General features: G+C 46.6%; 1 protein-coding gene across 2 annotated transcripts; it reads left to right on the top strand.

Annotated features, from left to right (window-relative positions):
* Positions 1–66,018: 66,018 nt before the first annotated feature.
* On the top strand, positions 66,019–245,461 carry ADGRD1 (adhesion G protein-coupled receptor D1). 2 transcript variants are annotated; one of them, XM_055404644.2, is made up of 26 exons: positions 66,019–66,666; positions 66,756–66,792; positions 75,836–75,919; positions 78,100–78,195; positions 80,046–80,168; positions 95,205–95,384; positions 99,025–99,279; positions 102,220–102,284; positions 102,990–103,145; positions 105,360–105,419; positions 108,340–108,457; positions 109,655–109,765; positions 111,605–111,680; positions 124,323–124,464; positions 184,241–184,314; positions 188,710–188,833; positions 209,134–209,237; positions 210,836–210,947; positions 213,510–213,663; positions 220,665–220,731; positions 223,072–223,138; positions 234,518–234,609; positions 238,611–238,737; positions 239,994–240,035; positions 241,801–241,893; positions 243,262–245,461. In XM_055404644.2, exons 1-26 carry the CDS (start codon positions 66,601–66,603, stop codon positions 243,355–243,357), a joined length of 2,721 nt encoding a protein of 906 aa, XP_055260619.2. In that variant the 5' UTR covers positions 66,019–66,600; the 3' UTR covers positions 243,358–245,461. The 2 variants fall into 2 exon arrangements, with proteins under 2 accessions (XP_055260619.2, XP_055260620.2); XM_055404645.2 differs by lacking the exon at positions 78,100–78,195 and having other exon boundaries at positions 66,020–66,666.
* The last annotated feature ends 42,897 nt before the right edge of the window (positions 245,462–288,358 follow it).

Genomic DNA, 288,358 nt, shown 5'->3' with positions numbered 1-288,358 from the left:
ACTGGAGAAAAGCCCGTGCAGCAATGAAGACCAAGCACAGCCATAAATAAATAATAAAAATTAAACAGAAAACACAGAACAAAACCAAAGAACTTCTCTGGTTCCCACCTCAGTCATCACTGTCTGTGACCATCACTTCCTCTAGGCTTCCATCTAGACCCTCTGCCCCTGATAACTTGACTCCAGAAGCAATGTTCCTGTCCTCACCCTCACTGGCATTAGAAATGCTGTCCCTATGACTCACTTCTGATTCAGAGCCTGGGGCTGGAGGACACATGTGGAGTCCCTCAGAGCCTTTTGCTCTGCTGTGGGAGATACAAAAGAGGGTGCTTGGAAAGAAACGGGACTGACTTAGATCCAGAACAAATCTGGAGTTCTGTTAGAGCGAGGTGCGAGATGGCTTTGGGGGTGATCATTTACCCTGTCACACACTGTATTAAAAACAACTATGTACTTTTCAAATAATTGCTAAGAACCAACTTATTCACATTTTTTTATATAACTACAGGAACATTTATACATATGTATGGTTTGAACCTTTTTTTTTTTTCCTTAGAAATAGGCAGGGAGATATCTGGTTGCAGTTTATGAAAATCATTGTGTCTTAAAAGGCATTGTCCCATTTACAGTAACTTGGATACACCTAGGGATTATCGTACTAAGTGAAGTAAGCCAGAAAGAGAAAGACAAATATGATATCACTTATATATGGAGTCTAAAATACAATGGAAATGAACATATCTATGAAACAGAAGCAGAGACACAGAGAACAGACTGGTTACCAAGGGGGAAGGCGGTGAGAGAGGGATGAATTGGGAGTTTGGGGTTAGCAGATGTAAACTTACATACAGAATTGATAAACAACAAAGTCATATACTGTGTAGCACAGGGAACTATTCTATTCAATATCCTGTGATAAGCCATAATGGAAAAGAATCTGAAAACGAATATATATGTGTGTGTGTGTGTGTGTATAACTGAATCACTTTGCTGTACAGCAGAAATTAACACAACATTGTAAATCAGCCATACTTAAAAACTTTTAAAAAGGAAATGTCAGTCAAACTTGGGGCTAGATTTATTTATTTAATATCTTATGTTATTTTCATAATTTTTGCTCATTTTGAAATATTAAGGTTATAGTTTTAATCTTTTCTGGAGGAGATATTTTTCTGGCATCATTTCATTGTACATTGTTTCATCTACTTATTTTCTTTTCTCTTTCAGAAACTGTCTCATCTGAGTTTCCACTGTAATCTCTCTTCCTTCTTTTTGGGAGCTTAGTGTCCTGAACTTTCGGAAGCCTCCCTGTAGGCTCCTTCTCCAAATACAGCCACCCTGAGGGTTAGGGTTGCAACACATGGAGTTTGAAGGGCATGAATGTCCAGCTTAGATGCTTGTTAATTTCCTGTATTCACAAGATAAAGATGCTTCAGCCTCTGCTGGTCCCTGAAGCACCACCTTCCACCGTACAGGACACCTCTCAGTTGCTGCTCTCCAACTGGCCAGCTTTCTGCTCCTCAGTGAAGAGCTTGTTGACTGCTTTGGGATTCTGCTTCAGACCCTGCAGTGGCCCTGTTGCCTTCTTTTTTTTTTTTTTAATATTTCTTCATTTGATTGCTGTAGGTCTTAGTTGCGGCTTGTGGGATCTTTAGTTGCAGTGTGCAGGATCTGGTTCCCTGACCAGGGATTGAACCTGGCCCCCTGCACTGGGAGTGTGGAGTCTCAGCCACTGCACCAGGGGAGTCCCACTGTTGCCTTTTCTTTTCCTTTTTCTGTCAGAGATGCTGGTACTAAATGGGTCATCCAGACACCAGTGGTTTGTCCCCCGCTTGGTTTCTTGTTTCTTTGTTTTTTTGAGATGGTGTAATATTTTTTGTTTTTGCTACCCTAGTTTCTCTGTTTTTATATGCAGAGAGAGTAAAACTATGCCATTATGGCCAATGTTATTATCCAAAGTCCCACCTGTGAAATGTTGCTGCCCAAAAGATAAGCTTCAAGAGTCAAATCAAGCTCTTAAATGTAACCACCAATTTATAGAAATATGGAATCAGAAATATGTCAAATCAAACTCTTCAGGGACTTCTCTGGTGGTCCAGTGGCTAAAACTCCACGCTTCCAATGCATGGGGCCCAGGTTTGATCCATGGTCAGGGAACTAGATCCTGCATGCTGCAACTAAGACCTGGCACAGACAACTAACTAACTAACTAACTAACAATTAAAAAATCACACTGTTCAGAACAAGTCTGCAAATTCCAAAATACGGAAAACTGAACAGAACAACTTCCTTCTAGAAAAAAAGAAGGGAGAAATTGTAGCTTACTAGACACTTAAGATCAACATGAATAGGAAGTGATTGGTGGTCCGTGTTTGGATCTGGATTTTGACAAACTCTTAATATGTATTTGGTAGACAATCTAAAAAATTCTATCATTGATTATATATTTGATGAACAGAAGGAATTAGGGTTAATTTGTTTTGTTGTGATACAGTTTTTGGTAGTCTGCCTTGGCACAGGTATGAAAACTTCTGTGATGAAAATCTAATTGATAAGGGTTCTGCCTCAGTCTTTCATCTGATGGCTTTAGCAGTCGTTAATGAGTTCTGGATTCATTGGTTCATTCGGATGGCAAAATGGCAGTCTCCTGTTTTTCTATCACTTCTACGTTTGTTGGCTGACTCTTTATTGGGAATATCTTTTCTTCATCTACTGTTTGGTTGTCCTAAAACATGGCCCATGTCGGACAAACAGAATAAATACCTGAGTCCTGCCTTCTATCGATTTTCTAACTAATGATTTGACATTAGCCACCCACACAAGGGACCAATGAGATTTTCTTTTCTTTTTGCAGTATTTTTAGATATGCATATATTTTAATATATTTTGTGTGCTTCAATATATTGTAGTACTTTCTTTTTTCTTTTTCACCATACCTAATGGCATGTGGAACCTTAGTTCCCTGACCAGGTGTTGAACACCTATTCCCTGCATTGCAAGGAGAAGTCTTAACCACTGGACCCCAGAGAAGTTCCATAAAGAATTTATTTATTTAGACTGCACAGCAAGCAGGATCTTAGTTCCCCAATCAGGGATCAAACCTGTGCCCCCTGCAGTGAAAGTGTGGAACCCTAACCACTGGACTGCCAGGGAAGTACTCCTTATTTTCATTTTTGATGGTCAAACTGTACTATCTTTGTCCAGTGGGGACCCCATCAAGTTAGTCCCTGTATCATTCTGATAGGACCTTTTCCTCTATTTTTAAAAATTTTAATTTTTACGAATTAGAAACATTTATTTTGGAGGGGGGTGGCTGTACCGCATGGCATGTGGGACCTTAGTTCTCAGACAGGGATCGAACCCTTGCCACCTGCAGTGGAAGCATGGAATTGTGACCACTGGACCACCAGGGAAGTCCCCCTTCTCTCTTTTAATAACATTTTTGCTTGAGGTGAAACAAGCTGTCTCAGGGTTCTCCCATTCATTTCCTGCTTCAGACCTCAGGGATTTCTCCAGGAAGTCCTAGAGAGATGCTCCTTAGAGCCCAGAATCTGGGTGCTAGGACTGTTTGTGGTTACTAATTTGTCATTGTTTCTAGCCTTTCCGTTGACAAAGATAGGAAATAAGTCTTTTCTGAAAGGGAAAAAAAAAAATCAGTTCATACTGTTATTGTCAAGTAAACATTAAGAATGTACTTTGATTTTATAGTTACATCTTTTTATGCTGAAAGCTTGGTTTCTAACTATGTTAAATTAATGCTTTATACTACTGCCAATATCACCACTTACGAGAATCACGCTGAATGTAGTTTACAAGTTCCTTCTGAGTATGTGTTTTCTCTCCCACTAACAGTATGGGGTCAAAATACAGTGTTTCAGAATCACTTGAAATGATGATGCTTTTCTTGGTTATGCCATCAACTTGGTACAGAGTTAGGTTTGTTTATTTCAGGTTTTAAAAAGGATTTTTAAGCTTTTTTTTTTTTTAAAGAGGAAGAAACATTTATGGTTCTAAACCTAGAACCAAAAACCAAGTTACTTGGAGAGGTTAAGATTTATTTCTGTTGATCACCCTCCTCACAGGTAATTAGTTTATTTGTTTTTGGTTTACCCTTCCACTGTTTCTTTTGGAAAAGAAAAATGCACATTTATATATATATATATAAAGTAAGTCCATGTATGTGTATGGTTGCATTTGAGTGTGGGCTATGTAATTTATATTTTACCTTCCTTTCACAAAAGTTTTCATACCATATATACTTTTCTGAACTTGAAGTAATATATTCTGGGGACTTTCCTCATGGTCCAGTGGTTAAGAATTTGCTTTGCAATCCAGGGGACTCTGGTTCAATCCCTGGTTGGGGAACCAAGATCCTACATGCTGCAGTAAAACTATGCCCTCAAACAGCAACTCCTGAACCCCTCTGCTCTAGACCCCTTGCGCTGCAATAGAGAAGCCTCTATGTGCTGCCAAGAGCCCTTGGGGCGACAAAGACCCAGCGCAGCCAAAATTAAATAATGTATCCTGGACACACTCCACAGCAGTAGGTGTTCACATTCATTTTCACACTGCATAGGTATATACTGGGCTTGCCACATGGCTCAGTGGTAAAGAATGTGCCAGCCAATGCAGGAGATTCTGGTTTGAGCCCTAATCTGGGAAGATAACCTGGAGAAGGAAATAGCAACTCATTCCAGAATTCTTGCCTGGGAAGAGGCAAGAATCTCACAGATAGAGGAGCCTCGAGGGCTACGGTCCATGGGGTCACAAACAGTTGGACATGACTTAGTGAATAAACAACAACAAGGTATATATTATGTTACATAGCAATCCAAGATGCATTCACAGACCCTTTTGATGGACATGAGGGTTATTCTAGTGTTTTGAAAGAAAGTCTTGCGTGGATATAATTTCTTGAACTTTTGCAGCTGGTAACTAGAAGTGGGCTTGGGGGTCAAAGGGTAAAGGCACATTCAATTTTGCTAGATACTGCCAAATTTCTCTCTTTAGGGGTCTTAATCCATTTTTGTTCCTACTGGCAATATATTCTGTTTTGGCCACAATCATTGTTAAAAATGCATATATCTTATAAAAATTTTGCATGCAAATTTGGATTTTCACTTTCAGATCTGAAAAGATCTGGAGCCGCCCCATTCCCACATGGATGGGATGCGTTCTCCAGGTTGTCACAGCTCCTGCTGCTGACAAATTTATGCGTATTTGTTTGCACCTGGCCCCAGAATGGGTTTGTAGGTGTTTGTGTTTGTGAATTCTTACTGTAAGTCATACTTCGTGGTTTTAAATCATCATCACCTGTGAATGAGACAGGAAATGTATCTGCTTTAGCAGTGCTTCTATTTGAGAGTGTATGTGAATGTGTGTGTGTTGTGTGTATGTGTGATTGTGTGTATGAGTGTGTGTGTATGTGTGTCTGGAGAGGACTCAGTATTTTTTCACTCAATTTATACGGTGTTTATGCAACATAGAAATCTGTAGATCTTCAGGTTTTTAAATTTCTTGTTATTTTCATCGTATTGAAATTGAGACGGATTTGAAATAGTGGGACTCTCAACTTTATTTTAGGACTTTTTGTTTTATTTTTAAAAATCTTTCTGGCAGCACTGCATGGCATGTGCGATCATAGTTCCCCACCCAGGGATTGAACTCATGTGATGCTGGGAAAGGTTGGGGGCGGGAGGAGAAGGAGACGACAGAGAATGAGATGGCTGGATGGCATCACTGACTCTGTGGACTTGAGTTTGAGTGAACTCCGGGAGTTGGTGATGGACAGGGAGGCCTGGCGTGCTGTGATTCATGGGGTCGCAGAGAGTCGGACACGACTGAGCGACTGAAATGAACTGAACTGAATTGAACTGAACCCCTGCATTGGCAGTGCAGAGTCTTAACTGCTACACTGCCAGGGAGGTCCCTTTTTCTTTTATTTTAACAAGAAGCCAGCACAGAGGGGAATGTATTTGTGTAGGTTAAGCACGTGGGGCCTGGCCTGACCTTGAAATCCAAATCAAATCTGGCTTTTTATGTCAGACAACTGAGATGTTGTATGAGTTTGAAGGGGACAGTCTTGGAGTGCTGATTTTGTTATCAACATTATCACTGAGATGTGGAGAAAGATGCAGATTTTGCTGGTTAGTGATCTTTTTATGATTAAATCACCAAGTATTTGGTAATATCAAATCCTTAAAGTGCTCTAATTTAATAAAGCTCTTTGATTTATGTCCTCATCATCTGAGGATAATAAGTATTAAAAGTAGTCACTTGAAATAAATTTATTTAAAACAAGGATCAACATTTCAGAGTGAAGAGTGAAAAATGATTAGGACTTTATTTTGAAAAATGAACTTCAAAATTATGACAGATTTTCTATTTAATGCCACTGAGTTTGTAATTGAAATTATATGCAAATTCTCCAAAAATGAAGTGTGTTAATTCAGGAGGAATACAATCTATATGGTAGTTATAGTCCATACTTCAATTCACACTAATTTTCACAGCATAGTCATAATTTTTTTTTTTTTTTTGGTAAAAATATCCGAGACCTTGATTAGTCTTTCATTCCCTTCTGGAGCACTTATCACCCCTGTTGATTTCTCTTCTGTAATTTTAGCAGGTCAAATTCTGTCAGATTCGTTTTGTATATATAAATTATAAAAATATTTATTTATTTTTGGCTGTGCTGAGTCTTCCGTGCTGTGCGGGCTACTTTCTGGTTGCGGTGTACAGGCCTCTCATTGCAGTGGCTTCTCTTGTTGCAGAGTACGGGCTCCAGAGTGCTTGGGCTTCAGTAGGTTTGCATGTGGGCTCAGTAGTCACAGTGCACAGACTTATTTGCTCCTTAGCGTGTGGGATCCTCCTGGCTCAGGTATTGAACCCACGTCTCCTGCCCTGACAGGCGGACTCTTAACCACAGTACTACCTGGGATGTGTGTGTGTGCTCAGTCGTTCAGTTGTGTCCAAATCTTTATGACCCCGTGGACTGTAGCCCGCCAGGCTCCTCTGTCCATGGGATTCTTCAGGCAAGAATAATGGAGTGGGGTGCCATTTCCTCCTCCAGGGGATCTTCCCTTTCTGTCCATGGGATTTCCTAGGCAAGAATACTGGAATTGGGTACCATTTCCTCCTCCGGGGGATCTTCCCGGCCAGGGATGGAGTCCAGGTTTCTTACACCTCCTGCACTGGCAGGCAGATTGTTTACCACTGGGCCACCTGGGAAGCCTCTATCCATTCATCTGTGGATGGACGCTTAGGTTGTTTACATGTCTTGGCTATTGTAAATAGTGCTTCTGTGAACATTGTATGGGTGCAGTGCATGTGTTTTTTTCAAATTGAAGTTTTCTCAGGATGTATGCGGAGAAGGCAATGGCAAGCCACTCCAGTACTATTGCCTAGAAAATCCCATGGATGGAGGAGCCTGGTAGGCTGCAGTCCGTGGGGTCGCTAAGGGTCGGACACGACTGAGCAACTTCACTTTCACTTTTCACTTTTGCACATTGGAGAAGGAAATGGCAACCCACTCCAGTGTTCTTACCTGGAGAATCCCAGGGACGGGGGAGCCTGGTGGGCTTCCGTGTATGGGGTCACACAGAGTCAGACACGACTGAAGTGACTTAGCAGCAGCAGTAGCAGCAGGATGTATGAAGCTTTCTCTAGAGTGGGATTTCTGGATCATATGGTAACTCTAATTTTCGTTTTTAAAGGAAGCTTCATACTGTTCTCCATGGTGGTTTCACCAATTTATATTCCCACCAACAGTGTAGGAAGGTTCCCTTTTCTCCACACCCTCTCCAACATTTACTATTTGTAGACTTTTGGTGATGGCCATTCTGCCAGTGTGAGGTGATATCTCATTGTAGTTTTGATGTACATTTCTCTAATTATTAGTGATGGTGAGCATTTTCTCATATGCCTGTTGGCCATCTGTAGCTCTTCTTTGGAGAAATGTCTCTTTAGGTCTTCTGCCCATTTTTGATTAGACTGTTTTTAATATATGAATTTTAGAGCTGTTTGTATATTTTGGAAATTAATCCTTTGTCAGTTGCATTGTTAGCAAATACGTTCTTCCATTCTGTAGGTTGTCTTTTCAGTTTGTTGACAGTTTCCTTTGCTGTGCAATGTTTGCTTAATTTTGAGTCATGATACACAATGAACATTCTCAACTTTGCCACTGTTCGTTGCCAATTTACGTTATTGACTGATTTCATGGGCCTTTACTGTAAGTCATTTTGTGCAGAAAGTGATTTGGGGAAGTGGAAAACAGAAAGTACTTTTGAGTGAAAGAGACGTAGGCTCAGACCACAAGAAGTCTACGGACCCCAATTTTTTCCTCCGAGGAATTGATTTCTTTCTTCCATTCTCACCAATCATCTGGGTTGTGATGGTTACCGTAAGGGTAGGAGCGGCCAGCCTGACAAAGAGAAAGATTGCAATTCACCATGTCCTCACACTGTACAAGTTTTCCTGAACATTTCATAATGCAGTTTAGTTCCCACAATGACAAGAATCAACATATACTTATTCGTCATTCATTAAAAAGTTTATTACGAAAGACAGCAAAAGTATTGTGTCTCTTAGGCTTCAGGGAAAACTGTGAGAAATTACTTTCTTTTTAAGAGAACTGCTGATGTAAGAAGAGCACAGTGGATTTTCCTCGTGATTCTCAAATCACATAGAGCTGGAATACATCTCAGCAATTTTACTCCTGAATCATTTTCATCAACTGTGCTGTGCAGTGCTTAGTTGCTCTGTCATGTCTGACTGTGTCCCCATGGACTGTAGCCCATCAGCCTCCTCTGTCCGTGGGGATTCTCCAGGCAAGAATACTGGAGTGGGTTCCAGTATTCTTCCAGTGGGTTCCATGCCCTCCTCCAGGGGATCTTCCCAACCCAGGGATTGAACCCAGGTTTCTTGCATTGCAGGTGGGTTCTTGACTGTCTGAAACCCAATAATATCAGGGGAGCCCAAGAATACTGGAAGGGGTAACCTCTCCCTTCTCCAGGGGAACTTCCCAACCCAGGAATCATGAACTGGGGTTTCCTGCATTGCAGGCAGATTCTTTACCAGCTGAGCCACCCTAGAAGCCCTTACATCTACTAACTCATTTTATATTGTAAAATTTTAACCTTTTTCTATTGGAAAAATTTCCGAACATACAAAAAAGTTAAGGGAATCATTTAATGAACCCTATCAAGCATCACCTAGTGTTAAGAATTAATTAATGCATTTATAAACCATTGTTTCACAGTAGACATTTCATGACCACATAAGTATCTCAATAATGTTTCTGAAGCCTTGAAACAATGTCAAGCATAATAGTCCTGAGGATTTCTTTTTAAGAGAGTAAAGATATACTCATCAGATATGCAGATGACTCCACCCTTATGGCAGAAAGCGGAGAAAAGCTAAAGAGCCTCTTGATGGAAGTGAAAGAGAGTGAAAAGGTTGGCTTGAAGCTCAACATTCAGAAAACTAAGATCATGGCATCTGGTCCCATCACTTCATGGCACATAGATGGGTAAACAGTGGAAACAGTGAGCGACTTTATTTTGGGGGGCTCCAAAATCACTGCAGATGGTGACTGCAGCCATGAAATTCCAGAAGCGAAGATAGATTTTATCTGTTGGACGGAACTTTGCTGCTTTTTTTCTTTCTTTTAGGTCATCTGGGTCAGGGTGCGTGCCTGTGTACATGTCCTAGGTCATCTGTTGACAGCATTTTCTTTAGATGTGGATAAAATGTGAAACTAAATAAATATGGTGGGTTTTTTTCTTTTTGAAAAAAAAAAAAAAAAGACACTTACTCCTTGGAAGAAAACTTATGACCAACCTAGACAGCATATTAAAAAGCAGAGACATTACTTTGCCAACAAAGGTCAGTCTAGTCAAGGCTATGGTTTTTGCAGTGGTCATGTATGGATGTGAGACTTGGACTATAAAGAAGGCTGAGTGCTGAAGAATTGATGCTTTTGAACTGTGGTGTTGGAGAAGACTCTCGAGAGTCCCTTGGACTGCAAGGAGATCCAGCCAGTCCATCCTAAAGAAAATCAGTCCTGTTTATTCATTGGAAGGACTGATATTGAAGCTGAAGCTCCAATACTTTGGCCACCTGATGCGAAGAACTGACTTTTTAGAAAAGACCCTGATGCTGGGAAAGATTGAGGGCAGGAGGAGAAGGGGACGACAGGATGAGCTGGTTGGATGGCATCACTGACTCAATGGACATGAGTCTGAGTGAACTCCGGGAGTTGGTGATGGACAGGGAGGCCTGGTCTGCTGCAGTCCTTGGGGTCGCAAAGAGCTACTGAACTGATAGTGATACTGAAAAAAGTACAGGATAAGACACAAATCCAACTGAATTTTGAGCGTGTTCTTTGTACCTTAGAATATGATAAGGTGTCTTCTATAAGAAAACAAAAATTCTCTCTTTAAAAGAGAACATCCCCATTTCTGATTTGCAGATTTTTCTTGTAAAGAAGGACTAAAGATTTCTTTCTATGATTGAAAATCTTGTTTGGTTTTTGAGAAATTATATTTTTGACTTGTTGAACATTTTGTATAAAATGAAAAATGATTACACAATAGTAGATGTTAATTATATAAAAACAATATTGTATATATATATATACATGTATATATGGCATCTGACGTCACATGGTCTGAGACAAGCACTTTTCCTGGCCTCATGGTTCATGTCACCATACGTGTTCTTTTTCTCTGGCACTTTAAAAAAGAATGACCATTTTTTTGCTTCCATCCTCCTCCTACCCAGTAACCAGTGGTGACAAACTGGTAGGATAATGTTCCACATACCATACAGGGCGTATACAAACTTAATGAGCTGTTAATACTTTTAATGATTTGAACAAGGCAAGCATAATGCATTTATTTGGTCCAAAAATGAAGCCACATTAAAAAGCATCCTGGTGAAAACTCTGCATCCTGGCCTTTCCTGCCTCACCCCAGGGGATAACAGATTTGTGCTAAGTCACATCAGCTGACTCTTTGCAGCTCCATGCCAGGCTTGCTGTTCATGGGATTCTCCAGGCTGGAATACTGGAGTGGGTTCCCATGCCCTTTGGTGTCTTATGTAACCTCCCATAATTTGTTTATGCATAAACACATAGTATATACTGTTGTCTTTCTACTATTGAAAAACACAAAAGTTAGGTTACTTACACAATACACATCTGCCCTTTTTCAGCCTACCAATATGATTAGGAGATGTCTTCACATTGATGTGGATCTCTTTCTCTCACCCTCTGTTTTTTGGCCACATAGTGTGGCATGCGGGATCTTAGTCCCCTGAGCAGGGATTGAATGCTTGCCCCCTGTAAGGGAAGCATGGCGTGCTAACCACTGGACATCTAGGGCAATCCCCAGATCTCTCTCTCTGTCTCTTTAAATATTGCATCCCACTGCAGCTGTATGGACTCCTCAGAGTCTCCCATTGAGGATATCTGCGTTGTTTATGGTATCTTACTGTGACAAACACTGCAGTAAATATATCCTTGTGTGTTTGTTATTTTGTGTGTGTGCATATGTATCTGCAGGGTAAATTCCTAGGAGTGGAATTGTGGTCACAGATTAACTCTCATAGCTGTTCCTTACCTGCCTTCTCTAGTGGTTCTTCCAGGGTACTTTCCCCCTGGCAAAACTGAGTTCTTGTTCTCCTGTAGCTTCAGTAACACTGTGTGTGTTATTCAACTTTTGTAATTTTGCCATTATGATCAGTGAAAAAAGGTGATTCCTCGTGGTTTTAATTTGCAGTTCTCTTCCTACCAGTGAGAATGCAACTACAGCAGGTAGTCTTCAGATTGGCTTTTTCAGTTAGTAATAAGCATTTAAGGCTCCTGCGTGTCTTTTCATGAGTGGGTAGCTTGTTGCTTTTTGGCACTGAATAACGCTCCATTGTCTATGGACCACAGAGTATCCATCCACCTACTGAAGGACAGCTTTTTTTTATGAGACTGACGTGCTGCCTACTGTGCTAAGGAGGCAAATAGGACATCATTTTTAATTAAAAAAAAAACATATTTTGGATGTGCCTCTTGGCTTGTGGGATTTTAGTTCCCTGACCAGGGATTGAACCCTGAAGGTCCTTTGGAGAAGGAAATGGCAACCCACTCCAGTATTCTTGCCTGAGATAATCCCACAGACAGAGGAACCTTGTGTGCTACAGCCCATGGGGTCACAGAGTTGGACACAACTGAGCAATTGAGCACACACACAATTGGGTAAATACAAGGAGTGTGATTGGTGGATTTCATGATAAAAGGACGATTAATTTTGTAAGAAACGGTCAGACTGTGTTCTACAGTGCTATACCATTTTGCATTCCCACCAGCAATGACTGAGAGTCCCCGTTGCATTGGTTTATCCTCTGGAACTGTATTCAGTGGAGGATGTTTAAGGGTATTTCCCCATCATTTTCTATGCTAAAATAACAATTCTTATGAAAGCAGTTTTGTTAGATTACATTTTCTTTGAACAATAAATTTTTCATTTAGTTCTTCTAGCTAATTTGCATAGATTTAAACAAATTATTCCCTCCAGTTCTCTTTAATTTTCTTTCTCTGCAATTAATTCTCCTTTATCATTTCTTATTTTACATTTGAGCATGCTTTTATTTTTCTTAGATTATTTAAAAAGCATAAGTTATTGGATTTTTAAGATAGCTCTCACACTTGCATGTTTCTTAAAGTTTTATTTCTTTTTTATTAATTCCTTTCTTCTTTCCTTGAATTTTTAAAAGCTTTTTTTTCTAATTTCTTTAACTTTCGCCTCAGCTTAGACATTTAAAAATTAATTTTCACTAGTTAAAAAATTATGTTAGACTATTTTTTATTTAAAGTAATTTTTACTGGAATATAATCGCTGTACAATGTGTTAGTTTCTGCTACACAGCAAAATGAATCAGCTATATATATACGTATCTCCCCTCTCGTTTTTAGATTTCCTTCCCATTTGGGTCGTCTCAGAGCACTGAGTAGAGTTCCCTGTGATAATCAGTAGGTTCTCACTAGCTGTCTGTTTTATACACAGTATATATATATATGTCATTGCCAACCTTCCAGGTCAACCCTCCTTCCCCACCTTGATGCCCATAAATTGGTTCTCTACATCTGTGTTAGACTAAATATTTTTGTCTAATGCTTTCGTTAGTTTTCATTGCTTCTTGTTTCAAAGTTGTCACTTTCTATATAATGTGCAAATTTATTTTGTGTTAACTCTAAATATTTATGAGGTATTTTTAAACAGTTCCCAGATGGTAGTATTTTCATTCTTTCCAGCTTTAATGAGATATAATTGATACATAACATGGTGTAATTTTAAAGGTTGCATCGTGATGATTTGATCCTTGTGTGTATGGTAAAACAATAGCCACAGTTAGTTAACATCTCCATTGCTTCCTAAAATTACCATTTAAAATTTTTATTTTATTGAAATATAGTTGATTTACGGTGTTGTATTAATTTCTGTTCCATAGCAAAGTGACTCGGTGATACATATATATTCTTTTTCATATTCTTTTCCATTATGGTTTATCACAGGATATTGAATACAGTTTCCTGTGTGTGCTGTCTTCTTAAAATGAAATGAGAATTCTTTTGTATTTTCTCCAGTCTGGAATTATACCAGAATTTTGTCTACTGACTTTGACCTTGTACTTAAGGCCCCAAATGTCAAGTAATCTTGAAATGTTGAGGGTGCCTGATGTGGGAAGATCTGAATGGAAAGCGTTTTTAGAGAAGGCAAGTCATCAGTGTGGTCCTGGCGGTACCTGATCTTTTTGATGCCTATAGAAAAATCCCCCTAATACTGCAGTTTAGGAGGGTGGTGCAATAAGGCAGCTTCCTCTTCTCAGAAATGAAGAGAAGAAACGGAGAGGTGTTATCTGCGCAGTGCATGACTGCACTCTCTCTGAAATACTCAGTTTCTCTGCTAACATGTTTGACACACACACATTGTCTCTCATAATTTTTTAAAAAATTTATTTGTTTGTATTTGGTTGCCCTGGGTCTCTGTTGCTTTGCTTGGGCTTTCGCTAGTTGCGACAGGTGGGGGCCACTCTTGGTAGCACTGTGAGGGCTTCTCATTGTGGTGGCTTCTCTTGTTGCGGAGCAGGGGCTCCAGGCATGAAGGCTTCAGCAGTTGTGGCATGCAGCCCAGAGCACGGGCTCAGTAGTTGTGGCCATGGGCTTAATTGCTCCAAGGCATGGGGAATCTTCCTGGACCAGGGATCAAACCCATGTCCCCTGCATTGGCAGGTGGATTCTTATCCACTGCGCCACCAGGGAAGTCCACACACTCTGTCATCCTTTAAGACCCCCATAGTCAAGTTGGCCTCTTGTCTCTTGGGTCATTAAATAGCAACATATTCTAGGAAGAGGAGGGTCTCCCTCTCTGCTTTATTTAAACTAAGAGAGTTATTCTCCAACCTGGGAGCAGATTTGTGTTTCTGAAACAAAGTCACACTCACACAACCTTAAATATCAGGTCATATGTAATAGGGGCATGAGAAATACAGAGTTAATTTCCTAGTTAGGGAATGTCTTACTTAATCAGGTCATAGAGTTATTTTTGAAAGCGGGCAAACCATAGTTACTCCTGGTGATGTCTGATGTCTCTGAGAATAAAATGTGAAGTCTTATCTTGGCTCTTCAGTTAATCGGCACTGACTGTCCCCATTGCTCCAGGCACATCATCGTTCTCTGTCCCATGCAGCGCATACCCTTCTTTCCATCCCATTTGCCTGAAAGGTTTATGCATGACTGGCTCCTTTCTGACACTCAGGTCTCTGCACAAGTGCACCCCTTGACCACCCTTTCCCAGCTTTGCCCCAGGCTCCATGGGAGTTCTTCTGTCCACCTGATGCCTTTATCCCTATGTCAGAACCATGGGCAAATAACTAAATAAAGTGGCTCACAGGATGGCTAAACTGTTCCAGCCTTTGTTTTCCATCTTGGGAGCAGCAAACCAGTCTGCTCATTGCAAAGTTTTGAAACAAGTACTTTGTTGCACAGTAAAATATTACTGATAGCTTATCTTCTTTTTTTTTTGACTGACATGCAGCATGTGGGATCTTAGTTCTCCAACTAGGGCCTGTGTCCCCTGCATTGAAAGTGCAAAGTCTTAGCTGTTGGACCACCAGGGAAGTCCAATAGCTTATCTTTTGACCTACAAAATGGCACGTTCATATGATTGAGCCTAATAATTGGGCATGTTTTAGGCTCTCCTTTTAAATATTTTTCATCAATGTTCCTGCACAGAACATAACTTTTCCTTTTTCCCACCCAGGTGTGTTTTTCTCCCAAAGTTTACTCTACTCCCTCTCCAAATTTCAGACCATTTCTTTTCTTCCCCCAACAACTCAACTTTCTGTTTTTGGTCTGGCTAATCTCCACCAGCTATCAGGTGGGAAGTAGTCAGAAACCATTTGCATTTATATGAGGAAGAGTTGATAGCTCTTCACTCTTGCTGGAAGTATTGACATTTAAAAAAGATTTTTGGTTACCTGGGGTGAATCTTCAATTGACATGACTTGAAGATACTTTAGCAAAGTGAAATGAAACAGTTGAAGATGGGTAGCTGTATTTGTCTGGGTATGTTTTTTCCTATTGCACATGACAGAAAATTGAAAAGTGGCTTAAAGAGTATTTATGTGTAATGAGAAGACTTTATTTCTTATTTTTTTTTTAAGTTTTGGCCACATTGAGCTCCCCAATAGGGATTGAACCTGTGCCACCTGCAGCGGAAGGGCAGAGTCTTAACCACTGGACCACCAGGGAAGCCCCTGTAATGAGGAGTCTTAAAGAAAGTGATAGAGCTGGAATTTCTGCCCCCACCCCTCTACGCAGACACCTGAAACAAGTGCAGAGTTGGACAAAATAGGTACAACAGTGGGATTTTAAGGTTTTGAATTTCAAGCAGTGAAAAACAATGATCTCAGAGGGATAGAGAACATGAGAGGAGCACTTCACACATGCCAGTTTATTGCCTGGAGAGCGTTTCCGGGCTGTGGCCAGGGAGGGTGATGAGGAGGAGCCCAGCTGACCTCAAATTGAGGAGGTGGACTTGGGGGTCAAGGGAGAAGCAGCAGCTAGAGTGTGAGGGGAAAGCCCTACACGGGCATGTGGGGAAACCAAACAAGGCAGGGAAGGAACCGCCTGGAAGGATGAGAGGGAACAAAGCTCAGCACACACACAAGGCTGAAGAGGGCTTCTGGCTCAGAAACTAGAAGGGAAGCTGAATAGTTTCTGGGTATCAGGTAAAGTACTCAAAACAATTTGCCTTGTGGCAGAAAGTGAAGAAGAACTAAAGAGCCTCTTGATGAAAGTGAAAGAGGAGAGTGAAAAAGTTGGGTTAAAGCTCAACATTCAGAAAACTAAGTTCATGGCATCTGGTCCCCTCACTTCATGGCAGATTGATGGGGAAACAGTGGAAAACAGTGGCTGACTTTGTTTTTTGGGGCTCCAAAATCACTGCAGATGGTGATTGCAGCCATGAAATTAAAAGACGCTTACTCCTTGGAAGGAAAGTTATGACCAACCTAGACAGCATGTTAAAGAGCAGAGACATTACTTTGTCAACAAAGGTCCTTCTAGTCAAGGCTAAGGTTTTTCCAGTGGTCATGTATGGGTGTGAGAGTTGGACTATAAAGAAAGACGAGTGCAGAAGAATTGATGCTTTTGAACTGTGGTGTTGGAGAAGACTCTTCAGAGTCCCTTAGACTGCAAGGAGATCCAACAAGTCCATCCTAAAGGAAATCAGTCTTGGATGGTTATTTTAAGGACTGCTGTTGAAGTGGAAGCTCCAATATTTTTGGCCACCTGATGGGAAGAGCTGACTCATTTGAAAAGGTTCTGATGTTGGGAAAGACTGGAGGCAGGAGAAGGGGACGACAGAGGATGAGATGGCTGGATGGCATCACTGACTCAATGGACATGAGTTTGGGTAAACCCCGGGAGTTGGTGATGGACAGGGAGGCCTGGCGTGCTGTGGTTCACGGGGTCGCAAAGAGTCGGACACGACTGAGCGACTGAACTGAACTGAACTGATATATAACAGTGTTAATTATATTTACCATGTTGTCCATTATGTCACTCAGTCAGTCAGTTCAGTCGCTCAGTCGTGTCCGACTCTTTGCGACCCCATGAACCACAGCACACCAGGCCTCCCTGTCCATCACCAACTCCCGGAGTTCACTCAAACTCATGTCCATCGAGTCGGTGATGCCATCCAGCCATCTCACTCTCTGTCATCCCCTTCTCCTCCCGCCCCCAATCCATCCCAGCACTAGTGCTTATTTATCTTACGACTGGGACTTTATACCTTTGGTCACCTTCATCCAACACCCCTTCCTTCCACCCTCAGCCTCAAAACTGGACTCTTTTTCTAGAAGTTTATTTATCTGTTGGTTTTTGAAGCGTATTTGGCCTACAATGCTGTGTCTGTTTCTGTTACACACATCGTAACTTGACATTTCTACACATTTCAAACTGATCACCATGATGTCGTTACAAATATGTCACCATGCAAAGACACTACTTAGTTGCTGACTACACTCCCCAAACTGCACGTTTCACGACACTACTTAGTTGCTGACTACACTCCCCAAACTGCACGATTCACTTCGATGACTCACTTATTTTGCAGCTGGAAGTTTCTGTGTCCCTTGCCCCTCCCTCTGACAACCCTGTTTGTTTTCTGTATCTGTAACCGTTTCTGTTTGGTTATGTTTGTTCATGTGTTTTGTTTTTGATTCTACCTATAAGTAAGATCATATAGTATTTGTCCTTTTCTGTCTGACTTATTTCACTTAGCATAATACACCCTCTAGGTCCATCCATGTTGCAAATAGCAGGATTTCATTCTTTTTTTATGGCTGAGGAGTATTCCATTACATGCATGCGTGCGTGCGTGTGTGCGTGTGTGTGTGTGTGTGTGTATAATGTTGTCTTTATCCATTCATCTGTTGATGGACACTTAGGTTGCTTCCATATTTTGACTACTGTAAAGAATGCTGCAAATGAATATAGAGTTGCATTTATCTTTTGTGATTAATGTTTTTGTTTTCTTTGTATATATACCCAACAGTGGATTTGCTGGACCACATGGTAGCTTTAGTTCTAATTTTTTGATGAATCTCCATGCTATTTTCCATAGTTTATATTCCAGTTTACATTCCCACCAAGTGTATGAGGGTTTCCTTGTTCTATATCCTCGCCAGCACACTTCTTATCTTTTAGAAAACAGTCATTCTGACAGGGGTGCGGTGTTTTGGTCAGTGTGGCTGACCCCTGGTCTACTTGGTGGCTTTGTGTGGTGACTGCTGGTGCATGGCATTGGGTCATGAGGTCGCTGACTGTGGAGCCCTGGGGTGTCCTGGGGCTACTGCTGGCCCACTGTGCGCAGAGCCAGGTTCAGGTGTGGGTGGTTGCAGCACTGGGAGTTCCAGACCTTGTATCAACCTGCTGGTGCACAGGGACGGCTCCTGATGTGGCTGGCTGAAGGGTCCAGTGTCTCAGAGCTACTCTTGGCCAGCTGGGGGGTGGTGCCCAGGGTCTCTGGCTGCAGGGCCCTGGAGTCCCGGAGTTGATGTTGGCCTGCGGATATGGTGGGACAGTTCCTCACACAGTTGGAGCTGCAGGATCCTCAGTCTCCCAAAGCTGACGGGTGTGGCGGGATCCCAAGGGGGCTGGTTAAGGGACCCAGGGCATCCTGGGTCTGGTGCTGGCCTCCGGTGGTTGGACTGGCTCCCGGCATGGCAGGCTGTTTGGCTGTGGTGATTGTGGGGCTGGTGTCCACTCACCAGTGGGGAGGCCAGGTCCTGGAGCTGGTGCTAGCTTGCTGGTGGGTGGTGCTGGGCCTGGACGGCTGGCTATGGGGCCTGGTGGTTCCCTGGATTGGTGCTATTGACCTGGTGTGCCATGGCTCTCCAGGGGCAGGACCAGGTCCCAGGTGGCTGTGAGCTCAGAGGGTCTTCAGGCATCCAGCCTGCTGCTGGATAGGGCAGTGTTAGGGCCCGGTTAGACGCTGGACCTGAGGCGTCCCCATTTTGGTGCAGGTCAGCTCGGAGCCAAAAAGGTAGCAAGATGAATAGGAATGCCACCTGCTGGCACCAGTGTCCATGTGGTAGAATGGGCTCCCCCAAAATGGCCATGCCAGTGTCTGTGTCCCCATGGCCTCCTGCTTCTCAGAGAGGCCCTCCACGATCAGCAGGTGGGGCCGACCCAGACTCCTTCCACATTTCCTGCTTCTGCCCTGGATCCCGGGATGAGTGAGAGTCTGTGTGTGCCCTGTGAGAGTGGAGGCTCTTTTCCCCTCTGTGTCTCCCAGGAGTAAGCCCTGCTGACGTTCAAGGCCAAATGTTCTGGGGACTTGTCTTCTTGGTGAAGGACCCCTGGCCTGGGGAACCCAGAGTAGGGCTTAAACCCTTTGCTCCTTGGGGAGAACTTCTGCAACTGTAGTTATTCTCCTGTTTGTGGGTCACCCACCTGGGGGTGTGGGACATGGGACTTAACTATACTGTGTTTCCAGCCCTCCTACCCATCTTATTGTGGTTTCTTCTGTTTTTTTCTTAAATAGGATTGTGCTTTTATTATTCTTATTGCTGTGCATGGGCTTTAGAACGCGCGGGCTTCAGTAGTTACAGCCCGTGAACTCAGTAGCTGCGGCTCGCAGGCTCTGGAGCGTGGGCTCAGTGGTTGTGGCACGTGGGCTTAGTTGCCCTGAGGCATGTGGGATCTTCCTGGACCAGGGACTGAATCCGTGTTTCCTGCATTGACAGGTGGATTCTTTACTACTGGCCCACCAGGGAAGTCCCTTCTTTCTGTCTTTGGTTGTGGTAGATCTTCTGTGTTAGATCTCAGTCTTCCTCATCAACGGTTGATCTGTAAATTGTGATGTTGGTGCCTGTGGGAGGAGGTGAACTCAAAGTCTTCCCACTCCACCATCCTGGCCACTCCCTCGCCAGTTTGTTTTCAATAACTATATTGGAACTTTAGCAGGACTTCTCTGGTGGCTCAGATGGTAAAATATCTGCCTGAATGTGAGAGACCAGCGTTTGATCCTTGGGTCGAGAAGATCCCCTGGAGAAGGAAATGCAGCCTATTCCAGTATTCTTGCCTGGAGGTGGGCTATAGTCCATGGGGTAGCAGAGTCAGACATGACTGAGCAACTAACACACACACACACACACACACACACATTGGAACTTGAAAAAAAAATTCAAGTTTCAGTTCAGTTCAGCTCAGTCACTCTGTCATGTCTGACTCTTTGTAATCCCATGGACTGCAGCATGCCAGGCTTCCCTGTCCATCACCAACTCCTGGAGTTTACTCAAACTCATGTCCATCAAGTTGGTGATGCCATCCAAGCATCTTATCCTCTGTCATCCCATTCTCCTCTCACCTTCAATTTTTCCCAGCATCAGGGTCTTTTCTAATGAGTCAGTTCTTCACATCAGGTGACCAAAGTATGGAAGCTTCAGCTTCAGCACCAGTCTTTCCAATGAATATTGGGATATAAGGTACAGTTTATTAATCCGCAAATGTCTGGAAGCATTGGAACAATTTTTTGAGATTTGTGACAATTTGAAAAAACTTGCAGACAAATCCTGCAGCCTAGAAATAACAAAGAAAAAGAAAAAAATTTACATATGTTATGAACGCATAAAACATATGTAGATGCTAGTCATCCTTACATAAACTGAGTGATATTTCATATAAAATTAAAAGCATGTTGGTTTTCTTACTGTTTTATAACTTTGGTTTCAAAGAATTACATTCCTGTACAGTATGCCTCTCTCTCTCATAATTCGAGAAACTGCCTATCAGCTATTATCACAGGTAAAAGGTTTTTAAAAAATATAACAGGACTTTCCTGGTGGCTCAGTGATAAAGAATCTACCTGCTAATGCAGGAGACATGGGTTTGATCCCTGGTCTGGGAAGATCCCACATGCCTTAGAGCAACCAAGTAACTAAGCCACAACTGTTGGGTCTGTGCTCTAGAGCCTGGGAGCTGCAACTACTGAGGCCCGTGTGCCTAGAGCCCATGCTCCACAGCAAGAGAAGCCACCACAATGAGACGCCTGCTCACCAAAACTAGCGAGTAGCCCCCGCTCACTGCAACTAGAGAAAAGCCCGAGCAGCAACCAAGACCCAGCACAGCCAAGATAAATAAATAAAATTAATTAAAAAATACAACAACATTTCCAATACTGTATTAAGAATAGGACTATAATACTGTGGGTGATAAAAATGTTATAATGATTCATTCATTAGTGTATAGGCTGAACTACCATAAAGCAATCACATTGATCACACTAGATGACCATAAAGCATATTGTGGCTTCTTCATTATCAAGGCCTGAATTGTTATGTCTGTAAATAAGTGCGATTCCCTTTTCACATTATCTTTTCATTTTTGATGTCAAGTGTAAGTAACACATATAACATCTATAGTGTTTTGTACCAAACGAAGCAGCATTGATGGCATACTGGCAAATGGACCATTCATTTTATAAACATGATGTAACTTTAAGGTGTTCACACAGTCAGTACCATAAATGCATTTTCTCTTCCATATGGTTTTCTTAATAGCATTTTCATTTCTCTAGCTTCTTTTATTATAAGAATACAGTGTATACGTATGTTGTCATATGTGAAACGAATCACTAGTTCAGGGTCAATGCATGTTATAGGATGCTCAGGGCTGGCATGCGGGGATGACCCAGAGGGAGGATAAAGGGAGGAGGGAGGTGGGAGGGCGGTTCAGGAGGGGGAACTTATGTAAACCCGGGGCAAATTCATATCAATGTATGGCAAAACCAACCAATATAATATTGTAAAATAATTTGCCTCCAATAAAAAATAAATTAATTACCTAAAAAAAAATAAAATAAAATAAATTAATTAAAAAAAAAAAGAATACAGTGTATAAAATGCATAGCATACACAATGTGCATTAATCAACCCTGTGTTTTCGGTAAGGTTTCTGGTCACAGTAGGCTATTAGTAACTAAGTTTTTGAGCAGATTGAAGTAATATGAGATTTTCAACTGTATGGGATAGTGGGGTAGTGGGTGGTGGAGGGTTGGCACCCCTGACAAGGGTCACCTGTGATTTTCTTTTCCTGTCATTTCCTTGTCTGGCTTCTTTTTTTGTAGATTTTTTGATGTGGATCATTTGTAAAGTCTTTATTGAATTTGTTACAGTATTGCTTCTGCTGTATGTTTGGTTTCTTTGGTTGGCATGTGGGATCTTAGCTCTCTTACCAGAGATTGAACCTGCATCCCCTGCATTGGAAGGAGAAGTCTTGACCACTGGACCACCAGGGAAGTCCCTCCTTGTCTGGCTTTGATATCAGAGTAATGCTGACCTCATAAAATGAGTTTGGAAGTGTTTCCTCCTACTTTTTGGAAGTGTTTGAGAAAAATTCGTGTTAATTCTTCTTTAAGTGTTTGTGGAATTCACCGGGGAAGGCATCCGGTACTAGACCTTTCTCTGTTGGGAGAAAGGTCTGGTTTTATTTTTTTTATTGTTTTTTATTGGAGTTACAGTTGCTTTATAATGTTGTTAGTTTCTACTGTATGTTGGGAGGTTTCTGACTACTGATTCAATTAATAACCTTTCTCATCATTGGTGTGTTCAGATCTCCTATTTCTTTTCTTTTTTTAAAATAAATTTATTTATTTATCTTATTTTTTTTTGGTTGTGCTGGGTCTTCACTGCTGTAGAGAAGCTTTCTCTACTTGCAGTGAGCAGGAACTACTCTTCATTGCTGTGGCTTTGCTTGTTGCAGAGCACAGGCTCTAGGGACATGGACTTCAGCAGTTGCAGCACAAAGGCCCAGTAGTTGCAGCTCATGGGCTCCAGAGTGTGGGCTCAGTATTTCTGGCACACCGGCTCTTGGTTGCTCTGTGGTCTTCCTGGACTGGGGATTGAGCCTATGTCCCCTGCACTGGTAGGTGGGCTCCCATCCACTGTACTACCAGGAAATTCCAGATCTTCTGTTTCTAAATCACTTAAGGTATAGTTGAATGGGCTTCCCAGGTGACTCAGCGGTAAAAAATCTGCCTGCCAATGCAGGAGACACGGGTTTGATCCCTGGGTCTGGAAGATCCCCTGGAGGAAGGCATGGAAATCCATTCCAATATTCTTGCCTGGAGAATCTCACGGACAGAGGAGCCTGGCAGGCTCCAGTCCACACAGTCAAAACAGTTGGACACAACTGAATTGACTTAGCATGAACGCACGCATAGTTGAATATAGAAATTCCTAGGCTTCACCCCATACTTGGAATCTTCAGAGGATGGTCCAGTAATCTGTTCTTTTAAACCGTCCCCCAGAATGCCCTTACCATCAGTCATGTTTGGAAAGTTACTGGGACGGCTCTCTTCCGCCTGGAATGATGACGTGCTCATTTCAGCAGAGTTTGCCAGTGGTGGTGTGCACCGTCAGGCCTGGGCCTGCTGTCCTCACAGGATCAACCTGTGCTGGGCTGCGGCTCGCCTGTTTCATAAACAGGTGCACATCCACCATGTCTCCCGAGGCTGAGAAAAAAAACTCTGTTAAAAGGAAAACCTTGCCAAGGATCTATGTACCTACACTACTTAAAGCTGCCCCGCCCCGCCCTAAGAGTGAAACCCAGCCTTCCCAAGGTCCTGCAAGCACATCCTGACTTTCCTGACTTGGCTGGTGCCCCCCTCCCCCAGCTCTGTCCCCCTCTGGTCTGCTCCCAGGTCCTCACATATGCCAGCCTCCTGGACACCCGGCACCTTTGTTCTGCTGTTTTCTCTGCCTGGTCTGTGCTTCCCTGTAATCTCTCTCTCTCTCTTTAGGGGCTTAAAATAAATTTAGTCTCTTATGGTTCTCGAGGTCAGAAGTCAAAGGTTAAGGGGTTTCCATTCTTCAGGAGGCTTCAGGGGAGAAGATTTTCTTGACTTTTCAGCTTCAAGAGGCCGTCCAATTCCTTGGCTTGTGGCCACCCCCTCAAAGCCCCCTGACCTCTGCTTCTGTCCTCACCTCTCTGACTCTGACCCTCCTACTCCCTCTCAGAAGGACCTGGTGATGACACTGGGTCACCTGGGTGGCCCAGGACCTTCTCACATCCGGAGCTTCTAGCTCAGTAACGCCTGCACAGTCTCTCTACCCTTTGAGGGTGAATCCCACAGGTTAAATCAGGATGAGGATGCAGGACCTCTTTGGGAATCCTTACTCAGTTGGGCACAGCGGGTGCCTCCACGGCTTGCACTGCACCCCCAACCTCCCCCAGGAGCTCCCAGCCCTGAAAGGCTTCACAGTGGGCTCCTCGGATCCCAGTCTCAGGCCACGTGGCATCTCAGAGCAGCGCCTTCGCGGCTCTGCGGCGCCCCTCACCCGGGTCACACTCTGCGCTCTGCCTGCATGGGGGCTTTCACCGTGGTCTCTCCTTGTCTCCTTCTTTTCATGTATCCGTTTAATGCTGTGTATTGAGCACCCGTGTCAGGCCCTGTTGCAGACGCTCAGGACCATCGGCTGGTGAGTAAAGCGGAAGCGCCAGGCCTGAGGCCCTGGTCTGGATTATCAGGCGTCCAGCGACTTCCTCCAAGTCCCCACTGCCCCATCCCGCAGGCGCCCGGCCCTGCTCCATCCTGTTCAGTTAGGAGTCGCTCAGGCAGGTGCTGGATGAATTCCCAGAACAGCCACCAGGGGGCACTCATGCCCCACGTTTGTGGCCACACACGCGATGGAAAAATGATCCACGGTAATCACACCTCCAGGTTGCATCCGGAAAGGGGATGTGAATGAACCTCTTGTTATGAATGACCGCAGAAGGGATTTGTAAGCCATTAGGGAAGGGAGGCCACCGGTGTGTGATCAAGTGGAACAAGTGCGGTTTGGCTGCCTGGGCTGGGCCAGAGGACCAGGTTCCCTTTGGTATCAGTTTCCTTAGTTCTTGCCCAGGGATGTTTGTTCGTTGCCAGGGAGCCCTGTAAGCACTCCAGAGAACTGGGACTTGGGGATGGTAGTGGACAGGCTGGTGCGTCTTCTGAAACGCCAGGAAGAGGCATGGTGACTGGAAACCCTTTACATTTGTCTACTTGAGCTAATGGCCTCCAGGGAGGGAGGGTGTGAAGCCTGGGGACCTTAATGCAGGGCTGGTAAAGCGACCCTTCCACCCCAACGCCCCACGGCCGCGACAGTGATGCCGGTGGGGAGCGTGGTCAAGCTGAGAAGGCAGGTGCTGTTCCTTTGATGCTTAGTGTCACATCATCTCATGGTGAGGGGGGGTGGTTTAGGGAGATGATTATGCCCTTTGACTTGCATCCCGACATAATTTAGTGTTCTAAGCTTAAATGAGATTGAGTCTCTGGCAGACTAAGAGCTGAAAATAAAAAAGTCCATCCAGAGAGTTAGACTTTGCAGCAATGTTCACTGGGGAGGTCTTAAGGGAGCGAGTTAATGTGGGGAGTTAACATGGGAGTTAATGTGAGAAGCACCAGGCGTCTGTTTGAAGCTGGAAAATGCTTTGAGGTGTCAAGGTGCTTTGTAGGACGACACAGCTCTCTCTGCCAAAGGCTGCTGCTTTGGGGATTCCTAAGATCTTAGAAGATATTGGATGCTTGGGAAGAAGAAAGGGGTATGGTTTTAGCAAAAGGATTCAGAGACAAAAGTCATAGCTTTTTCCTTGTTTACCTGTGTTTTCTAAGGAACCCAAGCATCACCTGGGATCCTGTTCAGCCTCTGACTCAGCAGGTCTGGGGTAGCCCGAGGGTCTGCATTTCTCGCCATCTCCCAGAGATTCTGAGTCTGTGGTTCTCGGACCACACTCAGTGTGGAGGCACAGCGAAGAGGACTTGTGGGGAGACGATTTCACAAAGGGTGTTGGCCAACCTCACTCCATAGGCCATCTGCCCTTTTAACCCCCTTCTTTCATTCAGAAATGCTGAGTGCCCACCACATGTCCCAGGGACTGGAGGGGAATGGAGAGTAAACTTGAACTTGTCCCCTAACTTGTTGGGGTTATTATTTTCATTTGGGAGACACAGAATCACTGAGATGGGCGATTGCTCGCTTTCAAGGCCACAAGCAACAAAGCGCAGCAGAGGGCTGTGGACATACATGAGCTCGTGAGCTGGTTTCAGAAGTCAGGATGGAAGCTTAGAGCTGATGTCTACAGGCTGAGTGGTGGTCTGCTGAAGGTGTCTTAGGCAGTAATGCGGGCCGATGGAGCTGCGTGTGCAAAGCCCTGGGCAGGAGGGACTGGGGTCTCTTTGAAGAGAGGGAAGGTCCCCGTGGTTGGGACACGGTGAGAAGGGAATATCTGTAGCCAAGGCTGAAGGAGACAGCAGGACTTGGTGGGGTGCTCTTTCTGTTGGACTGAGTGGTCCTGCCCAGGAAAATCAACAAAAGGCTACTGCATATTATGGTTTTTCCAGTAGTCATGTACAGATGTGAGAGTTGGAACATAAAGAAGGTTGAGTGTTGGAGAACTGATATTTTGATGTTTTGTGCTGGAGAAGACTCTTTAGAGTCCCTTGGACTGCAAGGAGATCAAACAAGTCAATCCTAAAGGAAATCAGTCCTGAATATTCATTGCAAGGACTAATGCTGAAGTTCCAATACTTTGGCCACCTGATACGAAGAGCCACCTCATTGGAACAGACCCTGATGCTGGTAAAGATTGAGGGCAGCAGGAGTTGGTATCACCAACTCAATGGACATGAGTGTGAGCAGGCTCCAGAAGATAATGAAGGGCAGGGAAGCCTGGCATACTGCTGTTCATGGGGTTGCAAAGAGTCGGACACAACTGAGCCACTAAACGGTAACAAAAGGTGTCCTGTCTCCACAGTAAGCGCAGCCTGTCTCTATCCGACGGACTTATCTCTGCAAAATATGAGCTCAGAACTCGGGGTCCAGGGAACGGAGAGGCGTGAAGGAATCTCCACATGAGGGCAGCAGACAAGCGGGTTTGCTGCCTACTCCCAGGACTGAAACTGCATTGCCATTGAGTCCTTCTGCTGAGATTCTAGACATCTTGGCAGAAGCCCTCACAGACAGTCCATATGCACTATATCCCCACTGTCCAACTTCACTTCTTGTCAATTTCCAGGTGAAAATAACAGATGGAGAGGGTGAAGGGCACCTGCTTCCTCCGTCTCTCTTGTCTCATCTGGAGTGTGTGGCGGACACCTCCCAGTGCCACCGTGGATGTTAATTCCCATCCTAACACGTTGCAGGGGTCCCAGCGGACACACAGAAGCTTTGCCAGATGGTTAAAGTAATTAAATCCTGAATTAGCTCTGAGGGGGAGCAAGAGAAGCCATCCACTTGAGGGGTGTGGGTGGTTTGAGAGACAGGTGGCCAAGTAAGCATGTGCCGTGGTTCCTCCGGATCTCAGAGGCATGAGGCTGCCCATCCTTTCTAATTCAGGGAAAGAAGCAGCTGGCAAACAGCCCTCTAGAGAGAAGGAAGAAGGTAGTTTTCAGGTGAGACAACTTCCTGCCAGTGTCAATGTCACAGTGGCGAAGGGGACTGTTTGAGCCAGTGCATGAGCATAGCTGTTTCCTTTCTTACACTTTGTTTGTGTGGAGACAGTGAAGGAGGCTCCAGTTTCTCCATAATCTCAGGGCAGTGGGGGGGTCAGCCGGCTTCCCAGAGGGTGTGGTTGATCGAGGTGGACACCATCCTGTGAGCATCCCAGTGGCTCATCCTCTGGCATCTAAAAAAAGAAAGGCTTGTATATTTCCCTGCGCTGAAATCAGAGCCGTCAATTGGAGTCATATATCTCTCATCCTGTCTTGGACTTGGCTCCGAGGGGTAAGACAGGTGGTCACGAACATGCTGGTTCTGTCAGACACAAGTTGCTTAGGCTGGGTTGCCGGGAGTGACTGGGGGTCCGTGGAGGGGGGAGTGTTGCTGGTCCTGTCTCTCCTTTCTCTGGGGGCCCAGGGTTTGCTGTCCTGGCTTCCTGCGCATGTGGGTGTGGCTGATGGAAATGAGTGGACCGAACGTGATGCTTCCAGTCTTGACCTGGGAATCACCCCACACCAGCAGCTGTTTCCTCGAGGACCTGTCTGCTGGCTTGAGAGAGGTCAGTTGGTTGAAGGTACCCTGGTCGCTGGTCACCACACAGAGATCTGTGTGAGTACGACCACAATTTGGGGTCCGTGTGAGCAAGAAATGAATACTGTGTGTGGGCATCGGTGATTCTGGATTTGCTTGTTCCTGAAGTTGGCCTTGTCTTACCTGACACAAAACTAGGCTATCTTTTGGGCTTCCGGGTGGCTCAGCGGTAAAGAATCCACCTGCAATGCAGGAGATACACGTTTGTTCCCTGGGTCGGGAAGATCCCCTGGAGGAGGAAATGGCAACCCACTCCAGTATTCTTGCCCCTGGGAAGTCCCATGGACAGAGGAGCCTGGCAGGCTACAGTCCATGGGGTTGCAAAGAGTAAGCAACAACAACAGGCTGTCTTTCAGATCAGAGGCCAAGGGGCTGGAGGAGGGCCAGCTGGTGGGCGAGGGGTCACCAAACTCTCCGCACTCGTGTTGGCAACACCATCGCAGGGTGATCCATGTAACGAAACTGGAACAAAACCAGCCATCAAGGGGTCTCCAAGGCTCACCTCCATGGCTGCCATCTTCAGAGTGGCGGTGTGAGCTCCCTGACCTTTCTCCTAGTGGAATCAGGTCTTATCACTGACACTCAGAAATCAGACGCTGCTCGTGGAATTCAGCACCGCCTTCACCGGCCCTTCTCTGCCAACACGCACTTCATGGCCAAATGATGACCAGACCAGGCTGTTTGGACTGTCGTAAATTCACAAGCCGTGTTCCTGCCAAGGGCGTGCCACTTGGCCGCGGCGTCCCATCGAGTTGCGGGGAGGAGGGGTGGCTGGCTTGGCTGACAACAGACAAAGTATGTATAAACATTTTTCCCCTGCTGATATCAAGCGTATTAGTCAGGGGTCTTGGTGGCAAGCCAGAGACCGCCCCTGGCTCTCTTGTGCAGAAAGGAAAGTTTTGGAAAAGGATGTTGAGGGGTCAAAGTCGCTGGGGGGATGAAGGGTGGGGCTTGGAAAACAGAACTGGCTGAGGGGACTTGGGACAGCTGGCTGGCAGGAGAGGCAGCAAGCCCAGGGTGTGAGCCTACAGTAGGCTTTGTTCCCCAGGACGTGGAGGCCGGGGAAGGAGACCACACTCACAGATCCTGGGCCGTGGGCTTCCCACAAACCTGCCATGCTGGGGAAGTAGAGGATTTGTCCTCTTCAGGCTCCAGAGTAGGTATGATGTCACTGCCTACCACATTCATGTATAATGACAAATTCCTCCAAAACAATTAAGAAATTTTCTTTCTGAGAAATACCGTATGACATCTGTTATAAGCAGAATCGAAAAGAAATTATACAAATGAACTTATTTGTGAAACAGAAACAGACTCACAGACTTAGAGGAAAAATTTATGGTTGCTGGGGTGAGTGGAGGGAAAGGATAGTTAGGGTGTTTGGGATGGATATGTACCCATGGCTATATTTAAAACAGATAACCAACAAAGGGGCTTCCCAGTGGCTCAGTGGTAAAGAATATGCCTGCCAATGCAGGAGATGCAGTTTTGATCCTTGGGTAGGGCAGATCTCCTGAAGGAGGGAACGGCAACCTATTACAGTATTCTTGCCTGGAAAATCCCATGGATGGAGGAGCCTGGTGGGCTAGAGTCCATGGGGTCACAAAGAATCGGACACGACTGAGCACGCATGCACATACACACGCAACCAACGAGGACCTACCTAGTATAGCACAGGGGACTCTGCTCAATGTGATGCGGCAGGCTGGATGGGAAGGGAGTTTGGGGGAGAATGGATACATGCGTATATATGGCTGAGTGGCTTTGCTGTCCACCTGAATCTATCACAGCATTGCTAATCTATCACAGCATTGCTATACTCTCCAATATGAAATTAAAAGTTTAAAAAAAAAACACACAAGAAATTTTTTCTTTCTTTCCCACGGAAAAGTCTAGATAAGGGTTGGTGATGCTCTTCCATGAGGAGTTTCAGGGCTGCAGGCCCTTCCAACTTGAGGCTCAGAATGCTCTGCCTTCAAGCAAAGAGTGCAGAGAGGAACCCCGGAAAGGCTTGGCCTGGATGGGAGCAGGGGAGTGCAGGACACGCGTCCCTTCTGATCATCACAATCACTGAATCGGTGACATCACTCTAAGAGATGCTGGGAAACCGAAGCAAAAGGAAGCAGGTGAACACTGTCGATTAAACAAATATGCGCAACCTAAAAGTTGAGAGTTAGGTTTTATTTGGTGGAAATGTTAGGACTCGAGCCCAGGAGACAGTATCTCAGCTGACCCCAAGAGAGTTGACTCCAAGGAAGCTGGGGAGGAGCCAGACTATATTCAAGTTTGCAGGGAGGAGCAGGTTATCTGAATGTTAAAATATTATTGTTAATTAAGAGAAAACTAAATCTCTCACAGGCTTCCCCAATGGATCAGTGGTCAAAGAATCTACCTGCAATGCAGGAGACACAAAAAACTAAGATCATGGCATCTGGTCCCATCACTTCATGGCAAGTAGATGGGGAAACAAAGGAATCAGTGTCAGACTTTATTTTCTTGGACTCCAAAGTCACTGCAGATGGTGACTGCAGCCATAAAGTTAAAAGACGCTTGCTCCTTGGAAGAAAAGCTCTGACAAACCTAGACAGTATATTAAAAAGCAGAGACATCACTTTGTGACAAAGGTCCATACAATCAAAGCTATGGTTTTTCCAGTAGTCATGTAGGGATGTGAGAGTTGGACCTTCATAAAGAAGTCTGAGTACTGAGGAATTAATGCTTTTGAACTGTGGTGTTGGAGAAAACTCTTGAGAGTCCCTGGGACTGTGAAAAGATCAAATCAGTCAACCCTAAAAGAAATCAACACTGAATATTCATTGGAAGGACTGATGCTGAAGCTGAAGCTCCAATACTTTGGCCACCTGATGAGAAGAGCAGACTCATTGGAAAAGACTCTGATGCCGGGAAAGATTAATGGCAAGAGGAGAAGGGGCAACAGAGGATGAGATGGTTGGACGGCATCACCGACTCAATGGACATGAGTTTGAGCAAGCTCCAGGAGATAGTGAAGGACAGGGAAGCCTGATACACTGCAGTCCATAGGGTTGCAAAGAGTTGTACATGACTGAAAGACTGAACTGAACTGAGATCTCTCACATGAAGAAATTTAGTGATCTTCTATATATGGGAAGATGCAAACGTCTGGGCTTGCTGAAATCATTTCTTTCACGTGCATCTAGCTACTTGGGGCCCATCCTTCTTTCTTTATTGTTCTCGTACTAATTCCTTGTTTACTGTTAAGAGATGGTGAATGTAGTGGTTGGCTGCCTCTCACATCCTCTCCAGCTCCTCAGTGCTTACGGGGGAGGAAGTAGCTGATGGCTTCCAGATAGCCGGCTCAGTGTTACCTGGGCTCAGAAATTTACATTTGGAAAAGGCTTGTTTACTGGTAGAGCATAAAGCAGAAAACATTTCATTTCACAACACCATTAGGCCCTGCTCAAGGGGGCCCTCAGAGAGAGGATTAAAAAAATATGACCAGTATCAGCTCCTGGATTCCCAGGTGGTACTAGTGGTAAAGAACCTGCCAGTTAATACAGAAGACTTAAGAGACTCCAGTTCGATCCTTGGGTCAGCAAGATCCCCTGGAGGAGGAAACAGCAACCCACTCCAGTATTCTTGCCTAGAGAATAACAAGGACAGAGGAGCCTGGAGGGGCTACAGTGTCCACAAAGAGTTGGAGCGACTTAGCACATATCAGCTCCTGGGACTAGACATGAGCATGTGGTACCCTGGGCATTTGAGGAGAGGTGGTGGGCACCAATGCTTATTGAAGCGCTTACTGGACATGAGACACTTTGCTAATATAATCTCACTTAATCCTTTGGAGTAAATGTTATTCTTTGCGCTTTACACAAAGAACACCCACTACACAGGCTGCCGTGGTGTTTCTCACCCAGCAGGAAGCAAGAGCTGGGACTCACACCCAGGTCGACCACCGCAAAACCTTTCCATCATGACCCAATATCAGGATCGCTGGGCTCTGGCCTTCAACCTGGAATATACGCTCCTCTTTACTGGGAGGGTGTGGAATGAAAGTCTAGATTGGAATCAAGATAAGTCATAGACAGTCAAAGTAAGCAGCAGGGGTCAGAGGTTGAATTTCCCCAAGGAGACACAATTTCGGGAAAATCCGGCAGGGGTGGAGGGATGAAGAAGGGAAAGGGGAGAGCCTGGCTCAAGTGTGGGCGGTTATCATCAAAAATTTCCCTAATTGCCAAAAAAATGAACAGACTGGGGGATGCCAAGAAAATAAAATGCAAGCGTACTAGGCGTTGGCTTTTTTGGCAAAGCGGATTTGTCTGAAATCACTTTCAAAAGATATAAAAGGAATTGCCTCACACTATGTGATCACTCCAGACTAGCTTTTATCTGTTTCTTCAGAAACATTGCATTTGAAGGAGCTGCATTAGCTGAAGATGGTGGATTGTCTGTTAATTGCTTTCTATTATAAATCGCAGGAACATTTAACTCCATGGGGGGAAGGCGAAATGATCGAGAAAGCTAAAAGTAGAAATGGTCTTTTTCAGAGTTGACAGTTTTGTTTTCCTAGTGAGGATGGATGTTTTCACATTCATGGAACACCATTTTGTATCACTTAGGGTAATTACGGGAGCAGAGATTATAAAGCTGTAAGAATCTCAGATACTTGATAGGTTGAAAGAAGTGCCTGAGGCAGGTCACTTGACCTACTGGGCAAGGTCTGTTCATCAATACCCAGCTCTAATAAAAACGCATTCGATCTTGATCCTGGAGTGGGGGAGGGGAGACATTGCCTTGCCTCTCTTTTCTTTAGCATTTAAACATCTGTGATGGTCTTTGTCCCAAGTGGTATTCTTTTCTTTGTCAAATCCCTATTGTTAATTTGTCAATAACCTCTCTTAAAGAGATTCAAATTGGTAGCCCTGGAACCTTATTTGTCCTGCACGTGTCTTTTCAGACTATTTGAATTAGTTGGCAATGTTGAAACATCAAAGACATTTACATAAAATTTAGAATTTTCAGCTTCTCCAAAAAATCCACAAAAATCAGAAGGTCTTGCAAACTTGAGCCTTCATTTCTACCCAGCAGAAAGAACTGTATCCTCAAGGTCCCCCAGGAAAAGCTGCATAGCCTCCAAAACAGGTGCCAACTATTTTTAAAAATATATTTATTTGTTCGGCTGTGCCGAGCCTTAGTTGTAGCACTTGGTATCTTCAGTTGCAACATGTGGGACCTAGTTCCCTGACCAAAGATTGAGCCTGGGCCCCCTGCCTTGGGAGCTTGGAGTCTTGGCCACTGGACCACCAGGGAAGTCCCTGTATATTTGTTTTATTTATTTTTTGTGAATTTTATGATTTTTGTGTCCGGATTCCTTTTTGGCTGCCCAGAGGCCAACCACTGCATCTTCCTCCATCCATCCCTTCCCTCACGTTCCCAGCAATGTGTGGACGTTCAGACTCCTCCATATCCAACACTGGGGGGTAGCCAGTCTTTGTAATTTTAGCCACACTGGGTGTGTGGAGTGGAAAGTCACGGTGGTTTTAATTTGCATCTTCCTAATGACTAATGTGGTTGAGCAATACTTCGTGGGCTCGTTGGCCCTTTGCATCTCTTCTGTTTTGAAGGGTCACAGTGCCAGAACAGGCTCTCTACCACAAATTTTCCAATTGTTTCCTGCCCTCCCAGAAGCACCTCATCACATGCTCTCAGGGATACCAGCCCCAGCTGGGCAACTCCCATGCTTGGAGGGCTGACTTCAGCTCCATGGGGACCCAATGGAAGTCAGACACCTTGATCCCTTGAAGGTAGCATCTTTGGAGGTCAATGTCCTTTCAGGCAGAGCATACGAGAGTTGGAGCCTTATCATGATTTTCCATCAGATGGCTTGAGCCTTTGTGTCTGGCTTCTGGTCAGAGAGTGACTTACAGAGGTCATCGCACAGGTGAACAAGTACATGGGGGTGGGGTATGATTGGCGGGAGGAGAAAACCCACAAATGAACAATACAGATATCATCGTACCTGGGGTGTCCCCTTGCTGAGCTGCTTCAGTAGCCTCTGACACTGCGCGACCCCATGGACTGTAGCCTGCTGGCCTCCTCTGTTCATGGGATTCTCCAGGCAAGAGTACTGGAGGGGGTTGCCATGCCCCCCTCTAGGGATCCAACCTCGTACCGGGGCTCATTTACCCAGTGAGATCCTCTGCTGATCTCTCATCTAGAAAGCAGATAAAGAATACCATTTTTAACATTTGGTAATGTGTGTGTTTCGATGCTACTCTCTCAGTTCGCCCCACCTTCTCCTTCCCCCTCTGTGTCCACAGCCTGTTCTCCACATCTGTCTCTATTCCTGCCCTGTAGATAGGTTCATCAGTGCCATTTTTCTAGATTCTATATATCTGGGATGGGGTAGGGGGCAGATGGAAGGAAGGTTCAAGTGGAAAGAGACATATGTATACTTATAGCTGGTTCGAGTTGTTGTATGGTAGAAACCAACTCAACCTTGTAAAGTGATTATCCTCCAAATAAAAAGAAAAGAAAAAGATTAAAAAAAAGAATCCCCTTTGCCTGCCCCCACTGCCTTTACATCCTCCTCCTTGTACAGTGGGTATGTCATGAGTAGAGATGCTGTTAGGTTGATGGCTGCTTATTTCTGGCTGCTCATCACACACCACCTTCCATGCTCTTTTCTTTCATTCACATGGGTCCACTTTGTCTTCCCAGCAGGACTGTGAATTCTTTGAGTCAGGAGTCATCTGCTGTCTTAATCCGTGCTCCTTCTAGCACTTAACAGTGAGCCATGTACCAGCCTCGTTTTCCACAGATGGCTGATTCCAAGTCCAACCAGGCAGTAAAAAGTAGGGACTGTGGTTTTCCAAACATGGACCAGTTTCTTACTAAAGAAGGCAGACACTGCAACAGGCCTGCTGACGTTGTCCAAACAAACAGTTATTCATCTGAAGAAGCTCGAGCTAAATATAGACGTAAATAGAGGTCAGCAGCTTTGAGAACGTAGGGCATTCTTTCATCTGCTATTTTAAAGTCTTCAAATTGGTAAAGAATATTCTTTATTTTCTACTTCTGAGAGAAAGGAAGGGATGCGTTTGGTTTCTGTGGTTTGGGAGGAGGCTTGTTTCCCTGCTGTGGATGGATCTTGGGTTCTCGAACATCATATGGGTGAATTTTATATATTTGGGAAACAAAAGATGAGTGAAAAATTGAATCTAATAAAGAAGAGTGCAACAAGCTGTGTTTTTTTAATTTCTATTGAAGTATTAATACAATGTTGTATTAATTTCTGCTGTACAACAAAGTGACTCAGTTATATATATATGTACGTTCTTTTTCCTATTCTTGTCCATCATGGTTTATCACAGGATATGGAATATAGTTCCCTGTGCTATACAGTAGGACCTTGTTGTTTATCCATCCTGTGTATAATAGTTTACATCTGCTAATCCCAAACTCCCAATCTATCCCTCCCTCAACCCTTTCCTCCTTGGCAACCACAGATCTGTTGTCTAGGTTTGTGAGTCTGTTTCTGTTTCATAGATATGGTCATTTGTTTTATATTTTAGATTCCACATATAAGTGATACCATATGGTGTTTGTCTTTCTCTTTTCGACTTACTTCACTTGGTATGATACTCTCTAGGTCCATCCATGTTGCTGCAAATGGCATTATTTTGTTTTTTTTTTTCATGGCTGAGTAGTATTCCTGAGTGTGTGTGTGTTTACCACATTTTCTTTATCCATTCAACTATCAATGGACATTTAAGTTGTTTCCATGTCTTGGCTATTGTAAATAGTCTTGCTATAAACATTGGGGCGTGTGTATCTTCCCAAATTATAATTTTGCCCAGATGTACTCTATTTTTAGTTTAGTTTTTTTTTTTTTTTTTTTAGGAATCTCTATACTGTTCTCTATAGTCAAGCTGGTTTCTCCCAATGAAAAATACCCCTATGTGGTCTCAACTTTCATGATACAGGATTTAGTAAAGTCATATGTGGAGTCATTCTTCTTATAAAGATGTGAAATGTTATGTATGAGACTAGATGAGCTTTTTGACTTCTGGCCCCTCTATTTCCTGAGGTACATTCTTTTCTGAGTTTGCTGCCTATGCTTCCAGAACATTTTCTATGTCTTTATATACACTTCTGTGTTCTGTGGCAAATTATGTCACCTGCCACGACAGTAAACAAGGGATTTGCAGTAATAAAGCCATCATCCATTGCAGCCCTGAGGGGATTCAGGATGGATAAGAGCAGAATGCTGGCGCTACACTGTTAAAGTGCATATCAAAGGAATGATTTCAGTAAGCCCAGACTCTTACATCTTTGCATATATAGAAAAATTCTAAAATCATTAACTTGAGATGTCTGTTTTTTGTGACCGGCAGTAATCTTTTAAAAAATTTTTATTTATTTGGCTGCACACAGGATCTTCATTTTGGTACATGGACTCTCTAGTTTGGTCTATGGGCTTGGTTGCTCCTAGGCATGTGAGATCTTAGTTCCCCAACTGGGAATTGAACTTGTGTCCCTTGCATTGCAAGGTGACTCACTGGACCACCAGGGAAGTCCCCTAGCACGAATCTTTTGATGTTTGGCTGCATTTTTCTCCTCGGCGAATCTCCTGTATATCCTGGCCCCTCCTTGACTTCTTTGGAGCAGTCCCTCAGAGCAATCTGAGAGACTACCATCCCAGGCTAACGTCCTCAGTAAGGCCACCAAGTAAAATATAATTCTGAACTTTAAGGCTGTGAATTTTTTTTCAGTCAAAAGTGTCTAGAGAAAAATGATGATATGTGTGTGTGCGTGTACTTTACATAAATGCATGCCAGCTTGGTCACTCAGTAAGGTCCTACTCTGTGTTCTCATGGACTGTAGCCCCCCAGGCTCCTCTGTCCCTGGGATTTCCCAGGCAAGAACACTGGAGTGGGTTGCCATTCGCTTCTTTGGGGGATCTTCCTGACCAGGGGTTGAACCCATGTCTCCTGCATCTTCTGCATTGATAGGTGGATTCTTTACCACTGAGCTACCCAGGAAACCCACTTTACATACACAGTGTCAGTTCAGTTCAGTTCAGTCATTCAGTTGTGTCTGACTCTGCTACCCCATGGGCTGCAGCACGCCAGGCTTCCCTGTCCATCACCAACTCCCAGAGTTCACTCAAACTCATGTCCATCAAGTCAGTGATGCCATCCAACCATCTCATCCTCTGTCATTCCCTTCTCCTCCTGCCTTCAATCTTTCCCGGTATCAGGGTCTTTTCCAATGAGTTAGTTCTTCATATCAGGTGGCCAAACTATTGGAGCTTCAGCATCAGTCCTTCCAATGGATATTTAGGACTGATTCCCTTTAAGATGGACTGGTTGAATCTCCTTGCAGTCGAAGGGACTCTCAAGAGTCTTCTCCAACACCACAGTTCAAAAGCATCAATTCTTCAGTACTTAGCTTTCTTTATAGTCCAACTCTCATATCCATACGTGACAACTGGAAAAAACATAGCTTTGATTAGACAGACCTTTATTGGCAAAGTAATGTCTCTGCTTTTTAATATGCTATCTAGGTTGGTCACAGCTTTCCTTCCAAGGAGCAGGCGTCTTAATTTCATGGCTGCAGTCACCATCTGCAGTGATTTTGGAGCCCCCCAAAATAAAGTCTGTCACTGTTTCCATAGAAGTGTATGGTTCTGCATCAATGGTTCTGTAACTTGTTTTTTTCATGCAGTATTTCTTGGACATCTTCCTATATTGGTACCTGTAGATCTTAATTATTCTAAAGATCTAAATCTTAAATCATTTATTTAGCTACTTCTAAAGCATGTGAGATATTATGGGACCTCTAAAACTTCATATAATCTGACTTGCTTCTATTATCAGGGAATGAGTAATCTTGGATATTTTTAAGCTTCCTAAAAACCCCAATCATTTTGAGGATTTCCCCTTTAAATATCTGCAGCAAGTTCAGGGTTCATTTTGGGTAAAATGGTAGAATTCTCCTTACCTAACTCAGGTTTGACTGCTCGATGATTGAAAGCCAATACTTGGGAGACAAGCGTTGGTTGGAAAGGAAAATTTCCTTTATTCAGGAGGCCAGCAGCCTGTGTTACTCACTCAGTCATGTCTGACTCTTGCGACCCCATGGACTATAGCTCGCCAGGCTCCTCTGTCCCTGGAATTTCCCAGGCAAGAATACCGGAATGGGTTGCCATTTCCTTCTCCAGGGGATCTTCCTGACCCAGGGATCAAACCCACATCTCCTGCATTGGTAGGCAGATTCTTTACCACTGAGCCATCTGGGAAGCAACCTGGGGAGGGGGCAAACTGGTGTCTAAAAACCAAGATCGAAGATTCTGCTCAAGCAGGAAAGTTTTTAAAAGGAGAATCATTTGGGAAGCAGGGTCAGAGTTTCTGTTATCTTCTGCTGTGTGCAGGCTTTTTCTGATTGGTGGGTAGTGAGGTAACAGGGTGGGGCTCCAGGAATCTTGCCCTCAGCCTGAAGTTATCATCCTCCACCTGGGTGGGGGCCTTAGTTCTTGCAGAAAAACTCAAAAGACTATGTTGTATATCTTCCTTGACGAGGAACCAGGACCCTGCCCTGTTGCTTGTTGACTGCTCCTCTCTGCAACCCCTTCCTCCCCTGATTAGCAATGGTTGGTTTGAATCTGCCCTTTGAAACTCAGCAAGGTCAAGGAGGCTGTTCATTTCAGTTCAGTCGCTCAGTCGTGTTCGAATCTTTGCGACCCCATGAATCACAGCACGCCAGGCCTCCCTGTCCATCACCACCTCCCGGAGTTCACTCAAACTCATGTCCATCGAGTCGGTGATGCCATCCAGCCATCTCATTCTCTGTCGTCCCCTTCTCCTCCTGCCCCCAATCCCTCCCAGCATCAGAGTCTTTTCTAGTGAGTCAATTTTTCTCATGAGTGGCCAAAGTATTGGAGCTTCAGCTTTAGCATCAGTCCTTCCAATGAACACCCAGGACTGATCTCCTTTAGAATGGACTGGTTGGATCTCCTTGCAGTCCAAGGGACTCTCAAGAGTCTTCTCCAGCACCACAGTTCAAAAGCATCAATTCTTCGGCGATCAGCTTTCTTCACAGTCCAACTCTCACATCCATACATGACCACTAGAAAAACCATAGCCTTCACTAGACCTTGGTTGGCAAAGTAATGTCTCTGCTTTTCAATATGCTATCTAGGTTGGTCATAACTTTCCTTCCAAGGAGTAAGCGTCTTTTAATTTCATGGCTGCAATCAGCATCCACAGTGATTTTGGAGCCCCCCAAAATAAAGTCTGACACTGTTTCCACTGTTTTTCCATCTATTTGCCATGAAGTGATGGGACTGGATGCCATGATCTTTGTTTTCTGAATGTTGAGCTTCAAGCCAACCTTTTCACTCTCCTCTTTCACTTTCATCAAGAGGCTTTTGAGTTCCTCTCCACTTTCTGCCATAAGGGTGGTGCCATCTGCATATCTGAGGTTATTGATATTTTTCCCGGCAATCTTGATTCCAGCCTGTGCTTCTTCCAGCCCAGCATTCCTCATGATGTACTCTGCATAGAAGTTAAATAAGCAGGGTGACAATATACAGCTTTGACGTACTCCTTTTCCTATATGGAACCAGTCTGTTGTTCCATGTCCAGTTCTAACTGTTGCTTCCTGACCTGCATACAGGTTTCTCAAGAGGCAGGTCAGGTGGTCTGGTATTCCCATCTCTTTCAGAATGTTCCACAGTTTATTGTGATCCACACAGTCAAAGGCTTTGGCATATGAAGCAGAAATAGATGTCTTTGTGGAACTCTCTTGCTTTTTCCATGATCCATTGGATGTTGGCAATTTGATCTCTGGTTCCTCTGCCTTTTCTGAAACCAGCTTGAACATCTGGAAGTTCACGGTTCACGTATTGCTAAAGCCTGGCTTGGAGAATTTTGAGCATGACTTTACTAGCGTGTGAGATGAGTGCAATTGTGCAGTAGTTTGAGCATTCTTTGGCATTGCCTTTCTTTGGGATTGGAATGAAGACTGACCTTTTCCAGTCCTGTGGCCACTGCTGAGTTTTCCAAATTTGTTGGCATATTGAGTGCAGCACTTTCACAGCATCATCTTTCAGGATTTGAAATAGCTCAACTGGAATTCCATCACCTCCACTAGCTTTGTTCACAGTGATGCTTTCTAAGGCCCACTTGACTTCACATTCCAAGATGTCTGGCTCTAGGTGAGTGATCACACCATCGTGATTATCTTGGTCGTGAAGATCTTTTTTGTACAGTTCTTCTGTGTATTCTTGCCACCTCTTCTTGGAAAGAGGCTGAATGAAGCCTCTTTCCTACAAACGAGAAATAGGGAACAGAGAAAAACTATTTGTTCCTGGGAAGGTCCCACAGAGTCCTGCTTCCCTTCATTCTCTCCCATGAGGCTCCCTTGTTCTCCTATATGTTTGTTTCAGAAAGGGGCCCCTTCCAGGGCCCAAGAGTGAGCTCTTTTCTAACACCTGGAAATGAATTGTCCAAGGATTCATGTATTGACAAAGCAAGAGCCTATTGGGACGGGGTGCCTTGACAGAGAGCAGCAGGGTAAAGTAACCCAGGAGGGTTACTCTGTCATGTGGCTTGCAGTCTCAGGTTTTATGGTGATGGGGTTGGTTTCCAGCTTGTCTCTGGCCAATCACTCTGACTCAGGGTCCTTCCTGGTGACATGTGCATTGCTCAGCCAAGATGGATTCCAGTGAGGAGGATTCTGGGAGGTTGGATGGACATATGAGCTGGCACCTCCTCTCTCCTTTTGACCTTTCCTGAATTCTTTCAGATGGTGGTAGCTTGTTCTGTGTTCCTTACCAGGACCTCCTGTTTAGGATAACTCATGAAAGTGGTTACTGTGGTGCCTGACCAGAGCAGGTGGTTTCAGTCGGCGGTTCCCCTAACATGTTGACTTGCCTAGATTAATTGGTTGCTATGCCCTTGCCCACTCCTTGAAAACCAAGGTTTAAATGGTGATGATTTCTCTGTGGTCTTTGTCAGAACTGGTCTGAAGACAGAGTCACAGTGAGTCAGAGAGGGAACCCGGGCCTGGAGCTGCTAGCATCTTCCCCACAAGGACAGGGTCTGAGGACACAGCTGACATAGGGAGACAAAGCTGCGTGACAAGATGCCATTCAAGTTCCTGGATTCAGCTGTGCCTGCAGTCAGAAACCTCCACTGGCCATTTCTTCCCGTGGACCAAAAGTACATTTTCCTTTTGCTTCCATCAAATAGGTTGGTAGCAGGTATGGAGCTCACTGGCAGAGCGTCTATGTCAGACTTTTTTTCACTATTTTGGTGGTTTATTTTTTGTGGTTGTAGCATCTTCCATGATGCCCTTTCTTCACTGTTTCTCTCAACCTTGCAGAAGACCAAAAAGGTCAACAGTCTATATACAGCTTTAATCATTACAGTAAATCCCCTACATACAAACGAGTTCCATTCCGAGGGCATATTTGTAAGTCCAATTTGTTCGTAAGTCTGAAAAAGTTAGCCTAGCTACCCAACTAACACAATTGGCCATGAGTAACGTACTATAATAGGTTTATAATACTTTGCACACAAATAATGTGTTAAAAAACACACAAAGTAAAAAAGTGACTTTTTGGGTTTGTTTCTTAAAGTTTCTATTTTGTATTGGCGTGTAGCCGATAAACAATGTTGTGATAGTTTCAGGTGAACAGCAAAAGGACTCAGCCGTACATATACATGGAACCATTCTCTCCCAAACTCTCCTCCCACCAGCCTGCGTGGAACATTGAGCAGAGCCACGTGCTGTACAGTAGGTCCTTACTGGTATCCATTTTTAATTTTGTAGTGTGCACATGTTCATCCTAAACTCTCTAACTATCCCTTCCCACCTATTCTTCGCTCCCCACCCCTGACAGCCATAGTTCATTGTCTAAGTCTGCGAGTCAAAGAAAACAGTTTTTTTAATTTCACAGTACAGGACCTTGAAAAGTACAGTAGTGCAGTAAAACAGCTGGCATCCAGGGGCTGGGATCGAATGAACAGACCAGAAGAGTCACTGGCTGGAGGAGGGAGAGGAGGTGAGCGATGGTGGAGCTGAAGGAACGTCTACAATAGGAGCCGGAGGGCAAGCTGCAGTTTCACTCATGCCTGACGCTGCTGGACTTTTCCATCTTTGAAAGTTCGAAACTTGAAGGTTCTTAGGTAGGGGACTTACTGTACTTGCTTGACTGCATCATGGTTTCTATGGGTAACATGTCCCTGGTGGCTCAGAGGTTAAAGCGTCTGCCTCCAATGCGGGAGACCCTGGTTTGATCCCTGGGTCGGGAAGATCCCCTGGAGAAGGAAACGGTAACCCACTCCAGTATTCTTGCCTAGAGAATCCCGTGGACGGAGAAGCCTGGTAGGCTACAGTCCACGGGGTCGCAAAGAGTCGGACACGACTGAGCGACGGAACGGAACATGGCCAAAAAGAAAGAAAAAAAAAAACCCTCAAAAGCTCTCAAGAATTCTTTTCTCTGCAGCTATAACGTAACCTATTTGGCAACACAGTTTACCGGGAAAGTAACATATGGAGAAGTTTTGCCGTCTCCTCATTACATTTATGTTTCCTTGTATTTATCATTCTTGAATTCTTTCCAAAAGTTTAGATCTAATTGCCGCTACATCACTTTCCCCCCCATCAAACAGAAAAAAATTGCCTGCCTTATAAATTGTTATAAACACGTTCACTGCACACTGATTTTGTTTTCTTGTTCCACATGGACTCACAATTTAAAAATTCTTCGTAAGGTACCTCAGACTTTATTTCAGGCAGAGCGAAGTGTGAGTGGTACTATTTCTCCTCTAATGAGAGTCCTGCTGGGCATATCGGCCAGCTATTTCCATGCTTTATTATTGTGGCAAATGGGGAGGGACAATTGTTAAAAGGCTCAAGCAGGGATGGAATATGAAGGCTTTTTTTTTTTAATAGGTTAAAGAAAGAAGCATTCTCCTGAGAGGAAGACGCTGTGAGACTGGGAAGGTTTCCAAAGTCTTTGAATCACTGCACATGAAATCACTGTGAAAAATTAAATCCCTTCAGTGGCACATGTGAATGTGAGCCTGTGTGTACATTTGAGAAAGAACGAAATTGAGGCAACCGTACGTTTTGTGTGTGTGTGGTTGTGATAACTACGTATTTGTGCCCTAATGAATAGAATACCCAGGTAGGAGTAACCTTGAAAAATTTTTATGAAACATTTTTCTTTTGGAATATTTCGGACATAGGCTGCACAGTGTAGTGGTTAAGAATGTGGGTACCAGAATAAGACTTCCCGGGTTCCAATCTTTATACCCCTACTCATAAACTGTTTGATCTTGGACAACTCACCACACCTCTTTGGGCTTCAGTTTCTCATCTGCAAAACATGGATGAAAAATAAATCTCCAGCACCCCCTCCTTGGTATATTTTCAGAAAAGATAAAACTTCTAATTAAAAAAGCTACATGCACCCCAATGTCCATTGCAGCTCTATTTACAACAGCCAAGACATGGAAGCAACCCAAGTGCCCATCAACAGATGATAGGTTTAAGAAGATGGACTATTACTCAGCCATAAAAAGAATGAAATATTGCCATTTGCAGCAACATGGGTGAACCTAGAGAATATTATACTTAGCAAAGTAAGTCAGACAGAGAAAGACAAATATTTTGTTATGTCACTTACATATTGAATCTGAAAAATAATAGAAATGAATCTATATATTACACAGAAACAGACTCATAGACACAGAAAGCAAACTTGTGATTATCAAAGGGGAAAGGGAGGGAAGGAACGATAAATTAGGAGTATGGGATTAATAGATACAAGCTGCTATCCCTGAAATAGATGAGGGGCAATAATTTACTGTATCGCAGAGGAATGATATTCAATATCTTATAATAACCTATAATGGGAAATAATCTGAAAAGAAATGGAATCACTTTTCTATACACCTGAAACTAATGCAATATTGTATATCAACTATCCCTCAATTTAAAAAATAGCATATATTTCATTAGGGTTGTTGTAAGAAGTCAATGAACTATTATAGGTAAGCACATGGAAGGAGGTCTGCGCTGGGTTATTACTCCCTAAGTGTCTGCTTTGAGCAGGAGGATGGAGGTGATAATGATGAAGGTGCTGATGAAGGTGATAAGGATGAGGATGCTCATGAAGAAGATGAGGTGACCTACCATGGTGATGAGGAGGAGGATGTCTATGATGATGACGGCTACAAAGAAGGGAAGTGATCTAATCTACTTCTGCCAAGACTTTGCACTGTCTAGTAGTCCGCTTGATGGAGGAGCTCCTTATCAGTACTGAGAAAAAAAGGTCAAAGGAAACTAAGGATATGCTTGTTAAAAGTCTCAAAAAGGTCATTGTTTCAGATATATTTTCTCATTTTCCAAAATGAATGAAAACTTCATCAAGCTACTGCCTCTTCTTTGGTTCTTAGATTCTGCGTTCCTCTGGATATTCAGTTCAGCTGCTGCTGCTGCTGCTGCTGCTAAGTCACTTCAGTCGTGTCCGACTCTGTGTGACCCCATAGACGGCAGCCCACCAGGCTCCCCCGTCCCTGGGATTCTCCAGGCAAGAACACTGGAGTGGGTTGCCATTTCCTTCTCCAATGTGTGAAAGTGAAAAGGGAAAGTGCTGCACAGATTCGAGGAAAACAAGATTGGTTATAGAGACAATCATGCTTTTGGAGCAGGGCCATGTGCAAGGATTTTTTTCTCCCTCTTTGATAATGGCTGTTTCTATAGGTCTAAGTAAGGTGTGTGACAGTCTGCACACTTCAGGTCAATCTGTCTTTCTGATTTATAAGCAATGATTTATTATTTTCCCACACAACAGCCTTCGTGGTGCTTTGACGTCTTGGAAGTAAGCTTCATTCTGAACTTTCAAATGATTTTTTGCAAATGATTTTGAGAGGATTTTCCTGATATTGTGAGTGTGTAGATCAGACATTTTAGCCCTATGTTACACCCCAGTTTTCAAATGGACTTTGGCCAGTCCACCATTCCTCACTACAGGAGATAATTTGGAATCTAGACCAACTGCTCTCGGAAGAATATACTATGGAGAAGCTTAATATGGTTGATTTAGATAAATTAGAAACAATATGACTTTCCACATTTACAATTTTTATGTGTCATGTCTGATTGGAGAAGGGAATGGCAACCCACTCCAATATTCCTACCTGGGAAATCCCATGCACGGAGGAGCCTGATGGGCTACAGTCCATGGGATCACAAAGAGTCAGACACGACTGAGCGACTGAACACGTGTCTGATAATCTCTGAGTACACATACAAGGAAAATAAAAAGATAGTTCCTGCCATTATAGGAATAATTTAATAAAAAGACAGAAAAGAAATGAAGTGCACAAATGGTGCCCATGCAGCCTGCATAGTAACATTAATAATAGGAATTGACTAGTTTGAAACAACCTGTAGGAGATTAAGTCCAGGATTCAGGTTATTGGACCTTTAATGAGTGCAGAAAGAGTATATATTTCTTCAATGATGTGGAACAATTCATGACTGTTAAATGTGAGACAAACAGATGAGTTCAGGGCATAAAAACTTTGTAATTTCAAAAATTCTTCATGTTCTGAGGCAATTTCTTAAATATGGTTTAGAGGCATCCAAAATTTAGGGTCAAGGAAATAAAAATCATTCAGACTGGGACACATGAGCTATTTAGACATCTGAATTCTATGACCTGGGTTACCCTACTCTGTGGCAAATGTGAAAATATCTAGTAATTAACATTAGTGATTATTGGACAGATGTTTTCCATTGTCCCTTGACCCCCTGAGGCTGAGGGGTTGGATACAATTTCAAAAGTACAATTTGAGCATTGGCATGCTCACACTCTTCTTGGCACACACATTTCCCCTGTACCCCAAATCTAGAAATGTACTGTGGCCTTTGGTCCTCAAAACCATCTCCCCATCAGCAAAATCATTCCAGTAACACCTTCTTTTTTTTTTATTAGTTTCCTCATGAGAGTAGTGTCAGACCCATTAAACGGTCAATGGCAGTCATCACTTTATTTTAGAAACACTGCTGAATGAGATAACCCATCTTCTCTGGAATTTTTAGTGGGTTGTAAGTCTTCATGGGAAATGCTGTTGACCAGGAATGAAATGGAACAGCTGGAAGTATGTTCAAATCTTTTCTCCCAGGATTTACGAAAGATTTTAGGACCAGCAATACATAGGGCCCTCTTAGATATATTAAATCCCAAGTAAATTGTCTTTTTTGCTTTTCAAAGATAAAATGATAGAGTATCTTCTTTGGGACAACGTGAGATTACAAAAAAAAAAAAACCACACACACAAATAAAAGCAAACAAAAAAAGCCAGTGAACAAACACCAAAACACCCTGATGACATTTCTGTTGGCCCACAAAGGGAGAGTTTTGTCAGTTCGCTTTCCTCTCCTCTTTGACATACCTAGTAGCCAAAATCACGTCTAATCTACTGAATTCCAAGTCATTTCATTCAAGAACAGAGTTTGGTTGGGGTCTGAGGGCTCTGAGGTTGATATTGGGTCTAATCATGCTCTAGGGTCTCAGAAGAGAAGATTGAAGGAAGGTATCTTATATATTCTGGGAAGATCTCTGATAGCTGAGAAAGGAAGAGAAGTGGAGAGGGTGCTTCCTCCTTGGTTTTTTCTAATGTTACTTTTAAGGAATTGACTGTAGTGTCAGCTGCCTGCTTTCCTGTTCTGTTCCAGCTCAGTTGGCAAGAGAGGAACATTCCATGGACACTTAGCAAAACACCACATTGAAAACAAATAAATATGGGTGAGCCCTGTAGGAGGATCCTAGGGAGAGGTCTACGGGGCTGTGAAAGGTTCTTTTATTAACAACTCCAGCTGCTGGGGTCCAGGGACGGACACAGTGGGACCACTCCACTGAAGTGGAGATAAACACACTTCAGAAAGCAAACTGAGCAAGTGGGTGTTTCCACCCCTTAAAATTACAAGCCAAAAAGTCAAGAAGGACATTTTTAATTATACATATAGTTCCTAAAGTGGTTCTTGTGGGCAATGTGTGAATTCTCAAGAGCTCCACCAGCCCATGCTGTGGAGCAGAACATGGAGCTGTGATGTGGATTCAACGCTGAGATGTGGGGATGCCAGGGGCTCTTGGGGGTCCCCATGTCCCTTCTTCTGCCTCATAGCAGAAGTTTGCTCTTGAATACCAGCTGAGAAGCTTTCACATTCTCTGATGTTCTCATAAGACCCCTGAGTCTCCTGGTGTCCAGGCCATTCCTTGAGGGCCTTCAACATGGTGAAAGGCAGAAGGTGTGCTCTAGTCAATCTGCCTTCACACTGGGGATCACAGCTCACATCAGTCACCACCAAAGGCCTACATGGGCCCTGGCAGAATGAGGGCCCCCTTGGAATCTGGTTATATATCTAATTCTGGATTTCCTGTGGGCTTCCCTGGTGGTTCAGTGGTAAAGAATCCGCCTGCAGTGCAGGAGACCTGGGTTCGATCCCTAGGTGGGGAAGATCCTTTGGAGAAGGGAGTGGTGACCCACTCCAGTATTCTTGCCTGGAAAATCTCATGGACAGAGGAACCTGGTGGTCTACAGTCCATTGGGTTGCAAAGAGTCAGACACGACTGAGAGAGTAAATAACAAACAAATAAAGTGAGTTCAGTATTGCCTCCCGCTTGATTCCAAGTCTCCTGCGCCACCAGCCAGTTCCTGTTCAGGGTCCTTCTTGGTTTCACCATCTACTTGGTTCCTCAAACCAATAACCCAGGAGTCAGTGTTGACTTGTCAGAGTCTCTTCTTGGCCTTATCCAATCCATCATCAACTCCCATCAGCTTTATTTTCAAAAGTACGTCTTCATTCCCATTACTACCACCTTGCCCAAACCACCATCACCTCCTGGCTCAATGTCCCCCAAAGTTTCTAAACTAGATTTCCTGTCTATGGCCATACCACCCTGGATGTGTCTGATCTCAGGAAACTAGGTATCCTGCATACAACGGTGCCCTGCCCTCCAAGTGTTTAGCATCTACACAGCCTCTGGAGCAGTCTTTTAAAAATATCAAGTAGCTCATCTCTCCTCTTCAAAACTTTCCAGTGGCTTCCCATTCTCTGTTGAATCCAGTCCAACCTCCTTTCCATGGGCTACAAGAACTGTTCACGATCTAACCCCTGCATCTCCCACCTTCCTTTGGGACTGTTCTACCCTTTCTTACTGTGTTCTAGCCGTGTCCATTTTTCTAATTCTCATGGATACCAGGTCACTTTTGCTTTTGGGAATTTGATCTTCTCTTCATCTGGCATGCTCTTCCCTCAAGAGTTGTACATGCCTGGTTCCATCAAATCATTCAGGGCTCAGTTCAAATATAACCTGTATAGCAAGGAAGGTTCTCCCAGATCATCACCTAGAGTCATACCTCCATTCCCTCTCCCCAGTCTAGGACACCAAACAGTGTTTTATTGTATTTAGAATTTCACAGTTTTCGTGTTTTTTGTTTACTTGTGTCTTCTGTGTTTCTCCTATCCACCCCCCCCCCACCACCATGCCCCCACTGGAATATATGTTCCTTGAGGGCAGACATTTGTTTTTCTTGTTCACTGTTCCATCTCTAGTAGCTGGTGTGCAGTAGATGCTCAATAAATATTTAATAATAAACAAATTCTCTGAAAAGGTAGTGGCAAAGGGACTGCAGATGATGAAGTGTTTTGTCCAGGGTCTTCTATGATGTTGGTTTTATGGGTGTATGTGAAGCTTATCCACAGATCACTTCTCCCAGCTGAAGCTTCTGTGAGGGTGTTGATGCATTAAAAATCAGTGTTTGGGGGGAAGGGAGTTCGTGGGTGCAAGAAAAAAGGCTGATGCTTCGCCTTATCTCAAGACTTCTTTAGCTTCCATAATCACTTGAGCCAGTTCCTCAAAGTAAATGAATCTTTCTCCCGTATCTGTCCATCTCAATACGTATTTGTTGTTGCTGTTTAGTCGCTCAGTCTGTCCGATTCTTTGTGGCTCCAGGGACTGCAGCATGCCAGGCTTCCCTGTCCTTTGCCATCTTCTGGAGTTTGCTTAAACTCAAGTCCATTGAGCTGATGATGCCATCCAACCATCTCATCCTTTGTCTTCCCCTTCTCCTGCCTTCAATCTTTCCCAGCATCAGGGTCTTTTCCAATGAATTGGCTCCTCACATCAGGTGGCCAAAGTACTGGAGCTTCAGTTTCAGCACTGGTCCTTCCAATGACAATTCAGGATTGATTTACTATATATCTATAGAAAATCTCATGGGTGGAGGAGCCTGGTAGGCTGCAATCCGTGGGGTCGCTAAGGGTCGGACACGACTGAGTGACTTCACTTTCACTTTTCACTTTCACACATTGGAGAAGGAAATGGCAACCCACTCCAGTGTTCTTGCCTGGAGAATCCCAGGGACGGGGGAGCCTGGTGGGCTTCCGTCTATGGGGCCACACAGAGTCGGACACGACTGAAGTGACTTAGCAGCAGCAGCATACATATATACACTTATTTATATAGAATATACATATGTATATTTATTTATTCAGTTTACCTGGAGAACACTGACCAATACACCTTCTCTCCCTCCATCCCACAAATTTGTATTCGGCTTGAATTCTATTTAATAGAGAGTAGATATGACCTGGTCTTTGTACTCTAGGAACTAATAATCTAATAAGAGAGTTAAGGACATGAACACTCAAAATTCAAGGCAGGATTTAATTGTTGACACAAGGCAGGTGTAGACACAATACTCTGAGGGTTCAGAGAAGAGAGACAGACCTTAAAGTGGTTGGGAGGATTAATTCAGGAGCCAGGCTGTCTGAGCTCATTTACCTGGTCCCCTTTTATTACCTGTGTGATCTCTGGCAAGTTATTTAATGGTCTGTGCCTCACTTTCCTTATTTACGAAATATAGAAATAATTAGTTTCTACCTCGTGGAATTATCAGAAATAGTAGGAAACATAAAGCATATAAGATAGCATCATAATATTAGAAGTATTCAATATGTATGATTGAGGATGGAGCATTTTATCCTAAAGTTGGGACAATTTAAAGGTAAAGATTGGAAAGGAAATTCCAAGTGGAGACCTGTGAACAAAAGGAGCTGGAAGGGGTGAATGACAATGGTTTAAATATTCAATTTGATTGGAAAACAAGGCGAAGAAGATAATATTGGGAAATGATATGGGAGCTTAATAGAGAAGGACATATTAATAACCATCCTCTCTTTGGTGAGTAATTGTATATCACCGAAGATTTCCAAGCAGAGAATTGTTGAAATGCCTTAAAGTTCTGCAACAATTTACTGGCTCAGAAATCTCTGGTGACCTATAATATCTTAGCAAGGGCTTCCCTGGTGGCTCAGTTGGTAAAGAATCTGCCTGCAATGCGAGAGACCTGGGTTTGATCCCTGGGTTGGGAAGATTCCCTAGAGGAAGGAATGGCAACCCACTCCAGTATTCTTGTCTGGAGAATCCCCATGGACAGAGGAACCTGACAGGCTACACTCCTTGGAGTCACAAAGAGTCGGACATAACTGAGCTACTAAGCACAGCACTATGTCTTAGCAAAACATTTCTTTCCTTTTGCTTTATTTGGGTTTATTTGACTTTCTTTTCTAGTCTTAACGTGGCAGCTTAGTTTATTGATTTGGGATCTTTCTTTATTTTAATATGCTCATTTCATGCTATAAATTTCGCTCTAAGCACTGGGTTAGCTGCAGTCCACATTTTATGTTGTGTTTTTCTTTTTGATCTGTTCAAAATGTTTTCTAATTTCCTTTGACTGTCCCTCTTTTGCCTGTGGATTAGTTGGGAGTCTGCTGTTGAATTTCCAAGTGATTGGAAGGTGTTCCTTTTTTCTTACTGATTTCTAGTGATAAAGGATCTGCCTGCAAATGCAGATGATGCTAGAGATAAGGCTTCAATTTCATTATGTCCAGAGAGCATACTTTGTATGACTTCACTTATTAAAATTGGTCAAGATTTGTTTTATGGCCTAGGATTTGGTCCATCTTTGTGAATGCTTAATGTGCAGTTGTGTATTTTGCTGTTATTGGGTGGAGTGTTCCATTAATGCCAATTAGATCCAGATGGTTGATCATGTTGCTTATTTCTTCTAAATCCCTTCTAACTTTCTGCCTCCTAGTTCTATCTGTTACTGAGAGAGTGTTGAAGTCTCCACATCTTACTCTGGCTTTGTCTATTTCTCCTTCGAATTTGTCAGTTTTTTCTTCATGTCTTTTGAAGCTCTACAGTTAGATGTATACACATTTAGTATTGTTATATCTTCTTGATGAATTGATTCTTATATATATGTGATATTCCTCTTTATCTTTGGTAATTTTGTTTTGATGTCTATCTTGTTTGATATTAATATAACCAGCCCATCTTTTTTTTTTTTGAATGGAGTTAGTATTTGCTTGAGTGTCTTTTTCCACTCTCTTAACTTGTTTATATCATTATGTGTGAGTAAGTTTCATAGAGCTAGCATATATTTAGGTCATCATATAAAATCTAATCTGACAATTGTCTTTAAATTTGGTGTGTGCTCAGTCGCTCAGTTGTGTTCGACTCTTTGTGACCCCATGAACTATAGCCCATCAGGCTCCTCTGTCCATGGATTTTGCCAGGCAAGAATACTGGAATGGATTGCCATTCCCTACTCCAGGAGATCTACCCAACCCAGGGGCTGAAACTGCATTTCTAGCTTCTCCTACATTTGCAGGCAGATTGTTTATCACTAGCACCACCCGGGAAGCCCCAAATTGATGTGTTGTGTATAATTTACCATTTTTATTATTTTTTGCTTGTTTAATGTTTTTGTTTCTCTATTTCTTCTTTCCTGATTTCTTTTGGTTTGTTGCATTTATCTTAGCATTTCATTTTATTTATTATTTTCATTTTGACTATGTCTGTTTGCTCTAGAGATTACAAAATGCATTCTCAACTCTTCACAATCTGTTTAGAATATTACTAATTCAATTTGAATGTAGATGTCCTGTCCCTCTAACGTTCTTTAACCCCAAGTTTTTTTTTTTTCTTGGCCACATTGCATGGCATGTAGGATCTTAGTTCCTCGACCAGGGATTGAAACTATGTCCCATGCAGTGTTAACCACTGGACTGCCAGGAAAGCCCTACCCCTCTCTATGCACAAATGTCTTACATATTACATTCACATATGTTAATGACTTCATCTGTCATATTGTTGTTGCTTTTATTTTTATATTATTTTGCTTTCAACTGTTAACATGTTTGAAAGAACTTTCGGGGAGGAGAAGTAGAGTATATGATATTTAACCATATATCCACTTTCTGTTATTCTTTCTCTATTTCTAGAGAATTGAGCCAACAGAGAGTAAGTGGAGACTGACAAATAGAACCTAAATTTCTGATGACCTTGACTGAGTTCTGAATATGGCTGTGTTATCCTCTGGACTTTTCACAATTTTTTTTCCCTTTTGTTGAAATCTGTTTTCGGTTTGATTTTCTGTCCTTTCTAATGGAAAGCAGCCGGGTTGACAGTCTTAAAGGAGGAGGTTTTGGGGAAGGGTACTATGATAATTCTTTGGTTGTGGTTTAAGTTATAACAGGCTAATAAATCACAAAATTGTGGGTGTAATTCAACTAGATTTCAAATCCAAATATCTTTAAATTGTTTCTAGTTTAATTTCATTTGTAGTTTAAGAAAGTCAGGATTAGAATATTTGTCGTTGTAGTCTCTCCTGGAATAAATCCCTTGAAATGCAATTCTACCTTTGAAGGTTTTTATGGATCTTGGCATTGTTATTCACTGAGACAGACAGTAGAGTATTAATTAATTGCCAGTTTCACTACAGTGGTCCAGCGTGATTTCCTCAAAGGGGCACAATGACTGTCCTTTTCTCTGCAGCTAATTTTGCTTCTCAATAGCAAGTCATACTGTTTGCTGGAGGATATGTTAATTGCTCATATGATGATGGTGGTGATAATGACGTACGATTATTACTTAGTGACTCATTGGCGCTGGTCCCATCTGTTAATATCTATAGTTGTTTATCCCTCAATTTCAGGTAGATGAAAATGAACATGGATTTGTAGGTAAGTACCCATGACTGTTTAGGTGGCCAAGTTCAGAACAAAGTGGAAAACTCACTGTGGACTGAGAAATCACTTAAGATGAGTAATTATGATGAGCTCAAAATTAGTTTGTCATTCTGTATCAGCTGGAGATTATTTTCAAGTACACGTAACTGAAACTAGACTCTACTGGCTTAGGCAAATAGAGGGACAGATATGATAGTTCATGATGTCATTAAAAGACCCAAGCTCCTGCTTACCCTCGTCTCTGCTGTTATTAGTCTACAGGACTTTTGGGACAGGTATATAATTTATATGTAGAAAAAAGTCACCCCTTTTAGAGTATAGTTCTATGAGCTTGGACAAACACATAGGGTCATGAATCCATCACCATAGCAAGATATGAAACAAGCTGAGCATCCCCTACATTTTCTCTCGTGCCCCTTTAGAGCTGGCATCTCCTTTCACCCCCACCCTGACAACCAACGATCTATTTCCTGTCTCTACTATTTTATCTTTATGAGAATTCCATAAAAATTAACTCATTCTTTCACTTGGGATAATGAATTAGAGCCTTACGCTGCCATGTGTGTCAATATTTTTCCTTTTTAGAAATACTTTTATGGATAGAGTTTGTTGATCCATTCACTAGTTGAAGCACACTTGGGTTGTCTCCAGTATTTGTTGATATGCTATCAACATCTGCATGCAGGCTTTTGTGTGACCGTGTTTCATTGCTCTTGGGTACATACCCTAGTGGGATTGCTGGGTCACATGATGGGTATGTGTTTGGTGGTGGTGGTGGTTTAGTCACTAAGTCGTGTCTGACTCTTGCGAATCCATGAACTGTAGCCCACCAGGCAAGAATATTGGAGTGTGCTGCCATTTCCTTCTCCAGGGGATCTTCCCGATCCAGGGATTGAACCTTGGTCTTCTGCATTGCTGGCAGATTCTTTACTGACTGAACCACCAGGGAAGCTTCGGGTGTGTGTTTAGGTTATGCAAAACTGCAGACTTGTTCATCACATGGCTGGAACATTCTTAGAGGTAATGTTGGAGAGTTCCTGTTGATCTACCTCCTCACCATCTCTTGGCCTCATAGTTTCTTTCCCATCTTATATGGGTGTAACAGTATCTCCTTTTAAAAACTTCTTTCTTCAATTGCTGTTTTGTGTTTGGCTGCATCAGGCCTTAGTCGCAGCATGCAGGGTCTTTGCTGCAGCATGCAGGGTCTTTGCTGCAGTGCACAGACTCCCTCTAGTTGTGAGTTGTGCATTGATTCTAGAGTGTGGGGCTCAGTAGCTGCGATGCCTGGGATTAGTTGCTCTGCAGCATGTGGGGTCTTAGTTCCCTGACCAAAGATTAAATTCATGTACTCTACATTGCAAAGGATGCTAATTTCCCTCAAAATGTATCGTCATTGGTGAAGTGTGTCCTCAAGACCCTTTATCCATTTTGTACTAAGTTGTTTTATTGAGACTTGAGAGTCTTTTATGAAAATATGCATTTTGCAAATATTTTCATCTAGTCTTCTGTCTTCATTTTCTTACCACTGTCTTTCTGAGAGTTTAGGTTTAACATTTAGTTTAGTTGGATGAAGTCCAGTTTCTCATTTTTTTCTTTCATGGTTTGTACTTTTTGTATCTTTTCCAGTGAGTCTTTGCCTTACTCAAGGTCACAAATATTTTCCCCAGGTTTTCTTCTAGAAGTTTTATATATTTAGATTTTATGTTTAGAACTATGATTCAATTTGAGCTGTTTTTGTTGCATCATGAGGCTTCAGTTGAATTTTTTTTTTTTCTTAATGTGAATGTCCAATAGTCCCAGTCCCATATTTTGAAAAGTCTATCCTTTCTCCATTGTGTTCCCCTTGGTGAAAATCAATTAACAATAAGTTTGGGTCTACTTCTGCATCCTCTTGTCTATTTCATCTATTTAAACATATACTTTTTTTCTAATGCTGTGCTGCAAGGAGATCCAACCAGTCCATTCTAAAGGAGATCAGTCCTGGGTGTTCATTGGAAGGACTGATGCTAAAGCTGAAACTCCAATACTTTGGCCACTTCATGCGACAAGTTGACTCACTGGAAAAGACTCTGATGCTGGGAGTGATCGGGGGTGGGAGGAGACAGGGACGACAGAGAATGAGATGGCTGGATGGCATCACCGACTCGATGGACGTGAGTTTGAGTGAACTCCAGGAGTTGGTGATGGACAGGGAGGCCTGGTGTGCTGTGATTCATGGGGTCGCAGAGAGTCAGACACGACTGAGTGACTGAACTGAACTGAACTGAACTGATGCTCTATTGATGACTGCAGGTTTATAGTAAGTCTTAAAGCTCTCCAATTTTGTACATATTTTCCAAAATAGTTTTGGCTAATCCAGGTTCTTTGTCTTTCCATATTCATTTTAGAATCAGTGTTGATTATATATATATTAAAAAAGTGGGATTTTGATTGGGGTTGTAGAATTGGAATATAAGTTGGGTTATTTGGAGAGGGAATAGACATTTTAACAGTATTCAAGAATACAGTGCATCTTTCCATTTATTTAGGTATTCTTTGTACATATTTTGTTAGTTTATACGTATTTCATTTGGGGGCACTATATTATTAATGACATGTTTATATTTTAATTTCTAATCATTCCTTGTTAGCATATCAAAATACAATAAATTTTTTATGTTGCCCTTGTTTCATGTGACTGTGGTAAGCTCACTTGTTAGTTCTAGTAATTTATATACTCTAAAGTTCATTGATTTAAAGTGTACAATTCAGTGTTTTTAGAGTATTGACAGAGTCATGTAACCATCACCATAATCTAATTTTAGAACATTTTCATCGCCTCCAATCCAGGTAGCTCTCTTTCCTTTGGATTTCTAGTCTAATTCCATTGATTAGAGACCATGCTTTATATTACTTCAGTATTTTATATTTGTTGAGGTTCTTTTTATGATCAACTTTGGTTAATGTTTTATGTGCATTTGAATATGATCTATTTTGGTTAATGCTTTATGTACATGTACAGGGATATCATTTCCCTGTTGTCGAGTGGAGTGTTTTGTAAATGTCATTATATACCCCAGCAACATACATTGATAGATCTGTTGGTGTTGGTCAGGTCTGTATCCTTAGTGATTTTCTGTCTACTTATTTTATTGATTACTGAGAGAGGAATCTCCAGGTATAACTGAAGGTTTACCTCTTTCTTCTTTCACTTACACCAGTTTTTGTATCATGTGTTTTGTAGTTCTTTTGTCCGTTGAATGCATATTTAGAGTTGTTATGTGTTGTTGCTGAATTCATCCCTTTGTAATGTAATGACTCTCTTTATCCCTGATAAAATCCCCTGTTCTGAAATCTACTTTCTCTGATGATATAGCCACTTCAGTGTTCTTTTGTCTAGTGTTTGCAAGATATATCTTTTCTGTCTAATTTTTAACCTTGCTGTGTATTTATATTTAAAATGTATTTCTTATAGACAGTATATTTTTTGGTCTTTCTATTTTATCCAGTATGAATCTTTGTCTTTTATTTGGTGTTTTTGGATCAACTAGATTCAATGTGGTGACCAAATAAAATCTACTCTTCTTGCCAGTTCTTTTTTTTTTTATTTTGCTAGTTATTTTCTATTTGTTTCATCCATCCTTTCTTGTCTTTTTATCCCTCATTTTTGGTCTGCTTCTGAATGAATTCAGAATTTACTATGATTCTATTTTGTGTATTATTGGAGTGTGTGTATAGTCGCTCAGTTGTGTCCAACTCTTTGTGACCACATGGGCTGTAGTGCGCCTGGCTCCTCTGTCCATGGAATTCTCCAGGTGAGAATACTGGAGTGGGTTGTTATTCCCTTTTCCAGGGGATGTTCCCAACCCAGGAAATGAACCTGAGTCTCCTGCTTTGCAGGCAGATTCTTTACCGTTTGAGCCACCAGGAAAGCCCTTATGTATTATTATTAGCTTATTATTTGTACCTCTATAACATTTTTTTTCTGGTGGTTGTCCTAAGGGTTACTGCATTTTCTCCCAATGGTTATCGAAGGATATATTTCTTTAATAGGTTACATGCTACTGTTAACTTAAAAAATGCACAATGTGAGAGTTGTGAGTCAAGTTTCATTTGGGGGCAAAATGAGGACTGCAGCCTGGGAGACAGCACTGCAGATAACTCTGAGAACCTGCCCGAAAGAGACCAGTACATATGTGATTTTGGTGAAGTGGGAATACGTGCAACCAAGCACATATTTCTCCAGAAGATTTCTGCTAGTCTCATGAAGCTTTTGCTAGTCATGGGGAACAGTTGTCACCATGAAGGTTTTTAACGCTTTTCTAAATATGAGGAGATACAAGAGTTGGGCTCATAGAATCTGCTCCTGAAAATATCTTAACTATCTGAAGACCTGTCCTGCCCAATTTCCCAGAGCGCAGTGTGCCTCATTTCTGCCCTCCACCCTGAATTCCTTTCAGGGGCTGTTGAAGGTCAGCAGCTGCAGCAGCATATGACTTAATCCTATAGAGATAGATGGCAAGTGCCAATTTGTAGTTGACACTACCTTCTGATCATATTATGCCACTATGTGTAGGGCAGACCCTTCACAACTGTATGTTCCCACGTTCTCCCTCCCTTCTGTGATATTTATACATCGTGCTTCTACACATGCTCTCAACCTACAGCATGTTCTACTCTTTTTTTGACAATTCAAGTTTTACAGCAATTAAAAATAAGAAAAATAGCCTTTCCTATTTACCTCAATTGTAACCATTTCTGGGTATCTTGAGGGCTTCCCTGGTGGCTCAGCTGGTAAAGAATCTGCCTGCAATGTGGGAGACCTGGTTTCAATCCTCTAGGTCCATCCAACTCACTTTTTTAAAGTGCAAAATTCAATGACTTTTAATATCAAACCATGATTTGTGCATCCCTGCTTTCTAATTTCAGGACAGTTTTATCATCTCTCAAAAGAAACTCTATACCCAGGATCAGTCACTCCTCACTCCCCTATTCGCAGTCTCTTCTTTCATTTTGAAAAATATTAGATATTATTAGATACAGAATTTTGAGTCACAGTTTCCCTCTTCCTACCATCCCAAACTCCAGATATTTCACGTCATTGTCTTTTGACTCACATAGTTTCTGATAAGAAGTTTATTGTAATTCTTGTCTTTGCTCCTCTGTATGTAATGTATATTTTTCTTTTATTTCTCTTTTGATATCACGTGTCTGGGGGTGTGTGGTTTGTGTGTATGGTGTGTTGATCTGGTGTGTGAGGTGTGTGTGTATGTGTGTGGCATAAGGAATGAGCACGTGCATATGTGTGTTGTGTGTGTGCATTTGTGTGGTCTCTTTGGGATTTATCTTTTTTGGGGACTGTCTGGACTTCTTTAATTTGTGGTTAAATGGACCCCATTATTTTCCAACATTCTTAGTTATTTGCTCTTCAAATATATTTTGTTGTCTCAGTTTCTCACTTGTACTTCTGGAATTTCAGTATACACGTATGAGGATATTGTGACACTGTTCCTTCGTGCTCTGGGTTTTAGAAGTTCCTTTTTTCACTTTGTGGTTTAGCTTGGATAATTTCAATCGACCCATCTCAGGGTTCACTGATTGCTTCTCTGCCTGTATTGCATCTACTTATGAGCTCCTGGAAGGAGAGTTTGATCTGTTATATGTTTTATTTTTAGTGGCAGCATTTCCATTGATTCCTTCCTATAATTTTCATCTCTCTGTAGAGTTTCCCCTTCTGTACATGAATACTGTCACACTTTCCCACTAAAGCCTTTAACATATTAGTCAGAGCTATTATTTAAAACTTTCTGATATAGTTTTGATTTTTTTATCTCTAGACATGGTTTTCCTTGCTTTTTGTGTGTCATACTTTTAGAATAAATGCTGGGCTCAGGTGTAACACAGTGAGGACTGAGGTCAGCAGTACTGCAACTGGGAAAAGGGTACAATTCTTTTCTGCTGGGCATCAATGGTGTGTGTGCAGTAGTGCACACATGTGCTTATGCATGTGTTTAATGCCTGCATGCATGTGTGCATACATGTATAAACATGCATTTTAACTCATGACTGTGCACCACACGTCTATGCATGTTATGTGTGTGTATGCCTATGTGTGTGCATGCACGAGCACATGTTTGCTTGTGCACGTGTATGTTCATGATATACGCATGCATGTGAACACATATATGCTTGTATACACGCACACACATGTATATGTATGTGTCTGCACATGCTCACAGGTATGTATGTGTGTGCATGCATGAGTAGTTTGCTTGTGCGTGCATGCACACACACGCATGTATATGTGTGCATGTGCACGTACACACGTGTGGGTATATGCACGTGTGCATATGCCTGTTTGCATGTATGTGCATGTAAAATCAGTCTGGTGGGGAGTGGAGCTGGCTTGGCTTCTGTCGCCATGATTACTGTCAGCACTGCTCTGGCTTCAGTCTCCTCTGGCATAGCCTTGCACTTGGGGTGGGGTTGGTTCAGCAGAGGGAGTTCCTCACTGTTCCTGCTCCACTTTCAGTTCCAGGCCTTTCTCCTCAGCCAGAACAGCTCCCCATGCTCTTGCCTCTCCCGTTCCTAGGATGCTGAGTCCAGCTGGCCTGGAAGTGTGGTGGTGGGAAGTCCATTTTCCTGGTCAGCCTCAGGCCCAGGTTGCCCAAGTCCCTGCACTGTGGGCGGATGTCCTCAGTGGCTCTGCCCCTCTTTGGGTACAAGGGGACCTCTTGCCCCTCTCTGGGGACAGAGAGTGGTGTCTCGCCTGCCTCCAGCCATGGAGGTTCTTCCCAGTACCCTGGGGTGCAGTGGCAGCTGTCCTTCTCCAGCAATGTCAGGATTTTGGTCCCGGGGGGAGAAGGTCCAGGCAGGTGTCATGCCCGTGCCATGGTGGACACTCACTTCTCCTGTGAACCCCACTGAGAGGCTGCCTTCTGGCTCGCACCACCAACATCTTCTTCTTAGCATCTGCTGGTCATGGAGATGGGCCTGGGCTGGGGTGTGAACTTTGCTCTCTCTGCAACAACAAGGGGCCTTATGCTGTCATCGAGCTCACACTTGCCTTTCCAAATTCGCTGCAGTTCTTTTGCTGAATTCTCCTTACCTGCGTGGGCCCCATTTCCTCATGCCCCCTCTCATATGAGCCAAGACTCATGCACACCTCTCCTTAGAGGGGTCTGTCTTCCTCACATTTCAGGCCTGGTGGGCACCCTGACCTCTGCATGCTCATGGACTCAAGAAATTCTCACTTTTGTAGATGTGGAGGCTGCTCTTGTGGTGAAGGGGGTAGTGCTCTTTCCAGCCTTCCATGTCCTTGGAGAAAAAGTTTGGGTTTCCATGCCCACAACCACAGGACAGCTGCTCTGTCTCTTCTCATCACTTCTGTGCTTGGGCCAGAGAAAAGGTCAAGGTCAGCAAGCTTAAGGTCAAGAGTGTTTTCTTGGAAGGCTGTGCCGCAGGCATCTGCCTATATCTCACTGTGTGTGGTCCCCTGGTCACCCCAGCTGAAAGGGAAGTGACTGTTTTTAACTGAGTTACAGGCACACTAATGCACTTATTATTATTATTTTTTGGTCATGCAGGATCTTAGTTTCCTTACCAGGAATTGAACCCATATCCCTGCAGTAAAAGCACAGAGTCTTAACCACTGGGCCACCAGTGAAGCACCCACCCCCCCCCCCACCGCCCCATGCACTTGGGATTCTGCCTGGGGAGAAGGGAGAGACTGGATTTGGGGCAGGCAGTTAGCCAGGTCTTCTAGGCAGTCTTCTTAAAACCCTCCTCCCCAAACTCAACAATTTCTTAAGCTCTAACCCGCCCCTCCTCTTTGGAAATTGGATGAAAGCTATGGAACACTCTCCCGTCAAAAGTTCATGTGTTTGGTTTCAAACAGAATTGTGCATGTGACTTCAGGGTGTTCAGTGACTCTCTGAGGCTCTGCCTGCATATCAGGACCTATGGGAGCGTCACCCCTGAGGCTTAGTCTTTTTCTTAAAAAATTTTAAATTGGAGGATAATTACTTTACAGTATTGCATTGGTGTCTGCCATACAACACAAATCCGCCATAATTATATATACATGTCTCCTCCCTCTCGAGCTTCCCTCCCACCCCCCCATGCCCACCTCACCCCTCTCGGTCATCACAGAGCACTGAGCTGAACTCCCTGTGTTATACAGCAGCTTCCCACTAGCTATCTATTTTACACGTGGTAATCTGAAGTCCATGGGGTGGCTACAAGTCAGACATGACTGAGCGACTTCATTTTCACTTTTCACTTTCACACATTGGAGAAGGAAATGGCAACCCACTCCAGTGTTCTTGCCTGGAGAATCCGAGGGAGGGGGGAGCCTGGTGGGCTGCTGTCTATGGGGTCACACAGAGTCGGACACGATTGAAGTGACTTAGCAGCAGCAACAGCAGCAGTCTATATGTGTCAGCGTTAATCACCCAATTCGTTCTGCCCTCCCCTTTCCCTGTTATTTCCACAAGTCCGTTCTCTCTGTCTCTCCATTCCTTCCCTGAAAATAGGTTTGTCTGTGCCATTTTTCTAGATTCCATATATATGCATTAATATACGGTATTTGTTTTTCTCTTTCGGACTTACTTCACTCTGTATGACAGGCTCTAGGTTCATCTACCTCTGATGGTCAATCTTATTCTTGGTTCTCCAGAAGCAGAGCCTGGGGTTGACAACGTGGGTGTATAGTTTTCTTGGAGGTTGATTCCAGGCATGAAGGTGTTTACAGGGAAATAAAACAGGCCAGTGAGAAAGTCAATTCAAGGGGTTGTTATTGGGTTGCCAACCCTGGAGTAGAAGAGAAGGAGGAGGTGTTTATCTGCTGAATCCTGAGTCCACCGGGCAGGGCTGCTCCCTGTCAGTGAGCGTCCCAGTTCTGGGTACTGATGCATGTGGCCACATGGCCCCCCCACTCCCACATCTCATCTGTCAAGTGGGAGGGGCCCCAGGCAGGCAAAGGCACACTGTGGGGAGTGAGGCTGGCAGGGGCTGCTATCAGGAAGATCATCCCAGTGCGTGAGACTAAGGAGTGAGGCTGACAGGACCAGCAGTGGTGAGCAGGAGGGTCTGCGATGCCAGCAGCCGATCTCCACCGCTCTCTCCTTCCCCCCTCCCCTCCTGCCCCTTCCTTTCTGTGCCTACAGGTCACTGAAAGACAAATGACTGCAGCTTCTCAGATCCATCCCTTTCGCCAGGACTCTTGATCACAAGGGACAGAAGCCAAGCTCAAACTTCCTCCAGGGAGACGTGAATTGATTGGTGCCTCTCGGCGAAAACTGGCTCTGGCATCACAGATCCAGGAGCTCGGCAGACACCATCGAATCTTAGTTCAGTCTGTCCATTCTTTCCACCGTAGTAACTCTTTCTAGTAGAAAAGCGGATACGAGCGGCCTTAATTTAAGATCCTTCTGGGTTATAGCAGCTCCAGTGGGGGTGGGAGCCTCTTCTCTTCCAAGGTGCTGGTCTGGGAAGATTAGAACCTAGAAGTAGTTAATGTTTTTGGCATTGTGCTTTGTACCATTTATTAAATAAAAATTAAAAAAAAAAGTAATCAGTAAAATGGGAGACGTGACCAGGGGCACAGGAGTCTGATTTCATCGTATCACAACAGTTATTTTCTGCTTGCCAAGACACTAAATAAAAGTGATGTGACTCTGAGGAACAGGGCTCCTGATCCAAGAGGTCTTGAGTCCCCTGGTCCCATCTTTAAAACTTAAAAAAAAAAAAAAAGAACCTAGAAGGAGGATGCATGACGATCACAGGCTTGGGGCGCAGAGGTGCTGCGGGGGTTCCCACCCTCCCGCGGCCACCCTCCCTCCCGACAGAAGCACGCCGGATGATGGAGGACGCACCCTCCAAAGAAAGACCATAGCCACAGAAGGGGAAGGGGGAGGCTGGGCTGGCAGAAACAACACAGGCCCTTGGTACACCCCAGGCTATTTCCGGAATGTCTTTCCAGAATGTTCTTCCTTCCCTTGTCCCTTAAGAGAGAAAATTCCCCAACTGCCTCCCACCATTTCTGCAGTGCATTCATCTCTCAAACTCTCCCTGTTGATTTCCATGGTATCTATGTGTTGCTTGTACCCCTAACACTGGCTGGGGGCATCAATGTTCTTCCTGTGGGGGGCGTCTCCATGGAACCCAGTGGGACAGGGTCAGCACTGCCCAGGCAGCTCCTTACAGATGTGATGGTATGTTGAAGGCTGTGTGGGCCGGGAGGTAGGGCTGAGGGAGAGGAGACCCAGGCACTGAGAATTCATCTCCCTGCCAGCGTCTGGGCGGCTCTACAGGGCTCTTCATGAGCTCCACGCTGTCCCCCTGAGCAGGGGGACACATCCAGTTGTGGGTGAATAATCCAGCTAAGCCCCTATTTCAGTCAACTTTACACTTTGTTTCATCCCTGTAAAACTGTATTGAATAGAACCTAACTGGAATTTAAGCTTCCTTTGATTTGTTTCAGCTTTATCACAGTGTAATTGACAAAACTGTAATGTATTTAAGGTGTGATGATGTGCTGATTTGATGCACATGTACACTGTGAAAGGACTCCCACAGCAGAGCTAATTAACACATCTGTCACCTCACATCTCACATATTTATCTTTTTGGGGGATGAGAACATCAATTCTACTCTCTTAGAAATGTTAATTACACCATATAATCTTATCCACTAGAGTCACCATATTGTATATTAGATCCTCATCTTGTAATCGAAGGTTTGCGCTCTTTTACCAACCTCTGGTAAAGGGATACCAACCTCAGGGATGGGATTCCAGACCCACACTCCATCAGCATCTTTTCCAAAATTCCCCCGCCCCTGCCATGGGAAAAGATGGGCTCATCTCAGCACCTGAAAAGGAACCGAGAAAGCTAAGAGATGTGAATGAGCACAAGCCTGCTATCTGGGATTGAGATGGAAAGCAAGTCCGTGGGGAGTGAGGGCAGGTTCCGCTGACTTTAGAGTTGTCTCACAATTTTGTGTTGATTTCTGCTGTACAGCAAAGTATATCAGTTATACATATACACATTTCCACTCTTCTTTAGATTCTTTCCCCATGTAGGTCATTACAGAGTATTGGGTAGATTTCCCTGTGCTGTACAGTAGCTCCTTATTGGTTATCTATTTTATATAGCAGTGTGTATATGTCAGTCCCAGTCTCCCAATTTATCCTTCCCCCTTTATACCTAGTAACCATAAGACTGTTTTCTACATCTGTCACTCTATTTCCGTTTTGTAAATAAGTTCATTTCTACCATCTTTTTAGGTTCCACATATAAGTATTATCATATGATATATGTCTGACTTTTTTTACTCAGTATGACAATCTCTGGGTTGATGGTGATTTTTATGGCTCAAAAAAGGACACACCCAGTGTGGTTCAGTCTCAGTGATGGGACAGGTCCATGTAATCAGCAATCTGTCTAATGTTTCATCAATTAAGAAGTGGACTAAGGAAAGTCTGCATTGGCTCCCCCTCCTCTTGCATGGGAGGGAGAGAAAGCAGATGAAATGCAGAGATAAAGGCTGTAAGTTTCCGCTGAGGCCATCAGCCTAGGCTACAGGATAAAGGTGCAGTTATGACAGTGGAATCTGCCATTTTTTCAAGTGCGAAGAGATGGAGAAACGTGCGCAGGAATTTTCTGGAACCCTGCTGCCGCTGTGCAGGGAAGTTCAGGCTATCAGATCGTCTGAGAGGTTATGGGTTACAGGCGCAAGTTAAAAATAATCACTTCACAGATTTAACATCACTTTTTTTTGTTCTCCCCCATGGAGACTGGAGGTCATTTTCTTATCCTCTTTAGGAAGTACTTGGACTCTATTCCCATTTAAAGTCAGGACGAAGGAGCTAATAATATTAGTTAACATTTAATGAGTGTTATTTTCTACTTTATAATAATAATCACAGCTAACATTTATTGAGTAATTTTTTTTTTCCTTGCAAAAAACAGCGAGCATTTATGGAGTGCTACATACTTTCCAAGCACTGCTTTGAAAGCCTTATATGTATTATCTCATTTCTTGTTATAGCTGTTTGGAGCTGAAACTCTTACGTCCATTTTATAGATGAGGAATTTGAAACAGAGAGGTTCAGTATCTTGCCTAAGAACACACAGCTAGCTAAGTGTTGGAGAGGGTACAGGGAGGTAAGTATTAGTTAATTAAGTGTGTGTTAGTGAGGGGCATCCCTGATGGCTCAGACAGTAAAGAATCTGCCTGCAACACATGAGACACTGGTTGGTATTTGTGTGGGTTAACTGTGTTACTTTATGGTGTGTGTGTATGGACATGTATGCAATATAAAGTTTTATTTTCTAGTAAAGTAAGATGAGGCTGGCTAAGGGTCCCTGGATGCTATGGTCGGGGCGAGATGTGGGGTTTGGTGTAATGGCCCAGTGCACCTTGTAAACAGTTTCATTCATCTCTGAAAGGGTTAAAGAGAAAAGTGGCCAGTGTCCTGTGGAGGGCATGAGCTGGGGATGGGTGTGGGTTTTTTTTTTTTTCCTATCCCTAGATTACCTTACTTTTTTCTTTGGGCAAAGAAGACTTAGCTCTAAACAGAGTTTATCGTCTGTTGTAGGTTTTGTATTTATTAACATTTACACTGACTTTGAGGGTGTCAAAGGAAGGCAGCTAAGGTATGTCCACACCCTGGGTCTGTCTGCTCTGCTTCAGAACTGCAGATCCTGAAAATAGTTCCCAGTTCTTCTTAACAGACCGGTGTTAGGACCCAGGAAGGATCCAGCAGCCGTGGGATATAAACAGAGGAGCAGAGCTGAACAAAGTTTGAGGAGAAAGCCTTACATCACTCACTCTCTCCACCCCGAGCGCCGGAGGGACAGACGGAGGTGTAAGCCTGAGTCACACCAGAAGAACTTAGGCAGCGACGCGCTGGCCGGAGAGCCCCAGGGAGCTCCAGACACGATTCCTCCCGCTTCCAGGAAAAAGGGCAATGTCCAACTCCGGACCTGAATGGAGACAAATGACAGCTCTTGACAGAAAAAGAAAACCGTGAGGGACCCGCGATCGCCCCCGGAGCCTCGCCACTGCAGTCCCAGCCCTGGATCGCTTCTCAGGAGTTTGGATCGGAAGCTGTTTCTCCTCCCCTCATCCCAGGGCTGGTTGGTCACTCCAATGTGTTTATTGATCACCGAAGATTCTCAAGTTTGGAGACAGGCAAGAAACACCTATTAACTCTCCACGACTCTGCCCTCACTCTGCAGTTCACAAACTCTAGCTAAATAGATGGTGTTCTTTCTGGAACCTGTGACAATGTCCCTTCCCCAAAGAAGTGAAAGTTAAAGGCAACTCTTGGTCACAGACCCTCAGGAATTCCACTTGGATCATATTTTCACCTCCGAAAAAATCATGAAGAAGCTGCTGCCTCTCTGCTGCTGGCACTCCTGGCTGCTGTTATTTTATTGTGATTTTCAGGTAACGTCCCCAGGCGGTGCTCGCCAAGCCAGGAACAGATTTCTGCTGGGAGGTTCCTTCTGTCTTACAGTGTGATGTTTTGTGTGCAGGTGCGAGGGGCCCACACCAGGTCGCAAGTCCATCCAGGTAAGGCAGCTTCCCTCATCTTCTGCTGACTACCTGTTCTCCCCGCCCCGTCCGGGGTCTGGAGGCAGTTTGCTTGTGCATCTCTGAGGCTATTAGGAGGGAGCCCTTCTTGGGCTCCTCTGGCCCCATCAGCTGTCCTGACACCTTGTCCCTGGGGTCACTCATCATCCTCCACTTCTGACTTGGAGAAGCAGGTCTCTCTGTGCCCCTGAGCCTCTCGCTTTGGGGCATCTGAACCTGTGATTCAGGAAATGGGATGTTCGTGGGTGAAGCATCTTCTGTCCTTGCCTCACATCGTGCATCTCCAGCGCAGAGTCACTTGAGCTGCCTTAGAGCAGCTTTTGTCCCCATCCTTCTGTCCCTGCCCTCTTTTGCCCCCATCCCTCCGATGGGAGCTTGACTGCTCCAGCCCCTCCGAGGAAACCCCTCGCCCACCCCAAGCTGGGTTCGCTTTCCCTTTGCCATCGTGAGTCCTGTCTGGACGCATCACTATGAGGCTTTCCTTGGGGAGGACGGAAGAAGCGAAAAACTTTCCCTTGCTCCTTCCCAGAGAAGGAGGCCTATGGGACCATGGCAAGGGTGCATTTGCTGGCCCTTATTCCCATTTGCTGCTTGGTGGAGAGGACCTCACACTAACATCCCCAAGTCTTTGCCTGGGAGCCGTGAGAGCAACACTGGCCTGGGGGTGAGCATGCCTCTGGCCATGATTATTGTCTAGAGCAGCCCTGCTGCCTCCACAACCCACCAGAGATGGTGGGCGCAGCATCCCCACGGTGTGAATCCAGGTCCCAGGAGACGGACCCCGGGCTGGTGGGAGCATCAGCGTGGTGGTGGATGTGGGGTGGGGGTCTGTCCCCTTTGGAGTGATGCAGTCCTCACGGTGGGCGCTGGGGCATCCTGTCATCTCCCTGTCTTTACCTGCAGGTCTCACAGAGCTTGCCGCTTTTTCTTTTTCTTTCTTTCTTCTTCTTCTTCTTTTTTTTTTTTTTTTACAAAAGTTTATCCTTAAATGTATAACAGGTTCCAAGACAACACTTCCTCCTAGCTATAGGTGGCAACAGACATTGGGAATCCAGATGTTTAAGCAGAAATGGGATTAAGGATTGTCATTGCCTCAGGCACCAGGGCCAGCAGATTTTTCGCCAGATTTCTTTATTCCACCTGTGGCCGGGGCGTTTCCCTGGCAGCCTTCACTTTTAGTTCCTCGGGTTTCTTCTGCTCCTCCTCCTGTTTCGGCTTGGATGTCTTATCTTCCTCATCCGTCTCCTGGGCTGCTTCTTGCCACCTTTGCAGCTCAGCATAGCACCTGCTGCCCCTTTCCCAGACCCTTCCAGGCTGTGCTGCTGTTTCTTTTTATCTGCGCATTCAGGTTCACTCTTCTGTTGAAAAGGATGTGAAGGTGGTCAATTTTCGCTGGCTCCCCTTTCCTTGGCCAAAATGCCAAATGATCTGGGGATAAATAAATCATCTAGCATCGCACTAGAGGGATGCTGTGTGAGCCCTACCGCTAACCCACACCTCAGAGCTCACGCTGATTTCCCGGGAGAGGTGAGGGGAGGGGTCTGGCCAGGAACATCAGGCAGAGAGAACACAGCGGTCCCGAGACCCCAGCCCCGTCAGGGAGGAAAGAGAGCTGCAGGGGGGATCCCACACTGTGCCGTTGGACACATCTACCCACACCCACTCGCATCCTAGGCTCTCAGCTTCAAGGAGCGGCTTGAACCTGGCCTTGGTTTCAGAGAGAGACTGTTCTTCTCACATCCTAATTTAGTGTAGAAGATGTTTTTCTGTTGGTCAACTAACTACCTTAGAGAAATCATACGAATACTGACTTCACAGACGTGTTACTGAAAAGAAGCAATAGACACTGAAACCTGGGTAGGGAGAGTTCAAGTTCAAAATCCTGGATTTCTGACACATACATGTACACACACACACACACACACACACACACGGCCTTGTTTTAAACAACTGGGATATGGTACGAACAGAACTGTCTTTTCACTCAAGTCGCAAAGAGTCTGATAGAGGAGACAGACAACAAATATACCAACAAACAAAAGCTTTCAAATTATAGTGTACGTGCCATGGGAAGACAGACAAGGGGGTTGGTAGAAAGAGTGGATGGTGGGTGATAAAAGGTGATCAGGGCAGGCATCTCAGAAGGTGTGTCCCGTGGACCGAGGCTTGAAAGACAGCTGGTTATGCACAGCAAGAGAGCAAGGAGACTTCTGGGCAGGGGCGACAGTAGGGAGTCCTGCTGTGGAATGAGCTCGGTGTGTCGCGGGCCAAACAGGAAGAGGCCACGGTTGGCACGGAGTTGGCAGGGACCAGGTTTCCTCTGTGTGGCGCAGATTTCTGTCCAGTGAGGTTAGTGGAACCCTGGAGACATATTTCCCTCCACACATTCAGGGGTGAGGGCTTTCTTCTACTGACACAGAGTAAGTAACAGGGAAAGGCTGGAATGGAAAAATCTGGAAGAAAAACTGAAAAGGAAAAACAAAAGCTTTTATTAACTTTCTTTCCGAATATTGATACCCCTCTCTCCCTCCCCCTCTCACCAAACTGATCAATGAAACATTAAATATGGATGAGAAATTATTCCTGAATAATTGATTTTTTAAAAATGTATTTTATTGAAGTATAGTTGATTTGCTGTGTCGTGTTAATTTCTGCTGTACTGCAACGTGATTCAGTTATACATACGTATATGTGTATATATATATATTTTTTATCATACTCTTTACATTATGGTTTATCATGGAATATTGAATATAGTTTCCTGTGCTATACAGTAGGATCTTGTTATTTATCCATTGTGTATGTAATAGTTTGCATCTGCTAACCCCCAACTCCCAATCCATCACTTCCATCACTTCTCCGCCCTTGACAATCACAAGTCTGTTCTCTACGTCTGTGAGTCTGTTTCTGTTTCATGGGTAAGTTCATTTGTGTCATATTTCAGATTCCACACGTAAGTGATATCATATGGTATTTGTCTTTCTCTGTCTGACTTGCTTCATTTAGTATGAGGGTCTCTTGTTGCATCCATGTTGCTGCAAATGGAATTATTTCACCCTTTTCATGACTGAATAATATTCCACTGTTTACATATACCACATCTTCTTTATCTATTCATCTGTCAATAGACATTTAGGTTATTTCTATGTCTTGGCCATTGTAAATAGTGCTGCTGTGAAATAAAGGTGCATTCATCTTTTTGAATTAGAGCTTTCCCTGGATATATATCCAGCAGTGGTATTTCAGGATGGTATGGTAACTCTGTTTTTAGTTTTTGGAGGAACTTCATGCTATTCTCCATAGGGGCTGCACCAACTCACATTCCTACCAACAGTGTAGGAGGGTTCCCTTTTCTCCACACCCTCACCAGCATTTATTTAGTTGTAGACATTTTGATGATGGCCATTCTGACTGGTGTGAGTTTTGCTGTTTTGATTTGCATTTCTCTGATGTTTAGTATCTTTTCCTTTGCCTGTTGGCTATCTGTATGTCTGAAGAACTGCTTTATAGTTGTGGTGACTATAAGCTGGAAGTCTGTCTCTCTCAGTTTATTTTTTAGGGCTGGGGGATGTTTTGAAGACCCTGTATGAACCGTGTTACCCCTCAGCTGTTGTCTTGTCTAAGTAGACATTTAGTCTGTTTAGGTTTATTTGGTGAAAACCAGGGTGACTGTACAACCTGAAGATTCCGTATCACCTTCTTTTTGGGAAAATAGCTGAAGTGTCTTTTTCACAAAAGAATGAGACCCTTTTCTTCTGACACTTTTAGGGTCATGGATTGTTTACTGTTTAGGTTGTAAAAGGAAATCTATGTGTTCAATTCAGTTCCTTGATATGTCTTGTTAATGCCACATAATGTTTTAATTAAGAAAAAAGCCTAAATTGTTGACATTACCATGTGGGGAGATTTCAAATTAAAAAAATATGGATTTCTGACTTAAAAAATATTTATTTAGTATTTATATATTTGGAGGAGTTCTGTGTCTTAGTTGTGGCATGCGGGATCTTTAGCTATGGCATGCAAATCCTTCGTTGTGGCCTGTGAGATCTAGTTCCCCAACCAGGAATTGAACCTGGACCCTCTGCATTTGGAGTGTGGAGTCTTAGCCACTGGACCACCAGGGAAATTGCTCTGACTTCTTTTTGAAAGTGGGAGAGCTGGCAATACTGGGCATATCCTCCTACAGAGGTGGGATCATTGGCTTGGGAAGAAGTCATTTTTTTTAGACAGGACACTCATTTTCATCCCTGCCCAGCCTCCACCGCCCTGAGACCTGTCAGTGAGAAACTCGGGGGTGGTCCAAGTGTTTGTTCCTAGCACCTTTTCTGATCACCTGTGCCTTCCAAGTTGGAAGCCACAGTGAACATCATCCCTGGCCTCCCTGCAGGTAACTCCTCATGCCCCTGGCTCTCATGGATATTTCAGTTTGCACCCCCTTCATGACTTACTGGACAAACTCAGTGTTGATAGTTACATCTGGGCCATTTGGTGGGTAGCATGCAGGCCCTCTCCTGATCACAGACCCCCTCCCCCAACCACTAATACTTCCCATCACTGGGCACTGGCTGGCAGGCAGGTGGGGGCATCTTTCTATGTGAACAAGACATGATCCCTTGATCCTATGAGCCTTCCTGCCCAGGACAGACATGGCCATTTGTCAGTGGAGCTGATAGGGAAAGAAATTTATTACCCACAGGCTTCACTTTATGGAGACGAAGATTCTGAAGATATAGCATCTGTTCTTCACTCAACAGATGTTATTTTCTTTTCCTATTTTTTTCCCCAAATGAGTTGAATATCAAGTCAATGATGTCTTCTCCTCTTCAAAATTAATATCCCAGATTTTAGAAAAAAAAATCATGGTAGAAATGAAGACGATTATTTTTGATTTTTGCATTTCATATTCTTACTGTGGAGGTCCTGGAATAGAACCACTCATTTCCCAGAGGACATCAAGTCCCTAACAGGTACAAGAGAGTTAGGTGTGCACACAGCTTCCTCTCTTTGCCCTCCATTGTAGAACTAGCTAGGTTCTTGGCTTCCATTTTTGATGCATGTACATAACCCTGAAGGGACAGCCTCACAAATGCAAACTGAAAAAAGAACCCGGTGATCTGGACCTGGGCACGTGTTTGGCATCCTGATAGAAATTCAGATGTTAGATGGAGTGCTTCAATTTTCTCTGAAAATTTCATATGGACATTCAGTTCAGTTCAGTTCAGTTGCTCAGTCGTGTCCGACTCTCTGCGACCCCATGAATCACAGCACGCCAGGCCTCCCTGTCCATCACCAACTCCCGGAGTTCACTCAAACTCATGTCCACAGAGTCGGTGATGCCATCCAGCCATCTCATTCTCGGTTGTCCCCTTCTCCTCCTGCCCCCAATCCCTCCCAGCATCAGAGTCTTTTCCAGTGAGTCAACTCGTCGCATGAGGTGGCCAAAGTATTGCAATTTCAGCTTTAGCATCAGTCCCTCCAATGAACACCCAGGACTGATCTCCTTTAGAATGGACTGGTTGGATCTCCTTGCAGTACAAGGGACTCTCAAGAGTCTTCTCCAACACCACAGTTCAAAAGCATCAATTCTTCGGCGATCAGCTTTCTTCACAGTCCAACTCTCACATCCATACATGACCACGGGAAAAACCATAGCCTTGACTAGACAGACCTTTGTTGGCAAAGTAATGTCTCTGCTTTTTAATATGGACATTATCTACGGTCATTTTAATTGTGAAAGCAAGACTTAAATGGTTGTTAAAATACAGGTCCTACTAACATTCAATAAAACAGAAATGAAAATCTCACATCTTACACCCCATTTCTCAATTTTGTCACCCCAAACTAATCTTCTCAGTTTCTAGAGTACACAGTCAAGAACCCCTCTTTCTCTTTCCCTGCCCTCTGAAACACTGTATTTTACACAAAAGAGTTCACGATATACATGTTTTTCTCACCTTGACTTTTTTAACTTAACAATATGACTAAAGAATATTCTATGTCAGTACATGTAAATCAGCCTCATTATTTATCCTAGCTACACCCTAGATCATTATATAGATGTTCCATATTTATTTAGCCAGCCCTCTGTAAATGAGCATGTAGGCTGTTTGCAGGTTTTTGTTACTATTTTTAGAATTCTGCAACAAATACCCTTGTACATAGGTCTTTGATTATATGCATGAGAATATGGTAGATTTTTAGAATAAGTTTCTAGGAATTAAATTGCTAGGTCAAACATCACGTGAGCTTAAGATTTTGATAGATGTTGCCCTCCAGAAAGGTGAACTCCCTCCAGAAAAGGTGGTAGTACTTGTCCACTTCAGGATGTTTTTGTTCAGTCAGTAAGTCCTGCCTGACTCTTTGCAACCTCATGGACTGTAGCCCACCAGGCTCCACTGTCCTCCACTGTCTCCTGGAGTTTGCTCAGATTCATGTCCACCGAGTCAGTGATGCTGTCTAACCAACGCATCCTGTGCCACCCCCTTCTCCTTTTGCCTTCAGTCTTTCCCAGCATCAGGGTCTGTTCCAATGAGTCGGCTCTTTGCATCAGGTGGCCAGAGTATTGGAGCTTCAGCTTCAGCATCAGTCCTTCCTAGTGAATATCCAGGGTTTATTTCCTTTAGGACTGAATGGTTTGATTTCCTTGCAGTCCAAGGGATACTTAAGTCTTCTAATAAGTGTAACTTTTCATTTGCCAGTCTGATAAGTGAACAGGCTGGCTTGCTATAGTTTTAACATGCTTTTTAAAATTATCAGCAAGGCTGAGCTTCTTATATTTCTAAAAGTAATTTGCATTTCTTTTTCCTTGAACTATCTTTGTCTGTTTTGTGTGTAGTATATATATTTGTGTATAGTATATATATATATATAGTATATATATTTTAATCCCAAATTTGTAATTTATCCCTTCCCCTACTTTCCCCTTTGGTAACCATACATTAATTTTCCATGTTTGTGAGTCTGTTTCTGTTTTGTAAATAAATTAACTTGTATCATTGTTTTTTTTTAGATTCTACATATAAGTGATATCATTCAGCGTTTGTCTTTCTCTGCTTTGTTTACTTCACTTAGTAAGATAATCTCTAAGGTCCATCCATGTTGGTGCAAATGGCATTATCTCGTTTTTAATGGCTGAATTGTACTCCATTGTATATATGTACCACATCTTCTTTATCCATTCATCTGGTGATGGACACTTAAGTTGCTTCCATGTCTAGACTGTTCTAAATAGTGCTGAAATGAACACTGGGGGTGCATGCATCTTTTTGAATTAGAGTTTTCTCTAGATGTATGCCCAGGAATGGGATTTCTGGGTCATACAGTGGTTCTATTTTCAGTTTTTTAAGGAACCTCCATACTGTTTTCCATAGTGACTACACCAATTTATATTCCCACCAACAGTGTGGGAGGGTTCCATTTTCTCCACACTTTCCGGCATTTATTATGTATAGACTTTTTATGATGGCCATTCTTGTTGGTGTGAGGTGGTACCTCACTGTATTTTTAATTCTTGATAATTAATGTTGTATTTTGATAATTAGAGATGTTGAGCTTATTTAGTAGATATTTTTTCATTTTTGAGTTTTCTTTATTAAGAATAGGTCAAGTCAACTGGTGTCTCCTGCATTTCAGGTGGATTCTTTACCAACTGACCTACCAGGGAAGCCCTTCATTTATTCAAGGGTTCTTTTACATCCTTCAGTATGATTTGATTGTTTTCATCATGAGAGTGTTGTGTAGTTCTTATTCTTTTGTTCTTAAATGTCTTCTCTTTATTGATTGCATTTATAAATTAAAACCTTTCTTCTATTTTTTTAGCATTATTATATGAATGCAAGAAAGCTATTACATTTGCATATTTAATTAGTATCAGCCTCCTTACTAAATTCTTTTACCATTTGTAACAGTTTTTCACTTACTAAATTCTTTTCTTATTTGTAACAGTTTTTCATTTTCATTATCAGGCATACATCATTTGAAAATAATGATCATATTATCTCTTCTTAAAAAATATTTTTTACAATGAACAGCACAAAGATTACTTTGGTAATTTTAACTTTCCTGGGACCTGGCAGACATTGAAGGCAGTTGATTATTATTTAGTCATCTGGATCTTTATTTCCATTTCTGGGAACTGTTCACAGAGAATTAATCCAAGAGAAGATTCAACTTAGGAGAACAGTTGAGTGTGTGATGGTGCAGCCTCCCCAAGGACTATTACCCAAACTCCATTATGAGAGTTAGAAAAAAAATAAATGAAATAATTCATATGATATTAAGTGAGAAGAGCAGAATAAAAAAGAACATGTCTGCACAAAATGATGTCTACTCAAAGCACAAGGACCTAAAGGAGACTTTTAAAGGATTGATTTTTAGTATGGAGGAAGCAGAGCAATAATAGAAAGATCAAGACCAATTCAGGAGATGTGTAGGGAGGATTGTATCTAAAACCAGTTGGCTGCGTGACTGCTGAGGTGGCATTGTATTCCTTGTCTTAACAGATGGCTAGAAGTACAATCATTTTATAGATTACTGTTAGACTGAAATGAGGACGTATTTATAAAGAACCTCATGCAATGTCTGCACAATATAGCTGCTGACTTCCTCCTCTTTTTCAGCCTTATTTTTTCTCTCTTGTCTGATTCCATCAGCTATTTCTCTTAAAGCATAGGAACTAACGGTGGGATAATGGACATTCTTATCTTTTTCTCTGACACGTGTGGGCATGCTTCATGTGTTGTTTGTTAGGCAGAATGGCTTTTATTTTCTTTTGGTTAAAAGGTATCTATTCCTATTTAGTATGTTTTATCCTGTAAAAATATTCATTTATTTTAAATTTATTGAGCTTTTGAAACCTGGGAGTGTGTGTTGAATCTATTCAAATGCCTTTTGAGTATCTCCACAGTCACTCTGATAATTAACTCTTCACCGAATTCCTGATGTAGGTAGTAAGTAGTTCCTTATGTCCAGCTCTTTCTTTCCTAATAGTGATGTAACATTTTTATTCTTTTTTTCCCTCAAGGGTTTGAGGTCCTGGCTTCTGCTTCCCATTACTGGCCATTGGAAAATGTGGACGGGATCCACGAACTTCAGGAGACAACTGGAGGTAGACAGGGGTGGGAACAGAAACTGGGGTCCCATAAATGGGCATCTCTCAGGAATCAGGGGCAGTCCAGAGAGACAGGGAACAACAAACAGCATCAGCTGTGAAGCCAGGATGACAGAGATGAATAGACATTCGTGTTGCTTCCCCTTAATAATTGTTATTGCAAAGTATTTTCACTAGAACTTTTATATGTTTTTATGATTAAAAGACAGCATTTATGTTTCAAAATATTAAGATGTGCATTTCTCCAACAACCTTAAAACAAAAGCAGCTGTTTTCAGCTTTAACCTGTACCTGATGGATCAACCTCTGTACGAGTCAGGATGTATGTTTTCTAGGTAGACATAAATGGCGTAATCTACACGCCTGCCAAAGCAGGGGCCCATTTGAACCTAGAGCCAAATGTTGTGCCAATGAAGACTAATGCCCTGATTGTGGGGTCACAGTTTCATTTAGCAAAGGTAATCCCACCTACCCATCACCTCTTCCATGCTTCACTGACAGCCCACCCACCCACTCCTTGAGGAGATCAAACATCACTTAAGATGCTTCCAGTGGTCTGTAATTCCATGGAAAATAAAGTTTCTATCTGACTCAGTTCAGACTTTTACCAGAAAGAGAAACCCCAGACAACCCTGAGTACTTTTTCCATTCCAATAAGATTTTTTAAAGTGTAAGTTTTGAGTAATTTGGGATGTTCTGACATTTTAATTTTTATTCCTCTTGATTATGTCCAATGATTGATTTGTACAGCAGGAGGTTTATGTACAACCATGCTAGCATATGTTCAGATTGTCTGTACTGGTTCTTTGCAATGGATTAAAAAAAACAACAACAACAACCCACATTGCTGCTTATTAGGATTCTCACACCAGCACACCGATTTGTTCCTTATTCCCAGGACGTCATGTGCTGTCATAAATTGTCACCTCAGATTCTAAAATGTCTTTCTTAAACTTTGCAAATCAGAAAGTATTACAGTGGATGTCTCTGCTGCTGGCATCCTTAGAGGCACTCAAAGAGCAGGGCCCTCCAGAAGGATGCCATCTTCCTGTGCGGGGTTACCCAAAGCCCTGCCTTATTCCGGCATTATCTCTTCCCTGCCTGTGTGTTGGGCAGCAATGGCGGCAATGATGAAAACTTACATTGAGCCATTGGGGCTTCATATATTCTCCAAACAGTCTGTGCTATAAGCATGGACTGTTCCCATGGCAGTTCATTTTGTGACTATCTCGGGTCAAAAGAAATGGCTTCCCCTTGTCATAATCTAATTTTCTCTTCTCAGGGCTTTTATTTTAAAGCCTTTGAAAGGAGATCATTCCAAGTGGAAAACGCATTGTCAAAATAGCTCCATGTTTAGGACCTGGGTGCTAACATTTCCGTAATTACTTTAAGCAAGAGTTCAAATAATGATCCGCACAGTTCTCTCCTCACCCTGTCAACTCATCTCATTGTCATGGGTTATCAGATACAATTACATTGTGGTTGGATTCTGTTCATCCAAAGCATTAATTTCCCATAAAACTCAAACTATATTGGTGTTTGTCCCGAAACACTCGAATAATGAAGGTTTCACTGCCCTTTTCCACTGGGTCTATTCTTTATGTTCTAGAGCTCTGCTGGCATATTTCAATTTGATTACAGGTTTCTTAAGGCAAAAAGAAAAAGGAATAGAATCCATCAGCACATTTTACTGCTGGGGACGGTTGAATGGTGTTGGAAATTATTGCGTGGATGCACTGCTTTGTTATTTGTTGCTAAATTAAGTCTCTGTTGTTTTGTCCATTTGTCGTAATAACATGTAGTTGTTTTCATGCTGTGCTTCTGTTTCATCAGTTCTCGTGACATCACAACCGTTCATCCTTTTTGTTAAGGCTACTTTGTGGCCAAGTTCAATTTCATATCTCTCAACCGAGTATCTGGATGGGAGTTGGGGCCAGCACATTGGAACCAAATACAACAGCCACAGCACCCTAGCTTTGGGACAGTATGGGGCTGCTGGAGTTGCGATAATGTTGACTGAATAAGTAAGAGGGAGGTGGGGCCGGGAGAGAGAACCCGAGCTGTTTGTGGGATGAAAGCACACTTGTGGATGTGTATTGTGTTGAGAGATATGTCAGTTCCATTTGTTTTTTGTGTCACTCACTCATTGTGCTTTTTTCTTTTGTTGTTTCACCCAGCATCACGAACCCACAACCTCACTGTGCTCCCTTCTCATAATTCTACCTTTGTTTATACCAATGACTCTGCCTACTCAAATTTCTCTGCAACCGTAGGTGAGCATGTGTTACTTCTGTGTTAAGTTTGGATCTGCAATGAATTGAAAGTCCAATCCGATCTGGTTCTATCTGAATTCACTGTATCTTGACTAGCAAGTGAGCGAATGTCCCCCCAAGAGCCAAAGATTCAGGGTATTTGATGGTAAGGACTTAAGACCGTGGCTTAATTCTAAAGGAAATACCACAGACTGACGGATAGTAGGGTAGGGGTGTCTATGCACTTTCAGGCAACTGGGGTCTTCCAAACCAGCTGCTTATTTTCTGAACAATACAGACATAAGATGAGATAGTTTCCAAAAAATAAAACTTGTTTGGATTTTTTTTAATGGATTATATTCTTTGGGGAAGGAAAAACATGCCCTTGAAATGGAAAATTAAAGTCAATTTCAAAATACCTCATCAAAAATTTGATGTCTTGCAAACACTAAAATCAGCATTTCTTCTGTAGCTGGAATTTTTTTTTTTTAAATCATTAGAAGCTGTTTTCTAAAAGACACACCCACAAGAGTCATGGTTAAATGATTATCTTATTTAATAACCTCCAAGGCCCACATGTTTCACATTTTTCTAGGCAGCACAGAACAGGACAGATAGAAGCAATTGGGCAGCTTTCTGGTCAGTATGGAGAGTTGGCTCAGATAATTTAGGTCTTGCTCCTGACCTTTTTAAAAATATATAACCTGATCGTTCTTTCAACTATGGGGTGTTTCACTTCCAAAATTAATTTTACCAAGCAAATAGTCTGGTTTAGGGGTTTATACAGCCTCGTTCAATCCTGCAACTTCAAGCTGCCCATTTTAACTATGTAATGTATAGATTCCCCACCCCCAGCAATAAACGAGATAGATTAAAAAAAAATGAATTTAAAACAGTAAGGAAAGATGCTGAAGTCCTTCAGGTTGGTATCTACATGCCAATGGTTGTTAGAAAATCTGACCTGGGGTAGTTGTCTAGTCAAAGGGCTCCTGGCACTTCTGTCCATCTTCAGCTGGACCTCCAGCTCTGAGGGCAGGACGCAGCTGCCATGGGGCAGAGGAGGCATCTAGCTGGCTTTGGTCCCAGTCAACAATGTGTGACTTGTTACCCTTGGCTTTTATAGTCTTCCCTTATCTATTCTGTAAACCATTTACATCACACTGACACCATCAGAGAGGTCTGCTTTCGGAATGGGACTAACAAAATGATGGTGGAGCTGGCGTCCCCGCCAGGACTACTGGCCCTGCGGTCCAGTCATTGGCAGGCTCTGCTGGGATGACTCGAAGTCTGAGTTTCCCTCCTAGAGCCTGAAAAGGAATTCTCTTAAGGTCATGGGTTCCCATGTGTCGGATCACGGGCTTTCAATGAGAGAATTCAGAAGGAGAGAGAGTGCAGGTGTAGTTTTACATGTGAAATTGAATCTCAGAGTTTCACCTGAAAAGTCTTGTGTGAAGATGACAGTGAGAAGGGCTCATGAAGAGGTGGATGGCATGAAAGTTTAGGACAGTAGGAGATTCTAATCATATGGCTCCTGGTAACTCAACTGTTGACAAATACAATACTTATAATGTGGTCATATTACAGTGCATATTATACACTGGTGTGATATTACTAGGATACAATATTAATAAGATAGAATATTATTTAATATTGATACTAATACATTACTTATAGTCTAGTTCACAATTATGAAATGTTAAATACCATTAATATTAAATAATATCTGTAATGTCACTGAATAGAAATATTTAATTATAAATAGAAATAATACAGCATATTTAGATCAAAGTTGTTTGTAAGCCTGACACGTCTCCGGACTTTTCATCTCCTGCAATTATTAATCTACAATGTCTGTCATTCTTCTTACTTAGATATTGTAGAAGGAAAGGTCAACAAAGGCATTTACCTCAAGGAGGGAAAAGGAGTCACATTTCTCTATTACAGAAAGAACAAGACTTCCTGCATCAGTAATCCGGCACAGTGTGGCCCTGAGGGTGAGTGATGCGCTCCATTCTTTTGTTTCTTTCTTTCAAGTTCATTTCATTGCCGGGTGGCATCTGTTCCTCTGGGCTGTGGCAGATGTGAAGACAAAGTTCAGCTGCACCGTGCGTGCGCGTGTCACGTACGGACTTGAGGCAAGGGGTGGGGACGGGGATGCACAGACTGGTCCTGGAGACGGAATTAAAACACCATTTCACAGAGGCATGAGAGCAAAGTATTTAATCTTGTAAAGCAACAAACAACAACAACCAAAACCCCCAAGAAACATACAAAAAAGAACCCTCCATAAAAAGCAGACACGGTGATACTGCAGTGGAGTTTGGATGGGACCATGGCGTTTGTGGGCAGGAAATTGATGGTGTGGCTCACGGGACGTTATTTCTGGCTCCAGGATGTTGGCCATGGGGTCTGGGTGGGGCATGCCTTTTAAGACTCGTGCCATGGGTTTGCTTCTTTTATATCCGTGGAGATTGGAGGGGGCAGTGGTGAGAGCTGTCCTAGCGAAAGGTGGTAGGCCTGTGGTTAAAATAATAGCATAGGTGAGACACATAGGTACAATAGAGAAGTTAGGAATCTATTCCTTCTTATTCTTCTTCTTTTTTTTTTTTTTCCTCTATGAAAAGTAACCGGCTCTCTAGGATCTGAGCTTCAGAAAATAAAGATTTGAGCCACATTTCAAAACATTCTGGGAAACTCTTCTCTGCTATCCAAATCAGTTTCAAGCCTCCAAGTTCCATTATCCTAAGCAACTGAAAAATTTTCTTTCTAGGAAAAAAAAAAGTTCAATGCAAGCGGGTCTGAAAGCCCTAAGTCTTTTGGGGGATCCAATGGGCTTATCAAAACTGCCCTGTGATGAATTCATTGTTCTCCAACTCCCGGGGCCCTATGGGTTTCAGTCCAGTAAATGCAAACAAAGCTTAACAAGGTGATAACGTGTGGGAGGATACATTTTGGACTTTGCAGAACCCAGAGTTTTGAGAAAGGGATTTGAGGTATAAAACCACAGCCAGGTTTACAAATCCACAGTTCAAGCTGTTCCTGAATTCAAACAGCCCTATAAACACAGCAGAATTGTTTATTTCTCTAAATTTAAAACAGCCCCGCCTCAGCGACAAGGACTAAGAAAAACAAGAGGGCAGCCGGTGCCTGCCTCACCCTTCCCCTGCCTTGGTCAGGAGGGCCGAGGGGGAGAAGCAGGGTAGGGGTGTGTTTCTGTCCAGTTTGTCTCTGGGTCTGAGAGGGCACAGCCTCTCTTTGGAAGAAAGATGTCTCTACAGCCCCAGCTACCAACTGGAATTGACTCAGGTGGGAGGGGAACGTCCCAGGAATTCCAGTAACTGGGCACTCTCACAGATAACCAGCCTCTGAACGATGGCTATGATGGGACCAGCTACTGGAAATCAGAACTATTGGAAAACTTTACCTGAACTCTGAGGCCATAAACCAGAGGCCTCTGAGCTCACCCTGCCTTGTGGCTGTGCTTGGTTTTGCAGGCATGGAGTTAAAATTTTTTGATTAGCTGCCACCGTTGAAAAATAGGACAGTTTCTCATAAAAATACAAATTCCCGGTTTCTCTTGAGAAATCTCCCTCCCTTATTCCGATTTTGTGGGGCTGCCCTCTTTTGTGTTGGACATTGCCCTTCAAGCTCATCACCGACTTCTGACCCTTTGATCATTGGACCTGCTGGACATAGAGCATGTTAATGGTTTGGGCTTCAGGGCCAGGTGGCTTGGGTTTCAGTGGTGTTCTAATCCTTTCTGTGGTGACCTTGGGCAACCACTTAACTTCTGAGTCCAAATTCCTTACCTGTAACACGGGTCAATCAAAGCCCGATTTTAGTTCCCTGCTCATGGGGTTGTTCTGAAGACTGGCACGTGGCTGGTCCAACCCTGAGAAGCCCTTGGGGTCCTGTCCTGGATGGATGCCTCCCAGTGTGCCTCCTGTCCCCAGGATCTTGGTCCTCACTCCGTCTGCCTGCTCAGATGTGGCCCTCTGACAGAGGCTGACATGGTTGGACCAGTTGTCATAATCACCCACACTCATGCATCGTTTACTTGGTGCCAGCGTTCTTGGACTACAAGGAGATCCAACCAGTCCATCCTAAAGGAAAGCGGTCCTGAATGTTCATTGGAAGGACTGATGCTGAAGCTGAAACTCCAGTATTTTGGGCACCTGATGCGACGAGCTGACTCATTGGAAAAGACCCTGATGCTGGGAAAGACTGAAGGCGGGAGGAGAAGGGGACGACAGAGGATGAGGTGGTTGGAGGGCATCACCGACTCAAAGGACATGAGTTTGAGCAAACTCCGGGAGTTGGTGATGGACAGGGAAGCCTGGCATGCTGCAGTCCTTGGGGTCGCAAAGAATCGGACATGACTGTGACTGAACTGAACTAAACTTGAGTATTCTAATCCCATTACATGTATTAACTCATTTCATCCTCCAAAAAAATGAGACAGACAAGAGCTCCCGTGGTATGCTGCTGCTACTGCTAAGTCACTTCAGTCGTGTCCGACTCTGTGTGACCCCATAGACAGAAGCCCACCAGGCTCCCCCATCCCTGGGATTCTCCAGGCAAGAACACTGGAGTGGGTTGCCATTTCCTTCTCCAATGTGTGAAAGTGAAAGTGAAGTCACTCAGTCGTGCCCGACCCCCAGCGACCCCACGGACTGCAGCCTACCAGGCTCCTCCATCCATGGGATTTTCTAGGCAATAGTACTGGAGTGGCTTGCCATTGCCTTCTCCGCCCGTGGTATAGACAGCTGTAAACTTTGGCTTCATGTTCCCACCCTGTTAATAGCTTCTCATGTGTCCTGGTTAACTGGAGCCTTTGAAGGTATTTTTTGGGTGGCCACTTTCCTAGAGTATGGCCAGATATTCAATGAAGCCAGGAAACCTCAAGTCAACTTTGGCCCCCTGGGACCATGCTAGCAGGGGTCTTAATGTGGCAGATGCTGAGGGAGGTTGGGTATTTTTTGATCCACCTCCCTCAGTTTGGATTTCAGACAGGACCACCGAACATGGGTGTCATCCTAAGGATCACTGTAAGCATTTCTCCATTTTATTGACCATATCCTTTGCCCTGGGGGGTTTCCCTGGGGCCTCAATGAGCTTACATTTCTAGGTTTAAGAAGAACAGGATTTGAACAGGAAAAGTCCACCCAACATTTTTCAAATCAAACTCCACATAGCTTTTGAAGTAGGTGAGATGATTTCAAGTGCACTTTTGGTGATTAAACTTTTTTTTTTTTTTGCTTTGCTGGGTCTTTGTTGTTGCTTGAAGTCTTTCTCTAGTTGCAGAGAGCAGGGGCTACTCTGTAGATGCAGAGCTGGGACTATATATATATATGTACGTATGTTTGACTGTGCTGTGTGACTTGTGGGATCTTAGTTTCCTGACCAGAGATTGAACCCAGGCCCTGGCAATGAAAGCACAGAGTCCTAACCACTGGACCACCAGGGAATTCCCTCAACACTTAAACAAAGAGAGGAACAGTTCCCACACCCAGTCGAGCAGGTCAATTGTTTTCATATTTGTGATTTCCCAATTCTCTTGTGGTCTCTGTTCATATTTTTGGCTGATTTTTTTTTTAAGAACGTTGTAGGAGACAGGGTTGAGGTTTGAACTTTTCAAAAAAGGATAAAACATCTGAGCAATTTAGCTGTTCCCTCTCTGAGTTAGCTAGAACGTGGGATCTTCCTTCTCTGCCAGCTGCTCACTCTGAGATTTTGAACCCATGACCTGCTTGTCATAGGGCTTTTCTCCACCCGCTCTGCCAGTTTCTCTTGTTTCTCTGAGCTAACTCTGTGACCTGCCTTTTGGCAAATTGTGCCTCCTGGGAAATTTCCTCATGGGTCTTGGGTGCAAGTGGGAGAGAGGCTCTGGAGGATCCTTTGAGAGAGAAAGTCTATTTGAACATTAACCAAAGGAAGCACAGTCTGTGTTCCTTCAATACTGAGGCAAGTCTCCTCCAACTCCCACGACGAGCAGACACACAAGGCAGAAATCCACATGAGGAGGGAGTCCTCCTGGAGTGTTCCAGCACCTTGTTTCACTCCCCTAAACCTTATTTTAATTTTATTATTTTAATGGCTTTGCTGGGTCTTTGTTGCAGCACGTGGGCTTTCTTCAGTTGCTTTGTGTAGGCTTAGTTACCCCTCAGCATGTGGGATCTTAGTTCCCTGACCAGGGAAGGTAGATTCTTAACCAGTTGAAAAGTGGATTCTTAACCACTGGACCACCAGGGAAGTCCTCCCTATAGACCTTGAGGGCTCAGCTCCAGTGTGGCTCTTACAGAGATGAGTCCCACGGCAGTTGCGTTCCTCTTTGCTCTCACAGGTCCCTGTATGTCCCCTTCTGTCCCTTCCATCTTTGGTGATGACCTGCTCATTATATGTCCTCCTTCTTGGACATTTAGCTCTGCAAGGGCAGGGACTCTGTCTGTCTTGGTCAGTGCTGTATTTTCAGGGATGAATATCAGCACGATCGATGCTTGATCCCTGTCAACTGAACAGATACATCTAGTCTGTCTTTCCGATGCTTAAATGCCTTTGAATGCTTCCCCAGCACATATCTGATGGGCCATCATTTGCGTATCACCTGTGATGAGTCCTTCTCCATCATGAATGGGCCAGTCCCATTTTTGCACCCCTCTGACTTTTAGATACTTCTTTCTGATATTGGACTAAATTCCATTTTGAGTAATTACCTCTAATTCCAATTCAACTCTCAATCTCCTTGGATGCCTGCCAGAAAGACCTTCTTCCTGTTTTACTTGTTAATTTTTCCTCGCTCTGGAAATGTACCCTTCTTTTTTCCCCTCTTGTGCATTAGAGCTTCCTCTGCTTATAAACACCAAGAAACCTGCTACAACTCCATTGCAGCAGCTGGAAAACCTCAGCATCCACATTCTCTTCTCAGCATCGACAGGACTTTTTAGACCCTTTGCATTAGGTAACTAACTTCAACTTTGCATTAAGTCACTAACTTCAGTGCTATCAACAAAATGGTAAAATATTCTGAATGGTGTTTCAGGACAAAAATTTCCAGAAGGGCCTGATGGTTGGGCACAGATCCAACTTCTGTCTTCCTTAGATGATTGGGGGTTTTAGGGATGTTTGAAAGTCTGATGGAGCTTCAGAGAGAAGTATTCATTCACCACGTCCATTTCACAGATGGGGAGACTGAGGTCCAGAAAAGGCACAAGATAGCCTAGAGCCAAAGGGTGATTTAGTGCCGAGTTTCTTGAAGTATTGTTTCCAGACCATCAGCAGAAGAGTCCATTGCAGAGACTGCTAAAAATAGAACTTCTCAGTCTCCAGCCCAGGACCCACTGAATCCAAATCTTTGTGGACAGGGCCTGGAAATCTGAATTTTAACCCAGGTCCTCTGGGTGATTTTCATGGACCAAATCTCGGAACTGCTCAAGGCTGACTCTAGCCCACAAATGTGTTTTGTTTGCTGGCATTATATTGGTTCTCACAAATTTTCTATCTTAACAAGTTTTCTAAATTGTTTTTTGGCAGAATGTGTGTGCATGCTAAGTTGTTTCAGTCATGTCCAACTCTGCAACTCCATGGACTGTAGCCTGCTAGGTTCTTCTGTCCGTGGGATTCTCCAGGCAAGGATACTGGAGTGGGTTGTCATGGCCTCCTTCAGGGAATCTTTCCAACCCGGGGATCGAACCTGCATCTCTTAACATCTCCTGCATTGGCAGGCAAGTTCTTTACCACTAGCACCACCTGGGAAGCTTTCGGCAGAATGGGTGGGATCAAAAAGTCTGCCAAACTGTTTGCAGAAACAGAGCCTTTCTCACGGTGCTTTAGATGTTTTTTTAAATTAATACTCAACTCCCCTGAAAGATAAAATTTCATTAAAAAATCTCTACTTCTGTCTTCTCTTAAAAAAATCAGTAAATCCTAGTGTTACTCACCCACCTGGCATCAGTTGGTTAGAGCTAAGGTGACTGAATGGTCTCCAGGTTTCCTGAGTCCCTTGGACTCTCAGCTCTCTGGTAGTCCCTTGGACTCTCACAGCTTCCCTGGTAGCTCAGCTGGTAAAGAATCTGCCTGCAACGCAGGAGACCCTGGTTCATGATTCCTGGGTCAGGAAGAGATTCCCTGGAGAAGGGATAGGCTACCCACTCCAGTATTCTTGGGTTTCCCTGGTGGCTCAGCTGGTAAAGAATCCACCTCTAATGCGGGAGACCTGGGTTCAATCCCTGGGTTGGGAAGATCGCCTGGAGAAGGGAATGGCTACCCAGTCCAGTATTCTAGTCTGGAGAATTCCATGGACTGTATAGTCCATGTGGTAGCAAAGAGTCAGACACGACTGAGCAACTTCCACTTTCACTTCGGACTCTCAGCGCTCTGCTTGATGGCCACTCACCTGTGGCTTTCTTAAAATAATACTGAGGAGAGAAATGGTGAGAGTTAAAGAGTCCTACAGCATCAGATATTTCTAGAAGAAATTAGAGAGCCTTCTGGGGAGGCAGGAAGCATAGGCATGAGTAGCATTTCATATGCAGGGCTTGAGCTGACAAAGAGCGTGTCTGCAAGTTGAAAAATACAGCCTGAGCTGTCTACAGGAAACACGCCGGCTCTCTTATGGAGTCAGTGCCCCTGGAAAGACAGGCTTTTGAGTTTACGGCCTCTGTCATGTATATTAAAGTTAGAGAAACACTGTCCCTCTGGGTCTCGATCATCTTTTTCTCTGCATTTCATTGATCACTTCTCCTACCATTGCAAACTCAACTATGACTGAAGATGCAATGCCTCATCTTTCACCCAGTGTCTCTTCTGTTAACCGGGTTCTCCACCACTGTGACATTTAGCTTTTTATCTCTCCAAATTTTGCTCTTCATTATGTCATTTCTCCCACCCTATTTTGGTTATTACTCCCTTGTAATTATGGAGCTGAGGGGAAAAACATCTAAGAATATAGCAAGGAGATCCAACCAGTCCATTCTAAAGGAGATCAGTCCTGGGTGTTTATCGGAAGGACTGATGCTAAAGCTGAAACTGCAATACTTTGGCCACCTCATGCGACGAGTTGACTCACTGGAAAAGACTCTGATGCTGGGAGGGATTGGGGGCGGGAGGAGAAGGGGACGACAGAGAATGAGATGGCTGGATGGCATCACCGACTCGATGGACATGAGTGTGAGTGAACTCCAGGAGTTGGTGACGAACAGGGAGGCCTGGTGTGCTATGATTCATGCGGTCGCGGAGAGTCGGACATGACTGAGCGACTGAACTGAACTGAACTGAATAGTGTGGAAGCTTCAGCATCTTCACCACTTCTCTATGTCAAGTGACAATCAAGATATTTTTAGGAAAGACAATGAATTTTGGGCCACAGAGTTGATATCTTGGTAACATTCCTAATTTAAGAGAAGGTCTCTTCAGTTCACTTAACCATGTATATATAGCCTCACACTTTGCTCCTCAATTGTTCTGTGATTTTTAGGATGGATACGAAAGTCTTAGGAGCCATTCTCTGTGATTTTTAGCACCTGGGTCTCTGCACTCTTGAGAACAGGTGAGAATAGATCACTTGAAAGTTTTACCGAGGAAATTTACACAGCCAGACATAATTCTATCCTTTCAGTCCTAATGTGGACAAAAAAAAAAAAAATGGCATGTCATCCCCTTAACTCAGCTTATACAATATAGACTGTGAAGGCAGCAAGGCAGGATGTATTTATGCCAAGGAAGTCCAAGGGTGGGTTATTTACTTTAATTGGTTGAGGTTGAATGATGCAATTATCTAAATTTCCAGTCAAGCTAGAATGTTTTTAAGACAGTTTTTAAGATTCTTAAAATTTTCTCACTTTTAAATTGCTTTTATGATTTTTTTTTACACGTAGCACCCGAACTATAAAACTTGGGCTTCCCTGGTGGCTCAGCTGATGAAAAATCTGCCTGCCATGTGGGAGACCTGGATTGGATCCCTGGGTTGGAATATCCCCTGGAGGCCCCCTGGAGAAAGGAATGGCTACCCACTCTAGTATTCTAGCGTGGGTTCATGAAGAATTCCATGGACTGTATAGTCCATGGGGTCGCAAAGAGTTGGACATGACTGAGCGACTTTCCCTTACTCACTAGATTCAATTGAAAAGTAAACTTATCATCCCCAAGAACTGAAACCCAATCATCATTTTCTTAAGTAGAAGATTCCTGTGTTGTTGAATTCCACGTGGGTACCATTGCCCACCAGAGGCTCTGAATTCGAGATGTGGCATTTCTTTGTTAAAACAGGGATTAGCAATGGTTACTTACATACAAACGGACTTTCTTCTCATCGTAATCAGAACTGAAAGGTGATTGAGAAGGGATTAGCTCCTCATACTGTGATTGCTGTTGTATAAAGGCATGAAAGTGAAAGTGTTAGTTGCTCAATCATGTCTGATTCTTTGTGACCCCATGGACTGTAGCCCAGTAGGCTCTTCTGCCCATGGAATTCTCCAGGCAAGAATACTGGAGTGGATTGCCATGCCCTTCTCCAGAGGATCTTTCCAACCCAGGGATCAAACCCAGGTCTCCTGCATTGCAGGCAGATTCTTCACCATCTGAGCTACCCAGGAAGCCCATATAAAGGCATGCCAATATGCTAAAATTCTCTTGGAGAATCTGTCCAAGACCAGAGTGACTGAAACTATCAACTCTTAGAAAGATGTAGGAAGAAATCATCATATCGACCTGTACTCTGCTGAAATGGGGAGGTACAGATTACACTTTAGGGTCTTAAGAAAAATCAGAGTTAGGAATCGATGGCAGAAGCTTGCTGATTGCTTGCTACGAGGTGTCTGGGTCTTTTCCCGGCTTAGCCAGAAAACCCAGACCTCCCCATCACTGTCTCCCAGCCTGTGCTCGCTTAGAGGCACTCAGCAGGCGGCCACTCCGGAGAGACGCTCTGTTATCAGAACCCTGTACGTTCCTCTCCTCCCGCACAGTGGCCACACCACATGGAAAACCCGCTTAGAACCCTACAGTTGGTAGATTCCCTGGATGCCTTCTATTTTTTCTACAAATAAAGAAACCAAGGCCCCAGTTCTGAAGGCTCTCTTGACCAAAAACTGGGAGAACATCCAACTCCCATGCCTGAGATACGCTGTAATAAAATTGGACGTTGAACCAGCCAGATCAGATTAAAGGCCTTCCCGACCGAGCAAAATCTCTTTTATTTTCTTTTATGAGATCCATTTTATTTTGAGATAATTGTAGATGAACAGGCAGTTGTAAAAAATAATACACAGGGATCCCGTGTACTCTTTACCCATTTTGATGAAGTTGAGTGGTTAAGTTGAGGAACTTGAGATGGGGACTGTCCTGACTGTGTGGGGCAGAGACATCACAGGAGTCCTTATAAAGAGAGAGGGCAGAGGGGCAGAGTCAGAGATGTGGAGATGGTTTAAAGGTGGGGGAGGGGCTATCTTCTTTACCCATTCATCTGCTGACGGACTTTTAGGTTGTTTCTATGTCCTGTCTATTGGGAATAGTGCTGCAATGAACATGGGGGTGCCTGTATCCTTTTCATCTATAGACTTGTCCAGATATTGACCCAGGAGTAGAATTGCTGGATCCCACGGCAACTCGATTTTTAGTTTTTTGAGGAACCTCCATACTGTTCTCCATAGTGGCTGTACCAGTTTACATTCCCACCAACAGTGGATAAGGGCTCCCTTTTCTCACACCCTCTCCAGCGTTTGTTATTTGTAGACTTTTAGTGGCAGCCGTTCTGACTGGTGTGAGATGGTGCCTCATTGTAGTTTTGATTTGCATTTCTCTGATAATCATCAATGTTGAGCATCTTTTCTTGTGCCTGTTGAGATGGCCTTGGTTTTGATGCTCTCAACTCCCCACTCCAGAACGTTCTTGAGCCTGCTCTGCAGACTCTGGGCAGTTCTCATGGAAACCTGCTTTCAGGTGGCTGTCACGGTTAACAGGTATGGGTGAGCTCATTTCCTTCCATCACATTGTAGGTGGACGTGTGTCTCACACAGGCTGAGGGCCACCTCTGTCTTGAACCAAGTCCTCTTGGAAACAGAAAAGAACAGAGCATCTCCTTGCTCCCTCTTCCCTGGTGGCTCAGATGGTAACGAATCTGCCTGCAATGTGGGAGACCCAGGTTCAATCCCTGGGTCAGGAAGATCCCCTGGAGAAGGGCATGGCTACCCACTCCAGTATTCCTGCCTGGAGAATCCCCATGGACAGAGGAGCCTGGTGGGCTACAGTCCATGTGGTTGCAAAGAGTTAGACACGACTGAGTGACTAACACTCACTTTGCTCCCTTTGCTCACACTGCAGCAGCTTCCCCAGCACCCTCCCCCTGAATCTGTCACCCGAAATGGTGCTCAGGAAGGAGAGAGGAAGCCATGTGCACATCCTTGTGGTGGCCTTTGGTGGACTTCAGGGTCAGGAAGGGGACGCATCCTCTGTGGACAGAGTCAACTGAAAGTTTGTAAGCAATGGGAATTCAGCTCAGCTAGGCTCGGGGGATTTATCGAGAGGCTCCAAGTAAGACTGTGTTCTGGTTATCAACTGCTGCATAACAAGCACTCCCAAACTTAACAAGTGAAACACAGTTTAGCATCACCTCTCACAGTTCTGGGGCTTGGCAGGGCTCGCTCATGGCTATAGCCCCGGCAGCCAGGACTGGGTCCTCGGAAGGTGCCCCTGAGCTGGTTTCTCAAGACCACTTTCTTCACGCACATCTCTGGCACCTCCGGCTCCCCTGTGTGGTTTCTTTCTCTACCAGCAGAGCCTGGACTTGTTCCGGCTCCAAGAAGCTGAAAGCTGAAGCTTCTGGACAATTAATGGCTGTCCTGGAACCTGGCCAGGGCCACTTCTGTCGTTTCCTCTTGGTCAGATCAGCCAGAGGGCAGGTGGAGAAACTGGCCTAAGTCTTGGTGGAGAATGGGAAGGTCACATGGCCTGAAAGCAGATGGGTGGGGAGATGGTGTGGCTTCTTCTGGAGATTCAGTCTGCCATGACGAACTGGGTCCAGGTGCTTAGATGACGTCACTGGAAGCTCGTGTCTCCATCACTTTGGCTCTGTTCTCAGGAGGGCTTTCCAGGTATGATAGCAATGGCGACTCAGAGCCTCCAGGAGTCCCTTTTATCAGCTGATGCATGGCCATCCCTGAACCAGTCACTGTGATTTGGACTGCTCCAGCCCACGTGAGCCTGGGGCTGTGTAATCAGTCCCACGTGGTTGGCGAGGAGGGTGTATGGCGATTCTCCCCAAGAATGCTGTGCTGCGTAAGGAAGGAGGGATGTCCAGGCTGCTACATCACCTGCGGGTCTCCTTGCCCTCCCCGCTGGCCACTGCTCTGGTCCACCTTGAGTTACGAACACAGGACATGGTGCCGAGTCTGTGGGTCTGGTCCTCTACCTGGAGAGATTCCCTACCCATTCCTGCCTGCTGCTTCTGCCCCACTCACCACAGACACAGAGATGATAACGCACAGCAAGGCTTCCACATCTGTAGGCATTTTTCTCCTCCATGGAATTCTTGAGAATCTTTGTTGTCTAATTCAGTAAGTGAGCCCTCACCCAAAGAATGTCATCTCCAAGACAGGATAGAGAGGTGGCAGGCGCAGATTCTAGAGCCAGACTGCCTGGTTCCAATGCTGACCCCATCACTTGCTATGTGGCCTTAGACAAGCTACTTTACCTCTCTGGGCTTCAGTTTTCTCACTTGTAAAATGGGGACCATACTAACCCCTACTTCACAGGGCTGTTGGGAGGATTAAAAGAGTTAACTCATGTAAAATTCTTGGGACATTTTATCTTGCATGAAGTAAGTTCTTAAACAGTAGAACTTGCTTTTCTTTTTAAAGTGTTCTTTATATAGTAAGGACATTTATTTCTTGCTTGTTAAATGTTTTACAAATATTTTTCTCCTGGGTTGTCATTTGTCTTTTGACTTTGTCATGGCTTTAAGTTTTTTGGCTTGCAGAATTTTATAATATTTATGCACTCAAATGTATCCATCTTTTCTTGGGACAGCTGGAATTTTTTTTTTTTTTTTGGTCTTATCAAGAAAGAACTTTCCTCTCTTTACTTTTGGGACAGATGAGGATTTAATGCTCATAAGAAGAAGAAAAGTGCTGAATCAATTTGTCAATACTGCACTTCTTTTTCCTTTAGACTTTTTCTTCTTTGTATTGACAATTCCAAGTGCAAGAAGCAAAGTTCCTGAAAATACTAATATTAGAGGACTCATTGTGAATCTTTGAAGACTCAATGAAGACGTAAATTGATATTTAAATACAATCTGTTCCTCAGAGAGAAATGATTATTTTGTCGGCCAAATGAATCAAAATGAAAAGCTTGGCTTATAGGAACCATCATCTGCTTCGATCTTGCCTTACCTAAGGCCAAAATGAATGCTTTATGTTTCATTTTTCTTCCTGGACAGAAAGACATTCCGCCAAGACAGGATTGAACGAAAGGAATTTTTCAATGCAGCAAAGTGTTTGGGAAAAAATGGACTTTTGTGAATCCCACTGGGACATCATTTCATAACAGAAGTTTCACAATGTGCTGTGTTCGTGTCCCTGTGAAACTGGTTGTTTCTGAGTGGAGAGGCAAAGCAAGGAGGCTTGGGGTTTCATTTTCGGACTCCGTGTCCCTGCAGTGGATGGCAGATAGAAGACCTGGGGGTCCTTGGGCCTGGGACTCCCCTCCACCTGGTGCCTTTGCAAAGGCAAAGAAGGACAGTGTCTGGGACAGTTCAGACGCTCCCTGGACAACCTACCACAGTCCTGTCATTTAGTTGCAGCGACCCATGTCCCAGGGCACTTTTGAGGACTTTTTTCTTTCCTCAATAGCCCTGAGAATATACTCCTGGAGACTTGAAACTCTGTTCTGCAGTCTCTCTGAGCCTCATCCATTAATTCAAGTTTCATCTTTTTTAAAAAAAATTATGATATTTTCTGAATTTTTTAGAGGCACATGGTATTATGCTGTACATATTACTTTATTAGCTTTTAAAACGTATTTATTTATTTACTTTTGGCTGTGCTGGGTCTTCGTTGCCGCACGTGGGCTTTCTCTAGTTGTGGTAAAGTGGGGCTACTCTCTAGTTGCGGTGTGTGGGCTTCTCATTGAGGTGGCTTCTCTTGTTGCAGAGCTCACGCTCTAGGGTACATGGGCTTTAGTACTTGTGGTGTGAGCTTAGTTGCTCCGTGGTATGCAGTGTCTTCCCAGACCAGGGATTGAACCTGTGTCCCCTGCAGTGGCAGACAGATTCTTAACCACTGAACTACCAGAGAGTTCAAATCTTGGGCCTGTTTTGATCAGCCCTGAGTACCTCCTCTCTCAGCATTTCTGAAGCCTGGACTAAGTTGAGGGGGCCAAGGCTGCCTGATTTATTTCCAGCTATTACAAGCTGTGCCTGGCAGGTTGCATGCATTCTCTCTCTCTCACACTCACACAGTTTACTCACGTGCAAAGAAAGGGTAAATGTAATTGGAGTTGGAGAAGCAGAGTGGGGGCGATCGGGCTCCAAAGGGCAATGACAGGAGCCTCTAGCTGGTCCAGCCTTTGTCGGCCCTCCCTGGGGAGCCTGCCCTCCCTCCCCTTCTCCTCCCTCCTCCCTTGTCGGCAAGGTGATCCTGGGTCAGGTCTTCACTATTAAGAGCTGGACTTGGCTGTCTTGGCTGCCAGGGCCTCCATAGGCCCTGCTTTGTTGGAAATGAACAAAGGTTTCATAACCTTTCAAAGTGGGCTTCCTCTTTGACTAATAATGCTCTACTGGGAATCTATTGTAAAGGCATATAATCTGAGATGTGCAGAGAGGTTTAGTTTCCAGCTAGGTTTGGGAAATTAAAAGTTGGAGAAAACTTTAAGACAGTCATGGGGAGGTTGCTGTTTAAAGAAAATCTACAGGACTTCCCTGGTGGTACAGTGGATGAGAATCCTCCTGTCAATGCAGGGGACATGGGTTCGATCCCTGGTCTGGGAAGATTCCACATGCCAAGGGGCAACTAAGCCTGTGAGCGGCAACTACTGAAGTCTGCGAGCTTAGAGCCGGTGCTCTGCAGTAAGAGAAGCCCCCAAAATGAGAAGCCTGCACCCCACAACAACGAGTAGCCCCCACTTGCCGCAACTAGAGAAAGCCCTCGAACAGCAGTGAAGACCCAGTGCGACTAAAACGAAGATAAATGTATAAAACATCTACGGTTCTTGCTTACTTATTTGTTGCTTTACGTATTGGGTGCGCCAGGCCGTTTGCAGGCTCTTGTTCCCCAATCAGTGATTGAACCTGTGCCCTCTGCAGTGACAGCAGAGAGGCCGAAGCACTAGGTCTCCAGGGAATTCCCTACAGTAACTGTTTAGAATGTCATGTTGTGCAGTTAAAAACCAAGATGACATCAAGGCATATTTATGAACATTGGAAGGAGTCTATGATACCACAAGTTTAAAAAATGTGGCTTCTAAACCAGTATGTGTGAATTGGTTCCTTTCTTTGTAAAATGTTTACGGAAGAGGTTTTGGAAGAATCTACCTTAACAGATGATGTCTGCACAGCAGATTTTTTAATCTAATCAGAGTCAGTCTCTAGTTTAGGGACCTTCGGCAAACCAGCCTTAGTTTCTTCATTTGCATAATTGGGGTGATAACCTCATTTTGTAATATTAAATTTTTAAGAGGTATGCTCAGTGTTTAGTCGTGTCTGACTCTTTGCAAACCTGTGGGCTGTAGCCCACCAGGCTCCTCCATCTACGGGGTTTTCCAGGCAAGAATACTGAAGTGAGTTGCCATTTCCTTCTCCATATTTAAGAGGACAGCATTTGTTTAAAACCCTTAGAAAAATGTCTGGTACCCAGTGAGCTCTTAATAAATATTACCTGTTATTATTGTTTGTATTTTCTGCATTGAACACACATTTTCTCTAGAATGATAAAAAAATTACCTTTTGAATGAAAATCAAAAAGCAGGGAGACCTACCTGCTTCTGTGAGGTTAAGTCCCATTCACTTTTCATTAATAATAACTGCACGTCTTTCCTGTCCTCAGGGGTCTCCTTCTCTTTTTTCTGGAAGACACAAGGAGAACAGTCCACATCAATCCCTTCTGCCTATGGAGGACAGGTCATTTCCAACGGGTTCAAAGTCTGCTCCAGCGGCGGCAAGGGCTCCGTGGAGCTATACACGCATAACAAATCCGTGACGTGGGAGGCCAGCTTCAGCCCCCCAGGTAAGGGCGCTGCCGGCCTGAGAGATGCTCCCGGAGGTGGGGGCGGGGGGAAGGCGGGAGGAGGCCCGGGGTCCCGCCCCCTCCACCTCCTGATAGGAAGCAGATGAACCCAATGGATGCAGAGCTCCGGGGCGCTGTCCTTGGGGCACGTGAGCCCCTTCCTAGACCAAGGGGCTGCTTGGGAAGACTTACTGGAAAGGCTGAGATAGCATCCTTTGCTGAGATGTCTGCCTGGTTAGTTAAGGGCCAGGATTCTGCAGCCAGGCGCTTGGATTCCGTCTGACTGCAGACAGTGTTACTGCGTCATGTTACTTAGTGCACGGGAGCCTCAGTTTCCGTGCGGTGAAGATATTAAGGATACTTCGCTCACAGGCTGGAATATAGCTCTCGGCCCAGTGCTTATTGTTTCCCCTTTTCCTGTCTTCCCCCTCTTTCTCCTGCATCTTCCTTCTGCCTTCTCCTCCTCCTCTTCTACTCCTTTCCTTTCCTCCTTCTCTGGCCAGCCTCCTTCTTTTTAGTGGTGCAAACTTGCAAATGTTTCGACTTTGATGTGAAAAAGCCTTTGGAAAAGAGGGGCTGATGATTGAGGGAAAGAAAGGATGCTGGAGGAGAGGCGAGGGCACCAGGCAGGGAGGGGCCCCGGGATTCAGGAAGGATGCTCCAGGACCTGGGAAGGGGAGGGGGAGCTGGGTGTGTGCAGATGTGCCTGAGATCCTAGGTGGGTGTTGGGAGGCCACATGGTTCTGTTCCACAGATTCCTGTTTTCTCCAGGGCGCAGTATGATCCTAGATGACCAGGCAGGAGGGCAGAGGTGTGGAGCAGGCACCTGAGGGAGGATGGAGATCTGTGAACTAAGATGGAGAGAGGTGACCAGGGACTCAGAGCATCTTAAGGCAGCATGGAGGGGCATCCAGTCCAGACCGGAGACTTAGAAGGGAATCTCACAAACTGAGAGTCTAGAATGGTCTCCTCCAGGAGGAAGTGACCTTCCTACATGGAGCCAAGCAGCCTGGGTCAGGTCTCGCTCTGTGCCCTCTCTGCCAGCTGTCTGGACCCCAGTGCCTTACTCACCCACCCTGTGTCGCAGCGTCCTCACCTGTATCGTCAGCCCAGTGACAGTATTAGGTCAAAGGGCGACTGTGAGAGTGAAGTGAGGTAACACCAAGGAACCTAGAAGAGAGCGGTGCCCAGGGGATACCGAACGCATTTGCCTGATTCTGCTGGTACTATAAGCTGGGGTCAGGCTTGTACCTCTGGAAAGGGGGCAAAGTCAGCGCGTGCGGACTTTGCGAGAACTTTGCATGCCTGCCCTCTCTGATCCTCAGGGCCAGAAATCGTCTCTCCTTACTGACCTGCATGTCCTACCCCTTGTTCACGGCTTTCATCGTGTTCTAACTGCTATCAGTCTCTTATGTAACAGGCTGATCTCCCTGCCCCTTTGGGGCTGACACAGTATCAGGTACCGAGAAGGTTTCTTGATATATTTTAAGGTCAAATCTATTGAGCCCTGATTGTTCATCTACCCAGAGAAATGGGGAGAATTGTAAATATCTCTGCCTGACATTGTGCTCTTATTTGTTCCTTGAAGGTATTTTCACATTTAAGGACAATGATACTTTTCTAAAAATTATGAAATGAAGAGAAACATTTTTATTTTTATTATTTAAAAAAATTTATGTATCTATTTACTTTTGTCTGTGCTGGGTCTTTTTTTGCTGTGTGTGGGCTTTTTTCTAGTTGCGGTGAGCAGGGATGTTACTGGCCAAAATTTTGGACTTCTCTACCCACCAAAGCTGAATAAAAAAACAATATGAAAGCAGAGTTTCAAAGAAATAGAAAGGTGGCTTTAATTCTCAACCAGCAGAGAGGGTAACACAGTAGGCTTATACCTCAAGAATCGTGGCCCCCACTCCATGAGGAGTCTAGGGGTTTACATAAGGCAAGGGCTCACAGTCAGCTGTCAGTGAAGAGGAACAAAGGTGATCGGATCTTGACTTTTCCTCTTGCATTGTTTCAAAGACAGTCATAAACTGGCTTCAGTAACCCAGTCATTGAGTCTGGCAGTTGGGTGGCTCTGTGGCCTTCTTTATGATATGTAACTACAAGGGGAAGGGTGTTGTAAGGATAAACACCAGATAAGGGATGTATTTAGCACAGAGTCAAAGGAAAAAATGTGAATTGTAGCTTCTGCAGAGTTAGGAGGCAGAAAAGCGAACTTTGATACAGACATGCAGAGTTAAGAGCAACTGAAGTAAAAAAAAAACTAGGAATATTCAGGCCTGCTCACTGTTCTCTTTATCTTCTTTGTTCTCAGGAAAGGGAAAGACAAAAACTCATTCCTCTTTTTTCCTTTTCACTGCAACAGGGGCTACTCTCTAGTTACAGTGTGTGAGCTTCTCATTGCGGTGGCTTCTCCTGTTGCAGAGCACAGGCTCTAGGGCTCGTGGACTTTGATAGTTGCAGCATGTGGGTTCAGTAGTTTTGACCCAAGAGCCCTAGAATGCAGGCTAAATAGTCATGGAGCCTGGGCTCAGCTGCCCCATGCCATGTAGTATCTTCCCAGACCAGAGATGGAACCCATGTCCCCTGCACTGGCAGGCAGGTTCTTTAATCACTGGACCACCAGGGAAGTCCTGACTGTGATACTTTGGACCTATCTGGGATCCATGTTCTCCAGAGAATGAAGGTTAGAAAGTTGCCCAATCCTGAGCGAGAAGCCTGGGGTAACTGCTTATACATCCTATAAAGGGCCCCTTTCAGCAGCAGGTCACTGGGTGCATCTGAATACCCCCTACACAATGAAGTGAGGCCCTCTGTGGGGCCAGCTGTTGTCAAAGTTCGGTGAAATTTCTTCTTGTGGGTCAATGTGGTTCTCATGCCAGAGCTATGACTTACCACCAAGGCTCCTGATGGAGGGTCTGGTGGAGCCAAGAGTGGTCTGTCCTCCCCCAGGCTGCCATCATACGCTCAAGGTCAGGGCAGAGTTGGGGTATCAGTGGCCTGAGGGCTGAATCAGGCTCTCAGGTATGTCTCACTGACCTGCCTGGGGGTGGCCTAGGCTGGATTAAAAAGTATTTTTGAACAAGTTATTTTTTAAAATAAACTCTCCTTTTATAAAAGTTTACTTTTTTAATTATTATTTTTTTGACATGTACACACTGGATCAAGAGTTATTATTTTGTTTAACTTAAAATGGCAAAGGATATCTTTGAACAGGCTTCTGGACTTTGGGGGGTGAGAGTAACTTCTTTCCTGAGCTCCTAAGACTGAGGGAAGTCAGATGTGTATTATGACCTCTGTGTGTGTGTGTTAGTTGCTCAGTTGTGTCCGACTCTTTGTGACCCCATGGACTGTAGACCACCAGGCTTCTCTGCCCATGAAATTCACCTGGCAAGAATACTGGAGTGGGTTGCCATTCCCTTCTTCAGAGGATCTTCCCAACCCAGTGATTGAATCCAGGTTTCCTGAATTGCAGGCAGATGCTTTACCATCTGAGCCACTGGGGAAGCCCATATTATGACTTAGGACTCAACCAATGACCTACTATTATAAGGGAGAGAAATGTGTGTAAAACTAGGAAAAGAACCGAGTGTGGCGCTAGAACCCACGTCTTCAGAAGGGTGTGCCTGCTCTTTCCCAGGCCACTACTGGACTCACGTCCTGTTTACATGGAAGTCCGAGGAGGGCCTGAAAGTCTACGTCAACGGGACCCTGAGGACCTCAGACCCAAGTGGGAAAGCGTCTCCTGCCTACGGGGAGTCCAATGACAACCTCGTGCTGGGGTCTAAGCAGGACCAGACCAAGAGCTACGAGAACAGAGCTTTTGACGAGTTCATCATCTGGGAACGGGCTCTGACGCCGGATGAGATCGCCATGTACTTCACTGCTGCCATTGGTCAGTGAGAGGGGCGGGGCTGCGGGCCGGGTGTGACGTCAGCGCTGGGGGCGGGGACTTTCCTATCTACCGCCCCTTTACCGGCGGCAGGTCGTTCTCTGCTCTCTCCTGCTGGGCTGTCGACAGGTGCTACAAGCCGAATGCGTCCTGATCAGTTTTTCCTAGAACCCGTTCTCCCTAAGATGGAGGAATTCATAATTTACCAGAAACACAATGAGGCGAATATTCTCATGCTGGTCACCAGGGAATTTTTGAAGTTTGTGATAGATGGTTATGGAAAGTTTTGGGAAGCGAGTGTTCCCGGTCCATTTGATGCACAAATGTTTGCCACATGCCTTGCGCGTGTCAAACTCACCCATGGACCCTCAGAGAGCACCCCCTGCGCACCTCCCTTCCTGCTCAGCACAGAGCGATCGTTCAGATCAGGGACCTGGTGGACCGGCAGACCTGGTTTCAAAGTCTCACTCAACCGTGATGAGCCGTGGGACTCGGGAAGTCACTTTGTTAAAAAATTGAGGTAAAATTCATGTAATGTGAATGTCACCATTTTACAGTACACAATTCAGTGGTACTTACTATGTCCACATGTTGTGCAACCATCCTTCCCAGAGAAACCCAGCCCCCATGAGCTGTCCTCCCCATTTCCTCCTCCCCTGCCCCGGCAATCACTAACTTTCTTTCTTTCTCTGTGGATTTACCTATCCTGGATATTCCATATAAATGGAATTACATAATATGTGATCTTTCATGGCTCAAGTGATGTCGCTAAGGAATCTGTTTTGGACTTTGCCTTCTTTTGTCTTCTTGTGGTGCCAGGATGGCTGCCATTCCCTCCAGGAGCACATTGCTCCCCAGCCCCTGCACCCTGCCCCCCCCCCCCAAAAAAAAAAAACCTTAGCAGGAAACAAGGAGCTTCTTTTTTCTGTCATCTACTACAACCCGGCTGGCCATCATTGTCGTTGGCCCACATTGACCACAAACCAGTTACTGTGGGTGGGATGTGGAATATTCTGATTGGCTTAAGCCTGGGTCACAGTCCACCCCACTGAAATGGCAGTGAGGTCAGGGCTTCCTCCACCAGTCCCCCTCCAGAGCACTGTCAGGGTGCTGTTCTCAGAGCCACTGTGCAAGCAAAACCAGCTTATATCCACAGTAGCCTCTGATGTCTCCATCTTTCACCGAGAAAACAGAATTCATTCCCTTTCACAGAGGTGACACAAGACAAAATATACCATCCTTTAGGAGGAAAAAGGATATCAATCGACAGCAGTTTATTGCCTAAGATTCTGAGATTTGTCACCTAGAGACCAAGATAGCATCTGTACTTGTGTTATTGAGAGTCTCAAACGACTCCTGCCTCCACAGGAGCTTACTGTTTTAGCATCACTGGAAACAGGTTTTAATGTTCCTGGCCCTTATAGCTGTCACAGCAAAATCTGTCACCAGGACATCTCTGGGCTCACGGATGTGGCCTGTCAGTCTCCCCATCCCCACCTCCACCCCACCCCTCCACCCCACTGCCGCCACAGTGCAGTGTGTCAGGAAGTCCCTGCAACTGAATCACATGTGTGTGTTTACCCTCACTCTTCACATTTGGGGAGGGCTCTGTGCGATTTTGGGAGACTGGAGAAGTGTTCTCTTAATACTTGTGTATCCTGGGGGCTGCAGGCCCTACCTTTACTGAACCAGAACTGGACTCCTAATCCCACATCACTTGGGGATTTGGTTCTGCAGACAGAGGCCATAATGTAAATCCTGTATTGAAAAGTGTCCCTCAAAGACCCCTGAAGACCTGGTGTGGGGCTCCTGGACCATTACTTAGTCCAGCTCAGCTGGATTCAAGGCAGCTGTGCTCAGACAGACAACTGAGGCTGAAATCCAGCTGCTGTGGTGCTGTACCCACCAGACAGGGTAGAATCTGTTCTTTGCATAAAGATCTGTCTGCACATGAAGCTGTGAGCTAGGCTGCAGATGCCCAAAGGGGAAGCATTTCCCTGGGTGACCTGTCTGGAGGGGGCCCTTCTCCTAATCTCTTAGCTGGAGACAAACAGGCAGAAAACAGTAAATCATGGCACATGTTTTGTTTTGTTTCTTTTTGACTGTGCTGGGTCTTCATTGCTGTGCACGGACTCTCTCTGGTCATGGTGAGTGGAGACTACTCTTCCTTGCAGTGTGCAGGATTCTCATTGTGGTGATTTCTCTTGTTGCAGAGCAGGGGCTCTAGGCGAGAGGGCTTCAGTAGTTGCAACTCGAGCACTTAGTTGCCCTATGGCATGGGGGATCTTCCCAGACCAGGGATTGAACCTGTGTCACTTGCATTGCAAGGTAGATTCTTAACCACTGGACCATCAGGGAAGTCACATGGCTACATCTTTGGTTTTGGATGCCTTTCTGATTGTGGTCATTCATAACTGGCCACATGGGGTCTTGAATAGAATCCTCGGGATGGGAGGGGCTCAAGAAGATGGTCTCCTCACCACTTGACTGGGTTCCAGTGTCATCTTGCTGGAAGGGAAGGGGCCAGGTTTCCTGTCTGTCCCAGCCCAGTGATTCACAACCCTCTGTATTTTATGTATAACTAGTCCACAGTGCAATGGAAATCCATTTCTTTTGCTTTTTTATTTATTTGAAATTGGTGCAAGCTTGTATGAAATCATCTTTTTATATGATGTTTTGCCTGAAGGGTGTTTCCAAGCAATTTAGACAAAAATGGAAAAATAATTTGATCTGCAAAAATCCATAAAATCTCCCCATTTGGCTGATTTATTAGACCTTTATCTTTCCAGAAACATTCCTACTCACAGCGTTCTCAGGCTCTCTTAGTTTGTGTCTGAACTGGTAGATTTTTGTAAAAAACACAAAGAAACAGGCCTTCCTGGGGGTGAACGAAGTGACCACGTTTCAGTCCCTAATTAAGTATTATTATTATTCTTTTTCCAGGAGAGCAGCTTTCGCTGTCTTCAACATCACCCAGCTTCTCCGTGACACCCACAGTGAACACCATGGTGAGCAGATGCATTTAGTTTTGCCCCCCATCTTGGTGATGTCTTTTTGCTTGGACTGTGTGCCAGGAGAATGGGAATCCCATTAGACTGTCTTGGTAGCCAGCGTTAGCACTAATTCTTGACGCTCAACTTAACTGAAGGGAAGACCCTCAGCTCCCCGTGACCTGTAGCCTCAGGTGCCCATATGGAGTCCACAAGACTTACCAGGGATCACCCAACATGAGGCTCTTTCTTGGTGCACTTGGCAGCATGACTGGAGAGCGAGAAGGAGGTGGCCTGGACACTTAGCTTCTCTCTGCACCATCTTCTTCTGATGTTTGAGGAAAGGATCCATTCCTTTAGAAAGTGTTCCCTTCTGATATGAACATTTGCAATCAGTCAACTTTCCTTCCACAAGAACTTCAATGTAATAGTGAGGGAACAGACTCTAGAACCACCTGTTTGGGTTCAAATCCCAGTTCTCTCATTTATTTCTGCATACGCCTCTCCATGCTCAGTTTCATCTGTCAATTGCGTGTGTATTTCATGAGGTTGTTGTAAGGATGAAATGTTAATATATGTTAAATGGTCACAAGAGCATATAGGAAGTGCTATCATCATGATTATTATGGTGTGAGAAGCATGAGGCCCAAAGGACAGACTGAACTTCTGTAGACACCTTGGCTTTAGTTCTTAACAGGAGCTTGTGTCACTGATTTCTTTCAGGTGCCCACCGATGCCTACCATCCCATCATAACCAACTTGACAGAGGAGAGGAAAAACTTCCGGAGTCCTGGAATTGTTCTGAGTTACCTTCAAAATATGTCCCTCAGCTTACCCAATAAATCCCTCTCAGAGGAGACAGCATTCAACCTCACCAAGGTAAAGGCTATATGACTTCTGTGCCCAGTGGATCAGGGATGGCAAACTGCCAGACCATGGCCGACAGGTGTGTCTTGTTTGACCTACATGGAGCTGAAAAAATCAGAAACTTTTATATAGAAGTCTGGATTTCAGAATTCTCATGAACAGCCAGATAGCATGGACTACACCCTGTGTATACTTCTACACAGCTCGGTGGAATTTCCTTCAAATGAGACTAGACTCTTCATCTCCTTTTCCCAGAGTCCAGCCAGGCTGGCCTGTCTCTCCATCTACCTGGCCCCTTTGCATGCCTGGTCGCTTCTGTCATGTCCAATTCTGTGACCCTGTGGACTGCAACCCACCAGGTTCCTCTGTCCGTGGGATTCTCCAAGTAAGAATACTGGAGTGGGTTGCCATGCCCTTCTCCAGGGGATCTTCCTGACCCAGGGATCGAACCTGGGTCTCCTGCACTGCAGGAAAATTCTTTACTATTTGAGCCACCAGGGAAACCCCACTTGACCCCTGTAGGCATTTGAATTTGCATCTCTGACTCTAAACTCTGCTACCTCCCTTGGCAACAGCTAGAATGCAGAGTTGGGTCTTTGGCAGATTTAGCCATGGGGTCACAGGAAACTGTGTTAAAGCTAGGTGATTTACTCTTTCCTTTTAACTCCCCTGTTTCCCCTCAGATACACTGGACAGTGTCAGAGGTAGCAAAATCAAATGCATTCAGGAGCCAGATGAACAAAGTAAATGGATATTAGGTCAGACAGACAATAAGGAGGAGTAGAGACTGTGGCTCACCAGGAAGTACCCACCCATGGGGAGTAGCAGTGAGCTTCTCAAGAGCCTCGTGATTTTAACCATTATGTTTACTTCTTCTGATTTTGCAAGCAAAGCAAAAACCCATAATTTTAAAATGGAATCTCACCCATTAAAAAAAAGAAAAGTGGGCAGCTAACAAATTTAAAAACAGTTGTGTACAGACCAAATAAAAGACATCTATGAATCAGATGCAGCCTGTGGGTCATCAGTTTGAAACCTCTGGTGGGGGCCGTGTGGGGATAGATACTTGACTCTTGAGTGTCCTGTAGAGGAATCATGTGGATTTACCCCAAATACCACCAATTTGGATTGGATGAGAAATAAAAATCTTTGAGATGGCTGGATGGCATCACCAGCTCGATGGACATGAGTTTGAGTGAACTCCGGGAGTTGGTGATGGACAGGGAGGCCTGGCGTGCTGTGATTCATAGGGTTGCAAAGAGTTGGACACGACTGAGCGACTGAACTGAACTGAACTGAAAAATCTTTGGCATCCATTATCCAATTTTCCATGATGTCCAGTCTTCTCAGCGCCAATAGTTGAACAAGAAAGTGAAAAGGAATTTCTTATGCTAGGTAATAAGGTGGCCATTAGCCACACATGGCTCTTGAACACTTGAACTGTGGCCAGCTCAAATCAAGTGTAAAATACACACTGGAGCTCTAAAATTTAGTGTAACAGAAGAATGTAAAATATAAAATTGGTGATTTTTATATTGATTGCATGTTGAAGTGATATTTTAGCTATATTTGGCTAAGGAAAATATATTATTAAAAAGTAATTTCACCTATTTTCTTTTAACTTTTAAAAATGGGGCCGCTAGGAAATCTAAAACAAAAATTTGCTTGCATTATATTTCTATTCAAATGAACTGCTCTAGATCAGGAGTCAGCGACCTAAATACTTGCCACTGACTAATGAGTGTCGCCTGGAGCAAATGAGATCCCATCTACCAAAGTGCTTCGTAAATGTAGCCTGACAAACTGATGGGAGCTATTTGCATTTACTGCCGTATATATCGGAGGAGGCAATGGCACCCCACTCCAGTACTCTTGCCTAGAAAATCCCATGGACAGAGGAGCCTGGTGGGCTGCAGTCCATGGGGTCGCTACTAGTCGGACACGACTGAGCAACTTCACTTTCACTTTTCACTTTCTCACATTGGAGAAGGAAATGGCAACCCACTCCAGTGTTCTTGCCTGGAGAATCCCAGGGACAGCGGAGCCTGGTCGGCTGCCGTCTATGGGGTCGCACAGAGTCAGACATGACTGAAGCGACTTAGCAGCAGCAGCAGCTGTATATATGCAAAACCCAGCCTGTGGGTGATGGAGATGAGAAAATGGAAGGTCTTATGATTTTGAGTCTTAAGAATATACACTAAGCAGTGTCATCCTGTCTGTCTTTAGACTTTCTTAAACACCGTGGGAGAGGTTCTTCGTTTGCCCAGCTGGACTTCTGTATCAGAGGTAAGAGAAAAGAACATTTTGGTCTTCAGAAGTACCTTGGGAACCATTTTGTCTTCCTTGAAGTGGCATAAATATGGCCCAGTTCACATCTGTAAGAGAAATGATGCATCTCTCAGTCATGAGATCTGGGATATTAGAGCTCATTCCGACAGGATATGTGATTAATTTTCAATGCTCTGTTTTCTCTATGGATCAGAGCTCTGCAAACATCAGTACATGGTGCTGTCCTCAACACAGAGCAGGGAAATGGTTGGATTTCTTCATGAGGATTGTATGCTTGTTTATCATTTTAGTAGTTTTTTTTTTTTTACCATCACATTGTCTTTGAATGATAATAAAACATATTTGATTAAGGATCACTGTATTAAATGAGAAAAGTCAAATGTGTGACAATATACACTCATGATAATGAGTGTAGAAATCAAAGCAGCGTCTCCTTTTCTCTGTACTCTAAAGAATTAGGAGAATGAAATGCTTTTCCTTTTCTTTTTTAAAAATAACTTTCTTGATTTTACTTACATAAGAAATAATACAAGTGAATATGTTTGGAGTAGTTAGAAAATGCAGATAATAAATACATATAAAATAAAAATCACCTGAAATTCTCAGACTGAGTGATAACGATTGTTCATATTCTTATATATATGTGAAAGTGAAAGTGAAGTTGCTCAGTCATGTCCGACTCTTTGTGACCCCATGGACTGTAGCCTACCAGGCTCCTCCATCCATGGGATTTTCCAGGCAAGAGTACAGGAGTGTGTTGCAGTTTCCTTCTCCAGGTGATTTTCCCGACCCAGGGATTGAACCCAGGTCTCTTGCATTGTAGGCAGACACTTTTACCATCTGAGCCACCAGGGAAGTCCTATATATATATATATATATATATATATGTATTTCTTACAGTCTAGTTTTCAGTTCTCTTATATGCATATAACAGAAATTTCTCTCTCTCTCTCTTTTTTGGCCACAACATGTGGTTTGTGGGATTTTAGTTCCCTGACCAGAGATTGAACCTGCACCCTCGGTAGTGAGAGCACAGAGTCTTAACCACTGGACTGCCAGGGAATTATATATAATTATATATAATTCTTATATGCATATATATTCTATAAATATGCTATCTGGATTTACCAGTTTCTCTTTAATTAGAATCTTTCCTAATGATATTAAGTATTCTTCAGCGATGCTGTATCAGTCAGGCTATGTTAGGATATGTCACAGTAACAAATAGACCATAGATCCCAGTGGCTCCATGCAGTGGACATTTAGTTCTCACCCATGCCAAATATGATGTGAGTCCGGGGAGCCTCTTCTCTGCCCAGTGACCTGATTCCTGGCTCTGCCCATTTTCTGAGGCTACTGTTTCAACATGTGACTTCCTGGGTTGCCCAGCAGGGTTGGAGAAGTGGGGAGGAGAAAACTCTTGACTATCTTGCCTGAAAGGGCTGCAAGCACACCTTCTCCTGAACTCCTATAATGTTTAAAACATATCTGCCAGTTTGTGGCAGAATGACCTCCCCTTCTCATATGAGTGAGATTGCTCCAAGGTTTACACCTGAATTTTTTATTTGAACAGTTTCAAATAGAATGGGATGGGACTTCACAGTGGCAAAGGAAGAGAAAAACAGTCGTGAACTTAAGATCAATATAATATTCCCTAGAAACAAATTCTGTTTTAAAAGACACAGTCCTCCAAAGTTGATGATTTCCGAGGGGAAAGAACTGCCACCTAGCAAGCCTCCAGAAGATGGCCAAGGAAGACCTGAGCAAATATACTTTCAGCATCACTTTACATGAACTTTTTCTGAATGCTCTGCCACAAAATATGAATAATCATGAAACTATTCAGACTCAGGCAGGCTCTACTGTGCGTTAAAGGGAAGGTATGAATCAGCCACTACCCAACAGAACTGCGTGCCAGAAACACAGATTTTCATGCGCTTAACTGTGCTTGGCTGATTGAAGTCAGGCTATGGGCCTGAAAGAAAATGTCTAAAATTGGCCTCCGTGTTCTATTTCCAGCTCATTAGACTCTTATGAAGCATATGTTTGTGAGAGAACGCCTGGGACACTTAGCAACAGATGGATGCTTTTTCCAGAAAGGCGGGAAGGAGAGAAGGGGTATGATGGCAGAGATTCACACACCGCACCCTCAGGGGAACTGAGATGCCCTCTCCCTGCTAGACGTGTGTCTAGGATGAGGGGCAATCAGCCCAGTCTGAGCTGGCTGCAGAGATCCAGGGTGTCCTGGAGGGACTCCCTGCCTCCTTGGGGGCAGCGCCCAATAGGATCATCTCTGCTTTGGGAACTCAGAGTGGACAGGCCCTTGGAAAAAGGAAGAGACACACCAGGCTTGTCAGGGAGGCCAGGGATGACTTGGGTGCTGGCACCTCCAAAGTACCCTCCCCTTCGTGGAGATTAGGACAGAACTGCTGTCTTCATCCTGGAGGGTGTTGAGAGCAATGAGCTGCCTCCTAATGAGGCAGAAGAGGATGGAGTGGGGGGCGCAGATCAGAGAGATGCCAAGGTCCCCAGTGAGTTCAGAGTGGACCCAGGACCAGGTCCGGTCACTCTGTGTCTGAGTGTGGAAGCCTTGGAGCTGATGCTCTGGTGACTGGGGTCAACCTCAGCCAGTATCCATGTTGTGTGAGCTCCGTTGGGCTGGGTGACCTCAGTGGTCACCTCCGCGCCTGTGGAATGGGTCAGCGGTGTGACTGTTTCTCCTCTCATCTGGTCATCGTGAGGACAGAGCTTGGCTGGAAACATCACTCAGCTGATGCTGGGTGTCCTCCTTTGCAGGAATGTTGACAGTGAACTTGAAGCTTAATCTTGTGCGTTGGTGCGTTTAACGCCTCTGACTCATGCATGTGCTGAGTGAATTCCATCTTCACATCTCCTTCCTATCGTGATGTTGTTTCAGGACAGTGCTGTGGTGCCGGGCTTGATAGACACCATCGACACCGTCATGAGCCACATAACTTACAACCTGCAGGCCAGCAAGCCCCAGGTCGCCATTGTGGGTTCCTCGTCCATGGCAGGTAGCTCGTCAGTGTGGGTGTGGGTGAGGCTGGCTGTGCAGCAGGCAGGGGCGGGTGGAAGGCGGGTGCAGGCAATGCCACCTGCTTGTTGAGTTTTGCTGCACTCCTGCATTTTCTTACATGCTCCCAGGTACACACAAACCTCACATGCCATCAGTAGAGATGTACCTCTTCATTGTCCTAAACTACATTGCCTGATGTGCAGTGACATTTTGGAGGAAGACAGAGTTAGGTCAGAACAACCGTGCTCAGCTGGGATATGCACACAGGACCACGGGAGCCTTTGAGACTGACTTAAGGGCCAGATTCATTTCGGGTGACAACTGTCTCAGTGCAGGGCAGGAGACGAGCAGCAGCAGCCCCTCGAGTGTCAGCTGCAGGTTTCTCCACGATATTGGTCACATGGTCTCCTACAAGTGGACATCATGGTTCTTGATATTTTCAGAGTTTGTGTCTAGGGAGCATGTGTGCATGCTAAGTTGCTCAATCATGTCCGACTCTGTGACCCCATGGACTGTAGCCCGCCAGACTCCACTGTCCATGGGAGTTTCCAGGCAAGAATACTGGAGTGGGTTGCTACTTACTCATCCAGGGGATCTTCCCGACCCAGGGATCTGACCTGCATCTCCTGTGTTGGCTGGCGGGTTCTTTACCACTAGCCCCACCCGGGAAGCTTGGTGCCCTAAAACTTTATCACCAGAGCCACACTTCTGGAAAGGAAGCTTCATTCACTCACTTGGGTTGGTTTTAATGGGAGTTTGTCGGCCAAGGCAGGTCCCTCCATGCGGTGATGCTTTTGCCTCACTTAGAAGATGAGTGTCTTGGGTATTTCACTTTCCTGTGTCTTGTGGGGTCCCCGGTGTGGAGGAGGAGCCCCTCAGCATGGGGGTCTCCCTGCCAGATTGGATGCAGTCACTGCTGAGACATCTTAAGCTGAGGGGCTGCCCTGAGGGCAGAGGGGTCACCCCAGGCCAGGAGCCCCACCCACCCCCACACGCAGCGGGTGGCAGTCAGACAGGTCTGCCACATGCTCACAATTATTGCTCTGGACACTCATTTTTTAGGTTCTTATTTCCCAAAGGTAATTACTCTCCCCAGGAGAGCTCATTCTGTCAAAAAAAAAAAGCAAAAGCAGATGGGATTTTACAGCCCAGTTTCCTGCCCTGGAGTTGACTGACTACAGCTTCCTCTCTTTAGACTTTTCAGTGGCCAAAGTGCTCCCCAAGACCATGAATTCCTCCCACTACCGCTTCCCGGCCCGGGGGCAGAACTACATCGAGATCCCCCACGAGGCTTTCCACAGCCAAGGTGAGTGCAGCTTGGGATCCTTGCAGAGGGACTCAGCCTGTGAGCTGTGACCGGGCAGAGGGGCTGCCCCAGCCCTCCTCCCTGTGCCGATGGGGCCAGGTTTCCATGGTGGGAACATGGCGTGTCACTGATGCTCCTGAGATATCTTCATAATGTCGACAACAACCCAGCCTTGTGCTCTGGGACTGAGGAGGCAGGCTGGCAATCTGCATTCTGCACTTGCGCACTGGAGGATTCTTAGCAGACCATGAACTGATGTGGCCACCTCCCCTGCCTGCTGGGGTGGCCTCAGCCTGGGTGGCTGGGTGAGGGATTTTGTCTGCTCAGGAGCCCAGGGTTCTGCTCCTGGGCAGTTGAAGTCAAGGATAATGATGGGACAGCAGCCGAGGTGATCTCCATTACTCTCTAGGGGGGCCCAGGTGGCTCTTGCCATTTTTGCTATCGTGACTGTCCCCCTACCCCTTGAAAGATGGCGGTGCCTCTGCAGGTGTGTCACTGTGTCCCAGGGACCTTGGACAGTCAAGGGAGTTGTGGATTCTCGGCACCTGACCATCTGGCCAGAGGCCACGATCTTCCCATTCTGCCTTCAAGACTGAGGACCAGTCTGGGTGGTGGACAGTGGTCCCCTCTCCAGCTCGGGGCCCTCACTCCCCAGCCCTTGGGAGCTGACCTCTGCTCCCTGTACCCTCTAGTTTGCTTTCTGAAGGGTGCTCAGGGATGTCGGGGTGCCCTGCTCTCAGGGGACTGTCCTCCCATACTCAGAGTGAACTGTAGAAGGGAGAGGTCCAGGGGCAATGCCAAGGTTGACCTAATGCATACCATTGCACGTGGGGTCCCGTCTCATGTGGCCGCATGACTGTTAGAAATCCCCAATTTTTCAGAATCAGCAAGATCGCAGCCTCATGTGGTCTGCCCACATGGAAACTTCTCACACTTGGCAGTAGAACTAACTGGTCACAAGCACCGACTCCGTGGCTGAAATTCCTGGGCTCGAGTCCCGGTTCAGCCACTCACTGGGCAAGTTACTGAACCTGCCCGGCCTCCGTTTCCTCGTCTGTGACTTAGGGGACAGTCTTAGTATCTGCCCCAATATTTTGTAGTGAGAGTTAGGAGAGACGGCTCTTACAGCAGTACCTGGCCCATAGTGAATGTGACGTGAATTGTTCATATACGTTCCTGAAATTTCAACACACTCAACAGATATCCTGAAGAACTCAGGAAGCATTGTTGACTTGCTCCTCCCTACCTCCTATTAAGCTAGCAGAGGGAGGTAACGGAATGGATGATTCCTGTTTCTAAGTTGGAATAGCACAGAGAGGTGGGACCCAGCAGAAGGAGTGACAGGTTTCTGGGTGACGTGTGAATCCTGCATCCGCTGCTCACTGGAGTGCTGAGATTGTTGTGAATGCTGCAAATGCAGAGAGCCACTGACATTCGCTCATGGCTACAGCGCTATTGCCTGGCACCGCCAACCACAGCTCAACCGGGCTCTGCCTTTGGAGGCGCATGGTGTTCTTGGAACGTCTACCCACCCGCCCACCCACCCTCTGCCAAGAGTTGTAGCATCTATGTGTCCAGAGCTGGCTCAGGGGCGGAGCAGGGAGTGGTTGCCATGGTTGCATTCAGTTGAAGGGTGGAGTGGAATCTACTCAAACTCTGTCCTAATGGTCAGTTCTGCCCCCGAATGTCCCTCCCCTTGCCCTTGAGGAGCTGCTGGGTTCCTGGGTGTGAGGTCTACGCTGTGTGTTGCTGGGCAAGCACTTTTGGTGGGGGCTTTGTGTTTCTCTTGTTTATCACTGGGGATGCTGACAGGTGTCTGGTCGTCTGCTCTTTCCCCAGCCTGGACCACCATTGTGGGGCTTCTCTACCATTCTGTGCACTATTACTTGAGCAACATCCAGCCGGCCAACACCAAGTGAGTTTCTGGGGGCCACGTAGCATGGAGTGGGGAGGGGTACCTGTTTTTTGGGTAGCAGGCCACTGTGACACCCCCACCACCCTGCCATCAGAGGCTCATGCAGTATTGTATCAGAGAACTTGTGGTGCCAGTGCCTGGTACTTCACTGTTAGAGCAAAAGAAGAAGATGCACGGATGCCTACACTGGGGGTTCAGCAAGCCCTGGGGCATGGGCTGATAGTGCAGTGGTCAGGAGCACCAGCTGAGTGACCATTCCACCTGGAACTGTGCTACCTTGGACAAGTCAGTTGACCCCTCCGAGCCTCAGTTTCCACTTCTGTAGAATGGGAAACGAGCAGCACATGCCTACATCTGTCAAGACTGTGTTGGATATATCAGCTTAGGCAGAAGGGAACTGAAGGCTCATGGGACTAAGAAGGGCAGGAGCAGTCAGCTTCAAGCATGCCTGGATCCAGGGACCCAGAAGACACTGCTTTGACCTGGTCTCTCCTTTCCCTGCCTCTGCTCTCCTCCATGTCATCTCATAGAGGCATTGCTGGCTCCCGTAGATGCAGACCCACATGGGTTTGGGTCCTGAGATCTCAAGAAGGAAAGTAATTGTCTTTCATGAATGAAAAGTCAGTTTCATTCAAAATCTAGGGAAGACTTTGATTGGCCAGCTTGGGTCATGTGCCCATCCTCCCCCCCACCCCTCGTCATGGTGGGAGAGGATCCTGCTCTTTCATTGGCCCGGTCTGTTCACATGACCTTCTAGGATTTGGGGGTGGATCAGCTGTACTCAGACCACAGGGAGGGGCTGGTTCCCCCAGGAAAGATTAGGCATGGAACCTGTTCCTCCCTTTCAAGGGTCCCTTGGAGGGGACAGGGAGGCAGAGCCCAGGGCCGGGGCAGAGAAATTGCCAATGAGGTATGAGCCCAAGGGGCCCATTTCTACAGTTAATGTTTGGAAGGCAAAGCCGTTTCTGTTGGCCGCGATCCGCCCTAGACAGGGGCCCTGCAGAGGGCAGCAGGCAGGCTCTGGTCCATCTCTCTTCCTGGGTGTCTGGCACAGCGGCCCGCCCAGAGTGGGGGCTCTGAAAGGTGCCTGGAGACAGAGCTGTGAATCTCAGAGGGAGCCGCACAGCATCTCCACCCCTGGCCCCGAGGAGGCCCCGCTTCGCTCCCCTGCCAGGACCAAGCCTGGGAAAGTTGATAGTATGAGAAAGGGTGTTCCTGCAAGCTCACTATCTCTGCTGATGGAAAAGCGCTGCGGGGGCGGGTTTCAGACACTGGTGCGCTGCTGGGTATTTGGAGTCCTGTGTGATGGAAAGCAGGCAGCTATTTTTAACCGCCTACAGATAAACGAGAAATGATAAATACTTTCTAATGATGCAAATAGTCCTGTTATCGTGTGCTCTCTCAGAGGAAGCTGCTTCTCCCACCTGATACCAGGGACCAGCTCTTGGTACAAAACCCTGGGCTAGGCCTGGGGAAGCAGGCAGTCGTGGTTTAGCAGACTTGGAGGGAAGCCCTATTCTGGGGGTGATTGTGGGGAAAGCCTGCACGTTGTCAGGGTCACTTTTAACCTGCCCCCCTGGGTGTGCTTTCCAGAATTCTTCAGGAAAGTCACAAAGGAAGCAACCCGCTTTCCTCGGAAATATGCCCTCTAGACTATTTGGGGGAAATTTCTCCAAACCCAAGGTTATGAATGAATAGTGGACCCAGCCTTAGCCCCAGTTTATGCATTTACCTCTCTCTGCTAGAGGTTGAGACTGAAACAGACTTTTCAGTGAAATCCATAAAAATGTGTATTTCTGGGGATGGCCAAATCCTTCTGTGGGTTGGAGTAAGGGTGTGGGGAGGACCATGTTTATACCCCATCTGCAGTGCCCCTCATCCTTGGGAAAGGGGACAAAGGCAGGACTGAGGGTTACAGATGGCAGTGGGTACTTTGATTCACTGTGACCAGAACCACACTCTTTCTGGGTATTGGCAAAGTTTAGCATAAAGGTCCAGATGGTTAATATTTTTGGCTTTACCTGCTATACTGTTTCTGTCACACCGGCTATATAAAGGCAGCCCTGGACAATACATAAAGAAACAGGGGTGACTGAGTGCCAATAAATCTTATTTATAAGGCCTGGCAGTGCCTATGGTTTGTACCGCCCTGGTGGGCACTGTTATATCGGTGCTGGCGGCAGTGGATGGGGACAAGGCTGTCTGCCCTGCTGTGGGGAGTCGAACCCCATGCTTAAAGCTTGACCACCAGGTGTGATTATCCTCCATCCTAAGCAGGGGTCCCCAACCTCCAGGATCTAATGCCTGATGACCTGAGGTGGAGCTGATGTGATAACAATATAAAGTGCACAGTAAATGTAATGCACTTGAATTATTCCAAGACCGTCCCTCAACCCCACCCCTTGTTCATGGAAAAATTTTTTGTCTTCCACAAAACTGTTCCCTGGTGCCAAAAATATTGGGGACCACTGATCCTAAGGGCTCCAACCCTCCCATCCCTCTCCTATTCTCACTGCCCAGGGGTCTCCAGGCAGGACTCCCTGGAGCCTCAGGACCCAGAGTGCCATGATCTGCTCTCACACCCTCTGCAAGTTGTGGGCTGAGAGACTCACACAGGCAAAGAAGCACCCAACTCACAGCCCTTTACCCACTGACATTAATACCATGGACCTCTGAACTCTGCCAGCAATGAATGCAAGCGTTCAGTTCTTTTCCCGAAGTCAAAACAGAATTTTGCAATGAAGACCACTTATTTTTCAGGTGTTGGGTCTTCAGTTCTAAGGTCAACATGTGATGGAAAGATGTTGTCAACACTAACCTCAGAAAGAATCACCCGTGGGCTCATCAAGTGTGGCCCCTGTATTTGTTGTCTTAGCTCCTGCAGCACGAGGTGGCACAGGGGTGACATCAGCTGTGGTTCACACTCAGACTTGGAGCCAGGCTCCCGGCTTTTTACTCCCAGTCGACCACCCTGCCCAGCTGGTGAACTTGGCACAAGCCTGGTGGTCTCTCTGCCTGCTTGCTTCTTTCTAAGATAGGATGGCTGTCCTGATTTCTGAGGACTTCTGTGAGCTCTGAGTTAATGGTTTAAGTAAAGCTTGGTGCCCTTGAACATGATATGTAAGCTCTTCCTTTGTTATTTCATAAGATGCTTGGCTGTTCTCCCATTCTCTGCCTTTAAGATAATTATCAAATTCCACGCACAATTAGAAGCAGATTAGTGCAATTGCCTTGATAGTGCTCTGGTGTTCCCACTTGCTTGCACAGCTGACGTCATTCCACTTTAGTTTTGTGTGTTAGCACCCTCACACATTTATGTTTGTTGGGTGTGAGGTTGAAAGGATGCAGTGGAATCGTGACATCCTTTAAACCTCCCTGGGGTGTGCAGTCAGCACTTGAGGTTAGTGGGATAGGAGGGGGTCAGGGCTGGAGGGGCTCTTCCCCCAACCCATCCTCTGATGACCACTCTGGGCCCCAGTGATGTCTGCCCTGGGGCAGTGACTGACCATCCACAGGTCCTGGATGGGAGCGTCCTTTGTCCCTGCATGGGCCTGGACACAAGGGATCCTCTGAGGTCCCTGTCTCTGGCTCCACAATGATGAGAAATGTTCAGTTCTTACTGATTCTCATCTGCCATGTGGGCAGCTGGGACGGCTGTTCCTTCAAACCAGTGATCCGAGGTGGACAGGGTGCAGAGTCACCTGCTCCCCCTGCACAGATGGGCCTGTGCCTCAGAAGGGCTAGGACTCCTCGACTGCAGGGCTGGGACTCGGGCCTCTGGATTTCAGCCTCTCAGTGATGGACCCACTTGTGCTTCAGAAGGATATGTTCCAGGGGGTAGACTTAACTTTAATGTCTGCGTTTCTTTTTATTTTTTAATGCTATATGTTTTCATTTATTTTTGGTCATGGTGTGAGGCATGTGGGAGCTCCCTGGTCAGGAATTGAACCCTTGCGCCCTGCACTGGAAGCATGGAGTCTTCACTGCTGGTCCTCCAGGGAATTCCCCTGTCTTCACGTCTTTGTAAAGCCAAGCCATCCAGGCAGAAGGAATGACAGGGTCAGAATCACCGTGTAGCAGCCCTCGGTATAGCCACTGATTCGGGCAGTCATCCTCAATGCTGACACCCCTGGGTGAAGGGTTGTGTGGGGACAGGGTTCTTCCCTGGTGCCCCACAGGGTACCTGGTAATCATTATGTCAGAAGGTCCTGGAAAGCAGAGACCACTTTAGTTAAGGGGTCATGCTCAGTCTCACGGGCATCAGGGCAGGCTGACCTCCTGCGTCCCCCGGTGGGAAGCAGTGGCAAGAGTCATCCTGCCCCCAGATGCTCAGCCTGATGCTCCCCACGAGGAAACAGTCAAGGGCTGTTTTGTAAAACCTTGGTTTGAACTGTCACACGTCCATGGGGGGACATGGTGACTAAGTGGATGCTGCCCCTTCCTTGACAGGAAATCAGAGCTCTGTCAGACACCCTGGGGACACCGGGGACGCTGGACTGTGGACCGAGCACCAGATCACAGGTTGAAGCTGGGTCAGATTTCTGAGCATGGTGATGGTTAGGGTGGTTATGTAGGAGGTAGTCTTTATTTTTAGAAGATACACTTAAAGTATTTAGAGTTGGAGTGTCATGATGTACTTTCTGATGATTCAGCAAAAAGAAGGGGGAGGCGTGTGTGTGAGAGAGAGAGATGCCAGACAAAACAAAAATGGCAGAATGGTAGGAGCTGGGAATCTAGGTGCACTGTCTACGCATTTTCTGTTGGTATGACCTTTGCAATGCAAGGTTTGGAGAGGAGGGTCCTGTTTGGGGCAGAGATTCTGGTTCTTGCCGTTCTCTCTTGAGAGACCCCCCTGAACTACTTTATTATTTATTGGCTGTGCTGAGTTTTCGTTGCTGTGTGGGCTTTTTCTCTAGTTGCAGTGCACGGGCTTCTCGTGGCGGTGGCTTCTCTTGTTGGGGAGCATGGGCTCAAGGCCACAGGAGCGCAATAGTTGCTTGCAGCATGTGGGATCCTCCTGGATCAGGGATCGAACCTGTGTCTCCTGCATTGGCAGGCAGATTCTTTATCACTGAGACACCAGGGAACTACTTCTTGATACCAAGAACTTAGTGACTAAGCCACCTGAGCACCACAGAGGTCATGTCGACCATCCTGGTGGATGCTGTCTTTTCTTGTCTGTCAGTCGGAGGCTTCTCGTACCGCTTAAGAATTCTCCCAAGTTTCTCCAAGGCTCTCAGCCATGTCTGCCTGTGCAGCATCTTTCAGATCTTGCAGGAGGTTTAAGTTTCCTTTGCTTAGCATTTCCTGCCCCCTCGCTGCTCCCTCAAGCATCAGTGAGAATGCAGCTCTGATAGACAGGATGGAGATAGACTCCAGAGTGAGCAGGGCACCATGTGTGAGCAGGAACTTGCTAGAAAAGAGTTCATTTACTGGGGGATATTTCCAGTTTTATTAAATCTCCCTGTCCAACTTGGTCTACCTGTTGTTGTTGCTCAGTCACTCAGTCGTGTCCGACTCTTTGTGACCCCATGGACCTAAGCACGCCAAGCTTCCCTGTCCATCATCTCCCAGAGCTTGCTCAAACTCATGTCCACTGAGTTGGTGATGCCATCCAACCATCTCATCCTCTGGCACCCACTTCTCCTCCTGTCCTCGATCTTTCCCAGCATCAGGGTCTTTTCCAATGAGTTGGCTCTTAGCATCAGGTGGGCCAAGTGTTGGAGCTTCTGCTTTAGCCCCAGTCCTTCCAATGAATATTCAGGGTTGATTTCCTTTAGGACTGACTGGTTTGATCTTCTTGTGGTCCATGGGACTCTCAAGAGTCTTCTCCACAGCACCACAGTCCAAAAGCATCAGTTCTTTGGCACTCAGCCTTCTGGGTCACCTGTGGGGCCCTCATACTTGGAGTGGTCTTTTAATGAGACCACTTTTTCTTGTTCCACGCATGCTGATTTCTCTTGCTTGAGGACCAGAACTCATCTCTTCATGTACTTGGGTGTTCTGCTTGCAGATTTCAGAGTTCCCAGATCTGCCCTAGAGATCCTGAGATCTTCCATCCTCTCCATGCTTTCTTTCTTTTTTTTAATTTAAAAATTTTTGCAATGTTATGTTGGTTTCTGCTGTACAACAACTCGAGTCAGTCATACGCATGTCCCCTCCCTGTTCAGTCTCCCTCCCCTCCCCTATCCCATCCCACAGAGCACCAGCCTGGGCTCCCTGTGTTATACAGCAACTCCTCACCAGTTATCCATCTTACACATGACAGTGTATATATGTTGATGCTACTTTCTCCATTCGTCCCACTCTCTCCCTCCCCCATGGTGTCCACGTCCACAGATCCATTCTCTACCTCTGTGTCTCCATTCCTTCCTGCAAACAGGCTCTTCAATACCGTTTTTCTAGATTCCATAGGTAAGGTAAGGTGAAGTCACTCAGTCGTGTCCGACTCTTTGCGACCCCACGGACTGTAGCCTACCAGGCTCTTCCATCTGTGGGATTTTCCAGGCAAGAGTACTGTAGTGGGTTGCCATTTCCTTCTCCAGAGGATCTTCCCGACCCAGGGATTGAACCCAGGTCTACCGCATTGTAGTCAGATGCTTTACCATCTGAGCCACCAGGGAAGTCTGTATATGTGTTAATACATGATATTTGTTTTTCTCTTTCTGACTGACTTTGCTCTGTTTAACAGACTCTCGTTTCATCCACCTCACTAGAAATGACTCAAATTCATTCTTTTTTATGGCTGAGTAATATTCCACTGTATATATGTACCACATTTTCTTTATCCATTTATCTGTTAATGGACATCTAGGTTGCTTCCATGTCCTGGCTATTGTAAACGGTGTGCAATGAACACTGGGGTACAAGTGTCTTTTGGAATTGTGGTTTCCTCAAGGTATATGCCAGTAGTGGGATTCCTGGGCTGTATGGTAGATTTATTCCTAGTTTTTTAAGGAATCTCCATACTGTTCTCCATAATGGCCGTATCCATTTCACCAACAGTGTAGGAGAGTTCCTTTTTCTCCACGTCCTCTCCAGCATTTACTTTTTGTAGATTTTCTGATGACGGCCATTCTGACTGGTGTGAGATGATACCTCATTGTAGTTTTAATTTGCATTTCTCTGATAATTAGGGATGTTGACAGTCTTTTCATGTGTTTATTGGCCATCTGTATGTCTTCTTTGGAGAAATGTCTATTTAGGTCTTCTGCCCATCTTTTGATTGGACTTTCTGCTTTTCTGATATTGAGCTGTGTGAGCTGCTTATATATTTTCTGGAGGTTAATCCTTTGTCAGTTGTTTCCTTTGCAGTTGTTTTCTCCCATTCTGAGGGTTGTCTGAACCTTGTTTGTTTCTTTTGTTGGGCAAAAGATTCCTCCTTGACCCACCTCCTAGAGTCATAGAAATAAAAACAAAATAAACAAATGGGACCTGTCCATGCATAATCGAAGGCACAGATGACCGGCAGAGGGGTCGTGGCTCAAGTGAGGCTGCAGGGCTGGACTTTGGCCTGTGTCAATCGGGTCCCCGGGGGGCCAGATGGGTAATTTGGGGGAAGTTAGATGGAGAGGCCGTTTGCCAGGCTGTGCTCAGCGTGTGCTCCCTACTATAAAGGATAGAGTGATAACAGGAGGGCTTCCCAGGTGGCTCAGTAAAGGGGGTAAAGAATCTGCCTGCCAATGCAGGAGACTCAGGTTTGATCCTTGGGTCAGGAAGATCTTCTGGGGGAGGGCATGGCAATCCACTCCAGTATTCTTGCCCAGAGAATCCCATGGACATAGGAGCCTGCCGGGCTACAGTCCATGGGGTCACAAAAGAGTCCACATGACTTAATGACTAAATGACAACATAATAGCAGGAAGTGTTCTCAGAAGGAGGGAGTGGGGCATGATGCTGGCACCCTGGGCTGATGGGGTCTGGAGAACACAGTTTCTAGGGCAAAGATGCAGGGGTGTGGGGATGGGCACCATGCCCTTTTTGTGACCCCGCAAAAACAGTGCTATCCGGGTCTCACTCTCCTCTCTGACTGGCTCTGATTTCCTGTGGGTGCTGGCATTGGCTGAACGCCCCAAAGCAGAGTGCAGGGACGGTACGGGGCGGAGGCGCAACCGTATGGCCCCTACTCCCACGACTGTCTTCTTTGCTGTTTCTCCCCTGGCATCTAGAATGAGCCTGTTTTCTTATCTAGGAAGGCCCCCAAGCCCTGGTACAGTCAATTCCAAAGTGACAGATGATCCAATCTCCACGTGTTACTGCTCCCCAGATAACAAGTTAAAAGAAAATCAAGCCTGGATCAGATTTATGAAGACAAAGGAAAACCCTTATTAAAACTGGAAGTACCAGAGAGATTAAATGAAGTCATAAAAAAACCTTCATTTTATTATGAAAAAAATCGAACATCTGTAAAAACAAAAGAGACGGTCATCACCGGGTTACAACCGGGACCACCCACGGCTGTTTGGGCTTCCTCTGCCCACCCCACTCCCTCACCCTGGCCCCACCAATTATTTTGAGGCAAATCTCTGACATCATGTAGTTTGATCTGTAAATATTTAGTCTCTATTTTTAAAAGACAAAGACTTTTAAAAGTACAGAATAAACTCCATGCCATTATCCCATCTAAAAAGTAAACAGTAATTTCTTAGTCCATCTGATGTCTTGTCATTGTCAACTTGGGTGGTGGTGTTGGGATGGTGGGCTCCTTCTGGCTCAGCCACCATGTACCCCAACCTGGTCCTCTCTGCAGGGCAAACCCAGCCAGAAGGAAAGGCCTCCCTGGCTGCATGAGAAGTGAGTCACTGGAGACCATCAGTGTAAACCCATCCGTATTGGGAAATCGTACTTTTCCAGATTAAAAATGCTCCTAAGGGCGCAGTGTAGACTGTTGAGTCATATCAGTTCCTGCCCTCAAAGGCAATGTTTACTAGGCTGCATTTGGCTGAATCCATATGTTCCCGGGGCCAAATCCAGCAGTCCACTCTGGATTTGCACTGTATTTGTGGACAGAAGATTCTCCATAGGTTTTCCATTTTTTACATGTTTTCCTTAAGATTTTGATCTAAGTCATCATGGTTTGTCTGTGAGAAGATCAATTCACTGACTACATATTAGTTGAAAACCTACTGTGTGTCAGGCTTGGTTCTAAGGGCTTAGAGAGCTGTGAACAGAATGGGTAAGAAGCTAGCCACCGGCCTCCAATAAAATAAATTAAAAAAAAAAAAAGAAGCTAGCCACCGATGGAGCTTACAACCTAGTGGGAGATGACAGCTGACCTGATGAACTGTTAGAAAATGGACGTGGATGGGGAGAGGGGCGATGTGACAAATAACGATGTATTTGTAGGGTCTTATGCTCATGGTTGTGATTTTACTGTTGGCTAATATATAGTCCTAATTTTTGCTAGACAAATGATTTCTATTATGTTTGGTGGAATTACATATATGCTGACTTCACAGAGAGAAGCATGGACTGTGAGGTGTTGGCAAGCATTTCACCATATCTCAGCGGATACTGCGCTGAGCTCAAAACATCTCAGTTTCCTGAAATCACAAGCAGAGAGGCGGTCTACCTGGGCAGCCTCATTGTTCTGCGAGAGAGCATGTCCCTGTGTCACCGAGGACCACATCTTTCTATCTTTGGGTCTGAACTGGTCCCTGGTGACATCCAGCGAGTCTTAACTTTCCACAGCAGTGACTGAACTCCCTGCCTTTTCAGTGGGGACTATATCACCTCCAAAAGGTGAAAATTGGTTTTGAGGGCAAGGAGTCTGAGATATTACAGTGGCTGTGGCTCTGCAAAGTTACCTAAAGCATATTGAAGTACATAAGCAGATTTACTCTATTTCTGTGGTACTACGATTTCACGGGATGGGCAGGTGTTGATGGAGTAATGGTGGGGTGTTAGGAAAAATGGATCTAATAGGACTCTTCAGGGGGCCATAATGAAAAAACAGGGCTGAGAACCATGAGCTAGGGTGAGACTTGCTTTTCAGTGTCTTTCACTTTTTTAAACCTGTGTGACTTATTCCATATGTGTCTTGTAGCTCGGGGCTTGTACAGTGATGCCTTTCCAGAGAAGAATAATCAGATAGCAAATCAGCCGTGTTCTCTGAGTTTCCAGCAGCTCCTCAGCTTTCCAACCCTGGTGATATTCACAAACACGAGGAATCCATGCCTCTGTTTTGCTACAGGGGATGGTTTCTGTTGGAAATACCCTTAGGCAGGGTATTTCCATGAAGGCAGGGCTAGGGTTTTAAATCTTTTTTTTTTTTAATTTGGACTGTGCTTGGCCTTCTTTGCGGCATGCAGGCTGTTTGTGGAGGCACGTGGACTTCTTTAGCTGTGGTGTGAGGGCTCAATAGTTGCAGATTCTTAACCACTGGACCACTAGGGAAGTCCCAGGGGTTTTAAATCTTTACAACGATATTTTTAAAAAACATCTCACATTGACAATTCCAGGAATAGTTCTGTGTGCTGCTGGGGGCCTGCTCTTTTTTAGGGACTCATGTCACTGGCTTGTTTAAAGAGCTGGGTCCCATGGTGATGATGCTGGTGTTAGGGGGGAGATGCATGGGTCCCACTGGCTCTAGTCCAGGTCACCAGCTTTGAGTCTAATTCACAGGTAAAACTAGTTGAGGGAGGAAGTAGATTGTGCACGCAGCTCCCAGGGGTCTGCTTGATGTTATGAAGATGGTTCTGTGAGTGTAAACACAGAGAAGGGTCAGAATCCCCATGCAAAAGTCCAGATTAGGAGAGAAACCAGCTGATGACTGGGTGATCTGAGTCTGGGCTGAATGACTTCATGTCGCAGGCATCCTAGTGAAATGTCTGAAATTCAGAGTAAGGCAACAGACATTTGCTGATTACCGACCATATACCAGGTAGGGCGAGGGTAAGGGCTAGGTAAGCAATCACCAAGAACACAACGTTCAGAGTGGTGTTCATTCTTTTTCATTCATGTGCTACAAGTGGCAAACCCTGAATATGAACACTTTCTTAGATCTTGCACCCCAAGTTCTTTGCTTCCCTCATCCTAGTCCTGGCCCTGAATGTCATTTCAGCTTCATAATTCCATGAGACAAGTACTATGTCCATCAGCCAAGATTCTTTTGATTGGGCGTAAGCAACAGACTTTATTTTTTTGGGCTCCAAAATCACTGAAGATGCTCATTGCAGCCAGGAAATTAAAAGACGCTTACTCCTTGGAAGGAAAGTTATGACCAACCTAGATAGCATATCAAAAAGCAGAGACATTACTTTGCCAACCAAGGTCCATCTAGTCAAGGTTATGGTTTTTCCAGTGGTTGTGTATGGATGTGAGAGTTGGACTGTGAAGAAAGCTGATCGCCAAAGAATTGATGCTTTTGAACTGTGGTGCTGGAGAAGACTCTTGAGAGTCCCTTGGACTGCAGGGAGATCTAACCAGTCCATTCTAAAGGAGATCAATCCTGGGTGTTCATTGGAAGGACTGATGCTAAAGCTGAAACTCCAATACTTTGGCCACCTCATGTGACGAGTTGACTCATTGGAAAAGACTCTGATGCTGGGAGGGATTGGGGGTGGGAGGAGACGGGGACGACCGAGAATGAGATGGCTGGATGGCATCACTGACTCGACGGACATGAGTTTGAGTGAACTCCGGGAGTTTGTGATGGACAGGGAGGCCTGGCGTGCTGTGATTCATGGGGTCGCAAAGAGTCAGACACGACTGAGCGACTGAACTGAACTGAACTGAAGCAACAGAAACCCAGGCGTAAACTGTTTTAAACAAAAGGGGAATTTGTTTCTATCACATAAGCTGAAAGGTGCATGGACATCTGGCTTCAGGAGCAGCTTGATCCAGCATCCAGTTGCTATCACTCAACTCCATCTTTCAGCTTTTCCTGGACGTGGGCCTCCTTCCCAGTCAGTCTTTCTGCTCATGATTATAAGCCACTGCTGGAACCTCGTGGTTCCGGACTGACATCTAGCAGAGAGAAGTGAGGATCTCTGACCCAGCATTTCCATCTGAACCTTGTTACTTCTCTTCGGATCTTAATGGAACATGTGCTTGCATCTGAACAATCAGTGTGGTCTGAGGAATGCAGCGTACTGATTCACCCAAATTGTGATAGCAGGGTTTACTCTTGAGTTAAGGATGGAGGTCCCTCCAAAGCATATGGACTACAAGTCAGGAAGGGGTGGTCACTTGGACGGAAGCTGAGGTGCCTTTATCAGGAGAGGGATGAAGGGCTACTGGATAATAAGACAACAGGTGTCCATCACATTACTGTTTGCCACAGCGGTTTATAGTTTGGACATGGAAAATTCCAACAGGTAAGTCACTGGTCCAAGGTCAAGTGCATGTATGGCTGAGATTTAATCTCATTGTTTTGATCTTCCTGTTCTTCCCCACTTCCTGGGTTACCCCCTCCTTCTACTAGACTATAGACTCTGTGAGGTCAAGGGCTCCATCTCACCTTTTGGTACTAACACCGAGTCTTAGTGCAGAATGTACTGTTTGATAGAAATCAAAACTCCACTCCCAAAAGATTTCAGTCTCAAAAGTCTCAGGCTTAACATGAAATTTTAAACTCAAGGTTTTTTTTTTTTTTTTTTTTTTTAATTTCTGTTTTGTAATGATTTTTCATTTGTTCCCAAGGATTGCTGAGGCAGCAAATTACAAAAACTGCTTGCTCTCTGCGACCAGCTATCTGATCTCCCTGGAGGTCTCCCCGACGCCGAAGCTCTCCCAGAATTTATCGGGCTCCCCTCTTATCACTGTCCACTTACGGCACCATTTGGTGAGTTAGAGTGAATTTGTCCTCATTTCTGTTCTTTGATTTCCTTTTGCAGCAAGGAATATTCGATTGTCTGTATGATTGTAGAAAGAATCTTGGATGGATTGGTGCTGGCCAGAATTAGGATTTTGGCATCCATTCTTGTGATTGTTTTTGAACAGCAGTGGAAAGTCCCCTGGATAGCTCTGGGGTTGGACACACAGTATTAATTTTGTGTAAAAAGGCCTCTGAGACCAGACGTTGCTTTCGTAGATGTGTGCACAAACAACTGTGGCTATTTCTGTTTTATGATAAGTATTGTCTTTGGAGGAGGGGATACCTCGGCTCATTCTCACTTATCTTAGATGATAGCCATTAGCGAGACAGAGAGCTTGGTTCTTTCTGGGAAACACTTTAGCATTTCGAAGAGACGTTTCTATGCTTTCAGTTTTGAGCTATTTGTTTTGCCCCGTTGTAACTGTGATTATCTCCGTTTTCACTCTGTCTGTGATAAGAATGACAGGCGCATCAGGGACACAGATGTGCCCCTGTCCTTTACAAAGCGTGACTTTCCTTGTGCCAGGATCGTGCACTATGGTTGAAGCTTGATGTTTTCAAGGAATTTATTAAAGAATGCAATATATATATTAAGCTTTTATTGAAGTTTAGTTGATTTACAATGTTGTATTCATTTCTGCTGTGTAGCAAAGTGATCCAGTATACATTCTTTTCCATGTTCCCTTCCATGATGGTTAATGATAGATGTTGAACAGTGTTCCCTGCACTGTACAGTAGGACCTTGTTTATCCATTCTATGTGTAATAAGAACTCAATCCATTTTTGATCCTTTGAAGTCCTACAAAGACCATTCCTGCCAGGATCTTCTATTTTGTTCCATTTTATACTGTTCCATCCCATTCCGCCAACATTATCTGAAGACCTACTGTGTGCCAACACCTGTGTCTGTCTACCTGTGTTTTCATGACCTCCTCAATGAGACAGCATTGAGGGAAGCTGATGAGTCAGGACAAGTTGCTCTCACTGCAGCTCCTGGCTCACCCTGCCACCCTCCAACCCTGGTTCCCCATGAAGGTCAGGCCCCTTCTTGGCTCCCTCCGAACCCAGCTCTGCCCAGTTGTCCACACTTTCTGGCCAGTGTCTGTCTGCACTTGTGCTTTCCCAGGCAGATAGCAACCACCAGACAGCTGTTGCTCCATTCCCTCTTTCATCCTGACCATCTTGCTGATTGGTATTGGGATGAAAACAGACCTTTTCCAGTCCACTGTGACCACTGCTGAGTTTTTCAAATTTGCTGGCATATTGAGTTCAGCATTTTCACAGCATCATCTGTTAGGATTTGAAATAGCTCAACTGGAATTCCAACACCTCCACTAGCTTTGTTCGTAGTGATGCTTCCTAAGGCCCACTTGACCTAGCACTCCAGGATGTCTGGCTCTAGGTGAGTGATCACACCATCATGGTTATCTTGGTCACTAAGATCTTTTTTGAATAGCTCTTCTGTATATTCTTGCCACCTCTTCTTAATATTTTCTGCTTCTGTTAGTTCCATACTGTTTCTGTCTTTTATCGTGCCCATATTTGCATGAAATGTTCCCTTGGTATCTCTAATTTTCTTGAAGCGATCTCTAGTCTTTCCCATTCTCTTGTTGCCAAAGAATGTTCAAACTACTGCACAGTTGCACTCATCTCACATGCTAGCAAAGAAATGCTCAAAATTCTCCAAGCTAGGCTTCAGCAGTACGTGAACCAAGAACTTCCAGATGTTCAAGTTGGATTAAGAAAAGGCAGAGGAACCAAAGACCAAATTGCCAACATCTGTTAGATCATAGAAAAAGCAAGAGAATTCCAGAAAAACATCTACTTCTGCTTCATTGATTATGCTAAAGCCTTTGACTGTGTGGGTCAAAACAAATTGTGGAAAATTCTTAGAGATGGGAATACTAGACCACCTGACCTGCCTCATGAGAAATCTGTATGCAGGTCAAGAAGCAACAGTTAGAACTGGGCACGGAACAACGGACTGCTTCCAAATTGCGAAAGGAGTACGTCCAGGTTGTATATTGTCACCCTGCTTATTTAATTTATATGCAGAGAACATCATGCGAAATGCCAGACTGGATGAAGCACAAGTTGGAATCAAGATTGCTGGGAGAAATATCAATAACGTCAGATATGCAGATGATACCACCCTTATGGCAGAAAGTGAAGAGGAACTAAAGAGCCTCTTGATGAAAGTGAAAGAGGAAAGTGAAAAAGTTGGCTTGAAACTCAACATTCAAAAAACTAAGATCATGACATCCGGTCCTATCACTTCATGGCAAATAGATGGTAAACAATGGAAACAGTGACATACTTTATTTTCCTGGGCTCCAAAATCACTGCAGATGGTGACTACAGCCATGAAATCAAAAGACACTTGCTCCTTGGAAGAAAAGGTATGACTAACCTAGATAGCGTATTAAAAAGCAGAGACATTATTTTGCCAACAAGGTCCGTCTAGTCAAAGCTATGGTTTTTCCAGTAGTCATATATGGATGTGAGAGTTGGACTAGAAAGAAAGCTGAGCGCCAAAGAATTGATGCTTTTTACCTGTGGTATCGGAGAAGACTCTTGAGAGTCCCTTGGACTGCAAGGAGATCCAACCAGTCCATCCTAAAGGGAATCAGTCCTTTTTATTCATTGGAAGGACTGATGCTGAAGCTGAAGCCCAAATACTTTGGCCACCTGATGCGAAGAACTGACTCATTGGAAAAGCCTGTGATGCTGGGAAAGATTGAAGGCAGGAGAAGGGGATGACTGAGGATGAGATGGTTATATGACATCACCGACTCAATGGAGGTGAATTTGAGCGAATTCCGGGAGCTGGTGCTGCTGCTGCTGCGTCACTTCAGTCGTGTCCGACTCTGTGTGACCCCATAGACGGCAGCCCACCAGGCTCCTCCGTCCCTGGGATTCTCCAGGCAAGAACACTGGAGTGGGTTGCCATTTCCTTCTCCAAATCCGGAAGCTAGTGAAGGACAAAGAAGCCTGGTGTGCTACAGTCTGTGGCATCTCAAAGAGTCAGATACCACTGAGCGACTGAACTGAACGGACTGATCTCGCTGAATCCTCACGGCCCCTCTCATCGCTCCTTCTTCCTCTACTCCACAGCCGACCTTTCTTCAGGAACCTTCCCTCCATCCCCTGCCACCCCCGCTGCCTCCTGCTCCTTCCCCTTCTCTCGTCCTCTTCATCCACCTGCAAACAGTCTTTGCCTGAGAATGTTCCCCCACCCTGTCTCTCTCCTTTCTCTTTTTGAAAATCACAAAACATTAAAAAAATTTAAATTTTGGTAAAATGCACATAACATAAAATTCACCATCTTACCATTTTTAAGTGCACAGTTCAGTGGTGTTAAGTATGCTTCACATTGGTGTGCATCCTTCACCACCCTCCCTCCCCAGAACCCTCCTGATTTCAAAAAACCAAAACTCTGTCCTCATTAAACATGAATTCCCCCTCCTCATCCTTGGTCCCCGGCACACACCCTTCTCCTTTCCACCTCTACGGCTTTGACTACTCTGGGGCCTTCGTGTAAATAGAATCAGAGAGGATTTGTCTCTTCGTGTCTGGCTTATTTCACAGAGCATCAAGTCCTCAAGGTTCATCCGTGTGATAGCAAAAGTCAGAACAGAAAGAACAGAATGTCCTCTGTTTTTTGTTTTTCTTTTATGTCTTCGCTGTGAAGCATTTGGAATCCTAGTTCCCAGGCCAGGGATTGAACCTGCGCCCCCTGCAGTAGAAGTGCAGAAATTTAACCATTGGACTGCCAGGGAAGCCCCAGAATGTCCTTCTTTTTAAGGCCGAATCCTAGCCTATGGTGTGCATGGACCACACTTTGTTCATCCAACAGTGAACACTTGGGTTGCTCCCACCTTTAGGCTATTGTGCATAATGCTGCCATGAATGTGTGTGTGTGCAAGCATTTCTCCCAGATCCTATTTTCAGTCGTTTTGGGTATGTACTTGCGGAAGTGGCTTCGCTGGATCCCATGTTTCAGAAATCTTATTTAACATCCACCTCCCCCTTCTCTTCTTCAAACTAGGTTGATGTTTACCATCTCCACTTTCTATACACATTTTCACACTGCAGAGATGGCCTCACATGTCTCCAGAGGAGCTTCCCAGGGGGTGCTATGGTAAAGAACCCGCTTGCCTATACAGGAGACATATGAGACTCGGGTTTCATCCCTGGGTTGGGAAGATTCCTCCAGTACTCTTGCCTGGAGAATCCTCATGGACAGAGGAGCCTGGTGGGCTATAGTCCATGGGGTACCAGAGAGTTAGACACGACTGAAGTGACTTAGCCTGCATGCAACGCGTCTCCAGAGTCCTCTGCTCGCCTGGGCTCTGTCAAAGCCCACCCCACCCCCTGCAGCCCCTGAGTCTCCCACTCCTGGGTCTGCAGCACATGTCCCCCTGCAGGTGGTGCCCTTTCTCTGGTATCAGCCCCTCCTCCGCTGTGCCACCTGCTCCAACCCCCTGAACACATGTGCTCCTTCAACCCGTCCTCAGGAACGTTTACCTCTCTGAGTTCATGGGGTTGCCTTGATTTCAGCCACCACCTCCAGACTGATGTTCCTGGTGACACAAAACCCACCTCTCCCCGTGGCCTCACTCCTGTTCCCAGCAGGTTTCTCCACCCCAGGAGTGCAGGTGGGCACGTTACCCCCAAGCCCGCGTGTCCTCTGTGTCTGACCTCCTGTCACTGTATCGCTGTCTCTCTGCTCGGAGTCTGGCGCCCTGGTGCCCTCCTGGCTCCTGGTCTCTGGGTGGGACCAGCTGTGACCCTGTTTTTCGAGCATCCCTCACCTGCTCCCTCCCACTGCCCCACCCCGGTTCGGAGTCTGATTGCTGGTTTGGTTCTGCCTGAGCTCTAGCTTCTAAGCTTCCTGACTGTACTTCCCACTTTATTCTCCCCAAGTTCCCAGGCTTATCTTCCAGAAACACAATCCAGGTGGTCTTACCCAGCTATTTAAAATCTTTCGGTGACTCAGATTTCCCTGAAGGCACATTTCAACTTCGGGCTGCATGGTCAGCCTTGAGTGGACCTTTCCAATGTGACTTTCTGCTTGAACCTCTGTCCAGAGGAACAGAAACACTCACTCTCCCATGAAGTCTGGGCCTGGTGGGCCTCTGCCTTTGTGTGTGCCTCTCCTGTTATCTGGAAGGCCTTCCACATCTCTGGGGTCTAGTCCCACCTGTGTCAAGGTTACTGGAGTCATTACTGCCTCCTCCATGAAGCCCTCTCTGATCTCCCCAGGGAAGAACCACTTCTCCCTCTTAAACATCTTTGCTCTGCACTAGTGCCATCTCCGAGGATCTCATCTTACTATTTATGCAAACTGACTATCTCTTCTTTTTTGACATTTGTGTGCAAGAAGTTTATTCAAGAGGGATTACAAGCTTGACTTATATGGGAAAGGAAGGAAGGCTGAGTAGAAGGAGAAGGCGGCTTGTGATGCAGTCTTGATAAAGACTGAAGGTGACCCTGTGGTGAGCTCTGAAGCTGGGATGGCCCTTCAGAATGGTCCTCTTGAAAGTTAGGGGCTCTCGCCTTTAGCCCAGTACATGACTGAGGGCTGTATAGGAAGGGAGTGACCTTGGACAAGAAGCTACTGTCCGCCTACTAAATGTAATTCTGGCAGCTGAGGACTCTCAGTAGCTGAACTCACAGCAGTTGTGGGTGTACAGAAAGTATATGTAAAAGGGCAGGGTAGCTAGAGAGGGGTAGGGATCAAAATAAGCTTTCAAACTGACCATCTCTTAAACCAGCCTGTGCATTTGTGGGGAAGCTGCCGTGGGCCCCATTTGGAACCATCTATTCCTTCCTCTTGATGTCTGGCATTGAACTTGGGCTCAGAAAATATTTGTTGAACAAGTGCTGAGCTCAGAGGCAGAAGCACCATATAAGTAGCTCTGTCCCAATTTGTGTTATTTGTGTGTATTTGTGTGGCTCCTCTTTCTATGGAGAGGATGCTCACCCGGGCCAGAGGCTTTTCCCCGGCTGCCATCCAGAGGAGGCAGCTAACTAGGCAAAATGAGCTCGGCGGGCTCAGCCTGTGTTGGAAATTGGTTCTAGTGTGAAACAGAGGCATTTTTAGTGCTTCCGGTGTTGGGGATTTTATGATGTGGCATGGAGCTATTGCAAGTCTGTAATCCAAGTGCATAAAAGCAGAGAAGGCTTGCTCTGAACGATTCTGGAAGCGATGTGTGTTTGAGGTTGAAGTGGCCCTAGGAAAGGGGGCTGTGAGTCTTGGTGGATGTCGAGGGGCGGGCTGAGCTGGGGCTGCAGGTGCTGGGGAGTTGGGGGCTTGGGAACAAGGTCTGACGCTGAAACAGGAGGCTGAGCGGGCAGGGGAGATGGGGACAGAGGACTGAATGCGGGGCTTCTTGGTGTCCAGATCCCCAGTGAGGTCACAGGGCATGGATGTCCATGTGCACACACACACATCCCCACACATACTGCCACACAAATAGTACATGCACAACCAGATCTAGCACACATACAGACACAGACACATACAGACACATACACTTAAACACACATATATGCACACACTCTGATGTAGCACACACACAGACACACACACACCCCCCAGTACACATGCTCACATACAAACACACGCACAAGTGCAGACCCAGCGTATATATAGACATGCACATGCACACACACACACACACACACACACACATATCCACAGCTCCCACACCCACCATCCTTGTCAGATCAGCCTGGCGCGAACCTGGATTTGAAGAGTAGAAGGCATTTTGTTTATTTGTCTTGGTTCCCTCCCAGTCCCTTTCTGAGTAGGATGGTGTCCAAGACCCTTGGGCACCCTCAGGACCTCGCATCCTTCCCCTCTCTCACTTTTCCTCTCTGCCCCATGTTCTGATCCACAGAACCCTCTCCTCACCGGCTCCCAGCAAGTCAGCAAGGCCATAAACAGACCCGCACCCGTCATCAGGTTGTGGGGATGCCCTTGACATTTCTTGATGCCTGTGCATCTGAGGGGCTCTGGTTCTGGGGCCGCATCCCATAACACCCCCGCGATGCTGCCTGATCCAAACTGTACTTTTAGAGTGAGTTGCATTCCATAGTTTTCCCAGAGAGACTTTTCAACCAATGAGACAAAAACTCACATGTTGCCAGAGTCAGCTGTCCCTGCCAGCTGGTGTCCTGCTCAGCCAATATCTTTTGTGATGTTTTGCCATCAATTTATTTCAAGCCACACAATACTTTTTAAAATTTTATATTGGAATATAGCTGATTAACCATGTGACAGCTTCAGATGGGCAGCAAAGGGACTCAGCCATACATATACGTGTATCCATTGTCCCCCAAACTCCCCTCCCATCCAGGCTGCCACATAACACTGAGCAGGGTTCCCTGTGCTGTCCAGTAGGTCCTTGTTGGTGGTCCATTTTAAATACAGCGGTGTGTACATGTCCACCCCAAACTCCCTAACTACCCCTTTCTCCCACCCTTCTCCACCCCCTTGCCCCCAGCAACCATAAGTTCATTCTCTAAGTCTGTGAGTCTCTTTCTGTTTTGTAAATGAGTTCACTTGTACAGTTTCCTTTTAGCTTTTCCATGTAAGGAATTTCATGCAATATTTCTCCTTCTCTGTCTGACTTCCTTCACACAGTATGACAATCTCTAGGTCTATCTGCGTTGCTACAAATGGCACTCTTTCATTCTCTTTAATGTCATGCCACTTGATTCTTTACATTAAAATAATGTTTTCACTGTTTTTTCTTTTTTAAGGAAACCAGCTCAAGTCAGTTATGGGTACAGTGAAATAAACCAGAATCCACTGCCCTGATTTCAAGGGGCCTTGCCTGGAGACCCCAGTGCTCCCTGAGTGTTTCATGTTGCCTGTGGGTGGGGTCAGGTAGACCATGATGGCCAGTGTGGCCTGGGCTCCTGCTCCATGCCTTGTTCAGAGTCGATGGGTTGGGTGTGCCTGGTACCCAGAGTGTGCATCATCAGAGCCCATGCTCAAGCCATCACAGTGTCTTCTTACTTCTCATTCCTTGCTCCCCAAACCATCAAACAGTCCAGATTCTGACCCATCCTTTGGCCGATGCCAGTTGTGCTGATTTGCAGGTCTCTGCTGATGGGTTCCTGCGGCTCCTCTGAGGGTCCTGTCTGGCATGGGGAGCCTGCAGGGCTGTGACCCTTTCCAGCTCAGAGCATGTGGCCAGGCAGCTGTCAGTGGGGTACAGACTGTTGCGATAGACAGTCCAGTTGAGGGGGATGGAAATGGGGAGCAGATGGACACCACCCTCGAGAAGTTACTGAGGGCACCTCCTTGCTGTAGTCAGTTCTGGGGCAAGTGCCAGAGTCCCCTGCCTAAAAGATGCTTCAGAAATGGCAGAGCTCTGGCCAGTTAGAATTACTCTCAGCTGCTAATCAGAACCTTTATTTGTGAATCAAGATGGAACGGTCACCTTTCCCTGGTCAATGAAGATGCGTGCGTGCATGCTCAGTCGCTTAGTCATGTCCAACTCTGTGACCCCGTGGATCGTAGCCCACCAGGCTCCTCTGTCCATGGGACCTCCCAGGCAAGAATACTGGAATGAGTTACCATTTCCTTCTCCAGGGAATCTTCCCAACTCGGGGATCGAACCCACATCTCTGGCATCTCCAGTGAAGATGAGACCTTTGTTACTCTCAGAAAGAAGCAGACTGAGAGAAACAGATTCTTTGGAAACTTTGAGAATTAGAAAACCAAAAGTCAGTATCTTGAAGCACTAAGTGCTGTCGTTTCAATGGCTGTTGTCTAAAATTCACTCATCTACTGGCCTTCACTCCATGTGACTGTCAGTCCCAAAGACAGGCTGTCCATCCATCAGGCTTGTCATAAAGTTTGGAAGGGATTGAGTCCAATATTGGTGATGTTCCAGTAGCAGGACTCTGGGAAGTGGTCAAAGTGGAGGGTCTGTCCCTCTGTTTATCTGATACCATCTCCCGGAGGACCAGCGATGTGGCTGTGGCCAGAGCCAGACCGTGCTGGGTCTGCCCGGCTCTGACCTGAGGCTGCTGTGTGCCTCTCAGCGGGAGCTGCTGCAGCCACCATGGGGGAGGAGGCCCAGGCAGGATGGGGACCACGGTGATCAGCTCAGATACAGGGGAAAGTGTGGCTGCCATCGCAATTCACAGTGTGAGCCTCCTGTGGAAGGGGCTGGTATTGCCCACCCAAGTCATTTTGGAGTCAGAGAGGTGAGTAATCTGGGGGGTAGTAAGAAAATCTGCATCCCAAAACTATCACAGGTATAATTTGTCCTCCGAGATGATGTTTATTCCTTGGCTCATACACTGACTCAACAAATACAGCTGTGTGCTCTCCAGTGGGGTGCTAACCTCCTTGCCTCCGTTTCATCCTTAGTAAGCCAGGATAATGACCCCCACCTAGGAAGTACTGCGTGTTCAGTTCATAGTCTGCAATGCAGGAACACACTCCAGCTTCGGCTCACTTTAGCGAAGAGAGAGTTTTCCAGAAGGGCACCTTGCAGCTCGCAGGACTGGAGGAGCTCCACCGAAGGGTGGTCTGGGCCGGTTAGGGACCCCATGCTGGTGCTGAGTGAGGGCTGCCTCTCTGTGCGTGTCCCCTCATCACCATGGGAGGCCCCAGGAGAGAGCAGGAGGGAGGGTATGTAAGTTGGTCTGCCTGGACCATGTGCCCGTCCTGGGCCAGAGGGTGGCAGGCAAGTGGGTGCAGTTCCCCCAGGATCACCTGTGGAAGGTTGTGCACCTTGACCGCTGTAGCATCTAAATGATGGAGTGCAGCTCCCCACGCTGTGGACCGTGAGAGCAGAAGCCCTGATGAATTCCAGCACCTGGACTTCTATCTGCGTCTCAGGATGCCCAGGTGCTTGTGGACTAGGGCTCTGAAGGAAGCCCTGGCCTCTGCCCTGTCGGAGGCTGGGACCCGTGTGCCCTCAGGATTCTGTACCCTCTCAAGCCATCTGACTGCCTGGGCTGAGCCGTGCAGTGTGTGAACACGGCACTGGGACACCGGGGCCTTTGGTCCTGAGGATGGGAGCGTGCGATGTGGCTTCCTCAGGGGCAATGCCACAACTTCTGATGTTTTGAAAGGAAGCCATACATCTGGATTTTAAATTGCATTTCTGAATTTGTATTGTTGGCTGCTGCTGCTGCTGCTAAGTTGCTTCAGTTGTGTCTGGCTCTGTGCGTTCACACAGATGGCAGCCCACCAGACCCCCGTCCCTGGGATTCTCCAGGCAAGAACACTGGAGTGGGTTGCCATTTCCTTCTCCAATGCATGAAAGTGAAAAGTGAAAGTGAAGTCGCTCAGTCGTGTCCAACTCATAGTGACCCCATGGACTGCAGCCCACCAGGCTCCTCCGTCCATGGGATTTTCTAGGAAAGAGTACTGGAATGGGTTGCCGTTGCCTTCTCCATGTATTGTTGGCAGCTCATTCAAATTTTCTTTTAACATTTTCAACCAAAATACATACACCTGTGGGTTGAATTGGGTCAGCCGGTCACCAGTTGACAATCTCTATGATTTTTTTTTTTTTTTTTAGATTTTTATTTGAAATGATTTTAGACTTAAAGAAGAAAAGGAAAAATTGCAAAATAAGACAAGAGTTCCCATATACCCAGCTCATCCTAATGTTAATATTTTAAAGTACAGTTCTTTTTTTAAAATATATACATTTTATTTTTGGCTGCATTAGGTCTTCATTGCTGCGCTTGGGCTTTCTTTAGCTGTGGCGAGTGGGGGCTACTCTCTGCAGAGGTGCGAGGGCTTCTCATTGAGGTGGTGGCATCTCTTGGTACAGAGCACAGGCTCTAGGCACCCGGGCTTCAGTAGTGTCAGCACTCAGGCTCAGCAGTTGTGGCTGGAAGGTTCTAGAGCATGGGCTCAGTAGTTGCAGTTCAGGGACTTAGTTGCTCCAGGGCTTGTGGAATATTCCTGGACCAGGAATCAAACCTGTGTCCGCTACACAGGCAGGTGGATTCCTATTCACTGTGCTACCAGGGCAGTCCTAAAGTACAGTTCTTGAAACCAGGAAATTAGCAGTGATATTAGCTAGTCTGCAGTTGTGCTTTGAATCTTGTCAATCTTTCTGCTTAGGACCCCACCTGTCCCCTCACCGTCCAGCCTGTTGTGGTTACTTAGCTTCTTGGTCTTTCAGCACCTTGATGCTTGAAGAGTCCAGGGTGGTCACTTTGAAGAGCATCCCTCAGTTTGGGATTATCTGATGTTTTTCTCACAATGGGGTTGAGTTTAGGCTTGATCTTGGGCAAGAGCACCATACGAGTGAAGTTGTGCCTTCCTTGTTGCATCACATCAGCCTGTGTGACTTTCCTGTGGCTGCTGTAACAAAATAGTCCAGTTTGGGGGCAGGGCAGGGAGCAGTTAGGTTAGACAGCAGACAGTTATGGTCTCACGTCTTGGAGGCTGGAAGTTGGAGATCAGGGTCTCAGCAGGGTTGGTTCCTCCTAACGCCTCTTACCTTGGCTTGTCGATGGCTATCTTCTCTCTGGGTCTTCATGTGATCTCCTGTGTTTGAGTCTGTGTACTCATCTCCTCCTCTTATAAGGACACCAGTCATGTGGGATTACAGCCCAGCCTAATGATCTCATTTACCTTTATTACCCCTTTACGGCCTCATCTCTACACACAGCCGCATCCTGTGGTCCTCAGGCCTAGGTCTCCAACACAGGGATTTTGGGGGCACAATTCAGCTCAAACACAGACATTAAAGATGGTATTCATTGTCACCAGTGATGCTCACTTTGATTGCTTGGTTGAGGGGGGTGTTTTCCTAGTTTATCCACTTTAAAGTTGTCATTTTCCCTTTGCAAATCATAATCTCTTGTCAGAGAGGTACCATGAAACTACACAGCTGTCTTATATCTCATGATAGTTTCTCCATGAATTTTAGCATCCACTGATGGTTGCTGCTGCTGCTGCTGCTAAGTCACTTTAGTCGTGTCCGACTCTGTGTGACCCCATAGATGGCAGCCCACCAGGCTCCCCCGTCCCTGGGATTCTCCAGGCAAGAACACTGGAGTGGGTTGCCATTTCCTTCTCCAATGTGTGAAAGTGAAAAGTGAAAGTAAAGTCGCTCAGTCATGTCTGACTCTTCGCGACCCCATGGACTGCAGCCTACCAGGATCCTCTGTCCATGGGATTTTCTAGGCAGGAATACTGGAGTGGCTTGCCATTGCCTTCTCCACCACTGATGGTTATTACCTGCAAAAGTTATTACTGTAGTGTTTGCCAAAGGTTGATTTTCTATATCCATCATTCTTTCTACATTTATTAATTAGAATTTTAGTACAAGGGCACCTCATTCAATTATTTGTTCATATAAATATATTTTACTTAGTTTTGCTCAATAAGCTATAATCCAATACTCTCATTACTCATTTTGTTGTTTAGATTGTCCCAGCTTTGACCTTTGGGAGCCTTTTCCAGTTGGCTTCTGTGTCCTTTTGATAGGTCCTCATCATTTTTGAGTCTTTCCCAACTTTCTGGCACTAGAGATTTTCTAGGCTCATGGAACCCACCATTTCTCCAGGGAGCCCTGGTTCATTTTATTGGAGAGGAGTGTTTAGAAATCAGGATCTGGGTGCCAAGTGTGTTCATTTCTGTTGTTGTTGTTTGGTTACGAAGTCATGTCCAACTCTTTGCAACCTCACCAGGCTTTCCTGTCCTTCACTTTCTCCCAGTGTTTGCTCAGATTCCTGTACATCGAGTCACTGATACTATCTAACCATTTAATCCTCTGCCACCCCCTTCTCCTTTTGCCTTCAATCTTTCCCAGCATCAGGGTCTTTTCCAGTGAGTAGGCTCTTTACGTCAGGTGGCTGAAAGATTGGAGCTTCAGCTTTAGCATCAGTCCTTCTTCCAGTGAATATTCAGGGTTGGTTTCTTTTAGGATTGACTGACTGGTTTGATCTCCTTTCTGTCCAAGGAACTCTCAAGAGTCTTTTCCAACACCATAGTTCAAAGGCATCAATTCTTTGATGCTCCTTCTTTATGGTCCAGCTCTCATATCCATACATGACTACTGGAAAAGCCGTAGCCTTTGTCAGCAAAGTGATGTTTTTGTTTTTAAATATGTTTTCTAGGTTTGTCATAGTCTTTCTTCCAAGGAGCAAGTGTCTTTTGATTTTGTGACTGCAGTCACTGTCTGCAATGATTTTAGAGCCCAAGAAGATTAAATCTGCCACTGTTCCAACTTTTTATCCATCTATTTGCCATGAACTGATGGGTCTGGATGCTATGATCTTAGGTTTTTGAATGTTGAGTTTTAAGCCAGCTTTTCCACTCTCCTCTTTCACCCTCATCAAGAGGCTGTTAAGTTCCTCTTCACTTTCTACCATTAGAGTGGCATCATCTGCATATCTGAGATTGTTGATATTTCTCCTGGCAATCTAGATTCCAGCTTGTGATTCATCCAGCTTGGTATTTTGCATGATGTACTCTGCATATGTTTCTGCTGGAGTATTATTGCTTCTTGATCCTCTGAACAGAATTTGGAAATGTATGTATGTACTTAAATAAGCAAACACATGCATCATATTATGTATTTATATTAATCCATCTGTATGTTTTTCTAGATTCCATATTGAGCCTTTTCTCACATCCTTCATTCTCCAAAACTGGCTGTCATGATTCTCAGTGCTTTTACTGATTTGTGTAAGCCCCTCACACATACACAGTAGTTCTGGGATTGCTAACCCACCCCCTGTGGAAGCAAATGTACCAAGTAGAGGACAGTATTTGTTTCTATTCTCTCTGTCTATTGCTTACACTATACAGTAGAAATTCTCTTTTATAAAGTTACCTAGGTGGTTCCTTTCTTGCCTGTTCCCTTCAAGTGATTTAATCATTTGTGATACAGTTAGGTTCATCTGTGGTTGTTTGTTTTCTGTGATGGCTGTGCTCCGTTCTGGCTGATTTTAGCTATTGATTTATTTGGGAAGTACGTGGAATGTTACGACAGTCCTAAGGGCTAGATCTACTCAAGCAGGTGCACTCAGAGGGGTGCCATCCTAGCCTGCCTTACTCCTCCGCTGTTCCTTCCACTCCATTCCCACCCACGCCCTCTAGGTGAGCAGTTTTCTTAGTTTCTGGTTTATCCTTCCTGCGTTCCGTTTGTGCTGAACAAACAGGTGCATGCATGTGTTCTCATGTCTCCTTCTTCTTTCCAAGAAGGATAGCATGCCATAAAAACTCTTTTTTTTAAAAAAAATTATTTTATATTGGGGTATACTGATTTACAGTGTTGTGTTAGCTTCAGGTACGCAGCAAAGTGACATATATATATATAAGCTCCAGGAGTTGGTGACGAACACAGAAGCTTGGCCTGCTGCAGTCCATGGGGTTGCAAAGAGCTGGACACGACTGAGCGACTGGACTCATATATGTGTATGAGTGAGTGAGTGAAGTCGCTCAGTCGTGTCCGACTCTTTGCGGCCCCATGGACTGTAGCCCACCAGGCTCCTCTGCCCATGGAATTTTCCAGGAGAGGACACTTATACTAGGGATCGTTTTTTGTGCTATACAGTAGGTCCTTGTTGATTATTTTATGTATGATAGTGTTAATCCCAGCCTCCTAATATAAAAACTCTATTGAACTTTACAATTTTTGCAAAAGATTTGTTTGGTTGTTTTTGGCTGCGTAGGGTCTTCCTTGCTGTGTGTGGGCTTTCTCTAGTGGTGGCGAGGAGGGGCTGCCCTCCGTCGCTGTGTGTGGGCTTCTCGTCTCGGTGGCTTCTTTTATTGCAGAGCACGGGCTCTAGGACACGCTGGTTTCAGTAGTTGTGATACAAGGGCTTCGTTGCTCTGCGGCGTGTGGAATCTTAGTTCCTGGACCAGGGATCAAACCTGTGTTCCCTGCATTGGCAGGCAGATTCTTAACCACTAGATCACTTTTTCACTTCACAGTTTACCCTGGAAATAACTCTAAACCAGTTCATGGAGATTGTCCACATCTTTTTTTTTCCCCTTCAGCTGCGTAGTACTCTGTTGTGTGGCTTTATTCAACCTTCATGTGGTTATTAGTTCCTGTCTTGCATATGGGCACTTGAGTTGTTTCCAGGATTTTGTAAGCGGTTTGTTAGAGTGAAAGACCTTGTGCATTTTCCCGTTGTAAGAGAAACTGCCTCTATTCTAGGCTCTTGAGAAAGTGTGTGTCTACTTGCAAATAGACCCCAGACTGCTCCCTCCCTCCCCTGTCGTGGCCTCTGGCTGTTCGGGGGCAGTGGAGTGACAAATAACAGAGACAATGGGAAGAGCTCAGTCTCTACACATGAAGTCACTTTGAGAATGGATGCTGCCTGCCAGATTCCTTCTCCCCGGCTGCTCTTATGATCTGCAAGTCTGTGTTTAATTAATTTCTGAAAATGCAGCATTATGAGCTGTCAACCACAGGTGATATAGAATAGGTCTCAGATTAAATATCTCACTCCAGTATCAGATGAATAGCAGTGTGGGGAGCGGCAGAGCCTAGAACTAGCTGCCCCATAGAGACAGCGTTCCTGGCTTCCAGCACAGAGGCTCCGGGAGGTGTGGGTAGGAAGCAGGTGCAGACAGCTCTGCCTGAGCTGTGCTGTGTGACCTAAGGCCTGGCTGGAGGGAGATGGGGGTTGGCTTCAAGGGGTGTTCTATGTATGATGCAGGGAACCCAAAGCCAGGGCTTTATGACAGCCTAGAGGGGTGGGATGGGGAAGGAGGTGGGAGGGGGGTTTGACAGGGAGGGGTCACATGTGTACCTAATGCCAATTCATGTAGATGTATGGCCAAACCCATGACAATATTGTAAAGTAATTATCTTCTAATTAAAAAACCAACAAAAAGCCACTGGTCTTCAGGTGTGGCTGGAGAAGCAACACCAGATATAACTGAGTGTTGCTGTGGTTTTTGAAAACATTTTTTTTTTCTTTAAGAGTACCACCCTTCCAGACTCCAGCAGCTAAGGAGAGATGTTTGGATAAGCATCCCTTTATTCTAGAAGGCTCTGGGCAGGGGCTCCTGGTGACACTGTGTCTCCCTGCTTCTTGACACCTTCTTGTCGCCGGAGTGGTTCAGAAGGTGGTGTGCATTAAGGGAGTGAGGTGGTGGGAGCCTCAATCCTCCAAAAATACACGTTCTCTTTCTTGGTGGAGTTTCAATTCCAGCTTCTGCTGGACTTGCTGCAGCTGCTGGACATTTTGTAGAGGTTTACTTTTTTTTTTTTCCCTTCTCTGAAATCAGGAAGATGCCAGTTTGGAAACCAGAGAAAAAGAAAGGGTGGATTAAAATGCAATCCTCGTTTTAATGGTGGGTTACTGTAGTTATTTTTAAAAAAGAAAGTTTTCTGAGTGAAGACTGTCATCCAGAGGCGAGGCGGAGAGGAATTTTTATCAAACCAACCGAGGACGATAATTGAGGCTTGTCTCAGCCAAGTGTTCTCCAGGGTTTTGGAGGTTTTTCTTTTGAAGGCTGCTTTTACATTTCTGAGGATGTTTTTGGAGACATGCTTTTTTAAGTTAAAATGATTTGTCCGATGGAAAATGTTTTTTTGTGGAGGCCCGTGCCAGCGGGCAGAGTGGGGGTGAGTGGGGCTCAGTGGAAACGTGGGGGCTGGGGGACTGTCCCCATCATCAATCACCAAGAGACATGTGTCTTGGAGCTTCTGCACTTTATCGCAGCAGCGGGGACAAGGCTGATGTGGCTGGCATCTTTTCCTGGCACAGAGCAGGGGCTCCATGGGGTCTCCAAGGGACAGTGGCCACAGGCCTGTCCTGGGGATCTTGTAGAGGACACTTAGTTAAGCCCAGGCATGCAGGAGGGTGACCCACCAGAGGGCCCAGGTCTGTGTTCCTGGGACATATAACCATGCCATTCAGTCCACTTCCAGGTTCGTCGTGTACCGTCAGTCTGAATGGTCAGGTTGCAGAGGGCAAGTTGGATCGGGGCATTTGTGAGCCCAGCTTGGCCTCTGACCCTGGGCACTGTGAGAGGACAGAGGACTCAGTCACCACCTCAGCCTGTCCCTGTGTCCCCCGGTTTTACTAAGCTTTCCCGTCTGAACAGGACAGATTTCCTCCCTGAAGAGTCTTGGGGGCACCTTGATCCCTGAGTCGGCATATGTGTCTCATCAGCCAAGGCATTTGAATAGAGAACCTCCGGGGATGGACTCCAGGTGGGTCCCGAGTGACTCCAAGCTCTGGCATTAACATCCCCACCGCACAGAACTGTGGCTCAGATGCGCTTGGGCACTTGGGATGGTCAGCATCACTTTGATGAGATGTGTGTCAGACAGGGCTTCTTGTGTTCAGAACTATTGAAAAGGGGCGTCACGTGCACTTGAGCAGCTTCCCTGGCCTCTACCCATGCAATGCCAGTAACCGCCTCCCCCAAGTTGTGCCAACCAAACACATCTCCAGAGGGTGCCAGAGACCCCCAGAGGCTCGCTGGTGTGTTGCAGCAGCAGCAATGGCCAGGTTGTTCTCAGTGCCGTGTAATAGTCCACCCAGTTTATTTCTCCAGGATGAATGGATTTGGTCATTTCCCACTTTGTACTGTTAAAAATAGTCACTTTTCTATGCTTCTTAAATTTTAATATTCAGAACCAGATTGAAGAGAGAGGTACAGAAGTGGGCTGATGTTATTGTAAGAAATGAATTCTCCTGGCCGGGGTCATGGCATGCAGCTGTTATTTCTCTAGGGTTTGTTGTGGAGGCGAAAATAGTTTTATTTTGTGTGAAGCAAAGGTTTTATTTTCTTTCTAGGGTCATTCTTGGTGCACTAGGGACCTAGGCTATTCCTGGTCTGCAGACTGCCTTGCACACCATGATGCCCACATATGGGTATTAAAAAACACACATGTGCACACACACATGGAGACACACATGTGCACATACATGCACATGCATGCACACACCCACACATAGCTCAGTATCATTTGAAAGTCCCCCAGTATGAACACCAATATGCAGGAGCTTCCTGCATGAGTTGCTGGGTAAGCGTTTTTGCTCTGCACACAGCTTCCTGTCATGGGGCTGTGCTTGTGGTGTCCACTTTTTAATGTTTGTTCTCACGCCGATAGCTATACATTAATCATTTTCATGGTTGCATGATAGCCTATTTATTTATCATTCTTCCATTGTTGTCTGTTTAGTTCACTGCATGTGTTCATGATTATAAACAACTCTATAATGAGCCTTCTGTGCTCTAGTTCAGTTATCTCTTTAGGATAAGTTCTTAACAAGTAAAATTGCCCTGCTCAATGTCTACTCATTACTCTTCTTCTTTGAAAATTTCTTTTGGGATGTTTGAGCTAGATCTCCATTTCCTTCCCAAGGGAGCAAATAGAATCAAGGAATCCAAATGTGAAAGCTGGGAGTTCAGATTATTCAGAGCAAACTTCTCATTGCCTCCCAGTTTGAAAAGCAGATGTCTTATTCAAGTAATAACGGACTTACAGAAAAGCACACACAGACGTGTGCAGTGTGACGCTTTTGCAGCGCAAACACACTCATGAAATCATCTCCTCCCATCAAAAAACTGAGCGTGACCAGCATCCCAGAGCACCCCTCTGGGATTCCCCCATCAGACTATTTGGGATATTACAAATAGTGCTGCTTGAACATGTCTGGGCCATTTGGTGACTGTATACAGACATTTCTGCCTGGCACAAGCTTAGGAGAGGAACTGCTAGGTCATAGGGTATGCATATGTTCCTTGAATAGGCAAATGCCAAACCAGTTCCCCAAAGTGGATTGCTGGTTTCCACTCTCTCATCAGGGTGAGAATTCCAGCTGCCAGCACTTGGCATTGTCTGCTGTTTCCAGGTTAACTATTCTGTTGGTTAACAGCGTCTCATTTTGGTTTTTATTTGTTGTCCTCTAATGACTAATTCCCAGAGAAGGCAATGGCACCCCACTCCAGTACTCTTGCCTGGAAAATCCCATGGACGGAGGAGCCTGGAAGGCCACAGTCCATGGGGTCACAAAGAGTCAGACATGACTGAGCGACTTCACTTTCACTTTTCACTTTCATGCATTGGAGAAGGAAATGGCAACCCACTCCAGTGTTCTTGCCTGGAGAATCCCAGGGACGGGGGAGCCTGGTGGGCTGCCGTCTATGGGGTCGCACAGAGTCAGACACGACTGAAGCGACTTAGCAGCAGCAGCAGCAGCAATGAGTAATTCATGGGTTGGGAAGGTCCCCTGGAGAAGAAAACGGCGACCCACTCCAGTGTTCTTGCCTGGAGAATCCCCATGGACAGAGGAGCCTGACAGGCTATAGTCCATGGGGTCACAAAGTGTCATGTGACTGAGCACACACACACACACACGGACGCATGCACACATGCACACACACAGTGACTAATGCAGTCGCCTCTCTGCACACTTATTGACCACCGTGATAGGCTCTTTTGTCCGTATTATTCAAGTCTTATGCCTATTTTTCTATCGGATGTCTGCTTTGTCCCCGCAATGATTACTTTAGACAGTCTGCATATATTTTGAGTACGAGACATTCGTTGAATGTATGAATTGCAAATATCTTTTCAGCCTGCTGCTGCTGCTGCTGAGTCACCTCAGTCGTGTCCGACTCTGTGCGACCCCATAGACGGCAGCCCACCAGGCTCCCCCTTCCCTGGGATTCTCCAGGCAAGAACACTGGAGTGGGTTGCCATTTCCTTCTCCAATGTGTGAAAGTGAAAAGTGAAAGCGAAGTCGCTCAGTCGTGTCCGACCCTTAGCAACCCCATGGACTGCAGCCCACCAGGCTCCTCCATCCATGGGGTTTTCTAGGCAACAGTACTGGAGTGGCTTGCCGTTGCCTTCTGCGTCTTTTCAGACTAGATCTTGCCTTTTTACTCTTAAGCTGTGTCCTGGTGAACTGGAGTTTTAGTGCCACTGACTTCATCAAGCTCCCCTTTTATGCTTCGTGCTTTTTGTGTCCTGGTCAAGGGAAGTTGCCTCACCCAAGGTCATGAAGACAGTTCTCTGAGCTACATGAAAGTTCTATTGTTTTCTCTCTCACCTTTAGATCTAGTCCTTCTGTAACGATTTCTGTGTGCTATGAAGGAGAGGTCAAGATTTATTTATTTTTCCCAGGTGGCTATCTAATTTACCTCGCTCGAGTTGTTGAAAAGATACGCCCCCCTCCCCTTTTTACACTGCGGTGTCACCTTTGTCATAAATCAGGTCACTGTTTACATGCAGTTCTGTTTCCGGACTCTGCCCCTACTTCACTCTGTAGTCCGTGCCAATACCTCGCTCTCCTAACTGCTGCAGGTTTCTGATAGATCCTGAGATGGGCTCAGGGCCCCCAGCTTGGTTCTTCTAAGGCTGCGTTGACAACTTTTGGTGAGATATACATTTTAACATTTGATACACATTAACACACACAACGCCCTTCAGAAGGCTTGTAACAATTTATATTGTCCAGAAGAGGCACCTATTTCCCCCACACGATTGCAAATTCTCATGGCAAGCAGTCTCGTGCTGTTCTTGTTGTATTTTTATTTGCATTTCTTTGATTATGAGTGAGGCTCGACACCTGTTCCTGTTGAATCAGCGATTTGCATTTGTATTGCTTATATCCTTTGTTTCCTTATTGACTTCTAAAGGCTGTCGGCCTCTCACAGTGTTAACTCATGTTTCATTTTGACTATTTTGGCCACGTGCAAGTTAAACATTTTTAAATCCTCAAATGTATCCACCGTTTTCTCCAGAAGAAGGATGTGTTTAGTTTCCCGCTGCTGATGTAACAAAACACCACAAAACTGGTGGTTTAAAACTGCGCAACCTAATATACTGTATTTGTTTTTCTCTTTCTGACTTATTTCACTCTGTATGGCAGACGCTAGGTCCATCCACAGCTCTAGGAATGACTCCGTTTTGTTTCACGTCTGAGTTAATATTCCATTGTATTTATGTACCACATCTGCTTTATCTATGCAGATGAACCTATTTGCAGGGTGAGAATAGAGACACAAATGTAGGGACACAATGGGGCGGGGAGGAGAGGGCGGGGCAAATTGAGAGACTAGCAGTGACATTTATCTACTCCCGTGTGTGAAACAGACAGCTAGTGGGAATCTGCTGTAAATCACACGGAGCTCAGCTTGGTACTCTGTGATGACCTTGAGGGGTGAGATAGAGGGGTGGCAGGGAGGTCCAAGAGGGAGGGGATATATGTGTACATATAGTTGATCCACTCTGTTGTAAGGCAGGAACTGTTTAATAACACAACGTTGTAAAGCAGTCATTCTTCAATTAAAAAAAAAAAGACAAATGAAATACACACACACTTTATCATCTTACTGCTCTAATATTGATCCCCTTGGACGGAAACCAAGATGCCAACAGGTCTGCATTCCTTCTGGAGGCTCTAGGGGAGCTCTGTTTCCTTGCAGCTTCTAGAGACCCTGGCATTCTTTGGCTCATCTCTCCCTTCTGCTTCCAGAACTAGCAGCACGGCATGTTCAAACCTCTCTCTTTGACCTCAGCTTCTGTCATCATGACTTCTCTGTCTCTGCCCCTCCTCCTTCCCTCTTATAAGGACCCCGTGGATCATACCAGGTCCTTACAGAACATCTAGGATAACCTCCCCATCTCAAGAATTTTAACTTAATCCCACTTGCAAAGGGCTTCCCTGGTAGCTCAGGTGGTAAAGAACCTGCCTGCAATGCGAGAGACCCGGGTTCGATCCCTGGGTTGGGAAGATCCCCTGGAGGAGGAAATGGAAACCCACTCCAGTATTCGTGCCTGGAGAACCCCATGGACAGAGGAGCTGGATGGGCTGCAGTCCATGGGGTCACAAAGAGTCAGACACAACTGAGGGACTGAGCACACACCACCTGCAAAGCCCCTTCCCCTGTAAAATAACATTCCCAGACTCTGGGGATTGGAATATGATTTCTTTGAGAGAGGGGGCATTGTCTTGTCTACCACAAAGGGTAGTTTACGCAGCTAGTAAGTCAGCAGGGCTACTGAAACACTCACGAAGGGTGACCAGGTTGCTGAGTTGACATCCATCATTCTGGGGTGGGCAGACTTCTCTAAGCCGTGAGATTTCTGTGCCCAGACCTTTCACTCTGATTAGTGTAATGGGTCACAGAGGCAGATACATGCTCACCGCACCTTGTCCCTCCTCCACAGAGGAGCCCGCTCAGCCGTGCCTCAGGGCTAGGATGCAGGATGTCAGCCTGCATCCCTAGGAACCGTGGTCCTCCCTAGGAACCGTGGTCGTCCCACTTCCATGGAACAGTGCTCTCCCACTTCTTTTGTGGCCAGACGTGAATGCTGGATAATTTAGCGTGTATCACCTGCCATGGGTCCCAATCACACTGAAAAGAAACAGAAGACCAGTAATCCTACATTCGTGTAGAAGCCCATCACTTAACTATCCAGTTTGCCCAACACAGAACATCTGTTGTGTGCTGACAGTGTGGTCCTGGAGTGACCATGGGTGCCAGGCTCCTCTCATCTCTCAGTGAGTCTTAACCACGTAGCATCCTCCTGTAGGGCATTCCGGCTACACCTGGGCAGGGAGATACTGCCTCTCATTCTGTGTTTTTGAAATCACTACACAGACACCCTGGGAACAAGGGCTAGGCAAAGCTTTGGTCCTTACTGCCTGCAGGTCTAGTTAAACATGGATGGAAAGGCCCGTTTGAACTCCCTGTGTTTAATTTTATGGCTTTTCCTGAGAAAACTGCTGAGATTCTGTGCCTCCAGATGGTTTGTGTCTTTCCAGTTTTTTCTCCTGGGCCTGCCCACTTCCCTCCCCGCAGATTGCTGGGCTGAAGCCTTTGAAAGCAGAGCCAGCTTGGGTGGGGAGGAGTGAGTGGCAGGTGTTTGCCCAGCTCAGCTAAAACCCTGGGTTGTCATCTTATTCCCTCCCTTCAGGCCTGGCTTACTGTCTTCCAGGATCTGAGTCCATGGGTCCTGGTGGATTTTGTGGGATTGACGGAAACTCTGGGACTTGGCTGGATGCACCTACATATTGGCCCGTTATTGGCATGACTTGTTCACAACCCAGAACACCATGCAGTCGCATCACACACATGTTCTTTTCAGTTGATCACCCCTTTACCCGACTCCAGCTTCCGTGTTCCCAATGCCCAGATTTATTCTCCTGTTATTTCTCATTCATTCCCATGCTCTTTCCCAAAAGGTTGGGTTTTAACAAACACCAGCCCTCCACCCTCAATTCAGCCCTTGTCTTCCATCAGGTCATTGGCTTCAGGGGCTTCAGCCTAGATATCCCCTCCATCAAGGCAGGGATGCTTCTAGGCCACATTTCCTTTCTCTGTCACTAACCTTGACTGGAGCATCCAGGTCTACCACACAGAGCTCTGAGACTGCAGCTCACAATGGACGTGCCAGCTCCGTGTCACAGAGCTCTGAGACTGCAGCTCACAATGGGGGTGCCAGCTCCGTGTCACAGAGCTCTGAGACCTTGCAGCTCACGATAGGGGTGCCAGCTCCCTGTGTCCCCAGAGACCTCAGGCTCCTTAGGCAAAGTGACCTACCTTCCCTCCAGGGACCAGCTCTGTGTGCCAAACAGTGGGGTTGCTTTTGTGCATGTGTGCTAAGTCCCTTCAGTCGTGTCCGACTCTGTGCGACCCCATGGACTGTAGCCCACCAGGCTTCTCTGTCCATGGGATTCTCCAGGGAAGAACACTGCAGTGGATTGCCATGCCTTCCTCCAGGGGATCTTCCAGACCCAGGGATCGAACCCAGATCTCTTATATCTCTCCTGCATTGGCAGGTGGGTTCTTTACCAATGGTCCAACCTGGGAAGCCCCATGGCTTTTGCTACTGCTCAAAAATCTACAAGATATTGTCATCCCCCCACCTCCCACATCTAGGGTGTTGACCTACTGTTCAAGTGACTCCTCTGTGAAAGGCCATGTGGGCAGGATGCCTTTGAGATAAGCTGGACTGGTCTCTTTCCTGGTGCAGATTCTAACAACCCCAACCCCACTGCCCTTTTTGGGCTATGCCATGACATATGGGATCTTGGTTCCCTGACCAGGGATCAGACCTGTGCCTGGCGCATTGGCAGTGTGGATGGAGTTTTAATCACTGGACCACCAGGGAAGCCCCATGATTCATACCCCCTTGACCCCCAGAGAGAAGAGGTGATGTTTCCATCCAGATGCAGCCCTGAGCCCTTCAGACACAGCCATGAGAGCTTAGTCCAAGGGATCAGCACCAGCTCACAAGCTCTCACCTGCATGGGTCTTATCAGCTCCATCCCTGCCCCCTGCCACTGGGCTGCCGCTCCCAGACTGTCTGGAGCTGCCCTCTTGCCTGGGGTCCTGATCGAATTCATGAGTTCTTCTCTTCAAAGACAGTCTCATAAATCCACCCTTTATTGTTCAACTTTGGACAGAGGAGCCTGGCAGGCTACAGGTCATGGGGTCGCAAATGTTCGGACACAACTGAGTGACTAACACTCTTGTAATTCCATTTAGACCCTCCCCATGGAGGAGTCATCTGACAGATTCTGACACTGAAAGTTCAGCTTTGTGGTAGGTTTCACATCTCAGTTTATTTTCCTGGAAATATATTTGATGCTTCGGTTGAAGCTTCCAGCCATCATCCTGTGGCCTTTATGATGCGCAGTGGCAGCCAGGTGGCTTATGAGGTACATATGGAAGTTCCAACTACGAATCCACCTGTTTTCCTCCAGGGAGCAGCACAGAGCACTGACCCTGCAGCTCTGGTAAAGCTTGGTGGGTTTTCACCAGTGATCTCTCTCCTTCCTCCCCTCCCTGTCCCGAGGCGGTTATGTTTGTTGGAGAAATACCGAGACTATCCCCACAGCCACTTCGTTAGTCTGATCACTTTCCTCCCCAATTAAATAAAACTGTCATTAACACTCATTTCCAAAATTCTTGATGGGTCTGTGTTTCCTCCCCTGGTGGCTCAGTGGTAAAGAGGCTGCTGGCAATGCGGGAGATGAGGGTTCAATCCCTGGGTCAGGAAGATCCCCTGGAGAAAGAAATGACAACTCACTCCAGTATTCTTGCCTGGGGGATTCTGTGGACAGAAGAACCTAGTGGGCTACAGTCCATGAGGCTGAAAGAGTCAGACAGGACTTGACCACTCAGCCTTCACCTGTGGTCTGAGCAGAGAAATGTGGTGAGATTTGCCTGTGTTTATCACTCAGCCACGCAGGAGCCGAGCTGGCGATGCTGTTTTCTGTTTTGTTAGAGAGCCGGTGTTTGGGTGGGTCCCCTCTGAGCTCATCCAGATGGGGTTGGGACGTGGTTTGGAGCAGCAGTGGCAGGGGTTGGGGGTGGTAGTGGTGGGGAGGAGTCTGAGGAAGCAGAGGTTTCCAGAGCTGGCCATGTCCTCAGCTGCCTTTGTGTCGGGTGGGAATCTTGCAAGCTGGCAATGCAGACACTCATTTGTTCATTCAACAAACGCTGATTGAGAGCCACGTCTGTGCTCTGCTCCTCTGTGGGCTCTGGGGGGCACAGATGAACAGTACAGACTTGCCTGCATGTGGTGTTCTCTTCCCCACTGGGAGGGTATTGGTTTATTAATCTTTTCTCTTTCGAGGTTAGCCTGGATACATGGAATTCTTATGTGTGGCTGGGCTGAGCCGGAAGTGTGTGCCCTGATGAGGGGTCTAGACAGGCACCTCTTTGATGCGAAAGGGAGTGCACACTCCTTTTCTCTAGCTAACAGGAGTTGGGGTGATGGGCGCTTGGGGCTGCCACTCTACCTGCCATGGGGAGGACAGACTGTAGGTGGAGGTGACCACAGAAGGGGAAGGGACATGAACCTAGCCAGGGGCTGGCCCAGCTGCATGATGCCCGGTGGTGTTTCCATGGTTGCTTCATCTGCTTGGACACGGGTGTGTGTCGGGGGTGACAGCTGAATTAGGTTGGGGCCTCAGTGAAGTGGGTGAGGGCTGGGGACACACATGGAGTCACCCAGTGCTAAAGAAAGTTCTAGGTGTGTTGATGACCTGGGGGCATCCCCGCCTGCAATGTAGGAGATGCAGGAGACACAAGTTCCGTCCCTGGGTTGGGAAGATCCCCTGCAGGAGGACATGGCAACCCACTCTGCTATTCTTGCCTGGAGAATCTCATGGACAGAGGATCCTGGTGGGCTATGGTCTGTGGGGTCACAAAGAGTCAGACATGAGGGAATGAGCATGTACTTGCCAGGACAAAGCCTGCCCTCTGCTGGCCCCACCACAGGGACGGCTCTGAGCAGGAGCAAACAAGACCAGCCTACTGGCTGGGTTCCCAGCTTGGGTCCCAAATCCATTCCTGTCCGGTCTCCACGATCCTTGCCAAAGACTGTCATCTCCCCTTCAACTGCATGACTACCCACTGCCAGACTTGTCCCCTCTACACCGGCATCCAGAGGAATACACTCAGTCCTCCATATCCATGGGTTCAAGAATATTAGAAAAGCAAATTCCAGAAAGTTCCAAAAGGCAAAACTTGAGCATATTGTGTGCTGGCAACTGTTTGCATAGCATTTATATTGAATTTGCAGTGAATTATGCAGTATTTCGGAGAAGGCAATGGCAAGCCACTCCAGTATTCTTGCCTAGAAAATCCCATGGATGGAGGAGCCTGATTGGCTGCAGTCCGTGGGGTCGCTAAGGGTTGGACACGACTGAGCGACTTCACTTTCACTTTTCACTTTCACACATTGGAGAAGAAAATGGCAACCCACTCCAGTATTCTTGCCTGGAGAATCCCAGGGACGGGGGAGCCTGGTGGGCTTCCGTCTATGGGGTCACACAGAGTCGGACACGGCTGAAGCGACTTAGCAGCAGCAGCAGGTGTTATAATGGGCTTCCCGGGTGGCTCAGTGGTTAGGAACACACCTGGCAATGCAGGAGATGCAGGTTCAGTCCCTGGGAGGGGAAGATCTCCTGGAGAAGGGCATGGCTACCCACTCTAGTAATCTTGCCTGGGAAATCCCATGGACAGAGGAGCCTGGTAGGTTACAGTCCATGGGGTCGCAAAAGAGTTGGTTATGACTTGGCAACTACACGACAAAAACAACAGATGTTTTATATATTCTAGAGATGAAATGAAGTGTGTTGGAGTGCGTGTATAGCTTACATGCCAATATTACACCATTTTAAATAAGTGACTCGAGCAGATTTTGGTGTTTGAAGGGCACCCATGAGCCAGTCCCCTGCCGATGCTGAGGGACGACCGTCTTTGAGGTGTCTGTCACATCACGTGACTTCTGTGCTTAAAACCCTTTCCCACCTTCTTTGCATCTCGAATAAGATCTAAGTCTGCAAATCCTTGTCTCTTCTCTCAGCCTTATTCTGTGCCAGCCTCCTGCCCCCTCTCTGCCTTGGCCACAGTGCCTTTGCACGTGCTGTATCTGCCCACTGCTTCGATCAGCGGTGCTGTCATGCTCTGAGAGGCCTTCCTTCCCCGACTCACCTGGACCAGGTGGGAGTCACTGCTGTGGCCCATTCCCTGGTGGTACTTACACTCATCATGCACTCATGTGATGAATGCTTGTCTTTTCCCCTAAATTGTATTCTTGTGCATTTTTACTTGTCATGCTGTGCGCAGCACGTGGTGCCGTAGTAGGATCTTTTGATGACAAGGACACTGAGCTTGGAAAAGTGCGATGACCTTCTCCTGGTGATCCAGCTGGGAAGTGCTGGCTACGGGTATTGAATCCAGGTTTGTAGCCACTCAAGCTCTGCCTTAAAATGCAGCCTGGATTCCCTGTGGAATAAATATAAGCTTCAGTCAGCATCTTTGAACTTGGTCCATGTTTTATGCCGTGAACAAGACAAATACGCCACTCAAGACTTAGCTTTTCTACATTAAGTTGTTGCTGTGATGTTAATGGTTGGACCCAAAACATGATGTTTAGCTGTTTAAAGATCTGAAAATAGAAACACTGCAATGGTCCATCACTTAATTGGAGTGATACTGTTATTTTTTTCTAAAGGAACTCATAGTAATGTTAATGGAAGTCAAAATAAAGGAAGAAAAATTTTCCTAGATATGGACCTGCTAATACCTTACACACACGCATGCATTTTTTATTGCGGGAATAGAAGTTTTTGTGCTCTCAGTTAATTATTTCCATTATATTTATAAAAGGCAAGATGCTTGCTTAGAGATTCATTCACATCAAAACCAATAGAGAGAAAAATTATGACACTATTAAGTGCTCTTAATCTCCTTCTTGTTTATCTACTCTAAAAAAAAAATAAATAAGCAAAGCTTTGAAAACAAATCCGTGTCAGGGAAGCATGAAGCTGCTCCTGTCTCCAGCCTGCCCACGTGGGTGCTTGTTTGCACCATCCGTACACGTGTTCCCACCACTGCCGGGGGCTCAGTGACCCAGCACCTGGGCCGACCCCACCTCCCTGCCAACTGAATGGGTCCCCAGCTCAGCCCAGGCAGCATCTTTGCTGGTTTATTTGGTATCTCAGAGTGAGGGTTGTGTTTGTTGGAGAGTTTATGTATTTTCCAAACTAGACTTGACAAATCTAGTTTTTCAAGTGAATGGGGAATTTTTAATGAGAAATTTTCCAAAATTTTGGAACACTGTTCAGGCTATGTAAAATACGCCTGGAGGCAGGGATGGCTCAGCTGCAGGACTGCAGTTCCCTCGTGTTGCTCATAGATAGTTTGCTCTGGGACGGTGGAAACACAACCAGGAGAGGGGCTCTCCAGTGAAGATGGGAGGAAGGGACTCAGTGGGCTCGGACCTTGGTGGGGCATGGATAAGGAATGCCCGGGCAGGAGAGGAGCGGTGGGGCTCTGCAGGCGCGGTGACTCCTTTCTGTCCTGAGGGGATTAAGGATGCTCTGATGACACCAAGTCAGATGGAGGTGGAAGGGGAGCTGGTCACCTCAGGTCCCTCCAGGGCTGAGCCTGTGTAGCCCCTGTCTGCCCGACACCCTCCACTGTGATCATGACGCCAGCAGCAGTAGTGGCTCCTGAGCCCTCCCCTGAGCTGGGAGCTGGCTGGAGCTCCTCCCAGAGGGATGAGCCCACCCCTCTGTCTTCCTGAGAGCACACCCCCTCTCCTCCCCTACCGAGGCCAGACAGCCAGGGGATTGGTACTTGGATTCTGGGCAAACGTAAGGAACTAATGCTCCCCAGGGCTAGCCCCAGAGTGGCTCAGTGGTGAGACACATGGACGCTCATCCCCCTCCCCCAGCCTGTGGGCCTGCCCCTGCCTGGTTAGAGTCAGAGGTGATGGAGGGGCCACCTTCCTCTAACTCTGTGACAAGAGCAGTGGCCCTGGCAACCATGCCTGGGACTGGTCCTCGACCTTGAAGTCAGGAGAAAACTGGGCATGACTGGGGACCACCCACCCCACTGATGGGGCAGCAGCAGTGGGGACACATATCCTGTCTCCTTGCCCTGTAGATTTTCCCAGAGAAGCTGCTTTTGCATAAAACCTGATTTTCACTACGTGCATGCATGCGTGCTAAGTCACTTCAGTCATGTTTGACTCTTTGCGACCCTATGGACTGTAGCCCACCAGGCACCTCTGTCCATGGGATTCTCCAGGCAAGAATGCTGGAGTGGGTTGCCATCTCCTTCTTCAGGGGATCTTCCCCTTCACTGTGTATAGCACTCAAAGAAGAACAGGTGCAGGCTGAGCGTGTGAGGGGCGGTGGATGCACCTCTGGGACCTCATGTAGGGGAGGGGCAGGGAGCAACCCAGTACTCAGGCCGGGGGGAGGAGCCACTGACCTCTTGCTAGGGACCTTGAGACACAATTCACAAGGATGCAGGTGTGAGGGAGAGGCCTATGTCTGGGGCTGGACTGAACAGGTTCCCCTAGGGGAGCCCCAAAGAGAGGCTGCTGGCTGATCTGGGGATCCACTGCCTTCTCCTCCACAAGGACAGTGGGTGGAGGTGGGGGTGGTCAGTGGAGGGTTCAGCTCTTCCGGGGCCTCATCTAAGCTCCCATCCCAGCAGGATCCGCACAGCGAACACTACTGCTCTGGTCTCCAGGACCAGGGACATGGGGAGGGGGTGGGAGCCATACATACACACAGGTTCCCTGGTTGGGACTGCACGGGCATCACCTGGGGGGATCGTGGCTAGCGCTGCTCAGGGCCCACAGAAGCCGTTCAGAGACAGTGGAGAAGCAGTGAAACAGGGAAAGAAGCTTCACCCCTGCAGAAATGCCTGGAGGGAGAGCTTGGCACAGGAGGCGAGGGGCTGGCTTTGTGTTTATCAGGAGGGAGCCGTCTCCAAGCACACCCTCACTGACAGCAGGGTGGCGACATCTTAGCATGAGGAAGAGCGTCCACCTGGCAAAGGTAGCTCTGCCTGGGGTTTGGAGAGGGCTTCCTGCTTTAAAATAGTGAATTCGTTACAAACACTTTAAGATTCGGAGATCTCATGAAAAATCTGGGTTTCTGTCCGTTTACTCCCTTGGAATATAAAGGATCAGAGGTGGTGGCCCAAATTCACTTCTGAGCCACTGTCCCCTGGGCTCCGGGTCCCCGCAGGCCCACCCCCCACAGAGGGACTGGGCTGCTCTGGGCGTCACCCCCCTGGTCCTGCAGAAACTCATGTGAGATCCCTGAAGTGACTCTTTCTCTATTGGGGTGAGGGGTCTGTTGTGGCCCCGTGGGTTTCCCAGGCTCTGGAAGAGATGGATGGGGTTTGCTGTCCCTCTACAGGATTTGGAAGTATTGATCATGAGACGTGGGTCTTCCCTAGTGGCTCAGACAGTAAAGAATCCACCTGCAATGTGAGAGACCTCGGTTTGATGCCAGGGTTGGGCAGATCCCTTGGAGGAGGGCATGGCAACCCGCTCCAGTATTCTCGCCTGGAGAATCCCATGGACAGAGGAGCCCGGCGGGCCCTAGCCCATGGAGTAGCAAAGGGTCAGACATGACTGGGCGACTGAGCACGTACATTGTGAGATGCGTGCAGCCGGAGTGGAGAAGTGCTTTGTCGCTGCCTCCTAGTTCTCCCCTCCTCCCCTTCCTCCCACCCTCCCTGCTCCCCTCCTCCCCTTCCTCCCACCCTCCCTGCTCCCCTCCTCCCCTTCCTCCCACCCTCCCTGCTCCCCTCCTCCCCTTCCTCCCACCCTCCCTGCTCCCCTCCTCCCCTTCCTCCCACCCTCCCTGCTCCCCTCCTCCCTTCCCTCTCACCCTCCCTGCTCCCCTCCTCCCCTCCCTGCTGTCCCCTCCTTCTCCTCCTGCCTCTCTCCCTCCTCCTCCCCTTCCTTCTTATCCCCCTCCTCCCCTTCCTCCCTTGTCTTCTCCTCTGCCCCTGCCCCTCCTTCTCCCCCACATCCTGTCTCTCCTCCCCGCTCCCCAGCGTCCTCTCCCTCCTCCCCCTTCTTCTCCTCTGCTTCCGCCCCCTCATTCAGAAGGAGCTGACACTCACTCATTAAAAAGAACCTGCTTGTGAATCATGGATTTGATGTGTGGTTATGTATATTTCAGTTACTTAGTAAAATAGGTTTACATTATTTCTTAAGACAAGGGTAAAGTCTTAAGCAATGACGTCCATGACACCTTGTGCTTGGCCAACACTTTTCAAATATACCTGGAGATGTATTACTATCAGATAGAAAATGCTGACATCTCTCTTCTTTGTGTGGCCCTGACATCTCCTTGCAGTGCCTGTGGTAGACGGCCAGCCCCTCGGGAAGCTGTGGGCTGACTGGGGGCTTGGACAGCTCCGGACAATTCCCTGTGTACCCCTGGATTTTGGGTAAACTGTGGGATTTGGGGTAAATCGCGTCCCCGTGGGAGTTTGTTGTCCACACTGCAGGGACCACAGTAGTAATGTCTGCTCCCCTTGTGGGGCAGTTGGCAGGACCCATCACAGGTGATTGTCACTGTGAACCTGCAAAGTTGTGTTCACACTTGGCTCTGAGCTTGCACAGTGGTGGCCCTCGGACCACCTTCAGCCCATAGATGACCCAGGCCCTGTTTCAAAGAGTTTTGAAACCATCGCCAGTATCAAAATCAGGGGATTTTTAACCTTAACATTTTAACTTCCAGTTTCTGTCCAGAAACCCGAGCAGGTCCTGTTGCCTGGCGGGATGGTGGGGCTGAGTGATGGCTGAGTGGTGGCTGCATTGTCCCACTGGCCTTGCCTGTGCACACCTGAGTTATGACCTCGGTCGGGGGGGTGTCCGTTCCTGGGACCGCCCTCCTGTGTTCTGGGTGGATGTTCCATGTGCAGTTACCAGGAGGGGGAGTAGGGAGCAGGGACTTCATGGAGCGTAGGAAGTCGGAGGCACTGGTCCTGGGGGGGTGAGTTTGAGAATGTAGCCTTGGGATGAATTAAGGATCTGTCTGTTCTCCCTCATGTGAGAGCCCTTGGGCCCAGACTTCTTAGAGAGCGGGCTGTGCGCGCTGCCCTCCACCTCCGAGGCCCCAGGGCAGCCTGAAGAGTCACCTGCAAGTCCTCTTTCTAACCCTTGGCCCCTCCCCCACTTCCGTCTTGCTCAGTGGGGACCAGACCGGGGCAGGGCTGGGAGCAGACAGGTTGCCCCCTTGGCTCATCAACCTGGATTCTGGAAACAACTCTTCTCCTTGGGACTGGTGGGAGTCCTAAGCCCTGGGTTATGAACTGAGTGATGAAGTCAAGGATGGAAAGGAAGGTGAGGACGTACCAGCTAGGGCGGGAGGCTGAGGAAGCTGTTCGGGGTGGGAGTGTGTGCCCAGCAAAGGGCAACCCCGCAGACAGAGGGTTCCAGATCAGTGTCAGGGGCCAGAACCCCTAACAGGCATGGGATGACAAATGGGGAGACCACAGGGAGGTGACTCAGAGGACATGGCCCATCTGAGGTCACAGCTGCCGGGACCTCTGAGCTTTACAAAGGGGCTGCAAGGCCAGAGGCTTGTGTGGAATCGCCTTATTTTCAAGCACTGGCAGCTAACCCTCACATTCCCGCCCTTCCAATTACCATGTTCTGTTTTACTTTTCCCCATCGCACATATCAGAGTCTAAATATTACGTATTTCATACATTTGTCTTGTCTCCCTGCACTAGAGAAGCAATTCCACATTGGTGGGAAACAGACGTTTTGCTCACCACTGTGGCTCGTCTCATAGCAGACATCTAATAAGTGTTTGTTGAATGAATGATGGATGTGTAGGTTGAAGAAAAAAAAATTCCATTGTAGTTTTTGACTTCATATGTTTTCCATTCGGAAAAAAAAAGTTCCCATTAATCACTTTACAAACTGAAGATGTTTTGTTTTTGAAGGAAATACCTTCCATGTATAAGGGGTGTCTCCCCACCTTGTGCTGTCTGTGGGGCCCCTGGGGGGACAGCTCCTTGTTTATGGGGTGACCTAAGTGAGCAGGAGGACGGAATGTGGGTGAAGTATGTCCTGAGCATGTGTTCGGTTCTGCAGCACAAACTCTAGAGTTTGAGTTTCTTCTATGCGAGTTGGGGGCAGGATTCAGGCCATAGTTTGACATGATGGCTCTGGTCAGATGGATCATTTGGTTTAGCTGCGGATATTTTAAAACTGGTCAGTTTCATGTAAGTTCCAGTCATGGGCCCTGTTGGGGAAAACTCAGAGTTCGGGGTGGGGGGGTGCCTCCCTTGGTGATGATGGTTGTCTGAGCCGAGTGACCTCTGGCTCCTGACGTGGAGGGGGTGGGTTAGGGAGAGTTGTGGGGTGTGGAGGTGTCTCGTCCCATTGGCCTACCCGCACTTCAGTTCTCTTGCCTGTCACTGCCTGTCTCCCTGGGAAGGTGGTTTTGTTATTCTTGCTCTCAGCTGGGGGCCTCCAGGTCTCCTGAGTCTACCCAAAGCCAAGCAAAGTGTGGAGTTGGGGGAGGCCTGGGGTGGGGACAGTGGCACTCAGGGGTCACCTGAGGCCTTAGCATCCCCAGAAGCAGTCAGGATGGTATTAATTCTTTGTTGTTGTTGTTCAGACATTAAGTCGTGTCCGACTCTTGAGACCCCATGGACTGTAGCCTTCCAGGCTCCTCTGTCCATGGGACTCTCCAGGCAAGAATACTGGAGTGGGTTGCCATGCCCTCCTCTAGGGGATCTTCCTGACCCAGGGATCAAACCTGCACCTCCTGCACTACAGGCGGATTCTTTACCATCTGAGTTCTTTGCTGTTATATAAACCACTCCCATCTGTTTTCATTCACTTCTACAACTCTGGGAAGGAGATGATGGAGCAGGTATGCTGAGCTGGGTGGGTCAGGACCCGTCTCTAAGAGCAGGCAGAACAGGAGGGGGCCTAGTGTTTGGACCCTCTGGAGGAAAGATGGCTGAATGAGCCTGGTGATGGTCCTGTGCTCCACAGCCTGTGTGGACACAGCACAGCCATGGGTATGTCAGTGCACGGTCACCTCAGGGCAGGTGTGCCACTTTCTGCAGTCAAGTGTGCGAGTAACCCTAGGGTTACAAGTGACACTCCTGGAGGAGACCTGTGTGGGTATCGTCCACATGCTCTCATGCCTGGGAGGTGACTGTACCTGCTCCCATTTGCTCCCTGGGGGTGGAAGGCAAGAGACCCACAGCCAGGAGGCGCTGGTGGTTCCCATGAGCCCCCTCGCCACTGCCCAGCCCTCGCACCCACACCTTGTTCATTGGGTGAAGGGTCTTCTGGGGACCCTCTCCACCACTGCCACCCCTGGTCGGCTGCTGGGATGGAAGCTGAGATGGTGAGGTCTGGTCAGCAGCCCTGATAAGAGCAGGGGCAGAGGCAAAGGGGATTTCAGCTGTGAGATGTGGAAATGGCCAGCACTGCCTTCATCACCAACTGCGTCCTTCTGCTGAGTAAGGGCAGGAACTCTCGTCTTTGTGGACAGAGCCTGGCGTCAGCGGAAGGGGCATTCCCGCCACGTTCTGGGTGATGCCGTGCGTGTCCCACTTCCGTGCTTCATGGCAGGTGATGAATCAGTGCGAGAAGTTTTGGCTTCCTGTAACATGACATCCTCATCAATCCTCACCACCTCCCCTGACAGAGGCTTGAACAGCGGGCTGTTTCTCTTTCAGGGCGTGATGCTCCACTTGTCATCCCCACATCACACATCTGTGTGGGGGAAGATGGTGGGGCTGGGGGCTCCGTCAGCTCTTCTGCAGGAGGCTCCTGACACCTCCATGCAGTGTGTCCACCCATCAGCATTTAGTCCTGGGGCAATTCCAGCTTCACAGGAGGGACATGTGGTCGCTGTTGGTGGTCAGTCAGAGATCCTTTCCCTGCACAATGGAGAACAGATGTCCGTCGGTCACAGACCTCTGTCTTGCTCCCCACCTGGCGCTCAGGGTTGTGCATCCTGTTTGCTGAGGGGGAGTCTGTGAACGCAGGGTCAGTCCAAGACCAGTGACCTTTCTGAGACTGCATGGGGGCAGAGACGACCCTGGGTGGGGAGTCCCGGTCATCGGGGAGTCTCCCCTCCTCGGGGAGGGCGTTTCCCTCATCTGTCCTGCTGCTGGCTGGGAAGGCATGGCCACCCATCTTCGGGGCTCAGAGTCCAGCTGTAGTTCTGGTGCAGCCCAGATGTGCCTGGGGCTCACCCGACCCTCCTGGGTTTGAGCCCCTGGCCTCCGGGAAGCGACGAGATGGGATGGGAAAGTGCTGGGGTGCAGCCCTGGAGAGAGATGCTGGTGCTTTGGGCTCCTTGAACTTGTAGGGTGGAGGCATTCCAGGCGTCCCAGCTGATGCTCAGATCAGTGACTCACTCCACAGTGATAATATGTTGCTGATCCAGGAACTTTTTGCAGCTCATATCAAAGGTTCTTGTCCTCGTTTGTGGGCAGGATGAAATCACTTTCAGATGTCGGTATGGCCCTCCTGCACAGCATGGGACAAACCTGTATTCAAGGGGCCCCGGCATCCAGAACCAGGTCCACAGTCCTGGGCCTGGGCAGCAGAACCTGCCTTCTCTTCTCCCCGAGGTTGTGAAGGGACCCAGACCTTCTCTTCCACTTGCCCCTTCTCCTGCACTTCATCCTGCCGAGAGTTCTGACACTCAGAGTGCAGTGGGGAGGCCGGCTGCCTTATCCTCCTCCAGATCCTCCATGGGGCTAAGCCAGGCCACTGCTTTCCCCGTAGGTTGAGTACAGGCTCTGAAGCTAACCCCCATGTTAAAGTCCCAGCTCTATCATAGGTTACTGTGTAGCCTTGAGCTGGTTGCTAGAGATCTCTGTTCTCAGTTTCCCCGTGTCTAATGGAAGCCGTGATGCTGTCTGCAGACAGGCATGAGGGCTACGTGAGCCCCAGGTGTGAAGCAGGTGCAGAAGGGCTGGCTGGTGAGTCAGTGGCTCTCAGGAGGGAGCAGTGGCCAGGCTCAGCCCTGATGCCTGCTCTCAGCAGCACTCGTTCACTTTCCACCCACCCTTGTGGTTTTGCATGTCTGCACTCTACACACTTGTCTGCCTTCATAAGCTTCTCTTTAACCTGAACATCTGCTATTTTCTCACTCTCCTCGTAGTTCGAAATGCTGGCAATGAAACGCTCATCATAGTATTTTCGGTGTTAGATGCGAATGTAACCAAGACACAGCCTTCATCCACATACCCCCTCCAAAATGGTCAGTTGCTCCTGGAGGGGTCAACCGAGCTGGCTTCTGGTGGCAGCTGGGTAGGGTTGTTTGCCCTTCCTGCTGACCACATGGCATAACCGTGAAGCTGACCAGATGGCATAACATGTGGAGGACACATGCTCTGTGGGTTGGGTGTGATACCAGGGCCACCCCTGAGGACATCTGTGAGTGAAGGTGAGTCTGGTACCCAGCTCTGTTGGATGAGAGCAAGATGTGAGTGCCTCACCAAGGACTGGCTACATCTCTACTTGGGGCTGGTGGTGAGACCAAAAGTCTGTCACCCAAAGGAGAGGTGTCTGGGGAGGTGGAGCAGGGGAAGCTTGAGCAGTGGGAGGTACACCAGGAGGAGACCAGAGCCAGCACTTGAAGCCTGAAGTAAGACAGTCCGCGCTTATGAGGTTACCCTGGGTGATGCAGGAAGGCATCCACCCGCTGCTTCAGCTCTGTCTCATCCCTGGGAAACTAGGCAAAGATGCTTCATTTACAAGGTATTTGGAGCGTGTATTGGATCCACGAGCTTCCAAGAATTTGTGCAGAGAGCTGGGAATTTAGCAAGTCCCAGTTGCCTCAGTGGTAAAGAATCTGCCTGCCAGTGCAGGAGATGTGGGTTGGATCCCTGGGTCAGGAAGATCCCCTGGAGAAGGAAATGGCAACCCACTCCAGTGCTTTTGCCTGGGAAATCCCATGGACAGAGGAGTCTGGTGTGCTCCAGTCCGTGGAGTCACAAAATAGTCAGACAAGACTTAGCGACTAAACAATAAAAACAACGTCTGGGACAGCACCACACTTGTGACTGTTGGTGGCCCGTTACGCAATAGAACAACAGACCTCTTGTCTTTTCCACAAGAATTATCACCGTCATCACCACCATCACCACATCATCATCATCAATGCAGTTCTCAAGACTCACTGGCTGCGTTTATGGCAGGAAGTGCTGTGAACTGGGCGGGCCAGGTGTTCTGGGGTTGCTCCAACTACAGTTTGACTTGGATTTTCTAGTCCAGATTTCCGGAGGCCGTGGACCACTCCCATGGTCCTCCCCTTCTGATCTTCACCATCTGTGTTTGGCTGGAGGAACAAAGATGGGGTCTTCTTGGTACCAGTGTAATGTTGAGGATTCTGCTGATACACCCCAGGAAGTGAGAATTCATTGCCTCTTTCAGTAGATTCCAACAAAGACTGCTGGCATACTTCACTGTCTTTTCTACAGTTTGATTTGACACAGAACTTGGGCGTTTGTATTTAAATGATAAATTTCCATCGAGAATCCTCTGTTGAAACAGACTGGGAAATCCGAGTAACAACATAGGCTTGTCTGGAGTGTAAGATCTTTGGGACAGCAGTAACTGTCTGAATTTCTAAAGCTTCTTAACATTTCTTCACTAATAAGGAGCTATTTAAAGGAAGGCACTTCCCTGGTGGCTCAGTGGGAAAGAATCCCCCTGCCAATGCAGGAGATGTGGGTTTGGTCATTGGGTCAGGAAGATCGTCTAGAGAAAGAAATGACAACCCACTCCAGTATTCTTGCCTGGGAAATCCCATGGACAGAGAAGCCTGGCGGGCCATAGTCCTTGGGTTTACAAAAGAGTCGGACACAACTTAGTGAGTAAAGAACATGTAGGGAAGAGAGGGGCTTCTCTTTTCCAGGATGCCTGGGGCAATGAAATGATACTCACCTGAGAAGGGACTCAGGCTTGTTTCTAAGGATGTTTCCAAACCCATATCTCACCCCACAGTTTTTAATTAAATGGTTCATTTTGAGGTCTCCTCCTCCTCACATCTCTGCAGAAATCTCATCTTTCGTAGCCCGACCTGGTGAGTGCTAATCTGAGAATTTCCAGATGACTCCTGGGGTCTGTTGGTAAGACCAAGAAAGATAAGGTGTCGGGAGGGGAGGGGGTCCCAGGAGCAGAGCTGAGGGAGGTCACTGCCCACACCAAATGCTGGAAGAGCTTTGCCTGTAAGTGATGCCCTCTAGAGGTGGCCACCTCCGCCCAGATGCTCACATTCCATCTCTGGCCGCTCTGAGTGTCATCCCAGAAGCCGGCTCAAGGGCTAGAGGAAGACAGGTGGGGCTGCAGCTGCAGGAGGGCTCTAGAGCCTGCACTGAGTTCAGCTCTGGAAGGGCTGGGTCCTGAGCTGTTCTGGGGGTGCTCCTGCCTAGCTCCTGGCACGCCACTGACCGCTGCAGTCACTCCTCACTCATCTCTCTCATCTGCGCCTGGACTCCGCACCCCTTCTGCTTGGGGCAGGGGCAGTGGTCTTTGTGGAGGCGCAGTGACTGCTCCTGTTCACCGTCACAGAAGAGCCGGCGACGCTTCCAGGGCTTTCCTCCTCCGGGGCCGACGGGCTTCTCTTTCAGTGAATGGTCAGGAGGTGAAGGTGCATGGATTAGCTTAGACCCAGCTCACATGGAGCTGAGAGAGAGGAAGAGCGAGCAGAGACCCATTAGAGTTAAATCGGGGGAAACCGAGAGATGTGAGGACAGATTCTGAGCATCCAAAATAATGGGACTCGAGGGCGCTATCCTTTCTTGGTGGCTTTATGGAATCGAGTCAGGAAAACGGTTTCAGGAACTCTTTAGGGATCATCGGAGCCTCTGGAGGGGTGAAGGACAGTTGTGGCATCACCCACTGGACCAGCTGATGGTCCGGCTGATCCTGTGGTGGACTGAGCGCTTCCTGCGCAGTGCGTTCAGGAGCCGCGCCCCAGACATCTCAGCCCTGTTCACAGCACAGAACTCACCTGGGGGACACTCCACCAGCCACAGGGTCCCCTCACATGCACAGAGCCGGGGTCTGTTCTCTCTCCGATCCAGGCACTGAGACCTCCCCTGTTGGATGCTGGTTTTCCAGAGCATCGTTTCCAGTCTTTCTTGCTTTTGCCTTTCTGACTTTCTTCATGGCGCCGCCGCTGTCACGGCAGAACCAAGAGTGTTCACTGACCGGATTCCCTCCTTGCTGCCATCTGTTGGCTTTCTGTCATTGTCCTATGCACTCACAATCGCATCTTCCTTTTTGTCATATTTGCATCATGACAAATGAGAAGTGTTTTGTTTTTTTTTCCTCTTGGAAATGCTTCTTGGTTCAATGCTGCTAAATTCTAGCAAAGTACTATGCCAGATCAGGAAGATGTTTATCTTTAAGTAAGAGCCTTGTGTAGAAGCAAACATGGTGGTTTGGAAAAAAAAATCTCAAATGGCTTTTATACCGTGAGAATGACAGGTGTTCATTTCACAAGTAATTGGTCATGTTCATATTTTAGGACCTTTGGGATCTGGCTTACAAAATCATTTTCTGTGAACCGTTCACATTGAAATCTTTAATTTTTCCCATTGAAATGCAAATGTTGTCTGGCAGAGACAGAGTGTCAGCGAGATGATTAATATCCCTGTGGATTGCGACACCATTTTGCCAGTTTTGTATCTATTAAGCAAATTTATTTCAGTGTTCCTGATGCTCTCACAGATGCATGATTCTTTGACTTTTCCTTTGAAGTGATACTAATATTTAATGATTGCTTCATTCATTAATGAGTTAGATAATATAGTTTATAGATATTCATTTTATATGGCTTCCCTGCTGACTCAGATGGTAAAGAGTACACCTGACCATGCAGGAGACTCGGGTTGGATTCCTGAGTCCAGAAGATCTCCTTGAGGAGGCAATGGCAACCCACGCCAGCCTTCTTGCCTGGGAAATCCATGGACATTGGAGCCTGGTGGGCTGCAATCCGTGGGGTTTCAGAGTTGGACATAGCCACTAAACAACAATTCATTGTAATTCCACTCCATCATATGGAAAAACTCAAACGAACTTTTTGGCCAACCCAGTTTATCTGTTTGAGAGTCGTTTTTTTTACCCTTTTCAAAGGTAGTCTTTTAATATGTGGGAAGAGAACTTCAAGGGGAAGGTTTTATGAATTCTCTCTTGCCTTAGGAAAAGGATTTTTTTGCATGTGTGAGTTTAAGGCCTGGAGAAATTTGGGTTAAACTGTATGGCTTCCCTGATAGCTCAGTTGGTAAAGAATCTGCCTGCAATGCAGGAGATCCTGGTTTGATTCCTGGGTCAGGAAGATTCCCTGGAGAAGGGAAAGGCTACCCACTCCAGTATTCTGGCCTGGAGAGTTTCATGGAGTGTATAGTCCATGGGGTCACAAAGAGTCAGACACAACTGAGCAACTTTCACTGTCACTTTCAGATATAATGTATGAGCTAACAGGATAGAATAGCAAATATGAAAGTGGGAAGTGAAGATGATTAACAGGAGTGTCTCACAGTGCACACTGAAGAGAGTCCTTAGACTGTTCAAGAATGCAAACTGTGGGCTTAGAAATCCTGCTTTCTTTTCTAAGTAAAATTGCTCTTCATTCATGAAAAATAACATCATTTTAATGTGGCTTATTAGAGGGTTCAAGGCTGCAAACCTGATTTATTATTATTAACAGCCACACAACCAGGCTGTAAAACAGATCAGAATTTTATAACCTTTAAACCCATCTTGTTATTTGCATAGAAATTAAAGTATTACACTCCCTGGGACCTTCCCATGTGACCCCCAGGGGCACACCTGTAATTGAAATTTCCTGATTATGTGCAAATCCTAAAAGTTTTTATGTTGAGAGTTCTGCTTTGTAGTTTGAAAATTATATTTTTTCCCTCCCATCTGAGGATGCATATACATGAGGCACCATTTACCTGTTTTAATTGAAAACTCTTTTCAGAGATACATTTGAGGTTATAGTTGAGTTTATAGTCCTGGAAGCTTTTCAGGCTGTGGGAAAACATTCCACTGGGTGAGAGCAAGAACCGATGTGGTCAATCGATTTAGGGACCACTGCCCTTCCTTTTCCCTTCATGGAGAACGCTGTCAGGGCAGGAGGGAAGGGCAGTAAGTTCATTTGAGGAATATCAAACAGATCAGTGTTGAAGCCGTGTTTTAAGTCTAGCTTCTTTTTTTCCCTTCTTGTATCACAGTTCAAATAACATTAAAGTTTGTGAAATATCTTTGAAAAATTCAACCCAGGTATCCAGGGAAAAAATTTTTAACACAAATATTCTATGAGCAAGAGGCATGTGGGAAGAAAAATTTTCTAGAAGGAGACCTGGGGGCAAAAGCTGACCACTTTGAAGTGGGTGTGGGATGGACTCTGACATGGAGGGGCGGGGCGCAGAAGCCTGTGGACCGGACCGACCCTCTGTGGGGCCATCGCTTCCCTTTGTTCTGGCCCAGACCACACAGAAGGTACTTGTGCTTCAAAGTGGGAACAAAACACACACATCTCAGGATGCAAAGTGGGGCGTTAATGTAGCAACCAGGGCCCCAGGAGATGGAAGGAGGCCCCGGGGAGGAAGTGAGGGAGCCTACACAGCCTACGCCCGGGGCTGCCTGCCTGCATCTGTCTGTGCTGGGCTTGCCTGGGACTCATACGTGGTGACAAATAGTTGAGATCCAAGGTGCTGGAAGGAAGGGAGGATAATTACAAATCCGGTAGGACTGTCCCCAACAAGGAGAGTAACAGTCTATCACCTGTGAACCCCTTAGCTGGCTTACCGACAGACTTCTGTGTTCCTCTACAGATTTTAGCTAATCAAAATGAGGCTTAAATATTAAAATCCCGGGCTTAATGGTTGGGGACATTTTATCTCCTGCTTGAGTTGTGTTTATTCCAGCTAGAAAGCTTGGCTGGGTGATCGCTGATCTGATGCTTGCTAAACTTTTTTAAATTGGAGTAGAGTTGTTTTACAATGTGGTGTTAGTTTCCGCTGTACAACAAAGTGAGTCAGCTGTGTGTATACATGTAAGCCCTCCCTCTTGAGCCTCTCTCCAGCCGCCTCATCCCACCCGCCCAGGGCGTCACAGAGCTGTGGAGCCGAGCTCCCTGCTATGTAGCAGATTGTGCGGTACTATTCCACTAGCTATCTATTCACGTCTACCTATCACTATGCCAAAGCCTTTGACTGTGTGGATCACAATAAACTGTGGAACATTCTGAAAGACATGGGAATACCAGACCACCTGACCTGCTTCTTGAGAAACCTGTATGCAGGTCAGGAAGCAACAGTCAGAACTGGACATGGAACAATAGACTGGTTCCAAATAGGAAAAGGAGTACGTCAAGGCTGTATATTGTCACCTTGCTTATTTAACTTATATGCAGAGTACATCATGAGGAACGCTGGGCTGGAAGAAGCCCAAGCTAGAATCAAGATTGCTGGGAGAAATATCAATAACCTCAGATATGCAGATGACACCACCCTTGTGGCAGAAAGTGAAGAGGAACTCAAAAGCCTCTTGATGAAAGTGAAAGAGGAGAGCGAAAAGGTTGGCTTGAAGCTCAACATTCAGAAAACTAAGATCATGGCATCTGGTCCCATCACTTCATGGTAAATAGATGGGAAAACAGTGGAAACAGTGTCATACTTTATTTTTGGGGGCTCCAAAATCACTGCAGATGCTGATTGCAGCCATGAAATTAAAAGACACTTACTCCTTGGAAGGAAAGTTATGACCAACCTAGATAGCATATTAAAAGGCAGAGAGACATAACTTGGCCAACCAAGGTCCGTCTAGTCAAGGCTGTGGTTTTTCCCGTGGTCATGTATGGATATGAGAGTTGGACTGTGAAGAAAGCTGATCGCCGAAGAATTGATGCTTTTGAACTGTGGTGCTGGAGAAGACTCTTGAGAGTCCCTTGGACTGCAAGGAGATCCAACCAGTCCATTCTAGAGGAGATCAATCCTGGGTGTTCATTGGAAGGACTGATGCTGAAGCTGAAACTCCAATACTTTGGCCACCTCATGCGACGAGTTGACTCACTGGAAAAGACTCTGATGCTGGGAAAGGTTGGGGGCAGGAGGAGAAGGGGACAACAGAGAATGAGATGGCTGGATGGCATCACCGACTTGATATACATGAGTTTGAGTGAACTCCGGGAGTTGGTGATGGACAGGGAGGCCTGGCGTGCTGTGGTTCATGGGGTCACAGAGTCGGACACGACTGAGCGACTGAACTGAACTGAGCTGATAGAGATGGTAGTGTGTACACATCAGTCTCGATCTCCCAAGTCATCCGCCCCCCGCTTTCCTCCACACACTTGGTCCACGCATCTGTTTTCGACATCTGCATCTCTATTCCTGCCTTGAATAGGTTTTTAAAAATAGGTTTTTAAAACCGTTTGTTTTGGAATAATGCTCGATTCACCAGAACATCGCTGAAATCAAGGTGCGGAACCCTCTTCCCACCCAAAACATCTCCTTGGTTGTACTTCCTTCCCCTCACCATCCCTCACTCCTGGCAACCAATGATCTGTTTTCCATCTTTATAGTTTTGTCATTTTGAAAAGGGTGCCTGAATAGAAGCATACCGATGTCGCCTTTTGAAATTGGCTTTCTTCACTCAACCTAATGCCCGTGAGATCCATGCAAACTGTCATGTGTATCACTAGCTTAAACCTTTTTTGCCGAATAGTCATCTGGGGTCTAGATAAACTGCAGTGTGTTTAGCCAGTCACTCACTGAGGGATGTTTTAGTTGTTACCCGTTTTTGATTATTACAAGTAAAGCTGTTGTGAAGAATCATGTATGGGTTCTTGTGTGGAAGTAGTTTCTGTTTCTCTGGGGTATTTCCCAGGAGTACAATTGCAGGATCGTGGGATAAATATTTTCAATATTTCTTAAAACTTCCAAACATTTTTAGAGTGGCTGTGCCATTTCACGTTCCCACCAGCAATGTATGAGCGATTTAGTTTCTCTGCGTCTTTGCCAGTGTTTGGTTCCGTCAGTCTTTTATTTTAGTTGTTCTCATTGTGGTCTGAATTTGAATTTCCCTGAGGGTTAGTGATGCTGAAAATCTTGTCTTCTGCTTATTTGCCATCTGTGTATCTGCTTCAGTGAAATGTCTGTTCATGCCTTTCCTCCCTTTTCTAACTGGATTCTTCTTCTTTTTTTTAACAATTGAGTTTTGAGAATCCTCTATGTATGCTTGATATGACTCCTCTGTCAGATGTATGGTTTGTAAATATTTTCTCCTAGGCTGTGGTTCATCTTTTTATCCTCTTAACAGGGTCTTCCATAGAGTGTGAAGTTTTTAGTTTTTATGAAACCCGGTTTATTTATTTTTCAATTTTATGGAATGTATTTTTGATGTCATAGCTCAGTACTCTTTAATGAACTCTAGGGACTGAAGATTTTCTCCCGTTATCTTCTAAACGTTTTCTAGTTTTATGTTTTACATTTCATGAAGGGCTTCCCTTGTGGCTCAGTGGTAAAGAATCTACCTGCCAGTGCAGGGGACATGGGTTCTACCCCTGATCTGGGAAGACCCCACATGCCAGGAAGCAGCTAAGCCCCTGTGCCACAACTACTGAAGCCCACCGTGCTCTGCAACAGGGGAGGCCACTGCAAGGAGAAGCTGGCACACCACAACTTGATAGTAACCCTCCTTGCCACAACTAGAGAAAAGCCTGCACAACAGTGAAGACTCAGCACAGCCAAAAATAAATAGGTAAATAAAAATTACCTTAAAAAAACCCATTTACTATAGGATCTATTTTCTGTTAATTTTTGTGTAAGTTTGGGATTTAGGTTGACTGATTGTCCCATGGATGTCCAGTTGCTTTGGCATGATTTAGTGAAATAACTAGCCTTCCTTCATCGAATTACTTTTGCTCTTTTGTCCACTTCACTGGACTTGTGTGGAGCTGCCTCTGCGTCTCTGATCTGTCCCACTCATCTATTTGCTGACTGTCAGGATGTGTCTTTATAACTCATTTTCTTTCTGAAAATCTACCCTGTGTATTACGGCGATGTCCTTAGCTCAGGCTCGTGGGTTCATCCAGAATGTATTTTGAAGCTCTGTAAGAAAAATAATGGCATTTCTTTCTTTTTCTTAAGGCGTATGTTTTCTCACGGGAGGAGATGATCCCAGAAAAACAAGGATTTCCTGTTTTCCATAGAAAAGACATTTTTGCTACTTGAGTGAACTTGTCCTAAATCAGACAATTCCTTAGGTGTCTTCCGCTCTCCCCTCTTGGATTAGGAAGGAGGGGGCAAAGAGGGTCTCCTTTGGGATTTAAACCCTCCAGGGTCAAGGCGCCCCTTTTAAGTATAGCTGGCCTGGCTCTGAGGTCTGTGCGGCACCGTTCCCTGGGGGTTTTCTGGGGACACCTGCTGTCTCTGTGGTTAACTTGAGGGGGGAATAAGTGTGTGAGGAGCGAGGTGGGAATAAACATTAGGGATCTGAGACCAGGACAGTTGCCTTTGTTTTTATATTTGAATCAAACTGGAAGCCAACCTATGTAGTGACCCCAGACTCTTGAGAGCCATAAGTAAACAAGCTGTCTAGCATCAAATAGTCCTGAGTGTGTGGCTCAACACAAGATTTTCCTTGTGTTTTAAAAGCAAGAATCTGGACTTCCCTGTTGGTCCATTGGTTAAGAATCTGCCTGCCAATGCAGGGAACTTGAGTTCCATCCTAGGTCCAGAAGATCCCACATGCCACAGGGCAACTAAACCCAAACCCCTCAACTACTGAGCCTGCATGCCCTAGAGCCCACGCTCTGCAATAAGAGAACCCACCACAATCGGAAGCCCGGGCACTGCAACTAGAGAGTGGCCCTTGCTCATCACAACTAGAGAAAAGCTGGCCTAGCAACAAAGACTCAGTACAGCCAAAAAAAAAAAAAAAAACCCAGCAACAACAAAAAAACAAGAATCTTTGCAGCCCATTCATGTGAAATAGGGATGGAGACTTTTAGAAAGAACCCCAACCTCCAGGCTGACAAGAGCTCACAGCCGCCCTTGTCCCCACACGTTCCTGCCTCTTTCTGCTTCTGTTTTCTACCCCGCACTCTGCCTTCCCTGGGACCCATCTCTCTGCTCTCTGAGACATCGCAGCTGTAAATGCCACATGCAGGAACAGGCCTGGGGACGTGTATAGCTCATGTCAGCGCATTGTCCACTGAGACCTTCCTGACTGCTGTTACCTGGGCCACGGGGATGATGTGAGAACATTTTCTGTTCAATTTGAAGCAGGCTGTTCTAATTCCAGATCCCCAAGTAACTTCGTGGGTTTTTTCTTTTTTTTTTTTTGCTGGAAGCAGCAAAGCGATTTCCTCTCTGTGTGTTTCCCTCACCTGCCTTGCAGGTTTACACGCTGAATATAAACCGGGAATGTGAGAACCAGGAGGCGGGGGGCTCACTCTGGACCCGTGAGACTTAATAGAGGAGAGAGGACTTGGGTCTGGAGATCACAGAGGATCACATTTAGAATTTAATTCCCTTCTGTCACCACACCTGCCCCTGGGCCCAGAGCTCCACACGGACAGTGAAGGTGGAAAAACTCAAGTTTCCTGCAGGTGTGGGACTCTGCCTTCCCCAGGCCTCTGGATGGGGTCCTTGGTGGGCATCTCTGACCCGCTCCTGATGGCCATGGGTGTGCTGATGTGTCCCGCCCAGGCCCTTCTCAGTGTCTCCGGCTGTGCTCAGCTGCACGTGGAGGGAACAGGCAGGTCTAGAGGCTGGGGTCCATCTGGGACTGAGGCCTGGCTGTCCTCCACAGATGAGAACAAGTGTGTGTTAGTGCCTCTGGGGCCGTCCGTGCATCGTGTGGTCAGGACGTGTCTGTCCACAGACAGGACAGACAAACTTAAGCCCAAAGGAGCCTCTATTGGCTGGTGGGCCTTGAAGGGTTGGTGGAGATGGGGATGCAGGCAGCATTTGAATGGAGAGAACCTGGGGGCCATGGATAAGGGCCTCTGATGAGCTGATCACATACTGAGGGGTCTTGGGAGGGTCTGAGTGCAGTGCCTGTAGGTTCTTAGTGCCCCAGGCATGGCCCACTCCTCCTGGGAGCCAGAAAGGGCAAAGCCCAATGCATATGGTGCTGGAGTGGTGGGGGGGCAGGTGTGGAGCCGAAGAGCCTCCCTGATCCCTGCTCCATGGGATCAAAGGTCTCAGTTTCTCAGCCCACCTGAACTTTCACCCTCAGCATTTGTGCAGCTCAGCCCACCAGGCTGCCTTGGTCTCCCCGTCCAGAGGTGAATCTCAGGGGCCTCTTTCGTGGGGCCCTGCCTTGCCCCAATCCTGCCAGTGCTGGAACCTGTCTTACCATCTTCAGGAGGGGCTGCTTCTGCTGTGCTGTGCTGCCTGTGATTCTGTGAGTGAAACAAACACCTGAAAATTCCAGAAGGCTGAGGCTGGATGAAGGGTGTCCCCTGTCAACCCCCACTCAATATTACCTCTGTCATTCTTGTTTCCATAAAGTGGGGATACATTTCAGCCATGGAGAGGCCTGGCCAGTGGTTCATGAGATGAGCCTGGTCAGAGAGGAGGGTGAACAGCAGAGGGGGCTGCTCTAGACCTCCTGCTAACTAACAGCCATGCACATATGCCTGCAGCTCTGGCTGGGGGGGGGCGGGGGTGTACTAAGACCCCTGCCATTGCTTCTACTGTTCAGTCGCTCAGTCATGTCCAACTCTTTGAGGCCCCATGGACTGCAGCATGCCAGGCTTCCCTGTCCTTCATTGTCTACCGGAATTTGCTCAAGCTCACATCCATTGAATTGGTGACACCATCTAACCATTTCATCCTCTGTCGTCCCCTTCTCCTCCTACCTTCAATCTTTTCCAGCATCAGGGTCTTTTCCAGTGAGTCAGCTCTTTGCATCAGATGGCCAAAGTCTTGGAGCTTCAGCTTCAGCATCAGTCCTTACAATGAGTATTCAGGGTTGATTTCCTTTAGGATGAACTGGTTTGATCTCCTTGCTGTCCAAGGAACTCTCAAGAGTCTTCTCTAGCACCACAGTTCGAAAGCATAAATTCTTTGGTTCTCAGCCTTCTTTCTGGTCTGCCGTTGCTTTACTAAGTGCCAAATTAAGGGACATAGTGCTCCATGTGTGTTGCTTGACACAGTGATAGACAAGTGTCCTTCCAACTAATGCATTCAGTTCAGTTCAGTCGCTCAGTCGTGTCCGACTCTTTGCGACCCCATGAATTACAGCACACCAGGCCTCCCTATCCATCACCAACTCCCGGAGTTCACTCAAACTCATGTCCATCGAGTCGGTGATGCCATCCAGCCATCTCATTCTCTGTCGTCCCCTTCTCCTCCTGCCCCCAATCTCTCCCAGCGTCAGTCTTTTCCAGTGAGTCAACTCTTCACATAAGTTAAACTATATACAGTAGACCCTCCATATCTGCCGGTTCCACATCCATGGAAACAACCAACCTCGGATGGAAAATATTGGGAAAAAAATTCAGAAAGTTCCAGAAAAGAATATCAATTTGCCATGCACTGACAACTATTTACATAGCATTTACATTGTATTAGGATTATACATAATCTACAGATGATTTAAAGTATATGGGAGTTGCATATTTTGAAGAAGCCATGCATCCAGGGGATAAATCCCACTTGATCATAGTGTATGATCCTTTTAAATGTGTTCTGTTTAATGTGGGATTCTGTTTGCCAGTGTTTTGTTGAGGACTTTTGTGTCTATGTTTATCAGGGATACTGATCAGTAATTTTCTTTTTTTGTGATATCTTTGTCTGGTTTTGGTATCAGGATGATGTTGACCTCATAGAATGAACTTGAGAGGGTTCTTTTCTCTGCAGTTTTTGGAAGAGTTTGAGAAGGGTGGGTGTTAGCTCTTTAAATGTTTGATGGAATTTTCCTGTGAAGTCAACTGGTTCTAGACTTTGTTGAAAGATTTTTAATTACATTTTCAATTTCATTACTTGTGATTTGTCTGTTTGTATTTCCTAGTTCTTCTTGGTTCAGTCTTGGAAATTTGTACCCTTCTAAGAATTTGTCCATTTCTTCCAGGTTGTCCATTTTATTGGTCTATGCATGCTTATAGTAGTCTTTTATGAGCCTTTGTATTTCTGTGGTGTCAGTTGCAATTTCTCCTTTTTCATCTCTAACTTTATTGATTTGAACTCTCTTTTTTCTTAATGGGTCTGGCTAAAGGTTTATCAATTTTGTTTATCTTCTCAAAGAATCAGCTTTAAGTTTCATTGATTTTTTTTTAAAGATTTTTTTTTTCATATAGACCATTTTTACAGTCTTTATTGAATTTGTTACAATATTGCTTCTGCTTTATGTTTTTGTTTTTGGCCCCAAGGCACGTGGGATCTTAGCTCTCTGACTGGGGCCCAGACTCATGTCCCCTGCAATGGAAGGTGGATTCTTAACCACTAGGCCACCAGGGAAGTCCTAGTTTCATTAATTTTTGCCAATGTTTTCTTCATTTCTGTTTCATTTTTGTGCTGACTTTTCTTTCCTTCTACTAACTTTGGGTTTGGTTTGTTCTTCTTTCTCTAGTTGCTTTAGGTATAAAGTTAGCTTTTTTATTTAAGACTTTTCTTATTTCTTGAGGTAGGATTCAATTGTTATAAACTTCTTTCTTAAAACTGCTTTTGCTGCACCCCATAGGTTTTGGGTTGTTGTGTCTTTGTTGTAATTTTTTTTAAATGTGTTGTTTGATTAGATGCTCAACATCACTAATGTTGATTGGAAGAAATAGTCACAACCTAGAAATTGAGAGTTATGTTTCATTTGGTGGGAATTTTTAGAACTTCAAGCCTGGGAGACAGCATCTCAAGTGACCCCGAGAGATCTGTTCTGAGGAGGTGGTGGGAAGGAGTCAGGTTATATAGACACTGGCAACAAGGGGCAGGTAGGTTGAACAACAAAATATTGAGGAAAACCAGATATCTCAAGTTAAGGAATTTAGCACTTTTCTGTGTATGGGAAGATGTAAAAGTCTGGGCTTAATGAAATCATTCCTTTCATATGCATCTCAGCTCTCTGGGGCCAGCATCCCAGTTTTTTCATATCCCCAGGCTCCTTGGTGCTCACCGTAGGGAGTGGCTGCAGCTTGATGGCTGCCAAATCACAGGCCTCATTCTTCCTGGGCTCCCTCTGGGCTCAGAAACTCATTTGGAGGGCCGGAATTGCTGATAGCCATAGCATCCTTGTTTATTGACATGGTGGGAAACACTCCATTTATTATTAGAGAAATGCAGATCAAAACTTCAATGAGGTGTCACCTCACACTGGTCAGAATGGCCATCATCAGAAGTATCTACAAACAATAAATGCTGGAGAGGGTATGAAGAAAAGGGAACCCTCTTGTTCAGTTAATGGGAATGAGAGTTGATACAGCCACTATGGAGAACACTACAGAAGTTCCTTAAAAAAATAAAAATAGAACTACTATACTATATGACTCAGCAATCCCACTACTGGGCATAAACCTGAGAGAACCTGTATTCAAAAAAGACACTTGCATCCCAGTGTTCATTGCAGCCCTATTCACAATAGCCAAGACATGGAAGGAATGTAAATGTCTATCAGCAGATGAATGAATAAAGAAGATGTGGTACATATATACAGTGGAACATTACTCCGCCGTAAGAGAAACAAAATTGGGTCATTTGTTGAGTAATGAATGGACCTGCTGCTGCTAAGTCACTTCAGTCGTATCCGACTCTGTGTGACCCCATAGACGGAAGCCCACCAGGCTCCCCCATCCCTGGGATTCTCCAGGCAAGAACACCGGAGTGGGTTGCCATTTCCTTCTCCTAGAGTCTGTCATAAATCAGAAGGAGAAAAATAAATCTCATATGCTAACACAAACATGTGGAGTCTAGAAAAATGGTACAGATGAACCTATTTGCAGGGCAGAAATAGAGACGCAGACACAGAGAAAGGACATGTGGACACAGTCGGGGAGGAGCGGGTGGGACAAATTGAGAGAGTAGCATTAACATTTATCTGCTACCATGTGTGAAACAGACAGTTAGTGGGACGCTGCTGTAGAGCACAGGGAGCTCAGCTTGGTGCTCTGTGATGCCCTAGAGGGGTGGGGTGGGGCATTGGGAGGGAGGTCCATGAAGGGAGGTGATATATGTGTCAATCAGTTCAGTTCAGTTCAGTCGCTCAGTCGTGTCCGACTCTTTGCGACCCCATGAATCACAGCATGCCAGGCCTCCCTGTCCATCACCAACTCCCGGAGTTCACTCAAACTCATGTCCATCGAGTTGGTGATGCCATCCATCCATCTCATTCTCTGTCGTCCCCGTCTCCTCCCACCCCCAATCCCTCCCAGCATTAGAGTTTTTCCCAGTGAGTCAACTCGTTGCATGAGGTGGCCAAAGTATTGGAGTTTCAGCTTTAGCATCAGTCCTTCCAATGAACACCCAGGATTGATCTCCTTTAGAATGGACTGGTTGGATCTCCCTGCAGTCCAAGGGACTCTCAAGAGTCTTCTCCAACACCACAGTTCAAAAGCATCAATTCTTTGGCGATCAGCTTTCTTCACAGTCCAACTCTCACATCCATACATGACCACTGGAAAAAACATAGCCTTGACTAGACGGACCTTAGTTGGCAAAGTAATGTCTCTGCTTTTTAATATGCTATCTAGGTTGGTCATAACTTTCCTTCCAAGGAGTAAGCGTCTTTTAATTTCATGACTGCAATCAGCATCTGCAGTGATTTTGGAGCCCAAAAAATAAAGTCTGACACTGCTTCCACTGTTTCCCCATCTATTTACCATGAAGTGATGGGACCAGATGCCATGATCTTAGTTTTCTGAATGTTGAGCTTCAAGCTAACCTTTTCACTTTCCTCTTTCACTTTCATCAAGAGGCTTTTGAGTTCCTCTTCACTTTCTGCCCTAAGGGTGGTGTCATCTGCATATCTGAGGTTATTGATATTTCTCCCAGCAATCTTGATTCCAGCTTGTGCTTCTTCCAGCCCAGCGTTCCTCATGATGTACTCTGCATATAAGTTAAATAAACAGGGTGACAATATACAACCTTGACGCACTCCTTTTCCTATTTGGAACCAGTCTGTTGTTCCATGTCCAGTTCTAATTGTTGCTTCCTGACCTGCATACAGGTTTCTCAAGAGGCAGGTCAGGTGGTCTGGTATTCCCATCTCTTTCAGAATTTTCCACAGTTTATTGTGATCCACACAGTCAATATATAGCCAACTCCCGTTGTTGTACAGCGGAAACTAACACAACATTGTAAAGCAACTCTACCTGCCCCCCCACCCCCTCCAAATATACTGTCCTCTTTGCCTAGGAGATGATAATGGAAGGCATTGACCTTGCTTGTGAAGCTCTTCAGTTCCACAGAAACTGGGATAGGAATGAGCAGATCCTACCTCCTAGTTAGAGGGCAGTTTGGCAAGTGATACTCTCATCTCATTTAAAGGGCCTCTGTGGTTGTTTAGTCACTCAGTCGTGTCTGACCCCATGGACTGCAGCATGCCTCTATCTGACCACAAGCAAATAAAAAGTCCTCTATCTGACCACAAACAAAAAAACAAAACAACTCCCATAGAAATAGATGCCCAATGGCACAAAGAAAAAGCCCAAAATGATATAGAATGTGACATGGATATGATGTAGCTTTTTAATTTTATTGTTTGTTTTATTGTTTATCTCTAATTATGGAGAATTTCATGAGGGTGCTGGTGGGATAACGTGTCTTACAGACAGGTATCAATAGTGTGAAGCCCTGGCTGAATCACTGACATTTTTAGATGCTCTCCTGAGATTTTAAGCAAATTATCTTTTCTAATATGTAAAGTGGGAATAATGATTCCTACTTCAGAGTGTGTTGTGAATTAAAAGTTGTAAGTATTCATCTACCATGTTCAACCCATAATAGGCACTCAGTGAATAGACTCTATACTGATTATTCTATGGTTATAATTTTCAATGATTTTTCAATAAAGCCAATCTAAGATTTTTTAAAAAGTATATGGGAGGATGTGTGTAGGTTATATGCAAAAGCCACACCATTTTGTATAAGGCACTTGTGAATCCATGGATTTGGGTGTCCTTGGGGGTCCTAGAACAAGTCCCCCATGAATACCCAGGGACAATTGTCCTTGAATGGAAAGCAAGCAAGTTTCTAAATGAGGGACATTCATTGGCTGCTGTGGGGTAGATTTTTCTCTCTTCTAAGGTGTGTCTCTCAGATGGAGACCTCTTGCTGAACCTGCAGCAGACGATGAACACCTGATTAATCCCACTTGCTTCTCCCCAAATGGGAAACCCTTATGTTTGTTTGCTGGAGTCTCAGATCCCATAGGAGACGTTCCCTGGGGCCCATGTAGCCTTTTTCCCGTGGGACTTAGGTGCTTAGGAAGATATGTCTGGTGAAGAATCAGACTTTCCCTGTGGACCACAGGGCTCTGCAGGGTCCTCAGCCTCAGGACCCAGGGAGGAGGTCAAGGTGGCTGCTGTTTCTTCCCCTTCCCGATGGGGACCCCCGTTTCCTGGGTCCTGGGATGACTGGTGGGGATGGTTTTCATGACGGCCGGAAAGCATCTCCCACATCTCTCTGGGAAAGTGGGCCATGACCTGGCGGACCCGCCCTGCTGTCTCAAGCAGCACCACGCCTCATTTGTTCACACACACCCTTCCTACCCTCTGTGCTCCTGGGAACTGTCTAGTCTTTCCTGGAGGCGTGCTGAGAGCCTTTGTTCCTTTTTGGCCGCAGATTCCAAACAGAAGGAGGGGATCTGCTTTTCCCATCGCAGGAGCCCAGCCGGGAGGAACCCAGACGGGGTTTCCTGTTTCGGGTGTGATCCTGGCCCCAGATTCCGGGGAGCGCCGTCTGCTCTCCACCCTGCCGACCACACAGGCGCTTGGCTTCTGGGTTGCGCCTGATTTTTAAATTCCCCGTGAAGAGTGATTTAGGTCCAGAGTCAGGGTCAGGGCTCCAGTCTCTGTGCGGCTCCCACGTGGAAAGACTTCCTTGTGCTCAGAGCAGGGCTGGCGATGAGAGAAGGGGTGGCTCCTCTTCCTGGGGAAGCCCTCAGCGCCTCGGACAACGTTGCTGGCTTGCTCCTTCTAGTCCTGGCTGCCCTAACGTTTATCCCATTACGCAAGCATCACACAAATGCATTCCTTGTTTAAAAATGGCGCATAGTAAACAAATGGGACCTAATTAAACTTAAAAGCTTTTGCACAGCAAAGGAAGCCATGACAAAATGGAAAGACAACCTACTGAAGGGGAAAAGCTATTTGCAAATGATATGGCTGATAAGGGGTTAATATCCAATGTATACATACAGCTCACACAATTTGACATTTTCAAAAAACTGATTTAAAAATAGGCATTTTTAATAGATAGATATTTTTCCAAAGAGGAAATGCAGATGGTCAACAGGCATGTGAAAAGATCTCAAGATCTAACATCTCAAGTCAGCAGAGAAATGTAGATCCAAACCTTGAGGACTTATCACATCACACCTATCAGAAAATGGCCATCATCAAAAAATAACACAGATAGCAAATGAGGATGTGGAGAAAAGGGAATACACTGTTGGTGAGAATGGAAATTGGTGCAGTCACTGGGGAAATCAGTATGTTGTTCAGTCGCTAAGTCGTGTCTGACTCTTTGCAACCCCATGGACTGCAGCACACCAGGCCTTCCTGTCTCTCACTGTCTCCCAGAGTTTGCCCAAGTTCATGTTCATTGAATCAGAAAATAGTATAGAGATTCCTTAAAAAACTGAAAATAAGAACTGCCATATATATGATCCAGCAATTCCACTCCTGGGTGATGTCTGAAAAAGAATGCCTAGAGCACTAATTTGAAAAGATACACACACCCCAATGTTCACAGCAGCATTTACAATCTCTGGGGTATAGAAGTGTCCATTGACGAGTGGATAAAGAAGATGTGGTATATATACGCAATGCAATACTTCCGTTCAGTTCAGTCGCTCAGTCGTTTCCAACTCTTTGCGACCCCATGAACCGCAGCACACCAGGCCTCCCTGTCCATCACCAACTCCTGGAGTTTACCCAAACTGATGTCCATTGAGTTGGTGTTGCCATCTAACTGTCTCATCCTCTGTCATCCACTTTTCCTCCTGCCTTCAATCTTTCCCAACATCAGGGTCTTTTCAAATGAGTCAGCTCTTTGCATCAGGTGGCCAAAATATTGGAGTTTCAGCTTCAACATCAGTCCTTCCAATGAACACCCAGGACTGATTTCCTTTAGGATGGACTGGTTGGATCTCCTTGCAGTCCAAGGGACTCTCAAGAGTCTTCTCCAGCACCACAGTTCAAAAGCATCAATTCTTCGGCGATCAGCTTTCTTCACAGTCCAACTCTCACATCCATACATGACCACGGGAAAAACATAGCCTTGACTAGACGGATCTTTGTTGGCAAAGTAATGTCTCTGCTTTTTAATATGCTGTCTAGGTTGGTCATAACTTTCCTTCCAAGGAGTAAGCGTCTTTTAATTTCATAACTGCAATCACCATCTTCAGTGATTTTGGCGCCCAGAAAAATGAAGTCAGACACCGTTTCCACTGTTTCCCCATCTATTTGCCATGAAGGGATGGGACCAGATGCCATGATCTTAGTTTTCTGAATGTTGAGCTTCAAGCCAACTTTTTACTCTCCTCTTTCCCTTTCATCAGGCTCTTTAGTTCTTCTTCACTTTCTGCCATAAAGGTGGTGTCATCTGCATATCTGAGGTTATTGATATTTCTCCCGGCAATCTTGATTCCAGATCGTGCTTCTTCCAGCCCAGCGTTTCTCATGATGTACTCTGCATATAAGTTAAATAAGCAGGGTGACAATATATAGCCTTGAGGTGCTCCTTTTTGTATTTGGAACCAGTCTGTTGTTCCATGTTTAGTTCTAACTGTTGCTTCCTGACCTGCATACAGTTTTCTCAAGAGGCAGGTCAGGTGGTTTGGTATTCTCATGTCTTTCAGAATGTTCCACAGTTTATTGTGATCCACACAGTCAAAGGCTTTGGCATAGTCAATGAAGCAGAAATAGATGTTTTTCTGGAACTCTCTTGCTTTTTCCATGATCCAGCGGATGTTGGCAATTTGATCTCTGGTTCCTCTGCCTTTTCTAAAACCAGCTTGAACATCTGGAAGTTCACAGTTCACGTATTACTGAAGCCTGGCTTGGGGAATTTTGAGCATTACTTTGCTAGCGTGTGAGATGAGTGCACTTGTGTGGTAGTTTGAGCTTTCTTTGGCATTGCCTTTCTTAGGGATTGGAGTGAAAACTGACCTTTTCCAGTCCTGTGGCCACTGCTGAGTTTTCCCAATTTGCTGGCATATTGAGTGCAGCACTTTCACAGCATCATCTTTTAGGATTTGAATTAGCTCAACTGGAATTCCATCACCTCCAGTAACTTTGTTCGTAGTGATATTTCCTAAGGCCCACTTGACTTCACATTCAGGACGTCTGGCTGTAGGTGAGTGATCACACCATTGTTATTATCTGGGTCATGAAGATCTTTGGAATACTTCCTCAACCATAAAAAAGAATGAAATTTTGCCATCTGCAGCAACATGGGTGGAGGGCATGATGCTAAGTGAAATAAATCAGACAGAGGAAGACAAATACTGTGTGATATCACTTACAGGTGGAACCTACAAGAATACAGCAAACCAGTGAATATAACAGAAGGGAAGCAGACTCACAGGTATAGAGAACAAACCAGTGAGGAGAGGGAAGCGGGGAAGGGTACCCAGTGGTGTCCTGAAGAGGTCTGATGTTAAAGTTAGGGCCAAGGAAACCTTGCTGATACTGATTGGGGCTCACCACCAGGTTCTTATTTGTATTTTTGACTTTATGGGCTTCACATGTTGCCGGTTCCCCGTTGATGACCTTCTGTGGTTCTGAATGGCTGCAACCACAGGGCTGTCTGTGTCTGAGCGCAGAGGCCCCAGCAGCCTGAGACATGAGCAAGCGACAGGAGAGGGAGCCTCTTGCTAGCTTTTAGCGGTTCTCAAGTTCGTGTGAGAACCTGAAGGACTTGTGAAAACCCAGAGGCTGTTCCCACCCCAAGGGTTTCAGGTTCTGTGGTGGGGCCCGGGGATGCTGAGGCTTCTGTGGGGACCACACTTTTTTTTTAAAGGTTATACTCCATTTACAGTTATGATAAAATATTGGCTATATTCCCTGTGTTGTACAGTTTATCCTTGTAGATGGTGTTTGTGTGTGAGTCGCTCAGTCATGTCCGACTCTTTGTGACCTCATGGACTGTAGCCCACCCGGCTTCTCTGTCCATGGAATTTTCCGGGCAAGAATACTGGAGCGGGTTGCCATTTTCTACTCCAAGGGTCTTCCTGACCCAGGGATCAAACCTGCATCTCTTGTGTCTCCTGCATTAGCAGGCAGGTTCTTTATCACTAATGCCACCTGGAAAGCCCATCCTTGTAGCTTATTTTATTTTTATTTATTATTTTATTTTTCTGTTTAAAAAATTTTTTTTTCTCCTTGTAGCTTATTTTATTCATGTTAAGTTGTTCAGTCACTAAGTCATGTCCAGCTCTTTGCAACCTCATGGACTGCAGCATGCCAGACTTCCCTGTCCTTCACTATCTCCCAGATTTTGTTCAAATTCATGTCCATCCTCTCTAACCATTTCATCCTCTGCCACCCTCTTCTCCTTTTGCCTTCAGTCTTTCCCAGCATCAGGCTCTTTTCCAGTGAATTGGCTCTTCGCCACAGGGGGCCAAAGTATTGGAGCCTCAGCTTCAGCATCAGTCCTTCCAACAAATATTCAGAGTTGATTTCCTTTAAGACTGCCTGGTTTGATCTCCTTGTTGTCCAAGGGACTCTCAAGAGTCTTCTTCAGCACCACAGTTTGAAGGCATTTATTCTTTGGTGCTCAGCCTTCTTTATAGTCCAACCCTCACATCTGTACCTGACTACTGGGAAAACTATGATTTTCACTATATGAACCTCTGTTGGCAAAGTGATGTCTTTGCTTTTTAATGCATTGTCTAGGTTGGTCATAGCTGTCCTTCCAAGGAGTAAGCATCTTTAAATTTCATGGCTGCAGTCATCATCATCGTCTGCACTGATTTTGGAGCCCTAGAAAATAAAATCTGTCACTACTTCCACTTTTCCCCCTTCTGTTTGCCATGAAGTGATGGGACCGGATGTCATGATCTTTGTTTTTTGAATGTTGAGTTTTAAATCAGCTTTTTCACTCTCCTCTTTCACTTTCATCAAGAGGTTCTTTAGTTCCTCTTCACTTTCTGCCATAAGGGTGGTGTCATCTGCATATCTGAGGTTATTGATATTTCTCCCAGCAGTCTTGATTCCAGCTCGTGCTTCATTCAGCCCAGTATTTCGCATGATGTACTCTGCATGTAAGTTAAATAAACAGGGTGACAATATATAGCCATGATGTACTCTTTTCAAAATTTTGAACCAGTCTGTTATTTCATGTCTGGTTCTGACTGTTGCTTCTTGACCTGCATACAGGTTTCTCAGGAGGCAGGTAAGGTGGTCTGGTATGCCCATCTCTTGAAGAATTTTCCACAGTTTGTTGTGATCCACACAGTCAAAGCTTTTAGCCTAGTCAATGAAGCAGAAGTAGATGTTCTTCTGGGATTCTCTTGTTTTTTCTGTGATCCAACGGATGTTGGCTGTTTGATCTCTGGTTCTTGATTTATTGACTGGGAATTGATTAGATACCATTTATTCTGGTTTCCTATGGAGCTTCTGGCTTCCTGAGCTCCCTGGCAAGATTCTTGGAGACGCCTCTGTGTGTTGCTGAGGGTAGAGCAGCTGATACCAGATACCCCAAGTTGGCATCCAGGAGCAGCCTGGGGACAAGACTTTCTCTCTTGGGGGAGTGAGAATCCTAGTAACAGTGTTGTTGATGGATCTCTTCACTTGTTCATTGGTTCAATAAGTATATAGTAAGCACCTGCTGTGTGCCAGACACTAGGGTAGGCACAGGGGATATAAGGAAACGAGACAGTAACAGGTTCTCTGTGTGCATGTTCTAGAGAGGAAGCCAGCAAACAAGGAAGTAAGTAAATACGTAACATGCTGCGTGATCAGTACTATGAAAAATGCAGTAAGAGGAAGGGGTAGGTTGAAACTGATTTGAATGGGCAGGCGGGTCCTCTGAGGAGAGACCTGAAGGCAGGGAGGGTTGTCTTAGGGGAAGAGCTTTCTAGCAGAAGGACCTGAGTGCAAAGGAGCCCTGACTTGTGGGCAGAGGAGCGCCGTGTGAGAGATGGGGCTGGGTGACCCCTCTTCTCTGTCCACAAGGGTTGCAGCGGAAGGTCAAGGGCTTTGTGTATCCACAGCCTGGGGTCTTGGGGGTCACGAGCGTTTGGCTCCCACATCAGTGTTGGCAACTTGTCTTCTTGGTCGTATCATGAGGTGTGTCCATCCTCTCTCATTTCAGACTCAAAGGCAGTACATTGAGGCCACCAATGAGAGCAACCGAATCTTCCTGTATTGCGCCTTCCTGGACTTCAGGTACTGTCTGCGTGGGAGGGTCCCTGGGCGAGCAGGGGGCAGAGGAGGGGACGGAGCGAGTGGGGAAAAGAGTGAGGGAGGTGGCCAGGATGTCCATGCTGGATCACACGCCTGACCAGATTATGATCTCCTTTTATTTTATTTTTTTGCTTCTTATATTCTCCTTTTCTTACTTCATTTGGATTTTTCTGTGTATTTTTGATGCCATTTTTTCTCTGCTATTGACTCCTGATGTCTACTTCCTTTTAATTTTTTTGTAATGGTTGCCCTAGAGGGCTTAGAATATGTACCTTTAATTCATCTGAATCTTCCCGCCAATAATATTATACCACCTTACATGTACTTGGAGACAATACAACAATCGTTTCATAGCTCTTCTTGCCCATAATTAGTACTATTCTTACACATTTTATCTTGACAGATGTCATAAATGCACAGTATGTTGGGAGTATTGTTACTTTTGGTAATTAGTGTCCTCTAAAGCAGTTAAAATTAAGAAAGTGATAATTGTGGTGACTTCCTTGGTGATCTAGTGGCTAAGACTCTGAGCTCCCAGTGCAGGGGCTACAGGTTCAATCCCTGGTCAGAGAACTATATCCCGAATGCCACAGCTAAGACCCAGAGCAGTCAAATAAATAAAGAAAAATAAATATTAAAAGCATAATAATTTCCCTTCATGTTTTCAATCTCCATTTTATTTCTTTGTATAGAACACACTTTCTGTCTGGTTCAGTTCAGTTCAGTTCAGTTGCTCAGTCGTGTCCGACTCTTTGCGACCCCATGAATCACAGCACGCCAGGCCTCCCTGTCCATCACCAACTCCCGGAGTTCACTCAAACTCATGTCCATCGAGTCGGTGATGCCATCCAACCATCTCATCCTCTGTCCCCATCTCCTCCCACCCCCAGTCCCTCCTAGCATCAGACTCTTTTCCAGTGAGTCAATTTGTCTCATGAGGTGGCCAAAGTATTGGAGTTTCAGCTTTAGCATCAGTCCTTCTAATGAACACCCAGGATTGATCTCCTGGTATGTTCCTGTAACTCTTCTTGTAGTGCGAGTCTGCCGGCAGCAAGTCCTGTTCTTATTTTTCTGAGAACACGCACTTTTATTTTTGAAAGATGGTCTCATTGAGCTTAGAATTCTAGGTCATTTTTTTCCTAGACTTACACTTTAGCAAATGATAGCAGCAATATATTAAAGCATTATTCTTTTAAAAAATAAAACATAATTTAAAAAAGCACATGTCCTGTTGGACCTTTAGATCTTATCCTGATTTCCTTTCCTAGAGCCTGCCGTAACACAGTGGGGAGATTTTTACGTGTATTTTTCAGTAACTTATGCATGTTTTATATTTATGTTCCCAGGAAATGTATGGTTGTTTAGTTCCGTGTTTCTTGCATTATTCCACCATCCTTTCTTGTGTGGTGGAATACACACAAGATGTGTAGAATACACATCTACAGAATACAGAATATGAAGCGTTTTCATATTTATATATACACGTTCCATTTATGCATGTGGGTGAATGGTTTTCTGCTCAGATGCCACCTTCCTCGGTCACAGGATGAGACACATATTTTCCTGTTATTTGACATCGCTTGGCCTGGCTTCCATGGCAGATTTATTGACGCACAAACTGGGGAGCGAGGCTTCTTCTTTCCATGGGCTCCCTGGGATGCAGTTCTTTACATGCAGGCAGAGGTGACACTACACGGGGCTCAGGTCCCCTGGCTAATGAAGACATCGTCACGCCTTTGTGGCTCCGTTTGGGAAAATGTGACTTTCATGGTTGGTTTTTAATTCATCGTCACTCTTGGCATCAGCGCAAGGTGCACTTTCCACCCCTGTGATCACGCTCCCCAAATTCTGTGCCTGCTAGTTTTCCGGCATTCATATATTCAGTGGACAGAGGTCACATACAGCCCAGCAGCGGGTGTCTCTGGCTCTCCTCGAGGCACGGGAGCCAGTTAGCCCTAACAGGTGGCATGGTGGGGAAGGGCCTGCCCATCTCTGAGGCCCTTTTTTTCTGATCTTATCAGGGGGTGGTGGCTCTAAACTGATAGGTTCCAGTGGTCCTGGCTGCGCTGTCTGGTCTCTGCTAAATGCCCCCACCTCGCTTGTCATGAACCTCACCTCCAAAGCCCCTGCTCCCATGCCATCAGGCTCAGCACCACCCCAAGTCCCTGCCCGATGACCCTTTCAACCCCACCATCCTTAGGTTGCGTGCTGCCCAAGGCTCACCCAGAGTTACGATCACAGCATCCTCATGGGGACACCATCTGCTTCAGGGATGAAAATAAAGATGCCGCCCGAGTATGTTTCGTTCACTGGGCGTGAGCAGGAGCAGGCAGGATTGTCTTTATATTATATATCACCCTCTGGGACGGCCGCATTCCTCATCCATGGCTGATGTTGTCATGAAAACTGAACATAAAGCAAAGCGAAACTAGAGCCTTTAAACTGCTTCAGCTTTATAAAAGCTTTCCCCAAGGGCCCCTGCCTTTGGCCAAAGCAAAGATTTGTCTTTACTGATCACTCAGAGTTGCGGTTTCTGGGAAGAACCATTTAAGCATCTTTCCATTTTTTTTTTTTTTTGGATTTGAAAATATAAAGCGGTACAGAGAAGAAAATTGTAATTGCTAATATTCTTACTACAAGAATGAACCATAGTTAGCATTTGAGCACCCTTGCTTCAAGTAATTTTTGTCTTGGTTTGTACTTGAAGAAATGATGCAGGTAATATGTCAAAATGTTATTGTTTAAAGAATTAGAACATTATAAAGAAAAGCAAACATGTAAAATATGTTTACATCTTATCCTAGTTTTTGCCCTCTCTGTGGGGAGTATTCTGAATAGCTTATGTATAGTGTGTAGTTATATTCATAGAAAATATTTGATCTTTTGTGTCTTGCCCTTGCTTCATTATTATGCATTCAACATTGGGTGTTATGTTTGTGTGTTTTATCCGTATGAATACATGTTGCTTTTTACTAATGTTTATGTCTTATCCAGGTCCCTGAGGTAGACATTAGTGTGAAAGTGTTAGTCGCTCAATTGTGTCCAACTCTTTGCAACCCCATGGACTGTAGCCTGCCAGGCTCCTATGTCCATGGGATTCTCCAGGCAAGATTACTGGATTGGGTAGCCATTCCCTTCTCCAGGGGATCTTCCTGACCCAGGGATCAAACCTGAGTCTCTTGCATTGCAGGCAGATTCTTTATTGTCTGAGCCACCAGGGAGGTGGACATTAGGTAACTTTAAAGTGTTCTCTAACATCACCCATCAATCAATAAATACCCGAGATGTGTCCCTGTGCACATCGCTCAGAATTCTCTAGGTGGGGTTGCTGGGTTGCAGGACCTACACACTCCATTTTTATGAAATTTTTACTGAAGTATAGTTGATTTATAATGTTGTGTTAATTTATTCTGTACAGCAAAGTGACTCAGTTATATATACATGTACATTCTTTTTCATATTATTTTCCACTATGGTTCATCACAGGATATTGAATATAGTTCCCTGTGCTATATGGTAGGGCCCTGTTTATCCATTTTATATATAATAGTTTGCATCTGCTAATCCCAAACTCCCAACTCTTCCCCTCCCCCTTGGCAACCACAAGTCTGTGCTTTGTGTCTGTGAGTCCTTTTTGTTTCTTAGATACGTTAATCTGTATCATATTTAGATTCCACATGTAAGCGATATATGGTATTTGTCTTTCTCTTTCTGACTTATTTAGTGTGATCATCTCTAGGCTCATCCATGTTGCTGCAAATGGCATTATTTCTTTCTTTTTAATGGCTGAATGATATTCCACTGTACACATGTACCATATCTTCTTAATCCATTTATCTGTCACTGGACATTTAGGTTGGTTCCATGTCTTGGTTATTGTAAATAGTGCTGCCGTGAACATTGGGGTGCATGTATCTTTTCAAATTAGAGTTTTGTTTGAGTACATGCCCAGCACAGGAGACCATAAGCAAAAAGAAAAGACAGCCACAGAATTGGGGAAAGTATTTGCAAATGATGTGACCGACGAGGGGTTAATTTCCAAAATATGCAGACCATTCATACAACTCAGTGACAGAAACAAAGACACACAATCGAAAAACGGCATAAGACCTGCATAGACACTTCTCCAAAGGAGGCCTTCAGGTGGCCGAGAGACACGTCGTGTTTATTGGACATCAGACCAGGTGTTTTCCAAAATGATTGTGCCAACATGGCTACACGGCTTCCCCCTCCCAGAAGGAAACAGGTGCTTGTTTCCTTGTGGCCCGATCAACAAGACACGTCTGAGTCATCAGCCTGATGAGTGAGAACAGTTTCTCAGCCCCTGGGGCAAGGCTGGGCGGTTGCTTCCCGCTGACCTTTCCTCTGTGTCCTCAGCTCCGGAGAAGGCATCTGGTCGAACCAGGGCTGTGCGCTCACGGAAGGGAACCTCAGCCACTCCATCTGCCGCTGCACGCACCTCACCAACTTTGCTATCCTGATGCAGGTGGTCCCGCTGGAGGTAAGAGCCAGGCCGGCAGGGGCTCCTGGGCTGCGTGGAGGCACCCTTTCTCCATCTGCCCACGGGGGGGCCGGGTGCAGGTCTGCGTCGTCAGTGCCTAGGGGTTTCGGTTGCAGCAGGGCAGATGGGAAGGGATGCCCAGGGGTTGGGGACATCTGCGGAGCTCCACTTCTTTGGTGAAACCCCCTTTGCTCTAGGTTTCCTCGGGCAGCATCTGTGCAGACCCTGGGTCCCCCTCGAGGATTCATGTGCAGCCTGGGAGGTGGTCATTGCAGCATTTTCTGCCTTTGGATCACTGGGTTTTGAAACCCTTCCTGTGCCATGGGATCCAGCAGAGCGTGGTCCTCAAGTGTAAGCAGTGTGCCTGGATGTCCAGAGAAGGTGTTGCCAGTGGTGAAACACAGGAGCTTCTATGTCCAGGGTGGCCACACCATGTTCTCTGAGCATTTCTGCCATGACATAGGAAACCCAGGGCTTCGGACCTGTTTCTAAGGGACCTGACTTCCAGCTCCAGCAGGAGTGAGTCCTGAGGTGGAGGAGGGGATTCCCAGCTGACTCCTGGGTCCTCCTCTCCAAAGGCAGCCAAGATGTCTACCCTCACGTTAAGGATGGGAGAGGCCCCTCCTGGCTGGGTTTCTCTGCTTCAAAATATTTCATCTTTATTACCTATTTGGCTTGGTCAGCACTCAGGACTGGAGATTAATTTCTTTGGTTCGAGGCAAGCATAGCTTTTAAGAGGAGAGAAAAATGGCCTTTAAAAATGCAGATGCCCTAAGTATAGCCCAATAACAAAATTGGAAATTGACATTGGTACAACCCGTAGAGTTTATTCAGAGTTCTCTATATGACAGCTTTATCATGTGTAGTTTCATGTACATGTCCAACCAAAACATAGAATTGTTCATCAACACAGTCTCCCTTGGGCTACCCCTCTGATTTCCCCGTCTTCCGTCCCCAGCCCCTGGCAACCACTAATCTATTCTCTGTCTCTAATTTTGTTACTTCAAGAGTGCTATATAAACGGAATAAGACAATATAGCCTCTGCCGATTGACTTCTTTACTCTGCATAATACCCTTGGAATCCATTCCAATTGCATCAGTAGTTCATTTTTCACAATTGCTGAGTAGTATTCCATGGTATAAATGGACCACAGTCTGTTTAACTGTTCACCTGATTTGTTGACTGCGTTTTATCATGAAAGGGTACTAACGTTTGTCAAATACTTTTTCAGCATCAACTGAAAACATGTAGCTTTTTGCCCCTTAATTCTGTTAATGTGGACAGTTTTTTTTCCCCCTCACAATATTGATAGTTCTTTATTCAGTCCAACTACAAGTCCTTTGTTGATAAGTGATTTACAAATATTTTCTCCCCAACTAACTTTTTGTTATTGTTGCTATCCTTTTCTCTGCTCACTTTTTTTTTTTTGAGGTAACATTGGTTTATAACATTATATGTTTCATGTGCAACATTATTTTTCTACTTCTGTATACATAACATTGACAAAGTGGCAAAAGCAATTCAATTTCTCTGAGAAAGAATAGTCTTTTCAACAAATGTTGTGGGAGCATCCATAGACAAAAGGATGTATGTTCCTACACAGAAGAATGAACCTCAACCAAAACCTCCCAGTTTATACAAACATTAATTTGAAAGAGATCACAGACAAATATAAAATGTGAAACTATAGAACTTTTAGGAAAAAAAAAATAGGAGGAATCTTTAGGACCTAGACCTGGGTGAAGAGTTCTTAGATTTAATACCAAAAAAAAGGGAAGAATTGATGAACTGGACCTCAGCATAGTTAAAAACTTCTCCTTTTTTTAAAGACTCTATTAAGAAGATACAGAGATTTTGAAGTAAAAACAAAAGGCCTTGATAATCTTGGATAGTTTTACAAAAACAGGAATCTTCAACCTGGCCTTCCAGATCCTTTAAAGTATGTCAGAGCTTAAAATCTACTGAAAAATATTATCTCAGGACTTCCCTGGTGGTACAGTGGGTAAGAATCTGCTTGCCAATGCAGGAGGCACAGGTTGATCCTTGGTCCATGTGTCTGATCTCTGGGAAGATTCCACATGCCGCAGAGCAACTAAGCCCGTGGATCACAACTACTGAGCCTGCACGCTAGCACCAGGGAGCCACAAACACTGAGCTGGCATGCTGCAGCTTCTGAGGCAGGCGTGCTCTAGATCCCACGGTCCACAGCAAGGGAAGCCACCACAACGAGAAGCTCACTTGCCGCAACCAGAGAAAGCACTTGGGCAGCAACAAAGCCCCACTGCAACCAAAAATAATAAAATTAATTATTTAATAAAAAAGAATATTATCTCAAACTGCCTCTCCCTACCAACCCTCCCCCCCAGTTCCATCCCCCACACTTGTGTTTATATAAGAACAAGACAAATGGTAGGTGGGCCAAATCTTAGACTTACTAAAAGTATATCTTTCCCTGTGACAGAGCAATTCTAAGGACAGGAACAAAGAAATGACAAGAGTGACGTGCAGAAGTGTTTGTAGCATCTTTACTTATAACTCAGATCTGGAAATCATCCAAATGTCCACCAACTCTCTACTAGATACAATCTTATATAGTCATAGATGGAATAATTACAACAATGATGATGATATGGCATGAACTCTGTGTCCCCCTAAAATTCACACGTTGGAATCCGAATACTTAATGTGATGGTCATGAACAGGATCGGTCCCCTTATGACAGAAACCCAAGAAAGCTCTTTTGCCCCCTTCCACCATGTGAGAACACAGAGAGAGTTTGGCAATCCACAGTCTGTGGGCCCTCACCAGAACCTGACTGTGTTGGCACTCTGATCTCAGACTTCCTGCTTCCAGAACTGTGAGAAATAAATTTCTGCTTTTGATAAGGCAAAACAAAAATGCAGATGCCCTGGGATGGGATTCTCTGAACCACAATGGGTGCCTGTGTGTGATGGCTTCCTTGGCTTCTTAGGGCCAGAGGAAATTGAGTTTTCCTGATGGGGGTGGGAGAGCAGCGAGGTGATGGGACGCCTCCTGGGATCTCCTAAGAAGCAGAGCAGGCCAGGCATCTGGAGATAAGTTTGGCTTAATCCCGTACTGTGTTTTGGAAATTGCAAAATTTTATTTATGACTCTGAATTTCTGGCTCCTTTTGAAAATTTTGGGTGATGCTGGGACAGAATTCTCAGAATAGTGAGACAAGAGCTGGGTAGGGACCTCTTCTTCCTCCTCTTCCTCCTTCATCAGCAGAGCTGAGCCCTGCTGGGAAGTGAGATGCCAGCACAGGGTGAGTCTCTTTGGTCATATGACCTGCCCTGGTAGGCGCTCCAGCAAACGCACCTCCAGTAAAAGGGACCCACTCTCTCGGGACACATCCATTCTTGGGTCTGCCTGTTTATGAACAGAGGTTTTGTAGTCCGGGTGCTGCATATATTGGGTGTCAGTAAATATTTGATAAGACCACGATTGTATCAGTTTTGTTAGGGAAGGAGAGATTTCTACAGCAACACCCAGGCTGCAAGCGGTGTTTACCTAAGGATCGAATTCTCATCCACCATCATTAGACAAATACCCATCAGGGACCTAAGGTGTCAGGCCTGGAGTTTCATCTGTAAACAAGAAAAGCCGTGCGTTTCTGCTTTGGAGTAGTTTATATTCTAGTGGGAAAGATAGATCATAAACAAATTAGCAACTAAATAGGTAATTTCAAAGAGCAATAAGTTTAGGAAGACCCTTGGGGAGAAGGATGGAAAAGATGGCAGGTGAGGAGGAGGGAGGTGGTGGGGAGGAGGTAGGTGTCTCCAAGGAAGTGACAATTGAACAGAGAGAAGAGGCTCGTCTCTCGAAGGCCTGGGAGAGGAATATTCCAGGTTAAGAACCAGCGAGTTCAGAGGACAGGAGGCAGGAATAGATGAGGTTGGTGTATCATGGAGGGAGGGCAGTGAGCATGGGGATTTTTCTGTTTGCAAAGCACATCGTGGGTTTTCCAAGCAGACTGTGAATTACTTATGGAGACTCCGGAGAGGACTTTTGGGCAATCCCTCAGAGGGCTTGGGTGGGGGGGGGGGCGCCCAGCACTCCCTGCACAGTCCATGCGTGTACACACCCGACGCTGTCTATCCCGACAGACGACCCCTTTTGCTTTTGTGATGAAGCTTCAAGCACGAGTTGGATAAGCAGACTTTTCAGCAACCCCATCAGACAGAGTCGCCAAGAGCCTCTGGGTTTTGCCTGGGGATCCTGATGACGCATGAAATGAAGCCCAGGTGCTGACGCGTCTGGGTCCTTCGGGTAGTGAGCTTTTAGAGGTTCAGAGCAGGCGGTTCTATCATAGGCCTGAGGGGCGTGAGCCCACCTCTCCGCCAGCACCCTTCGTGGTGAGTCTTTGTCCAGGCAGGTATGAACCCCAAACAGTCCCAGTAGGAATGTTATTTTAAGGTGTGACATTTAGGGATGAGTTGATCAGTACTCCTCCCTTTCCGTTTCCATCCTTCCCACATGCTGAGTCAAAACCCTTTCTCTCGTTGACCTGCAGTTCAGTTCAGTTCAGTCGCTCAGTCATGTCCGACTCTTTGCGACCCCATGAACCACAGCACGCCGGCCTCCCTGTCCATCACCAACTCCCGGAGTTCACCCAAACTCATGTGCATCGAGTTGGTGATGCCATCCAACCATCTCATCCTGTCGTCCCCTTCTCCTCCTGCCCCCAGTCCCTCCCAGCATCAGGGTCTGCAGTTCGTTGATCCTAAATCAGGGAGCATGCTGGGTTGGGAACCAATGGTAGCTGGGGAGACCAGCCAGGGGCAATTGCTAGTGATTTAAAGAAATAAGACAAGAGTGCCTTGAAGTGGAGAGGGTAAGTCCCTATTTGTGGGACCCAAGCATCAGCTGCTCTGACTGCAAGAGATGGACCCATTCTAGCGGTCCATCCGCTCGGTTCCTTCCTCTGCCTCCCTTGCTTGTCCTGGTCCACAGGTTCTGCTACCACTCGTGTCTCTTAGCACATCAGGCCTCAGAAAGTGAGGAGCATGGCTTCCAAGAGGTTCACTTCTCCCCTCTGTCCTCCTCGCCGGCCCCCTTTTCCTCCCTCCTGCCAGGCAGGTCCTTGGCCCTCATGGCTCTCTCAGCGTCCCTCTGGTGTCACAGAGAAAATCCAGCCATTCTCTTTAGCAGAGGCGCCATGCTGCCTCCATGCAGAACCTATGTGGTTCTGTGGCCAACCCCCTTCCTGACAAGCGGAGAAAGTGAGGCCCAGAGGGCGGGGTGGCCCGGCCCGTCATCCATCCGTTCATCAGTGAATTGCTGAGTTCCAGGTGACCCCTGGGCTTTGTAGGCCTTATTCTGGAAAATTCAGTGCTCGAGATCTTGAGTGGGGATGGAGACACAGCATGTGAAGGCAGTATGGTAGGCTAAGGGGGGAAGACAGAGGTGTCCCCGCGGGGCCTCCTGAGCCGGGCGTGATGGGTAGAGACCCCGGGGGAGTGAGGGAAGAACCATGCAGACGTGAGAGAGAGGACTCCAGGTGGAGGAGCAGCAGATGCAAAGGCCTGAGCAGGAGTGGCAAGGGGCTGGTGCAGCTCCCAGGAAAGGTGCCAGAGGCTTCAGACCTGAATGTCCGGGGGCTGACAGTGGCATGAGTGGGGGCCGCCATGGAGGGTGGGGGCGAGGCGAATTGAGACCCCTCACCCAGCTGACCGGGCAGGCACTGCAGATGTAGACCGATGCTGCCCCTTCTTCGGTTGAGAGCAACTGGAGATTAGTTTTGTGCAAAATCTCTTGATTGTTTAGATGTGTTGTTAATTATCCTTTCTAGGCCATGTGTCAAAGGTGTATCTGTGGCCTGGCCCAGTCCGATGCCCACAGACCAGCAGCCTGAATGTGCTTAAGGACCACTGGGTCTTGTGAAGGTGCTGACCTAGGCTCCACAGGTCTGGGTGGGGCCTGAGTAGTGCTCAGGCTCTATTGGCTCCAGACCGCTCTCTGAATAGACCCTGGGTGCAGCCGTCTCCTCTGTATAAGTCAGGTCAAGCTTGTTCTCATGTCCTGTGAAAATGGCCAGGCCGATCTTTACAGATATGAAGGGTGGGTTAGGGTTAGTCTGATTCCAAGTGTGTGCTCACTAGAGGGTGGAAACGGGTGATCTTGGGTGATCTTGGTTGGGGTCTGAAGGGAGGGAGTTGGACAGATCCCTGCCAGGAAGTAAGGTGCAAAGGAAGCTAGTGAGACTGCCTTTGGGGAGAGGAGTTTCAGGGACACAGGAAACAGACAAGACAGTGAGCCGCCAGCAGGGCAGACCCAGAGTCAGCAGGGCTAGTGTTCTGCCCACAGTGGGGTCTTCAGGGTGCTCCCCTGACAAGGGCAGTTCTGGAGTCATTGGAGGCAGCTGTGGTCCAAGGGTGGGTCACAGAGTTGGGTGCCTACTGATGACAGTAAGGACAGGACAGGCACTGCTTTGGGGTCTGTTGCCTCCTTCGGGTCTTGCCATGTGGATGGGGGGGGGTGGGGGCCTGTCATCATCACCATCACAGATGAGGGCTTGGGGACTTGCTTGAGGTCACCTGGGGACAGAGTCTGGAACTGAGCTCTGCTCTCCGATCCCAAAGCTTAGGCTGGTGGCCATGCCCACAGATGGCCCACAAGCAGAACTTCCTTCTCTGCATCTGTTACATGTGTGTGTGCGTGCTAAGTCACTTCAGTCATGTCAGACTATGCGATCCCACGGACTGTGGCCCACCAGTCTCCTCTGTCCATGGGATTTCCCAGGCAAGAATACTGGAGTGGGTTGCTGTGCCCTCCTCCAGGGGATCTTCCCCAGCCAAGGATCGAACCTGCATCTCTTATGTCTCCTGCAATGGGAGGCAGATTCTTTACCACTAGCGCCACCTGGGAAACCCCGATCCTTTACACACCAAGGACTAAATCTGATTTCCTGTATGATGTGGGTAGGTCTGCAGAGCAGTGGGAGTGGGCAGGGGCTCCCAACGCGCAGCAGGAAGCTGTGTTTGTGCCTGTGGGTGGGAGAGGATGGAAGCGAGGAGCTCGGTCCAGGAAACTAAGAAACCGGGGTCACAGAGCATCTGTGATTACAGATCCATCCCTACTCAGCGGCGATGCCAGATTTAGACAGCCTGTGGGTGTCTTCGTGGAAGCAAATCATATCTACTCATTGCCAGGAAAGGTCGATTTGAAAATGGTTTAAAATTATCCATGCTAAAAATGAACATTTTCATGAACATTTAAAAAAAACAAGGCAGTTATCACAAGTAGATGCCAGATCCGTGGTGCTTTTGGAGAATTAGTAAAAACAGCACAGATGCTTTTATTTTCCTGATGTTGAGGCTGAATCTTCCTAAGCTCTGCCTCCCAGCCCTGGTCTCAGGCTCTTGGACAGGTTCTCTCCTCCAAGCTTACATCCGCCTGTCAGCCCTTCTCTCTGTCTGTCTCTCCTGGCTCCTCTCCCACCCAGCTTCCTCCTTGGTGGTCAGCTCTTGGAAGACCTTTCCTCCCCGAGTGAGTCAAATAAGAGTCAAGAGACACTGGGCTGAACCCCGGCCTGTGTGATACACTCCCACTGATGCACTTGTGTGGAATGACCCCAGATGAGTCAGTAACAATTCACAGCTTGGAGAAGCAGTTGCTAAAGACTGAGAGCATATCATTGAGGACTCCTTCCTGACTCCCAGTGCCGTGTGGCTGAACTAGTGTGTGGATGAGGGAGTCAGTTCCACACGGGAGAGAAGCTTAGGGAAACACAAAGTGTTCTCCCTGGACGCTGGAATGCTGAGTGCATGTGGGTTTAGTCTGTAACCCCAATTCCCAGGCACAGGGACCGCAGGTACACAAGCACAGATGCTAGAACCTCCCTCATCTCCCAGGACTGACCAGTAGGGGGCGCCGGGGACCGAGGAACAGAGGCTCCCACTGCTGGGCTGCTCAGGTGGGCTGGTCCAGGCGGGATCTGGGGATGGGGGGCAGGTGGGCTTCTTGTTGAAGCGACAGTAACCGCAGTGTCAGACTTATGAAATGAATTTATAGGCAAGGAAATCAGAACAGGCAGGATTTGGAGGAGGTGAGAACAGGGAGTCTCCGGAACAAAGGCTGAAGGTATCTCTTGCCTTAGCGGGGATTCAGTCTTTCCTGTGTCTGGGATCCCCACCCAAGGTTTGCATTTCAGAGCACAGGCTTTCTGTCTAATGTGGGAAAGCTGTGCTATGACAGTCATGGTGATGGCTGAACCCGGTGATGCCCAAGGTAAGGTGGTGGTGGGCACAGCCCAGAACTGGCAGGAGCACTGGAGGCCCACACAGCACAGCTCAGACTTTCTCCAGGGCGCTGGCCCCTGGCTCCCTCATGGGCTCTTTCAGAGGAGCCTGAGTGTGGGCATCTATCCTGGGTGAGGGCAGGAGCTCTGTGCCAGGACAGATGCCCCTGGGAAAGCTGGACCCCAGGGGCCCCCTCACCTTCCCATCAGTCAGGGAGCCTGGGGAAGGAGCAGTTCCCTAAGACAGGGTCACAGCCCGTGGTCTGCAGGCTGACTTTGGCCCATAGACCTGTTTTGGTTAGCCCTTTTGTCCATGAAAACGAAAGTGTTAGTCGCTCAGTCATGTCCAACTCTTTGCGATCCCATGGAATGTAGCCTGCCAGGCTCCTCTGTCCATGGGGTTATCCAAGCAAGAATACTAGAGTGGGTTGCCATTCCCTCCTCCAGGGGATCTTCCTGACTCAGGGATCAAACCCAGGTCTCTCGCATTGCAAGTAGATTCTTTACTATCTGAGTCATCAGAGAAGCCCCCCCATTTGTCAATATTTCTTTTTAAAAAAAATTATTTTATTGAAGTATAGTCGATTTACAATATTATATTAATTTCTACTGTACAGCAAAGTGACTCAGTTATGCATATATACATATTCATTTTCATTATGGTTTATCACAAAATATTGAATATATTTCTCTGTGCTATATAGTAGACCTTGTTGTTTATCCATCTTATATATAATTGTTTGGTTTGCTAACCCCAAACTCCCAGTTCTTCCCTCCCCCAGCTCCCTTCTCCCTTGGCAACCACAAATCTATTCTCTACGTCTGTGAGTCTGTTTCTGTTTCATAGATAAGTTCTCTTGTACCATATTTTACATTCCTCATATAAGTGATATCTCATGATATTTGTCTTTGTCTGAAAGACCATGATGCTAGGGAAGATTGAGGGCAGGCGGAGAAGGGGACGACAGAGGATGAGATGGTTGGATGGCTCAATGGACATGAGTTTGGGTGAACTCCGGAAGTTGGTGATGGACAGGGAGGCCTGGTGTGCTGCGGTTCATGGAGTCCCAAAGAGTCAGACACGACTGAGCAGCTAAACTGAACTGAACTGATTTGTCTTGGCTATTGGAGATAGCACTGCAGTGAACTTAGGGGTGCATGTACCTTTTTGAATTATAGTTTTCTCCAGGTATATGTCTAAGAGTGGGATCGCTAGATCGTATGGTAGCTCTGTTTTTAGTGTTTTGAGGAATCTTTATACTGTTTTCCATAATGGCTCTACCAATTTACATTCCCAAAAACACTGTAGGAGGGCTCCTTTTTCTCCACATCCTCTCCAGCATTTGTTATTTGTAGACTTTTTAATGATGGCCTTTTTGTCATTTGTCGATACTTCAAAATTCAGTTATTATCTGAAATTTTGGATTTCTGGTTTTCTTTTTTTTTAAAAAAGGAAAGATCTGACCACAAAGGGCTTCCACTCCTGAACAAGCAGCCATGGCCCCTGCAGGCAGGGGTCTGCACTGCAGTTCTCCACAGCCCCCACCACTCCCTACCACCTTCCTCACACTAGGGACCATTCATCATCATGCTCGCATTGTGCTTTTAGGAAGGCAGCAAAATGCTGCTTATTCTTCTCTAGGGTAGAAAAATGACATATCCACTAAGAGGAACTTTAGGAAAAGAAATGAAGATAAAGATGTTTCTTTTTGGAAGAATAGACTTGCTTGTTTATTATGTATGCAAGCTCCCAGATGGCCTCATGAATTTATATAAGCCGCCTCTCTGAGGGCAATGGTGTTTGTGGTCTCTGACTCAGAGGAGTCCATGTCCTGAAGCAAACTCCAGGTTTTTCTGGGCATTTCTAAATCTAGCCACTGGTGGGAAAGGAAGGGCATGGCTAGGGCACACTACGCCTTCCTCAGACTGGAGCTGAAGTGGTGGTGGTCGGGGGTTGGGGGACCTGCTTTCACCAGAGCCCCTCCCCCATCTCTCAGGGCCCATGTCCACTCTGGGCCGATGGTTAGAGGATCGCCTGAGCTGCAGCCACCTGAGGCCATGCCCCCAGCTCTGGATGCCAGGGAGGGCACAGGGTGGGTGTGGGGCAGAACCTAATTACAAGGCAGCCCTGGGGCTGGTGAACTGCCCCCTCTCTGAGCTGTATTTGTGGTCCTGGTGGGTGTATCAGAGCCAGGCTGAGCCAGAATTTAGTTGGTGCATGTCTCCAAGTGTGCGCATCACTTACTCTGATGAGTACCTGCTGTATCCAGCTCTGTCTCTAAGCAGTGGCCCCATTCTCTCTCCTGGTCAGTTGAATGCTTGGCCCATCCAACACTCTGCATGGTTTTGGGTAAGCGCCCTCTCTGAACCTCAGCTTACCTGCCTGTGACATGAGTGGGGACCCTCTCCTTGTGGGGTTGTAGTAGAGAGTCAGATGCATCTCAGCCCTAAGAATTGAACTCCAAGCACCCAGTTGTGGATACTGAGTTCTGAGCACCCAGCCAAAGTACTGAGCTCCAAGCACTGAGTCATGAGTACTGAGCTCTGAGCACCCAGCCCCAGGCAGTCAGGCTGACTGAGTCTGCAGTGATGTCAGCAGTGATCCCGCCTGGGATGTGGCCAGTGGAGCCATGTCAGAGAGGAGTAGACAGGGGACTGGGGTCCCCTGAGCCTAGGTCCCCCAGACCTCCCCACATGACAGTGTCAGAGCATGTGTCTCAGCGTCCTTCTCCTTTCATTCTTTGAAAGGACAGCAGGGTCCTGTGCTCTGGGCACAGAGTCGGGACTACTATTTCCCTGTTAATGGGAGTCCTGTGGGAGAAGGGTGCTGAAAAGTCTCTTGTTTTGCCCTTTTCTCTCCCGGGGTGTAATGCCTCACCCTGTGGGTTTCCACGGAAGGGGGCTGTCCTAAATGTCTTTCTCCTCCGGATGCAGAAAGTCCCCTTACATCACTCCTCAGTCCCCTGGTCTATTTAGTTATGTAGCAAAAGGGGGGAGCTGACAGGCTCCCACTGGGTCCTGGCTCATCCTCTGTTCTCTGTGCGTGTGTGTTAGTTGCTCAGTTGTGTCTGACTCTTTGCGACCCCATGGACTGTAGCCCACCAGGCTCCTCTCCTTGGGATTCTCCGGGCAAGTGTACTGGAGTGGGTCGCCATTCCCTTCCGGGGCATCTTCCAAACCGGGGATCGAACCCAGGTCTCCTGCATTGCAGGCAGATTCTTGACCATTTGAACTACCAGCGAAACCCACCTGCTCTCTCCTTTTTGCTAATTCACCAGCCGAGCCCTTCTAGACTGTGTGTGGCCCAGGAACTTCCTCTTTTGACCTTGCACCCTCCATGGAGTGAGTCTCCCAGCCTGCCCTGGGCCTGAGACGATGCCCAGGGAAGCCTGGGATGGTGCTGAGCTGGGCACCAGCGACCTGCAGAGAGTGCCTCCTTCCTCCCTTCTCCCTCCTCCCCTCTCGCATCTCTCTCCCTCCCGGCTCCTCTAAGTGATAAGTGAAGTTGCTCAGTCGTGTCCGACTCTTTGTGATCCAATGGACTACAGCCTACCAGGCTCCTCCATCCATGGAATTTTCCAGACAGGAGTACTGGAGTGGGTTGCCATTTCCTTCTCCAAGGGATCTTCCTGACCCAGGGATCGAACCCAGGTCTCCTACATTGCAGGCAGGTGCTTTACCGTCTGATCCACCGGGGGAGGCCACCCCCCAGCACCACCTCCTTTATCGCCTCTACCTATTTGTCTCCCACGTGCCTCCCTCCAGGGCTCCCAGGGCCCTTTCCTGGAGTCCTTGCCTTGCTGCCTCTCCGGGGTGGGCACGTTGGCTGAGCTCTGGGCCACTGCCTGTCACCCCTCCCTCCCCTCCAGAACCCCAGGCATGCAGGCACTGGGCCCACCTGGGAAAGAGTTGCAGGAGGAGGAATCAGACATTCGGGGAGCTCAGCTTGTCCATGAGCCTGACCCTGCTGTCTTGGGGACAGTGCCTCGCTGTGGGCTCAGCATCCCTTCCTGGCAAATTTAATTATCCTCCTGTCCTTCAACCAGACCCAGGCTACTACCTTAGAGGAAAAGCAGCCATTGCTTTATTTATCCTAGACTCTTCTGAGAAACCTCTGCTGTGGAGCTGCAGTGGGAGCTGACAGTGGGATCCCGACGGCTCCTGTCTCCGAACTCCCCTCCGGAGGGAGAGCTCGCTCCCTGGGGGGAGGGGGTGGTGAGGGTAGTGGCCAGGAGCGAGGGTGCAGGGGTGGAGTCAGGGTGGAGCCGGGGGCATCTCCATCTCGAGGTACAAAGCCTGCTGTGCAGCCCACCTGCCAGAGGGAGGGCAACAGGAGGGAGAGACACGGAAGGCAAGGCAGAGAGACCAAGGGTTCTGTAGCCATTCACATTGGTCCGCTCTGGGCTGGAGGCCTGAGCTGGGGACTGAAGTCTGTTCTGACCCAGATCGGGTGCACTCTGCATTTTTTGGTCATAAACATGATGGATCTCCGCGTGGTGACTGGAAAGGGGACCCTCTTGGAGAAGCTACCGCCCCCCCCACCCCACGTCAGGGCTGAGGGGCCCTGCAGGAATCCGAGGGCTCCTTGCAGGACTGAGACGAAGCCAGGGCCAGTCTCTCAGGCTGTGTTTGCTGTAAAGATGCCACGCTACTTGGGAAAAGGCAATAGCACAGAAGGCGGAGGTGAACACGCGGGCCCCGTTGCCTCTTGTGTCTCCCAGCCCCCTGCCCAGGGCAGGTCTGACTTGGTCACCTCAGAGACAGTCTCCGTGCCACCCTCTGTTCCTTAAACACAGGGCTGTGTGCTGTAAAAACCATTCTGTGCTTTTGAGAGACGTATCAGTACATCCTGGCCACTGCTTCATCTCTGCGCGGACCGGCCTCATTCATTTTTACCACTGGGTACCCCCGCCGCCCCAGGATTTCTCTAAGCCTCTGTGGATCCATGTCAAGTGACAACAGTCTTTGGCTGCTGCAAACAATAAATATCTGTGAGCAGACACCCTTCCCGTCACTGCAAGTGCGTCTGTAGGACAAATCACCGCAGTAGACTTGCTGGGTAGAACAGCCCAAGGTTTGAACTTCTCATAGGTGCTTGAAGCCACCATTTATGGGGAGGTCTGCTCCAGCCCCACCTCTGTGCAGAGAGCGTCGGGGTGGCTGGTGTGTTGGCTCCGTGTCATCCCATCATCCACATGCCTCCCGCAACAGTTGCCCTGTGTGCTTTGCAATCTTGGTCTTGAGTTCCCCCCCATCCCCACCCTCACGTGTAAAGCTGGAAATCACACAACTTCCAGTTAGCATCTTGGGAGCTGGCAGCCTCCCAGCCATGCTGGCAGGCTCAGGGGCAGAGGCACGGGCTCCCTGACTCCTACAGCCCAGCTGCCCAGGGCTGGATGCAGAAGGGATCCAATCCCCAGGACCCTAGGCATGTCTGGATCCTGGGCCTTTGCTCTCAGACCCACCCCTCCCCCTGCTGGACTCAACATCCTAGGCCTGACCAGTGCTGGCCGCCCCTTGGGGCTCTGGCAGGAGATGGGCGGGGTGAGGCCAAGTGCCCTCCTCTCTCCTTGCGCCTCAGGCAGCTTTCCTGGCAACGGCCTTTTCTCTGCAGCCTCCTGCTGGCGGTCCCTCCAGCCCGTGGCCCTGGCTCCCCCAGGTGACCTTTGACCGGGGCAGGTGGCTTCCGGCTGTGATTAATTAATACCTGGGTAACACCATCATTCCTGTGGCATCTCTAGTCCCCTTTGCAAACATTGCCCTGAATTAAATTTCTCATTTTTTTTGAAAGGCTAAAGTAGTTACTGTCTTCCCAGTCAGCCTCAGACTGGTACACAGCCGGATGAGTGAGTGGAGATGGTTAAGATAGCCCCAGAGGCCTGGTCTGGGTAACACAGGAGTGAAATGGCACAGTCCTAGTCCCCGGCTGACTCTTCTGATGAGGTGACTAGCCTGAGGAAGGCAGGTCGATGACACCTTTTTAAAGACATGGACCCAAGTCTTCGTGCATCTGGTGGGGTTTCTCCCCCACCAGAGCACCCCTCTAGGCCATGATGGTACCCTCCAAGCAGCCGAGAAGCTCGGGACTCTGGTCTCATTTCCATCACTGGAACGTACCGAAAGTCACTTGCAGTCTGGACTGCGTGCAGAGGGTGTTGCTAGTGAAACCCACAGCTGGTTAAGCCTATAGACTGTTGTCAAGCCTCGGCTGCCCAGTGAGCCACATGCCCCTCCTGTCCAGGGCTGAAGGAAGGCACGTGGTTTAGCCAGGGTCAGAGGGGACTAGGGGAGGGGCAGGCTCTAGCAGAGCCTGGGTCCCAGTAGAAGGTGAAGGCAGGACGGAGCAGGCTTTGCAAAGAGCCAGGGGTGGGGTGGTGGAGGCAGGGGAAACTGACGGAACACAGGATCCAGGAGCAGCGAGGGGCTGAGAGCATCTACATCCGGGCTGACCCAGCGAGTGGGCTGCACGCTCTCAGATTGTCCCCACTTGTCCTTCACTCTGCTCAGCCACAGGTTCCCTTGACAACTGGCTTCCTGCCGAGCCCAGCCAATGAGAGGCAGGCGTGAAGTGATACCCATCTGCTCTCTGCTCAGATGCTCCCATGCCGCCCATGGCCCCTCCGTGGTCCCTGCTCCCGCCGTGCCGCCCTCCCCCCATGACCCCCACTCAGGGGACAGGCCTGTTGTGTTTCCAGCTCTCCAGTGGTCCTGGCTCTGCTCACATCACCCCCTCCCATTGTCCTTCCCACCCTACAAGGTAGAGGTTCTTGCTGTGGCTGTTCTCTGGGGACTGTCACCATCTTCTCCTTTTCTGAGGGTTCCCATACTTTGTCACCCACTTCCTATGTTCAGTCCCCTCTGCTGAATTCCTGGGAAGGCCTTCCTTCCCTGTATGGACCCTCCTGAAAGAGTGAGTGAGGCGGTGAGGCAGAGATGCTGGCGGGACTGAGCGCCGGGGGCCTTGCAGACCCGGGCAGAAACGAGGATTTTATTCTGTGTGCCAGGGTGCCCAGGAGGTGGGTGAGCTCAGACCCACGTCTGCTGAGTGGAGACTTGGCTGAAGATGGGGTGCAGTAGGGGAGCAGCAGGGCAGTCCAAGAAGTGGAGGAGGTTAAGACAGAGGCTCTGGAAACTGCGGATAAGGAGAGATGTGTGCCTCCGTGTTAGCAGAGGAGCCAGCAGGACTGGGTGGGGATGAGCTCTGAGGGGAGAGGGAGGACCTGGAATGACTCTCACGTCTAGGCCACCCCTCCCGTCCCTGACAATCACCTCCAGCAAGGCCTCTGATTATTTCCATCAAAGCGTGATCAAGCTCAGAACTAGTGGCCTTATTTATTCACCCATGTATTTATCAGTATTTATTTGTGCCTTTGTTCATTATCTACTTTCCCTGCTGCAGGTTAAGCCCCAGGCTTGGCACTCAGTGGGTGCTTAATACATGCTTGCTGCCGATGGGGGTCCAGGCCATCTGGGGTCAGTCCAGTACTGCCTCGCCAGCTGTGCAGTGATGGGCAGTCGTGTTTCTTCAACATGAGAACCAGGATGCCCACTCACAGCCTCCTCTGCTGGTTTGGTGCCTGTATACAGTAGATGCCCAATAAAGGCACTTCTGTTCTCCCCATCTTAACCATCCAGTCTGCTGTGAATGCTTCACGACCCCAGGTGAATCTGATCTTTGGTTCATCTCTCAAATATCTGCAGTTTGCCAGGCCTTATCAGATGCTGGGGATCTGGACAGGAGCAAGACAGACAACCCTTGTCTCCATGGACCTCACCACTAGAATGCATCCTGCTTCCGGTCCTGGAGGTCCTCGCCTGTTGTCTCTGTCTGCTTCTGGTTGCATGTTGGGGCCAGTGTGAAGCCCACTTTCCCTCCTATCCAACTTCACACGGCACAGGCTGTTGGCAGCTTACAGTGGAGCCATGTTTAACACAAGTTCACTTAACACACTGGCAAACCAGTGGGCTGAACATGTGTTAAAGTTATCAAGCTCTTATATAACAAGAGAGGGGGAGTAAACCCTTCAGGCAAGCAGAGTCTCTCAGATTATCCCAACACCAGCACACACACCATTCTGCTCTGTGGATCTGACAGCTGTTTTAAACCAGAAAAATCTGAAGAGCCCAACTTCTGCAGGCAGGTTCCTCCTGTGGTCTGCCTCAGCGTTACTCAGACCACTGTGCTGAAGAATCATGTATGAGGTTACCTGCACAGGCCATGGTTTGTATGGGACCTGAGAGGTTTTCAAGGGTCCCTCTGATCACCTCTCATTCTTCCGTCATAGGCGTGCTTTATCATGCAAGTGCCGTGGAAAGTATGACCTTCCGATATGTTAATAGCTTGCCTTATGCTCTGTATGAGCATTTTGAGACTGGCTGACCAGGATGTTAGCTCTGCTCAAGGGAGGGGCCTTATCTCATTTTTAGAGTGTTCCCTATTGTGGTTGGCTTAGGGTGGCTTTGGTGGAGTTGGTAAAAGCTGTGATGAAGAGTTGGTTGATGGTGAATTTTGATTACTGGTAAGGTGGGTTGATGGGTTGAATTGGTTGATAAGAGGGTTGGATGATGGTAGGGTTGATTGACAGTGGGATTGGTTGATGGTGAGATTAGTTGATGGTGGGGTTGGTTGATGGTGAGTTTTGATTAATCGTAAGGTTGGTTGATGGTTGAATTGGTTGATAAGAGGGTTGGCTGATGGTGGGGTTGATTGACAGTGGGATTGGTTGATGGTGAGATTAGCTGATGGTGGGGTTGGTTGCTGGTGAGGTTGACGGATGATGTGGGGTTGGTTGATGGTGTAGGATTGGTTGGTAATGAAGTTGTTGATGGTGAGATTGATTGACGGTGAGGTTGGCTGATGGTGGGGTGGGTTGATGGTTGAATTGGTTGATAATAGGGTTGGTTGAGAGCTTCTGTGGTAACTCAGATGGTAAAAAATCTTACTGCAATTCAGGAGACCAGGTTCGATCCCTGGGTCAGGAAGACCCCCTGGAGAAGGGAATGGCTACCCACTCCATGATTATTGCCTGGAGAATTCCATGGACAGAAGAGCCTGGTTACAAAGAATTCTTTGCATCAGGCTGCAAATAATCAGACTGAGCAAGTAACACTTTCAGTTTTCCACAGGCTGGTTGACAGTGGGGCTGCAGGGCATATGGCACAGCACTGGGTAGCTGTGGGTATGAGGCTAGGGCTGGATTCTCATTTATCAGAAGCACTAGGCAGAGCCTGTGTGCAGAAAGCAGGAAAAGATTTCAGTGAGTGTGGCTGGCCAGGTATAGCCCTCACATCTGGAAGCTTTTATGCTGTGCAGTGAACCTCACATGAGCCCACAGGAAGCTCCCTAGAGCTCCGTGAATGGAGGAGGTAAAGTTTCATTATTTTTCTAAGAGGGCTACACACAATGATGTACATTAAATACATCTTTTATGGTGAATCAGTGGGGGAGTCAGGGGAATAGACTTGAGGGCTCTTTCTACCCTGAAACCTTCAGCAAATGAACCCTTATTCTCAGTAGTACCTGCTGTTCTCAGAGCTGTGGGTGATCAGAGAGTGGAAGTTTCAGGAACGTGATCTCTGTCCTCAAAGAGCCCCCATCTCTCTGGGAGAGAGAAGACTCCCCTCATGAAATGTGACTGGTGTCAGAGAGTGGGATGCTCGCACTGTGGGGATGTGAGATGTTTGGGCAGCAGAGCGATGAACAGGGAGGGGGACGAGCTGAGACCTTGGGGGGCAAAGCACTCCATGCACAGAACTTGCACTCCGGGGCCAGACTAGGGAGGGGACTTCCCAGTGGCCATGGGGTGAGCATGTCACCAGAGCCAGCCTAACTTGTTGATACAGACATGCGGCTATATTTCATTTGCTGGCATTTCCATTGGTCGTTTAAGTTAATTTCAATTTAGTGAGCGCTGCCGAGGTTGACCTTAGTTTCCAAGAACAGTTGATGGCCTGTTGATGTCTATAAACTCTGGTAACCAACACTTCACACCTTCTCTAGGCAAGGATTGTTGTAACAGTGACAAGACACTTCTATTGTCTTATGAGACAGCAAGGAAAGATGACATATTCAGTATAATGTTAGTGTTTCCTCTTTGGGTTTTCATTTCCATTCCTCAAAAGTATCACTTGAAGTAACAGCACTTCCAAAGACGTACTTTCTTCCCCTCCCCCAAAGAGTTTGAGAAATGCCAAGTTTAACACAGCTCTCTCTATATATTTATATATTCACCTGCAGGATTTCTCAGAAGCCTTAGATTGCTTATATTCACCCAAACATCTTTAAAGGCAGATAGAGAGTGCAACTTTTCTGAAACTTATCTAAAACCAGAAACGTCATTTCACAGAAGACCAGTGACAACATCTCACAGGAATTAAGAGTGTTGAGTGATACCGTGTGGGAGCGTGGCTCCAGGAATATATTTCCGTTTGCCTTCCTAGGGGATCTGATGACTCGGAGCACCATGTGTTCCATCTGAAGATGGGGAAGTTTAGGATCCAACATCTTGGGATGTTGCTGAGAAGGAAGGCGGCTGGAGGAGCCCACTAGTGGCCCCACCTGCCTAGGAAGCTTGCTGTGCTGCAAAGATAGGAGTTACTCACAAGGGCCCTGCCTTGACGTCTAGGGCTGCTGGGCCCAGGCTTTGGCCTTTCCTGCTTCCCTTCAGCCAGAGATCTGAAATGTTTCCTGACCCCTGGGGATGAGTTGAGTGACTCAGATCTGAAGGAAGTAGACCCTTATTAAGTGATGAGTCCTCAGGCACAGATCTGCTGGCTCCCAAATTGTTCCTTGCGATCCACTTACATTTCCTGGTGGGGCCCCCTGTGCCTGTAGCATTTCCCTCATCCTGGCCAACAGCCCTTTTACAGATCTCAGTGTTTCCTCCTCTTATTCCTGGTTAGGTCCCAGGTGGCTCAGTGGTAAAGAACCTGCCTGCCAGTGCAGGAGATGCAGGTTCATTCCCTGAGTTGGAAAGATCCCCTGAAGGGGAGGGCATGGCAACCCGCTCCAGTATTCTTGCTTGGAGAATCCCCATGGACAGAGGAGCCTGGCTGGCTACAGTCCATGGGGTTGCAAAGAGTCAGATGTGACTGAAGCGACTCAGCATGCATGCTCAGGTCCCAGTGAACAGGGAAGAAGGTGGTTTAGCTGAAGGTTAATGTTCTGGGTGTCCTGGGCAAGGCTGGATGTTCGGGCTGGACACAGATGCAGAACGAACTCCAGGCTGGGTCTTTGATGCTGGTGGAGGAGCCATGAGCCCTAGCAGGAAGTGTACTGCAGCGACCTCTGCCGGAAGCTGGTCTTCTAGTTGTGTAACTTAGGGAGCACGGAGTTTCTTGGATCTCAGGTTCAGATGTGTGTGACCTTGAGATGCTAGCTCCTGGAGTCTTGGATTGGTCTCTTAAGTGAGCTGTGATTTCTGTCACCATCCTTTGTGACTTTGCATCCACTTAACCCACTGAGTTTGTTTATGCTTTATTTGACATCAGGGATAATAGCAAACTCTTATGTCGCTCTGAGCATTTTACATGTATAAATTCATTCCTAGGTCACCAGCTGGGGACAAGACCATGTTGTGACTTGAACCAGGGCCTATGGGTCAGGCTCTTAAGCAAACACTACATCTCCTGGGCAGCTGTGGGTGTCACATTCTAGACAGGGAGGCACGGAGCAGGCAGGCTGCATGGGGATGGGTGGGGGAGGGGTAGGCAGTAGACTGGTAGGTGGAGGAATCTGAGTGATTGGTGGAGCCGTTTGGAGCATCTGAAATGTACAGAACCAAGGGCCAACATCAAAGGCCTCTCCCTCTTGAGGCCTCTTGAGCTGGGTATCTGGCAGAGGCAGGGACTAGCCTCCACCACCAACTCAGAACGGCCCGATGACTACCTGGTGCTCAGCTGTGCATTAGCCCGGGAATCTTTCCAGGTGAACTCTGGCCCTGCTCCCCAGTCAGGTTCGGGCGGCACTAACCACTGGGCCAGTTCCCCTGTAGGGCCAGGACCAGATGGCTGACCACCTCCGCTCTGCTTCCCGCACAGCTCACACGCGGACACCAGGTGGCACTCTCGTCCATCAGCTACATCGGCTGCTCACTGTCCGTGCTCTGCCTGGCCATCACGCTGGTCACCTTCGCCGTGCTCTCGTGAGTCATCTTCTGCTCTCCCCCGGGGCCCAGGAGGTTGGGCAGCTTCGTGCGAATGTCAGTGCCACCCCTGCCCACCTCGATTTCCCTTCTGGCACTTGTACTGGGGTGGGGGGCTGGGGCGGCAAATGCTGGCCTCTGTTAAGATTCTGCACACGGTGTGTGACAGGTGGATGGTTGCTCCTCAAGTACCTTTTGTTTTGAGATCTGGGGTGTGGGGGGCCTGTGGGGTACTGGAAAAGACAGAGGAGAGAGGAGAGGCTGTCGAATTGGAGGGCACCTGGCTTGAGCTAAGCTGGAAAGTTCTGGAAAGGTCCCCAGCCCACAGGGCTTTCTGGCCTTTGACCAGGTGAGAGCCGGAACAGAGGACCCCCCCAAAAAAAATGTTATCAAAGTAGCCAGATCCTTGTGGGGCTGGGCTACAGGAAGCCCCAGGGGTAAGATCCCTGGAGGGCCCCTTCTGCTGTCTGAAGTCACGTCAGTCTGGTCAGAGCTTGAGGGGATCCCCCCAACCCCTGCCACCAAGTGGATACTGGCAGCTAAGTCTGCTCTTGGCTTTTTCAGGACTAGGACAGAAAAACAAGATCAGAGCCAAGAGTCTGGACAGTCATCCGGGAAGCTGGGTTTGCACACTCCCCTCAGAGCTGTTAGACCTCTGAGGAAGGTGTGTTACTCACACCGGATGGGCTTCAGTCTCGAGGGGTGCTCAGGTGCTTCCTCTGCTTATGGGGTTCCTCCTGGAAGTTGGCACCCCTCCTTACCTGCCCTGTCACCTGGGTGACTCTCTGTCTAGGGGGTCCCTGGATTGGTTGGTCCGGGGGCTGCAGCCACAATGGCAGGGGAGGCTGTTAGCTTCCCTGGGCCCCTGCTGCAGCCCACCAGGGACCTGGGCACTCTGAGGGGCAGAGCGGGGGTTCCCACTGTACACAGGAGCTTCTGGTGGGATCTGAGCCGGGTGAGAGGAGATGGAGAGGGGTTTGGAGGGGCCTCAGTGTTACGCTCAGTATGTTCCTGCTTTGATTCCCTCGTTCCTCAGCTATTTGCTCAGCAAGTCCAAACCCATCACCACCCCCACTCCAACCCACCCAGGCCTATAGTCACCTCTGAGGACGCAGTTGCACCCAAGACAGTAAAAGCATGCCTGATTGGGGGTGGGGGTGGGGAGGCAGATGACAAGTGAGGATGTGAAGGCCTGAACACACATCTGCACAGCTGTCTGAGCCCTGAGGGCAGTTCAGAGAGGAGGTGGGGCTCCCTCAGGCTCAGGAAGTTCTAAGGGGAGACCCAGGAGGGACTTTACTGCAGAGTAATAGCTGGTGCAAAGACCCTGAGGATGGAGCGGCCTGGGGATCTTGGAGAACCAGAGAAGGGGGTCTGTGATCAGAAGAAGGAAAGAGCTGAGTCAGAGTGATGGGCAAGGGTCAGGTCCTGCAGGGCCTGTGGAATGAACTGGGTCATTTCCAAGAGTAATAGGGAGGCACTGAGGGTTCATAACTGGAAGTGGCAGCACCCAGGCAGGCTTATCAAGACCTCTTTGGTGGTCCTTGGAGGAGCAGTAGGGGGCAGCCACAGCTGAGCTGGTGCCTCTCTGCCCCCAGCTCGGTCAGCACCATCCGGAATCAGCGTTACCACATCCATGCCAACCTGTCCTGTGCCGTCCTGGTGGCCCAGGTCCTGCTGCTCATCAGCTTCCGCTTCGAGCCGGGCACGGTGAGTGGGTCCCCTGGGTCCTGATGTGTCCACAATGGGCCTCCCTCCCATCTCCTCCTCCCACCACCAGGGGGGCATCAGCAGGGGTGGCACCTGCTGGTTTCAACTCCGAATTCAGACCACCAGATAGCCAGGCTGTGGTTCCTCTGGGAGAGACAGGGAAGATGACCGCCATGAACTGGCCTCCCTGCTCACAGCATTCTTGGTAGTGAAGACAGGTATGGCCCTGACTGCGTGATGGGCGCTGTGCTGAGGGCTTACGTAGATCCACTCAGTTAATCCTCATCTCAGGCTCAGGAAGTGATGCCACAGAGGCAGGGTTGAGGCACAGAGGGTTACAGTGACTCGCCCAGGTAAGTGCTGACGGAAGTCTGACCTCGTGCGGTCTTGCTGCAGACACTGCTCTCCATTTCTGCTATGACCGCACACAGCTACACCCCTCCTCCGCCTGCGCAGGGCAGGTGCTGTCCACAAAGGGACAGTGAAGACTTAGATCCACGTTTCTGTACCCTTTGAATCAGGCAGGGAATTCTCCAGGGAACTAGGAAGTCTTGTATCTCACAGAAAGTCAAATCCTGAGACCAGAGTGACCCAGGCTTGGGTGATGTTATGAGCCTGGTTGATGAGAAGAAGAAGCAGAGATGGCCTTGCTCTACAGTAGGACTGAAGGAGACCCGAGTGGTATGAATCAGTGGTCCTGGGATACAATCACACTTGGCTAAAGGAAGATGAACTCTTTATCCCCCTAAGTGAGGGTCAGCAGAGCCTCTTATCCTCATACCCAGCAGGGTCCTCAGTCCACCTGCCTGTCCTGGGGCTTCTGCCTAAGGAGAGATCCACTCTCCTCTGCTCGCAGGTTTAGGGGTTATTCCAAGCACCTAAGAATTTCTTGGCTGTGCCGTGGACAGATGAGCCTGCACCAGCCTCATTCTCTCCTACTGGATGCTTTTCAAACTCCACTGTGGGTCATCACATGGGATTTTCTTAAAATGTAGATTCGGGTTCAGCAGGAACTGGAGTTCCTGTTTCCATCCAGCATCTGGGTGATGCTGATGCTGCTGGTCCAAGCCACACTGACAGGGGTGAGCTCCCACGGAGTGAGGAGGGAAAGTGGTCCAGGCATCCACCATTCAGATGATGACCCCAGGGACCCGGGAGTATTCTCCCTCTCAGAGCCCATGTGTCTGAAATCCCAGTCATGGCTCCAGTGGGTGGATCTGCCTGACTGATCCACCCATTGGATGACTTCTGTGACAGACAGGAAAGGTGACTGTGGTAGCTGGTCTTATCCAAGCCTCTGTGTGTGTGTGTGTAGCGGGGGAAGGTGATCCCCAGACAAAAGGGGAGGCTGGTCCTAAAAGACACAGAGCCATGAGTACTGGGACCACAAAAATAATAGATATGTCCCATGTTTATATCTAACTTTGACAGAGCCTGATGACAATAAACACAGCGTTTTAGCAACTTGTTCCTTTTTCTTCCCCTTAGAATTAACTGTCCAGGGCACCTTGGGAGGACAGGACACAGAGTCCCCACAGAGATGGTTGTTCTTGGTTTTCATCTTTGTTCTCCTCCCCGACTCCTGGTTCCCTGGCCCTTTGATCTGAGCTTAGGGTTGGGTGGCTATGGACTTACAGAAAGACTAGGGGCTGGGGGCTGGGGGTGGGGAGTGGTGTGTGAAATTTCTGATCCCAGGAAGAATCTGAGGTGGGGAGTGGTGTGTGAAATTTCTGATCCCAGGAAGAATCTGAGGCCACATGACTGAGCCTGAAGCTGTGGCCATGACACTAGGGACCAGGAGGGACCAGATGCCCAGTGATGCTCTGAACAGAGGAGAGGAGCACAGCTGCCCTCCTCATCTAGTCAGAGAGAAGGCAGGCAGGCCTTCTGGATATCAGTGCCCTGAACAGCCTAGAAAAGCAGATGTTATAGGTAGTTTGTACATCTCTGTTTGTGACACCCCTGTGGAGAGTAAACTCCAGAGAAGCGGCTGTGTCACTCAGGCTGTTCAGCTCCAGGTAAGTAGAAAATACCTTGAACTAAAACAGACACAGCATGCTGATTTCTCTCCTTCCCTCCACTCCATTGTCCTCATACACTTCGCTCTGCAGCGCCTTCCCGCTCCAGAGCCAAGGTTACTTCATAAGCTCCAGGCTAGGGTCCTCAGGTCTAGAGCTGTGAAGGAAACCTGCTCACTGATGGCTCCGCCCACTCTGGAGCACAGGCCATCTACCTGTCCAGTCACATTCCCGCCCCTGAACCAATCCCGTGGCAGGGATGGGGATATTTATGCTGATTGGCCGGACCAATTCCTTGCCCTTTCATGAAACAATCACTGTGTCTGGGAGGGTTTCTGATTGGCTACTGCTTGAGTCCCGTGCTCCAGTCAACTCACTCACCCCCCACACAGGGGAAAGCAAAACATGACTCTCCAGGAAGAAATGAAGCTACATGACCATAAGGCACCCCTAGAAAATCTGTGGAGGGGGGTTGAGTCAACAGCAAACACGCACTGCTCACACCCAGAAAGAGCTTATTTTCTATGCATTGCTTTGCTCGTAGGCCCCGTGCCAGGTGCTGGCCATACTCCTGCACTACTTCTTCCTGAGCGCCTTTGCGTGGATGCTGGTAGAAGGGTTGCATCTCTACAGCATGGTGATCAAGGTCTTTGGATCAGAAGATAGCAAGCACCGCTACTACTATGGGATAGGATGGGGTAAGTGGGGATGGGATGGGGCCGGGGGCTGAGGTGGGTTGCGATTTCATCATCATGTGAAACACCTTGAGGAGGCCAGGTACTCTTAGCCTGGAACTTCCCCACAACTCTTTTTCAAAAAAGTCAGTTCCCATGGGGAGTTCTTTGGAGTGTTCTAATGGCTTCACTTCTGTCTAGAAAAGATCTCAGAGGCATGCTCCTGAGCCAGTGTGGGAACAGTGACCTGCTTCTCTTGGATTGACACCCAGCTTTAGTGTGGGGTGCTGGGCGAGGGAGGTAGCCTATAATACCACAGTATATGCCAGCAAATTTGGAAAACTCAGCAGTGGCCACAGGACTGGAAAAGGTCAGTCTTCATTCGAATCCCAAAGAAAGGCAATGCCAAAGAATGCTCAAACTACCGCACAATTGCACTTATCTCACACACTAGTAAAGTCATGCTCAAAATTCTCCAAGCCAGGCTTCAGCAATATGTGAATCGTGAACTTCCAGATGTTCAAGCAGGTTTTAGAAAAGGCAGAGGCACCAGAGATCAAATTGCCAACATCCGCTGGATCATGGAGAAAGCAAGAGAGTTCCAGGAAAACATCTATTTCTGCTTCATTGACTATACCAAAGCCTTTGACTGTGTGGATCACAATAAACTGTGGAAAATTCTGAAAGAGATGGGAATACCAGACCTCCTGACCTGCCTCTTGAGAAACCTGTATGCAGGTCAGGAAGCAACAGTTAGAACTGGACATGGAACAACAAACTGGTTCCAAATAGGAAAAGGAGTACGTCAGGGTTGTATATTGTCACCCTGCTTATTTAACTTATATGCAGAGTACATCATGAGGAATGCTGGGCTGGAGGAAGCATAAGCTGGAATCAAGATTGCCGGGAGAAATATCAATAACCTCAGATATGCAGATGACACCACCCTTATCGCAGAAAGTGAAGAGGAACGAAAAAGTCTCTTGATGAAAGTGAAAGAGGAGAGTGAAAAGGTTGGCTTGAAGCTCAACATTCAGAAAACGAAGATCATGGCATCTGGGCCCATCACGTCATGGGAAATAGATGGGGAAACAGTGGAAACTGTGTCAGACTTTATTTTTTGGGGCTCCAAAATCTCTGCGGATGCTGATTGCAGCCATGAAATTAAAAGACGCTTACTCCTTGGAAGGAAAGTTATGACCAGCCTAGATAGCATATTAAAAAGCAGAGACATTACTTTGCCAACAAAGGTCCGTCTAGTCAAGGCTATGGTTTTTCCCGTGGTCATGTATGGATGTGAGAGTTGGACTGTGAAGAAAGCTGATCGCCGAAGAATTGATGCTTTTGAACTGTGGTGCTGGAGAAGACTCTTGAGAGTCCCTTGGACTGCAAGGAGATCCAACCAGTCCATTCTAGAGGAGGTCAATCCTGGGTGTTCATTGGAAGGACTTATGCTAAAGCTGAAGCTCCAATACTTTGGCCACCTCATTCGACAAGTTGACTCACTGGAAAAGACTCTGATGCTGGGAAAGGTTGGGGGCGGGAGGAGAAGGGGACGACCGAGAATGAGATGGCTGGATGGCATCACCGACTCTGTGGACATGAGTTTGAGTGAACTCCAGGAGTTGGTGATGGACAGGGAGGCCTGGTGTGCTGTGGTTCATGGAGTCGCGGAGAGTCGGACACGACTGAGCGACTGAACTGAACTGAACTGAACTGATGGGTGCCCTGGGGGGGGAGGGCAGTTGGGTCCCTGTGTTCCCAGCCAGTCACACGGGGGGGTGGGGGTGGACTCTGTAGACTGTGGGTTGTGGTTGGAGGCGGAAAGGAATTCCGATCTCTCAGTTGCTTTTACCTGGAATAGAGTTTCTGCACCGTGGTGCTAGGGAGAATGAGATATGCAGGCACTGTGCCCCAGGGAGATATTGTGGCTTTGGATGGGGCCCCAGGGGAGGGCGTCTGTCTTGTTAGCCATGCCTGCCTGGAGTGGAGCAGATTGTAGCCCAGGTGTCCTAGTCTCTCTGTTTTCCTCTCTATTTTTAGTAGGTTTTCTTGAATAAATTCTTAATTTGCAGCAAGCCCTTAGGAAAATTTACAGAGACTTTGTATGCTTATGTTTTTTTAAAAGCTAACTTTCATCAGTTATGGTGGTCCTTTATCCTGAGAGTTACCTCGCCATCGACGTGACTCCTTTGTTGAACTTCCTCCTTGCCCATCTTGAGGTGGAGCACAGGAGGCCCTGCTTCCTGCCAGAGTAATGGATGCCTGGCATTCTTGCATTTGCTATGAAGCATTAGTCTACCATCAGGGACCTGCTACTCCTTTCTAGATGTCTTGCAATGGATTTACTTTTCACAGTCCTCGTGGTGCAGGGAGCAGACAAACATTTTATTTTGTGCTTTGAGCCGTCTAACGAAATGGGGAGAGAGGAGACTCATGGGCCCCGCTCAAGCACGACCTTCTCCTTGTATCCTGCTGTGACTCCCTGGAAGAGGCGGGTTGCTCCTGCCTCTGACTTCTGTCTTCATTTAGTAAGCATTTACAGGATGATGTGTGATCACCCACCTGTGATGACTAGTTTCTTTACGGAAATGGCCATACAGTTTAGATTAGTGTGTACGTGAGCCTGCACGCACGTGCACACATACACACGCCATGGCCACCGCAAGGACGGTTGAAATGAATTAAGTGTGGAATTTGTCTCTGCAGTGACAGGAGCCATCTACGCTGGTTCAGGGTAGAGGTGGGGGTCACAATCCAATCCAGCCATGAAGGATGGCTTCTTTAGCCTGAAATGTATTAGAGGAAAAACAATGAAATATTTGCCAATATATAAAAATGGAGTTTTACATAAAATTATGGGGTTCTTTTGAAAAATGAGGAGATCTGGAAACCCTGATTTTGCATTCCTACTTGACTGCAGTGGCTGTGACTGTGTGGTTTCTGATCCCAGTGTCTTCCCTGTGAGTGTTCTTAGGCCCCCACAGCCTCCATCAGAGACTGCCTGCAAACAGAGGGCTGGGATGGGTTCTAGCAGGCCTGCCACCTCTGTCTCCAGTTTGCGTCACCTTAACTGATTTCATCAGGGCTCAGAACTGCATCCTTCCTTCACATTGGTTAACTTAGCTCTGGGCCTGAGTACAGACAGTCTGCAGGTAGCTGGACTCTCTCTACCTGTAGTTATTAACTAGGATGGAGCTGGAGGCTGACCCAGGGCCCTGGGAGGTCACACTATAGGAAGGATCCCCCAGAGAGAGGCCACTTCCCTAGAGATTTTCAGCCTGCATTTACAATGACCTTCAAACGGTATCATTTTTTGAAACTCAAGGATTGTGGCTTTAGCTGACTTGGAATTGGAGGTGTCCCATGAACAACCTACCCAAGGTTTTGCCATATATCAGGCCCTATGCTTGAACTTGTAAGGTGGGCAAAAATGTAATCTCTGTCCTCAAGGAGTCCACCTGGGAACTGGGAGAGGAGGTGAGTGATAAACAGTTGAGTGTTTGTTTATGTGTCGGTACAGCAGACATGAATCTCTGACCACAAATTCAGAAGTGCTCACAGAAACGATCATAAACTAAGAAGTGAAAGAAATGCAGCTTGCTTCATTTTTCTCTGTTATGACTTCATTTCTTTTGTGAGCATCCACTCATCTAGGCTTCTCTGGTGATTCAGATGGTAAAGAATCTGCCTGCAATGCAAGAGATCCCAGGTTCGATCCCTGGGTTGGGAAGATCTCCTGGAGGAGGGCATGGCAACCCACTCCAGTATTCTTGCCTGGAGAATCCCATGGACAGAGGAGCCTGGTGGCAAAGAATCGGACATGACTGAGTGACTAACACTTTCACTTTCACTCATCTAGGGTTGAAAACTTCATCGTCATTCATTTTAGACCCTACCTTTCTCTGAAATCGTGCTGGTGTCCCAGGGAAGTGACATAGTACCAAGATCTTGGGAGGTGTATCAGTCAGGACAGGCTAGGTCACGCTGCCGTAACAAGCAGCTTCCAACTCACATCAGTTGAAAACAGCAACGTTTGTCTCCTGTGTACACTGTGTGTCCTCAGTGGGCTGGTAGCTGCAGAGGGGCTCTGCTCAGGGCAGTCCCTCAGCAGTCCAGGGTGATGGGGAAGTTGCTGCCTTGAGCCGTAGCTGGTTGCTGTCAGAGAGAAGATGGTTCGGGTGGATATCACCCTGGAAATTAAACACTAAACTGGTAGAGGCATGGGTCCCTTCTGTTCACAACTCACTGCCCAGAAGGAGTCGATGATCCAACAGCTTTGGATATGCAAGTGCAAACCTCTCACATGCCCAGAGTGAGGCATCCAGAATACCGCCTCAGTGACTTCTGCCAGTGGGTGGACCACCTGTCTCCTGGCATTGTTGTCTCTCTGCCCCTTTCTGCTGAGACATCCCTGCCCCTGTGTTGGATTTCATATTATCCATCCTCTCCATGCATTGCCCTCTGTGTCCAGGTTAATATTTCATAGCAATGCTCCTTATGGTCCCTCCTTACATCACCCCTCCCCACTTCCCTGGATCTTAGGAGGCAACAGCCAGTGTGGTTACTATGAAAGGTCACCACATTCCAAAGAGAACACTTCTTTCTTTAAAAGATTTATTTATTTACTTATTTTTGGCTATATTGGGTCTTTTTTTGTTGCATGGGCTTTTCTCTTGTTGCAGAGAGTAGGGACTACTCTCTAGTTCTGGTGCATGGGCTTCTTATTGTGGTGGCTTCTCCTGTTTCAGAACACAGGCTCCAGGGCACGTAGGCTCAGTAGTTGCGGCTCCCAGGCTCCAGAGCACAGGCTCAATAGTTGTGGTGGACGGGCTTAGTTGCACCATGGCAGGTGGGCTCTTCCTCAACCAGGGATTGAACCCATGTCTCCTGCATTGGCAGGTGGGTTCTTTACCACTGAGCCACCAGGGAAGCCTAAAGAGAGCACTTCTTGAGCTCCATAAGGTCAACATCCTTGGACAGGGCCTGAGGGATTTCAAGTTGTTTGCAAGAAGCAGGTCACGTGTCTGCATGGGTTATTGAGGTGTAAATTTCAGATGATAGCAACAGGGGAAAAGACATCTGAGTTTGTTAGTAACAGTGGAGGTTATTGTACAGAGATGGGTTCTGTACATCAATGCGTCCTTGATCACGTCCATGGCCTCAGCCCGTGTGGTCCTCACAGTAGCCTGATGTCGCCTCCATTTCCAGAGTGAGAACCTGGCGACCCAGAGAGGTTCAGCCAAGCCCTTGAGGCTGCACAGCTGGTCCAGGGTGGCCCTGGGGATAGAACTACATGTCGTTTGGCTCCAAATCCCAGGCTCTTCCTGCTGGCTATTGTCTGCATCCTGCTCCCACACTTCTCCTCCTGCTGCCTATGAATTTTCCTTCTTAACAACATGCTCACCCGATCCCTGTGGCTCCTGTAGCGTGTTTCAGAGAAAGCAGAGATTGGAGCTTGCTCTCTCCTCAGACCCTTCTGGTCCCCTTCCTGTGGCCTGTCCTCTGCAGGACACAGAGGATGGTGCAGGGGAAGCCATGACCAAGGACTGTCAGTGTTGCTTTGGGGATCGTGGGAGAAACACATCACAGTGCAGTTGTGAAGGCAGAAAAAGAAGCTTCAACTCTTCCATTTAACTCTGGGCAGTAAAGAGATGACAGCCTCTGACTTGGGCCCCCGCCATGGCCAGGATCAGCGGAGAGAGGTGTGGCGGCTCCAAGTGAAGCCTCAACCATTGAGTTTGAAAATCCATCCTCTCTGGCATCTCCAGTTCTTCCCTTGCCTTTCAGAACCCACCTGAACGGGGCCCTGGGGACTCTGCAGGGCCCCCTGTGCACCTGCTAGGCTGTCCTGTGGACCCAGTGCTCCCGCAGCACCTACTTCTCCTGCACCGCAAGGCTTGGGCTTCCTTGGGAAGATGGGAGTAGGGGGACCTTGGTGTGCGATGCCCCCAAGGTCCCTCACCATCTCAGGTCCCGTGCATTCATCCCACCCCAAGGAAGCCAGGCAGTGGGGGTTCCCTGTGACATCTGAGGAAACTGAGGCCCTCAGTGAGTGGGCAGCAGGGTGGGGGCCTGATCCCAGGTCCCTGCATGTCTCCTGTGACTCTGGGTCCATCAAGGAAGGAGGCCTGCAGGCAGCGGCTCCAACACCTGGAAAGGCTCTGGATCCTAGGAGGTTGTGCATGCAGGTGGGGAACCCAGTGTGGTAGCAGGTCAGTGGTGAGAGGTGGACCTCCTCCTGGCCCCAGCACTTCTCCCCAGAGGCTGCTCTTCTCCTGTGAGAGCCCAGCGACTGTCTCGTGCAGACGTCCTGTGATGCAGACTATTTTGACTTCGAGACAAAGTGTTTCAGAGATGGGATGATTCTCCAAAAACCCCTTTTCAAGATAATTTAAAGTTGATCCTCAGAAGGGCAGGCGTGGAACTGACCAAGCCACCAGACATCCCAGGAGAGCTGTGGCCTTGAGGTGCCCAGACCTGGAATGAGTGGGGGTGGTGGGGAGAGGAGCAGGCTTCCCTCTGGGTCCTGGAGCAGGTCTCCCATGGGCTTGACAGACTCAGCCCGGGGGCAGGCGACAGAGAGCCACTTGTTGTAACGTATCCCCCCACCCTTTTTTCCTCAGAATCTGCCAAGTGCAGTTTCCTGGTCGGGAGCCCTTTCTCCTGGAGGGGAGGGTCAATGGGTGGAAGGGACCCCTTGCTGTCTCTCCCCTGTCCCTTCCTTGCATTGGAGCAGAGGGAGACCCTGTGCTCACGGCACTGATCAGTCAGAGGCCCTGGGGATGCACGGCTGCTTTCTGAGCAGCCAGAAGCGGTTGTTTTCAGATATAGAATAGATTCATAACAGATCTGCCCTAAAACGCACCTGTGTGTTATCTCTTTGTTTAGACTCTAAGTCCTTGGGACCTAGAGGCTGTTCTGTGCCCTCAGCACACAGTTTTTTGTATCCATCAGATATAAAATGAGTAAATGCATCAAAAGAGACTGGCGCTAATACAGTACTCTGCTCTCATTTTCTGCAGGTTTTCCTCTTCTGATCTGTATCATTTCAATAGTCTTTGCCGTGGACAGTTATGGAACAAGTAAAAAGTAAGTGAAAGGGTGATTCCTGTGTTGGCAGGACTCCCGTGGGGAGGGTCCCCATGGCCCCAGCTCGATGTCTTCCTGTGTTCTTCTGCGGGAGGGGTCTGTCCAAGGCTGGCATCTTCCAGTCCTGACAGTTTTTTTTTTTTAAGTGTTTTGGGCTTTCTCCCACCTTGAAACTAGCAATGAGGGGGTCCCAGTGCCTCCAGGATTGGGTGGCCAGTACAAGTTTCTAATGGGAAATTTCCGTCCATGCAGTTTTCCTAGACATGCTGTCTGGCCACCTGTGGAGCCCAGTTTTGTGTTGAGCCCTTTCCTTGGTTCATCAGCAAGTGCCTAGTTCATAAGAAGTCTCATTTAGTTACAGCCGAGTGAACATAAGACCGTATGTGTGTAGGCCGGTGTGTACCAGCAGTGGGCCCCAAGGTTCTCCTCGGGGCGGCAGCAGCAGATGGGACCCTGTATGCTCTAGACCTCATGCCACTGTTTTGAAACTGCAGCTGGTGGGTCCAGAGTTGAATCAAGAAGAGGCTGGGTTGGTGCTGTGCAGCCAGGCCAGGTGTTCAGGTTCTAGAAAGTTGATTTCCTTTCCTCCCAAAGAGAAAAAGGCTTTAGCTCAACCGTCTTCAGGAGGCTGCCCCCTCTCCTCAGCATATCTGAGGTGCCACTGAGAGAAAACACCATGGAGAGAATTTAAGAAGAGAGAGGGAGTTAAACTTGGTCATAGCTTCAGCCTGAGATAATTTCTCAATTGAGTCACTAAACTGGGAGGAATCTGGCTTATTCCACTTTAGGGCAACAATTTCCTGGAGATGAGGCTTTTAAAGAAAGTGCTGTCTGAGTGCATACTGAAAGAAGAATGATTAAACAACCATTGTTCTGGCCCATTCCTTGCAAGCCTGCATGGTATCCGAAGTCAAGGCACAAATTAAAAGAGGCAACTTGGTCTCAGACACATCTCATTGGCATTTGTTCAGTTTCTTTCCATCTGGGAGTGCAGATGCTGGCTGCCCACAGTGCGTGGCTCAGCTCCAGGGTCTGAGTCTGATATAAGCCTGTCACCCACTCACGTGCCTGAGAGCGAGGCAGCCCCAGCAAATGTCCGGAGGGTCACTGAGTGTCTGGTGGGGACGGGGGATCTGAGGACGCTCATCCACTTAACACTGTAAGACAACGGTGGAAAGCACGGGTTTCCTCCTGCAGAGCTGTCACCCTATCAGGGAGCCTGGGTCGGAGCTGCCCCTCTGCAGAGGGACCAGCGGACTCGCCGTGTGTTTCCATGGGAGATGCTTCATCCTCAGACAGGAGGCTCTTCTCTCCAGAGCCTGGGTTCCAGATAGGAACAAGCCTCTTACAGGCACTGTCACATGTCTGGGACACTTCATGTCTCCTGATCCAGGAGGTCTCGGGGGGAGGACTGGGGCCAGAAAGGCAGGTGCAGGAGCATGGACTTGGGTCCCCTAACCTCCCTGGGCCTCAGCCTCCTCCTCTGCAGGGCTAGCGTCATCACAGCATCTGCCTCAGGGGGGTGCTGTGGAGTTACAGGGGATGATGTGTCTCTGGGTTTGCAGAGCTGGGGGTAGGGGCGAGGCTCCTTGAGTAGGTGTGAGTGAGTGACCAGGTGACATCCACATCCCGAGTCAGTGAGGATGTGTCGTGGACCTGACCAGATCCCATCGGGTGTGCCAGGCCCCTGGGGCTGCCTCCAGATCCAGGGAGGGGTGTGTCTAAAGGACACCCAGGTTCTTGGCAATTCTGAGGCTTTGGAGAGAAATGAGGTAGTAGAGGGGCTGGCAGTCCTGCCTGAGCCCCTGGAATCACATCTCGGAATCCAGGAGGAATTTCACAACCTTAAAACTGGACCCTACATCCCAGACAAGGCTTCTCTGGAAGTCAGAGCCGTGGCTGGGATCCACTGGGGAACCATTCCTCTCAGTTCAGGGGGCACCGCCAGGAGGGGAACTGATAGATAGTTAATGAGCCAATGAAGATGGTCGGTTCTGTGTCACGTGATGCCTCCTCACTCCTCCAATAGGCAAAAGCCTATTTATTATTATAATAAAATTAAAGCCTCTGTTGGATTTTGGCTAGACTCTCAGAGATGGTGAAGTTTTTCACTAACTAGGTGACCTGTAAAAGCCTTCTTTTCCCTGAGCCGGTCTGCAGACCCAGAACGTTCTTCCCAAGAGTGGAATGCTCTAGAAATTGTGAGCAGGATGTCTGTTGGGATTAACGGTATTATTGTCACCATGCCCACACTGCCCCCTGTCCTGTTCTGGATGCAGGGCCCCCGCGCTGGAGTGGGTGGGGCAATGCACTGAAGTAACCTTCTGTCTCCCTCCACAGTTGCTGGCTATCACTCGGGAATGGTGCCATCTGGGCCTTCGTGGCCCCTGCCCTGTTCATCATCGTGGTACGTTCTCTGTCCTGCGGGTGCGGAGCTGGGCGGGGCTGGGGGGTAGCACTGGGAAGCACTGGGCTGTGTGGAGATGGGGCTGGGATCACTGGGAGTAATGTCTGAGGCTGTGGCAGCATCAGTCCTGTTACAGCCCCTCTTGTGGGCCGTGACCCAGAGCAGCTTCATTACTCCAAGAGATACTTGGCAAGGTCGGCCATGTTTTCAGATTTAATGTAGACTGGATTAAGGCCCTTGGTGCTTTTCCCGCCAAAGCAACCGGTATGGATGTGCACCCAGGAGGGGCAGTGCAGACCCAGCTGGTTCTTTGCCTTCTCACTGTTCTTTCAAAATTTCCTCACATGCATATCTCCATGGTCAAGGAGATGCAGGATCCAAGGCTGCGTTAGGAAGTTTTAGTCAAAGCTCCCTGGGAATCACAGGTAACAGAACTCCTGTGATTATGAAGGACCTACTCAGAGAGGTTGACAGAAATCGGGATTTATGAACTCATAGTCAGGAATGCTTGCTGTGGCTGCTGGGTTCAAGGTTCGGACGTGGCCGTCTCCACGTGTTTCTGGCTTCTTACATCTCAGCTCTGTTTTCCTATAAATTGGCTCCATTCTTAGGGTGCCCCAGATGCTGATAAGAAACTCTTGCTGCTGCTGCTGCTACTAAGTCGCTTCAGTCGTGTCCGACTCTGTGCAACCCCATAGACGGCAGCCCATCAGGCTCCCCCGTCCCTGGGACTCTCCAGGCAAGAACACTGGAGTGAGTTGCCATTTCCTTCTCCAGTGCATGAAAGTGAAAAGTGAAAGTGAAGGAACATACAAAATTCCATTATCCGTCTTTGGGGAAAAAAACTCCTTTGCTCTTCTTGTTATTGTTCTGCTGACATGTCCCACAAAATCCTAGGATCGATTCTCATCATTTCTAATGGGCTTGACTTGGAACCTTGCCTGCCATGGACCCCCTCACTGAGGTCAGAGGAGCAAAATGCTCTGATTGGCCAGAAGAATGGAATGTTCTGATTGGCCAGCCTTCACCGAGGCCAGTGGAAGCAGAATGTTCTGATTGGCCAGAGGAACAGACTGTCCTGATTGGTCAGCCCTCCCAGAGGAATGAAATGCTCTGATTGGCCAAAGTTCTGAAATGCTCTGATTGACTAGGCGTAGGTCACAGTTCTCGGAGAAGGCAATGGCAAGCCAGTCCAGTACTATTGCCTAGAAAATCCCATGGATGGAGGAGCCTGGTAGGCTGCAGTCCGTGGGGTCGCTAAGGGTCGGACACGACTGAGCGACTTCACTTTCACACATTGGAGAAGGAAATGGCAATCCACTCCAGTGTTCTTGCCTGGAGAATCCCAGGGATGGGGGAGCCTAGTGGGCTTCCGTCTATGGGGTCACACAGAGTCGGACAAGACTGAAGTGACTTAGCAGCAGCAGCAGCAGGTTACAGTTCTAACCCTGGGTTCTTATACTTGGTTTCCAGTGAAGTTATTTAACATTAATGATAAAGGCTCAGATTTATAGAGATCTTTTAAAAAATATGTTTTTACATTAAATGTCTCTTTTTCTTGCCCTTAAAATAGCCACTTGAAGAGAGGGTGATTTCTGTTTTATAGAGGAGCAGATTGAATGATAAACTCCTGGCCGGTGATTGCAGCTGTGTTGGTTTAGGTGTGCCCTTCCTCTCGTCCTCCCCTTCTCCTTGCCGTCTTCCTCTTGGTATCTCTCCTCCTCCTTCTCCCCAGGTGCTAGTGAACCAGCTTGAGCTCTGTTGAGCAGAAAAGGCTTAGTCCTGGGAAGCACAGGGGAATCAGATTTGGCTGGTTCTGGGCATTCAGTGCTGTCAGCTGGTATCTCCTACTCAGCTCATGGCCCCGCTGCTTCCTTGCTGGCTCCATCTGGATCAGGCAGGCTTTCCTGGGGAGGCCGTAATGGAACTGGCACCCTGACAACATCCTCCAGCTCTGCAGCTCAGAGTGAGGAGGGAGGCACTGGTCCCTGAAGTCCCAGCGGAAGTCCCAGGACAAATTCTGATTGGCTCCTGTGGGTCAGGTGTCTGTCCCAGAGCCAATTCCGGAGGCTGAGATGGAGACAGATGATTGTTTGGGCCTGAACCACATGACTGCCAAGGGGTCACCCCCCTAAACTCCAGGGCCTGGAGGTGGGGGTTCTCAGGAAGCCCTGTGGGGAGGGGGCTTTGGGGAGAGGGGAACAGTGTCCTTGCGCCCTGCTCAGTATCTGAGGTCTGCTCAAGGGTGAGGCATCCCCATGCTGTCCCAGTCTGAGCATCTCTCCCCTCAGGTGTTGGGGGCTGACACCGGGGAACCTCCCCCACATCCCTCTTGCCCACCCTGAGCATCCACAGAACACACTCTTCACACTCTGGGCTGGGACTCCAGAGCATGCTCTCCATACACCCCCAGGGTGGGATCCAGGCTGTGTTTATTACCTCTCCAAAGGGTGCTATCTTTGAAGCACCCCTGGGCGACCCTGAAGGCATGGGAAGGGACTCCAGCCGGAGACACTTGTGCCTTTGGTGTCCTCATTCATTGCCTCCCAATCCTAATGACAAACCCAATTTCCCATGTCACCAGTGATGGCAGTGAGAGGATGGACTTAGAGAAGGTCTGTGGACGGCACTGAAGCCACCACCCTGCTCCCCACCCCCACGGGGATATTTCCTAAATATTGCGAAGCCAGCCCTCCTTTCTCTCACCCCCTGTTCTCTTCCCAAGCTGCTGATTTGAAATCTTCTTTTTGACTTTGTTGCATATTCACTAGCACAACTGAAGCCGTGGGCCCTGGTGGTTAATTAGAAATGTGTCCAAGGGAAGACGCCTGAAGACGTAGCTTCCTGCTTCTTAATTAAAATTCCACTCAGGCATCCTCGAGCCACAAGAGGTGCAGCAGCATCTTCTTGGTAAAGGGTTTCCGGAAGGGCAGAGAGGGGACCTGATTATGGTGTCCTTGTCTGTTTGGGACCTGAGGGAGGGTGGGTGGTGCCAGCCCCACACACAATCCCCTCTTTCTGGCTGCACTGACTCGCTGCCCTCCATGCCCATCTCCTTCCAGGTGATGTGGACTCTGGGGCATCCACAGGTACAAGCAGGAGATGGGGAATGGGGGGGGGATGCTATAAGCCTCCTGGATCCCCAGTGGTGAGGCAGGGTTGCACTCCCAGCTCTGTGGGGCTTCAGGGCCCCTGGGCTCTCTGTAGGATCCACGTGGAGCCCTGGTGTGAGGAGTGGGCATGAACCAAGTGCCCCTCCTGATACTGTGCCCCTTCTGCCCAGGGTGGCGGGGTGACCTGTATGGATGTGGACGAGACTCAGATGGGGGGCCCTGGAGTGCATCCCCAATTCCCTCAAGCAGGACGGTGGGTAGCAGGGGCTGCTCAACCCCCCACAGGCCACACTCCTGTCTTCAGCGCCCGTGCAGCCCTGGCCACAGACTCCCTGGGTCCCGATGCTGTCTCTCTGCCCTCAGCTCCTCTGTCTCGCAGGAGCCAATGTCCCAGGCACCCCATCTCTGATTGCTGGCTCCCTTGTGGTGCTCGGGTGTTTTCTTTCTTTGTCCATCACGGATGGTCAGAATCACGTAGCTGGGTCACCTCCATGAGGGAAGGGGGCACAGCTGTCTCTGCATGGCCAGGGCAATGCACACCTGCTCTGTGAAGGAGGTCTCCCTCCAAGAAGGGCCGCCAGGTTGGGAAAGGGATGGGACTGTCATCTCAGGTGTCCATCCTCTGCGTGAACTCCGAGCTCAGAGCACAGACCCAGGTTCTTCAGTTAATTGCTTCCAGCTGCGGGAGGTGGCATGTTATTGTGGTGATGTGTCCCTGAGCTTTCAGTCCAGGCTGTCCCCTGTCCCAGGGCTGCATGAGGCCCGTCTATAGTCACGTTACACCCTTTCACAGGATGACAGAGGCCCCTGTGAGCGACCCGGCGGGCACTCTCTCTTCCTGCTCCTGGGGTCAGGGAAGACCCTTCACTTTGTCACCCAAATGGAGACACAGGCTCAGACAGACTCCAGTCCCCCCGACAATTAAACCCTCCTGGTCAGAGCATGGATGGTGGGCAGGGGTGGAAGGGGAGTAGTTGACTGTGTTAGTTCCCTGTCCCTGCTCTCTCTCTGTGCTGACCTGACTCCCCAGGTCTGGAGGCCCTGGTAGCATCGCCCTCCCCCCCAGACTCCCCGGGTGATCTGAGTGTTTCATCTGACTTCAGTCAGTGACAGCGGGGGATCCAGGGCTGCCCTGCCTGGATCCTTACCCCCGACCCATGCAGCGTGGGGTCTGGCTGCAGCAGGGTCCCCACACCTTGAGTCCTTCAGGATCACTGAAGCCCCACTGTGCTTCCTGGAGGGGGGCTGTTACCTCCAGCCCCACGCCAGCCCCTTTCATCGACATCAGCCATCAACACCTGAGGACTGCAGTTCTCAAACTTGTTAGTTAGGGAATTACTGGGGAGCTTGGGAGCAGTTCCCACCTTAGAGGTTCTAGATTTACTGGATGTGGGCTCCAGGACCTTTCAGAGCTCCACGGGATTCTACCATGGAGCCAGCTTGAGGTCTGAGGAGGGCCAGGAGAAGTCAGGAAGCCCTGGATGATGAGGAGGGAGGTGTAGGCCTAGAACTGTTCAGCGACTTCACAATCGAGTGCAGGGTCAGCCGGCTGTGGCCCACGTGGTAAATCCTGTGCAGGAGCACAGGCGATTACTTACAAGTCATCTGCAGTGGCTGTAACACTGCAGCCATTGAGTTGAGCTGTTCCAGTAGAGACTATAAGGCCTAGAAAGCCAAAAGTATTTGCTTCATGGACCTTGAGAGAAAAGTCATGCAGACCCTGGGCTGGGGGATGCAGTGGAGGGGTCCAGAGACCCCGCTTCTCTGACCCTCAGGGCTCACGCTGGCCAGGGTTGGGTGTGTCTCATGTTCCTTGTCTTCTCTGAGAACCCTGGGTTGTGCATGTTGAGTTGTTCCCCATTGTTCCCAGGGGCCCCCTGAAGACAACAGTTTTCAGGATCACAGGTAGGGCCTGGCCCCATTGTGTAAAGTGGGCATAGCTCTGTTTGGGTGTAGGTTCACATGAGTACGTCTGTGGGAAAGAAATGTCTGGACGGATGCAATGGGATAGGGTTCCCTCCAGAGGGATTCGTGTCTGGGGGCTACCTGCTTGCATATCCCATGCATATAAAAAATACCCGGCAATTTTAAAGTAAAACACTTTGGCAAGGTGCGGGTTCATGTTGGGGCATGTGGTTTCTGTGTGTCCTGGTGAGGTTGGTCTTGGAGGGGCAGGAACCTGGGGGACAGAAATTGTCATGGAGATGCCTGCTGGGCCCATGGCGGGGGCCGGGGAAGGGCAGATCCAAGCCCCTTCTGGGAACAGCTCATCCTTCACCCCACTGTCAGATACCAACCCCCCTCCCAACTGTCCCTTCACAAACCATCCTACCTGATTATGAAGGGACACGGATGTCATTCCCTGGGTGGCTTCAGTGAGCCTGAGTGCAGATGTACCTATGGGGTCAGCAGGTCTTACAGAAGCAGGGACACAACCTGAGCCCCCTAAAGGGCTTGTTCCATGCCAGCCCCACTGGGGAGAAAGCCTCCAAGCTAGGGAAGAGAAAAGTCTGGAGCTTTAAAGTCCTTCTCTCACATGAAACAATGGACTGGTTCAAAACTGGGAAAAGAGTACGTCAAGGCTGTATATTGTCACCCTGCTTATTTAACTTATATGAGAGTACATTAAGTGAAATGTCAGGCTGCATGAGGCACAGTCTGAAATCAATACCAGATATACAGATGATACCATCCTTATGGCAGAAAGTGAAGAACTAAAAAGCCTTTTGATGAAGGTGAAAGAAGAGAGTGAAAAAGCTGGCTTAAAACTCAACATTCAAAAAGCTAAGGTCATGGCATATGGTCCCGTCACTTCGTGGCAAATAGATGGGTAAAAAGTGGAAACAGTGGCAGATAATATCTTCTTGGGCTCCAAAATCACTGTGGATGGTGACTGTAGTCATGAAATTAAAAGATGCTTGCTCCTTGGAAGAAAAGCTATGACAAACGTAGACAATGTATTAAAAAGCAGACATCACTTTGCTGACAAAGTTTTGTATAATCAAAGCTGTGGTTTTTCCAGTAGTCATGTATGGATGTGAGAGTTGGACCATAAGAAGGCTGAGTGCCAAAGAATTGATGCTTTCGAACTGTGGTGTTGGAGAAGACTCTTGAGAGTCCCCTGGACTGCAGATCAAACCAGTCAATCCTAAAAGAAATCAACACTGAATATTCATTAGAATATTCAGCTGATGCTGAAGCTGAAGTTCCAGTACTTTGGGCACCTGATGTGAAGAATTGACTCATTGGAAAAGACCCTGATGCTGGGAAAGATTGAGGGCAGGAGAAGAGGGTGATAGAGGATGAGATGGTTGGATGGCGTCACTGACTCAATGGACATGAGTTTGAGGAAACTCTGGGAAAAGGACAGGGAAGCCTGGCATGCTGCAGTCCATGGGTTTGAAGAGTTGGACACAACTGAGCAACTGAACAACCACCACCTATCACCTAGGAAGAAGCCAGAGTGGTTGTGTGACTCTACAAGTACAGGTGCATAAAGATACATAGATACAGATACAGTTGTTGTTTAGTCACTAAGTCATATCCAACTCTGTGTGACCCTGTGGACTCTATCCTGCCAGGCTCCTCTGTCCATTGGATTTCCACGCAAGAATACTGGTTGCCATTTCCTTCTCCAGGGTATCTTCCCAACCCTGGGACTGAACCCACGTCTCCTGCACTGGCAAGAGGATTCTATACCACTGAGCCACCAGGGAAGCCCATAGATACAGTCACCAGTTCCTAAATACAGATACAGAAATGGGTACATTTACAGTTCAGTTCAGTTCAGTTGCTCAGTCGTGTCCGACTCTCTTACAGGCATATAAATACAGAGTCATAAATGCCTATAGGGACACAGAAACAAGTACAGATACGAACTGCAGCATTTACTATGTCTATACGTGTCTCTGTACTTTTATTGGGAAATCATGGCCATATCCCAGTGATTTTTCACGACTACCTGAGTAGCCCTGAGTCAGGTCAAGAAACGCAGCATGGTCTGAACCCCAGAAGCCCTGCCACGTCGTTCCCTCCTCCCAGCAGAGGTCCCCGCGGTCTTGAGTGTATATCCTCCCCCCGCCCTTTTTTCTGTCGAAATGCAGCTTGTGAATTATTGGTTTGACGTTGTGCCATAAGCAGCTTGTTGGCTGTCCTAATGCAGAGACATTTAGTTGATGAGATACATGATATTCACGTTACAGACGCCTCACTGCAGGGCCTTTTCCAGTGTGCAACCAGGCACAAGCCAGGGCGAGTGAAATGCAGTCGGGAACCGAGTCCGCTTCTGCTTTGTATTTTCACGAAAATACAAAGATTTGTTTCGCCCGTAGCCGCCGTCTCCCACTTAACTGTGCGTTGATGCGGGATCACAGGTTCTCTGCACCTTCTCTCGTATTGCTGTGGCGGACGTGACTGTCTTACCAACTCAGAGGAAGCATGCACACTAGATGAAATCAGACAGGCACACGCTGAGAGAGAGGGGGGGGAAATAAATAAACCCCAGCAGAAGCTTTAGAGAGATGGGCACGATGATGAATTATAACAGCCAATCATGCGGCAGCTTAACCATTATTGAAACGCTTCCTTCCGGGTCTAAAATACAGAGACCAGGAAACAACAGAAGATCTGAAATTAGATCAGTCACTTGTAGCGTTTCTATGTCTGTGAAACAATTTGCAGTAATATGATCTTCCGTTTAGTGACCACATCATCATAGCCTGAATCGTCTGGCTTCACACCTGGGAAGTCTGGGGCAGGGTCCCAGTTCAGCCTCCAAGCCAGCAGAGGGAGGGGGCGGTTGTGTTGTGACCTCTGGGGCCACGTGGGGTGTTCAGGCTCCTCCCCTGGCATCCCTCTCCCAGCTTCTGGGCTTTGTGGCTTCTCCATCCTCTCCCCCAAATTATTGGGACAGTTCATGGTTAAGCCTGTTTTCCTCCTGAGACCAAGGACATCACTGAGACAGTCACAGGAAAAGGTATTTATGTTAGTCCCCTTTTATAATTTAAGTAATTTGACTTTTGAACATTAGCACACATGGCTAAAAATTTGAAAGCAAAGCTTAATAATATATATGAATCGTCTCTGCCCACGTCTCTCAGCTCTCTGGTTTCCACCCACCTCCCCAAGCAGATGCCCCTGGTGCTAACTTCTTGTGTGTCCTAGGAGTGCTAAGCAGATATCAGTAAATATAAATATACATTCACCTTGTTGTGTGTGTTTTCTGCATGGAAAAGTGCTGCCTTGGTCCATAAAGCATCCAGGGAGCAGGCTGCCCATGGTAACCCCCCAATCTGCTCCTTGTCGGAAACAATTCAGGTTGTTTCTAGTCTTGTTACAAACAAGGCTTCAGCTTTGGCCAGTGTGTGAGGAACCCAGGATATAAATTTCCAAAGTGAGAGAAGCAGGACTTGCTGGATGGCAGACGGAGGACCACGCTAAGCATTATTTCCCTGGAATGCAAGGAATTTACTGGAGGAAATATAGGGGGGAGAAACCCAAATGTATCAGAACTCTAGAAATCAACCAAAGGCATAGAAACGGAAAAGTGCGTAATCACGAAAATCACGCGTCCTGGTGAGAGAAGCAGGGTCTGTGCTTTCGATTCGCCACTCCAGCTGATAGTCTCAACTCCACGACACAGCTTGTCGCCTCCGGAGACGACTGTGCAGTGTCCATCTGACCTCAGAAGAGGCTGTTTGCAGACTTCACTGAACCTCAGTGTCTGGAATTAAAATTCACCTTCTTTTCTGTTCTTTAATGGTTATTTTTGGCTGCACTGGGTACTCTCTAGTTGAGGTGTGCAGCCTTAGTTGCTCCATGACCTGTGATTTGGGATCTTAGTTCCCCAACCAGGGATCAAACTCATGTCCCCTTCCTTGGAAAGTAGATTCTTAACTGAAAATTCCCATTCTTAAAGTGACTACCAGTTAGTTCCCTCACTCTCTGGTCACTGTCCCACTTGAATGGGCCGCCCCCACGTTTTTCACATCCGTGCTGGCCCACCTCTGTCTTGTCTGCTGAGTGTGGCTTTCCTGTGGGTGCTGCCTGGTCAGCCAGTGTGGAGTTGGGAGGGCACTGGCGTTGTGGATCTTCCTGTTTGCCAGCTTCTTCCATCTTCCCTGACCTCGGGAGATGTCCACCTTTAACCTCTCTTTAGAGGTCAGAGAATGGGAGTGAATGAGGGGGCCTGACTGTCTGGAGCCAAGCTGCCAGGTGTGGAGGTGGTCAGTGAAGACACGGGTCCCACTGACAGCATCTGTTTGTTATTTGCTCTAAAGGCTAATGGGGCTTCTCAGGTGGTTCAGTGGTCAAGAATCTGCCTGCCAATGCAGGAGACATTGAAGATGTGGGTTTGATCCCTGGGTGGGGAAGATCCCCTGGAGGAGGAAATGGCAACCCACTCCAGTATTCTTGCCTGGAGACTCCCATGGACAGAGGAGCTTGGCGGGCTACAGTCCATGGGGTCGCAAAGAGTCAGACACAAATTTACGATAGACACACACACATGCATAAAGGCTAATAAACACTTCTTCACTTACTGTGATGGTGTGAGCAAGGGGTTGAATGGGCAGAAGGGCCAGCTTCCTGGTGCTCCATCCCAAAGAACAGTGCAGGCAGGGATGCTCACTGATGGAGAGGCTGGTGCTGAGTCCTGGACCAGGGAGCCAGGGAGGAGGAGGTAGGAGAAGGGCTGGGAGTGGAGAAAGTGCGGGTCACTGAGGCAGCGTGGGGAGACATGTCTGCAAGACTCCTGAGATAAGGGGTATCAGCAGAGGTGCTTTGGAAAGGCCCCAGGCTGGACCCCCTAAGAAGGCACTGAATGCAGGTATTCAGGCCAGGAATGCAGATATATGTGAGGCATGGCCGGTCAGGGTGGGAGGGGCCTGAGTCCCTGCCTGCAACTTCCTTCAGACCTTAGGATGCTCTGCTGTGCCCCAGGTCTGGGATGGGGATGGCCACTTTCCCTATGAAGCTTGCCAGGGAAAGTCTTTGTTCTTACCTGTGGTCGGACCTGGAAGTTCACACATGGCCAGGAGCCGGACTCCTCAGTGATTCTGTGAATAACCTCTGAACTTTTCAAATACAAAGAAGTCCCTGGCCACAGCACAACCCTGGATTCCAGCTGGCGTGAATGCTGTAGCGGAAAGAAATCTAGAGGGAGGGGTCACTTCTGCTGTCACCTGCCTGGTCCGACTTCTGTTCAGGACGCTGGAGAGTTGCCCATGGAAGAGGATAGGTTGTGTTGGAGCCACTGCCACCGACCCTTGCAGCCCCCTGCCCCTAGCCCTCAGACCCCAAGGGGAGCCTCCCAGCCCCCCAGACCCCAAGGGGACCTTGCCTAGCAAGGAGGCAGCACTGGGCAGAAGATGAAGAATCCTCTACCATGGCCTCTGTGGATCCCACAGCTGGGAGCCTGGAGTGGGGGCAGGAGGGGAGAGTCAGGCTGTACTGGGGCTTTGGAGATGTGATTGCCTATCTTCCCAACACTCAGACTGCACTGTGGGTGTTAATACTTATTAAGTGGAAAAACTGAGGCTCAGAGGATTTCAGTGTCACACCCAGAGAGTTCCTGGTGAAAGGAGACTGGAACCAGTTCTGTCTGATTCTGAAATTCACAACCTCCTTACCTCAGCGCTGAGCAGAGCGGTGCTTTCTTTCTTTCTTGTAATATTGATTTATTAATTTTTGGCTGCACTGGGTCTTCATCGCTGCACGCAGGCTTTCTCCAGTTGCAGCGAGCAGGTGGCTACTCTTTGTTGCGATGTGTGGTCTTCTCACGGCATTGGCCTCTGCTGTTGTGGAGCCTGGGCTCCAGGGTGTGCAGGCTTTACTGGTGCATGGGCTCAGTAGTATGGTTTGCAGGCTCCAGAGCGTAGTCTCATTAATTGAGGTCCACGGGCTTCGTTGCCCCACGGCATGTGGGATCCTCCTGGACCAGGGATCAAACTCGTATCCCCCTCATTGCAAGGCAGATTCCTAACCACTGGATTACCAGGGAAGCCTGAGTGATGCTTTCTTTGATGTGCTTCTGGGGACTAGCTCTGGGATGTTGGGCTGTCTTTTCTCTAGCATAGATGTGTGCTCCTGGAAGCAGTCTTGCAGGGGATCTGTGTAGGTGAAAGTTCAAGGACACTGCTAGATTTCTCCCAGAGATGCCACCTGTTTGCTTGAGAAGCCCGGCTGCGGAGTGGGTGCCGCCAGGTGGACTCAGACGTCCTGCAGGTGCGCTCCAGCCCTTACCTTGTCCCCTGTGCTCCTCGTGCAGGTCAACATTGGCATCCTCATCGCGGTGACCAGGGTCATTTCACAGATAAGCGCCGAGAACTACAAGATACATGGAGATCCCAGTGCCTTCAAGTAAGCTGGACCCGGGGCTGTCAGCTGTGCCCCTCCCCTGCCCACTGCTGCTCCGGGAGTGGCAGGAGGGTGGGCCACACTCTTGGGCTCACTTTGTGTCCACTTGACGTCACAGGGAGCACAGAGTTCATGCCCTCATCTGTCTCAACGAGGAGCAGCCCCTTTTCCCAGCTGGCTGTCCCATCTGTGAAAGAGGGGGTTTATTAGATGATCTTCCAGAGACAGCTTCACCCCTAGAGTTAGAGGAACGTGTGTTGGGGTACAGAGGAGGGTTCTCAAGCCTGACTGTCCTGCCACATCGGTTGTGACTCAGCCCTTACCATCTGCTGAGACCTCGTGGGCTGTTCAACCCCATAGCACCCTGCTTTGCTGGTCTGTATGGTGGGGGTGATAGCGGCCATCTCACATGTTGTCCTGACCTGTTCTGGGGCTGATCCATCCACAGAAGGAGCAGGTGTCTCCACACTCACATTTGCTGCCTTCTGGGGTTTCCTCACCCAATTATTGGGGACCTGCTGCTTGCAAGTGTCAGAAAACCCAACACAAGCTGACTCAAGCAAAGTGAAGTGAAGTTGCTCAGTTGTGTCCGACTCTTTGCAACCCCATGGACTGTAGCCTACCTGTCCATGGGATTTTCCAGGCAATAGTACTGGAGTGGATTGCCATTTCCTTCTCCAGGGGATCTTCCCAACCCAGGGATCGAACCCGGGTCTCCCTCATTCTATACAGACGCTTTACCATCTGAGCCACCAGGGAAGTCGACTCAAGCAAAAGGCATGTCTATCAACACAGGCAACCATGAGTCCAGGAGTGAGTCTAGGATGGCTTAGTCCAGGACCCAGTCTGCCTGCATTTCTCTGCTCCACATCGTCTGTTGGCTTCCCCCTGAGATGAACTGTGCCTCCTGGTGACAAAATGGCTGCCAAAGAAGGTTCAAGTCCATGGGAAAGTGTGTCTCCTTCCCTCAAAATCAGACCGAGGTCCTGAGCCTGCAGGCAGACTCAGACCAGGCCATATGCCCATCGATTTATCAGTTACAGTAGATGGAAGTCAGCAGTTAACCCAGGTCTGAGTCACATGGTCCATCCTGGCTCTGGGGTGCAGGCAGCACCTCTAAACCACAGGGCCAGGAAGTGGGAGAGGTGCTCCTTGCAGGGAATTTAGGGGCTGTTACACAAATAGGGTGGGATTCCCAGGTGGTGCTAGTGGTAAAGAAGCGGTCTGTCAATACAGGAGAAGTAAGAGATGCGAATTTGATCCCTTGGTCAGGAAGATCCTCTGGAGAAGGAAATGGCAACTCACTCCAGTGTTCTTGCCTAAGAATCCCATGGATAGAAGAGCCTGGCAGGCCACAGTCCATGGGGTCACCAAGAGTCGGACATGGCTGAAGTGACTTATAAACATGGCACAGTTACTAGGTAGCTGGCATACTGTAAGTTACTTTAGCTACACTACATCTCTTCTGATCTGAAAGGGAAAAGAGTAAATATATCTGCAGCAAATCGATAAGACAATTATTCTATAATGAATTCCAAACACTGTAAATTAACCTGATTGGTGGCTTTGCCTTCTTGGGCTTTTTCAGCCCCTGGAAACCTTGGAGATGCTCCTGGGTCAGGGTCACTTGCTCTCCTCTTTCATCAGTGAGAACAAGCAGCACTGCTCCATGAAGTGGCCTGTCCCCAGCCAAGCCGCCAGACCAGGGAGGAGCCTGACCTTCCCTCACCCCAACCTCAGTCCCTAGGCCCTCCCCTCCACGGACAGGGCCCTGGTCTGTCTCCAGCACAGGCTCTTGCTGCCCCTCTGACCCGGCACCCAGGGGACCACTGGCCTGGCTGTGCCCAGAGCAGCTTGAGTCTCAGCTCACACCCACCCCTCGTCTCTGCCCCCTGCCCTCTCTTCACCCACCGTGGCCCAGGAGGCGGCTGAGCCCATGACCCGCCTTCTTTCCATGGGGACCTGGTCTCAGAGTGGATGCTGACACGTGGGAGATGGGGCTGTAATCTGGAGGGTGTTTCTGCATCTCTGAGGAACCACGGCTTGAGCGATGCTGCTGTGCCTTCCCATATCCTGTGTCCTGCGTGTGACACAATGGCCCAGGACCGACCTCCTGGATAGAGTCCAGCTGGTCTCACTGGACAGACCCCTGGCTCTGAGGTGGCCCAGCACTGACTCCTCTTCACGTGGTGCAGCTGGACCCTGGGTAGCTCTCTCACTCCCTTCTTGGTGTCATTAGGATGACCGTCCCCTCCCTGGGCTGGTGGAGCAGGAGCCCTGGAAGCTGGGCGGGAAGATGCAACACAGCGTCCTCGGGACACTTCTGGCTCCTCGTCTCTTGGATTCAATCTCGGCCTCTCCTTCCTGCCCAACAGCTCAATGCTCAGTGACTAATGGGATCAGATGCTTCCTCAGGACCCCTAATGGGCTGCCTTCCACCTGCTTTCTCATCTCTATTTATTGGTCATGATTTCACAGAAAGCAGCAGAGAAAATTCAGTTTTCCCAGTGAGATCAGGGACTGGGGTTATGGAGGGAGGTGTGATCCACGTGGAGCCTTGGGTGGTTAGAGGGCGCAGGAGGTGGAGCCCCACGCAGGCCCCGCCCCTGGGGAGCGGGTTGGGGCGGCGCATCAAGGAGTCACGTGCTTGCGTGCATGTGTGCGTGGTGCATGCGTGCGTATGGACAGCGTCCCTAACTTTCCCAGGCCTCCTGCCCTGCAGGGACCCTGCTCCGTCTGCCCTTGACAAGGAGACCTGGCAGCTTGGTTAACGAGTCCTGAGAGCCTCAACTAGAGGAGTTTCTCCCAAGATTTTATCATTTGTTAGTCTTTTTTAAAGTAAAAAGGAACCATCCCTTTAAAAGTAGCACATTTGATACTGATTTGTGGGTGGCTGCTCCTTTCAATTACAGATTTTCCAGGATCTAAAGATTGAACCTAAATCATTCATGAAATTTTACTCCCCAGATTCAGGTGTTTTAACTGTATTAACATTATGAAAACACGCGGCGGCAGCTTCTCTGAGAGTTGACATGCGGGAACAGCCTTTTGTTTCTCAGGGATTTGCCGTCAGGAGCTGTCAGTGCCGGGACCTCGGCCTTCTGACCCGGAAGTGCCTTGGGGTTGTTACACCGCCTCCCGGAAGGGGCTGGATGCATGTGCCCCTTGTCTGCAGGCTCATCCACTTGCTCGGCCTTCATCCGTTCAGTGACCACTTCCTGAGAGCCCGCAGGTCCTGGCGCTCTGCTGCGCTTTGCAGAGGCGCAGACAAAGTCCAGTGAGGGGGACTGTGTCAGCCACTGCGCTGAAGGCCGAGGGGTGTGCCGGTTGCTGACCTGGGCAGCACGGCTCCCATCAGCCTTCAGACTTTTCTCTAAAGCTCACATGCAGAGCCTCCCTCCACCCCTATCCCCGTGGAAAGCTGAGCTGTTTCAGGAGTCAGGTATACTGGGCTTCAGTTAGCATGTGATTTGCAGGGTGTATCAGAGACGGCCAGGACCTGGACAACCTCATGGGCCTTGCCTCCACACCAGCTCTGTTCTGAGCTCTCCAGACACTGGGGGACCGAGGTCCTTCTTCTCGAGGAATTCACATTCCGAGGGGGAGCCTCAGGGCTGATGCTTCAAGTGCCCCAGCGCTGCGTATGTCTCCCACCCTACCCAGCCTCACACTCTGCTTCCCTCTGGAATCACCATTTCTGTCAGCATCACCACCTGGGTCAGGGCGGTCATCCTGAGTTTGCCCAGTGGACGTGCTGGCTCTCAGATGCCCAGAGCAGGCTGCAGTCCAACCGGAGCAGAGCTGTCAGCTTGGCCCAGGGCTAGCCCGGCGGTGACCTTGTCTTATACATCTGGTGTGGTCAGCTCCTCAACCAGGGTCTCCTGAAGGGAGGAGCCAGGTCTCACTCCCAGCAGCGGCTCTGTCTGCTCCCATCTGGAAGCCTTGAATCCGGACCCTCCCTGCCTGCCCATCACCCAGAGTGCCCATCCCTGTTTCTCTGGCAGGTTGACTGCAAAAGCTGTGGCCGTGCTGCTGCCCATCCTGGGAACCTCGTGGGTCTTTGGCGTGCTTGCTGTCAACAACCAGGCCATGGTCTTCCAGTACATGTTTGCCATACTCAACTCCTTACAGGTGAGGGCCCCATGGGACTGTCAGCCAGGGAGCTGTCAGCTTTGTGAATAGATGAGTGGGTGCAGGTTGCCATGGCAGCAGGAGGGAGACACTCTGATCTGTTCCCTCCACACACATTCACCTTGTGAACCCGTAGGGTGGGAGCATCCCTGTGGACAGAGGCATGGATGGGTACACACCAGGGTCTCTGAGCAAACAGGGCCTGGAGGACCCCATTTACAACAGGGTTGCCTCAGCTTTCAGGGCAGTACCTATGGGAGATATATCCAGCCTGAATGGAAAATGGTCAGCATGTGGGTGGCTCCCGAAAGGGAGCCGGGCATGGAGGGGTGGTGAAGAGGGAGGTACCTCAGGTTCTGAGTTCTCATCTGCCCTCTACATGGAAGGACAGAAAAGGTAACAGCCTGGAAACCGGAGATCTGAGATGCCTAGAGTCCGAGTCCCCAGACCCACAAGCCCCTGATGGAAGGATGGAGGCGGATGCTCATTGCCATCCATAGCCTACACAGCCAAGCTTCAGGCTGAATCCTGGCAAACATCACTGCGGCCCAGCCCAGCCCTCACCGTGATGTCCTTGCTGCCTCTGGGTCTTCACGACCAACAGCTGTGTTACACTTTTAATCTGTAATAAACTTATACCCAGCTTCCTTCTGGTTGTCATGGTGAGAGGGGATAGGGTGTCGTGGCAGCAGCCCTTACACACCACAGGTCCTGGGTTCCTCATTTATCCTTTGTTTCCCGGTCTCCACTTCCATAAAATGGGAACAGTAATAGGACCCACATCATGGGGCTGCTCTTAGCACTCATTGAGATGAAGTGTTTGCCTAGTGCTGACACAGAGGAGCGGCCTCTAGATGTTTGGGAACATCCTCGTCTTGCATCTGTTTTCATTGTCATCATCATCATCCTTGGTCTGCCGGTGAGGACACAGGGCTGTTTAGCTGGTAGGCTCGTGCCCTCCCACTTGTCTCCCCGGCAGGTTTGTTCCTTTTCCAGGTTAAGCCAATCTGGGCATGTGCCTGTCTCTGTATCTTGGTCATGATATCTGCCTGCATCTAGGTTAGATTACAGGACACCCTTCCATCCTCATGGTTTCATGGTGAAGCATCACAGCTCGCTCCCATCCTCTCCAACACCAAGCCATGCCGGTACCACTCTCAGAGTCCATGGGTGACAGTGGAAAGAACCCTCAGAAAGTGTTTATAACAAAAGTGCAAGCGGCTCTAATTCTGTGTTTTCTTCCCTTTCCTTTCTAGGGATTTTTCATCTTTCTCTTTCACTGTCTGCTGAATTCAGAGGTATGTCTGCTCCACTTCCTGCCAACATGAAGCTGGTTTTCATTTCTGCAAGGGCACAGAGAGCAGGAAAGGTGCAGCCTCATCTGGCTGGTTTCTGACTCTGTAACCCTGAATGAGCCTTGGTATCTGTAACAGGTTGTGTGCAGGCAGCTGCTTTCCATCAGGCCCTCCTCCCTCATCCCGGTTGCTAAGCAACATACACATGCCCTCCCTCGCTGATGTCACCCAGGGACTGCTGGCTGCATGGAGGACCAGGGGAGATGGAGACAGTGTGGAGTAACTGGGCTGGAGAGTCGGGACTTTGCTTGGCATATGGTGTATTAGCAGGAGTGAGATGCAGATGGGCTCCCAGCACACTCTGCCCCAGGGCATACAGGAAGCTGGCCGGGGGTGTAAGGAGGACTCGTGGCTGCAGGGATTGGGGAGGGGCTTTTGTAACGCGGCTTCCAAGGGCACTGGGGCACCTGGAGCGGGCTCATTCCTCTTGGTTCAGTCTGGGCCATTGCACCTGCCATGTACTTGGCCACGGGGATGGTGCAGGCTGCTCTGGATCACATCTCTCAGGACCAGTAATCCACAGGAAAAGTTTTACCCTTACATTGTGGGTTTGGTGCCATGTTCCTCGGCATTTGAGCCAGGTGGCACTAGTGGTAAAGAGCCTACCTGCCACTGCAGGAGACATGAGACGTGGGTTCGATCCCAGGGTCGGGAAGATCCCCTAGAGGAGGGTGTGGCAACCCAGTCCAACATTCTTGCCTGGAGAATCCCATGGACAGAGGAATCTGGTGGGCTACAGTCCATGGGAGATCCCCTAGAGGAGGGTATGGCAACCCAGTCCAACATTCTTGCCTGGAGAATCCCATGGACAGAGGAATCTGGTGGGCTACAGTCCATAGGGTCTCAGAGAGTTGGTCATGATTGAAGTGACTCAGCACACACACACACACACACACACGTCATGATTGAAGTGACTCAGCACACACACACACAGTGGGGTCGCAGAGAGTTGGTCATGATTGAAGTGACTCAACACGCACACACACACACACACACACCACACACCCACACACACACCACACACACACACACACCCACACCAGGCTGGGATTATGGGGCAATGTCTCTGGAATGATGATTGAGAACAGGATGGGAACACCCTCATCTGTGCTCTTTCAGGGATTCTGTCCATTTGCACAGGAGAGGTCAGGCAGAGAGGAAGGAGATGGGTGGGGCACACAGGGTGAGTTGCCCAGGACGATGGCAGCCGATGGAGGAGGGAGGTCACATGATTGCAAAGACCAGGGAGCAGCCCTAGCAGAGGCTGAGACTGATCCACGTGGCAGAGGGGGCAGGAAGGGGAGCAGCCTCAGAACCACACACAGCCCGCCCCACGCATGCATTTGTTCATCTGCTGATGTCTGTGCCAGTCACACGCCCTGCCCCCGTGCTGTTCATTGTTGAGCATGTCCTGTCTCTTCACCCAGAGCCGTGAGGTCAGCAAAGACCAGGAGATCCAGCTTTCTCCCTGTGCAGGGCTGGGTATGGTCGGGGTTGGTAGGGGTGGGCACAGTCTGTATCTGCACAGCACAGCTCTGGAACCCTGACTGTTTGGACCTGATACCTCCGGATCCTGTCTGGCCCCGTGTGCAGTGTTCTGAGCCTGGCATCAGCACAAATTCCTCAGGACCTTTTAGAATGACCTCTTATTGTTGCTATTTCCACTTCTGAAATTGCTTCCACTGAACCTTCCATTCTGCTTTTGAAGGTGAGAGCCGCTTTCAAGCATAAAACCAAGGTCTGGTCCCTCACGAGCAGCTCCAGCCGCCAGGCCAACGTGAAGCCCTTCAGCTCAGACATTGTGAGTGCGTGTGGTGTCTTGTCTACACCCCTCCTGCACCGGCCTACCCTTCTCCGAGTGCCCCCCATCCTTGAACCACCCTGACCTAGGGCTCTTGTTCCTTGTCCTCATTGCTTGCAAAGCCAGTCCATGCCAGCCAGAGACTTGCTCCAGCTTCACTGAGCTGCACACAGCTCCCACCTTGCTGAAGACCAAGGGGTCCTAAGCCTGTGTCTTTCGAGTCCTGAGCCCCGGCCCCTCTGCCTCCCTCCCTAAGCTCCACTGTCTGCGCCGTCTGTGTTGGGGCACATGGCTGCCCAGGTCGAGCTGATAGAGGCTTGGCTCAGGTGCTGGTGCTTGCTGGTTGACCCTTTCACACCTGACATAGGCCTGCAGGTGGCACAAGCTGATGTCACACCCCAACAAGGTCCCATCCTCGTGAAATCACCTGAACCTCTCTCCTGCACTTTCCAGGACCAGGACTTCTTATGTTGACTCAGGGGGATGGAAGGTCAGTTGACCAAGAAGCAGACACTGGGCACACTGGTGTCCCACAGAAGCACAGAAGTCCCCTGGCACAGCCCAGCCTTTACATCAGGGCTCCTCCCCCCTACAGATGCCTGAAAAATTGAACATGAATGATCAGGGGTCTGAACAAGCCACTCACTTTTCAGTGCTGGGCTTGGATGTATGATTCCTTGTGCTCTGCCCTGCAGACCCCTGGGCAGGGCCCTGAGGCAACCTGGAGCAAGCGGTGTCCTGCATTCTCACTGCAGTGCAGCTTCCTACCTGTCAGGTCCTTGCTCAGGGATCCCATCTCCAGAAGTCTTTCCTGGACAGCACTGAACAAAGGTGCTCCCTCCCTATCCCAGCATCATACACCTGCCTGCCACTCCCGGGCATTGTTCAGTTTATTCATTTGCTTGATGGCCATTGTCCAGCTCTCCCATCAGAACGTAAGCTCCACGAGAACAAAAGTCTGATCAGCTTGACTCACGGGAGCGACCTCAGAGCCTGCCTCTGTCCCTGGTGCATGGCCTGCTCCATAAATCAACACAGAGGGAATGACCGAACAAGCAGGTGGACGAATAGATTTGTGAATGAATGTGTGAAGGAAGGAAGGAAGGAAGGAAGGAAGGACAGATTGACGAGGGAATGACTGCAGGGTTGAGTGCACCCCAGAAGCTGGGAGCTATGAGGCAGGCAAATGCTTGCCGAGAAGGTGGAGAAAAGTGCTCATTTTTCTGAGGAGCAGTGCCCCTTCCTCCCACTAGGGAGGATTCTTGGGCAGCTTTCTGGCCCAAGGCTTTGCTCTCCACACTCCCGGGGTGCCGTGGGTTTCTTGTCTGGGAGCAGAGTCTTGACTCCTCGCTCCTTTGTGGTTTGCAGATGAACGGGACCCGGCCTGCTACAGGCTCCACCAGGCTCAGCCCTTGGGACAAGAGCAGCCACTCTGGACACCGTGTGGACCTGTCTGCTGTGTGAGCAGAGGGGCTGAAGACTCAGCCGGCCTGCTGCTCAGATCCCCTCTACCTGCTGCAAACAGAACGCGAGCAATGCTCTGCCATCGCCACCAGGACCCTCTCCTTGTTACCATCTGGACCCGGGAGTCACAGCCCCGAGAGAGCTGTCCTCACCTGTGACCTGCTCATGTGACAGAGTCCACCAGCCTGCCCACAGCCTGAATCACAGAGGAGGGGGTGGGACCCTGGGGCACACACTTCCCCTTCATCCAGTGCACGCAGAGCACAGGACCCTCCTCACTGGGCGCACAGGGGCCCTAGCACCGGGTGAGAAGTGTAACCTCTGCCTTGTGATGGGGACTTTGGACCAAAGTCCTGGTGTCTGCAGGGGAGGGTCGGGCTGAGGCAGCTGCCCATGAGCATGTTTTCCACCTGCCAGCTCCACCCAACAACAGGGTCCCCAATGCCAGGCACCTGCTGAAGAGTGACTTTCTGCAGGGTGGGCCAGCCTGGGTCTGCTCGCATGGCCACGCTGGGCCTCTGCTGATGCCCAGGACTGTGGGGTGGAGACACTGGCCACCCGGCCCCTGTCTCTGCACGGGGATCTTGCCAAGGCAAAGAGCTCCACAGAGGGTGGGATCTTCTGCTCCGAAAGCATCTCAGCCCCTTCCTCATGAGTGTTGGCTCTTCAGATTCAAAGTCAGCCTTAAAATCCACCCCCCTTCCTTTCCTGGCACCTGAGCCTTCTCTGTGTTCACGATGGGCCAGAAGAACCACCGTTTTCCAAGGTATGACATCCCTAGGATTTCTTCCTCATCACTTGCAAATGCTTTTCCGGTTTTCCAAAGAGTGGATCACAGTGGAGAGTAGCACAGTACGGTACGTGACTGCACATTGCTGCAAAGACGCCTTGACAAACAAAGCCAGTGGCAGGCTGCTCTTGAGCGCGGGGGAGAAGCAAGAACCCCCATCCTGACCGACCTAAGGAGGTGGGGGATGGCATTGGCTGTGTCTTCTGAGTTGATGTTTATTTATAGACCTAGACCTGGATTCAGCCCTCTAGGAAATGGAATGATCCTTACGACCCCATGTTTGGGTGAGATCCCAGGGAACGCTAGGGTTTGAGATCCCAGATGTGAACCCAAACGCCATGGAATTGTCGGGAAACAGACTAGGAGAGGTTGCACTGTGATGGCAGTACTAAGAGTGCTTGTGAAATGTGTGGGTCAGAAATTCCAACCTATTTTTGATACTGGAAAATCTTCCTTGAAAACTGTGACAGCGATAGCATTAAAGCCCCTGCCCCCCCACGACCGTCCTGTCCCGTCCCCTCACCTCTGCTTTGTTTCTGGGTGAGTTTCTGTGTGGTTTTGTAGACCTTTTCCCATCTTCCTCTGCAGCCTCATAAAGGAACTCCTGCCCTGTTGACGATGAGTGTTAACAGTTATCTTGAAGCATCTCTTGCTGTGTTGAGGGTGGGACCCAGAGTAGCATGTTGATGGAGGGGTTAACCTCTGTCCTTCCACAGGGAGGAGGGGTCCCCAGATGTACCAGCCTCTGCACCTGTCATGGTGCCCTGTGTGGTCGCACAGATGTGCCTTGGGGGGTGAACCTGGCTGATGCAGGCAGAGACCCCAGGGTTTGGTGAAAAGTATGGCTGCCCCCTCCAAGTGTCTTATGATTCCAGAAGCCAGGTCACCTGTAACTTGGCATTATATCCTTGTGCCCAAGAGCACCTAGAAGTGAGAACACTGTATTCCTAAGATTTACACTTGGACTTTTTTTTTTTAATTTAGTTTCTGATGAAGCAAATCAAATAAGGAACTGTCTTTATTTTACATAGAATTCTTTGTTTTTTTTTTTAAACTCTGCATATTCACCCTACATAGCTAATATATCAGAAGAAGTAATGGGCAACTTTCTATTTTTAAAGAATGAGAGTAGTGCACTTTATTTATAGGCTATATATTTTGGCTTCTGCAGTACTCTATTATCTACACATAATTTGGCCAAAGATAAGCAATTGGAAAGAATTGTGTGTTTAAAGTAGTTTATAGCACAGGAAAGGTAGTGAATGCCACTATGTAGTGAATATATGTTGTGACTTTTATGAAATAAACTCTTAACGTCCTTTAAGTGAAATGTGGTCCTTAGCATCTTTTTCTGGTGGAAGGCAAGCAAGACTGTGTGTCTTTTGACAAAAATCTATCGGGAAACACACATGGGTAAAATCCTATCCTGGGATTCACTCAACAGACTTCTGTTCAGTGCTTTTTTTGTCCTTAGCACATTCTGGCTCTGGGGACTCTGCCATGGACGATGCCCCACCCTACCCAGGACCCTCCCTGGGTAGGGAAGAACGACAAACAGTGGAATTTTTGCAGCCCTGTGTTCCTCAAGTTAATGTATTGCACAGAATATTGGTGCTTCTTTTTTTTTTTAACTTACCAACATATTTTAGCTAATATATCAAAAATATATCAACACAATATTAAAGAATTATTGAGATATTTTATATTCTTTTTATATACCAAGTCTCTCAGTTCAGTTCAGTTCAGTCGCTCAGTCGTTTCCGACTCTTTGCGACCCCATGAATCACAGCACGCCAGGCCTCCCTGTCCATCACCAACTCCTGGAGTTCACTCAAACTCATGTCCATCGAGTCGGTGATGCCATCCAGCCATCTCATTCTCTGTTGTCCCTGTCTCCTCCCACCCCCAATCCCTCCCAGCCAGGAAATTAAAAGACGCTTGCTCCTTGGAAGGAAAGTTATGACCAACCTAGATAGCATATTAAAAAGCAGAGACATTACTTTGCCAACAAAGGTCTGTCTAGTCAAGGCTATGGTTTTTCCCGTGGTCATGTATGGATGTGAGAGTTGGACTGTGAAGAAAGCTGATTGCTGAAGAATTAATGTTTTTGAACTGTGGTGCTGGAGAAGACTCGAGAGTCCCTTGGACTGCAAGGAGATCCAACCAGTCCATTCTAAAGGAGATCAGTCCTGGGTGTTCATTGGAAGGACTGATGCTAAAGCTGAAACTCCAATACTTTGGCCACCAAGTCTTTAAATATGGTTTATTATTTTGTATTAAGAATTTTTGTACAGTTTTTAAAATTAATACTCCATTTGCAGTTATTACAAACATTGGCTATTTTCCCCGTGTTGTGCAACACAGCAGCTTTGTAGTTTGTCTTCCACCCGATAGTTCATACCTCCCACTCCCCCTCCTACACTGCCCCGCCCCCACCTGTGTTTGCCCTCTGTGTCTGTGAGTCTGCTGCTTGTTTGTTATGGTCACTAGTTTGTTGTGAACCCCTGCTGGCTCAGACAGTAAACAATCTGCCTGCAATGCAGGAGACCTGGGTTCAATCCCTGGGTTGGGAAGATCCCCTGGAGAAGGGCATGGCAACCCACTCCAGTATTCTTGCCTGGAGAATCCCCATGGACAGAGGAGGCTGGTGGGCTACAGTCCATGGAGTCTCATAGAATCGGACATGACTGACTATGCACGTACAGCACAGTTTGTTGTATTTTTTTGTAGATTACACACACACAAACATATACACACATATACACTGGTGCTTCTTCATGGGAGGTTCAGAGATCCTCCCAATAGTTATTCATTTGCTTTGTCATGTTGCTCTTGGTTCCTTTTACACATGATCTACTGGGTCCTACATCCTGTATGCTGTGCAGACATCTGCTTTTAAACTTGATGTACTGACATACTGTAGGGACTTCCCTGGTGGTCCAGTGCTTAAGAATTCACTTTGCAATGCAGGGAAAGTGGGTTTGATCCCTGGTCAGGGAACTAAGATATCACATGCTGTGGAGAAGCCAAGCCCTCGTGATGCGACTACTGAGCCTGTGCACTCTGGAGCCTGGGTGCCACAGCTAGAGAATCCATGTGCTGCAGCTGAGACCAAACGCAGCCAAATAAATAAAAAAGTAATATAGGTTGATGTACCCTCTTAAACTGTTTTCCATATTACTAGGTATTATTCATGATTATAATGTATATATATAAACATTTAATTACATATTATATTTTACCAAAACTTTGCACTATTTCACAATGCAATGATTGCTATGCTTCTCTAGCCCTCCAGGGAATTCTCTAGGCAAAAATACTGGATTGGGTAGCCATTCTCTTCTCCGGGGGATCTTCCCAATCAAGGGATCAAACCCAGGTCTCCTGCATTGCAGATGGATTCTTTACCAGCTGAGCCACCAAGGAAGCCCTCTATATTATATATAGCATATATAATAAGTATTTAGTTATATTCATATTATATATGCATTTAATGTATTTTATATCTATTTTACATAGATTGATGGGTATTGGTATCTTTGAGGTCTCTCTGCTTATGACTTTTTTTCTTATATTGATTACTTTCCAGATTAAAATTTCAAAATTGGATTTTTGCATCAAAAAGAGTAAATAATTCCATCACTCTTGAAACATTTTGCCAAAATATTGAGAGTCGTTTCTCACTGCCCATGATAACATAAATATTCTCATTTCCCAAATGTTTTACCAGCAAAGAGCATTATCAGTGTTTTTATCACCAACTTAGTATGTGTGAAGTGTCAGGATTTGCATTTCTCTGCTCACTCCTGGGGCCGAGGTATCTTGCACACGTGGGCTTGTTTTTTCCTCTTTCTCGTAGAAGCGGGGCGGCGGGTGAACGCACTGACTCTACAGGGGAAACGTTTCCCTTCTTTGAGGCACTTCCTTGCTGTGTTCTGAGAGCATCTCAGTCAGGTGCTCCGACGGCTGAGGTGAAGGGTGCTTGCTGAGGGTCAGAGTCAGATGATGCCCCCACCCCAGGTGTACTGCGCGAGCAGAGCGCGAGCCTCCCGCTAGCGGTTTAGGCCCATCTTGGAGGCCGGTCAGCGCTCGGGGCGCCATTCCGGGTCTCTTTTGGGGTGTTGGAGGGGGCGGGTGCAGGCCGGGTGGGGTGCCGTGACTGCCTCTCCTGCCGCAGATTTCCTCCTCCGTCAGCCTCGAGGCCTGAGTGTAGTGGTTGGGGTAGGGCGCCCCCAGAAAGGATGCCTCAAGGTGGAGCACCGTCGCAGTCCCAGAGGGGTTCTGATGCCCTCCGGGTCCCTGCGTCCCTTCTGCCAGAGCCCACAGACCTGCCTTTCATGGCAGTGTTCTCAGGCCGTCTTTCCTGCAGAGATTCCTCAGAACTTGAGTGCAGACACAGAGGACTGTTTTTCTGGGCTGCAGTAGGCCTTTAAACTCTTTTTTCACCATGTTTGGGGAGTTTGGGTGTGAGTCCTGTGCTGTATGGCATGGGTGGGGGGCGCGGTGGGTAGAGGTGGTGCTGTGTTCTCATTATTGGCTAGTTTCCGGCTTCCTGTCTTTTTTTCTAACTTTATTATTATTTTTAATTGAGGTACAGTTGACATACAGCATTATAATATTGTTAGGTGCACAGCATAATGACTTGATATTTGTATACATTGCAAGATCACCACAAGTCTGATTAATATCTATCATTATATGTTGCTACAGAATTTCTTTTCTTGTGATGAGAACTTTTAAGATCTATTCTCAAAAACTTTCAAATATACAAATAGAACATTATTAACTACAGTTACCATGTTGTATGTTATGTCCCCAGGACTTATTTTATAACTGGAATTTCATACCTTTTTAATCCCCTTCATCCATTTCACCTACCCCCAACACCCTACCCTACTGCCCCCATCCCTGTCTCTGGCACTATCAATATATTCCCTGTTTCAATGAGTTTGGCTTTTTTAGATTCTTCCGGTAAGTGAAATCATACAGTTCTTATCTTTCTCTGCCTGATGTATTTCACATGGAAAAATGCCCTCTGGAGGACATTCTTGTTGTCTCGCACTGCAGGATTTCCTTCTTTAGGCAGCTGAGTAATATTCATTGTGTGTAATGTATATTCACATGTATCTATATATATATGCCAGGATTTCCTTCTTTAGGCAGCTGAGTAATATTCATTGTGTGTAATGTATATTCACATGTATCTATATATATACACCACATTTATTTATCCATTCATTCCTTGACATTGATTCTGAATCCTGCAACTTTATGGAATTAATTTGTTAGTTCCAACAGTTTTTGGTGGACTACTTGCTGCTGCTGCTGCTGCTAAGTCACCTCAGTCGTGTCCGACTCTGTGCGACCCCTTAGACGGAAGCCCACCAGGCTCCCCCGTCCCTGGGATTCTCCAGGCAAGAACACTGGAGTGGGTTGCCATTTCCTTCTCCAACGTGTGAAAGTGAAAAGTGAAAGTGAAGTCGCTCAGTCGTGTCCGACCCTTAGCGATCCCACAGACTGCAGTCCACCAGGCTCCTCCATCTATGGGATTTTCTAGGCAAGAGTACTGGAGTGGCTTGCTATTGCCTTTTCTAAAAATCCTAATTTCATTTTTTCTTTTATGATTTGGATGATTTTTATTTCTTTTTCTTGCCTTAATTTTCTCGCTAGGATTTCCAGTGTTATTCAACTCCTGTGTTGAATAAGAGTGGTAGGAGTGGGCATCCTTATCTTGTTTCTCATCTTAGAGGGAAAGCTTTCAACCTTTCATTACTGAGTATGTTATTTGTGGGCTTGTCAAGTATGGCCTTTATTATGTTGAGTTTTTAACCATGAATGGATATTGTATTTTGCCAAAGAGTTTTCTGCCACTATTGAGATGGTAATATGATTTTATCTTTTATTCTATTAATTTGGTTTATCCCATTATTGATTGAATATGTTGAACCATCCTTGCATCCCAGGGATAAATCGTGGTGTATTATTATTATTTTTTAAGATTCTGTTGAATTCAGTTTGCTAGTATTTTGTTGAAAAATTTTCCATCTGTATTTATCAGAGATATTGGCCTGTGGATTTCTTTTCTTGTAGTGTCCTTGTCTGGCTTTGATATCTTGGTAATACTGGCCTTGTACAATGAGTTTGAAAGTGTTCCTTCCTTTCCAATTTGTTAGAAGAGTTTGAGAAGGATGGTGTTAGTTTTTCTTTATATTCTTGGTAGAATTCACCGGTGAACCATCTGGTCCTAGGCTTTTCTTTTTTGGAAGGTTTTTGATTATTGATTCAACCTCATTACTTAATATTAGTTGGGTTTTTTGTACTTTCATTATTCAGTGTTGGTAGGTTGTATCTTTCTAGGAATTTATTCATTCTTCTAGGTTTCCCAATTTGTTGGCCTATAATTGTTCATAGTACACTCTTACAATTCTAGTATTTCTGTGGTATTAGTTGTAATGTGCCCTCTTTAATTTCCAGTTTTGTTTGAGTTCTCTTTTTTGTGTGTGTGTGATACCATCTCTCAGCTCTGAGGCTTTCTCAGGCCTGTTCTATGGACACACCTACTCCATACGTCTTATTCCCTCTTGTGATAGAATTCTTAAGTTCACACACCTTCTCTCCATCCTGCAAAGCTCCGGGCTGAGTACTGAGCTTCCTTTTGCTGTCCCCAGGGTGGTGCTGATTGCTCAGATTTGTGGGGTTTCTCCCAGGCTCACATAGTCAGGCCAAATTTCTGCATATGCTCACAGCCATCTTTCAAAAGCCTACTCTTGGGGCAGTTGGTAGTGTGCACAGGGACCTGCCACATGGTGGTTGTGTGTGTGTGTGTGTGAGAGGGAGAGAGAGAGGGAGACTCATGGAGCACTGAGGGTTCCTGTGGGCTAGCTCGGGGATTAAGGTCCAGCCTCCTGATGGAGTCTACAATGCGTTGGGGTCTGTGTCTTTTTTCATGCAAGAGCCCTTGCTGCTGTCCTCCCAGCCTGCTCCCTGCCCCCTGGTAAGGCAGCACATCCCAGCGTTTTGCATGGGATGAAAGAGATGTGAGTCTTTGGCAGCGTGAACAGTTGGGGAAGTCAGGTGCTCACTCATACTCTCTCATGTTACCCTGTGGGAGAAATCAGGAATCTCTTGGCCCCAAGTTGTGCAGGGAATGGGCAATGTGGGTAAAGTGAAACTGCTCTTCTGCATTTTCAGAGCGTCCAATTTCAGATTGTTTTGCTCTGACAGTACCTGGAACTTCTCCACTGGACTTCTGGATTTCCACAAGGCTTTCTCATCTGTCGGTGGTTGTCTAAACTGATGATCTTTGGAGGGAAGATGGTAGAAAACTCTTTGTCTGCCATGATGTTGTCACTCCAGAGCAAATGCTTTATTCTGATAAAGTGAAGTGTTTTAATTTTCCGTTCCGTTCTGTCACTCAGTTGTATCCGACTCTATGCGACCCCGTGGACTGTAGCCTACCAGGCTTCTCTGTCCATGGGATTCTCCAGGCAAGAATACTGGAGTGGGTTACCGTTTCCTTCTCCAGGGGATCTTCCCGACCCAGGGATCGAACCCGGGTCTCCCGCATTGGAGGCAGACGCTTTAACCTCTGAGCCACCAGGGAAGCCCGTTTTAATTTTATCTTTTGTCAATTATACTTTTGGTGTTATGTCTAAGAAATATTTAACAAATCTTAGTTTGAAAAGATTTCCTCATATATTTTCTTCTAGGCATGCTATAGTTATTTTTTTTTATTGAAGTATATTTGATTTACAGTATTGTATTGATTTCTTCTGTACAGCAAATTGACTCAGCTATATGTGCATATACATAAACATATTCTTTTCCATTATGATTTGTCACAGGGTATTAAATATAGTTTATTCATTTTAATTGTTTTTCTTTTTCATGGCTGAGTAATTTTCCATTGTATATATGTACCATGTATTCTTTATCCATTCATCTGTCAATGGACATCTAGGTTGCTTCCATGTGTTGGCTATTGTGAATAGTGCTGCTATGAATACAGGGGTGAATGTGTCTTTTCAGATTACAGTTTTATCTGGATATTTACCCAGAAGTGGGATTGGTGGATCATATGGCAGCTCTATTTTTAGTTTTTTAAAGAACCTCCGTACTGTTCTCCATGGTGGATGCACCAGTTTACATTCCCACCAGCAGTGTAGGAGAGTTCCCTTTTCTCCACGCCCTCTTCAGCATTTCTCATTTGTAGACTTTATGATGATGGTCATTCTGACTGGGATGAGGTGATGGATACCTCATTGATTTACATTTCTCTAGTAACTCCAGTGTTCTTGCCTGGAGAATCCCAGGGACAGGGGAGCCTGGTGGGCTGCCGTCTATGGGGTTGCGCAGAGTCGGACACGACTGAAGCAACTTAGCAGCAGTGGCAGCTAGTGGTAACTAGTGATGTTGAGCATTTTTCATGTGCCTGTTGGCCGTTTGTATGTCTCCTTTAGAGAAATTAGACATGTTATAGTTTTAGTTTAAAATTTAAGTATACAATCCTTTTAAGATTAAATTTTGTATAAGGTTTGAAGTTTGAGTCAATACTCATTCTTTTGCCCCTCAGTATTCTTGTGGACATTCAGTCTCCTTCATTTGAGGCTCTGTCCTTTTGCCATTGAATTGTCTTTGCTCCTTTGTCAAAGATCAGTTGACTGTATGTGTGTGGTTTTCGTTCTGGGATCTCTTGTGTGTTCCATTGTCCACGTGTCTGTTTTTTTCCTACCAATACCACACTGTCTTGACTACTGCAGCTTTTTACAGCTTTATAGAAAGTCTTGAAATCAGGAAGCGGTGTGAGTCCCCAAACGTTGTTCTTCTCCTTCAGTATTGTTTTGGCTATTCTTGGTATTTTGCCTAGAATTATATTCATGTAATTTTTAGAATCAATTTATCAATATCTCTAAAGTAGGTTGCTGAGGTATTGATGGGGATTGCAATGAGTCTATAAATCAATCTTGAACAGTTGATTTCTTAACATTATTGAATCTTTCAATCCATGAATATGGAGTATCTCTTTATTTATTTAGATCTTTAGAATTGGTATAACATCTTGAAATGTTTGGTAGAATTCAGACTGATTGACTTTTGGGTTCCAAAATATTTTTAAACTATTTTTTTTTTAAGTGATTGCTCTAAAGTTTGCCAAACAGATTTCAACTGATCTCAATCCATCTTCAAATAAGAGCGTACCGCTGATGCTTCAGCCACCTTTAACTTTGCATTCTTATTCCTCCCTTCCGTTCCTCGTGACTTTGTTGTCATTCGTTTCCATGTGGTATAGTCGTCTAGTACACGGTTACTCTGTGCCCTGTGCTCAGTCCCTCAGTCGTGTCCGACTCTTCGCAACCCCGTGGGATGTGGCCCACCAGGCTCCTCTGTCCATGGAATTCACCAGACAAGAATACTGGAGTGAGCAGCCATTTCCTTTTCCAGGGGATATTCCCAACCCTGGGATCAAACCTGGGTGTCCTCCATGTGGGTAGATCCTTTACCATCTGAGCCACCAGGGAAGCCCTCTTAACGTATTAATAATGATTATTTTACATGTCCTGGCAACAGCTGTGTAATAATACGTGGTCTAGTTCTGATGTATTTTGTTGTTTTACATGTCTTTTGTTGTTTTAATTGCCTTACAATTTTTTTATTGTAATTGAAAGCTAAACATATTTGTACTGAGTATTAGAAACTGAGGTAAATAGGTCTTTAGTGTAAGGATTTACGTTAATCTGACTAGAAGCTGAGCTGTGTTGAATGTTCACTATAGCTGTAGGTGCCTGAGCTTTAATTCCTTCTTTACTCTTGACTTTGAACTTTCCCTATGGACGGTACTCGTCGCAGAGCCTGCATCTTACAGCACTTTCAACCTAATGTATTAATATACTGGCTCTTTCTTGTGTGATGTTAATATGTGAGGTAGGAGAAATGTTCCGTAATATTATGATAAATCTCCATCTTTTAGAGGGTCTGTGTCTAGGGAGGTGATTCTCAGAACTGTTTCTCTAGTGATAGAGCATTTCTTCCCTCTCTGAGAAGACAGGAAGCCCAGAGGGGGCTAGCAAGTCAGGAATGTCCTTCCTCCCAGACAGAAAAAGGCTTTGATAAAGCACTTTCTGCGAAAAGTAGGGTGGTTGTTGATAATATTATGGGAGTGAGCTATGACTCCTTGTTTTCTGGCTGCCTTTTTTTTCCCTGGCACTTAGCCAAGTGTACATTGGCTGCCGTGAAGATGCTTTCTCTCCTCCAACCCCCTGACCTCTTTATCGCCTCCCTGGAGACTCAGAGACCTTAGAACAAAGAAGCCAGCACACAGGGTCTCGACTGCAGTTCCCAGGGCTCTGATCCTTCCTCCTGGATTCTTTGGTGTTGCATAACCCCCCTGGACATGGACTCAATGCTGGAAACAAGGCAGAGAGGGAGTACAGAATCCTCAAATCACCCAAGGTTAAGTTCCTACCCAGGCAGAATGGAATCTGAAACAGAGAGGTCAGTTTCTTCAAGTCAGTGTGACTTTTGAGTTCAAGCTGCAGCAGCTCAAACCCCATCCTCTGAACAGCAGGAGTGGGTGCAGCAGACATGGGGCTTCCATCCAAGACCCCTTGTTCCTTGTTGAGAGAACACTGAATCTCCTGGGTGACTCAGGGAAGGGTGACCCAGTCCCAGTGCAGGGGCACATCCTGATGAGTCTAAATGGCTTTGGTAGGTCGTTGGTTCACATTGCCAGGTGATCCAGTGGTTAAGACTCCCCACTTCCAATGCAGGGGTTGTGGGTTCGATCCCTGGTAGGGAAACTAAGATCCCACATGCGTGCGGTGCCACCAATAAATAAATAATAAAAAATTAAAGATATTTAAAAAATGGCCTTTGTGGTCCCATTCTCCTTCCCAGGAGTTGGTATGCTCTAAGGCATGGGATGATGTGTGAGGGGACACTGGTATCTGCCCAAGAAACCTGGAGCCATGGTGTGACAGAGGGCAGGTGGCCAGGGCACAGCTGACCCCCGAGGATAGCTGTGAAGAAGATGGAGCAGACTGGAGCTCCTGTCTGCAGTCAGACTGGCTTCGTGGATGGTCCTGGAGGTGCAGCCATGAGAGACACCAGCAGAGTTTCTTCCCTGTTGCTCACAGCTGGGCCCCTCCATGTCCCCAAGCAGCAGGAAGGGCCCTGTGTGCCTCTTGCTTGGGGCTGAGGGAGAGAGGGCTGAGGGGAGTTGCAGTCCACGGGGCGGGGACACCACTCAGAGGCTGCCCTGTCATCTCGCCAAGCCCATTCCTCCAGCCTGGCAGCCATTCTTGGAGGAGACTTCATCACGAAGAGTAATGGACCGAATGGAGTCTGTCCAGATAAACGAGTTAATGGCCTGACGGCTGCATCTGTGTAGCTTGTTCACTTAATTGGATATTCTGGAGCTTCCTCTGCTTCAAGCTGTGTTTGTCGATTAAACAGCAAGCATCCCTGGCCCCAGGTTCTATTCCTGGTTTTACAGATTCCCCGGGGGTGAGAGAGCTTTGCTAAATGTATTGACTTTCTCCCTTCTCTCCCTGCTGGATCCTATAGATGGATGCTGTGCTGTGTTTAGTTGCTCAGTCATGTCCGACTCTTTGTGACCCTGTGGACTATAGCCTGCCAGCCTCCTCTGTCCATGGGGGTTCTCCAGGCAATAATACTGGAGTCGGTTTCCATGCCCTCCTCCAGGGGATCTTCTCAACCTAGGGATCGAACCCAGGCCTCCCACATTGCAGGCGGATTCTTTACCAACTGAGCCACCAGGGAAGCCCTATAGATGGATACTGGGCAGGTTCTTTCCACATGGGATGTAGAACATGGGACACACAGAATGCTCACACCTGGCCCTGCTGGAAGAGTTACTCTGACTTTCCCAGCACTCATTCCAGACATAGGCTGTGGGCGCCATGGCTTTGTGTGAAGCTGGTCCCCAAATTTGGAGGTGGCTGAGAAGTTTGGGAGAGTAGAGTCAGATAAAGACAGTGGCTTTAGCCAGAATGTAGATATGAGGGCTGGAGCTCAAGCAGCCATCTTGGAACATGAGGAAGAATCAGCTATTGGGGAATTCCTAGAAACAAGGTGGAGGAGCTTCCTTCCCTGTGACCATGAACAGTATTGCCAGCCCTGGCCACACTTCTCTAGGCTTGGGTTTTATGAGGGAGAGTAGCTTCTGTCTTGTGTGAGCTCCTGTGGACTGTGGTTTGTAGTTACTCACAGTTGTCTTGCCCTACCCAATGCAGTCACAATGGGTGCATTTCTTCCTTCTGTGCTGTGCTCACTGGACAGAGCAGCTGTCGTCCAGTTCCTCAGAGAACAACGTGGCTTGCGAGTCCCCTGGGGCTGCTGACACTGCAGATACTGATGCTGGGTCCTGGGATTCTGCATTTCCGACCTTCCAGGGGATGCCAGGTATATGCAATTCCCTGACCACACCTGGGGCCTAGAGCTCCTCTGCCTCAAGTCTCAACCCAGGTGTTCTCACCGTCCCACCCAGGGTAGCTCCTGCCCGGCTCTGCCCACAAGAGCAGCTGCTGGAGAAGAGCGATCAACAGAGGATTTTCATGTGATGGGTCAGTGGGGGAGCAGGGGCTCTGCAGTGATGTGGGTCCTGGAGGCATCACCTCCCCTCACCTGGCTGCTCCTGCAAGCTTCATTCCACAGCAGGAAACTGGGCCATCGTGATATGAGAGGCCTAGAATGGGTCCAGAGGATGAGTTAATATTTGAAGTAGGTTTTCTGAGCCTTTTCTGGGTTTTCAGAGTGGTTTCCATTCTACCTTCCAAAGGTTGGTTAGAAGTTGAAGGCGGCAGTCTAGGATCCCTGATTATTATTCCATCCATTCGCATCCAAAGATGCTCAGTTCCCTCCCAACTGATGGTCAGCCTGGACTCAGAAGGCCACTGTCCCTCCAGCCCCTCCCATGCTCCCTGTGGCCTCTGCACAGACTCTCCCTGTAAACACCGCTGGGGAGAGCTCAGCGCCTGGACAAGAGAGCGCGACTGCCACCACAACCTCGTGCTGGGAGCCTGCGGTACACAGCGCCTCCTCTCATTACCGCACTGCTCCACAGGGAGTGGGTCTGGGCTTCACCAGCTCCTGTGGTGAATCCTCAGACCTCCCACTCATACTTGTGCAGTCTTCCTGGCCAGCTGAAAGATTTCTGCTGCTTTGTGTGTGAAATCTCCATATCACTTTTTTTTGGAGCAGTGAATCAAGCTTTAGGGAGCTCTTCTATTTATTTGTTTGCATTTATGAATTTTTAAAGAGTGTTTTCTTGAGTCAGAAGTTTCAAGATCAGGGATTATGGGGAAAAATTAGCCAGTGAATATTAGACTCCAGGTACACTAATATATTTAAATTAATTTCCAACTCTCATCAATTTCCATAGCTGTAATCAGTGCTAAAATAGTTTTTTTTGGGGTTCTGTTATATCATCATCATTGTCGTCTTTTATATCCATCCCCAAGCATCCAAGAGCTAACAACTCTGTTTGGATGATAAGAAACACTTAAAAATGTTTTCTTTTTATTGTAAAAATGCATAATCATTGCAGAAAATGTGTTAATTATTGATGAGCAAAAGGAAGGAAAAGAATCACCCATTAATATGATTCTGCCAGTAAGACAATAGTGATAAATATTCTGTGGTTTTTCAGGTTGTGTGTGTGAGTTTGAGTGTGCACACACATACCTGTGTGTGCATCTATCTCAAAGACAATGGGTTCTGATTGCACACACTTTATTGTACCTGCTTTTCCATAACAATTAAATGTATCAATAGAGTGTAGCTTTTTAATGACATCAAATCATTCTTCTGCAGCAGGAATTGGCCTCTGGCTCACAGAGTTCCCCGAGGAGTCTTTAAAAGTAACTGGACTCCGGGGTTCTCCCTGGAGGCTCTGATGGTGGTGGTGCCTGCTGTCTTACCCTACGGATAACCAGGTTCTTATATTTAATCAATTACATGCTGTTGGAGTCTTAGGGTATTTTTGCCATTGTAAGTCTACACAAGATATAATTGCCACTGTGAAATACCTGTAGATGTACCTTTGCATGCATCAGTTATTGTGGATAAATTCTGGAAATTGGATCACTGGGTCAAAAGTTTCCACCCTCTATTGTGTACCGACTTGTCACCCACGCTTCGGAGAGAAGAGACCCAGGGACCCTGTGTGGCAAGAAGGGCTGAGCCATTTGCCCATAGTTTAGCCAGCCTGGGAAAGAGGAGAGACCCTGGTGGGAACAACTCCTAGAAGTAAGATCTAAGATGGGGATACAGACACCCCCATAGCATTCCGTCCAAGCGAGGTGGGCTAGGTACTCCTGTGGTGACAGGTCTGTCCTCAGGTGGAGAAAGTGCCCAGACTGACGGCCTGCATCCACCCTCCGTGCTGCCCGGAAGAATCCACATCAGCAGTTACAGAGCAGGAAGCCCAAAAGACAATGGCTGAGCCCACACAGCGCTCAGACCTCCACCCCCCTCTAGAAACGTCTGAGGCTCAGCCTTTCATGACCCCCTTGTCAAGCTCCTCTTTCTTTGGATAATGAATGGCGGCGGCAGCAGCTGCCTGGGTCTTGGGGTGACTGTGGTGAGTGCAGCACTCGTGTCAGTCCCTGATTAACTTGAGGCATGGGTGAAAAATGGACTGTTTTTAGTTACTGAGTGGTGGGGCTTGTGTGAGACAGCTGCAGACCTTTGTGTGCAACCCTCAAAAGCAGCTCTTCCAATTGACTGGGAGTCTCAGACAGCAGACGAAGGCTCTCTCAAACCATGTTTAGCTTATCCATTGCACGGGCTTAGCTGTTGTCTGGTTACCTTGCATTCCAGGGCTCAGAGCTGGAACCCAAATTTCCTATATAGCATACTCTTCCTTCATGGATTTAGATTTATTTATTATTTGACTCTGGTACATCTGTTTTATTAATTCTCATGTGCTGAATCTTATTTAAAGCTTTATTTGTATCTTATTTTTGCTTCAATGTTCTCTCCTCAAGTCATAGAATTAGAATCTTATTGTAGTTTTTTGTCCATTAATTTCACCTCTAGGGTCTCAAATGGTTTTCAAAACCAATAAACATGGTTCAAGAGTGTTTTTACTGAGTGTTCTCCCTTCTGAGTGGAGCAGTCACCATTTATAAACAGGGGCTTGAAGCTCAAAGAGGTGCCATGAACCACTGTTATACTTAAAATTAGGTCAATAAGACTGGAAGGAGGGATACACCACTATTTGATTAAGTTAAATACTCAAAACATTTGTTGGCACTATAAGCCTAAGAGAGGACTTGCATGTTTAAAGACATATACTGCAGTGATACATTTAGGAAAGACTGAATTTAAAAAAAAAGATTCAGAATCACATTTGAACTTTACACAGAACCACTCCACGTCTGCGACTGATGGGTCAGTCTCCAGGTTTGTAAGTTAACATAAGTGGTTTCCATTGGTTACCACAGGGATGACGCACACTCCCTGGCTGGAGAGAATCTACAAAAACCATCCTGCAGGCTCTGGAAACTGGCTGGAGGTTGATGTGCGGGAAGACCCAGTCCAGGTGAGAGCTGGCTGGGTGTCAGGAGAACCAGGTCCTCACCCTGGCGTATGAGGCAGGTGTGACTTCACCTCTTATCTCTGTGAGGAAACAGAGCCCAAGACCTGGGAAGGATGGGACAGGTCTCTGCTAACACCTCTAAGGGCACTGTGCTGAGAGTGGTGGGTGCAGAATTGGGGGCAAGGGAAGGACAGTGATCAGTGGATACGGCGCAGCCCCCACCCAGGGGGTTGGAGTCATTGCTACAGCCTCTGGACCTTATTGAATATGAAGCCTCTCTCATCATCCAGTGCACGGTCATTGAGTACCTGCCACATGTAGGGAATGTTCTAGAAGTTGAGGAGAAGACGCTGAACAGGTCAGACCAAGCTCCTGTCCTGTTAGAGTTAGTGTCCTAGTGGACAAGGCCAATGGTGATCAAGTAATGGAACTATGGACATGGTGATGCCAGGTGGTGATGTGTGTTCTGAGGACCAAGATGCAGGGCAATGTGATGGATTGTGTGTGTGTGTGTGTGGTGTGTAGGAGTGTGTGTGTGTAAACATGAAGGGTTTGTGTGGATTTGTAAGTGGGTGGGGTGTGTGTGGATGTGAGTGAGTGTGTGTGAGTGTGCAGGGGTGCATATATATCTCTCTATGAAGGTGTGCATATGTGCATAAGTGTGTAAACATAATACGGGTGTGTTTATATGTGTGAGTATGTTTTGGGCTTCTCAGCTGGCGCTGATGGTAAAGAACATGCCTGGGAATGCAGGAGAAGTAAGAGACGCGGGTTCCATTCCTGGGTTGAGAAGATCCTTTGGAGGAGAGCATGACAACCCTCTCCAGAATTCTTGCCTGGAAAATCCTATGGACAGAAGGGCCTGACGGGCTACAGTCCATAGGGTCACAAAGAGTTGGACACGACTGAAATGACTTAGCACACAGCATTATGTCTGCACACACTAATTCTAAGGTAGAACAGGGGTCAGTGAAAGCCTTTCTGAGGATTGACAGTTAAGGTGAAGTCTTTGGGAAAACGATGGAAGAAGGAACAGCAAGTTGAGAGGAGCTGAGCGGGAGCAGGTGTTAGATGACAAGATGCAGGAGACAAGGCGGGTGGGGCAAGGTCACATATGGAACTGGGGGGACATCAACAAAGACACGTACTAGGGATCAACTCTCCAGGACTTATAAGATTCTGGGTGTGGGATGTGATGCTAATGGGGAAACCATGGATGAAGCCTGAACCTCTGCCCTGAACACGAAGGCAGCTTTGCTGTTGAGATGGGGATCATATGAAAGAAAAACATCCCAGGACGGGGTACATGCCTGCAAAATCCTGATGGTCACATGGTCGGACGCTTCCTCAGCAGCCCCAGGATAAAGGGCTGTGAATATTTCTAGAATTTCAATAGCTCCAAGCCCCAGATCCCCAGTGGGTCTTTTCAAGTCTGCCTGAGAGCTTCAGAGAATTCTTTGTATCATCTACCAGAGATGGATTATTCACATAGCTTCCAATGGGCACTCTTCATTTCTGTGTAATAGGTCCAGACACTCCTCAGAAATTATTTCATTAGTGGCCTCGTTTCCAGCCTCACATGACTTTATCAAGTTTTCTCTTAGGAATTAAAATGCTATGTCTCCTCTCCACCTGACGGCGACTCCATTGCAGAGTTTAGTTAGCTTTGCTGCAGTGTTTCGTGAGGTTGCAGATTGTGTGCATCTAACCACAGACAGTTTTTTGCAACGTGACCTTTGTACACTCCCGGGAACTGTTGAAGGCATTCCCCTGGAAGCATGAAACTTTTCTCTCCAAACATGCACACCACAGGGACCAGGGACCAGGGAGGGGACAGTCTTCTGCTGGGAAGCACAGGGGCTCGGGGTGTGGACATAGCAGGGGCTGAGTGAAGACTGTTGTGGGTCCTGGGAAGTCAAAGGAAGGGTGGGGCAGCAGGCCAGACTGAGAGGGGGTGGAGAGAGCTATCTGCCTCAGGACTGGATCCTCTGAGGTGTGCGACATGAATGGGCCACATCAGATCTGATCTTAGAGATGTCCCTCTGGAGGCCTGGGAGGGAGGCGCTGGCGAGTTTGTTAAATAGGAAATGTCCCAGGGCAGTGATTGTAAAGCGCAGGACCACAGGCTGGGAGACTTCCAGATGCTTAACCTGGCCTACATCTTGCCCCGTATCCCTCAGAAACAGTGCTGCGCTGCTTGTAAGGCAATTAACCCCCAAACCATGAGTTGTTTCCTTGAATAAAGGACAAGCTCATTACTGCGTTATTTTATTTTTGTCTTTTGCTAAAAGGGATGTTACCATCATCACCCCATCTTAAATATTTTCCATAGAATTTTGCAAAGTTGTGTCACAAATGTGCCACTGTTTTCACACCAGCATCTCACAGTGGGAACTTCTAGGTGGCAGGACAGCAGACATCACAGTCATTTTCCTCACGGTGTCCCATTAGCTGGAGTGTTCATAGCCTTGTCACACTCAGAGCTCTCATTAGGGAGGACGGTGTCATTCCTACAGGAAGGTTTCAGAGTCAGGGCAGAACCAGATCCCCTGGTGAAGGTTCCTGTGCTCTATTATGAATCACCTGGCCCAATAGCATGGCCGTGCTCTGACTACCAAATTCAGATGTGCTGGTGGGAGACCTTGGGCTCCAGTCTAGTTCCTGTAAACTCGGGGGACACAGAGGTCACCCCAGAAACCTGGAACAGAAACTCACATGGGCAGATGCTGGAGGCAAAGGAGAGGGCGCACGTTTTCTGGGGCTGGTAAAGGGAAGGGGCATCGCAGAACAGGAAGCTGGCTCCCCAGGCTGACTGCGGGGTATAGGGTGCAGTCCCCGGGGACTTGAGGCTCTTATTCCTGAAGTGAGGATCCATGCAGGATGCCCATTCAAGCCAAGTTGCTGGGAAGGCTGTTCAGCCCGAGCCTGGGTCTTGCTGACTGAACACGTGCTTTTAGGAACCTGGTCGACAGGTGTCATCTGCTCCAGGTGACAGTCCTGGGATAAGCATCCACTCACCAGGTGAAAATGACAAAGGCAACCCATGCTGGGTAACTGAAGCATTGGGCCTATGTTCCCCTTCCCAGACCCAGATTTCAGAGACAGATTCCAAGGCAGATCTCCTGGGTCAGTCCAGGACCCTTTCCTGCAACTGTAAGCCCATTTCAAGCAAAATCTCTTACATCACTGAAGGACAGTAGCACATACCACCTGGGATATGTCCACTGGTGCATTGATTATTTAGAGCTGTCTGCATGGAAGAAACAGCAAATGCAGGGAAGGCTTTTGCTGAACCCCCTTATCTGCCTAAAGTCAGATCCTTCCAGGAACTCAGCTGTCACAGATCCCCTCCTGGAAAGTACACCAACGGGGACAGTTGATTCACAGGAGAGGAGACACTGCATCCAGACAAAGTTTGTCACAAGCTATCCTACCTCCCATCTGTTCTTCCAAGGTCCCCACCATCTTTCCTAAAGTACCTTTCACTCTCTCCTGAGAGGCCTACATCTCCTTCCCCTTTCATTAGGAAGATCATTTTTAGTCTTTAAGTCAGCTTGGGAGAATTACTCATTTTCCTGGGTGTCTACCGGGTGTGTTGAGGTGCATACGTTAATAAAGTTCTGTTTGATTTTCTCTTGTTAAACTGTCTTTCATTATAGATTCCCAGTCAAGGAGAACACAGGAGGGAAGAGGGGAAATATTTGTCCTCTTTACATTAGCAAGCTTAACAAGCCAGCCCTTTCTCACATGGAGCTCTCCTGGCTGGTGCTGATGTGTCTGTTTTCAATTAAGCTTGTTGATTAAGGGCAAGGCTCCCTTTGCTGATGGTTGTGCAAGAGTAATTAGTATTGAGGCTGCAAATAGCAAAGAGCTTTACTGGGGAGTCGCAGATTCAGGTAAAACCAAACAGAGTTCCAGGGAAGAGAAAGAGTCATGAGCTTATAAAAGCCAAAGCCAGGAGGTTGCTCAAGAATTGTGATTCACTGTGATTCAAGAAAGGAAATATTTGTGCCCTAAGGGATAGGCTGTCATGAGTTATTTTAGGGTAATGGCCTGACAAATATCTTGAATTTCTGGCACATATTATAGATGCCTGCATTAAGACAGTCAGTGATCAAATAAACCTTAATCATGTCAAACTGGTTCATAATACTTTTCAGGTCTACTACATTCTTCTGCTCCTCTGTACATTCATCCTATTAATTTCTGAGAATTCAGTATTGAAACACCAACTAAAAAATCTTAATTTATCTACTTCAGTTCAGTTCAATTCAGTCACTCAGTCGTGTCTGACTCTTTGCGACCCCATGAATCACAGCACGCCAGGCCTCCCTGTCCATCACCAACTCCCGGAGTTCACTCAAACTCATGTCCACAGAGTCGGTGATGCCATCCAGCCATCTCATTCTCCATCGTCCCCTTCTCCTCCCGCCCCCAACCTTTCCCAGCATCAGAGTCTTTTCCAGTGAGTCAACTCGTCGCATGAGGTGGCCAAAGTATTGGCGTTTCAGCTTTAGCATCAGTCCTTCTGATGAACACCTAGGATCGATCTCCCTTAGAATGGACTGGTTGGATCTCCTTGCGGTACAAGGGACTCTTAAGAGTCTTCTCCAACACCACAGTTCAAAAGCATCAATTCTTCGGCAATCAGCTTTCTTCACAGTCCAACTCTCACATCCATACATGACCAAGGGAAAAACCATAGCCTTGGCTAGATGGACTTTTGTTGGCAAAGTAATGTCTCTGCTTTTCAATATATTATCAAGGGTTGGTCATAACTTTCCTTCCAAGGAGTAAGCGTCTTTTAATTTCATGGCTGCAATCAGCATCTGCAGTGATTTTGGAGCCCAAAAAAATAAAGTCTGACACTGTTTCCACTGTTTTCCCATCTATTTCCCATGAAGTGATGGGACCAGATGCCATGATCTTTGTTTTCTGAATGTTGAGCTTCAAGCCAACCTTTCCACTCTCCTCTTTCACTTTCATCAAGAGGCTTTTGAGTTCCTCTTCACTTTCTGCCATAAGGGTAGTGTCATCAGCATATCTGAGATTATTGATATTTCTCCCAGCAATCTTGATTCCAGCTTGTGCTTCTTCCAGCCCAGCGTTCCTCAAGTTGTAATATATAGTGGAACTATATGTAACTTTGTTCTGTATTTTCCAAGTCTCCTGTAAATGTGTGATCAGTTTTCATAACTTACAAAATAAAATAGAAAGATTAAAAAGGCAGGAAGGACTGATGCTAAAGCTGAAACTGCAATACTTTGGCCACCTCATGTGACGAGTTGACTCACTGGAAAATACTCTGATGCTGGGAAAGGTTGGGGGCGGGAGGAGAAGGGGACGACCGAGAATGAGATGGCTGGATGGCATCACCGACTCTGTGGACATGAGTTTGAGTGAACTCCGGGAGTTGGTGATGGACAGGGAGGCCTGGCGTGCTGTGATTCATGGGGTTGCAGAGAGTCCGACAGGACTGAGCGACTGAACTGAACTGAACAGAACTGAAGTGGTGAAGAGATCAGATTCCATCTGGGCTGAAACATACGTAAGTCATACTTCCTTAATGGCCTCCCAGCTCCCTTTTAGGGAGCTCTCTTAGAAAGTCACATGCCACGGTATAGGGAAACAGGTGGTTATGTGAGAGTTATGCTTTTGGAGAGTTTATGGCCACGTTTGAGCAACAGGGATCCATCTAGGAAGTGAGCTGTAAATGGCATTCAAAATAAAAGTTCATGGATCTTCACTGGGCTTCCCAGGTGGCACCAGTGGTAAAGAACCCACCTGCCAATGCAAGAGACAAAAGAGGCACAGCTTTGATCCCTGAGTTAGGAAGTTTCCCTGGAGGAGGAAACGGTAACCCACTCTAGTATCCTAGCCTGGGAAATCTTATGGACAGAGGTGAGCTACAGTCCATGGGGTTGCAAAGAGTCAGAGATGACTTAGCGAATAAAATGACAAGCATCTTGAGATGCTATAATAATGTCAAGAACCATTCTGTTTTGTAAGACTGTCTTTATTATTAAAGATATTTCAGAATTTTAAAGATTTTTAGCTTGTCGTGGAAATTTGGTTAAAGCTTGTATGTGAGTAATGACATCTTCAAGTTCCAGTGAGGGAAAAAAATAGATACCAAATGGCAAACCTAGCCCATTCTGCTCTTTAAAAGGAATAATTTTCAGAGGTTGTGTTGAGAGTTGTGTGAATATGTGCTTCAGTTCAGGGAAGTCCTGTGGTACAACATCCTATCCACCTTGGAGGGACTGAGTCTATTTGCTGTGTCTACTGGGAGGAGAGGAAAATGTCCAACAGATGCATAAACAGGTTTCCCTAGGTTAGGACAATTTTGACATCTCTGATAAACTCAGGAGGCTTTCTTTGGGCCTCCAATAGCATTGCTTTCCCCATTTTATCACTATTTCTAATGAGTTAATTCATATATGTGCTTCAAAATTTATTTTTACATTAAAGATCTGATTCATTAGAATGGAATTGACAATGAAAATTGGTTATTTTATGACACACATAGTTTTAATGTAATAAAAAGAATTATGACTGAAAACATATCCAAATGTTGGGAGTTTCCTATAATTTCTAGAACATTTATGTTAATAACATTTATCCATACAGTACAACCTAGCAAGATTTATCATCCTTTATTTGACAATGCTTTCCTTATAATTTAGCCTACCAAATAAGCCTGATTAGTTTAATGTCTCTTTTATAAACAGAGAAAATAAATCTTTTGAGGTATTCCAGGGACCCTTCTGGAAAACCTCAAAGTTATTTCCAAGTTAATAAGACTTCAGTTAGAATGTGATTTGTGAGGAGCTTATAAAAAATATTGAAAGTTTTAAAAACACTTGATCAAATAGGATCCTAGGTCACTGAAAAACAATATTTAGTTATCCATTTATTCAAAGTGACAAAGATGTCACAGGCAAATACAGAAAATTAAATAGTTGTAAAGAGTCTTACCTACAAGTTATAGAATCTTTGTTTTTCTATACAGATTACATAAAAAGTAAAACCTTTGCCCACAATTTCTCATTAAGACTAGACCCATAATCTAAAACACTTTGTTCTTTTAACAGAGAAAAAAACCATATTTTTATACCAGCTTTTGATATTGAGTCATTTACTCAATTAAGTTCATTCCAATCTCAACTAGTCCTGACCACATATGAAATTCTCTTCCAAAGATTTCTTTTTAATAAATCTTCTTTTACCTAAAACACACATTCTACTTTCCTGGCATATGTAGATGTTCCTTTCCTTCCTCCCTCCCTCTCCCCATGCCTCTCTCTATATATAACTTTAATCACACATATTAGAAATTTTAAACCCCAAGAAACTTTTGATTTCCAGTGAGGACTAAAAGGGAAGCAATTTTCTTTTATGTTAGTATTCTATAGGTTGGCAAGTTTATATGTTTGATAATTTCTAGAAATATGTTTTCTCATAGAAAAATTTCACCGTGGCACTAAACATGTTACTAATTGCCCCCAATACCTTTTGTTTCTCTGCAAAACTGCCTATTTTATCCGCCTGTGTTCAGTAATTAGTGTTTTGGTATTACATATTATTTAGGAATGGGCTACATACTGAATGACTTTAACTTAAGTCATTATTTAACTTAATTTAGCAAAATTCTAAGGGTGAAGTTACCAAAGAGATTTGGGAAGCTATTTTAAGTTGATATATCACAAAACATAATTATTCTTAAAGCGTTCACCTAAAACTTTTATTCAATTTATGTTAATTTACATTCTTATGAAACAGAAGTAGATGTTTTTCTGGAATTCCCTTGCTTTCTCTGTGATCCTGTGAATGTTGGCAATTTGATCTCCAGTTCCTCTGCCTTTTCTAAACCCAGCTTGTACATCTGGAAGTTCTCAACTCAAGAACTGCTGAAGCCTATCTTGAAGGACTTTGAGCATAACCTTACTAGCATGGGAAATGAATGCAATTGTCCAGTAGTTTGAATATGCTTTAGTACTGCCCTTCTTGGGAATTAGAATGAAGATTGACCTCTTATAGTCCTGTGGCCACTGCAGCTGTGAAATGACAAGATGATTGCTTCTTGGAAGGAAAGCTATGACAAACCTAGACAGTGTATTAAGAAGCAGAGACCTCAGTTTGCCAGTAAAGGTCTGTATAGTCAAGGCTACGGTCTTTCCAGTAGTCATGTACTGATGTGAGAGTTATGAGACACGAGAGACTATGAAGGAGGCAGAGCGCTGAAGAGTTAATGCTTTCAAACAGTGGTGCTGGAGAAGAAGACTCTTGAGAGTCCCTTGTACAGCAAGAAGATCAACTAGTCAATCCTGAAGGAAATCAACCCTGAATATTCATTGGAAGGACTGGATGCTGAAGCTCCAATACTCTGGCCACCTGATGCAAAGAACTGACTCACTGGAAAAGACCCTGATGCTGGGAAAGATTGAAGGCAGAAGGAGAAGAGGGCAACAGAGGATGAGACGGTTGGATGGCATCACTAATTCAACAGACATGAATGTGGGCAAACTCTGCGAGATGACGAGATGTCAACAGGGAAGCCTGGTGTGCCGCAGTCCACAGGGTCACAAAGAGTTGGACACGACTGAGGAGCTGAACAACAACTTGTTATTTTTCTGTACAAATTTCATAGCAGAGATAATATGATATTACTTGACTTTTAGTAAATCTAGATACAATAAAAGTGTTATACTTAATGTTGCTAACTCTGAAGAAATGTTTATATTAATTAAACCAACAGACTTAAACTAGCTATAATATTGAATATTTTCCCAGATCAACTGAACCCCAAACTCATTTGGGTTGCTTTTTTTATATATTTCTGGAACGTTTATATAAGTGCTTGTTGGTTTAACCTAATTAAATAGAGCTCTTTTACAAATTAATTTTGGCAATACTATTTTGGAGGTATAAAAACACCATTTTTATAACATACGTGCATAGACATACACATATACAGGTATACACAGAAATCTCATCATTTTCGTTTTAAAAGCTTAGTCATGAATCAGGTACAATACAAAACTCATTAGTTTATAAATAACAGTTGAAATAAGTAAGTCCACCTGCTCAGTTGGCTAAAGTCTTTCATTATGTGTGGAGAAGACTTCAAGATATGTATTTGTCCTTGACAAAGAATTCTAAGAAGGCTGGCTATTTGGGCCAGAGAGTCCTTTTAACAGTTTGTGTATAAAAACACCTTGTTCCTTTTCTTTTTTCTTCCACTCTTGGGAGTTGGAGGTGGTCTAAATAAGAGTTCCCAGAGAGGTTACAAGCCTTTTGAGACAAACGGGAGATTTTGGGATTCTTGAAAAAGAAACTGTGGATTTTAACTGCCTTGAACTGCATGTCCAGTTTTGTAGAGATTTATAAGATATAACCTAAATGATAAATATGTTATCCACCCATCTGACTACATTATACCTGATTTAAAAGGAACAGTCATTACATGGGGTGGGCGGTATGGCTAGCTTTCTGCAAGGGCTCAACCTCAGTGTTAGAACAAGAAAGGTCAGAGAGAGAGATGGTTTGCAAGAAGGAGAGCCTTGTGGGGACAGTTAGAGGAACAGGAAAGAGCAGAGGGAGCCAGAGAGAGAGCTCTCAGAAACCTCACAGGATTTTTCCAACTGGGAAATCCTTTGAGATAATAGTAAGTTAGTTTCTTTGAGGGAAGCAATAGTCAATTCATTTGGGGGCCTCAAAATATCAATTGCAATATGCTTCCCACACTAGTCTTATCCTATAGGTTTTTTTCCCCCCAATTGAGCATGCAAATAGACTAATTTAGAAATCTCAAATGAGCCCCAAGTAAACCAAAAGAGTTTCAAGTTGTTGTGGGTAATTTTAGTCCAACATCTGAGAAATATGCAAGAGGAAGTTTTCAAATGAGCTGGAGTTCTGGATGATGACTGTCTGTCAGCCCTTAGAAATTGAATTCCTCATAACAGTACTCACAAAGTGAAGGAGTTCCTTCCCAGATAAAGCCAACACCAGAAAAACCCCAGTAACTCAGAATCTTGACCAAAATGGGAAGTTAGAAACCCGAGAGGACTTACTCCTAAGACCCAGGGCTGCCGAGGAGATGACTGGATGATGATGAGGACTTTTCACAGGTGCCTTCCTCATGTTCATGGTGGTGTTGGAGGCAGAGGTCCGGATCCCCCTTCTGACACCATGTAATGCTGAAAGTTAATTGGTATCAACGCTACAAAGAATAATAAGATTTGTAGTCTGGGAGACACAAATTTGGATAAACGGAAAGAGTGTTTCAGAGAAGAGAAAGAGTCAGAGGCTTATAAAGGCAAAAGCCACAGGGTTGTTCAAGAATTATGATTGATTCTGGTGCAATAAAGGAAATACTGTCTTTAAAGAATATGTTTTCACAAGTTACTTTAGGAAAAGAATACAATTAAGCAGGTAGAGTTATTTTAAAGTAAGGGTCTGAGAGTATCTTGAGTTTCTGGAAGACTGGTATTGGATGCCTGCATTAAGGCAAGGGATGTGGATTCGATCCCTGGATGGGAAAGGTCCCCTGGAATAGGAAGTGGCAACCGGCTCCAGTATACTTGCCATGGAAAATTCCATGGACAGAGGAGCCTGGTGGGCTACAGTCTATGGGGTCACAAAGAGTTGGACATGACTGAGCGACTGAGCACACGTACACGTTAAGACAGTAGTGGTCAAAATGGCAGATTCTACCCAGGCTGAGGTGTACATAAGTCACACTTCCTTAATGGACTCCCAGCGCTCAGCAACACCAACTCCATTTTCACTTCCTTTCACAGGCTGGAGGCAATGTTGCTGTGGGAGCAGGTACAGCTCCTCTTCCTAGAATCTAAAGAATGCGTCCCCTTTCTCTGGGTAGAAACTTCAGTGCCCACAACCAGATGAGAATTCCAGATAACAAACTCTAATTGAAGAGTGAGTGGGGGTCAGTGGTCACAATGAAAGTCCTGCCCAAGTCTCAGACACACCGTTTGGCTTCATATACCTTCTGACAGTCAAGGCTTCTGAGGGCACCCCTCTCAAGTGAGGACTCTTGTGTCAGGAACCCCCAGTGGAGGACTCTGCAGATGAAGACCCAGAAGAGCAGTCCTTGGGGTCTGAGTCCAAGGGCTTGACAGGTGCAGCAGCCCTGGGCCACGGGCCAGCTGACAGGTGGATGGGGCCCCTTCTTTCTCCCTCAGACCATTTCTCTGCCTGCAGGATGGAGCTGACGTGTCTCCAGAGAACGGAGTTGGACCTGCCCCTGCACCCACAGTCAGAGGACCCTGGGTCCCCGCAGCTCCCTGTCCTCTGTCCCCGGGTGCACTCAGGCCAGGTTGTGGGGCAGAAAGCAGGTTCCATCCACCATTCGTGCCTGCATGAGTCACCAGGTGCGTGGCTTTGTGGGAAATGCAGCCCTGAGGGTGGGTCTGAGCCTCCCAGGGGCCCTTCAAACCCTACTTACTCTGGGTGTCACCTGAGCTGTGCCCAGGGATGAAGGGCAGGTGGGTTTCCTGCTCTGTGGCTGTTTCCTGCTCTGTGTACTGCAGATTTGAGCTGCAGAAGGGGCAGTCTGAACTCCAGACAGGAATAATGGAGCTCCTTTGTGGAGAGGGGCTCAGAGGTTTCCAGAATGCAGAGCAGACCTGCCTCTGCTCAACCTGAGGTTGGAACCACAGGGTGACTGGGTCCCTAAACCACAGCGCCCATGGGCTCCACATCAAAGATCAGTAGAGCCCAGACTGCAGGTGAAGATTCAGTCCTGTCCTACAACATAAATGTCGATGCAGCAGTTGGAGGCTGCTGCTGCGGCTGCTAAGTTGCGTCAGTTGTGTCCGACTCCGTGCGACCCCATAGACGGAAGCCCACCATGCTCCCCCATCCCTGGGATTCTCCAGGCAAGAACACTGGAGTGGGTTGCCATTTCCTTCTCCAATGCATGAAAGTGAAAAGTGAAAGTGAAGTAGCTCAGTCGTGTCTGACTCTTAGCGACCCCATGGACTGCAGCCTACCAAGGCTTCTCCGTCCATGGGATTTTCCAGGCAAGAGTACTGGAGTGGGGTGCCATTGCCTTCTCCAAGTTGGAGGCTGGGAGCATGCAAAATGCAAACCCACCATCTAGAAGACTCTTTTTTCCCCTCTAACCCCCATCTGAATTATCAAACAGGCCCCGACACCTGACTTGAGGGGGTAGTGGGGTGTTTACTCTGCCCCTGAGGCTTTAGGAGGGAAGTAGGGAGAGGTCTGCAGGGAGAGGCAGCAGCTGGAGCAGGAGTCCTGGGATACCTTCCTGTTCAGAGGGGACAGCTGGGAGGCGGTGTCCAGGCGCTCTGCTGGGGGCCAAGATTCAGGACAGGCAGGAACCTGGGGGTAGGGGATGGAACAGAGCCACCTGCAGAGCTGTGCTAGAATGAGAGGTGAGGATGGCTGACCGGGGCCCACGGGAAAGTTGTTTCTCACAATCCCGTGAAGGGACTGCTTCATGGGTGGTGAGCTCCCCATCATTGGGAGCATACAAGCAGAGATGGAGGGACTGATCTGCAGCTCAGTCCTTGGGGAGAAGTTGTACTAACAAGGTTGCTTTCCATCAGGTTCACTGATGATCAGTCTTGGAGAGTTTAGGAAGCTTTAGTATTTTACTGTTTGTCTCCTCCTTGCAGAGTCTGACTCAGGGTCTGAGATGGGGTCTGAAGATCCCCTTGCCTTTACAGGTCCTCTCAGGTCTGAGAGTCTTGATTCCTGGGGTGTGAGAGCCCAGGCCTGGTTCTGGCCTTGTACCCTGCCTTATGTAGACAGGGTTCCAGGAAGGCAGGGTCTCCATCCTGGTGCTTGGAACAGATCTGGCTCCAGGCAGATTCTCATGCAGTGTGTATTGATTGACATACTGGGCTTGATGCTCTGGGAACTCCCTCTCCAGGGGTGCAAAGTGTTTCCCATCTGCCGGGGTTTGCCCGTGACAGCCTCTGCCTTGTCGGGGATGGGGCCGGGGGGGTCTGATTTGCAATTCAAATAAATTTTAAGCAAGGAATAGTGAGTCTCAGAGCCCTTGGTCAGCTGCTGTATCTTGCATTATTTAATAGCAAGGGCTATCTGTGAGCAAGTCCACGCATTACTAAGAAAAATATGAGTCATTATTTTTAAATACTTTATTTTTTTAAGTGTAGTTTTAGGTCCACAGCAAAATTGAGGGAAAGGTACAGAGATTTCCCATATACCCCCTGCCCACCTCTCATACACAGCCACCCCCAGTAGCAAAACCCCCTACCAGAGTCCATAGTTTATATTACATTTCATTCTTGCTACTGTACATCCTATGGATTTGGACAAGTGTAATGACGTGTACATCATTAGAGCATCATGCAGAGCTCTACCCTAGGAACCCTTTGCACTTTGCTTGTTTATCCCTTCCTCCCACCTCAACCCCTGGCATTGACTGATATTTTTAGTCTTGCCATAGTTTTGTCTCTTCCAGAATGTCATATAGTTGGAATCATACAGTAGGCAGCATTTGCAGATGGCTTCTTTCACTTGCTGCTGCTGCTGCTTAGGAAAGTGCAATTAAGATTCTCCCATGTATCTTCTGGGCTTGATAGCTCATTTATTTTTTCCAGCTTTAATGAGATATAATCGACATATTAATTTGTGAAAGAGGAGAGTGAAAATGTTGGCTTGAAGTTCAACATTCAGAAAACAAAGATCATGGCATCTGGTCCCATCACTTCATGGGAAATAGATGGGGAAACAGTGGAAACTGACTTTTTTTTGGGGGGGGGGCTCCAAAATCACTGCAGATGCTGATTGCAGCCATGAAATTAAAAGATGCTTACTCCTTGGAAGGAAAGTTATGACCAACCTAGATAGCATATTCAAAAGCAGAGACATTACTTGGCCAACAAAGGTCCGTCTAGTCAAGGCTATGGTTTTTCCCGTGGTCATGTATGGATGTGAGAGTTGGACTGTGAAGAAAGCTGATCGCCGAAGAATTGATGCTTTTGAACTGTGGTGTTGGAGAAGACTCTTGAGAGTCCCTTGGACTGCAAGGAGATCCAACCAGTCCATTCTAAAAGAGATCAATCCTGGGTGTTCATTGGAAGGACTGATGCTAAAGCTGAAACTCCAATACTTTGGCCACCTCATGCGACGAGTTGACTCACTGGAAAAGACTCTGATGCTGGGAAGGATTGGGGGTGGGAGGAGAAGGGGACGACAGAGAATGAGATGGCTGGATGGCATCACGACTCAATGGACATGCGTTTGAGTGAACTCCGGGAATTGGTGATGGACAGGGAGGCCTGGCATGCTGTGATTCATAGGGTCGCGGAGAGTCAGACACAACTGAGCGACTGAACTGAACTGAAGGTGTACTTGGTATTCTTGCCTGGAGAGTCCCCATGGGAGAGGAGCCTGGTGGGTTACAGTCCATGGGGTTGCAAAGAGTCAGACACAACTCAGTGACTAAGCACAATACAGCACATGGTATATACTTGGACTTCCCAGATGGCGCTAGTGGTCAAGAACCTGCCTGCCAGTGCAGGAGACTTGAGAGACGCAGGTTCCATCCCTAGGTCGGGAAGATCCCCTGGAGAAGGAAATGGCAACCTACTCCGGTAATCGTGCCTGGAAAATCCATGGACGAGGAGACTGACAGGCTATAGTCCATATAGTCCATGGGGCTGTAAAGAGTCAGACACAGCTGAAGCGACTTAGCAAGCATATATGCATGAGCATTGTGGGTTTTAAGTTTTCTAAGGTGTACCTACAACTTGTTGATTTAAAACACCTATATATTGCAAGAGCTAAAACTTCTATCACATCACATAATTACCATTTCTTTCTTTGAGGTGAGAACATTTAAGATTTACTTTCTTAGCAAATTTCAAGTATATAATACAGTGTTATTAACTATAAGACATGCTCACTTTACATTAGGTCCCCAGAACTTATTGGTCTTAAAACTGACAGTTTGTATCCTCTCACCAATATCTCCCCATCCCTGAACCCCTAGTAGTCACCATTCTACTGTCTGCTTTTATAATTTTTGTTTTTTTCGAGTCCATGTATAGGTGATATCATACAATAGTTGTCTTTCTATACCTGAATTTTTTCGTTTTGAGTAATTCCCTCAAGGTCCATTCATGTTGTTGCAAATGACAGGATTTCCTCTTTTCTCATGTCTGAATAATATTCATATATATATAATGTCTGTCTATCTATTTATCTATCTGTCTATCTATTTATCTATCTATAATATTTGGGCTTCCCAGGTGGTGCTAGTGGTAAAAAAATAAATCCCACTTGCCAGTGCAGGAGATATAAGAGACTTGTGTTCGATCCCTGGGTCAGGAAGATCCCCTGAAGGAGGGCATGGCAACCCACTCCAGTGTTCCTGCCTGGAGAATCCCATGGACAGAGGAGCCTGGTGGGCTACGGTTCATGGGGTCTCAAAGAGTCAGACACAACCAAAGTGACTTAGCACATGCCTATCTATCTGTCTATCTAATCTTCTTTACCCATTCATCCACTGATGGACCCTAAAATTGTTTCCATGTCTCGGTTACTGTGAAAGCTGCAGCAAAGCACATAGGAGTGCAGATATCTCTCTGAAATCCTGTTTTCATTTCCTCTGGACATATCCCCAGAAGTGGAATTATTGGATCACATGAAATTTCTATTTTGAATTTTCTGTGGAAACTCTGTGCTGTTTTTCATAGTGGCTGTACCAATTTACATTCCTACCAATAGGCCACCATGGCTCCCTTTTCTCTAAGTCATCACTGACACTTGATATCTCTAGTCTTTTTGATAATGGCTATCCAAACAGGTGTGAGGTGATATCTCATTGTAGTTTTATTTGCAGTTCCCTGATGATTAGTGATTTTGAGCAACTTTTCATGTACCTGTTGGTCTTCTTTTAAAACTGTTCATTCAGTTCCTGTTTTTAAGTTGGTTTAAGTTGAATACATATATACATTTGTTTTTGGGTTGTATGAGTTCTTTATACATCTTGTATACTAACCCCTTATCAGATGTATGTTTGTAAATATTGTCTCCCATTCTATAGGTTGCCTTTTAATTTTGTTGATTTTTTCTTTTGTTCTGCTGAAGTTTTTTAGTTTGATTTAATTCCACTTATTAATTTTTGTTTTTGTTGCTTGTGATTTTAATGTAATATCCAAAGCATTGTTGCCAAGACCAATGTCAAGGAACTTCTTCCCTATGTTTTCTTCTAGGAGTTTTATAAATTCAGGCACTATGCTTAAGTATTTTTTTTTCTTTTTTAAAAATTTATTTATATATTTTTAAATTTATTTTAATTGGAGGTTAATTACTTTACAATATTGTAGTAGTTTTTGCCATACATTGACATGAATCAGCCATGGGTGTACATGTGTCCCCCATCCTGAACTCCCCTCCCACTTCCCTTCCCATCCCACCCCTCAGGGTCATCCCAGTGCACCAGCCCTGAGCACCCGGCCTCATGCATTGAACCTGGACTGGTGATCTGTTTCACATATGATAATATACACGTTTCAGTACTATTCTCTCAAATCATCCCACCTAATCAGTTTCAAGCTACGTTTGTGAGTAGTGTAGGTTAGGGTTGTAATTTCACTCTTGCAGGAAATGGCAACCCACTCCAGTACTCTTGCCTGGAAAATTCCACGGACAGAGGAGCCTTGTAGGCTACAGTCCATGGGGTTGCAATGAGTCGGACACGACTGAGTGACTTCACTTCACCCAGTTTTCACAATGCTGTTTATTAAAGAGACAATCCTCTCCTCATTGAGTAATCCTGGCTCCCATGTCAAAGATCAGTTGACCTGTATATGCAAGGGTTTATTTCTGGGCTCTCAATTTTGTTTCATTGGTTGATGTATTTAATTTTATGCCAGGATCATGAAGCTTTGATTACTGTAGCTTTGTATTAAAGCTTGAAATAGGAAGTCTGTTGCCTTCAGCTTTGTTCTTTCCTTGGTATTGCTTTGGCTATTTGCGGTTTTTTGTAGCTCTGTAGAAATTTTAGGTTTCTTTTTTATTTCAATGAAAAAATGCCATTGGAATTTTGATAGGGGTTGAATTGAATCTATAGATAATATATGATCATTTTAGCTGTAGAATGGGCATTTTAACAATATTAATTCTTCTAATCCATGAACATAAGGTATTTTTTTATCTGTGTCTTCTTAAATTTCTTTCAACAAATTCTTGTAGTTTTTATTGTGCTTTTACCTCCTTGCTTAAAGTTATTCCTAAATATTTTGCTATTTTTTATGGTATTGTGAATGGAATAATTTATTTCCTTTTAAGATATTTCATTTTTAGTGTATCGAAACACAACTGATTTCTGTGTGTTGATTTTGTATCCTGCAACCTTACTGAATTCTTTGATTAGTTCTAAATAGTTTTTGTTGGAGTCTTTCAGACTTTCTACACATAAAATCATATCATTTACAAACAGAAATTATACTTCTTCTTCTGTGGTTTGCATGTCTTTATTTCTTCCTATTGCCTGATTGCTTTGGTTAGGGTTTTCAGTAATAGATTGAATAAGAGTGGTGAGAGTGTGCACCCTTGTCTTGCTCCTGATCTTAGAGGAAAAGCTTTTGACCTTTCACCACTAAGTACGATATTAGCTGGGGGCTTGACATATATAAACTTTATTAGTTGAGGCACATCTATGTCCAATTCATTGAAGGTTTTTTTAAAATCAGGAAAGGATACTGTAATTTACCAATGTGTGCTCTGCATATATTGAGATGATCATATGAATTTCATCTTCTAATCTGTTAATGCAGTGTATCGCATTTACTGATTTTTATATGTTAAACCATCCTTGCATTCCAGGGATGAATCACAGTTGATCATGATGTACAATCCTTTTAATTGTGCTACTGAATGACATTTGCTAATATTTTTATGACAATTTTACATCTAAATACATCAGGGATACTGGTCGAGAGTTTTCTTGTGGTGTCCTTATTTGGCTTTAATATCAGGGTAATCTTGGTCTTGTAAAAAGAGTTCGGGAATGCTTCTCTTTCTTCTGTTTTTTGGATGGATTTAAGAAAGATTGTCACTAATCATTCTCTAAATGCTTGTAGAATTCACCAGTGAATCCATCTGGTTCTACCTTGTTGTGTTTGGGGAGGTTCTTGATTACTGATTGAATCTTCTTACCCATTATTGGTCTATTCAGATTTTCTTATTCTTTCCAATTCAGTCTCAGTATGTTGTGTATTTCTAGGAATTTATTTTTTCTTAGGTTTTCCAATTTATTGGTCTTTGATTATTCATACAATCTTTTGTATTTCTTTGGTATCTTTGGTAATGTCTCCTCTTTCACTTCTGATTTTATTTGTTTGAGATCTCTCTTTTTTTCTTAATCTAATTAGCTTTGTCAATTTTATTTATCTTTATTAATTTTTATTGCTGGTAAAGGACAAAATAGATGGCCATCTTATGCCATTGCAATGTGGACATCAACCTTTAGCCCATTTCTCTTTACCACTGAATAACATTGCATTTTCTGTATTTATCGCAGTTTACTTATCAATTCACCTACTGAAGAGCATTTTTGTTGCTTCCTAGTTTTGGCAATTATTAATAAAGCTGCTATAAATCACTTTGTGGAGGTTTTTGTGTGAACATAAGTTTTCATCTCCTTTGTGTAAATACTAAGGAGTTTCATTGTTTGATCATATGGCAAGAATATGTTTAGTTTTGTAAAAAAAACACCAAACTGTCTTCCGAAGTGGCTGTACTACTTTGTATTCCCACCAGCAATGTATAAGAATTCCTGTTGCTCCACATCCTCCCTGGTATTGTCACTGTTCTGGACTTTGGCCATTCCAAATAGGCATGTAGTGGTACCTCATTGTTTTTTAGCTTCCATTTATCTGATGATATATGACATGGAGCATTTTTATATGCTTATTTGCCACCAGTATATCTTATTTGGTGGGACATACAAGTCTGGGTCCCTAGACCATTTTTTAATTGAGTTTCTTATCTTCTTATTACTGAGTTTTAATAGTTCTTTGTATATTTTGGATAATGGTCCTCTATCAGATGTGGCTTATCTTTAAAAGCATTTGATAGTATCTTTTACAGAGCAGATGTTTTAAATTTTGTCAGTTATTTCAGCCATGAATCATGTCTTTAATATCAAATCTAAAATGTCATCATCATACTTAAGGTTGTTTAGGTTTTTTCCTAAGTTATCTTCTGGGAGTTTTGTAGCTTTACAGTTTATATTTTGGCATATGCTCCATTTTGAGTAAGCTTTTGTGAAATGTGTAAGATCTATGTCTAAACTCAGTTCATTTTTCATATAGATGTCCAGTCGTTCTAGTACCATTTGTTGAAGGCTTTCTTTGCTCCATTGTATTGCCTTTGCTCCTTGTCAAAGGTGGGTTGACTCTATTTATGTGAATCTGTTTCTGGGCCCTCTATTTTGTTCCACTGATCCATTTGTCTGTTCTTTTACCAATATCGCACTGTCCTAATACAATACAATAAGTCCCCTACATTCAAACCTTTAAGCTGTGAACTTTTGTTGTGCTTTCACGTCAAAGAGATTCATGATGAAGGAAACTGCAAGGGAATTTTCTTTATTTGAGGAGGCATGATTAATTTCTAAGGCAAAAGATTCAAATGTGGAGCAACACACAAAGGTTGAAGCAGCCTTCCAGAATACAATTCAGTGTTACCATGTCATCTATGTTGAGAAAAAAGAGCTACTACCCAGACATCACTGGATTGTTTTTTCAAGAGGGTAAATAGAATTGAATCCAGCAAAGAACCAGAACCTGTGCCATCAGTGTCAGGTGTGAGTGAAGTTGCAGCTTGCCCTCCACCTCCTATTGCTGAGGATCCTTCAGCTCTGCCTCCGCCCCCTCCTCTCCGTCCTCCCCCTCCTCCCCGTCCTCCCCCTCCTCCAATCAGTAACTTTTCTTGCTGTTCACTCAATGCCAGTGCTTGTATGCCAGCTGCTTGCTGTTCTGTACTACTGTATTTTTCAAGGTAGTTTCCTGTAATATTAAAAATGCTTTATTTTTTGTGTTTTTTTTGCTTTTTAGGTATTATTGTGTGTAAACTTATTATAGTACAGTACTATATAGCCGATTGTATTTGTTGGCTACCTAGGCTATCTTTGTTGAACTCATGAACACACTGGACTTATGAATGTGCTCTTGAGATGGAATTTGTTCATCTGTATGGGCCTTACTCTAATTTATATTAAGTCTTGAAATTGGTTAACATCAATCCTATAACTCTGTTCTTCAATATCATGTGTGTTCTTTTGCTTCTCCATGTAAATCTTAGAATCAGTTTTTCAGTAATGATAAAAAAAATTGCTTGAATTTTCCATGAGATTGAATTTAATCTATAAATCAATTTGGGGAAAAAAGAACTAACATCTTGACAATATTGAATCTCCCTCTTTATGAAGATGGAATGAGTGTCTTTCCGTTTATCTATTTCTCTGATATTCATGATAGATTTTAAACTTTGCTCGTGTATATCTTGTTATGTTTTGTTAGATTTATACTTAAGTGCTCAATTTGGGGCGTGCTAAAGTGAATGGTATTGTGTATCAAATTCCACTTGTTAAAAGTAGGTCATTTTATGAAAAGTAAAAAAGTATTAGCAAAGGCAATCATATAGATGTGGTATGCAGAATGTGAGGGTTGGTCTAACTTTGAGGAAGATGGGAATGTGATCTTCTTATCCCAGACCCCAGCCAATTGTGTGCTAGACACATCCACATGGTCAACACACCCCTAATTACTTCATCACTACACGAACCTGCCCTTCCTCTCGACTATCTCACTCCCAGGTTCTTCCTCCCAGCAGGAGCCACAACTCCACTGTGTGGGCTCTGGCTCCCTACCTCCTCCCTTCCTGTCTCCCTGGTACCCTCCTCCTCCTCACTCTCCTCCTTACTTATCTCCTCCCTTCTCCTTTCTCCTTTTCCCTGCTACCCCAGACTCTCTTTAACGGGTCCCGTTACTATTGTCTTTCCCCACAAAGGTTTTCCACCTTTGCCTTTCCCATAGGATGATATTTATTGCAACAAGTCAAAGGTACCATGAATCAAAGGACCGGCAAGTAGGGGACGGGGAGAGAGAGAAGGAAGAGTGATAGAGATGAAGGGAGGGGAGAAGGGATAGAAATGCAGGGGGAGTGAGGGATTCAAAGCCTTTGGACCGGAGTGACACTACATTCCCTTCACATTTATTTGGCTGAAGCAAGGTGATGCTTGAGCACTTCTGAGTTGAGCAGGGAATACATGGTCCTTTCCCAGGTTTGAGAAGCTAATAAAAATAATGGAGTCTGTTTCTTAAAATAGAGTGTCCTTGATTACCTCAGGGAATGGCTTATTTTTCCTTTTATTGAAATTAAATTATAAATCACAAGTGCACAGCCCAGTAGATTTCCACCTGGGTGAGCACACCTGGGTGACCTACACTCAGCTCAGAAAACAACCTTGAGTAGAAGACCCCTCCTGTCCCCTCCCACTCAGGACTTGCTTTGCTCTGAAATCCAGCAGATGGCAACTGTAGTCAGAGAAACCACTATTCAGTGTGTCTGGAAAATAAAACTAAAAGCAACAAATTAGAAATATGGAAGGACCTGTGTTGATAGAACTGTGGCTCTGGAATAGAAGGGTCTTCTGGATCTGTGCCTGAGATGGGTTGGTTCTAATTACAAATCCCACTGGACTCTGTTTTCATTTGCCCTTTCACTGTCTATGGTTCTGGCTCTGTTTGCATTGCTTCATGTCCCCCCTTTATTCATAAGGAATCAATCCACCAGAAAAACCAATTAAAAACTAAAAGAGATTAAAGGCACTTACTGTTACCATGTGAACATTTCTATAGCATTGGGAACAAGCAGCTTAAAACCTACTTACATTAAAATTAAACAAATACTTTACATTCAGGGTTCATTTCTTTGGTCATATTTTGTGTTGTTTCTATGGAAACATGCAACATTTATGCTAAAAGCAGCACTCTTCATGGTTTATGTACTTTTATGCCCAGCTCTGGATACTTCTACTAACATCTGAGTACTTCTTCAGTAAAGCTTTTCTCTGATATATGGCATGCAGTGTCTAATGCAGCATCATTTTGAGCAAGTTTCATGGTAGGGAAACAGAAGTTTTACTTTAGGGGCATCTGCACTGTATCTTTGAGGAACAGAACAATGTGTCCCAAGATTCCTTCTGGTGCATGGTTTTGTATCTTTACAGTAAATAGAAGCAGACTTTTCAATGGTCTGCCTCCAGGGGAGTTCAGCATCTGTCCCAGTTCTCATTCAACCAGCAAGAACAGACCTGAATTCCAATGGACAGTGGTGAGCTCAGACAGCTTATGATCAGAGATTGGAAAGAAAAATCCAAACCATCAACTCCACTTTTCAGCCAAGTGATACAATTAGATAATTAGATAATACCCCTGTTGCCTCAAAAAGTAGAAACTCTCAGGAGTGAGGCAGTCCTCAGTAGAATCTATGAAAACAGGGGGCCAGCCAGCTCTGGGGTCTTGGTGGCAGCACAGTTCCCCACAGGGAAGGCGCTGGTTACAGTGACATCTGTGATTATGAGAGATTCAGACAGTGGATCGGTCACTGGGAAGCCCTGGGTGACTGGTAGCAAATTGTGTGAGATACAGACGTGAAGCTGCTCGTCCTTGGTCATCAGTGCCCAATTCTGTGAGTCGCTTAGTGTGGATATGTGGCTCTTCTGAGCATGCTTGTAGCATATAGAGACCCATGTCTTTCACACAACATGGCGCTTAAACACAAGCTGTCTCCCTGACCTGTTGCCCAGCTGGAGGAACATGGATCTGGTCCATCACTGTAGGAAGACTGTCCATGGTGGGTGCATGAGGGATGCTGGGTCCTCATATTGCAGTGCAGTGGCTCCCTAAGGTATGATGTCAAGGGCAACTTTGATTATTCATGATTATATTCTATGTACTGACTTTAGAACTTAACTTCTGAAAAAGATATGACTCACCTATTCCATTAAAAAAAAGTGCAAAGTTTTTCTAAAGGGACCAACTGCCTGAGGGAACCCTCTATAATTCTAGGGTCAGAACTGGAGCCTCAGGCCAAGTGATTAGGAACAGGAAGAACGTCTTGGCAGAAATGGTTGACATATTTGTAAAGGAGACATCTATTAGCTCTATGTTTGAGGATGAAAAGGCATGTTATAACTAACACAGAGCATTTACTATGGGCCAGCACTGTTCAAATTAAATCCACACAGAAGCCTGTTCTGTAGATAAGGACATGGAGACACAGAGAGATTAAGCCACTTCCTTGCTGCCTCCTAGCTTATAGACAACAGAGTGCGTGTAGAACCCAGCGTCTGCCTCAAGAATCTGTGACTTGACCATTACGCATCTGCTAATAGGAGCAGAACTCCAGGTTATTGATTTAAATGTGATCAAACCAGCTGGTCATCTTGGCCTGTCAAAATAGTGACTTCTCCCCAGAGGATTAAGAGTGAAAGGTTATTGGATTCTAAGTCTCAGTGGAGGTCACTTTCTAGGAAGCAGCTCCCTTAGACAGGATCCCTCTTCCCACATCTACCTCTGGGACCCTGGGTTGGCCAACTCAGCCGACCCTGGAGGTGTGTGCCATACACTCACAGCTCTGTTCCTGTAAGATGAGTCACACCCTCCCAGAGGCATCCTGGACCCTGTGCCCACATCTGCCTCAGCTCTGCATCCCCAGTTCTCCCTCTGCTCACAGCTGAGGAGGCATCTGAGCCCAGGATAGTTCCCAATGGTCTCTCTCCTGTCTCATCCTGGGGATCCCTGCCCACCCTCTCATCCACCACGTCTCTGTATGGACATTCTTAGGGGCTGATATCCAGGCATCTACGTAAAAATTTCTTAAAACTTCCTTTTATGTTATCATTTGACCTGTAACTTAATCTATTCCGACACTTTGGCCAAGGTGGGCCATAGGAAAAATCATCCAGTCCAACCTCCAACTTGAGTGTTGATCTTTGGGTTCTGGTAAAGGAAGACGTGCTGAAACCAGCCCCAGAGAAACCACCTGGGCACATTACAAGAACAGAGATGACTCAGGTACCTCCCACGCTCATTTCATCTGTGATAAAATGATTTCTGTGAGGCTCCTTTGTATTTTCATTATATCTGACCTTTATGTTAGTGGCAACTGGAAAGGTGACCACAGTTCAGCTAGTGAGGGCACCAGGCCTAGGGCCTGTATTCAAAGAGTCTCAGATGAGGAAATGGAAACGTGGAGACATGATTTCACATATGTGAGAGCTCCTTTAAAGGGACGGAGCTGTGAGTTCGGGGTTAGATGGTGTGGATCCCAATCCACACCCTTCTGCATTAAAAATGATTGTCAGGTGGTCAAGACAGTAGAGCAGGGAGACCCCGAGGTCACCTCTTCCCATAAGCACCAAGATTACAACTCTTTGCAGAGTAACTATTGATGAGAACGACCCAAGGACTAGAAGAAAATATTTTCCACAGCTGAAGAGATAAAGAAGGAACCACCACAATACGGCTGGGAGGGGAGGACCACAGCATAGTAAAGACCCATACCCCCAGGTGGGTAACCAACAAGTATGAAGATATTCACAACTGCAAATGTTCTGTTCATGAAGGGAGAAGTCCAACCTGGGTGCTTTTCAGCCCAGGGGTCCTGCACTGGGACCAGGAGACACCAGAACATCTGGCTTCTGAAGGCCATCAGGGCTATAGGAAACAGAGACTCCACTCTTAAAGAGCTCACACAAAGGCTTACATGTCCTGAATTTCAGAACAGAGGCAGTAATTTGAAAGGAGAGTGGATCAGACCCATCTGCTGATTTTGAAGAACCTCCCAGAGGGTCGAGAAGCAACTGTAACTCCCACTGGAGACACAGTTGCTAGTGTCAGCTATTTGGGGGAGTTTGTTTTACCAGAAGGACACTGGTGCTGGCAAGGGACACTCTGTGGTCCTCTCTCTAGGCTACTAGCCCACCAGTCAGTTGGCACAATTAACTCTGAACCTTGGGGACCCAGCCCCACTTCCTAACGGAGTAGCACCAGCTCAGGGATCTCCCAAGCCTCCGTAAACACAGCCCTGTCTTCAGTAGGCCAGTCCTGGGACATCCCCTCAGGCCATGCAGCCTGCCAGCCCAGGCACCATCCTTGGACACTGGTGAGCCAGCCCCAGACTCAGAAATCACTGCGTACCACAGCCAGACACTCTGGGATTCATCTCTGACCATCAGTGGGTCATTGAGTCATCCCAAGGACTCCCAGTGCTGGACAGACAGTCATGCAAGGACATGACTCTGCCTACCAATGGGCTGTCAGATTCCATACAAGGCAGAGCCTGGCAGTCAATTGGGTCAGGACCAGTCCCACCTATCAGTGTGCCCACAGTGGTCAGATTTGCCAAACAGAAGGACTCACACAACCCACATAAAAGGCTCTCTTAGAGCACACAGTTCTAGTCTAGAGGGGAGTATGCTGCTGGTTCTCGTAGGATATCTCCCACATAAGGCCATTTCTCCAGGATTGGGAAGTGCACCCAACCTACCTGATACACAGAAATGAAAACAGAGAATTAGACAAGATGAGGTGAGAGAAGAATGTGTTTCAAAGGAAGGAACATGATAAGACCCTAAGAAAAGAACTAAGTAAACTGTAGATAAGCAATTTACCTGATAAAGACTTCAAGGTAGTAATCATAAAGATGCTCAATCAACGCAGGGAAGAAAGCATGGACACTGTGAAAAGTTTAATAAAGAGTTAAAACCCATAAAGAAGAACAAAACAGAACCAAAGAATATAATAACTGAGATTAAAAGTACACAAGAGGCAATCAACAGTAGATTAGATAATATGGAGGAAAAGATCAGTAAACTGGAAGGGAGAGTAATGAAAACTACCTAAGCTGAACAGAAAAAAGAGTATTTAAAAATAAGGATAGGTCCATCTAGTCAAGGCTATGGTTTTTCCCGTGGTCATGTATGGATGTGAGAGTTGGACTGTGAAGAAAGCTGATCGCCGAAGAATTGATGCTTTTGAACTGTGGTATTGGAGAAGACTCTTGAGAGTCCCTTGGACTGCAAGGAGATCCAACCAGTCCATTCTAAAGGAGATCAATCCTGGGTGTTCATTGGAAGGACTGATGCTAAAGCTGAAACTCCAATACTTTGGCCACCTCATGCGACGAGTTGACTCACTGGAAAAGACTCTGATGCTGGGAGGGATTGGGGGCAGGAGGAGAAGGGGACGACAGAGAATGAGATGGCTGGATGGCGTCACCGACTCTGTGGACATGAGTTTGAGTGAACTCCGGGAGTTGGTGATGGACAGGGAGGCCTGGCATGCTATGATTCATGGGGTCCCAGAGAGTCGGACACGACTGAGTGACTGAACTGAACTGAACTGAAGACACCTCTGTGACATCAAGTATAGTAACATTTTCATTATAGGGGTCCCAAAAGGTGAAGCAAAAGAGGAAGGGGCAGAGATCGAGTTTGAAGAAATAATAGCTGAAAACTTTCCTAACATAGGAAAGGAAAATTGCATCCAATTCAGGAAGTACAGAGAGTCTCAAACAAGATCAACCCAACAAGATCCATACCAAGACACACTATAACTAAAATGGTGAAAATTAAGGATAAAGGGAGAATCGTAGAAGCAGCAAGAGAAAGCAACTATGCAAGGAAACTTCCATAAGGCTGCAGAACTGTTGCAGGCAGCAAGAGGCATGATGTATATGAAGGAAAACACCCTACTAGTAAGAGTATTCTACCAGCAAGGCTCTCATCAGATGTGAAGGAGAGAGAAAGACTTTCACAGATAAGCAAACCATGAGTCCAGTACTATGGACTCAGCTTTACAAGAAATGTCAAAGGGGCTTCTCTAAGTGTAAAAGTTCACAACAAGAAATATGAAAATTGTAAAAGGGAAAATCTCATTGGTAAAGGCAGATATGCAGTAAAAATAGTAGATCAACAAATTATTAAGCTATCATAAAGATTAAAAGACAGAAGTAGTAAAATCGCCCATATCCACTTAAAAATACACAGAAGAAAAATATGTAAAATATGAAGTAAAAAAATGTTAACCATGAAAAGGGCAGTAAAAATGCAGATTTGTTAGAATGCCTTTGAACTGAAGAGATCATCAACTTAAAATAATCACAAACATATATAAGTTGTTATAAGTAAACCTTGTGGTAACCACAAACCAAAACTCAATAACAGATACACATAAAAGAAAGGAGTCCAAACATAAAACTAAGGTAGTCATGAATTCACAGGGAAAGAGAGGGGATAAAAAGCAGAAAAAACAAAAAGGAACTACAAAATGACCTACCCAAAATTAACAAAGAGGAAGGAATACTTCCAAACTCTTTCTGTGCAGCCAGCATAACCCTGATAGCAAAGCCAGACAAAGCTACCACAAAAAAGGAAAATCACAAGCCAATATCCCTGATAAACATAGACACAAAAAACTTAAAATCAGCAAATGAAATTCAAGAACACATTAAAAGGATCACACACCATGATTAAGTGGGATTTATCCCAGGATGCAAGGAGAGTTCAATATACAAAAGTCAGTGTAACACATCACATTAACAGAACAAAAGGGAGTTGGTGACGGGCAAGGAGGCCTGGCATGCTGTGATTCATGGGGTCACAAAGAGTCGGTCACGACTGAGCGACTGAACTGAATACATGATAATCTCAATTGGTGCAGAAAAAGCGTTTGACAAAATACAACACGCTTTCATCAGAAAAACACTTAAGGAACTTGAAACAAAAGAAAACTTCCTCAACATAATATAGACTATACATGAAAATCCACAGCTAACATCAAACTCAATGGTGAAAGAGTGAAAGCTTTCCTCTAAGATCAGGAACAAGATAAATCACCTGCTTTAGCTATTTCTAGTAAATATAATATTTCAGGGAATAGCCAGAGAAATTAAAGAAGAAAAAGAAATAACAGGCATTGTAATTGGAAAAGAGGAAGTAATGTTGCCTCTATTCACAGGCAACATGATCTTACATATAGAAAATTCTAAAGTCTCCAAAACCAAAAACAACTATTATAACAAATAAACAAACTCAGGAAAGTTGCAGGATATAAAATCAAAATGCCAAAATCACTTGTGTTTCGATACACTAACAGTAAGCAATCCAACAAAGAAATTAAGAAAACAGTTACATTTAAAATGGCATCAAGAGAATAAAATATTTAGGAACAAACTTAACCAAGGAGTCAAAAGACCTGTACAATGAAAACTACAAAATGTTGCTGAAGGAAAATAAAGCATTAATAAATGGAAAGATGTCTGTGTTCATGGTCTGGATAACAATGTTGCTTGGATGTCAGTATTATTCAGAGTTACCTGCAAATTCAATACAATCACTATCAAATCCCAAAGACTCTTTCTTTATAGAAAGAAAAAAAAATAGTCCTATATTTCACACACTTACAAGGCTCCCAGAATAGCCAAAACAATGTTGAAAAGAAAGAACAAATTTGGAGGACTCACGCTTCTTTATTTCAAAATTTATTGAAAAGACACAATAATCAAAATTGCATGGTACTGGCATAAAGACAGAAGTACAGACCAATAGAATAGAAGAG

Source organism: Moschus berezovskii, chromosome 19 (assembly GCF_049115385.1).
Source record: "Moschus berezovskii isolate FMDL1 chromosome 19, NW_MosBer_1.0, whole genome shotgun sequence".
NCBI classification, from domain to species: domain Eukaryota; kingdom Metazoa; phylum Chordata; class Mammalia; order Artiodactyla; family Moschidae; genus Moschus; species Moschus berezovskii.
The sequence above is the reverse complement of the archived record's forward strand: the minus strand, read 5'-3'. Positions and strand labels throughout refer to the sequence as shown.

What these genes read in the sequence shown, in the direction of transcription:
- ADGRD1 (XM_055404644.2), top strand. Translation starts at nt 66,601, where the DNA reads ATGAAGAAGCTGCTGCCTCTCTGCTGCTGGCACTCCTGGCTGCTGTTA. An exon ending in GGCACAGTGTGGCCCTGAGG is followed by an intron (nt 80,169 to 95,204) that starts GTGAGTGATGCG and finishes TCCTGTCCTCAG; the next exon opens with GGGTCTCCTTCTCTTTTTTC. An exon ending in TGCAGGTGGTCCCGCTGGAG is followed by an intron (nt 188,834 to 209,133) that starts GTAAGAGCCAGG and finishes CTTCCCGCACAG; the next exon opens with CTCACACGCGGACACCAGGT.